Source organism: Hippopotamus amphibius, chromosome 1, assembly GCF_030028045.1.
Source record: "Hippopotamus amphibius kiboko isolate mHipAmp2 chromosome 1, mHipAmp2.hap2, whole genome shotgun sequence".
NCBI classification, from domain to species: Eukaryota; Metazoa; Chordata; class Mammalia; order Artiodactyla; family Hippopotamidae; genus Hippopotamus; species Hippopotamus amphibius.
In genome coordinates, this window is record NC_080186.1 from 44708179 (window position 1) to 44951971 (window position 243793).

General features: G+C 51.6%; 1 protein-coding gene across 3 annotated transcripts; it reads right to left on the bottom strand.

The window, feature by feature from the left end:
- Positions 1-21997: 21997 nt before the first annotated feature.
- On the bottom strand, positions 21998-243390 carry GLIS1 (GLIS family zinc finger 1). Of its 3 annotated transcripts, XM_057697979.1 has the most exons (11): positions 243135-243390; positions 110501-110678; positions 105717-106599; positions 102760-102783; positions 44762-44923; positions 39799-39909; positions 35409-35541; positions 30271-30427; positions 25310-25488; positions 24552-24719; positions 21998-22155 (listed from the first exon to the last, which is right to left on the bottom strand). In XM_057697979.1, the coding sequence occupies exons 1-11, from the start codon at positions 243388-243390 to the stop codon at positions 21998-22000; spliced, it is 2409 nt and encodes an 802-aa protein (XP_057553962.1). The 3 variants fall into 3 exon arrangements, with proteins under 3 accessions (XP_057553962.1, XP_057553972.1, XP_057553978.1); XM_057697989.1 differs by lacking the exon at positions 102760-102783; XM_057697995.1 differs by lacking the exons at positions 24552-24719; positions 102760-102783.
- Positions 243391-243793: the final 403 nt, after the last annotated feature.

Consider the following 243793-nt stretch of genomic DNA (forward strand, 5'->3'; position numbering starts at 1 on the left):
TTTTTTAAGTTATTTTAGGCTATAGTCTTTGGGGCTAACATTTTCCACCAGATATTATATAGCTCACACTCATCCACGTTGTTGTGGGCTGTTGCAGCCCATTCGTTTTACCTGCTGTGTGATATTCCCGTGTGGCATCCCAGGCTTCTTACATTGTCCCTCTTGCTGGCGCTCAGTGTGCAGGTTTGGCTGTGGGGGGCAGTACTGCTGTGGACCTCACTGCAGGCCCCTGTTGGCCTCCCTTCTAGCACTCTTCCCCTCAGCTACCTCGTGTCAGCCACTCTGGCCTCTTAGCACATACTCGGAGCTCATTGCTGCCCCAGGGCCTTTGCACCTGCTGTTTCTTCTTCTTGGAATGCTTTTGCTGGTCTGGCTCTTCTTCATCATTCTGTTTTCAGAGCAATGTCACTATCTCACATGTCTGCCCCAGCCTACCTGGGTCTGCAGCCCTCCTTTCCCAGGAACGATCCCTATGAGACCAAAGTCTTCCTGGGGAGTTCAGGGAGGGGCTGCTGTGGGTATGGCTGGAGCAGGGAGTTGGTAGGGCCCCGAAAGAGGCCTAGTGCAGCCAGGGCACTCCCCCAGGCCTCTGAGGAGGGGCAGTTTCCATACATGTTTGACTATAAGGCAAATGGGTAATCCCACAAATTTATCCCTCAGAAAGGAAAGGTTGCCTATGATTTGAGTGTTTATGTAATGTCACATTTTATGGGACATTCGTTAAATTATTTTGAAAAGTCAAGTTCTGGTTGGGAAATGCTTATCACACTAAAACAACCTCCTTTGTTTTGGACACTTCCGAAGGTTACCTGTAAAACTGGTGGAAAAGAGATAGGGAGAGTCTTATTCCTGACAGAGTCAGCATTCAGAGGGGTGGGACCTGACAATTGTGAGGTCTGCCGGAGGCCACACAAGCATGCTGTTTCCTTGGAAGTGTGGGGGTCTGCAGAGCCCCCCAAATGGGCCCATCCCACTTGGTCTTCAGAAGGAGAAACTGAGGTGAGGAGGTGAGTGACTTCCCAAGGTGCAGAGCCAGGCCTAGACAGCAGTGCCTCCGCTTCCTAGAGCTTCAGGCTTTTCCAGGGCATTGTCTGCAGAGGATAATGTGCCAAGTACAAGGGACACAAAACCTTTCTGCTAACCAGCTGTGTGACCTTGGGTAAGGCACCTCCCCTCTCTGAACCTTGGTTTCCTCCCCCGCTGAGTGGAAATGAGAGCAGTGCCCTCTCCTTTCCTAGGATGTCATGAGGCTCTGGCTGCTGCAAAGTGGGATAGAGGGGTATTCCTTGGAGTGTGGGAGCCATGGATGTGAAGGGGATGCTGGGCAGGGGTGGGGTCAGGGAGCTGCGGAGATGAAGCTGCGGCCTCTCTCTCCGGTGGTCCTAGGGCTGTAGGTGCTTGAGGGTGTCCACAGCTCTCAGAAGAGCAGAGACAGGAATAGCAGGGCCGGGTGGCTGAGCCGGCGGCACTCACAGCCCAGCAGGTCCAACGACTCTCATCATGGGAACATGTGTTTGCCACCACAGGCCTTGAATGTCTTACAAAACTCACAATTTGTTCAAAAGAATAGACAGCGTGAAAGGGGATGCGGAGCCTTGGTCCAGGGCTGGCAGGGGCTGGGGGGGCAAGGGCGGAGCTGCTCAGAGGCTGGTTTGCATTTCAACCAGATTTGGAGGCGTCGGTTCTCAGCTCTGGGTCTGGGAAGCTCTGCCTGGTGCAGACTGTGTGCTTGGCTCTGGCCTCGATAAAGGACACAGGGCCTCACTTTCTCCACCTGTGAAACAGGGATAACAATAGGATTATTCCACACAGTACAGGATTAATATATGCAAAGTGTCGAACAGTGCCCAGAGCTGTTACGCTTACAGGAGGCAGACACAGAAGCATTGCATGACACCCAGAGGGATCGGTGCTGTGACAGAGGAAGCCTGGGACCTCGGGAACCCAGAGAGGCCTCTGAAGAAGCAGAGAGGGCTTTGTGGAGGAGGAGACACCAAGTTTTCCAGATATAAATCGCGACATGGTGGGCAGATATGGGTGCTGGCAGAAAAGCAGCACGTGAAAAGGTTCTGAGGTAGGAAAAAGGTTTTCATATTTGAGAAACTAGAAGAATTCCCTGGGGCTGAGAGGACCAGGGGCCAGGTCACATGACTCATGCGCTGCCTTTCGAGGACATGCCAGACCAGCCTGGGGCATCAGAGAAGGCTTCCCGAAGGCAGTGACACTCCGGCTTGGTGCTGAAGAATAAGGAGGTATTAGCATTGTGAGGAAGGGAGGGATGGGCGTTGCAGGCAGAGGGAACAGCATATGCAAAGTCCTGGAGACCCAAGAGACCAGGCATAGTGGGTGGACCTGGGTCAGCTGGTTGAGCTGAATGGGTCAAGAGTGAACTAAAGAGTGTTGAATGGATTTAAGAACCAGAGGACTTTGGAGTGATCGTGAGGCAGAAAGGGTGAAACAGTAAGTGAGCGTAAACTGCTCTTTTGAAAACTGGGCCCTGAAGGGTCGGACAGAGATAGGAAGTAGTTGGTGAGGGAAGGGGTCTGTGTGCGTGTGTTAAGATGAGCTGAGATCTTCTTCAAGGACCGACGAGAAGAGAGCAGAGGAAAGAGGCTACAGATGGACGAGGCAAAGGATGAGGGTAGTTTGTGGGTTTGGGGGCCAGCTGTCACAAGAGGGCCATGTGGTGGTCACAGAGGGCCATCAGAACTCCTTACCTGGGGGGAGCACGAGGCGGGCCTGCGGCTGGGGGGCTGGGAGGGAGGAGGGAAGGGAGGTTTGCTGTGAGCTCCAGCAGAGTCTGTCACCAGCTCCTGGACAGGACGGGCCCATAGGGTCCTCAGTGTGAGCGCGGAGTGGGTGGAGGGGCACGGACCTGAGAGAGGCCGCCAGGGGCAAGGCTGGGGCAGCGCAGAGGCTAGACGTGAACTCCAGCTTGCCCTCAGCCTGCCCAGCGATGTCCTGGCCATGCTAGGAGTCTGCGGCAGGCGGAGCGGCCAGGAGTCAGGCCGTGGGGAGGGAGGACAGTGGGGACGGTGTGGGGGAGGGGTGCGGCTGACTCCAAGACCCTTAGCCTTGGGCTGGGGGTGAGAGCTGGGGAGGGCAGCTTCTCCTTCTCTGGAATCCCCCCGCTCCAGAGCCAGCCAGTGCGTGATGGTGCAGCCTTCCCAGCACCCCCATGTCCACTCCCTGGGCAGCGATCACACCTGCCTGGCATCTCTAGGCCCCCTTGCTCCCCTGTGAGATGAGTGGGGGGAGGTTAGTAGTCTCCAGGGTGCCTTCTGCTCTCATCTCCCCTGACAGTTTGGTGTGGCCGTGTTCAGGAGCTTGTCCGAGGTTGCACAGTGAATCCAAGGGGCATCCAGGTCTCCGGCCCCGTCTTCCGCCCTAGAGAGCCCTCTGCAGCCTCGGGACCCGCTGGGTCTCCTCCCGCCAGCAATTCAGGCAGCAGGATAGAAAAGTGCATCTGGGGAAAGCTGAAGGAATGGCCACGAGGGGGTGCCAGGACCCAAGCCAAACAGCCGCTCCAGCAGGGAAGGCTCCAGTCATCTCTACTTGATATATTTCGAAGGGGCTGTTAGCCACAATGAGAATTTGAAAGTGTGTCATAGGGTAGGGCTTCTCCCATCCTGCAGAGGAGACAGGAGGCCCAGCTCCGTTCCCAGCGCTGCCAGAGACCTTGGGTAAGACCCTGCCGGCGCGGTCTGGGCCTGTTTCAGTGGGTCAGTGGTGCCGCCTTCTTCGCTTGGGCGGGTGTGGGACGTGCAGGGAGGTGGGCCCCCCCGGAGCGGGCCCAGCAGAGCCTGCGTCTCCCCACCCCCCACCCCACAGTTACTTGTGCCTGGGCCCACCCACCCACTGCCCGGGGGGACCTCTGTTAGTGTTCTTGGCCGGGGGCTGCCTCCTGGCTCTGCAGGGCTTTGAAGTTCGCTGAGGATGTTTCCACACTGGCCCAACCCTCACACTCCTCTGGGAAGTCGGGGCCCTGACCCTGCTGGTGTGGAAACTGAGGCACAAGGAACTGAACGCTTTTGAGGCCCGCTGCCCAAAAATGCCCACAGCAGAGTCGGCTGGGCCAGAGCCTTGGGCTCTGTCTCTTCCCGGTGAGCAGCCGTGAGGCAGAGATCCCTGGGACCAGGGAGGCTTGGGGGCTGCAAATAAACTCACCAGCCCATGCTGAGCCGAGGGGCACGGGCTGCACAGCTCAGGGGGTCTGGGCAGGGGCTGGGCACCTGCATTTGCACCAGTGGCCCCAGGTGGCTCCGAACCAGGGGCCCTGCAGACAGCCCAGTGAGACACCACTCTGTAGGCGAGGGCCGTTTGTTCGAGACTCCAGGCTGGATGTGCCTCCGAGCCCGGCACTCACACGTTCATTCCTTTCCTCCTTCCTGCAGCATTAACCGTCTCCCGCTCCAGGCAATGTCCCCGGTGCCCAGGGCGCTCAGAGATCAAGCACACCCGGTCCAGCCCCTGAGAGACTCCCAGCCTAGAGGCGGATGCCGCCTACAGCAGACAGTGCTGCGCAGCGTGATCCGCACTGTGACCTGGGAAGCTCAAAGGAAGCTGCAGGCAGAGGGAACAGAACAGACAAAGGCCTGGAAGCAAGAGGCAGCACAGGAAAGAATGAGGTCTGGCAGGAGGGAAGGGTGTAATGGGAGGGGGGCCAGGGCTCTGACCTGGAGGGGCCTGAGGCCTCATAAGGCCTTTGAATTTTAGCATCCCACACACCCGGTCAGGTCTGTAGTTGTTCTTTTGCTCAAACGTCTCCCATCAGCCTGGGGGCCCCCATGGCTGATTAACTCTGTGAACCCAACCCTGGCAGGCACCCTGGCACCCTGAAACCCCGCAGCCTCTTGTTGAGCTGCTCCCATTTGGAATGCAGGTTGGGAGGGGGCTGGTGGGAGCTGAGGCTGCAAAAGTAGGCGGTGGGGGGTGGGGTGAAGGGGGGTGAGGGATAGGGAGGGGTAGGCGGGGAGCAGCTGATTTGTTTTAGAGCAAGAGGCTCTGGGCTGCTCTCTAAGCTGTAGCATCAAAGCCTGCTCGGAAACGTGTACAGAATAAGGTGGCGTATTATGGAAATTGTCTCCTCTGCTTTGTGGCCCGGGAATTCACGGTCATTGAGAAGAATTTCCCCTGGTCCCATATTTTCCCCTCTTTGAAAGTAAAGCTTTTGGATCAAATAAATACAAATTATGGTCATACGTTTCTCCTGAACTCAACTGGCTTCACCAGCTAGAACACAGATGAATTGAACTTTTTCGAATGGTCCTTCCAGCGTTGGAGGGTTGAGATTCAACGTGGTAACGTTCCAGGTTTCATCTCTCCTGTGACCACGGCTTATAGTCATTGGTACCCGAGAGCCCCCTGGCAGTGGGGGACTCAGCTTCTGTCCTCACCTGGCCTTGCTGGGGTCCTGGGTACGCCCCTTAGATTTAGTGAGCATCCGTATATCTTCACCTGCCAAGAGGATTAATTATACCTTCTGCTCCTTCATTTTAATTTTTCTTAATGTAATATAAACACATTGTTGTTGTTTTATATCAAGTAGTATACTATGGACTGAGAACAAAAATCAATAGTCCTCAAATTATCCCAGTCTCAAGGAGCCTCCATTTCAGCTCCACTTTCCAGGGGCAGCTACAGTCAAATCCTAAAGCTGTTTACTCTGTATTCACTTTCACACTTCAATACAATATGTTACCTGCTGTTTCTCACCTCTTCAGTTAGAGATATTTTCTGTTGGCTTCCTAGGAGGGCAGTGATGACCTGGTTTTCTTCCGATGTTCCCATCACTTCCCTCTTCCCCAGACTCTCAGTAGTTACAGCCCATAAATTTTCATTAAATAGATACTCTGGATTTTTGTTATCATGACTGTGTAAATATTTACTAATCCAAGTACTATACTCTGATTCGTTTCTTTTTTCTCATACTTCTGCTGTTTTCTGGAATTAATAATTGCCTTGTTTTCTCATATGTCTGGTTTTCTATGTTCCTGTTGCTCATTCCTCCCAAACCCTCTGATGGCCATGTACACCACCTCTCCATAGCACTGTGCACACTGCCAAATGCGTCAGAGGCCTCGGTCAGCCCTCTGCTACTTCTAGCCCTGCTGTGCAGCTGTCCACTTGGCTTTGACCTCTCCTGCACTGCTTTCCTTGTTTGCAAGATCCAATTCCTTCCTCATTGTTGCTTTATTCCCTTCGTGTAGTGAAGCTTGTCCTCTGGTAGCTTTTTGAAAAATAGTGCATTGAAAAAATTCTATTTTTCTGTAGTTCACGTCTGAAAATATCTTTTTTCCACACTCACCTTTGATTACTAGTTTAGCTGGGCACAGAATTCTAGGTTGAAAGTTGTTTCCGTCTAGAATTTTTAAGACTTGTCTCTACAGTTGTCTGTCTTCCTGTGTGGCTCTGAGAGGATGCTTTGATCCCGTATCTTTGCATGGGACTTCTTGCTCCTTTCAGCCTCCACCTCCTCCTCCTCTTTTTAGGATCCCTCCTTTATGCCTCATCTTCAGAAGTTTTCAAATGACATGTCTCTGTGAGGCTCTTTTGTTTATCCACTGTCCTGGGCTCTCAAGCTGGAGGCTCACATCCTTCTATTGTGAAAATTTTTCTTATAATGCTTCTTTCATAACTTCCCTTCCTTCATTTTCTCTTTTCTCTCTGGGACTCTTATTAGTCAGATATTACTCCCAGGATTGATCTTCAAGCCTTCTTATTTATCTTTTCCTAGTCTCTATTTCTATACCTTTTTGCCTACTCTCTGAAGGATGTCCTTAATGTTACCTTTCAAACGTTTTGTCCAGGGTTTCATTTCAGTTCTCTTGTTTGTTTGTTCTTTCAGTTTTGCTCTGCTGCCTGCATTGTCTATTTCCTCCAGGATTTATTTTGTCCCTGTTTGTTCCTGGTGATTCTTAAAAGCACTGGCAAAAAAAAGGGGGGGGGGGGGAGGGGGGAGCTGTGTACCTGATTTCAGGAACGGGGGGGGTGGGGGAGCACAACTTGTTGACTGTGGGCTCCATCGGGGTGATCGGGTGGCAAGTCAGCTTTTTGAGGAGAGGGTTCTGGAGACCAATTACTCCAGAGAGGACTCTCCATCCTCCTGTCCTGCGGTGGGGCCTAGCTGCTGGGATGTTTCTGGGTCAGGATCCCTCCTGGTTCTGTGTCTCTGGAAAATGAACCTTCATCTCCTGGTCTCCTGGGAGTGGGAGGTGAGTGGTAGGGAGAGGACTAGTTGCCTGGCTGTAGGGTTGGGAAAGGGGATACCAAGGAGTCTAACATCTCCCACACTGATTGTCCACTGCCTCCCTCCTTTTGAGTCCATCCCTAGTCCCCACCTTCTTCAATATCCGGTGCCTCTGAGTCCCGAGCATTTCTGCGGCTTCATGAGAGACCCTGTTCACATCCAGCAGTGCCCCCTCCACAGACGTGGAGCTGCTTCTGCCTGGCTGGCCCAGTCTCCACAGCCCCCACAGCCCCGTCTTCCATGGGCTCCACTCCTGTTCCCACGGTCTTTCTTATTTCTATCCTGTCACTTTCATGGAGGTTTTAGGAGGAGATGCGATCAATGCTATCAAGGCTCCCTCTCCTATTTCACTTAGACTTTCCCTGGGTCAGGCAATCTGGGGAAGGAAGCCAAAGAAACATCACCATCCTTATAATGACTCGTATTTACTCAGTGCTTGCTCCTTCCAAGAAGCTTTTTAATCTTGTTACAATGTACTATCTCATGGGATTCTTACTGCCACCCTCTGAGGGACTTACAGGTGTGCAACTGGGCTCAGAGATGTCGGTGACTTGCCCAAGGTCATCCAGCGAGACCATCCAAACTTGTCAGCCAGAGTCAGAGCCCTGGGTGGTCCTGGCGCACTGACCTCTCCAGCCGCCCTCCCTCCCCACCTCTGCCCGCCGCATGGGCCTGAAAGACCTCAGTGCTCGGCTCACCCCACAGTCTCTCTCCCACTTCCACACTTTTGCACAGGCTGTTTCCCTGGAGAAGGAACAAAAGACGTTGCGGGAAAACTTGCTTGTAAGAACAAAGACTACCCAGGCTCCCAGCGCAGCTGTAAAAGCCCCCAACTCACCTCCCATCAGCTCTTGTGTCCGTAAGAGCATGTTTCCCCATGGTGTTTCTTTGCGGTTTCTTCAGAGATCAACCCTTGCCTTTAATTCTTTTGGTTTGTATAAATAGTTTGCTGCAGCACATACCTGGGATGCACATGTCTCCCTGTCTTCTTTTTCTTTTTTGCTTGAGGAGGGTTGTTTTTTTATAATTAGTACCTAACTTGTTCCTTTTCCATCTCTGAGGTGAGACAGCTGACCAAGCAAGGGACAGGGTTGCATACTGATGAGAAATGCAGTGCCAGTGGGAAAAAGAATAGATTAGTCATTTGGTGCTGCCGCCAAGACAGTCACTTAATTAGACTGCATGGATTCTGTCATCAAGAGGTTTATAAGAAAAAATTCCACACACAGACTCTCTCTTTTTCAAAAGTAATGGCTTTATTGAGATATAATTTACATACCATACAATTCACCCATTCAATGGTTTTCAGCATATTCACAGAGCTGTGCAACCATCATTATAATCAGTTTTAGAACATTTCTATCACCCCCGCTAAGAAACCTTGTAACCATTAGCAGTTACTCCTCATTCCCCCTCAAGCTCTCATTCCTGGAGGAATGCACATCTATTTTCTGTCTCTATGAATTTGCCCATTCTAGACATTTCATATAAGTGGAATCACACAATATATGGGCTTTTGTACTAGCTTTTTTCACTTAGCAAAATGTTTTCAAGGTTTGCCCATGTTGCGGCAGTATTAACACCTGATTCCTTTTTATGGCTGAATAATATTCCATTGTATGTATATACCATGTATCGTTTATCCATTCATCAGTTGGTAGACATTTGATTGTTTCCATTTTTTTGGCTATTATGAATATGCTGCTATAAATGTTAATGTACAAGATTTTGTGTGGACATGTTTTAATTTCTCTTGGGTTTTTATTCTAAGAGTAGATTGGCTAGATCATATGGTAACACTATGTTTAACTATCCAAGGACTTGCCAAACTGTTTGCCACAGCAGCTGCCCTATTACATTCCCACCAGCACTGTATGAGGGTTCTCATTTGTTCATATCCTCACCAACACAGGTTATTACCTGACTTTTTAATGACGGCCATCCTAGTGGGTGTGAAATAGTATTCCATTGTGGTTTTGACTTGCATTTCTCTGGGGCCAATGATGTTGAACATCTTTTCATATGCTTTTTGGTCATTTGTAAATCTTTGGAGCAACGTTGATTCAGATCTTTTGCCCATTTTAAAATTAGGTTGTCTTTTTATTTTTGAGTTGTAGAAGTTCTTTATGTATTCTAGATACATGTCTCATCATAAATATGATTTGCAAATATCTTCTCCCATTCTGTGGATGGTCTTTTCCCTTTCTTGATGGTACCCTTTGAAGCACAGAAATTTTTCATTTTAGTGGAGTTCAGTTTATCTTTGTTGCTGTTGCTGCTTGTGCTTTTAATGTCATATTTAAGAAAATATTGCTAACTCAAGGTCATGAAGACTTACTCCTATTTTTTTTTTTTTTTGGTTTTATAGTTTTAACTCTTTCATTTTGATCTTTGATTCAAGTTAATTTTTGTATATGATATGAGTAGGGGTCTAACTTCATTCTTTTGCATGTTGTCCCAGCACCATTTGTTGAAGAGACTATTCTTTCCCCATTTAGTTGTTTTGGCATCCTTGTCAGAAATCAATTGACCACAAATGTGAAGCTCAATTTCTGAACCCTCAGTTCTATCCCATTGATCTATATGTCTATCATTATGCCAGTACCACACTGTCTCAATTACTATAGCTTTGTGATGGGTTTTGAAATTGGCAAGTGCGAGTCCTCCAGCTTTGTTCTTCTTTTTCCAAAGTGTTTTGACTGTTATGGGTTCCTTGAATTTCCATACAAATGTTAAGATCAGATTGTCAATTTCTGCAAAGAATCCAGTGGGATTCTGATAGGGATTATATTGAATCTGCAGGTCAACTTGGGGAGTATTGCCATCTTGACAATATTAACTCTTTTGATCAATGAACATAGGATGTCTTTCCATTTATTGAGGTCTTCTTTCATCCCTTTCTACAATATTTTATAATTTTCAGAGTATAAGTTTTGAACTTTATAAAATTTGTTACTAAGTGTTTTATTCTTTTTAGTGGTATTGCAGATAGAATTTTTCTTAATTTCATTTTGGATTGTATATCACAGATGCATGGATATTCAGTTAATTTTTGTGTATTGATCTTATATCCTGCAACGTTGCTGGATTCATTTATTAGCTCTAATAGTTTTAGTGGGTTTCTTAGGATTTTCTATATACAAGATCATGTCATCTGCAAATATAGTTTCACTTCTTTTCCAAATGGGATACCTTTTATTTAATTTCTTTGCCCAACTGCCCTGGCTGAAACTTCTAGTATTCTACAGATGTTGGTTAGGTTTAATGGTTTATAATATTGTTCAACTCTTCCATTTCCTGTTGATCTTCTGCTTAGTTGTTCTATCCAGATGGAAAGCAGGGACATTAAAGTCTCCAACTATTATTGTTGAATCATCTATTTCTCCCATCCATTCTCTCAGTTTTTGCTTCATGTATCTTCGGCTCTGCTGTTAGGAGCAATATATGTTTATAATTGTTATATTTTCTTGATGGGTTAACTTTTTACTATAAAATGTCCCTCTTTATCTCTAGTGACATTTAAAAAATTTTATAATCTACTTTGGAGAGACTTTTAAAAAAATCTTCATTAGAACAGCAACTCCTCGCATGGACTCCTACTGGGTTCAGGGAAGGGAAACAGGAGCCACGTCTCAGGCTTTGTCAGCTGGTCGCGCTCCCCTTTCCCTTCTCCTCCAAACAACAGTTCCAAGCCTCAGTTTCCCCACCTGTAAAATGAGAGGATTGTGATTTGTACTCCCTGAGGTTTTCTTTAACCATTTTGGGGTTCGCACATTCTATAACCAGTATTGACAATGAGTATCATTTATTAAGTGCTTACTGTGTGTCTAGCACTTTCCTATGTCTCATCCCGTTTACATAAGTACCAGTAAGGTAGAGATTTTTGTCCTTATTTTACAGATTAGGCAATGAAGGGTGAAAAGGGCTGGAGGAAATTTGGAAATTAGAAATAAGTATAAAGAAGCAATAAATATCACCACCAACTGCATCTCTCAAAGACAAACCAGTCAACCTTTGGAGGTACATCCTTCTAGACATGAATATATTTTTTTGAAAATGATTTTCACACCACATATTCTGCCTTATTTCACTATATAATGTTTCCTGAATGTTGAGGGAAGGGTTTTCTCACAGTCGGAGCTGAACAAAAATGAAAGAGGCTGCCTTGGTGGTAGCAAGCGCCTCATCGGGGAAGTGTGTGAGCACAGCCATGTGAGCACACGTGACAAGGGCTCTCATGGGGGTTATTTGAGCCTGACTCCCCGCTCCCCTCAACACACAGTCCTAGCCCTGTGAGGCCATCCAAGGCTAAGACCAGGCTGAGTAATCTCACTTCCCTGTGCCCAGCTCAGCGAAGACTTGGAGACAGTTTGAAGAATTGACCACGCGTGAGCCAAAGGACCCAGGAGGGAAATGAGAAGCAGCTGAGTCTAAAGTCTCTTTGGGCTGGATCTCTTGAGGAAAAGGAATTGTGACAGAAGTGTCCTGGCCTGGATTCTACACTCAGTGGCAAGTCCCTGCCCTTCCCTATCTGCAAAATGGGGGTTAAACTGATTTCCCTTCAATCCCTTCCGAGAAGGCCTGGATGAAACTCTGGGCCTTGTTGACAGACAGACCTGCAGGCCTTGGGATTCGAGAGTTGGGGCCATCTCCCAGAATGGGGCCTGACAGCCACATGGGGGTCTTCAGCCAAACTGTGGGCATCCCTGCTGTGTGACATACTGAGTGCTCATTGTGTGGGAGGAAGACTTGAATGACCTGGCCTTGAGGAACTCCCCATCACTGCGAGATGAGATGCCCTGAGAAAAAGGTCATGGAAAGACGGACCAGCTTGAAGGGGCTGTGCGTATCAGAGCCCTGACTGGGAGTTAACAAGCCTCTGCGTCCAGCCTCTGCCACTCTCCCACTTGCAGAGTGACCTGGGCAGGCCCCACTTCCCTTTTTCTCTCCTGGCTCTGAGCCCGTGACCCCGTGAGCTCATCCAGAGCCTTTCACGTTGTCATAGGGGCTGTTGAACGTTCACTCTGCTCCAGTGCTGGGAACTGAAACATGGACAAAACAACGAAGGCCAACTTGAAGGAAGTGGGACTCAGAGAGGGAGGCGTGATCTTAGGGTCCAGCAGCCCTTGTCTGATGCTCTGAGCTTGGATTGCCTCTCTCTAGGTTGTCTGAAGAGTGAATGAGTTAACATGTCAGGTGGTTGACACACAAAGGAGGCTCGAAAAACTCCTGGTGTCATGAGCAAGGCCTGAAAGTTGGGGAGACTAAGGCAGGCTCTTTCTTGGCCAATGGGAGGGAGCAGGCAGCCTGGATCGTAGATGTCCTGACCTTGGAGTGATGGCCCTGCCTTTGGACAGCCCAGGCCCATCAGCTGGCAAGGTTGCATTCTATCTTGGCTTCTGGCAATAGCAAGATTTTCCCTCCCTAATTATCAGCGTTCTCAGGGAGATGTTAAAAGCAGTGCCTGTTCCTGGGCATATGTCCAGTGGCCATCAAGAGGGCTCCATGGAGGAGAGTCTATTTCAAGAGCACATTAAATGCACAGCGAGAACCTGAGAGATTTGTAAGTGATGGGAAGGTAGGTCACGTTGGGGGTGCTTCTGGGTGTGGGGCCCTGGAACACCTTTACAGAAGCCTACCTTTTTGGATGGGTGTAAGAATACTTGGAGCATCTTCAAATTCTTTTTAGAACAAAGTGATGTATAATGAATTACTCAGTAGCTGAACTGAATGAATTGATAGATGGAGGCTGACTCCTCCTCACCCCCACTGTGGCTTTTCACAGTCACCAAATACTGCCATATCTGATTTCTTTTTTTTAAGATTTATTTTTTATTTATTTATTTATTTTTATTTTATTGCCTGCATTGGGTTTTCGTTGTTGCACATGGACTTTCTGTAGTTGTGGAGAGTGGGGGCTACTCTTCATTGCGGTGCGCAGGCTTCTTGCTGCGGTGGCTTCTCTTGTTGCGGAGCATGGGCTCTAGGCACGTGGGCTTCAGTAGTTACAGCATGTGGGCTCAATAGCTGTGGCTCGCAGACTCTAGAGCGCAGGCCCAGTAGTTGTGGCCCACGGGCTTAGTTGCTCTGCGGCATGTGGGATCTTCCCGGCCCAGGGTTCAAACCCGTGTCCCCTGCATTGGCAGGATGATTCTTAACCACTGCACCACCAGGGCAGCCCCACATCTGATTTCCTATGTCTTCTTCAGCACAACCATATGTGTAATCATGGTTTTCCATTTTTCAGTTGAGGACACTGAGGCTCAGAGAGCGCATGTGACTTGTCTAAGGCTTCACAGCCAGAATCTGAATGGAGGTCCCAGGTCCTGGGCAGAGAGGCTGGGGTGTTCTGGCCAGTGAGGCTTCTGCCCAAGACAATGTGGGGTGATGAGAGTGCTGCTCTGGAGTCCTGAAATCAGATTCACCACCAAGTTACCATGTGTCGCCAGCCAAGCCAGACCAATTCCTGGGCCTCAGTTTCCCCCTTGTATCATGACCCTTAGTTTCGAGTTATAAGGAGAATGTTCAGGGCATTTATCTCAATGGACAGACCTCAAACGGAAAAAAAAATAGTTATATTTCTTGAGATCCTACTATGTGACAATATCATCCCATTTAATCTGCCCACTAAGGGAGGGCCATGGTCCCATGGTTTACAGTTTACAGAATAGAAACCCAGACTCAGTGAGGAGACTTGCTCAGGGCCCCCGTCTGAGCAGATCTGAGGACACTAGGTCAATGCTCCAGGCCTCATCATCTTTTGGGAGCCACACACTTCCCAAGCCTCCGTTTCTCCATCAATAAAAGTAGAGTCGTGGTGCCAGTCGCATTCCGGGACTCTCTGGGGCATGGAGGCACCTTGTAAAGCCGGGCTCCATGGAGACGGCTGCACAACACGCAGCGCCTGCTGGGGAGGGACCGTGTCCAGGCCCCGGGGAGCCTGTGCTCCTGGCAGCCCGCCCTGTGCAGGACCTATGACTTCACCCTGGGGCTGCCCCCCACCTCCCCCTTTGCTTTCTAGCAGGAGACATCCACCCACGTCCTCTCTGGGGGCGCAGGCCCCACCCCTCCCCTGGGCCCTGTCTCAGGTTGCTCACCGTCTGGGGGTGGAGGCACGACTGACCGGGAGGAAAGCTCTGGTGAGGGCGAAGTGCCAAACTTCCGTGAAAGCGCCAGCTCGCCCAGGCACAAGCCTTCCCAGTTTGCCAAGCAGATCTCCTGTTCCATTAGAGCTCTTGATTCGCCAGGAGCCAGGAGGACGGGGAGTATCGTTCCCATTCTACAGATGAGGAAACGGAGGCCCCAGGTGTGAGACAAGTCAGTGGCAGAGGCAGGTGGTAAACTGGGGTTGACTCCCAACCTTGGGATTTCCTCTCAACTTGGCATGTGCCCCTCAGCCCAGGAGTTTGGGGACAGCAAAGTATTGGGGCTCAGAGGTTGACTAAGGGCTGACTCAGAAGGACGTGAGTCCAAAATCTGCCTTGGCCATGTGTGATCCTGGGCAATTGACTTCATCTCTCTTGCCTTCAGTTTTCTTACCTGTAAAATGGGGACGATAATAGGACCTTCCCTGCACGGCTGCATGGAGATTAAACAGGTGACACGTGTAAGGCACTGACAGTGCCTGGCCCCTGCTAGGTGACACCCACCAGTGTACCCTCAGGGCCAGCATCCCAGTCCACCCTGGGCACTGAAGCTGTTGGAAGCTCTCGGGTGGTCCCACCGTGCAGTCAGCGGAGGAGACTGCTCAGCCTCGGGACACCGTAAACTGAGTCTCTGGGCAGCGTGGGGACCCACAGGTCCTCTGGGCTCCTGTTCCTGCTGCTCCAAGACTCTGCTCTCCTCAGATGCTTCCAGAGGGAGGGGCTAGGTACACAGGCTGGTGAGGCTCTGGCCTAACTGGCAGGGACCTGCTGAGCTGTTTAAGGCACAGCCTTTCCTTCTCTGGGACTCAATTTTTCCTTTTGTCAATAATACCTATCCCTCACCTACCCACCTCAGGGCCAGTCTGACCTCTCGGGGCCTCAGTGGTTTCCCCATCTCGGAAGTGGGGGTGTTGGTGAGATGCTGCCCTATCTGTGGCCTGTCCACCCCCAAGGCTCCAAAGGCCGACAGAAGCTTGTGTGCTCAGCCTGTGACCCCTGGGTCAACATGGCTCTTTCCTTGCAGCCTCCAGACCAGGTGTAGTTTCCTGACGCCCGGCTGCCTTGCAGGGGAATGTGACGTGGCGGAGAGCAGAGGCCTCATCCTGGTGGCACCTTCCTGCTGTCCTGGGCATGAGGCCTGCCAGCCCTGAACCCCTGAGAAAATATTTAGGCAGTAACCCAAGCCTCGGCCACCTGCTTTCCCTGCAAATGTGCAATTAATCACCCGGACTTGCTCTGCCTTTGGTCCAGCCGCGGGGACAGTGATGCTGGGTATCTGGCCCTGCTGTGGCCTGTGTGGGTGTGAGACAGAGGCTGCCGCAGAGTCCCGATTGGGCCTGAAGGGTCTTTTGAGGTTGCGCAGTCCAGCCCTTGACCAAGTGACAGGACTGCTTCATGGCTTCCCGCACACTCTTGCTTGTACACCCCCAAGGATGGGGAGCTCACTTCATCCCACAGTAGTCCATTCTGCTTTCAAGGGCTTTGCCTTTTGGAAATCTGAGATGGGCCCTCAGCCCCACCCCCTGGCATCCCAGTCTGCTTGAAGGTCTCCAGCAAGTCAGCTCCCTCTCTCCAGGGCTTCCCCGCAGAGCTTTGGGTTTGGGGCCAAGGTCTCCTGAGCACTCCTCCAGCACGTGCAGCCACTGTCAGGTATGAGGTGAGCAGACCTCTCCCTGTCCTGGCCTGAGTTCTGCACACATGTATGTCACTGGAAGATTAACCCAAACAAAGAAGCCTTTATTAAATCCCGACTGTGGGCCAGGTCCTGCACTGGGCACTTGGGACACAGGGCCACCAACACCATCCCTGCCGTGACAAGACAGTCGTACGGTGAAGGTGGACTCAGGCCCCAGCCCCTCCCCCAACAGGGCCCTAGCCTGGATTTGCCTCCTGAACCCATCCAGGCTGCCAGGCCAGTGAGAAAATCCCAGCCTGTCCACAACAGGACCACGTCAGTTCCTTTCTGGAGAATTTCAAGCACACACAAAAGTACAGAGAAGTAAAACGAACTCCAGAGAATAGTGGAGTGGACCCTCCTCCAGCTTCAGTGCTTTCAACGCGAGGTGAAGCCTGTTTCCATCCCCTCTGGGCCTGCTCCCTCCCCAGATTACACTGAAACCAGCCACTCCAGTTCTTCCTTGGCCCTAAAATCACCCACCAGACCCAAGTGCAAGCCCTGGCCCTGTGGGAGCTCAGGCAGCCCCCACACTCCTGCAGACAGGACACATGTCCTCGGTGGAAGCACGGCAGAGGGGCTGTTTCCTTACCGGCCTCTCGGTGGCCCTTCTGCAGGGTCCCGCTACACCACAGCCGCCAGGGCCCCTGGGAATAAATCAAAGAAGAGCTTTGGCTCCACAGCCCCAAGGCTGATGAGGGCTGGCAATCCCTGCCCAGTTCACTTTCCGTTTGCATCTTCCCCCACAGACACAATCACTTAGAAACCTATAAATCCCTGGCAGAGCTGACGACCCGGGCGAGTATATAAATCGGCACTTGTAAAAGCGTAAGGGTCCCCTCTGGATGGCACAGAGGGGTGTGTGCCAGGACTCCCCAGGCTGCCCCCCAGGACCCACACTGGGATTCCAGCTCTGTCTGCCCTGACTCCCTTGGCAGCCTCAGGCAAGCCACCTCCCTGAGCCTCAGTTCTTTCCTCTGTAAAATGGGGCCATCGCACTTACCTTGTAGCACGTCACAGCAACGCCATGCAAGTTCTGCAGGAGCCGCAAAGCATGGGCTGCAGCAGCTTTTCTGGTGGGCCGGCAGAGTGCAGGCTGGGTCCAAGAGACCAGGGTTCTCCCTGCTGGTCACTGACCTGCTCTTTCACTCTGGACATATCACATCCCGTCTGGGCCCATCTCATTTTGAAAATGAAGGGTTGGTTAGGCAGTTGAACTAACAAGTATTTGTTGTGGCCATACTGTGCGCGAGGTTCTGTGCAGAACCTGTTTCCTTGCCCCCATCTCTCTGCTCCACTGATGTATGTAACAAGCAGATGCTGAGTGCCTCTGTGTGCCCAGCTCTGTCCTAGGAGCTGGGCTGCCAGCAGTGAGGAGGACAGGTCAGGACCTGCCCTCACAGGGCGAATGTTCTAGTGGGAGCTTCCCCCAACCATTCCTCCACGGGCACAGGTGGGAGGTGGCATTTCAGGTATAAACCTGGCGCATCAGTCCTGACTGTTCCCCTGCCTGGAGCCCCTTTCTGCACGCCCTTTAGGCTGGATTAGGGAGTGTGGATGGAGGCTGGAAGGGGTGGCAGAAATGGAGTCTCTCTGGGCCTTTCCCCATCTGTGCAGTGAGGCGGGTGGAGCGGGTGGCCTCAGCAGGCCCTCTCGGCCCTCATGGTCTGGATCACCGGGGACCACGAGGGCCATCAGGAACAGAGGATGGGGAGGCGGGGCAGCCTCTGGAGGGCAGATCCAGGTATGTGCCTAGCATCAAGGGGACCCTGGGCCTGGCTATGAAGACAAAAGGGGAGGTCCTAAAACCCATCCACCCCAGAGACCCCTGGCAGGTGGAATTCAGGTTGAGGAGGGGGTCAACGTCGTGGTCCCAGTGGCAGAAATAGGGCAGCTGTGGCAGTGGTGGCACAGCAGGGGCCAGCGGTGGCTCAGGGAGGCAGAGTTGAAACAGCCTCCGAAGCGCCCGGGACCCGCAGACAGCCAGAGGCACCGACCACAGGACGCGGGCCGAGGTGCCACTACCACCAGGGGGCGCTCCTTCCTGCCCCCCAACAAGTCCTGCTGCCTCTCACGCAACCAAACGGCTGCATCTTGCACTGCTCCGGGCCTCCTGCCTGCTGCGCTGGGATGGATGGACCCAGGAATCGGCAGAGGCCTGAATGTGGGTGTGAGGAATCCAGAAGCTCTGAAGTCACAAGAATAGAAGGCCTCACCATCACTTCCATTGTGGGGCCTCTTTGTGGATAGCATGGTCGGAGACACACCATGAAAAGCCTGAAACAACAATTGGCGGAGGGCTGATTTTCAACCACAGAAGAAAACAAATATTGAAGCACAGGGCTGGGAGATTCCACTTCTGACAGAGGATGATCTGAGTTGACACAACACCCCTCCACCATCCCCACTCCAAACACATACAAATGCTGCATAAACTATTACTGGGGGGAAAACCCAACTGGCCACTGCCCCCAAAACCTCTCCCGCCAACCTCCTCCAGGCCTTCCTCTGTCCCTTCGCCACCAAGGCTCAATGGGGCCTTGGGCAAGGCCCCCTTGGCCCCTACACCACAGAGAATCTGATGGGAGTGAGGAAGGAGGGACCACATACGGGAGGGCAGGAAGAGAGAGAAGAAAGCCTCCTTATTTGGGACAAGATCTTGCAGTTTAAGAAAGGGAAAGAGAAAATGGAGGAAAAAGGGAAACAAATGGAATGAACTGGGAGGGGTGGAGAAAGGGATGAAGGAGAGAATTGGAGGAGAAGGGAGGGAGAAAGGGTGCAGAGAAATGGTGAGACAGGGAGAGGGACGTGGGAGGGAGGAGAGCCAGAGAGAGTCGGAGGACAGATGGCCCCGATGGAGACAGAGACCAGGCCCAGGGGAGGCAGGCCAATCTCAGCTCGGCGTGGACAAAGGCTAGGGCTGCAGAGACATCTGGAGCGGCTGGGCTGGAAGGGCAGTGTGGGCACGGCCTCTGCAGCCCTGCGTGTCTGCACTCTGGGTCCTCCTCGGGGGCCCCCAGCCTGACTCAGCTCCACTGCCCTACAGACCCCACAGGGCCCCAAACCTTGGCTCCCCCAGGACGGGCTCCCCAGGTGAGAAGCACCACGCCTCCCACCTGACCCCAGTCCTCCCTCCGGAGTATGGGCATGAGGCACGCCTGCGCGTCAGGGGTGGTGATCTCCACGCCCCCTATGACGGCGTGACTCCTGCGGCAGAGTCCCTGGCACAGGGTCAGAGCTCAGGAGGGGCCGCGGTTCTCAGTGTTTTCTAAACGAGGGATGCAGACAGCACTGGCTGAGAAGGGGCTCAGGTCACGTCTCCTAGTGGGCCCCGCCCCGGGGCCCCTGCCTGCTGCTGTGCTCCCCTTAGACCTGGAGGGATGCTGCAGGCTCAGGGCAGCAGGGCCGAGGGTCCCCTGAGGATGTCAGCAGGGGCAGAGGCTCCGAGAGACCCCGGCAGGGGAGGAGAGCAATCACGTTTCCAGCTCATGGAAGCTATGACCTACTGAGCCCTGCTGCGTGCCGGCTCTGGGCACCCGCCTGGTCTCCAGCTCACTTGTCTGTCTTTTCTCTTTCTCTGTCTTTTGTTTCTTCTGCCTTTGTCTCTTTTTCTCCCTCTCTCTGTCTCTCTGAAATTAAATGGGATCCAACTGCCAGCTCCCTGTGTGTTCTTCTGCTCACGACTCAGCCCTTTTCATTATTAATAGAAATATGTCCTCATTGTACAGCTTAATTCTACTTATCTGGAGTGGATTAAGTGCTCACAATGACATGCAGTATTGATTCCCGAGCATCCCTGTTAAAGGCATTGTGCCACGACCTAATTAGTTCCATAAAACCAGTGGGGGATGGGACGAGGGGGTGCGGGGAGTTTGGGTGGGAGTCAGGAGCCCTGGGTCCCCATCCCATATGCCGATGTGCTGAGTGACATCAGGCCCATTCCTCCCTGCTGGGGGCTTGGACTGGCCTGTTCTGGGAGGCTGGGGCTAGGAGAGGCGATGGGAGCCAGCTCACTCCGAGTCTTCAAGGGGTCAGAGGTGTATTGGGTGAGAGCATGCGTTCTGGAGCCCAAGGCCTGGGTTTGGATCTCAGCTAACCATCTACTGGCTGTGCTGTGAGGACAAATGACAACTTCACCATCCCTCAGTCTCTGCATCTGTAAAATGGGAGGAACTGTCAGTCTGGCTCAGGCAGGAAACAGATGGTCCTCTCAATCTGGGACAGTTGAGGAGGGTTCAATGAAGGGACTACACACAAGGCTGTGAGTCGGGTGTCAGGCAAACAAGGGACAGTGCAGTGTCCTGACTTTCCTAAACGTGGGAGCAATTCCAGCACCAGCCCCTGCCTGAAGCAGGAGGCCAAAGGCCATGTGAGGAGCCCCTTGACCTTCAGTGGAAGACACAGCCCGCTGGGGACCCTCCCTTTCCCCCTCCCTGCCATGCTGGGCTCCTCACTGGCTGCGGCCAGCCCGCAGCCAGCACGAAGGGAGTCCCAGAGATAGGCTGGCCCTGGACACAGAGCAGGCAGAGGGTCCACCTGGGGTGAAAGGGCGTCAGTGAGTTGACCCAGGAAGCACATGCAGGCCGGGGCAGAGGGACACTCACAGGCCCCCATACACTACGGGGGTGAGGGCAGGCCAGGCACGTGTCACGGGTTCTGTCCCTACTTGGTTGCGTGGCCCCTCTGAATCCTAGTTCCCTCTCTTAAAGGAGCTGCTGGATCTTTCCATCTTGCCTTGCCTAACCCAGCCATGCAGTACGAAGAGGTGTTCCTTCGACCTGGGTTTGAACGTTGGCTGCTCCTCTCGCCTAAATGGGACTAGAAAGACCCTCCCTAGGGCTATTTCCCACAGTGGGATGGGGTGGGGTGAGAGGGGAGCCCGGCACGCAGCCGGTGCTCCGTAAACGTGACCTCCCTTGCTTCATCTCACGTCAGCAGCGACAAGGCAGGAATTTTCCTTGAGGATTCTTTTTTAAGCAGGTGACCTTCAGGATGACATGATGAGACACAGGACACCATTCAGGGCACCTGCACAGGCCTGGGCCGTCAGGGGAGGGCGGCAGCCTGTGGGAGCCTTGGTGCCCTCCAAACGGGCCTCCAGTCAGGGTGGGTGGGGCTCTATGTACAAAGGGTGTTCTCTGCACCCCCACCCGCCTGTAGGGCCCCGGCCTCTGCTTGCTGCCTACTGGAGGCTGTTTGGGCTCTGTCCCGGGAAGGCCTGCCCTGCCCTCTCCTGTTTACCCAACGCCAGTGCCAGAACTGAGGCACGTCTTTCCACCAGCTGAGGAGTCAGTGCAGAGAGCAAAGGTCTGGGTCACACTGGGATTCCAATTCCAGTCCCAGCCTTGGTCTGCTTGTCTGCCAACAGGGATGAGCCTGCCTTTCATTGATGTCCTGGGACCAGTGCTGGTGTCTGTAAGGCCCACAGCACGTGGTGGGGGCCACGTGACGTGGGTCCCCGTCCCTGCCGAGAACCGAGCTGAGCTCCACATCCTGGCTGTGTTACACACTCCTTCCCTCTTCTCCTGGTTGCAGCCTCTAGGCTGAATCACAAAGCAGAACCGGGCCCCCACGTCTCATTTCCAGTTTTTAATGTTTTTCTTGTAAAACCAAAAATATAAAACTTGCAGGGGAATGGAAAACAAGTTCTGTACATTTTATATACACGAGGTCTGTGATTTCAAAACCATTGGGGAAAGAAAAGGAAGACACAGTCAAGGGATGTCACGGGTCACGGATCCTGACGGGCACCTGTGAGCGCCCGGCTTGGGCTCAGAGGCTCACTCCCGGCCGGCGCTGGGCGGCACCCTGCGTTCTGGGCAGCAGCGGCCTGACTGTTCGGGCTGGGCGCCCCGAGGGTGGGAAGAGATGGTGGGTGGGCAAGGCAGTGTCTGCGGCGGAGGGCAAGCAGCGGTGGGCAGCGTTCCCTCAGGTGTCTGTGTAGATAGAGGGGATGTGACTCAGGCAGTGGTCAAAGGCCCCGTTGGGGAAGAAGCCGCAGTCCTCGGGGCCGCTGGACACGACGTCTTCAGGTGGCTGTGGCGGCAGTGCTGCGGGGCACGGAGCCTCGGCCAGGGCCTCGTAGCCTGTGGGTGTCGGGGGACAGGGTCCAGGCTGGAGAACGCACGGGCTACACCTCTTCCCAGCTGCCAGACCCTACCCGCGTGCCCAGGGTCCCTCCTCACGGTCTCCCTTCAGCAGGGCCTGCCCTGAGCCCTCTGCTTTTCCAGATAGGGGAGCTGGTGGGGAGGGAGGGGGCTTGGGAGGAGGCTCCCTAGGGAGGAGGCACCCCCAAGGGGCCCAGGGAAGCTGGCAGAGAGGCAAGCACTGGCAGTCCCAGTGCTGGGCTGTGGGGCCGAGTGTGCGGAGGGCGGCGAGGCCAGGGTAGGGACGTCACAGCTCTCGCCCTTAGAGGCTGCTCTTCCCCTGGCAGAAGGACTCCAGCCCTTCCAGGTCCCTCTGCCCCAGCAGACACAAGAAACCCAGAGAAGGAGGCCGGCACTCGTCGGGCATTTACCAAAGACTCATGTAGATCTGATCTCACTTAAGCTTCACAACAATCCTGTGAGGCGGGGTTCATCAACCCATTTTACAGCCGAGAAGACACGCTCAGCGAGGGCAAGACCTTTGCCCCAGGTCATAATAAGCAGGGGTGCTGGGATCTGAACCCAGGTCTACCTGGCTTGAAGACACCTAGCTCTTCCATTGGACACACTGTCTCTGAATTGGGGGTTTGAAACTTAGGAAGGGCCTGGAGAGGTCGTCTTATCCAGTCCTTGCCCTAAGGACCCTGTCCCTGAGCTGCTGTCATGAATTTGTATAACCTGAGACTGGTGGGTCTCAGTCTTCCTGTCTGTGCAATGGGATCAGACCAAACTATTCCTGAGGCCCCATGGCCCTACCTTGTCAGTCTGGATTCAATCCTGTGAGTCTATTCTAAGCTTGGCAGAGGAGGCATGGGCTAGGGCGCTGGATGCGGGGCTGCCACCCAGATGGCAAAGGAGAGGGGAGGCCAAAAGAACCCCCTACCCACACGTGGGGGCATGGAAGCTGCCTCTGGACCCCTCAGAGCTAGTTATTTCAGGTCTTGCTGCTAAACAGAGAACACCCCGCCTAGAGCTGGATGGGGCCAGGTGGAGGATGGGGTGGTGGGAGCCAGCAGTGCTGGGGACGGCGGCGGCGGGTGCCTAAGCATGAACCAATCCACGTGCGAGCAAACATGGAACACGCCCGCCCCCCACCCCACTGCCCCTTGCACACCGGTGATCAGGTTCACATCTGCCTCTTGTGCATGTCCACTCACGGAGGTATGTACACCACACTTGAACACACAGGCACACCCCTGCACACAAGCACGCTCACCTGACGTGGCCCAAACACACTAATTCACAACCATGTACATACACGTGTGTGCACACGGGGGGAGGGGTTCATGGGAGGAGGGCACACGGTTGCACAGACAAGGCATGAACATCAGCACAAGCACGATGTGAGCACACGTTTGCACACATGAGCACACATGCCACCGAACTCCTTACACACTCACGGGGGACTCACACTGCTGGGAACCCACTGTGCCGGCCTCACATGCACGTGCCCGCACAGACGTGCCCCGCAAACACGTGCAGAAGGAAGACGTGCACAGGCCCGGGAGCGTGTGTGTGGGAAGGAACACGCAGGCCCACACGCAGATGACCCACAGGTTTGTGTGCGCTTGGCTGTGGCCTCGGTGCTTGTACCCAGTCCTCATCCCTCCACCCCCAGCGGCACACACCAGAGCTGCCCACGGGGCCTCTGGGACAGGGTCTCAGGCTCGCCTCTGTCTGGGGCCTCACCATCCTGCCCAGGCCTTGTGGCTCCCAGCGAAATCTGGGCCCCGAGGTTGATCTGCAGTGGGCTTGGCTTGGGGAATTGCTGTACCACCCATCTGATACCCCCGCTCTGACCAGGCCTGGCCCTGTGGTCTGAGCCCTCCACTCGTGCCGTGTGCAACCCTTCCCTCTCACTGGGTTCTCCTCTCCAGCGGGGGCATTACTTGCGGAAAACCCAGGGCCCTGAAGGGGACACAGATGCAGCACAAGGAACAAGCACAACCTCTAGGCTCCGTCCCTTCCAAGCAGTGTGGCCTCTGTGGGCCTCGGTTTCCTCATCTGTTAAATGGGGATCAGTATTTGTCTTATTCCCTGCTGTATCCCCCGGATCTACAACTGTGCCTGGCATACAGTAGGTGCCTAATAAATACTTAAAGGGCAGCATCAACGAGACGGGAGCTCCTTGTCTGATTCTTCCCTGTGTGAGAGTGTGGAAGGAATGCTGACGCTGGGCTCAGGCGGGGCGCAAATCCCAGGACCTCCCTGAGCCTTTAGCTCCACCTCTGTAAAATGGGGATGACGCTACCTCTTAGGGCCACCCCAAGGCTGCGGGATAATGTGTGCAAAGCACGCAGCGCAGGAGTGGAACGGAGGCATGCACGGGGGCTTACCTGCGGCAGGTAAAGGTGCACTGAGGCCGTGGTAGCCATTGGGCCGCAGGGGGTTGAAACCGTGGGCCTCCCCGGCCAGTCCATCCCCACCGGCTGCTTGCTCAGCCGACCGGTAGCAGTCACCGTAGGGAAAGCAGTTCTGGATGGAGTGGACACTGCCCTGGTAGCCTGCAGAGGGAGGTGGCGGGGGCTGCATTCAGAGGGAAAATGCCCCGGGAGGAAGGGGGCCGACCCACCGTGCTGCTCAGCCCCCCACCCTGTCCTGCTGGCACGGCGGGTGTGAATGAGAGAAGAGAGCCCTGGGCGAGGAGGTGCCAGGGGTCCTGGGCCCCTTTCCCAGCTGTGCCCTGCCCTGGAGGGGGTCGGGCGAGGCAGCCTCAGGTGCCTGTGCTGAAGACCGCGCTTGGAGGGAAGGGACTGTTGGACCTCCACCCGCTCCCGCTCTGAGATACCCTATCCCTCACTGCTCCTCTGAGCAGCAGGCCATTCCTGCCCCCAGTCACTGCTGATGCTGTTCCCTTTGATGCCTGGTCGATAGAACAAACTCCTCCTCACCCCTCAGGACAAATTTCCTCCAGGAAGAACCCCATCAGGAATGTTGGGTCACCTGTCTCCCGGCTTCTCCCAGGGTGCCCCTCAGTCCCGCCATCATTCTAAGTACCTGCCTGCCACCCCCAGGCCAGTGTGTCCCGCCTCTTGGGCACTCCAAGTGAAGGCAGTGGGTATATATGGAGAGGGCCCCCCCAGCCAGAGCTTACCTTGCGGGCTGGGCAGAGGCTGGGGTGGAGGGTTCTGGAAGGGCGGGTAGGGCGGCTTGCTGGGGAGCGTGGGGAAGGGCTGGCCCCCTGGAGAATGGCTCTGGGAGGACGGTGGCAGCGGTGGTGGCCCGAGCCCCTTCAGTGGGCTGACCATGGGCGAGAGGAGGCCAGGTCCCAACCTGGAGAGAACAGAGACGGCCCTCAGCAGGATGGGCTCTGGGGGCTGTGGGGGCCAGCGGCATGCCTGCCACTTCTTGCTCCCCTCCAGCAACGGTGAGCTCACTCGCTGACTGGCTCTAACTTACAACAGTGCAGTTAGAAGGGGAAGTTTTTATTTTTGATTATGTCCAAACTGGAATTAAATTTTAAAATCCTGTAAGCTTGAGAGCCCAAAGGAACCAGTAGTGGAAAACTTCTATCTGGTATTTAGGACTCATAGGACCACTGGTTATAGCCACAACCTCTGGAGTCAACAAAACTGTGTTTAAAACCCCATCTGCTCTCACTGGCCATGTGACTTTGGGCAAAATGCTTAATGTCTCTGAGCCTTTGTTTCCTCCCAGGGTTGCTGTGTTCTCCACCTGGCAACTCCACGGCAGCTCTTACTACCCAGGGCTAAACACCAGCCACCTCTGCCGGATGCCCACCCCTAACTCTGGGTGAGACGCTCTGGCCACCAGCAGGATGAGCCTAGGAGTAGCCCCATGCAAAGCTGGGACCGTTCCCAGCAGGAGGACACTAACAGTCTCCACTCACCCACTGAACCTCTGCCTTGCCCCAGGCCCCGTGAGAGACGTTCACAGGTCAGAAAACCAAGGTTCAGAGAGGTTGCCCAAGTTAGTGCCAGCCACACGGGACTGACCTCTTGGGTTATGGGGAGGAGAAAAGTAAATAAAGCAATGTAGACAAAGCACCCGGTATGATGTCAGACACATTCTCAGCCACTCCGTGAACCACCAGTGTCATCATCAAGGTGAAGGGAAGGAAAGCTGGCCGTCAGGCCTGACGTCCAAACTGGCCGTTAGTCCCCTACACAGTGTATTTTTAGGGACGTTCTGTCTCCATCTCTGGCCCTCTCTCCTCCACTTGCACACCCTGTGATTGGGGACTCACCAGCTCCCTTCGTACAGAGTCTGCAGGGGTGCAGGCCTCAGCCTGTGCCCTCGGGAAGCTCACGTTCTGAAACAAGACTGCAGCAGCTGGGAGGTGTGCAGCCTCCCCAAGCCCGGCTGAGTCCCAGCGGGCCGTCTAACTAGGCCGCACGTCACTGTACACCAGGTTCCTTCCTTGTGCCACCTTCCTAAGCCTCTGAGGTCTGCGCACAGGAACCAAAATGACCCTGGGGTCAGGGGGACTTGGCTGCAGGCTCATAGCCCACGAAGCATTTACGTGCGCTGCAGAAAGAGGGAGAGCGTGAGCGCTCAGTCTTTATTTTCTTGTGCGCATTCATGGCTATGTTGGACCATTCCCATTAGAATACTCTATAAACTCAATGTCGCAGCTCCAGGTGACCTTTTCAAGCTAGGCATGTTACTCCCGTCCACCCTCCAAGACGTGAGGAGGTGTGAACAGACAGATCAGTGCCTCTCTCTGAGGCGAGCAGGACTGTCTCAAAACGGGGAAAGATTTGGGGAGAGGCTGGTGGGCTTCATGTCTATAGCTCTGCAGGGTCCCCGTGGGCTCTAACTTGGGCATCCTGCTGTCACTGCCCCTGTGATGACACTGCACTGTCATCATTCCCATGTCTGGAACCCCCACCACTGTGTGAGGGCACTGAAGACAGCAGAAGGGGGCTTCCACGCCGGGTCCCTGGTACCCTGCCCAGCGTCGAAGACACTGGAGGTCCACATCAGCCTCCTTAAGTTAATGAACTGGGCCTCAGCAAGGCTCCATAAATTAACTGTCCTTATCACCATCATTTATATTTTTAGGCCTATCTCACAGGGCCATCGAGTGGGTCTACAACTGTGCTCTATAAACTGTGGAGGGCTGTGCACAAGCCATGTGTCCTCATAACCAGTTCTCTTGGCTGAGGCTGGGCCTAGGCGTGGCCTGGAGGGTGGTTCCTCCTCCTTCCAGCCTGCTGCGTGGTACCCTCCTGTCGTATGCCCATCCCATCCTGGCACCCACACCCCAGCCCTTTCCCGACTTCCTGTTGGTCCCCTCCCCTGGAAGCTCCCGCGGGGAGGGCCAGGCCCGGCCCTCTCAGGCACTCCCTGCTCAGCACCGGGCCTGGCACACGGCAAACAGTTGATAAATACTAACAAATGGGTTTCTGAATCACTCAGCTACAAAATCCAGAGATTAACAGCACTGCAGACTTAAGGAGAACCAGATCTGAAGGGGGAAAAAACATGCATTTTCAAAGTTTGTTTTTCCTGTCTCAAACCTGCCATAAATTCACATTTGCCACCTTCACAGCCAGTGAAGTTAAACAGAACACGACTCTCTCCGCAGCAGACGTGAAGGCTGAGGTTACACTGCTCTACCTGAACTCTTTAAATGGAAAAAAGATCATCTGGCGCTCCTCTTCTGAGTCATGCAAATGATCCCTAAATCAAATATTTTTGCTTCCATTGGAACCTATAAAAATTAATATAAAATCTCACTGGCCTGGCCAGACTAGGGCTTCATACCTTGCACAGGGCCAGGGAGAAAAAAACCATCCTATTGGGCGCCTTTTCGGAGCCAGGGTAAATAAATTTGGTCATGAAGTCAGGCCCTCTTAGCATATTTTTGAGTGAATCAGATAATTCTGTCAAGCTATTTAACGTCCCAGCAAACCACTGGGGAGCTGCGAGTGGCCTTCCCTGTTGACTTTGGCAGGAAGGGGAGGCTGAAGGCCTTCCCCCCCTTCCTCGCCTCTTCTCAGGGGCTGAAAAAGAAACCCATTCAAGCTGGGCCTGGGCCTGGTGTCAGGCGTGAGGGCCCTTCTCTCGGGAAGCCCTGGGGGAGCCTGGGCGCCTGGCTGGTGGCGATGGCTTGCCCGTGGCTCTCGGGGGCATGGGTGGCCGGGCGGGCCGGGGGCCCCATCTCCATCTTGTCATCACTCTGCCTCTCGCTGAAGGGATCTGTGACGGGCACTTATGCAGGCAGCAGACAGGTGATGAACGAGGCAGGGCAGAGTGCACAGGCCCGAGTGGGGAAAGGCCTCTGTGGTTTATTTTTCTTTGGTTGGAGATGCTTGGGGGCTGGCTGTGGGTGAGCAGGTGGCCTGAGCCAGTGGGCGGGTGGGTGGTTGGGGGACAGGGGGTAATGTCCAAGGCACCTGTACCGGGTGACACACAGAATGTCAGGCATGGGTAGCTGACCCTCACTACCTTCCCAGAGGAGGGTATTTTAATGCCCATTTTACAGAAGAGGAAACTGAGGCTCGGGGAGAGATTGGTTTTCTGGGTTCCCCTTTGCACTCCATCAGGCTGCCTCATTGTGGCTCTTCCCCAGCTCACAGCCAGTCTTCCCTGCTCCATGAACACCCAGGGCACACCCTGTATGCCCAGCGGTTCATCTCTGACCAGCCCCCCTCTCCCTGCCCAGCCAGAGTGCCCCAAGTCCTGCTCATTCCACGGCACTCACGCCTTCCCGGAGTCCCTCCTCCCTCCCCCGCCGCCGGCTCAGGCTGCCAGCCACCCACCTTGGATGCTGCAGCCCAGCTCCACACTGCAGGCTGTGCCTGCTCATCCCCAGACCTGACCTGCTCAGTGCCCAACACCCTTCAGACAGAGTCCTGTCACAGGTCCTGTGATCTGGCCCTGGTGTCCCCTCTCCCGAGCCTGTCACCCCACACGAAGGTCCGGGCTTCCCAGAACACACCAAGCTCTCCCCACACCTGCCCACGCTCCGGCTGCTCCTCCCTCTCCACTCGGTCAACTCCTACCCAACCCTGCAGGCCCAGCTTAACACCACCTCCAAGGAGGCCCTCCCCCACCACACTGGGTTCTTCTCTGGGCTTCCACAGCCCCTTCTGCTTTCTTCCCTTGGGGCACTTGCCGTGTGTGGTCAAGTCCTGCGGGTCTGTCACAGGGAGCTTCGCCAGGTCTGGGGGCATCCGTGGCCCTAGCACCAGGCCCGGGGCCCTGCCCACATCAGGGGCTCAGTAACTGGACACTGAATGAACAGATGAGTGAGTAACAGGAGGAACCCTGGACAACAAATTTGGTAATGAACTCAGCCCCGTGGCCCCAGGCATAGGCAGGCCGAGAAGGAAGGGCAGGGGAGGAGGAAGGTGCTGGGACCAGGCCTCGGGGAACACGTTCCATCGAGTCCTGCTGGTGATAAGCAAAAGCAGTGGGGAGGGCAGGCGGTAGAGCTGGGAGGCCTCCCTCTGCCCATTTGCAAGGAAAACAGATTTCCGAATCATTAGGGGCCAGCGATTAGCACATTAGTCATTTCCAGCTAATTAAGTGGCCACAATGGGAACTACACTGAATGCAGGAAGAGGCCCCCTCCCCGCAGGGATCCTGCAGTAAGGGCTTCTGGACAGCCCCGGCAGGCCGGCCAACGATCTCAGCTGCAGCGGCTAGAAGTGGGGACAAGGCCCAGGTAGGCATCTCTGGAGTGAGCGGTGGACAGTCTGCTCACCAAATACACGACGCCAGCCAAAGAAAAGGCAGGGTGAGGCTCCTAAGGAGGCCTGGCTGTGGCAGCCCAGAATGCAGGGGTGGGTGGGGATGCGGCATCTTCCCAGGGCCGGCCCCACTGGGGAGGGGAGGGGGCACGAGGTGAGGCCCCAAGAAGCCTCATGCTAATATCGTCCACCTGGTAGGGTTAACGTGAGGCACGGATGAAACCGTGCACGGCAAGGGCTTGGTACAGAGCACAGTATACAGTAGGTGCTGCATAAATGCTGGTTATTTTCATTATCAGTAACGACCATTTAGTGTGCGGACGCCTGCCCTCACCCGCCACCCATGCAAGTGCCCACCTGCTGTCCCGGGGGAGGACTGGCTTGCTGTACATACCCATCCCTGGTGCTCTCAGCCGCGGGCAGAGGGGACAGATGGTGGTGGGAACTGGTGGTGGTGTCCAGTGGGTGATGCCTGGAAGGGCCATCGTGCATAGGGTGCAGGATGCTTGATGCGAGCCCATTATGGGGGGTGATGGAGCCAGGATACACGCCTGCAGGGAAGCAAACAAATATCACTGGGCTTCGGCCACTCCCTAGAGATAGCTGTGGATGCCCCAGAAGCTGTGTGCCTGCTTAGGGAAAGAGAAAGACAAGAAGGGAAACCAGTGAGGTTGTATTCACTGAAGGTTACGGTCCCAAGTCGGGGAGATGATGGCCCCACTTTGCTCTGTTCGTGCTGTAGCTGAAGGGCCGTGTGCAGGGCTGAGGTCTACACTAAGAGCAGAGGTGGACTGACAAGGGGCTGTCAGAGGCATGGGGTGGTCCGGCTGTGCATGTGTGCGTGTGTGTGTGTACTGGGGCATGGGGGGTTGAATGGAGCGGGTTGCCTCAGATCTCTGGGGCTGTTCTGGGAAAGAAGGGGCTTGTTCCGTGTAGCCCCAGTAGACAGAGACCCTGGAATGAAGAGAAGCTGGAGAGAAGCAGACTCTGGCTCTCGGCCTGGCCGTTCCTTCTAACAGGCAGAGTGGCTGGAGGGTCACAGGCTGCCCCTGGAGAAAATGAACTACCCATCCCCAGAGACGTGCAAGCAGAGCCAGGATGTCTGCTGTGAGGGGTTCCAGAGAGGATGACTGTGCTAGCTGGATGGCAGGCTGGCCTGGGAGACCTGGGAGAAGAGATGCCACAGATGGTTGTGTAGGCTGGACCCTGCACAAGGGTCCCAACTGAGGAGAAGTGTCAGCCATGCTCTAGTCTCAGATTCTAAACCTCTAGAAGACACCTGCAGGGTGGTACCACATTTTATCACCTTTTGCTCCCAAGGGTCTCACCCTTGTTAAACGACAGGTGGGCTAATGAATCAAACGGGGGATGTTAGTCAGTGAGATGTTGCACGAGGCCAGTGCTTCCCAAATGCCTTCACAAGGAACCCCAATTAGAGGGGAGAATGACCCCCTATTCTGGGACTGGAGCCTGAGAAGGTCACAGCAAGGGTTGCAAATTTCTGACCTTCCTTATTTCATCTGAAAAATAAAGGAGGCCAATTTTGCACGGCCTCTTTCATCTGGCCATGTTTATTTGAATATTAATAGACATTGACATCTTTTTCCCAGAAACCAACTCATCAAGTGGATGCCCTGGGAGGACTCTGTGGACCTGGGGGGCTGTGCTCAGAGCTGCACGGACGCCGTGTCCACTCTGAATGGTCAGCTGTTACATTCTGAATAGCACTCTGGTCCTCCCGGATCCAGACCCCATGTTCTCAGCACCTCATGAGGACCATCTGAGAACATACACACTTTTCATGGATGGGGTAAAGGAGGAACTTTCACCTTCTCAGGTGGCTGGGGTTCCAAGGCTAGCCCATCCTAGGCCTGCACCTCAGGGAACTACTGCCAGGAACTGAGCAGGGCCACGGCAGGGGCTGCGAGCTCAGTGCCTTAGGTGGCACGGCAGGGAGCAAAGCAAATGAACTGGCAGGGGTCTACAGCAGGGGGCTGTGGCACCACGCAGTTTGTAGACCAAACAGTCTGCAACCCCAGGCCAGGAGTTAGAACGGCAGATACCCGATGGAGGGTTACATTAGGGGAAATTCTGATCTTACAGTAAATGTGCATTATTAACAACAGTTAATTAAGAATATACTATACGTCAAGCTTTTTTTCCACACTATCAAGTTTAAGCACCTCAACAACTGTCGGTCTGGGAGATAACATGATCTCGTTTCAAGATGAAGAAACTAAGTCTTAAGAGCTTCGGTGATCTGTCAGAAGTCAGGCAGCGGGCAGCTAACCAGGCCTCCCAAGCGACACCAAGAGAAAGTCCATTGAGGGCGAGGCCCAGGAAATGGCCAGGGGCTCCAGCTCAGGCTGTGGCCTGGATGTCCGGCGAGGGGCCTCTGGGCCACGCTCCACTGTGGGCTGGCTGCGAGACCCAGGCTCTGAAGGGGCTGTGGGGGGCCCTCCTCTCAGCCCCAGTCTGTCCCACTCCCCGTCTTGGGGACGTCTGCTCCCGTGGGCAACACCACCCGTCCATCCATCTGCCACCTCCCTTAGCCACACGTCCCTCCCAGCTGGGTCAGGAAGGCACAGAAGGGGGTTTCCGCGGGTGGGGCCTGGCTCAACACCGCTCACGGCTCTCACCGCTCACCACTCTCTACAGCGCCTCCTCACCTGCCATCTTGAACAAATCTGGGGGTCTGACAGCTGGGAAGGCCTAGAATCCTGATACCTGTGTCCCCCCCGCCCCAGCCGTGCTGACCTCACGCTTCTCACGTCCTCACTGCCCATCACGTTACCCAGGTCGGCTGGAGGAGGGCTGCCAGGTAAGATCCTGTGAAGAGAGCTGGTCCTTCCTGATGAGAGAGACAAGCTCAAGGGAACTTCCTATAGTCAGACAAGGGAGATCTGAGGCCGCCCTCGCCAGCTCCTCCCTAACCTCACCTCTCTGTTCTGGACTCTTCTGTCCACACTCATGGAATCTGTCCCGTTTCCCCAGGCTTTGCCCCGCCCTGGTCCAGGTCTCTGCCTGTACAGCCCCCGAGGATGAACACATGGTGGGTGCCTGAGTGTGTGAACTAGGCATGTTGAACACGTGGACAGACAGTGGGCAGGAAGGAGGGAACCACCGTATCGTGAGGAGCAGCAGGAGTGGGGACGCCACGGGGCCTGCCTGTTCTCTCCCCAGAATGTACCACTTCAGGCTGTAAATCAGAGTCATCAATCATCAGCCGTGAGCGCTTAACCTCTGGCCCCAACATCTGTTCCCAACTGTGCCTCAGACATCTGCTGAGGGGTCTGCAGAAGAACCTGACGGCCGAATCCCAGGGGGACCCAGGACTCCCAGGTTTGCCTGGCTGGTCCTTTTCTCCCTGCCGTGCTGGAAGCAGCTCGAGTACAGGGACTGGCACAGAGCCTGGCACACAGTAGGTGCTCAGTATGGCGAGGCGTAGCACTGGCAGCAGGGAGGCAGCAGACGGTTTGGTTAAGGGCACAGCCTGCAGCCAGACGGCTTGGGTTCAAATTGGCCTCTGCCATTTACTGGTTGTGGAACCTCAGCAAAAAGTTACTGAGGCTCTCCAGGCCTCAGTTTCCTCATCTGGAAAAGAAAGAGCACGGCAGCATGTACTTTATGAGGCTGACGTGAGGATTACGTTAGTTAACACGTACATGTACAGTCCCTAGGATGCCTCCTGGCACATATTCAATGCATGTTGGCTGTTGCATTATTATGAGATGGGTGAGTAAATAGCTACCCTTCTCCTTCGCCACAAGCAGCAACCGTAATGAGAAAATTCTCAGTCAGATTGGGTTTATATAAGCCATCACACCCATAATCACATTTATTGTCACAACAGGCCTGGGAGGGAAACTGAGGCTCAAGGCAAGGGAGATACCACTCGCTCACTGTCACAGCAGGCCTGGGCAGGCTTACCATTACCCCAGTGCCCCTCCCGTCCGTGATGCTGCCTCAGTGACTTTGTTTCTCATCTGCAGCATGGGCTCACTGGTGACTGGATGAGATGATGTTTGTAAAGTGACTGGCCCAAGCAGGTGCTCAAGAGATGGCTGTTGCCAGTCCTGACTGCTCTCCCCAGGACAAGCCCTGGCCTAGTATCTGGGAAGACAGGCTTCCAAATTGGATCTGTTGCTGACTTTCCTGGATGACTTTGGGTCAGTCCTTTTCCTGCCCAGATCTAAGTCCTCCCAGGGTAAAAATGATGCAGCTGCAGGACCTCTGCCCCAGGGCAGCCACTGCTAATCAGTCCCAGCCCTCTCTCCTGCTGAGCCTCAGAATCCTTCTCAACACAGAGCTCCAGCCATAGGGAGCTGGCATTGAGTTGCAAACCTTCATCCCTACACTGGGTCATCCCTAGGCTCTCTTCTCTACTAGAATCCCTGCTACTTTAGCAACTCTGACCCTATGAGAAGCAGGAATGGCAGAAGGGCCCCCTAGCTGGAGGAAGGTGGGTGTGGTCCCTCCTCCGCTGACCCATCCTCCTGGGGTGTCCTCGCCCTTGTGGACGTGTTAGAGCACAGACCCCTGTGAAGGGCAACCTAGAGAAAGGGAAAACACCTTCCCTTCCTGAGGCTGTTTGGTAAGTGCTTTGACACAGTTTTAAACCTGCTGTCACTTTAATGCCGAGGGGCCAGAATTTTAAAAGAAACTAAATAATAAAAAAATGTTCCAAATGGTTGGAGTAATTCAAGAAATCCCGGAGGGTGGGGAAAGCTTTCTGCTCTGATACTGTGGTTTCTTCGGGGGTGGGGGAGGGGGTAGAGCACAAGGACTGTCAGCTGGAATCCACAGGCCACACTGCCCTTTCCTGGGCCGGATTCCCAAGCAGCCAGGAATGCCTGCTGGGGCCTGAGACCTGTCCCATGGCCCGCGGGTGCTGGGAGGAACCCACATACCGCCTTGGCTGGACCAGAGGCTCTGAGGGTCCGGAGGGAGGGGCTGCAGGGTCCCAGGGGTGTGGGGGCCCCATCTCATGAAGAGCTGAAAGTGATTATGGCCAAGTTGCCCATCCCCTCAGAGCCTCGGTCTTCTCCTCTGAAGCAAGGAGTCGTGGTGGGGAGTACATGGGACGTGAACTTGGGGCCGGGGCCTGAACCCTGAGACGCGTCCTGAAAGAAGTGCAGGAGCTGCCTTAGTGAAGGGGAGGGGAATGGAAGCCAGCAAGGTGTGCACAGTGGCTCAGAGGCATGAGGTGTTCAGGGAACAGTATCCAATGCGCCAAGGTTGGGGCAGGAGGCCTCCAGGAGTGCATAGGCCCTGCAAGGCCTGGGAGGCCCAGCTGGGAGGAGCCTGGGCTTCATCCCACAGGCAACGGGGAGCCACAGAGGAGCGTGAAGGAACATACGCTTGGTCAGACAAGCCGCAGAGGCAATGAAGGCCGGGGAGTGGGTTCCCTCCAGCAGGTCGTGCCCACGTGGCCCCTGCTGCCCGCAGAGCATGGCCGTCCTCCTGGAGGGCTGGGTGCAGGAAGGGGCCCTCCCGGGATGTGCGCGTGGCCCTGCCTCCCCACGTGCCTACCTGGGAGCAGCTCCTGGCCCAGGGCGCGGCCACCCTTCCCGTCGCTGGCAGCCAGCTGTGTGGACGCGTGGAGCTGCTGCAGGGCCAGACACTCGGTCAGGACATCAGCCTCGGCATCAGGGCCCATGTGCAGCTGGGGAGCGAGCAGAGGGAGAGAGGGTGTTCGCGCAAGACCACCTGCCCACCGGCAAGCCCCGCTTTAGGGGACAGGGCAGGAAGGACAGTGGCCCCAAGGGCACGTCCCCTCCCTCACTGAGCCTCAGTTTCCTCATCTGGCAAATGGCGCTAATTATGTACACGGCGAAGATTGAGTTAATTCAGGGCTGGGAAGCAGATGCTAAGATGAGATTGAACACGCGAGGATTTTAATAGGGAGAGTGCCTGTGTGAGACAAAACTGGGAGAGATGGGCAGGCTGAGAGAGCTGTGAGATGGAGGGAAGAAAGGAGGGAGAGGAAGCTTCCTAGACTGGGAGCCTAGGGACCAGGGAGTCCTCAGGGAGCCAAAGTCTGCTGAAAGTCAGGGGGATCCCGAGCCTCCCAGGAAGGGGTCTGGCCTCCCATCCCTGCAGGGCCTGCTGGGCTCAGTCACTGCTGGGAGCACCAAGAGGAGGGGTGGCTTCGGCAAAGATGCCGAGAGGGCATCAAAGTACAGCAGCTTGGCCTCCCAGGTAGCTGGAGGTCTGCGAGGCACATTCTCGGGGCCGCTGCCCAGGTGACTGATACCACGGGAGTCAGATACAGCGGGCACGCAGTAAGTGTCTTTCCCTCCTTCCTCCCCACCCCCGTCTCTCTTCCTTCCTGGCACAGATGCCACAGAAACAGTCCAGGGCTGGGGACAGAAGACCTGGGTCCAAATCCCGCTCCATTTCTTCTTACCCCCTGTGTGACACTGGACAAATAAGTTAACCTTTCTGGCTCTCCCCTCCCCTCCTCATAATAAGCAACAACAATCACCCCTCCGGCCAGGCTGCTGTGAGGAGCGATGAGAGGACGGGCACGCGTGCCTGTTGAAGGAGCTGCGTCCAGGGCTGGCTGACTCCACTGGCTGAGCCCCCCCATGGTCACATGACAGCGGGCTCGCTAGGTCGATACCTGGCCTTCAGGGTGTTGGCTAAGAGCAAGTTTGGGCTGGCAAGTCTTTGGCCAACCGCCCTCAGCTGTCCCTAAAGACAGACTTGAGCTTGACACCTCAAAACATCTTCATGTCTCCAGATGGGGCCAGACGGGCACAGGGAGGAGCTGGTTGCGGCCCTCAGGTGATGAGGTGGGCATGCACCGGGATGGGAAGGGCCCCTTCTCCCGGGGAAATCCCAAAGCTGACACTCAGCGTCCTGAAGATTGACTTGTCCAAACCCTCATTTTATCTGGGACAAAACCAACCCAGAGAAGGCAAGAGCCTTGTCGCATGTCACACAGCAGCTGGGAGTCAGCCCCGAGGGTTTTTCCACCCTCTCAGGCCAGCCGGGCCAGCGAGCAGGCTTGGGGAAGGCATGCCCAGCCTCCCCACGGGCTCTCGGCTCCCTGACCCAGCAGCTGTTTTCCATGTAAATTAAGTTTCTGGCAAAAGAGGGCCAAGGCATGTTCTTGCAGACCGCAATGTCGATTGGATTAGGAGCAGCAGGAGAGGAGAATTAAGGAAGAAAAGCATTTCTAATTCTCTCTGAAACGCAGCAGGGCTGCCAAAGAACTGTCATAATACAAGGGTCGCTTTACCCAGAAAGATACATCATCCCCGATGGCTTTTAATGCATGCTTATGGTTGGGAAGTTTGCAGATCTGCGGCCCCAGGTCCCTGGGGCTCAGCTCCAGCCAAGCACGGGGCCTGGGAAAACCAGGGCAGGATTCTGGTCCTCGGGCACCAGTCCGCTCGGGACAGGAGCCTCCCTGGCGTGGAGCCTGGGCCATTCCCTGTCCCTGTGCAGGCCCCTCAACCTGAGAGCAGTGGAGAGAGCTCGGGCCCTAGAAGCAGATGGGTCTAGCTCTGTCACTCCCGCACTGCACAACTCTGGGCAGATTTGTTACCTCTCTGAGCCTCAGTTTCCACATCTCTAAAACGGGGGGAAAATCGCCCACTTCCCAGTTACAGTGAGAGTTACAGGGAGTACTAGATGAGATACAGTCTGTGAAGTACCGTGCTCGTCCCTCCCTTCTCAGGGTGAACGTAGCTGTGGTGTGTTCACAGCAAGCTCATGGTGCATGCTGTGAACACGTCCCTTCTCTGCTCTACTGCTTCCAAGGGCTCCCGAGCCTGGCTGTCCCCACCCCATTGTCTTCGCCACTGAGGCCTGCCTGCTCCTAGCACCTCATCTCTGTACACCCCCGTTCCACGGACTACAACAGCCTACCTCTCCAGCCTCTAGGCCTTTCTCTGCTTTATTCACGCCTTATCCACAGTTCTGAGAACAGTGCTTGGAGAACAGGAGCTGCTCCATAAACCGTGCCGAACAAATTGATGGGCTCCTCCCCCTCTGTGCTCCTCTGTCATGCTGATGTCCCCAGACTGGCCCCTGGGGTTTCCCTTCCCCTCACACCCTACCCGGCACTCAGGCTCCCGCGGCCCTGGTGGTCCTCAGGAGTTGTGGGTTAAACCCAGCCGGGCAGGCTCTGCACCAGATTGCAGTCCTGTTCCTCCCGCCACACTGGGTCCCTCAGCGGCTCCCCCGCCCCCAAAGCAGAACCCACTGCTTTCTCCTGAAAACCTGCCTCTTTCTTAGATGCTCTGTCCTGGTGAAGGCGACCACCATCCATCCTTCCATCCTGCCCCGCAACGTCTGACACTGGTGCTCCTTCTGCCAGTCCCTCCGCCAAGCCAAGCAGTCGCCAAGCCCAGTCCCTCTTCCTCCCCTCCCGCCCTGCCCCAGGTCAGCCCCCACTGTCTCTCCTGCTCCCTAGCAGAGGCCTCCCTGCCTCAAATGTCCCTCCCCACCTGAACCCCTTCTCCACACGGCCCCCAGAGCCATCTTTCAAGGGGATTTGTCCCTTCTCTGCTTACAACTCCTTGATGGCAGCCCCTGTCGTCAGGACAGCCCGGACTCCTCTGCAGGGCTTCCCACACCGCCTCCCTTCTGTGTGCCTCGCTGCTCAGCCCCGAGACAGGCAGGGGGCCGGCTGGTCCTCGCACAGTGTTTCAAGCTTCAGTTGCTCTCTGGGGCACCGCTTTCACCAGCCCAACGCTTACTCCTTCAAGACTTAATGACCACATCCACCGACTTTTACTTTGGGCCAAGTACTGTTCAAAACCCTTACCACAGATTTACTCATTTAATCCTCATGACAGCCCTTTAAGGCAAGTTCTCTACTGCCCCATCTGACAGTTGAGGGTACGAAGAACAAAGATGCTCAGACGTGTGCCCAAGGCCACAGGGCTCGTAGCCGTGAGCCCTCGGGCTGGCCAGGGTGCACACCCCTGCCCCCCCACCCTCATCCCCATGTCACTTCTCCCACGACCCTCCTGTTCACGCCCTGACGGACTAAAACCCCTTCCCTGTGCCCTGTTCTCTGCACACATCTGTTGCAGTCTTTCTCATACGGTGCCTAATCTCTTTATGCCTGTCTCTCGCTGCCAGGGCCCCACTGCAGGCGGGGAACCATGGCATTTTATTTTTGCATCCTTGATGCCCACACAGGGCCTAACATCAAACGTTCATAAACGAACCACGGTCCGCGGGCAGGTGGATGAGAGAGGAGCTGTGGGTGGATAAATGTCTGCCGGCTGAGGGTGAGGAAGTACAGATCCTCCTCAACTTATAGCGGGGTTATGTCCCCAGAAACCCATCAAAAGTTGAAAATATCAAAAGTCAAAAACGCATTTAATACACCTAACCCACCGAACATCAGAGCTCAGCCTGGCCTACTTTAAATGTGCTCAGAACACTGACACCAACACAAAGCCTATTTTATCATAAAATGTTGACTAGCTCGTGTAACGTACTGAATATCGTACTGGAAGTGAAAAACAGAATGGCTGCCTGGGAACAGAAGGGCTGTTCCTGCATCGCTTGTTCCCCCTCGTGGTCATGCAGGTGACTGGGAGCCGCGGCCACGGCCCAGCATCCCGAGAGAGGATCTACTGCACGTCGCAGGCCTGGGAGATAATCAAAATTCAAAAGTATGGTTTTTACTGCATTTGTAAAACCTCCACTGTACCATCGTAAAGTTGAAAAATTGTAGTTGAACCATCATGAGTTAAACCATTTTAGTCAGGGACGGTCTGGACACCTGGGCTGGTGGGAGGCAGATGGAGGGTGAGGGGCCGCGGCACCCTCGGCTGTGGCAGGCTGAATGCATGCAAAGAGTGTGGCCTGTACCTGCCTTGATGCTGGACCGGCGGCCGGGAGGCCAGGTGGGGGGGGCGTCTGCAGAGATGGGCCGGGAACGGAGCCCTCTTACCTTCTTACGCACCTGCTGCTCTTTGGCTGAATGGGCCTTCACGTGCTTGCGGAGGGAGCTGGGGTCTGTGTAGCGCTTGGAGCAGCCAGGGATCTGGCAGGCGTATGGCTTCTGTAACATCAGAGGGCAGAGGCGGGGTGAGTGGGGGCCCCCTGCCAGGCCCAAGGTCCCGCCGCGTGGCCTGCAGTGGGGAGGATGCCTGGGAGAGGGGCAGGTGCAGGCTCACGCCCCGTCCCTCCCTCTGTGTCCTGGGCCAGGAGGGGTCTGACTCAGCCAGGCCTGCCCACAGGTGCGGGGAAGGTGCCTGGCCTGGTGGTGAAGGAGGGGGTTTGTGTCTCAATTCTACCCTCATGCTGGGACCTCAGGTAAGTCACCTCCCCTCTCTGAGTCTCACTTTTCTCCTCTGCAAAATGGGGCCAAGCGCGTTCTAAGGATTCTTCCAGCTCTGACACTGGCTCTGAGAAAACTATACCCTTTGGGGCTGACAGCTGCAGAGAAGCAGCAAGCAGACAATGTGTAGAGTGAGGTGGTTGCCTTAGAGAGGCGGGGGCATGAGGAGGAGGGGGGCAGGGGGCGGACGAGGGGACAGCGTGGGGCAAGGGGGGCACGAACACGGCCAGGCTGGGGAAGGGCAGGGCCCAGGCTGGCAGTAACTGACCAAGCCTTGCAGTGGGTCCAGAGTCACCAGACTGGTCCCCAGGCCACGAGGATCACAGGTCCTCGACCCAACACTCATGAGGGACCAGAAGGGAACTGGACCTCAGGCAGCCCTGGGGAGGCCGGGCATCGGTGCCCTTGTGTCCCTGCCCCTCAGAGCCCCATCCCTCTCCTAGAACAAATCCATGCCCACCGCCGCCCCTGGTTCCTGTCCAGACCCCACCCTGCTCTCTGAGCCTCCAAGCTCCCCTCACACTCGCAGCCAGAGGGCCTTTCTCACAGGCCTGGCCATGCTCTCACCTTCTAACTAGCCCTGGCTCCCTGGTGCCCTCGGATACAGCCCATCTCCAGGTGCTTCAGCTCTTTGTGACTTGAGCCCTGACTCCTCCTCCCGCCCCTGCACACCCACCACCCAGCCCTCGTCACCTCCTCTCCAACCTCTCCTCCAGTCTTCTTCCCACGCCCCCTCCTGGGCTTCCACTGGCAATGCTGTCCACCTGCGCTGCTGGGTCTGTTCAGTGGTGAGTTTGCCTCGGGGGAGGGTCCCTTCTGATTCATCTCAGGTCCCAGGGCCTGACCCAGGGCAGGGGCTCTGTGGCTGTAACTGAATTCTGGGCTCCCCACAGGGGCTTCCACAAGACCCTGCATGGGGACTCCAGCTGCTACTGGGGCTTGAAGTCCCTAAGACGCCCTTTTTGAACACATCCAGTGGTTCCGACTTCTCAGGGCCTTCTGGCCTCCAGCGACTGCAGGGGATGTTGCGGCGGGAGTGGGGGGTGTTTGCAGGTGATGCCTATGTCCCTGTCAGACATGCCCACTGGAACTGCCCCCCAAACCTCAAGGTGAGTCAGCCCTGCTGGACCTCATGGGGAGGGGGAAGCAGAAAGAGACGGCCGTACCTTGGTGCTGCCACGGAGAGTTGCCAGGTTAAAGAAACGGAGGAGAGCAAAAAGAGAGAGACAGAGCAGTGAGAGGCTTGCCTCGCTGAAAGGAAGGTATGGGCGGGAGGGTGGCAGGCAGGTCTCAGACCTGCCCCCACACAACCACACAGAGACACAGACACAGACCCACATGCTACAGGACCCCTCTCTCACGGGCCGATCCCGACCCCAACACATGCACACACACGTGCACACACATGTGCACACACATGCGCACACACGTGCACACACAAGGCACACACGCGCGTGCGCGCACACACACATGCACACGCGCGCATACATGCGCACACACACTTTCTCTCATGGGCCCTGCCCTTCCCAGGCCCTGTCCCTTGGGGACGCTGATACAAATCCACACGCTTTTGTTAAAAAGCAAACAAACAGAGCTCCGTGTGTGCAGGCGCCCTCGCCTGGAAAGAGGGCACAGAGCCCATCTCTGTGTTTGTTTTTCCAGGGCCTGACGTGTGCAGCACATTCCTGTGGCCCAGCTCCCCCCGTGAGCCCTCGGGAAACCCTGCGGCTGTCCCAGCAGCAGCCAAACCCCAGGCCTGGAGGCACCGTACCAGCTCCCAAGCCTCGTTTACAGCAGGGCACTCGAGGCCGAGCTGTGAGCACAGAGCACCCACAGAGCCCTCCTGCTCCGCGCTCAAGACGGCTCCTCACCTACGAGCCGTCCTGGCACGCAGGCACCGTGTTCAGCACTGGTCACCACGGTCTCCTTTCAGCCGCGCGCCCACCCCGGGAGAAGCGTCCCCACCTTGCAGGTGAAGAAATCGAGGCTGATGCTTTGCGCAAGGTCTCGCAGTGAATGGAGGGCCCACGACACTCTGCTAGGGTGCCCTCTCTCTTCTGCGGCCCTGAATGGTCCAGAGAAGTGGGCAAAGGAGACATTACCACCCCCACCTTCTCTATAAGGAAACGGAGGCCAGAGCAGGACTGCCCGTGGCAGTCAGGATTCGAACCCCACACGGAGCGCCTGGGACGTGGCAGGATTTGGTCAGCACTGTCGGTGAGTCATAGGTCCGGAAAGGAGGGCCTGAGTTTGCTGTGCAGACCCTGTATCTGGGATCTACACCTACTGCCTCAGTGGATCCCCACCCCTCTCCCGTGAGGTAGGTATTTGAGGAAACTGAGGCCCAGAGAGGCTGGGTGGCGTTCCTCGTACCTCTGGGACCAGATGGAGGGCCAAGGTTAGAACTCAGACTGGTTCTGTCCGGTCTGTTCCACTGCTTTCCTGCCCATGGAGAGAATCCCACGTTCTCTGGTGCCAGAGGGGAGCTGGGGACGTGACTGGGTCCCCTCTGGAAAACACGGCCCAGCCTGCATGGGGCTGACCCAAAGGGCCTGAGCCTCGGGTGCTGGGAAAGCAAATTAGCCACGGAGAGCCGCCTGTGGTGCCTCCAAGGGGCTGGGGCACGTGGGCGCTGGGCTTGGTGGCTGCGCCTCCCAGGCTTGACCAGGACCTTCTGAGGAGACGCGGGCCTGAGATAACCCTGCGGGCTCTTTCTGGGCCTGACCTGACCCAGCCCTCGGAGCTCTGTTCACATACCCAGTGGGGGCCAAAGGCCTGTTGCTTTGGGGCTGGGTCCAGGAAATGCAGTAAGGAGAGGGGAGGAAGGGGGTGAGTCAGGATAGGTGAACCCAAGATGCCTGGAGAGATGTCGCCCAGGGGGTGGGGGTACGGAGAGGCCTTGTGGCCCCTGGGAGACATAAGCGAGATGCTGGGGCACAAACCATGCCTCTCAGGGCCGGGGCTGGTGCCAAAGGCCCCAAGGGCTAGGCATGTGAGACAGTAACAAAGGTACAGGCATTTGTCAACTGCGTGACAGTGAGCCTGAGAGGGGAGGGGTGGGGACAGCAGTTGGCCTCAGGTTGGGGGCAGGGGTCTTCCTTCCTACCCTGTCCCTTCGGCTCTTCTCCCCTTTTCCAGCAAGCAGCACTGGGCTTGGGAGCAGGCAGACTGAGCTGCACCCCGGCTCCTCCACGTACCAGCTGTGTGACCGTCAGTGACTGCGTCTCTGAGTCTTGGTTTCTTTCCCTTGTGGGTTGTCACTCGGATTAAACTGGGGGAGGATGTGTGTGATATCAGTGGAGAGGGGAGATGTGGAGAACATTCCACCCAGGGCCGGGCTTGGCCCCAAAATGTCCCTGCTATTTTCTGCTACCCATTTTCCCCACCTTTTGGGGGTCTTGGTTTTTCCAGCTATAAAACCCCACAGGGCCTCCAGCTCTGACCTCTGCTGTTCTGTGGCCTCCAACTTTCCCTGGAAGTGTCAGTCGCCTTCCTGGGCCTCTGTTTCCTCATCTGGACGTCTGTGTACTAGACAGGCGGGGCTAGATGGCCGCTCACGTCTCCCAGTCCCCCACAGGCAGAGTTCCCCAAACGTGTGCACGAAGAGCAGAGACACAGGCCAGTGGCCCAGAAGTGGAGTCTGGCTACAGACTCGTCTCCTGCTGCATATGGGAGCTGGGGGCCTCCCAGGCTGGGTGCCTCCCCTCACAGGGGTCCTGTGAGACTGGGGTGAGGCCCAGCTCTGAGTCAGCTCTGCCACCACCTTCCAGCTGAGCAGGCAGTGAACCATCCAGAGCCCTGCTTCCCTCATCTGTCAGACGGGCTATTGACCCCGTGACTGGCAGGGTCAGTGTGAGATCGTGGGAGATGATGTTCTAGGAAGTGCTCTGTTAATCACTGAGGTCTGTATGCACAGGAGAGAATGCTTGGACCAATGCCCTGATGGAGCTGTGGGTCACCACACTGGCACAGATAAGGGAAAGGAGGTGGACACACAGGCATCTGGGACCCAAGTCACTATTTCAGGGGCCTGGAGTCTTAGGCCCTGCTCACTTCAACTCCTCACCCCCCATGCCCGGGAGATACAGAATGGCCCTGGAGAGCCTCTGGCCTGTCTCCACGGAGGCGGAGGGTGGGAAGGGCAGGGAGGACCTGCTCTCGGGGTGACTGACAGGCCTGGGAATAGGATGAAGGACGAGAGTCCACCCTCTCAGTGGGACCCACACTAGCCTGGACGGGCACCCCTGGACTAAAGCAGCGATTCTCAACTAGGGGAAAGTTTAAGTCTTCCTCCCCAGGATTTCTGACAATGTTGAAAGACATTTTTGGTTGTCACAACGGAGAAGTAAGAAATCACTCCTATCTAAGGGACAGAGGCCAGGGATACGGCTAAACATCCTATAATGACAGTACTTGCCTCTCCCCGCAAAGAATCGTCCTGCCCAAGACGTCAGCAGGGCTCAAGGATGAAGGCAGCGCGTCTGCATGGGGCCAGCTGCCGCCCTGCAGTAGGCAAGCGGGGGCGGCGTGTGCGGCCTCCACCCCCGCCCTCGGCCTCTGCCCTCGGGCCTACCGTGTCAAGGTGGGTGCGCTGGTGCTTGGCGCGGTCGCTGGAGTTGCTGAAGGCCTTCTGACAGCCCGGGTGCTGGCACAGGTACGGCTTCTCGCCCGTGTGGCTCCGCAGGTGGATCTTGAGGTTCTCCAGCCGTGAAAAGGCCTTGCTGCAGCCCTCAAACTGCAGGAGAGGCGGGTGAGGGGTGCTCTGCAGCCCCTGGGGGGCCCACCGCCCAGCCTGGAAATGGGCCCCAGCATCCTGTGCCCCCCCCCACCCCCTGGCCCTGCCTGAGGCTTCCAGGTGCCCCAGTTGAGCTCCCTGTGAAGTGCTCGGGACCCAGACTCTATCTGGGATGCCCTGGTGGGTCCAGAAAAAAATACACCCCTGACTTAGGGGCTGGAGAAAAAAGTGGTCTTTCCATCTCTGGATCTGGACAGGTCTGCCCTCTAATGGGTCTGGAAAGGACATGCTGCTCTAATGGCAGCACAGCCCTGAATGGACAGGACGCAGGTGCACGTCTAGTGCAGACAGCCCTGGATTTGCAACCCAAGGCCTGGATGTGAGTCAGGCTCTGTCCTAGCAGGGTTTGAGCAGTGCCCTTGATCTCCCTGTGCCTTATTTCCTTGCCTACAAACTTAAGACTGTGTAGCCATCACTCAGAGCTGATATGAAGGCCCCAAGGGGTAGGACATGGACTGTCAAAGGGCTTTGCCCACCTGAAACACAGCATCAATGCTGATTGTTGTCAGAACAATGACCACATTTATAAACTCAATGTCTCTGATGTATCATTTGCCGCTTATCTGTTCAACGTCCACCAAGTACGCACCAGGCCCCATGCCGGGCAGTGGGCATTCAGTAGGTACAGCACAGACATGTGATGCCCCTGGTCAGGATGGGGGTGGACAGGGAACAACACACACAGTGCTAATTCCGGCAGCCGCTGCCCAGTTTCCATCTCTCTCCCCAGAATCCTCTCACTTCAAACTCCTCCCTCCCTACTCTACACAGCTACCCCAGGAGGCTCTGATGTAGGAAAGGGACCCTGCTGCTCCTGCCTAAAGCCCCACGGGCCTGGCATTTAAACACTCAGCCCTCCACACGTTCCAGCCCCTCTTGACTGCCCACCAGAAGCTTGAACCAGCAGGGGTCCTCCAGGCAATTTCCAGCCTTTGTTCCCGAAAGGCACTGAGCAAGGATGTCCTATCTCCTCACAGTCCATCCAACCCCCTTCAGCCTTCAAAAGCTTTCAAACACTGCCTGGCAGAGCCTGCTCCGGTCCCAGTGTGACTGGCTGCCCCTTCCTGCTTCTCCCCACCGTCTGGCCGCCATTCCCACGGTGCTCGCCTTGGGCAGGAGCTACGCTGGCCCACACCTGCTCCGTCCTGTGGTGCTGGGAGTTTATTCACACGACAGCCGTGCAGTGTGCGGCCTCAACATCCCCGCCTCAGAGACAAAGGCTTCCAGGGGTGATCACGTGGTTGGGACAGGATGCAGGCCATGTCTGGGGCCCAAGCCCAGGTGGCTGCTCTGTGCCTGCTGCCTTCCCAGGGCAGGGCAGAGGGGGAGGTGACCCTTGAGGAAGAAAAGATCACAGGAGGCCGGGCTCCCTCTCCCGAGCCACTGGTTCCATCCCCCAGGCCAGGGCAGGCGTGAGGACAAGGACCCAGAGACAACGGCCCATCTGGGGCGGGCTCCCCCCTACGCCGCTCCCTTGAAGGCCCGGCCGCAACTGCAGGCCGTTCTCTGCTGCGGCTGGTCCAAGGCAAGCTGCCCGCAGCTGGGTTTTAGAAGCTGTTCCGCTTCCTATTTCCAGATGTTATGCCTTTTCTGTGCACCAAAACCAGAAGGAAATCCTGTTTGGGGAGTACATAGACCACAAGCCATACCCCACCCCCCTGGCTCTCCTGCAAGGCCTGTGCCAAGTTCACGCACAGTGAGGTACAGCAGTGGCCGAAGCGCAAGCCGCCTCTAGCCCCCAACTAGTCCCTTTGTTCCTCTGCGGCCCGAGCCGGGGGGATGGACATCTGAGGTGGAGAGGCAATAACTCCTCAAGTTCTGCGTGCTGTTCCTGACTTTGGGAGGGTCTGCCTGACTCCAGAGATCCATATATCATCTCTCCACCTGGTCTGTGCGCCTGTCTGGCCGGCCGTCTGTCTCAGCGCAGTTGCACCGGCCCTCACGCCTTTGTTCGGGCTGTGCCTCTCCTGGGACATCTTCCCTTCCAACTCGCTGACAATTTAATTCAGACATTTTTCAGGATGTGTGGCTTGGTGTTCACGGTCTTCCAACGCTGCCGGACACCCCTCCCATCTGCATACACCCCACGCGTTATGCTGCAGCCGCACAGGAGTGATCAGACCCTAAACGTGTTGGGAACTTGAATGCCCCCAGGCCTGCTGGAGCTGTTCCCTTGGAACAGAACGCCTTTCCTTCCTGCGCTCACTTAGCAGACATCTACTCATGGTGCGCACGCACTACCTCCTTGGAGGAGCCCTCCCCAACCTCCTGCTCCTCCTCGGTCACATCCTGAGCTTGTGCTGAGGTTTTCACTGCAGATCCCTTGCCCTCTCTCTGTGCCTCCAGGCTGAGGGTTTGGGAGCTCCTTGCCAGCAGGCCTAGCATCTCACTCATGGGGCAAAGGGTGTGTTAGAAATGTGATCCGATGGTGGTAAGGGCAGGGGTTCTGGGGCCTAGGGGTGCACACGCCTCCCTTGGGTTCATCAAGGTACCCCAACCCCACACCTTCACATGAGCACTGTGCCCATGCTGTGCCTGCGTATGTTGGCCCAGCTCGTCCTGCCCATCCCCACCCCACTGGAACTTCCCAGAGCTGAGTCCCAGGCTGGGGTATAAGAAGCAGCTGGCCAGGGCACCATGATGGGGGCTCCATCCCTCAAGGTAGAATCAAAGGTAGCAGCAGGTTGGGTAGCAACTGCCCCAACAGGACAGGTCTGAGACAAGGATGTTGCAGATATCCCTGGCAGAGCAACGCCCCCATCAGAGCTAGCATCCCAGATGTATATGGACTCTGCTTGCAGATGCCTGCCAAGGTCCCCGCAACCCTCCCCTTCAACAACCACAGAGATGCGCTAACAGAGGCAGAGAGAAGAGGCCGGGAATGCTGTGGCTTCAGCACCTGTGTGCTCACTCCGCTAGGCCTGGTACCATCCCTAGTGTGACTGTGCATCCTCTCCACAGCCCCCGGGGCAAACATTCCTCTCCCACTGTCAGGAGCTGAGGCTTGGGGCGGGGGGGAACCAGCACGACAGTTACAGACACGGACCCTGCTGTGTATTTTGACTGTTCCACTTGGGAGTGATCTGAGGTGAGCCCCTCCAATTCTTTGAGCCTGTTTCCTCATCTGTCAAACTGGGTGAGTTCTACCAACCTCGGAGGCTGGTTGTGAAGACTGCACAGTAAGTGCTTATCCCAGGTTCTTGCTCAATATTGTCACTGTAGCTGTCGTTCAGGATCACAGAGCAGGTAAGTAGTGGAGTGGCATTCTGCCTGGGGTGGCAACTCCTGGACCTGCTGTCCCTCTGCAGAGTTGACAGGGTGCGTGTGTGTGTGTGTGTGTGTGTGTGTGTGTGTGTGTGTGTGATGTTCCACTGGGCATGGTGGGCTCCTAAGTCCCCCCAGTGTCCTGTTTCTACTTCTCACTCCTTAACCCCTCACCTCACTCCCATCTCTCCCCTCTAGCCTGACATCCAGACTAGCCTTCTGGACACACCCTGAGCTCTCCAGCCCGTGGCTCAGGCCTATCAGGGTTGTCAGCCTGGGCCTGGGGCCTGGAGCAGGCTGGGGGCTGGGGAACAGTCTGGAGGGGCAGGTGCCCGAGCACCTCCTGTGATGGGGAGTTATCCCTGGCTCCACCTCCAAGGAACAGGTGCCCTGGACAGGTCTGCTCCCCCACCCAGCCCCCCATCTGTACCCTGGGGAGCCCTGACCTGGCAGGGCTCACACGGTGGTGGAAGGGCCTGCTCTGGAATCCTAGAGCCGGGGCATCCGAGCTTCTCATGAGCCCCTCTCTGCTGCCTTACAGCCGGCAGCTTCACCAGATAGCCCCCAAGGCCCCTCGGCTCTCATGCTCTATGAGTCTGTTTCTAACTTGTCAATCTGACCAGGTCACCCCTGCTCAGGACCCTCCAGGGCTTGCTGTGCCTTCTGACATCCAGTCAGCCCCCTCAGCCTGGCATTTGATGCCCTCCATGGTCTGGTGTGTCAGAGCTTGGGGTGAAGCGTTCAAACTTGGAAAGCAGATGGCTCTGTCATCCCGGCAAGTCAGTGCCCTCTCTGTGGCTCGATTTCTTTCTCTGTAAAATGAAGACGCGGGGACCCAGCTCACAGAGGTGTTGCGGCAGCGGGGCAATGTGCACACCTGCACGTCACACGGGACATGATGTTGTCACTGTTACCGTGGTGGTTGGGGTGGGGGGTGGCTGCTCCTGTCTTGCCCTCAGGGAGGACACCCGTGTGGGTCCGGTTTTCCTGACCCCAGAAGCAAAGAACAGCAGGCCCTGCTTGATGTGTTTGCCACTGATTGGTGTGGCCCGAAGACTCTTTTCACACCTAAGCCCTTTGGGTACCGCCAAAGAGAGGGAGGCTGCCTTGTGGGGTGGGAAGGGCTTGAAGGGGCCCCATGCACTGACTGCGTGGGGGCTGGGAGGGCAGCAGGGAGAGGAGCCCCACTACGGTTGTGTTGTGGGGGTACAAATGCTGCCAGAATGGAAACATGGGTCTTATTGGAACAGAAATGGAGTCAAAGGGCACATCCCAGGCTTTGGGTCTCAGTTTCCTTGAGGGGGGTGGAGGATGGGCCTTAAGGCAATGCTATGGGGACCCAAGGGTGTCATGATGCTTCCATAGGGTCTGTACCCCAGGGAATACACACTAGAGTGCGGCTTCCCTGATATTCCTCCCCCGATACCCCAGTCTCCTGAGGTTCTAGGGCAGATTTTGCCCTGGCCAGGTACCTACTCCCTGCTGTCAATGTCCAGGCATATAACCTGCAGGAAGCAGACCCCCTGGGACACTTGTGCTCCCATTGCAAGGGGGCCAGGAGGGGGAATTGCGCCCACTGTGCCAGAGGGCACCAAGCCTGGGCTCAGATGCAGTCAGAACTGCCATCTCTTCTAGAAGGAAGTGACCCATCCATCTTCAACACAAAGTAGCAACATCAGACAAACCCCAGCTCTGAAAGTCACTTGTGTGCCTCAAGTGTGGAGTCTTGGGATCAAAACATCCCCAAACTCGCCTGCTCCAGAATGAATCACCACTCCATGGCTTTGAACAAGAGGACTCTCAAAAACTCCCATTTCTACTTCTACCTCTCCTTCCCTTGCTCCCCTTCATTCTGGCTCAGCAGATTCTCAGCTGTTTCTAGAACATCCACCGCCCCTCCCAGTCTGCCTGTGCCCTCCACTCTGCTTGTCCACAGGAACCACCCTGTGCAACCACTGACATGGCCCAGCAAATAGTGCAGCACAGGGCTATTCACCTGGAGAGCTCTGGTGCCACTTCCGCTGGCTGGACTCCCCGGCCACTGACCTCCTACCTTCTACCTGGATGCTTGAGCCAGAAACCTGTTCCTTCCCCCCTGGCCCCCGCATCCAACCATCTGCCAAGCCAGGGAAATGCCACCTCTTAAACATCTTGCATGTCCACCCACTGCCCTGGTCCACACCCCAGCACTGCTCACCCAGATCACTCTACCAGCCATCCTGCCTCCCACCCTCCCCTCCCAATTCATTCCTACATGATACCCAGTATCTAGAATAAAGACTGAAGGCTGTATGTGAGTCTGAGCCCTCCCCCTTACACCCTGCAAGGCTCCCCAGTGTCTCAGCAAGTACAAATCCTCACCCCAGCATTCTGGATGGTATGACCTGGCTCCTGGTGATAGCTTGGTGATGTCTGCTCCCTCCACTCCTACACCACTGTGTTTCAGCATCAAAGTGGCCTGGGTGCAAGTCTACTCTTCCCAACTGGATGAGCGTGGGCAAGTACACTTCACGTGCCAGAACTCAGATCCCCCATCTGTAAATGGGGCACTACCTGGGCCCATGGTGGGTGGGTGCTCTCGGTGAACCACAGGGCACATGCAGCAATCTGTGGGCAGGGCCCCGATGCCAACTGTGCACACCCAGAGGGTTACCCGGGCACCTCTCATTCGGGATGAATTTGAAATGCACCAGGTCATACAAGCAAACACAACAGATTCATCTGGCCAGAAGCAAAGGTTCACATGCTGTGGGCAACAGAGAGGGTCCCTACTGTGGGTGAGGGGTACACAGAGAGGGGAGAAGGCACAGAAGCAGTATCTAACAGCCTACAAAAACGTAACAACGAGTGTTAGGTTTTTCTTATTTAATTAGAATGCACAAATATTAAAATATGTAGGAAGATGAAACTGGAGTGAATTCAGAACGATATAAGTGACCGGTGACACCCTCTCACTCACCTCTCAGGAGCCAGGAGCCATGTGTGTTTTGTGTGGTGTTTCATTTAATCCTGACAACACACTCTTCTGGTGAGGCTCCTTTCTAGCCCCAGGTGAGGAAAGGCATCTCCTCTGCAGATGAGGAAACTGAGGCTCAGAAAAGTGACATCACTGGCTGTAAGTGACGTCACACAGCCAGTAGGTGGCAGAGTTAGGATCAGATCGCAGGTCTGGCTGATGTACAAGTCTGTCTATGTGTGTCCCTGACTGCTCTGGCCACTGCCTCAGGGATCCCGACACAAAGCACTGAAAACAGGCTGGTACTCAGGAACTATGACCACGATTTCCAACTAGGCTCACATCCCGGGTTCCTTCCCCAGGCAAAATCTGGCCCAGCCCTGGATGCAGAGCTAATGCTGGGAAAAGGGGTCGCCCTCCTTCCTCCTCGTGCCTCCCAAGAGGAGATGCCACCACACAAAAAGGAAAGCAGAGGCAACGCAGAGGAGAAGAGTAAGCCGGACTGAGGCATAGAGCCTTGAAAGGCCCAGTTCCCACATGTGGGGCATGCTACAAAAGAAGCTTCAAGTAACAGGGGAAAATACCCCGGGAACCGTGAAGCCCTAGACCATCTGGAGTTTTATAGTAACAGGCAGGGGAAAATCGGAACCTAATTGAAAAAAGTCCAGCGCAATCCATTACCGCTGCATGCAGCTCACAGAACTAAGGGCAGGAGATGAAAGACCAAGAGAAGCCATCCCAGGAGCTGGGGAGGGGGCACCATCTTCCCTTCCAGGCCAAGCCCAAGGACCCTTCAAGCTCTGGCTGGGGGAGGGAGAGGGTGTTGGGTCCAATACCAGAATCTGCAGGGCTGGGCTCATCCTGCTCAGCAAGCTGCCCTCTCTGAGCCTTTCCGGCATCTGTGAAAGGGCTGAGCAAGTTCATTCAGGGCAGCCCTGGTACGGAAATAGCTGGCACGCCCGTTCTCTCCCTCTGGGCCCTGGGGAGGAGCAAGGGCCCTGTGTCACATGTGAGGAGTGGGACACTGTGCCACAAGCTGCAGGCTGCGAAGCTGTGCAGACAGAAGTTTGAGCCGGTGCCTCGCCACCGACTGCCATGAGCTCCGGCGAGTCATGTCCCATCTCTGCCCTCAATTTTCTCTTCTCTAAAATGGGGCCACTACGAACGGCTGCTGGCAGTAAATAAAAGGACATGCCCAGCACGGGAACTGGCACACAGCGGGCCCCTGTGGCTATGTGCCAAGGAGGAGGGAGGCCCTTCTCATGCTCTGGCTAAGGATCTGGACACAAAGGGCAAGGAGGAGGTTTGGGGGAACAGGGCACGTGGGTGGGGGCAGGGGAGGAAATGCCTCCAGTTTTGGCACTTGCCAGTGACTTGCTTCTAAACAAACACATTTCTGGTTTAAGGGTAAAATATATTGGGTTACAACAGTCTGGCAGGCCATTCGGGGATCAACTTCTCAGTTTTGAACAAACTTTTAACCTACTTTACAACAATGATCTGGATGGGAGAGCTGCACGGTGCCAGATCCTCCTCCAAGATGTCAAATAATTCTGTGTTTGGCCAGCGTGAAAGGCCAGCCAGCCGGGAGCTGAGGTCCACGCCTCATCCCGCACCCGGGGGGGGGGGGGGGGGGGGGGGGGCGGGGCGCTGCCCTGCAGTTACTGTCTTCTGAACCCCAGGGGTTTTCCACGAGGGTCTTGTGCTTCAAGGGTCCTCAGAGGTAGGTGGAGCTAAGCCGGGGAGGGACAGATGTGGAGAGTCCTGGGAGACGAGGCTGGAGGGCACTGGCCTGGACTGTGCCCCATGAAGTCCGTGAGGGTCTGGTCCAGCCTTGGGCACCCAGTGCAGACTGAGTGAATGAATGAATGAATGAATGGGCAGATGGGAGCAAGAGGGAGACCATGACCATAACAGCAGCTCTCACCTTTACTGTGTGCTGGACTGGGTCAAACTCTCCCTAAACACATCTCCTGAGTCCCATTAACCAGCACAACAAGTCCCCTTGTTGCAGAGGTAGAAACCGAGCCCCAGGGAGTTTATGTGAGAGAGACCCCAGGCTCACAAGGGATGGAGCCTGGGTTTGCCTCCGTGCCCCTCTGTGCCTGGGCCCACTCCTGTCCCAGGCAGCCAGGACCGAGGGGCACCATGAGATCCAAGGCGAGCATCTCTCAGCTCCCTAGGCCTTCATGACCATCGAGAGAAGCTGGAGGCACACAACAAGAGGCAGAGGGAGACCGGGCTAGGGGGCCACAGGCATCCTTCCCAGAGCTGGTCAGCCTGGGCCTGCCCTTGGGGGGAGCCTTAGCAAGGTGGGGGCTGCGGGTTCCCCATCCCTTCCTCACCAGCACTGTGCTAGAGGCTCTGGGCTGTGCCCTTTTCCATCAGAAAGTCTCTGTCTGGGCAAGAAACGGGTTCCTGTCCCCAGCCAGAGAGGGCCAAGAGGGCCTGGCCACCTTTCCAGGGTGTGCGGAGCCCCCCAGAGCAGGAGGTGCACAGGGAAGTTGTGTCTGCTCACCAAGCAGACAGTCGGGATCCAGGAGGCTCCCTGTGTTGAGCGGGGGCGCATGGCTTGAGGTGTGGAGAGAGGCTCGGCTAAGGGCCAGGGCCCAGCAGCAGGCAGACTGAACAGAATGGCGTCCGCGTGTGCGTGCGCGCACACACACACACACAGACACACACACACACACACACACACACACACACACACACACACACAGAGCAAGCCACCAGCCACAGACCCGGAAACGCAAACACATGCACTCTAACACCTCTCCTGCCAGCTAAGCCACACGTCAAAGACACAGAACCCCAGGACACCAACACGTAGCACACACTCACATGCAAACACACACACACACACACACACTCATACATATACCCAAGGACAGCCAAGCTTCAGATCCCACCAGAGGCACAAACATACAAGCTCTGTGGACTCTAGATACACTGACACACAGCCCCATGTACAGCCCAGGCAGAAACTGGCTCACGTGTTGGACACAGATGGCCTCATGGTGGTCTGTGTGTGCACAGGCAGAGACACCCAGAGACAACATCCAGCAAAGGCTTCCTCCAAGAGGCCAGAGGATAAAGACATGTCCTCACTCCAACATCTCGACACCCAACACAGCCAGACTCATGGACGGTCACGCTCCCACACGCCTCTCCACGGCTCCAGGCCGCCCGGGAGATGAGGCTGCAGGTGGGAAGGGCCGGCCGAGCCCACTGTACCTTCCGACTTTCTCACGGCACTGGACTGGCTTGGCTTTGGGAAGGAAACACGTGGCCGAGAGAACGCCGCATCTGTCCCCGCTGACCTCTACCCCAGCGCCCACTCCCCCTTCCCAAGCTCCAGCTGCAGGCCTTTGCCCATGCGATGTCCTCTGCCTGTCCAGTCCTCCCTGCCCTCCTACACGTGGCTCAAGCCTCAGCCTCTCCTCCTGCTGTGCCAGGCCTTCTCTAATCCCCCATTCTTGCCCTGCTCTGAGTGCCCGGACAGCACCCTGGTGCACTGAGGCCAGGACCGCCTGTCTCTCACTGCTCACCCGCTGTGAGGACACCACACACTCCCAGGGCCTTGCTGGGTGCTGCCCGGCCTCTAGGAGCTCACCCCCAGGAGGGGAGGCAGGCACAGCCGGGAGAGCCACACGGCAGCCCGTGTCACCTCCACAGCCGACTGAGAAGCAGAAGCACCTGGCCCATTTGCAGGGGAGACACCTTTCCAGGTCGGTCAACGTCTGATCCTAAGAGCTGGGGGTAAGGCAGGCGAGCACTGCTCCAGGAGGAGGAGGGGAGGGACCGGGATGAACGAAAGGGTTCTCTGCAGCCTCCACCCTCCCCCAGATAAGCCTGCGCCCACCGCCTGGGGCTCAGATCCAGCTCCTCCTCTTCCTGATCCCGTAAACCTCGGTGTGCTCCCTGCGAATGGGGTGACACTTCTAGCCTCAAGAGACTATTACGGACATCAGGGTGTGGCCTTGGTACTGGGCACAGGACAGGTGCTCAGAAGACGTTAGTCTTCTTTTCAGCCCCTCTCCTGAATTCCAAGAAGAAACAACAGGGCATGGGTCCATGATGTGAAAAACATCAGGTCTGAAGACCTGATTCCAGGCCTGGTTCTGTCCCAGGCTACTGTGTGAACTTACACCAGTCACCTGCCCTCCTCGGGCTTAGCTACCCAGGGCTGCCTGCCCAGGACAGGGGAGCGCACGGGGGCGGCTGCGTGCATTGAGCCCTGCACAAGCCGCAGCACCCTGGGGCCGCCTGGGGAGAAAGGAGACCCAGCACATTGCACCCATCACCCGAAAGACAACCTCACACCGGCTCGGCGGGAATCATGACAAACGTACACACGCAAAGTCCCTGTCTGAGGTCGTGGGTGAGTGGGGCTCCGTTCCCACCAGGGATGTCCCACGAGGCTCTAGGCTCCTTGGGAGGGGGAGGGGGCAGGGGCAGGGCTGGGCCAGACTGCTGGTGTGTGCAGCGCTGGGGGAGTCGGGGCCTGCGGAGGTCACGGTGGGGGTGGGAGGAGTCACAGAGGGCTGTGCTCAGGGGGAGCCCCACCAGAGAGGAGGTAGCGAACCTTTCCCAGGTGCTCAGGGAAAGAGTCGGCTGACTGCATGTTCACCAGGGCCGCGTGGAGGGTGCAAGATGGTTCCTACGTTACCTTTGGGGCATCCGATGGGTCTAAATTGGGTTGGACCTGACGCCGGGGGCCCAGTGGGATAAACAGGCCAGGCTGACTCGCCTCAGCACTGTCGCCACTCTCCCACCTACCACAGATCCACTGGGAGGCCCCAAGTGGGTTGGCCCTGTGATGGCAACTTAGGGCCACACACTATATGTGGGGCCAAGTGGCCCCACATCGCTCCCTCCTACCACGGGTTGAACCCCGTGCCTGGATTCACGAATAATGGCGGATGGAAGGAATGATGACAGCCCAGCTCTCACACTCAAGCTAATGAAGGAAGGTCAATTGCCATTAGGGACCAATTACACAAACAACAACAACAAAACAAATGAAATCCAACCTGTGGAAGGGACGAGACGCCGAGAAGAGACAGAGCAAACCTTTCCAGGCACCAAGTGCAGGACGCCTCTCTTCCTGGTCCCACTAGCATCACATCAACCCTGCCAGAGGCAGAGCCAGGGCTCATAGGCTCACTCTGGGGCTTCTCAGTGGTTGGGAGCCACTGTTCATGCCCTCCAACCCCAACTGGCCCACTGCGCAAGAGACATTCAGCTGTGAGCTGGGCACCTAGCTGGTTCAGCCAATGAAGACCCCCCTGGGCCAGGTGTCCTGGGAGCATCCCTTTCCCTGCTGGGCCTCCGTTCTCATCTGTCAAGTGGGTATGTAGAAAGAGCACTGTACCTCCCCCCAAGTGCCTCTGGGAGGCGAAAACTTAGCAGAAAGCAGAGCAGACAGGAGTGAGTTCCTGGCTTTTGGGTTTCAAAATCTCAGGCCTCAGGGTCCAATGGAAAGAACTCTGAAGACAGAGATGAGTCACTCGCAGTTAATATTTCAAACGATTTTCTGCCATAAACCTATCTGAGAGTGCGCAGCACAGGCCTGGCACACAGTGGGCTTGTGTGAATATCTGTCAATGAATGAGAAAAGCAAGCAATAAACATACGAGCCTTGAGGGAAGTGTGGGGCAGGGCGGGGAGCCCCCCAAATTCATGGCGTCCAGGAGAAGCCTAGTCAGGAGGAAGAGCAAAGCTTCCTGTGTTCCCACCCATGGAAAATGTCCGGCTGAGAAAGGGACGCTGGAGGGAAGCCAAGATGTGGGGAGACGGCAGGGCTCCCTCAAAGTGGGGAGGCTCAGAGCTCTGCCCTTTCACCCTGCGGCCAGGCTCCGGTGTGCTGACAGCACCCCCGGCTAGGTTTGCAGGGCCTGAAGCAGGGCTCCACCCAGGCAGGGCCAAGGTCCCCTGTGGGCAGGGCTCCGGATGTCTCAGGAGGTCCCATGCACAGATGTGGAGTCCAAGCTGTCCCCAAGGCAGCCTCTCAGATGGGTGGGAGACTGGTGGGTTTTGGCCAAAGACGGGGCATGATGCTGGACAGCTCAGAAGATGCCAGTGTGAGAAATGACTCTGAGGCCCCTTTGGTTCAGCGCAAGCCCCCCACACCCCCAGAACTGGAGCAGTGGTTTCTGAACTTCTGAAGATTTGCTACCCAGCCTATGGGGGCTTAGAAGAGGATGGGAGTTCAAGGAAAATTTTCAAGTTACAATTTTTTTCCTTTTACATTCAAGTCTGTGCACTTCAGGTTTGAACCGGACATAAATAAAATAGAGACCATTATCTGCCCCATCATGGGGACATGGAAAAGGCAGAAGGGAGGAAAACCGCCCCTGAAGTGTGCACCTCTGAGCTGGCCCTTGTGGCCCCCTTTTTGTGCATCACTGTCTGTGCTCTTCGGGGCACCTTGGACAGAAGGTGCTCCATCACCCTCTTTCCCAGAGAGTCTGTGCTCAGGATGCCCAGGGAGTAAGGGGAGCAGCAGGACTGCACCCGGGGCTGTCTGATGCCAAAGCCCTGTCCCTGTTCTCATGTCGCGTTCAACAGCAAGCAGATGGGTCTGCAGATTTAGGAAACATTAGGCCACAGGAAAGAAATGACTAGAAACAAAGAATTAAATGACCAGAAAATAACAATACTAGCAATAATAGCCTCGACACTGCTTTTCAGATCCCCTGAGTGTTTATTTCCTTTAAAACCCAAATTCTCCAGATGTTCAGTCCAACACAGGTTGGAAAGTGCTGGAAGGGTCTGGGGGAGGTATCCCACCCCTCACCTGTGCCTGGGGTGCCCCAGGGGACTGAAAGGGAAGTGTGCCTTCTGCTGCGCCAAGCAGGCTGTCCAACTCTCATGGGAACCTTCCATCCCTCGAGTAAGGGAGAAACACCCTGTGGTCACCACACAAAAGAACGACTGAGTAAACTGAAAAAAATTACAACCATATGATAAAGCAGGAAGGGGTCCTTAAGGAGGAACACGCTGCGAGGCACTTTGCTGAGAACCGAGGGGGTGGCGGGAAGGGAGTCCTGGGGAGCAGGGCCCCGCCCAGACGCCTGGCTGCGCAGCCCAACTCAGGGGGACACCTGGAACTCATTAGCATTATGTCAGGAATAATGCAAAATTAAAACATTTAGCTTTGGATTCTAAAATTAAGGAGGACAAAAAGAGAAGGATGCCATTGTGCTGAGCCACGCAGCTATGACTTGGGCACCAATAATTTACAGGGGAAAAAAATCACTGCCTTGCACTTGGGCCCAGCTGGGGCCCCCTGCCAGCGGGGCTGAGGACTGAGAGCTGAGTCTCCAGCTCCATCCTGGAGGAAGCAAGTTGGGAGCCTGGACGTGGCCCAGGTGAAGTCTTCCGACCACTCACTCCCCATGGCAGTGCCAACTGTATGCCAGTTCTGCTACTCTCCTCACTGCCTCCACCCTGGCCATTGCCCCCAAATCCATCGTTTGCCCTGCAGCCAGAGAGACGCCTAAATTGCAATCTGCCCCCGACGTTGCTCAAAACCCATCAATGGCTCCCTACTGCCTTCAGGATACAACCCTCAGCCCTCAGCCTGGCATCTCCAGCATCCCACCATCTGAATCTGTGCGCCTTCCAGCGGTGACTGGCTCCCCAAGCTCCCTTCTCCCTCTCCAGTCTCCACTCACACTGGCTACTTGGGCTCTTGGAACTTTATACCTTTGTGCTCTCTCATATGCTGTTCCCTCAGCCTGGAACTCCCTCAGACACAAGGGCTCAGCGCCAATGGTGGCTCCTTTGCAGGGCTCCGGGCTCTGGGGCAGGTCCTGGGCCAGACTCCTCTCTGGGTCCACCTCAGCTCAGGGGCAACAGCAAGGTGGCTGGGCCGGACAGCATGGGGACCTGAGACTCACACAACGTCAGGACTGGCCAGCCCTCAGAGGCCCCTGTGTTATAGGTGGGGACATCACGACAGCCCAGAGAGGGCATGGCTGCCCCTGCCCCCAGCTTTGGCTCCCCTGGATTCTTAGAGCATGCTCATTCTGGGGTAAAGAGTGCTCTGGAGTCAGCCAAGCTCAAGTTCAAATCCCGACTCCCCTCCCACTCTGTGACTGGCACAAATCACCTAAGCTCTCTGGGCTTCAGCATCTTTGTTGGCATTTTGAGGATGGAAATGATGGTACAGTGTTACCCACTCCCAGCTCTGTGGAGAGTCAGCACCAGCCTCTGCTCTATCACCACCCGTCACCACCAGTGACCCCCTGTGCAGAGAAACTGAGGTCCAAGGCTACAGAGGTCAGGGTCAACGATAGGATGGAGACAAAGGCTCCCGGATCTGGAAAGGCAGTCTGGGTAGAGCTCACAAAGCCTGACTTGTCCAGTGGCACAAGAGAGCAGACAAGTCATTCATTCATTTCCTCACTCTCATTCATTCACTCAGCTAAGTGCGCATGGCTAGGTGTCCAAAATACACTGCAGTGACAAAAGCAAGTTACCAAACAACACATCTAGTATGATTCCATTCTGGTAAAGAGTATAATTATCACATACACACAGAAAAGTCTGGAAAAATACTCCAAAATAGACAGGGGTTATTTCTGCATACTAAGAGGTAACTTTTCCTTATTCCTTTTTTTGGGAAATTTTCACAATCCTTTTTTCTTTATACTTTCCTCTCTACTTTCTACCTCTTGATACATTACACTTTTGCTTTATACTTTATACTACTCTGCTTTGTTGACATTTAAAAAAAGAAGTCACAGTGGCCAGTGTGATACTTTCATGGACAGATCTAGGTTGCAGAAGAACTAGACTTCTTAACTTCTTAACTCTGCACGTGACTTTGAGTGAGTTGTCCTGTATAACAGGACCTGGGGAAGTTCCCACCCTCAGTGTGGAGTCAGAAAGATCTGAGTCATGTCTGGACCCAACACTTGCTCCCATCCTCTGTGATGTGGGCTAAAGACTTCTCTTTGACCTCAGCTCCCACACAAACACATGGGAACAACATGATGCCCTCCAGAGGGGAGCTGAGGATCAAGGAAGACAAGGATGGTGACCAACTCTCGTGGATGGTGGCACAGCCCATGACGATGACAGCCGTGTGCCTGCATCAGGGAACCCAGGCCCACCCCATGCGATGCACTGAGGGATGCCTCCTCACACACACACAGTGACGTCACCAGGCTGTTGCACATGCGGTGACCAGCGATGCCTAAGGAATCTCAGGAGACACAGAAGCCAGCTTAAGTAAACAGTGGACACAGAGGCAGGTCTGAGCCATAAGACTGCACGGGGGAGAGCAAGGCTGCATTTCACTCCCCAGCAGCAGCCATGAGCTGCAGAGCGCCGGGGAGGAGCACCCCTCGCTGCGTCTGGGGACACGTCTCTGAGCCAGCTGGATGGTCTGCGGGCTTTAGAGCGGGCGGAGTTGGGTTCAAGTCCCAGCCCTGCTGCTGACTGGTCCCTGCCCTTAGGCATGCCACTTAGCCTGTCTGGTCCAGAATTATCTTCTGGAAAAGAGTTAACACGCCTTCCTTGTAGGCTTATTGTAAGATTCAAATGAGATAAGAGACTGCACGGGATCTATCATTTCTTACTCCTATATGTGAATCAATAATTATCTCAAAATACAAAGTTGAATTTTTAAAATCTATTAAATCATATAAAAAAAATAAATGCCCATCAAGTGATGAATAAACAAAAATAGTATATCAATACAATTGAATATTATTTGGCCATAAAAAGGAATAAAATACTAATACATTCTGCAACACGGAAAAACTTTGAAAACATGGCGAGTGAAAGAAGCCAGACACATATTGTATGATTCCATTTATGTGAAATGCCAGAACAGGCAAATCCATAGAGACAGGAAGTAGATTGGTGGTTGCCAGGGGCTGGGTGAAGGGCAGAATGGGAGTGACTGCTAATAGGTACAGCGTCTCTTTTTGGGGTGATGAAAATGTTCTGGAATTAAGATAGTAATAATGGTTTCACAACTTTGTGAATATAATCAAAACACTGATTTCTATACTTTAGAAGGATGAATCTTATGGTGAGTTATATTTCAATAATACTTTAAAATATTAAAAAGAGAGAGAGAGAGATAACAGGGCCTTCCACCTCTGGGCGTACACAGGCCCCTGCCGCAGCACTACTGCATGTCAGGCATGGGTGTCATGCTCCACGTAGTCTACACTGATGTGCCTCTGCTCTCATCATTTTCTATTCAGGGTGCCCTTCTCCTGCCACTTCGCCTGGCAAAATCCTGCTCTTCCTCCAAGTTTCAGCTCACATGCCACCTCTTCCGGGGAGGCTTCCTTGATTTCTCCACTGTTAGGGCAAGGCTCTCCTGGGAGTAGGAGTAAGAAATGATAGATCCCATGCAGTCTCTTATCTCATTTGGCCCTTACAGCCCTGTCCTTCCCTCATCACAGCCCCTAGGATTCAGGATTGTAACTGTCTGCCCCTGGGTCCCTTTCTCCCACCACTGCAGGTGTGAGTCAGACACGGGATGGTGCTAATCCCACCAGCTGGCCTCTCACCCAGCACCCAGCAGTGGACTGTAATCACAGCAAGGGCTTGGGGCATGTTTGCTGATTGAAACAATCTTCTCAATTGGGGTTAGCCACCCATGTCCCACCCCACCCTTGGGTAAGGAGAGAAAGGCTCTTTTTAAAATCACAGGTCTGACTGGAACAGGTGTTAGAATAAGTCTGCCTGTTTTATAGATGGGCAGACTGAGGCTGGGGAAGAAGAGACCGGCTCAGGGCCACCCAGCAAGTCAATGGTGACACCAAGATAGGGAGCCCAGATTCCAGACACCCAGCCCAGTGCTCCCTGACCTTTGGCCTCAGGGGCACTCTCCTCCTCACACCCAGAAAAAAGGCAGCAGCTCCAGGCTCAACATGGGCTAAAGGTGGTAACAGTGGGTCGTCATCTGAGGCCCTGCATCTCCTCCTGCATCCGCAGAGAACCAACTCCTCTCCACCTTTTACCATCTGCTCCTGCCTTTAACGGATGGAAGGTGTTGCTTATCTCTGTAAGGTCTCATTTCTCAGGTCCTGACCCAGGCACTCCCTCCCGACACACCCAGCCCCCAGAACTTCACCACCAGCGGAGCCCTCCAGTGGGCCCCGCAGGCCCGTTCACACTTGGATCATAAGGGCCCTGCTTTAGATCACATTTGCTAACTGCACGCAACACAACGGGGTTTTCGTTGTCTTTGGAATGACTGTGCATCTTGGAACACAAACTCGGTGAACCGGGCTCAGACTGGGCCTGGCAAATTCTCTTTGTCTGCCTCTCCCTTTGTGCGAGCCAAGCCGGACTGCCAGAGATTACCAGAGCAGGATGACGGTAATTTCTCATTAGAAATATGTTTCATAAAGTCCATTTCCATTTTCCTCAAGGAGCCAGCAACAGCCCACAGAGGTCCAACTCGAGAGTCTCTGTATGAAGGAGCAGCAGGGAGGAGTTTTGTTTTCTTATAAATCTGTGCTCATTGTGTTTTCCATGTTTCTTGCAACAAGCATATAAAACTTTTACAAATATTTATTTTTAAAAACTCAAGGACAGAATCCTTCTGCTTCTCCGACTCCTCCCTACTGGCCTGTCTCTCACTGCTTCTTTGCACGGAGGTGGTTTCCGCCCGACATAGGCTGGATCTCTCCCCTCCAGCTGCCAAGCTCTAACTGGACCATGGGGCTGCTCGCTTCACCTTCTCAACAACTCCACCTTTTAAAGATGACTCCTGCCCAAGGCCACCCCGGGAGTCCCTGGCTGACTGCGACCTGAATGCAAAAACGCACTTCCTCTTTCCCACTATACCACCTCCCTTCTCTGGGCCTCCGTTAACCATCTATAAAATAAAGGGGGACTTCCCTAGCGGCCCAGAGGTTAAGGCTCCGCACTTCCACCGCAGGGGGCACAGGTTCGGTCCCAGGTCAGGGAACTAAGATCCCACACGCTGCGTGGTACTGCCGAAAAATGAAACTGAAATGAAACGAAACGAAACGAAATGAAATGAAATGAAGGGGAAGGGACTAAAGATGGTCTCTCACACAGGTCCCTTCTGGCTCTGACATGCCGCATCTTGTGTGCACCCCTGGGCACCTGAAGGTAGGCTCAGGGGTTCGTTCTGAGGGCCTCTCTACTCATACCAACGTTGGACTTTGACCCTTCCAACAAAAGGCCCTGTCTGCACACATTTCTAATTGGAGAACTGAGGTCTGCCTGCAGCACTGAGCAGGTGTTTATCTGCCAGACCTGCAGCATGCTGCCTTTGGCACTGCCGTGTCCATCGTGGTGGGGGGAGGGTGTGTGCGTGGCGGGGGGGCTCTCATGGCAGTAAGGGGCAGGGGAGGAGGGCCACAGGTGCCTTCCGCTCATCCTGTGACAATGCTGCCATGCTAGTTATCCTAGTTCCGGCTCCTACCACTTGACCACACTGCCTCTCACTGCCACAGCTCTGGGCCTGGCTTCTGGGGACAGGCCTGTATGAGTTCAGAAGGTGCTGACCTGCTCTGGCAAGGTGAGGATCAGATGGCCTCCGCCCTATGAACGCAAACCAGGAGGAAAGCTGAGGGTGCACCGGGTCCTCTGGGCAATGTCATTCTGTGTGTCTGCTTCCCTGTGGTCTTCCATGAGCCTTTAGTAAAGTCCTTATTTTATTTTTTACAGCTCTGTTATGTAATTCACATGACCATAAAATCAATCCATTGGAAGTACACAATTCAGTGGTTCCGAAGTATATCCAAAGAATTGTGCAAGTATTCCCACAATCAATTTTAGAACAGTTCCATCACCTCTAAAAGGAACCCCATACCCATTAGCAGTCATTCCTCCCTCTCCGTAACCCCTGGCAAACACTAATCTACTTTCTATTTCTATAGGTTTGCCTATCTGGGAAATTTCTCGTAACTAGAATCACCCGATACGCGGCGTTTTGTGGCTGGCTTCTTTTGCTTAGCATCATGTTTACAAGGTTCATTCATGCTGCAGCAGGGATCAGTGCTTCCTTCTTTTTGTGGCTAAATAATAGCCCATTATATGGATGCACCACCTCTTATTAATCAGCTGATGGATATTTAGGTTGCTTCCACTTTTTTAGCTATCGTGAATAATGCTGCTGTGAACATTCATGTACAAAATTCTGTGAAGTCCTATGTTTTCATTTGTTTGGGGTGTATATCCAGGAGCAGAATTGCTAGATCACATGGTGGTTCTATGTTAAATTGTCTGAGGAACTGCCAGGCTGTTTTCCAAAGCAGCTGCACCGTTTTACCTTCCCATCAGTGTGTGAGGGTTCCAATTTGTCCATGTCCTTGTCAACGCCTGTCATTGCCTATCTTTTTCATTACAGCCATTCTATTCGGTGTGAAGTAGCATCTCATTACGGCTCAGCTTTGCATTTCCCTGACGGCTAATGATGTTGAGCATCTCCTCACATGGTGAACTGTGTATCTTCTTTGGAGAAGTGTCTATTCAAGTCCTTTGCACTTTTTAAATTTAGGTTACTTATCTTTTTCATTATTGAATTGGAAGAGTTCTTAATATATGCTGGGTACAAGCCCCTGATCAGAAAAGTGATTGCAAAAGTAATTTTTTAAAATTAATTAATTAGTTAATTTATTGTCTGCATTGGGTCTTTGTTGCTGGATGCAGGCTTTTTCTAGTCATGGTGAGCAGGGGCTACTCTTTGCTGCAGCGTGCAGGCTTCTCAGTGCCATGGCTTCTCTTGTTGCAGAGCACGGGCTCTAGGTGCACAGGCTTCAGTAGTTGTGGCACGCGGGCTCAGTAGTTGTGGCTTGTGGGCTTAGAGCACAGGCTTAGTAGTTGTGGCGCACGGGCTTAGTTGCTCCGCAGCGTGTGGGATCTTCCTGGACCAGGGCTCGAACCCGTGTCCCCTGCATTGACAGGTGGATTCTTAACCACTGCGCCACCAGGGAAGTCCCCAAAAGTAAAGTCATTTTTGAGCTAAAACAGCAACAGCTATCATTTACTGAGTGCTTACCATGTGCTGGGCCCTGTTTCAAGTGCTTTCCATGCAATAAGTGTTTTAATCCCACAATAACTCCACCAGGTAGGTATTATTACTGTTGTTGTTGTTATCCCCATATTACAGATGAGTAAACGGAATCACAGAGCAGCACCTTGCTCAAGTCACCCATCTAGCAAGGGACAGAGCAGAAGTTCTGGGGCACTAAGGGAAGGTCATGGCCCACCCTTGAGCCATGGCACCAACTGGGAAGCGACGCCACCTTGGACCGATATGGGGCAGAGCAGCCAGGGACCCACAAAAGGGGACTCAACTCTGGGACAGGAGCTAGGGCCATGAGACGGAGCCCCCCTCACAAGGTTTTCTGTCTCCTCTGTCTGCCTTGGGGAATCTGGGTTCAATTTTACTCAGGAAGGATTCAGTTTCCTTCAGCTGTACATGCTCACACTGGGTGGAGCTGCAGACTCTGGCTCTGGAACTGACCCACTGCAAATCACAGATGATGTTTTCAGCCATTAGCACCAGAGGGAGCCCAGACCCATTAACAAATTAGCAAGTGAGCTTCCCTGGCTCGTCTCTGCAGTAGCCTGGGCAGGAAGGAGGCAGTGCTGGGGGAACATAGGGTCCTGAGGGGGAAAAGTCTTGCCCCTTGGGCTGGAGGGTTAGATGTGACTGCGGACAGAATGAACACTGGCTCACACGGAGCCAGGTTCCACTGGCCTTTGACATCTGGGTTCTGGGTGCCCACCCAGTCTGATCAGACAAGCTTTATGCAAGAAGATGGTTAATGAAACATTCTTGCTATAAAATATGAATAGTGGAAGATTAAGACCAACCTAAATATCCAACAGTGGGAGAAAAGCTGAGCGGACTGCACCATAATCCTGGACTATAAGACAGCTATGAAAAACGACTGTGATGATGCTCCCGGCATCACGAGAAGTTTCTTAGCCCCAATGCTACATTCATCAGTGCTCATTATTGTTAATGATCTTCTCAACAACCCCACTGAGAACTTGAGGCCCAGAGAAGTGAAGCACCTCACCCAAGATGAGGCCTGGACTGATCCAGGGCTTGGACCCTTCTCACTCTAAAATCCCGGCAATGAATTTGAAATCACTTGTTGAGCACTTACTATGTGTCAGATACTGTGCTAAGCGCCATGTCACACATGGATGGGAACAGGACCAAAGAAAACATTCCACCGTGGCGATTTGAGTCGTCTGTTCTTTTTGGTTTTGCAAAATTTCTAGCATATGATTATGTCACACTCACACAAAGAAATTCAAAACGCCTGCCTCTTGGGGATGCAGTGAAGCCCTTGGAACACCACGAGGGAGTGCTGTGGGAACTGCGGTGGCCCACCTACACTCAGCATCCAGTCCCCAGGTCCCCAGGATGGAGGCCTCCCACAGTTGGTGGGAGATGCCCAATGGAGGAGGAGCAGCAGCCTCAGGCTACTTCCTCCCTCCCCTGGTCCAGTGCCCCCATCTGCCAAACGGGGTAACAACCTCTGCCCTACTGCCTCCCTAAGTGCTGGGAGGATTCCAGGTCAAACAGTCATTCTACAGCAGGCAGCTCAGAGCCCTGGGGGGCCCACATGAAGCCTCAGGAAGGGGCTGCCTTTCTCAGGGACCCCGTGAGTACCTGAGAGAGCACTGTTGGCATTACTGCCCCGACTAAGGCCTCTTCCATTTGTGAGCTCTGCAGTCATGCCTGCTCCATCTCTTCCATCCTCTGCCTGCAGGATCAAGTCTCCACTCTTGGGTCTGACATTCAGACTCCCCACCTCCTGGCCTAAGCCTCACTTCCTTCTGCCCTCCCTCCCCATACACGCCACTGTTTTCCTGGATGTGATGGCTGACCTGCCTCCTGGTCCCTCTGCTTGGAAAGTCCTTGAACACTGTGCTCTCTTCACCACTCCAGGCCTTTGCTCAATTTCATTCCTTCCAAGATTCTCCCAGGGGCCACCTCCAACACCTCATATGGTCCCTGACTTGAGGACAAAGTGGGGGCTACAGGTTCCTCGGTTCAAATCACAGCCTAGGCTGGGCAGGAGACTTATCCCTCGCAGCCAGTGTGAGCCCTACTCCCTCCCTACACACAAAACACACACACTCAATGCACATCCAACATCCTACCACACACCTAAATACACACACACGAACCCAAAGCCAACATACATGCCCATACCCAATACACATGCACATATGGCAAACAGATTTTTAAACACATTCCTTGAAACACATGTGTGCCTTGACCACATGCACACCCAACACAGTCAGCGCCTAATACAACCTGACACACACACACTGCACACACAACAGCCTCCCGAACATTCAACCACACTCTTAAGCTACTCCCCCCAACACAAGCACAGACCATGACCACCCAGCCCTACACTCAAACTCAGACTCTTACCCCACACAAATATATGGACACTCACCCAATCTAAGCACACACACTCACACGCACATCTCTTGGAGGAGTGTGTTTGAGAGCGTGCTCTGGGAGTATGTGTTGGATGCAGTATTGGGGTATCTGGGTATGCTGTCAGTGTTGATGTGTAGGAGTACACGGGGTGTGCAATGGGTATATGTCTACCTCTACCACATACTCCCCAAACACTTCCCCAATGCACACGTACTTAACTGCACAGACACCCCCATCCTATACCAAACCCCACATGCACCCAAGCCCAATCCCAGACATAAACTCTACGACACACGTTTCAATCACACTGCAAACAGCCCAAAGATACACCACACAGACCTGCTCACACACCCCCCACCACTGTCTCCTAAACTCCCGCTGCCGAACACACACCCAGGTGCAGGCAATCACAGGCACACGCGCGCACACACACTCACACTCACAGACCCCCGCCCACACCCCCAAAGACGGAACCCCCTGGACTCTCCCCTACCTGTTCCCCAGGCCTTACCACACACTCCAGCCCTAACTATGGGTGGAGGGCAGTTCCCATGAGAATGGAACCAGGCAGGTACCCCATGAGCCTGCACACCAGCCCCACGCATGGGCCGGCTCTGTGCGGAGGGACCCAGGTGGCAGGGGGGCGGGTGGCCCCACTGGGCCTGCCTCCTCAGGTCCCCTGGCCACAGTCCTGCCTGCTCCAGGGGTTTATTCTCCCCTCACTCATTGGTGATTAAAATACTTTTAAGCCGACCACAAAGACTGTTGTCTTCGTCTTTCTTTCTCTTTTTTTTAATTTTTATAAAAACCAAAACCAACAGATGCATTTGGGGACCCCCTGATTTTTCCCCAGGGTGATTTACATGACCACAACCAGCTCTTGGAGAAGAAAAGCAAACACTCCCGTGGCCTCATGCACATATTCCCCCTCTGCTCTCCATCCTCTCAGCCCGCTCCCCTCGTTCCCAGGGATGGCTCCCCAGGCCCCCTCCCTCCCGCCTGGAGGCAAAGGGGTGGAGGAGGGTCTGTCTGGACCGCGGGCCACAGACCCACGTGAGACTAGCTCTATGAGCGTTTTCCATGTTTATTTTTATCATCAACCCTAGAGGAGGGCGCTGGACAGGCAGAGACAAACTTCTTCAGTAATAGAACAGGAGACTCCTCTTTGCTTAATTGGTTCTTTTAAACAGTTAACAACCTGGGGGCCAGCGTAGGTGGTAGTGTTATCTCCATCTTACATATGAAGAAACTGAGCTTAGAAGTAATAAGTAACTTGTTCAAGTCCTCAACTGGTGTCAGGCCCCAACTAAGGCAACACAGAGCTGGTACTCGGGCTGACTCCACTGCCCGAGCAAGGGGACCACCAACCTTCTCTGCCTTTCTTAAGAAATGTCCCCCACTAGCTGGTGTGGCAGCTGCAGCCAACCCCACCCCTGGAAGCCTTGGTGAATACAGGCTGTCCTTCAGATCTGAGGTACACCAAGAAAGCACAGCCAAGGCTGGAGGGACTTGTGGGGTTACTTCAGCCACCTTCCCCAAGAACAGGAATCCATTCCATGGCCACCTGGCCAAGGATAATTCCCCTTGGTTTCCACACCTGCTGAGATGGTACTCCCCCGTCGGAGGCAGCCTTTTCCTATCCATCCACCACCTCTCCATCCAACCGTGACCCACCTCTCCACACACTCACCCATCTAAAGTTAAGTGCTTACAAGATGCTGGGTGCCATTCCAGCTGATGGTGACATAGTGGTGAACAAGATACACATGACCTCCACCCTTGTGCAGGTAACATGCTAGTGGGGTGACACAGATACCAGCCAAGTAAGTAAATAAGATAATGTCAGACCATGTGAGTGCTACGGGAAAAAGCACTTGGCCTTGTGATGGCGAAGAAGTACTGTGATGGGGAGTTAGTGTCCAGGGAAAGCCTCTCTGAAGAGGTGGCATCTGACTTGAGACCTCAAGAATGAGAAGGCGCCAAGCACACTAAGTTTTAGGCACAGAGAATCCCAGGTGGAATGAAAAGCAAGTGCAAAGGCCCTGAAGTAGGAAAAGAGGTAGAGCAAGGAGGCCAGCGTGGCTGGAACAGGGCGAGCAAGAGGGAGGATGGCCAGAGGGGTCTAGAGAGGTGGGTGGGCCTGCCTTATTGGTCAGAACGAGGGTTTGGCCCGTGTTCCAGCAGACAGGGCTTCCTGAGATGGAGAAGCGTCACCCTCCACAGCCTCCCTGAATGTCCCTTAAAGAGAAAAGACTATACTGGGTCTCCCCAAAGTCTGGCTCAAGGACCCTCTGTCAGTGCTGCCTCCCAGTGCAGAGAATGCCACTGGACACCCACAAAGCCGTAAGACTCTACCTTGCATTCCTGGACATAACATCTCACTGTCCATTACCTGCCCTTGTGGGACTTTCACATCTGCAGTCCCACTCGAACATCCTCAAAACAAGGAAGGGAGGGGCAATCATGACAACTTGTTTTTGACAGATGAGGAAACTGAGGCACAAAGAGGTGGGACTATCATCTGAAGTCACACCGTGAGTAGGATCTGAATCCAAGCCCTTTCTCTGGCAAATCCACCAACCCAGCCACAGCCCCGTGGGGTAACATTTGGATAACTGAGAAGGACAGTCTATAGGGACCAGGTACAGTGCCAGGCTATTTACATATGTTAGCTTATAGAACCAGAGAACCAAAGCTCAGAGACGGTAAGTGACCTGCCTAAGGTCACACAGCAGATCTGAGGAGGATCCAGGACGTGACTCAAGTCTGGCACCACAGGACTAATCAAACAGCTCACTAGTTCAGGCGAGTTTCCTCTTCTGCTACTGATTTGGACTCAGTTTTGAATCTGCTGGCAACAAGGACACGGGGGAAGGGTGTGGGTGGGGATGGGTCACATCAGGGAGGCAGTGACACAGGCCCCACCCACCCTGACCTGTTACCAGGCCCCGCTGGCCAGCTCTGAGAAGCTAAGGGACACCCCCCTGAGAGCCACTGCCTCAGGGGACACAGGAAGACTCCCCATCCCCAACACCCCCTCTGATCCTGCTGAAGCCACCAGTGAAGGTCACTCTGTCATCCTCCCAGGCTTCATCAGGGCCTGTCAGGCTGGAAGGACACATTCTCTGGGGTGCAGAGGCCTCACAAGGAGGGCAGGGGGCCTGGGGATCCGAGAGGAGCTGGCAGCTGTCTCTCCGGGCAGACTTGAGTGCCGGGCAGGGGTAGCTTCTCTAAGCTCAGAGACAGGAAAAAGGCCGGCATGTTCCAGAAAGCTCCACAGGGACTCTCAGGTCTAAAGACGGGCTGCCCATCCTCCTGCCGCAGGTGACAGGTCACTGCCTTCCCTACAAAGCAGCCTGTCGGGATAAGACGGCCTCCTGGGCCACTCTGATTCTGAAAACCCTCTGCCTCAGACCTCACCTGTGCTCTGGCCGTGGCACAGAGCAGGCCCGAAGGGGACCAGAGGCGGGCGTGCAGGTGAGTGTGTGCTTACAGGGGGGCACCGGGTTACCCCGCCCCTGTGGGCTTGGGGCTATGCGGTCCTGCTTTAGGAGAGCCCGAGCAAGGAGAGGCCCTCCACTCTGAAACAAGGCACCTTGGGAAGCTGCACTCTGTCAACACGGGAAGCGTTTACTCCCAGGCTTGGCAGGAGAGCACTGCACTGCAGATCACGTTCATCCGGCGTGACCCCCACCCCCGCCACCCCGGGCAGCAGCCGCGTGCGCCCAGCCCAGGAGCGGTGTGGGCCAGCGCCACAGACCCGCTCACCTCCCTAAACCCCAGGCTGGGACTGGAAACAAAGTGTATCTATGCAGCCACGCTTGTGCCTTATTTGCCGCCCACTCTGGACACTGTACATTATATCATCAAGTCCCCAGAATGGCCACAATAGTAGATGATATCATCATGGTCCCCATTTTACAGACGGAGAAACGGAAGCATACAGCATTACGGAACTTGCCCCTGTTCACTCAGATGGAACGTACACCCTACCTCTGCACCCACCGGTTCGCACCTGTGGATTCAACCAACTGTGGATTCAACCAACTGCGTATCCATGGTACCCATGGATACAGAAGGTTGACTGTACTAGGTCATTCCATATAAGGAAGCTGAGCATCCGTGGATTCTGCTATCTGTGCGGGTTGGGTGGGGAGTCCCTACTACAGGGACAAGCGTCGCAGCAACCAGGATTCGACTCGGGCAGTATGGCTGCACAGAGAAGTTCGAGAGTCCGAGTCATCGGCAGCTGGTGACCAACTAAACGCAGGGAAGTGAGGAAGCATCCAGAAAGCTTCTTGGGGCTGTGGAGGAATGGGGCAGGGGCAGCAGCAGGTATCCAGATACAGAGCAACCACACCCCGGGGCTGAGGCCAGCTGGGGAGGAACCAACCCTCGGAGCTCATCAGGTCTGCCTTGAAACGGATACAAGGCAGGGCACATGCGCACACGCTGCTGTCCAGCAGCTTCCACGAAATATCTTGTCACTCCAATAACATTTCTGAATACCTCTCCGAATTCACCTCCTGTAAAACCAGACAAAGTAAATATATGTCTTTTTTAAATGAAGCACGCTATAGTACCTAAATGGTTTTTATCCAGTCCTTTCCAGTCTCTTGCAAATTTCTGATTTCTAAATAATCCCTTACCCATTCCATATGCCCTTCGGAAGTCACTGTTAACAGAATAGCAGAAAACACATACATAATCTACCCTTTTGCATGCGCTTACGGGGGACTCCAGTTACTGCCAATCAAATGCCCTTAGGAGAGCCCCAGATCAAAGCAGGACGGAGCCACTGATTAGCTGGGGCACGGGGCTCTGGATGATGAGGGACGGGGCCAGGAGGGGCTGGCAGCACCAGGCCTGCGGTGGGCACTGCTAGGCAGCCTGCAAGGCTCACTATCAAACACACAAGGCGCGTAAGCAACGTGATGGGAGCCTGGGCTTGGGAAGTGCGACAGCACACGGGTGGGGAGGAGAGGCAGAGGGACACATTCAAAGGGTCCAATTTAGGGGGGCCGCTTGACGACCCCTGGAGGCAGGCCCACGGTCATGCTGAGCGCCATCCCCTGGGGTTCAGCCCCGCGCGCTGTCACGATCAAAGGGACCTTTCGAAAGCGGCCGTTGATGAGCGCTCCCCTCCGTGGATCGCCAAGATAATGTCCTAGTTCCTCTGCGTGCGTGGCTCTCTGGGACCCAGTCCCAGTCAACTTCTCCTCTGCTGCTCTCTGCCCCAGGCCCTCTACGCTGGCCCCAGCAGACTCCCAGGCATTCCCAGAACATGACACTGTCCCCACCTCTCTTCCTAACAAACTCCACCCTGCCTTGGGCCAACCCTTACGTCCACTCCCCTTGCTCCAGTGTCTGGCTTCCCTCCCAGACTCAGGACAAGGTTCAGAAGGGTGGCTCGTTCGTGTCTTGGTGCCCAGCACCCGCCCAGGGCCTGGCCCAGAGGAGCTCTCGGTAAAGGCTGAGTCAAGGACTGACGGAACACCTACTTCCCCTTGGGTGAGCCATTTACCTTGCCCGATTCAGGACCCTGTATGTGCAGGACACCCTTAGTGTGTACTTCTTTGCTTTTCTAACCTGGGCCACCTAGAACCTGTCACAGTGCCTTATGGCCTGAAGGTAAACAGAGCATAGTGTTGGACTTGTCTGTGTCATCCTGGAAACCGAAAAGCAGGAGAGATGCAAAGCCCAAACCGATTAAGGTTTGCTGTGGCAGAGAGAAGAATCAGACCCAGAGCTAGAGGGCCTGACAATTTTTCTAGGTCTGAAAACCTGGGGCTTCTTACAAACAGTAACGCACAATGCAGTGGGCTTTGCTGGCCTCTGCCATTTTGTATAAACACTGTCTTTTCAGACTTTGGCTTCTCTGAGGGCAGGGACCGAGTCTTTCTTGGCTGTGCCCCGCCCCGCCCCCAGAGCCTGACCTGGCACTGAGTGGACAGGCACTGAGGCCTGCTGACTGGAGAGAGGACCTCAAGATCCCAGAGCCCACGAGGTCACAACCCTACCTTGTCATGTGTTCAGTCCTAGAACTGGCGCAGGACTTCAGACTTCCCCGGTTAGAAGGGCTCTGTCCTACCCCTTGACGGCTTGTCGACCCCTCAGTCCTGGTAACTGTCCTCTGAACATCCCTCCGTCTGTTCGGCCCCCGCCCTGATGCCACTCCAGGTTGGGATGATGACCGGCAGGCGACGGGTGCCCGCTGCCAGGCCTGCTCCTCCTGCCCGCTCTTACCCCGCGGCTCCCCTTGTCCTCAGGGTCAAGCCCGATCACCTTAACATGGCATAAGGGCCTGGTCCTCAGCCCTGTGTCACTCTCTTCCCATGGCATGTCCAGCTCCAGCCCATCTCAGGCCCTGCAGCTGGCCACCCTGACGGGCACGTGAGAGAGCTCTGTCTCTCTCTCTCTCTCTCTCTCTCACACACACACACACACACACACACGTCCCTTTGTGCCTACCATTCCCTCTCCCAGAACAGCCATCTTCCTCCATCAGCTAATACCTCCTCATCCTTCAAGGTCCAACTCAAGTGGTTCCTCCTCTGGGACGCCCTCCCTGACTTCCCAGGCCAGGTTAGCAGCCCCTCTATATTCCCACAGCTGCACTCTCAGTCCTGGACATGCAGCAACATAAAGAATTTTTAACTGGACTTTGCTGTGGGCAGGGACCAACTCCTTAATGGACATACAGAAAATCCAACACGAAGCTGGAGACGCTCACAGCTCACCAGGGAAGACAAGGGAGAGCTAGCTCCACCCAGTGCCCAGGGCAGGGGCTGCGTCCCAGTATGGAGGGAGTAGAAGGACCTCAGAGGCCACCAGGCCCACTCCTGCCCATTGACTGAAGCCCCTCGCAGCACCCAGCCTACCCGTGATGAGCGCTCACTCCCTGCTTGCAGGGCAGGGTTTCTACCTGTGGACAGTTCTGATCCGGAGAACCTTGTCCACACGCTGACCTGACATCAGCTTCCCTCCGACACCTGTCAGACAGCCCGCCCCCTCCCCATGAGGGCAAAAGCTGCAGTGAGGAGGATGAGGTGGGGCACAGGGGAGACTGGAGACAGGGTCTGGCTGGCCTGAGGGCACATCAGCATACCTGGCTTTCCCACGTCTTCAGCAAGTGTTGCTGAGGTCCTTCTGTGAGTCTGGCACTCGGCTAGGTGCTGGGGCAGTAGTGCACGCAGCACGTGCTTTAAGAAGGCCTCGGCCACAGCCTGCTCAGCAGACTGCTCCGACGCGGCCCATGATGTGCTGCGTCTTTAGGCTCACTCCAGGGTGGACCACGCACCCTGCCCTCAGGACTCCAGGCCTTGCTGCCTGAAGGACCACAGGCAACAGACCACACTCTGCTGCCCGTCCCTGCTCCTGCTCCAGCCCCTGCCTGGCAGCCAGGCAGAGTACCAGAGAAGAGGCCTCATCTTGGATTTTTGTCCCTTTTAGGAACTCTAACATACACACCATCACTGAGCACCTACTATGTGCCAGGAACTGTGATGGGTTCTCTATAGCTGCTACCCAGTTTGTTTGATCCCCACAAAGCAGAATGTCTACTACTCTTGCCAAGTCCCATTCTGCCACACTAGTCAAGTTATAGATGAAGAAATTCAGGATCAGAGAGGCTAAACCACTTGTCCAAGGTCACACAGCAAGGAGCAGAGAGGCAGGATTGAAACCAGGTCATTCTTTCCAATAATCTCCTAGGGTCACTTTAATGGCAGCTAGGCCACTGGGGTGGGTGGGGGGGCCTTGCAGGTAAGCTGAGCAGCAGGGCAGTTAAGAATATACTGCATTTATAAACGGTGCATGAATTTACAAGCCTCCAGCTATAATTTCATCATAGTCCAGGGCCTGGAAAGTCTGCATAATCCTGAAAGGCGCTGGGTTTCGGCTAAAAGACGGCTGTGACTGCTAATTGGAGCCTCGGCCTATGCTGTAAATCAGACCAAAGTGTGGGCACCTAAACGCAATCTTTTTTCAAACAGGCACTGTATGTCTTTACATTATTGTTGGCCAACCAGGGCCTTAAATAGTTTCTGTGTGACCAACTTCATAAATCTGCCCTCGCTCCATGGCTGGCAAATGCTGCCGGAGAGGAGACCATGTTCCCAAGGTAAACAGTTGGCTGGCAGCTGCCCCCCGGCCAGCCAAGAACTAGAGCAACGGGCCTGGGGTTGGGGCCCAGCCAGCCCTCGGGAAGCCACAGAACATGCTGGGCTTGGCAGAGGCCTAAGGGAGCCAGTGGGCCCAGCAGTCCATGGAGTTGTTATCCTAAGGTGTGGAGTGAAAGGGGCTTTTAGGCCCATGGGTGCTGGAGTGTTCTGCTTGGGTGGAACATGCCGGCAAACACAGCCTATCCAGAGGCCAGCCAGGGAAACTGGAGGGAACTCACCCTTACCAGGAACCCACAGCAAGCAAATGTCTCCACAACCCTGGGAGGCTGGCTTCCCTGTCCCCATTTTAGAGATAGGGAGACTGAAGCTCACAGGGGTTACACCATTTGTACACAGAGCCAGCAAGTGGAGAAGCCAGTTTGGATCCAGGGCTGCCTAGTTCTAAAGCCTTTTTCCATGTCACACACGAGGAGAGGACCTGGAGCAGACGGGTAACAAGATCATATTTGCAAAACCAAAAATCTGTCCACCATGAATAACAAATACGAGTGTGGTTATGAGGGCAACGCAACAGAGCATGCAAATGTGGGATGATGCCAGAACACAATACTGGGGGAAGGAGTGAGCGTCCCAGAGATGAACGCACAGAGGCTTACAAAGGTGCTTAGACGGGCCTCATGCGCGATGCGCTAGAGAAAGTCCATTGTGAATTCCTGTCACCATCATCTGCTGACCACCGGAGGTGTGCCAAGCCCCTGCCAGGTCACAAAGCCAAGAAGAACCAGTACCTGCCTTCAAGGAGCTCTGCCACTCAAGGAAGTAAGTGGTGAACAGAAAACAGGGCACCAAGAATTCCACTGCACACCGAGATGAGAGCCAGATGAAACCTGGGGGCAGCAGAGAAATACAGCCCTATCGGGGTTGCACCTCCACGGTGACTCCCCATGTATGGAAACACTCCTGCACCCACAGCACGCCCCTCTGCTCCCAAGAGATGAGTAGGCTGGGGTTCTGCAGCCAGCACCCCAGACCATGAGCTGAGCTAGCTCAAGACCCCCCAGCAAGAACTCAGCCTTTCTCCTGGGTCCCAGACCAGCACTCCCCACTGCACCACACGGCTCTTCAACCAATAGGCGGGCACCCCACCCCACTCCCTGGGACCTGCTCTACCCACAGGTACTCTCATTTCCCTCTCCTCCAACAATGTAACAATAATGATAACAGCAACAGCCAGGCATGGGAACCTTGACCCCTCCAAACCAGCTTCCTCATGGAGGTGATGACAGAACCAGATCTGCTGGAGGATTAAGTAAAATAATGCATGTAAAGCACTCAGCACTGTAAAAGATCAACAAGATGTCAACAGTAGATTCTTAAAATAACACATTTATGGTGCTTTGCCACATGTGAGTTCCTATGATTCTTGTAACAGCTTGTGGGGTAGCTGTTATTACTGTTATTGTTGTTATGACTGGTGACCATTTTACAGACGAGGAAACTGAGGTTTTGTTTCTAGGCCTTTCTGCGGCAAAGTAACCAGATTATGCATAAAACATGGTTTTTGTTGAGTTGCTTGTATCCTAGAAGGTGAGGAAAATCTCAGAGGCTAGGGAGGACAAAAGGAGGAAATCACGAGTTTCAAACAGACTGGTGAGGGGTGGGGTGGCCCCAAAGCAGGTGTTGACATCAGGACTGTGGCAAAGTGTGGAGGCTAGACTTTCAGCTCCTACACAGGGCTTGGGGACCTGGCTGGGGTTTGGGGCAACCTGGTTCTGAGGGCTTCCGGCTTCTGTATTTCTTCGAGGGAGGAAAGCATGTTCATCTCAGGCCTCCTGGGTACCCAGAGAGAAAGATTATCCACACATCCTCACACTCAAAACGACCCGGCACACGATGGGACAAGCAGAGGATGAACCTGAAGAAACAAAGAACCACAAAAGTAGCCCCCACCCCCAACCCAAAGGATTTCAAATTTAAAACTATCAGATCTAGAATATAAACTAATATGGGTGAAATGTTTAAAGAAATAAAGGATGGAATCACAAAATATGAGCAAGTAATAAGAGACTATCAAAAATAACCAGTGAAATTTGAAAAAGATCAAACAGAATTTCTAGAAATTAAAAACGTACTTGCTAAAATACATTTTTAAAAACCAAAATGGATAAAACAGCAGGTTAGACACAGCTGAACTGCAAAAGCCGAAGAAATTTCACAGAATTCAGATCAGAGAGATAAACAGCTGGAAAATAAGAGATTTAGAAGTCAGAGTAACAAAGGCATAATATACCTTTAATCAAAGTTTCAAAAGCAAAGGAAAAAAAAAAGGAAAAGAAGTGATATTTGAAGAGATAATGGCTGAGAACTGTCAAGAGCTACAAGGAGGAAAAAAAATTAAAGAAATCCACACCTACTTACAGGGTGGTGAAAATTCAGAACACCAAAGTAAAAGATCTTAATATAGAAAATAACAGAGAGAAAGCACAGATAATTCACAAAAGAATGCCAATTATATCAACAGGCTTTTCTACAACAAAATGAAAGCCAGGGGCAATGAAATACTATTTTGAAAGTGCTGACAGAAAGTAACTGTCAGCCTAGATGGGTACTCCAAAAACTATCTTTCAAAATGGAGGTGAAAGAAAAGACATTTTCAGATAAACATACAAGACAGACAGACAAACTTATTCGAGGAACTTCTAAAGGATAAATTTCAGGAAGAAGGAAAATGATCCCGGAAGGAAGGTATAAAATGTGCAAGAATTGATGAAGCGCAAATACATTTGTAAATATGCAAGCACAGAGGCAGAGCTAAATTAACCCAACCTCTCTTCATAGATCAAAAAAGCAAAATAAAGCAAACAACAAAAGAAACTAAGCGAAAACAAACAAAAAAGAAGCACAGAAAAAGCAGAAGTGGAAAGCAAAATGTGAGACCCCAGAAACATGTCCAAATATGTTAGTAATCATGACTGAAAATGGACTAAACTTGACAGCACATCAAAATGAACCGAAGAAACCAAACGAATCACAGCTCCCACTATTTGCCGATTACAGTAAACACACCTAAAGCATAAGGATGTGACAAAGTTGAAAGTTAAAGGACAGAAAGATATACCATGCAAGTGCTATCCTAAAGAGAGCTGGTATAGATTATTAATATTAAAGTAGAATTTAAACCAAAAAATTATTAGGTATGGAGTTATCTAATGATGAAAGTTTTAAAGTTCTAGCAATCTAATGATGTTGTAAATACTGATAGAAATGCAAAGCCTGCCATCTTGGTGGGAGATTTCAATACTTTTCTCTCAATTATTAATAGGTCAAATGAAGAAAAAATTAGTAAAGTTATAGAAATTTTGAATAATACAGGACTTCTGATCTACTGAACACAAAGCATACACATTCTCTTCAGGCGCATGGAACATTTACAAAGAGCTGTCATAATTACAGTCATAATGAGTGATATCATATAAATAAATGTTCTCAAACTACCATAAAATTAAATAACAAGTTAATAACAAAAAGGGAAACATATTTCCCTATGTTTGGAAAACTAAAGATTTACTGGGTCAATCAAAGCGTCATAATGGATATTTAAAATATTTACTTAGAACTGAACAATAATGCCAATACTACACATAAAAAATTCTGAGATGCACTAAAAGTAGCACTAAAAAATTATGTTGCAAATGATCATACTAGAAAAAGAGAAAGTCTGAAAATTAATGTGCTAGGCAATCCATTTTAGAAATTATAAAAGGGACAGCAAAATAAACTAAAAAATGTAAAAAGAAGAAGATAATAAACATAAAAGCAGAAATGAAAAAAGTAGAAAACAGAGACACAATAGAGAGAACCATCAAAGCCAGAATTAGTTCCTGGAACAACTAATAACAGAGATAAACCTCTGGCAAAATGAAGTAAGAAAAAAAGAGAAAAGGCATACAAGAAGAGTACTACTAGGAATAAAAAGGGAGGCATAACTACAGACCCAGCAAAGATTTAAAAAATAAAAGGGAACACTATAACTAATTTTATGACAATAAATTTGAAAACATATACAAAATGGACAAATTCCTAGGGGTAGGGTAACTGACTTCAGAAGGAAAAAAAAGCCTTAATAGTTCTATGCCAATTAAGATAATTGAAACAGTGGTTTTAAATCCTCCCACACATACAACACCAGACTCAGTTTTATAGGCAGGTTTTATAGGCATATGTCACTCCAATCTTATACAAACTCGTCAAGGGATAGAAAAAAGAGGACGACTGCTCAACTCATTCTATGAGGCCAATAAAACCCTGATACCAAAATCAAATGAGAGAAATACGTGAAAGGAGAACTACAGGCAAATATCACTCATTAACAAAGATGTAAAAATACTGAATTAAGTGATATAAAGATAACACACCATAACCAAGTTGGGTGAATTCTAAGAATGTAGGAACAATTTAACATGAGAAAAATCTATAAATTTAACTCACCATATTTACAAATTGAAGTGAACTATATATATATAGTAATCTCAACAGATTTTAAAAGACCATTTGATTAAAATTCAATGCTCATGTATTCTAAAATTCTTAGCAAATTAGGAATAAAAAGGAATGCCTTAAACAAAACAAGGATATCCCCTACCACCACTCCTTTTCAATATCATACTGGAAGTCCTAGCTAGGAAACAAAAGGAACACAGGTTAGGAAGGAAAAAATAAAACTGTCTTTTTTGCAGATGACATGGTTGTCTATGTAGAAAATGCAAACGAATCTATTAACTACCTAAATTAATAAGTGATTATAGCAGTATACAAGGTTAGCATTCAAAAGTCAACCAGTTTCTTATATGTCAGCAATGAAAAAATGGAATTGAAATTAAAAATAGAATTCAGATTACTACACCCCCTCCAAAGAAAATACTTAGGTATAAATCTAACAAAATATGTAGAAGATCTATATGAAGGGGCTTCCCTGGTGGCGCAGTGGTTAAGAATCCACCTGCCAATGCAGGGGGACACGGGTTCAAGCCCTGGTCTGGGAAGATCCCACATGCTGCAGAGCAACTACAGCCTGTGCCCCACAACTACAGAGCCTGCATTCTAGAGCCCATGAGCCACAACTACTGAAGCCCACGTGCCTAGAGCCTGTGCTCCACAACAAGAGAAGCCAACGCAATAAGAAGCCTGCACACTGCAATGAAGAGTAGCCCCTACTCTCCGCAACTAGACAAAGCCTGTGTGCAGCAATGAAGGCACAATGCAGCCAATAAATTAAAAAAAAATAAAAAATAAAAAAAATAAATTTTTAAAAAACCAAATATCCCTTTTGTGGGAAATGAGATAATTGTCTAAAAAAAAAGATCTATATGAGGAAAACTATAAAACTGTGATGAAAGAAATCAAAGAAGAACTAAATTAATGCAGAGATTTTCCATTTTTATGGATAAGAAGGCTCAAAATTGTCAAGAAGCCAGTTCTTCCCAACTTAATTACCAGATTTGACATATTCCCAATCCAAATCCCATCAAGTTATTTTGTGGATATTGATAAACTGATTCGAAAGCTTATCAACATCCACAAAATAACATGAGAGGCAAAATACTTACATGAGAGAGGCAAAATACTCACAATAGCCAACACAATATTAAAGGAGAATAGCAAAGTTGGAGAACTGACACTACCTGACTTCAAGACTTGCTCTAAAGATACAGTAATCAAGATAGTGCGGTATTGGTGAAAGAACAGACAAATGGATCAGTGGAATAGAACAGACAGTCCAGAAACAGACCCCCATAAATACAATCACCTCATCTTTAACAGAGGGGAAAAGGTAATATACAATAGTAGAAAGACAGTCTTTTCAAGAAATGGTGTTGGAATAACTAGACACCCACATGCAAAAAAAAAAAAAAAATCTAGACACAGACCTTACACTCTTCACAAAAATTAACTCTAAATGGATCATAGATCTAAATTTAAAAAGTAAAACTACAGAACTCCTAGAATATAACACAGGAGAAAATCTTGGTGACCTTGGGTTTGGCAATGATTTTTAAGATCCAACACCAAAAGCATGATCTATGAAAGAAATAATTTGTTCCAATTGAAGTAAGTTGAACTTCATTAAAATTAAAAACTTCTGCTCTGCAAAAGACACTGTCAAGAGAATGAGAAGACAAGCCACAGACTGGGAGAAAATATTTGCAAAAGATATATCTGAGAAAGGAATATTATCCTTATTAAAAGATGGGCAAAATATCTGAACAGAAACATCACCAAAGAAGATATACAGATGGCAAATAAGCATATGAAAAGATGCTCCCCATCCTATGTTATAAGGGAACTGCAAATTAAAACAGTAATGGATACCACAACATATCTATTAGAATGGCTAAAATCCAAAACACTAACAACATCAAAGGTTGGAGAGGGTGTGGAGCAACAGGAACTCTCATTCATTGCTGATGGGAATGCAAATTGGTACAGTCACTTTGGAAGACAGTTTCACAGCTTCTTAAAAAACCAATAAACATATTCTTACTGTGTGATCTGGAAATTGTACTCCTGGTGCTTATTCAAATGAGCTGAAAACATATGTCCACACAAAAACTTGAACATGGGTGTTTTTGAATACCTTATTAATGATTCCCAAAACTTGGAAGCAACCAAGATGTCCTTCAGTAGATAAATGGATAGACTGTGGTATATCCAGACAATGGAATATTATTCAATTTCAAAAAGAAATGAGCCATCAAGCCATGAAAAGACATGGAAGAACTTAAATGCATATTACTGAACAGAAGATGCCAATCTGAGAAGGACACAAATTGTATGATTCCAACTGTACAACATTCTGGAAAAAGGAAAATTATGAAGATCAGTGGTTGCCTGGGGTTAGCGGGAAGAGAGGGATGAATAGACATAGCAGAGAATTTTTAGGGCAGTGAAATTATTCTGCGTGATACTACAATGGTGGATACATTAAGCATGTCATCAAGCATTTGTCAAACTCATAAATGTACAACATCAAGAGTAAACACTAATATAAGCTATGGACTTTGAGTGACAACGATGTGTCAGTGTAGGTTCACTGATTGTAACAAATGTACCACTCTAGTCCAGGATGTTGACAGTGGAGGAGGCTGGGGTGGGAGTAGGGGGGGAGCGGTGGGGGGGGCTACAGAAGATATATGGGAACACTCTGTACCTTCCACTTAATTTTTTTTTAAAGTAATGCCCTTTATCTGATAGAAGATATGTACAGAAATTCTATAGGAAGTATTATACTTAATGGTAAAATGTTAGAAGCATTTTAAATCAAGAGCAAGGTAAGAATGTCCACTATCATTGTTTCTTTTCAAAGAGATAAAAGAAAAAGTATAAAGAATGAAAAGGAAGAAATAAAATCATCATTATTCACATATATGAGAAAGTCTGTATAGAAATCCTCAAAGAATCTATTACACAAAAATTAATAGAGGGCTTCCCTGGTGGCACAGTGGTTAAAGAATTCACCTGCCAATGCAGGGGATACAGGTTCAATCCCTGGGCTGGGAAGATCCCACATGCTGTGCAGCAACTAAGCCCATGCGCCACAACTACTGAGCCTGTGCTCTAGAGCCCATGCTCCACAAGAAGTGAAGCCACTGCAATGAGAAACCTGTGCACCAAATGAAGAGTAGCCCCTGCTCATCGCAACTAGAGAAAGCCCATGTGCAGCAACGAAGACCCAAAGCAGCCAATAAATATATAAATTTATTTTAAAAAATTAATAGAAATAATAAGAGAATTTGTCAAGATAACTGGTTATAAGATAAATATACTGAATGTAACTGTATTTCTATTCACCAGGAACAAACAAAAAAGCTAATTTAAAAAGAGATAGGGACTTCGCTGGTGGTACAGTGATTGAGACTTCCCCTTCCAATGCAGGGGGTGCAGGTTTAATCCCTGGTAGGAGAGCTAAGATTCCACATGCCTCTCAGCCAAAAAACCAAAAACATAAAACAGAAGCAATATTGTAACAAATTCAATAAAGACTTTAAAAAAATGGTCCACATTAAAAAAAAAAAGACCTTAAAAAAAAGATATATGGGACTTCCCTCGTGGTCCAGTGGTTAAGACTCTGCACTCCCAATAGAGGGGGCCCGGGTTTGATCCCTGGTCACGGAACTAGATCCCACATGCTGCAACTAAAGATCTTGTATGCCACAACTAAGACCTGGCACAGCTAAATAAATAAATATTTTTTAAATAAAATAAAAATAAATAAAAAGAGAGATAATTCACACTAGCAACAAAAATCAAAAGAAACCTATGAATAAATACTTAAAAGAAATACATGCAATACATGTATGGAGAAACATATAAAGTCTTGCAGAAAATCAACAAAGACCATGTTTATAGACAGAAAGAATAAATATCATAAAGAGGTCTATTTCCCCCAATTGATCTGTAAGCAGAATTCCAATTACAAAACGTCAAAGAGTTTTTGAAATTTTAGAGTTGATTCTAAAATATACATGGAAGAGTAAAGTCCTAAGAATAGCCAAAGAATACCTAAAAAAGACTGGAGTGAGAGTAGGGGGATAGATTTTCCTACTAGATATTAGTGAAGACTTCTTACAAAACTATGGTAATTAAGAGTGTAATACTGGTACAGGGTTTAAAAAACTGACTAATGGAACAGAAGCACCTAGAGACAGACTCATAAGTATATAGAAACTTATATATGACAGGGTGGTATTGCAGATCTCTGGAGAAAGGATGGGCAATTCAAAGAATGGCTACCCAGATGGAAAAAACTTAAACTGAGTCCCTACCTCACACCATACCCTCTAACTCCAATGGATTAAAACCTTAAATGAAAGTAAGACTTTAAAAACTTAAAAATAGGGGCTTTCTAGGTGGCGCAGCGGTTAAGAATCCGCCTGCCAATACAGGGGACACGGGTTCGATCCCTGCTCCAGGAGGATCCCACATGCCATGGAGCAACTAAGCCCATGCGCCACAACGATTGAGACTGCACTTTAGAGCCCATGAGCCACAACTGTTGAGCCCACATGCTGCAACTGCTGAAGCCCACGCGCCTAGAGCCTGTGCCCCACAACGAGAGGCCACGGCAATGAGGAGCCCGCGCACCACAATGAAGAGTGGCCCCCACTCACCGCAACTAAAGAAAGCCCGCGCACAGCAAAAGGAAACCCAACACAGCCAATAAAAAAAATAAAAAATTAAAAAATTTAAAAAAAAAACAAAAACAAATCCTCTCATTATGATATAAGAGAGTTTACTTGTCACATCAAGGTAGAGAAGAATGTCTTTTAAGAAAGGAAAGATTTAAGCAATTAAGGAAAGAATGATAAATTAACTCATTAAAACTAAGATCTTCCATTCAAGAAAAACACCATCAAGAAAGAAAATACGAGTCACCAACTGGTAGAAAATATCAAGAATTTCTATCAATCAATAAGAAAAAGACAAGCCAATAAAAAAATGGGCAAAGGACATCAAAGGCATTTCACAGAAGAGGAAATGTGAATGGCCTACAAGCTATGACAAGGTACCAATCTCATTAGTAATCATCTATATGAAAATTAAGACCACCGCCAGATACCATTTCACACTGGCCAGACTGACAAAATTACGTAATGCTTTTGAGGTTCTGGAACAACAGAACTTCTACATGCCATGTGGATGGGAGTGTAAACTGGTGCAACCACTTTTGAAAACAATATAGCATCATCTTACATTCTCTGAGTCAGCAATTCCATTTCCAGGCTCACACTCTAGTGAAATTCTTCCACTCGTCCAAAAAGACACATGAAGAAGAATGTTCACAGCAGCATTGTGAGCTAGCACAAAACAGAAACAATCCAAATGTCCATCAACAAGAGAATGATTGAAGTTTACTCAAGCAATGTAATATTACACAGTAGTAAGAATGAATGAATCATAGATAGCTACGCACAGTAATATGGATACAAACATAACATTAAGTGAAAATATGGCAAAGACCACATACAGTATGATACTATTTTTGTAAAGTTTTAAACCAAGCAAAACTAAGCAATACATTGTTTATAGATATATATGTGTGATGAAACCACGTTAAGAAAAGCGGAGAATGCTAAACACAGTGGAGAACACGAAACAGAAAATAAACAGTGGTTCCAGGAATTCATGGGTGTTCATTTTGCTATGCTTTATTATCTACACATATTTGCATGTATTCTTTTGGATGTATTAAATATGATGTAATTTTTAAGCTCTTTATTGGAATATAATTGCTTTACACTCTTGTACCAGCTTTTGAGGTACACCAAAGTGAATCAGCTGTGTTTATAAATATATCCCCATATCCCCTCCCTCCCGCGACTCCCTCCCACACTCCCTGTCCTGGCCCTCTAAGGCATCACCCATCATCGAGTTGATCGCCCTTTGTTATGCAGCAACTTCCCACTAGCTATCTATTTTACAGTTGGTAGTGTATATATGTCTATGCTACTCTCTCACTTCGTCCTAGCTTCCCCTTCACCCCCACCCCCCAACCCCCATGTCCTCCAGTCCATTCTCTGCATCTGCATGATGTAATTTTTTAAAATGTAAACTTGAATAGGGGCTCTGGGGCTAAACTGTGCTAATCCAAATCCTGGTTGTCTCTACTTCCTAATGTGTGATCCTGGCAAATCGCTTCCCTTTCCAAAGCTTCCGTTTCTTTGTCTGTAAAATGGGGTTAGTGACACCTCTCTCCTGGGGTGTTGAGAGCCAATCCTAATTTGGCACACAGTATCTGGCATGCATTAAGCACTAAGTAAGGGCTTGCTATTTTTATTATTACTATTAATAGTGATACACATAGGCAGTGGCAGGGCAGGGACCCGTGCCACCCCCATCTCCCAGTCCAGCGCTTTTTCTATGCTGCCCCTTCTTCCTGGTGTCCCCAGACCCCTGTGGACTGCAGCAGGGTGACTCTTTCCCATCTTGTCAGAAGAGTAACTGATTCAGGCATCACCATGGCCAACAGCCCCATGCAATCAGTGGACGTTTACATTCCTGCTGGATTGAAATCCTCAGCCAGCACTGCGGTGGCCTCTGGGTTTTAGTGATTAATAACCTGGCCTAGCGCTAAGAGCTCTCAGAGGATGCTGGCAGGGAACAGGCAGGATGGCACAGGCACCTCCTGGATGCAGATAAACTCTGGGGACAGAAACGAGCCTCTTCTAGGACCTGGCAGGCACCATCGCCTAGAGCTGCGGCAAGGGAGGGGGGCCGGCAGTCCTCCTGACACGGAGATGCAGGTTCCACCCCCAGCTGTGCCTCTGCCTGCTGCAGGGACTCCAGGCAAGCTGCTTCATCACTTGGGCTTCAGTCTCTCATTTGTAAAATAGCACCTGGCCCGAATGTGTTAGCGAGCTTAGAGCAGTGCCCAGCAGTGTAAGGGCTCCATCACTTTAACTACTATTATGCCTTTTGGGACCCAGTCTCCAGGGTTATCATCATTATTCTGTGGGTCCTGGAACTCAACCTGAATTATGTCTGTCCCAGGGCCCAGAGCAAGGTCTGATAAAGAATAAGACGCTTCAGGGAATGTTTGCTGAGTGAAATTGCCAAGTAGTAGGCCAGCCTCTGGTCCCACACTTCCCTCCATTGGGGAAGGTCCTGCCTGCTAGAAAGTCCTTCCTGGTACTACGCTGAACCTGCTTCCTGGCAGCTTCCTCCCTCCAAGTTTTGGGAAGAGGGGAAGAACAGTGGGAGGAGAAGCTCCCCCACCTTCCATTTGCACCCACTCACCAGGGCCCGAATCTAGCCTGCCCTTCTCAGCGGTGCTTCCCCTGGCCACCCTGACCACGAGGAATGACACCCTCTTCAGGCTCGTAGAATCCACATTCACAGACATATGCTGCACAGACACACAGAGACAAGCAGACACCCCAGATACAAATCAACCCACTCAAAGGAACACACACAATACCCTGGCCCCTGGGGACACATTCAACAACAAAAACATGCCCACAGATGCTAACACACAGGCCTGTGAGGGTGCACGCATGCACACTCACACACACACACCCCAGCACATAGAGACATGGTGACAGGAACCCAGAGACAGGCAAACACACATAAACACAGGCCCTCAGAACTCCAGAAGCTAGGAAGCCAGGGTCAGAGCCCCTTAGGGGAGGAGGGCTCTGTGCTTTCCTAGAAATGGACTTGATTTACCCTGGACATGTCCCTGGGGGGTATGGCTGAGGCTCAGGCTGAGGCTGGAAACCACAGGTCTCCCACTGGTTGCTCAGCAAGCCTGGCATCTGAGGGGCTTTTTTAAAGACGGCATAAACAGACATTCAGGGCATAATCTCTGCTCCATTCCATGCCGTACAAATTGCAGGACAATGACAATTAGAGCAGCAATTGCCGCAGGCCGGTTAGCTTGTGCAAACAGAGACCCCGCTGCTCCCCACACCGCCCCCGCAGCCCACTGCAGGCGCTGCAGACAGCAGGACGCTGTGATCCGGGCAGGGCCTCACCCAGTGAGACTGTCTGCACTTCCGACCTCCACTTCTGTGGTCCTGGCGCTGAGTTGCTTTGAGGTCACTTTGTGTGAGGCCCTGGTAGAACACAGCTCTGAGCCTCAGTTTCCCCAATGTCACCGGGCCTGTGGTCAGCTTCCCCTGCAGCTCTTCCACCCAGCCTGCCTTTCTCCCAGGTCCCATTCACCTCTGTCCCCAGCACTTCACTCATTGCCGGGCATATTCCAAAGACTAATTAAGAGGGTGGAATGAATGAATGAACCCCCTCCCACCCTGGAAGACAGGCATTGTTACCCGCCCCTGTGGCAGACCCTCCCTCCTGGTCTCCCCTGGGAGATCACTTGTACACAAATCTTCCTCTCAGGGTCTGCTTCTGGGACACCTACCTAAATACCAATTTACAAATGAGGAAATGGAAGTTTCAGAAAGGTAAAGTAACTCTCCCAATGTCACACAGCACAGCTGCCCTTGGGGGGTTAGTTCTGGCGAGGCAGCCCCTCCACTCCTTCTCTGGTTGGGAGGCTGGTGAGGTCCTGATGCCCGCTGGTCCCTAACACGGGTAAAGGAAGCAGCCCTACTTTGCCCTTGTGTCCAAGCCTCATTCATGGTTCCAGCTGTAGCATTAACAAGGGGTGATGTGATCCCTGCCTGGCCGCGGGGTCTAGACGTGAATGTGTCTAAGAAGAGGAGGACTGAGTTCAGCCAGCGTCTGACCACAGGCCTGCTGGAGGGGGGACATCCAGCCGGCCCAAAGCCTGGGCTCCTTCAGAGGGACCCTCTCCACAAACGGTGCAATCAGTCCAGGGGCAGAGCGGTGGTCCCCTTGAGACCTGACATCTTGTCACGGGCCCTCACTGGACACCCTGGCCCAGCACAGAGGATCCGTGGGCCAAGTTGGAAAAAGCACAGTGCTCTCCAGCAGCCTCTATAAATCTGGAGGAAAGGGGGTACTGAGCCCTGGGAAACTGCAACCAAAGACACTAACTCCATTCTTGGAAACGCCTCTAGAATTAAGTCATTACCTGTTAATTAACTCGAGTGTGGGCAGAGATATTCGTTGATGGCATGACTGTGTGCACGTTGGCCCTCGAGAGGCACAGGAAGCACACACACATCTATGTTCACACGTACCTCACACCCCTCCTGCTCTAACCCACCTTCGGGACTCTGCAGCCCTGCGGACAGAGCCCGAGCTCCTGCATCTGACACACAAGGTCCTCTGTCACCAGCCCTGTTCACCTCTCCATTATTCTCTCCATCACTCAGCCATTGGCGGCTCTCACCTCCAGGCCTTTTCTTATTCTGTTCCCTCTCCTTGGGACACCCTTCCCATCCTTTGGCACCTGGAAAATTCTTATTACCTAGCTTCTCTCTGGAGGCCTCCCCACCCTGTATTAAATCCTCTCCTTTCAGTTCCATTTATTTTCTTCCAGGGGATTCATCATGGCTTTTTGTAACTCAGGTTCAAAGACTGGCCCCCCTCTAGATGGTGAGCTTCTCCAGGACAGGACGAGGCAGAGCACAGAGCAGGCGCCAAGGTGGTGATTTGAATGGACACACATAAGCACAGCTGCACACGCTCAGATGCTGTTCTGAGCTGGCCCTTGTGTCAGCCTGGGCCCCTGGAAAATGTGCAGGAGCCGCTGCACAAGAGGACTTCATAAGGGCCCTCTGCTATCCCAGCAGGAGGAGGCATCCCAGCCCACTGGCCTTCTCTCTCTTCTTGGAGACACAGGCAAGCACAGTCAGAAGGGTGATGGCTCTCTCCAGTCCCCACTCCCTACCCCCATCCCTGACCAGATCCTCCAGCCCCTTATGCTCTCAGGCCCACCTCTAGGCTGATGACACCCATCTCCTGTCTCAGGAGCCCCAGACTTACACATCTCTAGCCCCCTGGGGCCCTCTGGCTGGCACCTCCCTACTTAGCACATCTGAAACCAACTCACACCTTCCTCCCTCATGCTGCCAGTGTGTCCACACAATGAACCCAGGCCACAGAACAGAGCACCAACCTGGGCTCCTCCTCTAACCCCACATTTAACAGGCTTCCCATGCCTTTCTGTTGACTCTCTCTCCTGAATATCTCTCAGATCCAATTGTTTCTGTGGCTGCAGGTATGTCAGTTTGATTGGTTGACCAGTTCCCCCATATTAAAGAAACCTTCAGTGTGGGAGGTGAAAGTGTGAATAGGGAGGACCTCTATGCCTCCCACAAAAGAGGGGACAACCTTCATCAACCTGGGTTTGGGGGGGTGGGGACCCAAGACAGGCCTGGTCAGTGGGATGCCCTGCTAACAGCTTTGGCCTTGGAGCGAGAGACCACAGAGGCTGAGGACCCCAGCATGGTGTCTGGATAGTCTGTGGTCTGGAGAAGCAGGTCTGGGTTCCCTGCTTCTAGGCTCCTGGGGTCCTGGGATCCTGCCTGTCCTCAAAGTCTGCTCCTCTTTCCTTAGACAAATGGTCTGTGGTCACAGGAGCCTGCCAATAAATTCTAGGGGGTAGGGGAGGGAGGGGATGCAGGGCTCATTATGGCCAGAGCTGGTTTCTGATGTTTATAAGTAAGAAACTTGGTAGGTGGCTGCTTCTCTCCCTTTTGCCACCACCTGGATCCAGGCTTCACCGTCTCATCTCCTGGACCAGGCTGGTGCCCTTTCTCACCTCTTCTACGATGCTATTCTGATCCCCCTACCCCAGGCCCAGGCTGACAGATGCTCCTTCTACTAGGCCCCATCACCCCTGAGCACCTCCCGAAAGCATGTATCACAGTGTTGTCCTCTTAAGATCTGCAGAGTCCACTAGGCTATGAGCTCCTTGAGTAAGGGGCTGAGTCTGCCCTAAGTAATAGACTGACCCATGAAGTCTGTAGAGAGAGGCCACTTGCCACAAAAGTCAGGTCGCACTGAGTGATCAAGGTCAAGTCATTTAACTTCTCTGAGCCTCAGTTTCCTCATCTGCAAAGTGAGAATAATGACAGCTACCTCAGAGGGCTGCTGTACAGGCAGACTAAGAATACAGCATAGACTATAGGTCACAGGTAAGGTTCCTCCATTGCCAGTGTTTACTTGGCCCTGGCTTTTCTCAAAGAACATTAGCAAAGTTATTTGTGAAAACAAGGTCTATGGCTTTGTTCAGTGACTCCGTGTCATCATCATTTATACAGCATTTCTCCAGCAATCAGCTCATGTGACTCTCACCATGGCCTCATAAAGATCTGATATGCAGACAAAACTGGCCCCAACACACAAGCTGGCTGCTCTGCTTCCTTTCCCAGACGATAGGAATTCTATAATTCAACAACTTGCCTTCTTTGCCTTGGCTTCCAGGAAGCTCCAGTAAATATAGGGTTCAATCACAGTAACTTAGTGAGCTTAGGTTTTTCACCTATTTATGTCCTTTTCTCTATGTCAGTTTAACTGCATACAGATCTTTTGTCATAAATACCCATGAATTCTTAATGAAAAACAAGAACTCAATGATTAGGAATAAAATGGACTAGAACAGGAGGGGACAGAGTAGAACATCCCAGCTGGATTTTCTGGTGTTTCCTCCACTCATTCCTCTTCACAGAGGATGAAACTGAAGCCTAGGGAAGGGGAGGGGGAGGCAAGCCCTCGACTGCACCTCAGGCGCTTGCGGCCCCTGCAGGCCTTGCTTTCGGGCTGACTTGTCCACCAGGCACAACACACACAGTACACGGAGTCCACAACACTATTAGGAACCCACGAACATGTCTGCATTTAATTTATAATCAGAAGAAAAAAGCAACTTTTAGGTCAAAGAAAATGTTTTAATACATAAAATTAATATGCTGTCTTTAAACCAATGCGGTCATAAAATGTCATTTTTAGTATTTTTTGTGGAGGAAGAGGCTGAAGCCAAAAGTTCTGGGGTCAGCAAACGTCCTGATGAGGCCCTGCTCGCCTTACCCATCTTACCAATGAGTCCCAGAAGCTCCTGCTTCCCACCTGCCGGCTTCCCAGGGTCCCAGGCCTCCTCCACGCTTCCCTCTCTGACAGGACCCACAGGGAACGTTTTCACGAAGATTCCAGTGGGAAGTGGGGCCTTGCCAGGTGAATCTAATTTATACCTGGCAGTAACCACCTCAGACAGCTCCTGAAAGGCCGAAACCACCGCCTGTCTGCGAGAGGGGGATCCCTGGCTGCGTCTGCCAACCAGTTGTCAGAACCAACCTTCCTGGGTTCACAATGTGGAGACAATTAAAGGGCTGGCGCTTCGAAGGCACGAGCCACGAACTTCCTGACGGAGGTGTTGACTGCGGGTGGCAGACCCTCTGTTCTGCTCGCCTCGGGACCACACCTCGTCTTCCCCAGCTCAAGAGCTGGGCTCTGGGGGGCAGCGGTGGGAGCAGAGCTGGCTTGACAAACACCACCGTCACACCTGGGGCACGCAGCAACAGAACTCAGAGGAGACGGGTGGCAGGGGAATAGCCTGCCCTGGGCGTCACCACTGACACATTGAGTGACCCCAGGCATCACTGCTGACCCGCCATGTGACCCCGGGCATCACCACTGACCCACCGTGTGACCCTGGGCACCCTTCGCTGGTCACCCCACCTCACCGGGTCCCAGTGTGCTCACTGGGAAACTGGGGCACTGGTTGTCGTGAAGATGATATAGGATGACGGGCCGTAAACAACCTCCAGCAGATGAGGCAGGATTATCATTGCCACTAAACAGATAAGGAAACTGAGACCAGAAAAAGGAAATAGTTTGCCTAGCCAACATCATGGTGAATAAGGGATCAGAACTGGATTCCAGAAGCCTTGAAGGCAGGGTTCAGCTCTTCCTGAGGAGTGGTTATGCCTTCAAGCTTCCCTGGGTTCGAATCCCGACTCTATCTCTTACTGGCTGTGGAACCTCCCCACATTCTCTCTCCTGCCCCATGTACACCGTTATGGGCCGCAGAGGCCTCCATCCTAACCTGGTTCTCTTACCTGTTCTCGGGGATGGAGTCCCAGGCAGCCACCCCCGAACCCCTCCCTTCCTCTGACCCCTGTACACGTCCCCTAACCTGTGAGGTCACTGTCTCCTTGCAAAAGAAGCCAGGGAAGTGGGGGCATAAGGACGGCTTGGGCTTGTGGTGCTAATTCTTAATAAAGCAAACCCCACCCCCAACCAGTGTAGGTTAAGTGCAAGGATCCATGCAAAATCCAGATTACATGGGATTGTTTTTGAGGAGTCACAGTAACTAATTAAGATGTCTTGACAGACATTCTCTGGGCTGCGCTCAATGAAAACAGGGAGCAATCAGCTCATGATCGATTACAGAAAAAACACTGACACAGAGGATATCCTGGAGCAGAGGGTGGCCAGGATTGGAATTCCAGCACTTAACTTCTCTGGGCCTCAGTCTCCTCACCCATAAAATGGGACGGTAATGCCAACATCAAAAGATTCACTGAGAAAACAAAGGGCTGAACCTGCTATCTGGAGGAGAGCACGCTCCTAAAAAGTGCCACTTTCCCTCCTTCCTCACACTTTAAAGTAGCTACTTTGGGGTAGTTTAATCATTTCCTCTGCTGCATTCTTGGCTGTAACAGTCCTTTTGTTGTCAATTAATGCAAAATTGTACTCTTGCTCTATCTCTGGGCCCACGGTCATAAAAACAGAATCTGTGGAGACTGAATTAATGATAAACAGCTGCAGCAGCAGCAGCTAATTACAGAGCTTCTACTCTGTGGAGGGCTTGCTTGTAAATTTCTCTCCAAGCGTGGGAACCTGGACAAGAACTCCTCCTCTCCAGGCCTCAGTTTCCAAATCCACAAAGAGGACTGAGCCAGGCGGTTTCTAAGTTGATGGTTTCTAAGCTCTTGTCTGGGTCTGACATTCCATGTGCTGGAGGACTTGGGGTGCAGACTCTCCTTTACCCCGATGTTGCAGATTCAGGAGGGAGGGAAATCAAGGCGGGGATGGGGTGGGAGGAGTGAACTAACACTGCTGAGCACCAGCTGTGCACCGGGTGCTGTGCTGGGCTCTCTGGGCACATTACCCATCTAGCCTAACCCAGAAATGCCCCTCAGACAACAACCCACGCAGTCCTCACCACAGCCCTGTGAGTTTGTTGCAAAAACCCTCATTTTACAAGACCAGACTCCTGACTCCCAGCCTGGGCCCTTCCCAGCACACTCCATCGCTTCTGCGCCACTGAGTCAGGCTCTCCCCCTTTCCACTCAATCACATTCATTCAGCAAATAGTTGTCAATCATACTGTTCAAGGCTTTAGAAATACAACAGGGAACAAAACATAAAAGGATCTAGACTTCATGGAGCTTACGGTTGAGTGGAGGCAACAGATCACAGACAAACGCATAATGTTGGGTAGTATGAGGGACAGAGAATGGCTGAAGATATTAGACAGGTGGTCAGGGAAGGCCTCCTGGACGAGGTGACATGGACCTCCATGAAAGCCTCCATGGGCCCGAGTGAAGGGAGGTGGGGTTGGAGCAAGAGAATTCTGGGCGGAGGGAAGGGCCACTCAGAGCCTGAGGTGGGAATGAACTTGGCATGTGTGAGGAACAGCCAGGAGCCAGTGCGGCTGGAGTAGAGCAAGAGAGGAGTGTGGAAGGAATCGAGGTCAGAGAGCGCAGCAGGGGCCCACACCTGCCCCTTCCTTGTCCTCCACCTTTTTCCTCCTTCCCTAGGGCCCTGCCAGGGATGTGGAAAGATAAACCGTCTGAGTTCGAAGGATCTTAGAGATCCTGGAGTCCAAGCCTTCCATTTTATAGATGAGAAAATGGAGGCCCCATAGGGTCTGGTGACTCTCCCAGAGCCACAAGGCAGTTTGATGTAGAGCTGGGGAGGGAACCGAGCTCTGAACCATGGCTCATGCTGTCTCTACCCAGACTGGTGGAGTCAGGGTCAGGAAACCTAAAGGCTTGGGACTGATCAAAGTCACTGTCACACATGTGAAGAAACTGAGGCCCAAGGCCAGGTGGCCGCATATGCATGAGGAAGGTAAGGGGTGGGGGAGGGCAGAAGAGCCGCAGACTCATGTTGGTGTTCACCCGTGTGGGCCTTTGCACAAGCCAGGCTTCCTCTGGGCCTAACACCCACAGCAATCAATCATCGTGCTTTTCTAATGCCCGTAAGGAGCTGTGATGTCTGAAACCCACTGCTGGTTACAGTCTCCCTGGAGCCTGCTGGGCAGTGCTGCCTGAACCCAACCCTGCCAGGAGGGAAGGTGATTCTGAAACATGTGGACTGCACAAGTCACCGGCCATCTCCTCTGCTGACCCCCAGTGGGTCATCTCCCCACCCTGGGCCTCGAGTCCCCATCTGTCAGAATGCTGCAGGGCTTGGGAACAGCAGCAGACAAGATTCCCTGAAGGGTTCTTCCCCAGTGCAAACGCAACACAAGCAAACACAACACTTCTCCAGAAGAGGGAGGCAGTGATGGTACAGATGGAGGCAACGCAACTTGGCTCTCAATACAGGGCCTGGCACATAGCAGGTACTCAACAGACTGTGCGGCTCTATGAGGCTCTGCACAGTGGGAAGGGCACCATGCTGGGAGGCAAGGGAGCTGAGCTGTGGTTCTTTTGCTCTGTGATCTCAATGAGCCAACCCCCTCTATGGGTCTCAGTTTCCCCATCAGCAAACAGCAAAAGTGCAAACACGGGCATTCGGACTGGTGGCCTCCACAAGGCCACCTCCTCTTGTCCTGGATTCCTGGGGAGAAGGAATGGGAGCAGGCAGTGGGGTGGGGTCCTGGAGAAGTATTGGAGGCACGGCAGACTCCTGCCCCTGCCCTGTGCATTCCATGAGCACAGGAACTACCTGTCAAAACTGTACCACCGGGGCTGGTCCTGCCCTGGGAAGCTACAAGTGTTACTTTCAGATCAAAAACCCTACACTTTCTGGCTCAGTACAACAATGAGGTTGGTGGATGGACCATCGGCTGAACACGCACAGGGCACTTGCCTTCCTCCATGCCCAGCAGAGACCACCATCCCCAAGATACGCACAGCCTGCGATTACCACGCTCTCTGCTCTCTAAGGCTTACGCCCCCAACATGGCAGACTTGGGGGGTACAAGGAGGAGGCAAGAGCAGGCTGCCCTCCATCAGGCAGGCCACCTCCCAGCCGTCTGGAAATCGCCACTTGCAAGGCCGTGAGTCTCCGTGATGGACTCTCATTTTATCATTACCCACGTCAGAAGAATGCATCTCGAGGAGGCAGCACTGCACAAGTCAGGGCTGTAATCACTTACAGACCGCGGAGGCCCCAGTCCTGGCCGTGGAGGAAGATTTATTGTGGGGATGGACGGAAAACAAAGAACAGTTGTGCAAACTTTACGGAGCCACATTATGGGAAATGCCTTTCCCATTTCCCACTGGTAAACGTGCTGGATGCTGTTTCCAAAGGGGGATTGAACTCTGGTACCCAATCAGGTACAGACACTGTGCCCGGCACGGCTCGCTGGGCTGAGCTGGCCTGGCCCTTGGTGCCCAGGCCTTGGCTGGCAGCCACGCCCTGCTGTCTGCTCCAGTGGACCCGGGGAGAAAGACTCCTTCCTGGGCCTCTGTGTCCTCATTGGCCTACTGCTACTCCCCCTTGGATGCACCCGCCACACGACCAACATTCTAAATGTGAACGCTGATCGTGTCACTATCCTGCTCAGAACCCTTCCACCACTCTCTCCCTTGCCCTCAGGGTAGAGTCCAAGCTTTTCATACTGGACTTCAAGGCCCTTTAAGGTCCAATTCCAACTGCCATTTCTGCTCCCAGCCCCCATGCACAGAACGTGCTCCAAGCACAAGAGGCTACCTATGCTCCCCTCAAGGGTCAAGACTGTCACATCTTCTGCATGTGCTGTTCCCTTTCTTTGAAATGCCTTTCCTCATGGTCTGCACCTGGAAAGCTCCTCCCCTCCCCTCAAAGCCCAACTCTCATGATGTCCTGGGGGAAGCCTTCTCCCTCCTCTGTGTCTCTGCAGCATTTGGTTAATTCCCTCACCACCAAACCATTCCTCACTTGGTGCTGCACCTCCTGCTTCTAGCATCAAACCTGGCACAGTATGGGTGTCAATAAAGCTGTGCTGAAAAGCCGGCAGATGTGCGGGAGGAGACAACACAGCTGAGCCCAGGGCACTCTACCGAGCGCGGGAAACAGGTAAGCTGAGCGTCCTAGGTCCTGGAGGAGACTGAGGCCACATGGGGTGGTGTGGCCCATCACCCACTTTACAGATGAGGTCCTTCATGCAGCAGGCCAAGTGGGGCACGCGAAGGGGGCTCAGATAACCCATCCGCCATCCCACGGAGACAGAGCCCATTAATGCTCAATCACGAAGTTTACCATTTCCAGGATGTCCCTCTTAGAAAACATGTTCTGGACACTTTCTTCAAGTCACTGTTGATTTTATCTGACTTTCTCATTCCAGTAAGAGAATCATTTCAATTCCATTCACATTAAATTCAAAAGCTTTTTCTCCTTTTATTATTTTAAATTCAATTCAGAGGGCTGTGTTTTTTATCCTTAATTTTTTTCATATTCCATAAAGCAGTGTTGAGTTCACAAAACTTGGCCAGTGTTCCTGTACCCTCAAGTGTGGTGCTCCCAGGAATTCTCATCTCTACGAGAGCATGGCTTTGATGACTCAGAAAAAAAAAAAAGAGAGAAAGAAAAAGGAACAAGGGCTCCTGTTTTCAAGCATGGAGTATTTTTCCAGGCCTGAGGTAAGTGCTACACATACATGATCTCATTTAATTCTCACAACACTCTCGCTTTTACACAGACAGGAAACTGAGGCTCAGAGAGGCCATCTGACGTTTTTGAGGTCTCATGGCTGGTTAAGGGGCAGAGCTCGGATCTGAACCCCAACAGATATCCTATGTGTTTAGCTATGGGTCCACCCTGGCTCACCAATTCCTGGCTCAGAATTCAAACAAGATGGGGGGCGGAGAGCCAGGGATGGAGATGAGGTAGGGCTGGGGATGGGGAAGCGAATGGGAGTAGGAGGGGTGGGGCATAGAGGTAGAGAGGTGAGAGGTGGGGGATGGGGGGCTGTGGAGTAGAGAAGGAGGAGGCCAGAAGAGCTGCAGACAGAGGCCGAGAGGCCAGGCACTGCATCTGGGGAGCATGTGGCTAACGGGTTCTTATGCCGGATGGGAAACCCGCTTGGCAGAGATACGCCTGTAAGAGTGACTGCATACTCAGGGGCCTGGTTACAGGTAGGAGCGCTGGACTGAGAGTTGGGGACTCAACCTGATCCCCTCTGCAGAGCCCTCTTCAATTTGTGGAGCACAGATCTCTACCCCTCACACAAGCCCCATTTTACAGATGCATTAACGGAGGCTCAGGGTGAAGTGACTTGTCCAAGGTTGCACAGTCAGTAAGCAGCAGTGATGGGATGAGTCTCCAGCTCCTCCTGTCTCCTTCCTCTCCTCTTTCCCAGGCAAGTCTTTTCCATCTGTGGCCTCAGTTTCCCCCTCTGTGCAGTGATGAGAGGGGACCCTCAGGGCTCTGAGTTGGTTGCAAGGCTGGAGTTTCCAGAAAGCCTCTCCTTATGAAGGTCCCTGAGTTTGAATTTTAAAAACTGGGGGAGAGAGGAAAGCATCCAGTGTAAGCCAAGATCTGTGGAGCTGGAACCTTGGCTTCAAGAGGGGAAAGGGCATTAGTATCTGTTGGGCCCCCAAGGAACACAGAATGCTAGGCATTAATCCCATTTCACAGTTCAGGAAACTGAGGCTCAGCATAGACAAGTGACCCATCCAGGGTCACATCCATGGTACAGCTGGGGCTTACAACAGCCTTTTCTGTTCCTTTGGGGACATTTATGACTGCATGGCCACTACGCCTTTTAAAACCTCCCTCTTCTCTGTTCCTAATGCAAACTGCCCAGAGCAGTCAGACCATTTGCTGTGCACTCACTGTGTGCCGGGCACTGCACAAGCGTCTTGTGTATAGTACCTCATTAAAGCCTCACAACAATCCTATTCCCTCCACTTCACAAGTAAGAAAGCAGAGGCTTACAGAAGTCACTTGAACACAATCACAGGCGGATAGGTAGCAAAGCCAGGTTTCAAATTAAGGCTTTCTTGCAGGAAAACTTCAAGCACCAGATTATGGGTGGATGTGACCATCTTAAAGGTCCCTCCAATCCTATGACTTTATAAGAAACCACTCTGGAGGACAATGTCCAAGCAACCTCACACAGCCTCGGAGCAGAGAGGTCGCGCGGCCACCAGGGCAGAGCCTCTCTGCTAGGGAGAGACTCAGCTCCTCTGCCTGCAAGGTCAGGCCAGATGCCAAAGAGCATGTGGTCCCCAAGACACTCAGCCACACCAGAAGCACTGTTATAAATGAGGCAACACGTGCTGGGACAGCAGGATGCGTGGAGAAAGGGGGAGCTGAGGAGGGGAGCATTGGACTGGGTTGTGCAGGATGGTTAGGAGTTTGCTGGGCTGGGAAAGCCATTCCAGACAGAGGTACCTGCAAAAGTCAAGGCCCAGAGGAAGGACCTCAGTAAGGGTCGTTAACGAGGGCACATCTGGATGCCAACTTGATGGCTGCCCTTGCTCAAAAAGGTGTTGCTACCCAGACCCTCCTGCCCCCACCCCCCACCCCAACCCCAAATGAGGCGAGGCTCTGGTCCTTGTTTCCAAAGTGGGTGGGCTTGGTGACCTGACCTGGCGGGACCAGCTTGTCCTCTATGGGCTTATGTACAGCAGGCTCCTCCAGGGCAAACCATGTTCAATTTTGCAGGATTTTAATCTCACCAGCCTCCAGAAAGGGGGATTGTTTTCAGGTGACTTGTTTATTTCTAAAGAGACGAAATGTCTTATTCTTCATCCCATGAGTGTTCTCTCCTCTGATACAGAACAAAAGACTCATCATGTCAACAGGGCAGGGATCTGCAGGCTCTCAAGATGACGGGGTGCTGGCTTGGGAAACAGTTAAATGCAGATGTCTATGTGCTTCCCTGCTCCACCAGGGCTCCGCGGGGCCAGGCTGGCTTTGATTCTCTTCTGTGACCCCACGGCCCACCAGGGCCTGGCACACAGGAGGCACTCGGTGCCAGCTTGCTGACTGAGTTTCAGATCTGGATATCCTCTCCACTTTGTAAGCAGACTGATGATTCTCTGCCTGGGAGGCGGCTTAGGGTCATGGCTAGCACACATGAGAGTCAGGAGTCAGGCCGAGACCTGGGTTCAAATTTGACCCCACGGGGCACTTGGGGCCAGAACTTGGGCATGAACTGGACTATCCTTTCCCCATCTGTAAAATGGGGATAATTCCAGTCTCCAGGAATGTTCTGAGTGCTGAGATCACAAATGTGTGGAAGCCCTAAATATTGAAAAACACCTAATGAGTATTTCAATAATGTTCCTGTCCCCCCTGACTGACTCGGACAAGGTTAAGCTGCCAGGCTCAAATCCTCAGCTCCTGGCTCCCCTCCCTCCCTCCGTGGTCCAGCAATATGACTGCAAGATTCAACGGCATCCTCCCCACGGCGCCAACGTCTTGCATCACATCATCTTCATCTCTGGACCTCCAACTCCTGGCACATAGGGAGGCTGCCCCTCCAGTGAGGTAAGTGCTTCAGGGGAAGGATTCTTCCCTCATTTGCAGATCGCTTTCCCACAGTCTAACCTTCCCCAACTTTTGGTTACCAGCCCCTTCAGGAAACCCCCTGCCCACTGAAGCTGCCCCACCATCCTCTCAAGGCCTGTCTTCCCCATGCCCTCTCCCTACATGATGAGGGTGGATTGGTAAAGCCGCCTGCTCAGACATTTCAAACGCCCAGATAATTCCCTAGGATGAGCCTGAGATGCTGAGATGAGTCAGAAGTATCAGCTGGTCTGGGAATGTGCCCTCCCACCAGGCTGGTCTCAGGACATGGGGGTGGGGAAGAGCAGATTCCCCGGGACTCCACACACTGTGATGTGAGAAGCACAGAGGACTCTACTCTTCTGAATAGAGAAACTGGACAAAGGCAGGGGGTAGAAGGCAGTGCGGCCTGTGGAATGGTCCAGGCAATTGCACCAGGTGATATACTGCATCTTTAAATGTCAGTTTCTTCTTCTGTAAAATGGGCATGGTAATCCCTGGCTGGACATAGCTTGTCTCAGAGTATATTAGGTCTCTTCTCCCTTAGGACTTCCCCATGAGATGCAATCCCAGACCCCCAGTCAAGCCTCTCTCTGATGTACATCCCTGGTCCCAGGTTCAATGGCACCTCGGGCAGATTGGAGGGAGTAAAGGATGGGGACCAATGGTCAGTGAGGCTGCAGCTGCCAGAGGAACCCAGCTTGAGGCTCCAGCTGTGCATCAGGACTGGGAGGGCAGGGACTAGAGCCTCCTCCCTGTGCCTCTGCCCTGGCACCCCCTTCTAACTCCAGTCACCCTGAATAGCCACTGTCTGGAACCAAGCAGGGGCTCTGCATCGCTGGCAGACACCTGACCACAAGACCACCAGCATATGTGACAGCGCTGCCCACTGCACCAACAGCGGAGGCTGCAGCAATTAGCTGACCTCAAGTCCAGGCTCCACTCCTGACTGGCTCTTTTGAGCCTCAGGTTCCTCACTTGTAAAACAGCCATCAACAATCGTGTCCTAACTCCTAAGGCTACTGTATGAATCTCCTAGGATGATCAGTGTGAAGAGTGTGAATGGGGAAGAAGAGAAGTAACTAAGCACTTCCCTATGTCGTCTCTTTTAAGCCTAATAACAACAGTCCTAAAAGGTAGGTACTATTATCACTCCATTTTACAAATGAGTATGCTACAGTTCAGAAAGTTTAAGTCACCTGCCTGAGGTCACACAGCTGGTAAGTGGCAGGGCCCCAGGTCAGTGTGACTCCAGACTCGGACTTTCACCTGCCTTTCACACCTTCCATGCTGTGCTCACAACCCCTTCACAAAAGTCAGGGGTTGTTGTTATGATTATTTCATAAAACCCAAGGTTATGAGAGGTTTTCCTCTTTCACCTCTGCCTGTCTTTTTCTCGATGTGGAGAAAAGCAAATTCACAGTCTGCTAATTTCTGCAGTCTCAGACAATCAGAATTCCAACCGTCTGGGAGAGCCAACCTAAGAAAGCAAGAAATTAATCTTTTCAAAGTTAACGTCTTCGAGGCGTCGGGTCAGTATTTGGGTTGGACGTAACCTTGCTATCGTAACGCAGATGAAACCCCAAATTTAATAAGGCTAAGACAACTCCGACAACGTAAGAAACATAACAGGATATTGCAAAGAGATTAGGAAGCTTCCGCTGGACAGCGGGGAAGGGCCGTGGAGAGGGCAGGGTGGGGGTGGGCGGTGCACCCCGGGGGGGCCGGTGAGGCGAGTCCTGGGTCTCAGGCCGAGCCTGAGGATGAACAGCCTGGGCAGAGGGGAGCTGGGCTCCTCCAGGCACCTTCAGGCCCGCCTGGTGCGGGAGCAGAGGCTCCGCAGGCTAAATGTGAACCAGCTGCGAGGACGGGAGTGCTACAGTTGGACGGGGCGGGGAAGGCTTACCTCATGAAAGAACTGTGGAAACGGCTGCTGGAAAGATAATAAAAGGATTAACTGCTATTTTAGTGGGCCATTTACTCTTCAATCAAAGTGTCTCATCTATTTCCTGTTCTCCAGAGGCTCCCGGTCCAAAATTCCTTTGTCTATTACAGCACATGGTAGCAGAGGCCTGTCATGAGAAATTAATAATTTTACAGGGAAGGGAGATTTTATTTATCTGGGTGCGGGCTAGGGCCCGCCCCTTCCCCTGGGTTACCTACTGCGCCAGCCTCGCAGGAAGGGGGAGCTTTCCCACGGTGGGCAGGGCGGAGCTCAGAGGAGATCTCTGCTACCATCTCCAGAGGATGACACCAGGGAGTAATCAGTTTAACAGGAGAAGAAATACACAAACAAGAGCATCAAGGCTTAAAAAGATGTGAGTTCAACTTCCACTTCGATGGTTACTTGCTGTGTAAACTTCGGCAAGTTATTTTTATCGTTGAACTATTATTGCTATCATGATTATTAGCCTCTATTATTATTGTTGTTGTTACGGTTTGTCTCTAGCTGTGTGACCTGGGGAAAATTAGGCAATCTCGCTGAGCCTCAGTTTCCTCATCTGAAAAATGGGGCTTGATAGTATCTGCCCCATAGGGTTGTTGTGAGGACCACATGGAGTGTGAGGACCACGGGCACACAGTCAGCACTCAGGAGCTGCTTGCTGGTGTTTTTACCATAACCCTAAACCACCTAAGAGGCAAGATGAAGTAAGTAGTCTCACAGCAGCAGGTGGAAGGCCAGCTGGACCCTACTGAACTTTTGTTTCTTCTTCTGTAAAAACCCTTGCTTTTACAGGACACTCGTAAAGATTAAACGCAACCACAGGTAAGTACAGACATGGCTTGAACATCACTTCCTCCATGAAGCCCTTCTAGATTTCTCCATCCCAGACCCTGCCACTCTTCTCCACACCCAACTCCCACCCATCTCTGACTGTGAGTGCCCTAGGCAAAGATCTTGGCAGGTACAGGTCTGAGTCCCCAGATCAAGGTATATGCCAGTGTTGCGTGGCATCTGCTGAACCAAAAGACATTCTTGCAGGCTGGCCCCGGAGAAGAAACCCTACAGATCCTGAGACTGCTCTGAGTAATCTGAGCCTCTCTGACCCACTCACTGGGCATCCATTTCCCAACCTGGAAAATGGACAGGGAAGGCCTCAAGGTCCCTCACATCTAACACAGAAACTCCTGGATGCTGTCTGTTATTCTACACAGGAGCCCGAGTGCAAGAAGGCCACTGACCATGCCATGCCAGGATGCAAGCCAGACAGTCTCCACGAGGGCCTTGCAGACATCAGTGAGATCACCCCAGGAGAGAAGACGTGAAAGAGAACTATAGCTCAGCAGCTGTCAACTGCAGGATGTCAGAAAGAAACAAGGACTGTCTGCTGTCCAGAAGCCCTGCCCTGCGATGTCCGCTGGGCATCTCCTTCCAGGGAGGGGTGCACCCTCTCACAAGTCATGTGTCACAACACCCCAAATGAACGGGGGCATCGCCAGGAACCAGCCTGGCCACCAGCTGTCCTTCCAGCACAGTCTTGGCCCAAAGACATACAATATGGTCCACTTCTCAGCCTGCTCATTCCAGCCTCTCCCCACAACCCCAGCACACCAACCATGGGTCCCATCCTACTTCCATTCTTTGCAGAGGCTGTTCCCTGTCCCTCACGTGTCTACAAAGTGAATTCCTTCTCATTCTCAAGATGCAGCCTCCTTGAAGCTGAATAAGCTGGTCCAATGGGTACCCAGCTCACAGCTCCACAAGCAGGTGGGCCTCAGGGGCGAACAGCTGGTCCCAGGAGGATGAGTTTATGCTGCTGGTTGCCGACGCTTCTTGCCCCCTCCCTGGTCCTGCAAATGCTGCCCTGCGCACTGAGCAGGAATAGAAGTGCACCTCTCCCCCAGCTGCACCCCTTCTCAGACTGAGTTCTCCATGAGGCAGGGTCCAGTGACTGTGACAGCACATACGTGTTGGAAGAACTCAACTTTGGCTACAACACTGGTCCTGCCGACCAGACCCACTGCTTCCTTCCTCTGCCTTACCCAAGCCCCAACAGCTGGGAAGATGGAGCTGGGCCTTGGTGGCTCCATCAGTCCTTCCACTACCAGGCAGACGCCTGTCCTGGTGGGCTGGCTGGGCCTTGGGGGTAGGCACAGTGGCTTGGCTAAAGATATCAGGAACTAAGACTACATTCCTAACCTCTGATACGGATTTCCACCACAGTGAGAGCAGAACGTGGAAATGACCAGTCAGAAGGGCTAGAGGCCTGGGTCCCTACATTTAATGGGTGTGTGTGTGTGTGTGCGCACGCGCTCACATGCATCCCTAAAAACCTCCTCACCCTCAGCCAGAATACTGCAGGTGCTATCCAGGGCCGTATCTGCTAACCCTTGGCCTTACCCCAAAGCCTGCCCTGGGGACCCACAGCTCTCAGGCCTTATGCCTGCCTGTAAGGGCCCAGGGCTCTTTGGAAGAAATCAAGCCTGTGGCTGCTCCAGGAGGCCCCAGGAGCCTCCGTGGTGAAGAGCCAGCGCTGGGGAAGACACGTTCCTCGTGACTCACCTGGCCATCGGCAGGTGGGACACTGAGCATCTGTGTGTAGGAAAGAAGGCTGGCCAAGCCGCTTTGACCTCAGAGCACGTGTGTCACCACCTGAACCAGTGAGTGCGGCACCAGGCCATCGAGGGTGGAGGATGGGGTACCTGCCGAGTACGAGGGGCCCTCCGCCAAGGTTCCCAGTGACAGAGCACTGGCCACTGTGACCAGTGGCCACATCTACAGCATTGGTCCTTCCCTCTCCAAGCAAGCGGATCCCAGCCAGACCCCCAGGGGAGGAGCCCAGGCAAAGCTCTCCCAGGGCAGTGAGGCGGGTGCTGCCCCGCGGCAGGCAGCGGCACAGGCCAGCGGCCGTGGGAACTCACCATGCACTTGTTGGGCTTCTCGCCCGAGTGCACCCTCATGTGGATGAGGAGCTTGTAGCGGGCGTTGAAGGGCTTGTAGCGGCGCACGCAGCCCGCCCAGAAGCAGGTGAAGTCCTCGCCCTTGCGCTGGTCGATGTGGCTCTTCTCGATGTGCCGCACCAGCTCCTCCTGCTGCTCGTAGGCTGCACAGCAGTCCACCCAACGGCACACCTGCCGCCCAGCCACCCCCCTGCCCGCCAGGCCCAGCCCCAGGCCTCCAAGGCCCGGGCCAGGAGGCAGCTGAGACAGGGGGTAGGGGGGCGGCAGGCCCTGCCGGTGAGGCCCGAAGAGCTCGGAGAACTCGTCCGCGGGCTCCTGCTTCAGGAAGCCGGCCTTCCGGCACGCATCAAGCTGCAAACTGCCCTCGTGGCTCTCGGTGGACGCGGGGCTGGGCCGGGCCCGCTTGGGAGGGCCCCCCGGGTCTCCCGGCAGAGGGGGGCTCCGGAGTCCATTTACACAGGTGACCAGGGCTGTCTGGGAGGAGCGGATGATGGAGGTGATGTCGGCGGAGACGCAGGGTGAAGCGGAGGCTGAGGAGGTGGGGGGCAGACCCAAGAGGCAGCAGCGCTTCAGGCCACCCTCAGGGAGGTGGGCCTCAGGGGGGGGGCCCAGGCCAGAACTGGGTTCACTGCCCAGAAGGTAGCAGGAAGGTGCGGGGTTGGCGAGGCCTCGGCCCGGGAGGTCCAGGTCTGTGTGCAGGCCCGTGGCCGGTGGCACCCGGGAGTGTGCAGACGGGGGCACGCAAGCTTCCGTCATGGCTCGGTAGTTGGGCAGGGACTCCTGCTTGATGTGCTGTGTGGCCGGGAGGCCACCGTTCACATAGGTGGCCTGGGGCCTGGGCGACCTGGAAGACAGAGCAGAGGAGTTATGGGGGGCGGGGCACGCCACAGCGGGGAGGCCCAGGTAGGCGGCGGCGGGGAGCCTGAGGGTCGAGGGTCGGAGGAGCCCAGAGCAGGATGGGGAGGCTGAGGGCTGGCAGCAGAGAGACCAGGCCCTGCTGTCTGATCAGCAGGGAAGAGTGTGAAGGGAGAAGGGGAGGGAGAGGAAGAGGAGGGGGCTGGAGAGAGGTTCAAGAGAGGCAGGAGGTCTGAAAACACGAATGTGCCCAGGAGGATGACAGCAAGGAGTGCATCTCATCCTTTTATTAAGTCCAGACCACCGTCTCCAGCCTGAGTGCCATCCGTCCTGCCTCTGAGGCCTCCCTGGGTCTGCCCTCTCTGCCTCCCCGTGACCTTCTAGTGAATTCTGCGGGAAGAAGGCTGAGGATGGCTCTTTGAGGGACACCAGGTCCAGCTGGTTTTAAATTCTGCTTGTCCCTTAAATCTTTCTTAATTTCTAAAAATGTGGTGTTTTGCCCCAAGCAATCTGTTCTTTCCACTGTGAACTTCAGCGGGTGGGAGTCTGAACCATGGTCACAGTGAGCGGGCACCCTAGGAAAAACTGAGGAAACGTTTCTGGGGGGGAATATCCCAGAATTTCAAGCCCACGAGTGCACAAAATGCAACTCCGGGGAGAAGCCATGGGCAGACAGGCCAGGTGGGGCAGCAAAAGACCTGGGTGAACATCTCTTAACCCTCGGGTCTTAGGTTGAGACCTGAGGCCAGGATCAGTCACTCCTGGCTCTGCAAACCTTGGCAAGGTGCTCTGAGCCTCACCCTGTACCCCAACATCAAACAGTTCTCCCGAGGGTGACAGGCAGGGCCCAGCTGGCTGAGATGCTGTCACCATCACACATGTGGTCCATGCATTCCTAGAGGGAGCCTCTCCCAAACAAGGGACAAAGAAGTGCAGGAAGAGATATCGGGTCCTGCTGGTCATCACAGGACTCCGAGAAGGAGGGAGACCAGCAACGTGACATTGGGCTCAGGGTCAGAGAAGCCCCAGTAGCTGGCTGCGCAGAACAGGAGGCCTGCTTATGTGCCCCACGTCTGACTGGGACACCCCATCATCTCTTGTACCTCTCCCCATCTGAGCCTCCGTTTCCTCACCTGTGAAATGAGGACTAACCCTCCCTACTTCAGAGGTTGGCTGACAGGATCAAGGGAGGAAACAGATGCTGTGACAGCCCTCTGGCAAGAGGACAGCAGGGTGAATGGGGCCATCAGCACTGCTATTATTAACACCGCTGTCCTGGGGCTCTTTGCAGCCGGGGACTGTGGAGCCATCACCTGTCCCTCTGCTTCCCAAAGTGGCCCTGCAACCCCAGCCCCTCCCTCTCGAGTTCCCTGCAACTGTGGCATCCTCTGCTCCAGCCCTGAGGTGGAGAGGAGGGGACAGGACAGGGGAGAAGGAAAGTCAGAGGCCGGAGCCCTCAGAGAGCACCGAGTCCAATCCCATCGCTACCAAGAGGGCAAAGGGCTCACTGCAGTCACAAGCAGCAAACCAGAGACAGGGCCGGGACCAGAACCCAGGCTCCTGCCTCCCTCCCAAGTGTGTAGAGTTCTCATGTGTAGACCTAACCTGAAGTGCTCCCTGGATAGGAGGCTGGGGGAGGGTCTCCTGTTTGGTTCTCAACGACCCTTGAACAATTCTCTGCCCCACTCACCAGAGACCTTGCTTCCCTTCCAGGAATTCTGCTGTCCACAGCAGGGTCACCTGGTGGAATCAGGAGGAGAAAACACATACCCCCATATCTCCAGGGCTGGGGATGCTGGGCCCACCACTGCCAGCAAAAAGCCCCAAGTAACTTAAAGATCAGATTTGAAGTGGTGACTTTGTGGAGCTTAAAAAAAAACCAAAGTGCACAGCTGCTCCTTGGCTGGTTGTGATCCTGGGCCTGGCAGAGGTGGGCACGTGTGGGAAAGGGCAGCCAGTAAGCATCTGTTTGAAGCAACTGCTTTCCAAACAGCACCAGGTGAAAGCAACCAACACCAGAAGAGAACAGCTGTGGTGTTCTGTGACTAAGTTACCCAAATAATCAACAGCAAAGCCTTGAATGGCATCGGGCAGGGAGGGGGCAGCTCGGGCCTTAGTGTCTCCTGGCTCCAAATGCCAGCTAAGGCAGCCTCCCCCCTTGCCCTCGGCATCCCTGTGAGGCCAGGCAGTGGTTCTGGCCCTGCTCTGGCCCCCAGGCAACTCCCATCACGTCTCTAGAAACTCGGAGCGGGGGTCCCTAGAAAGAGCGAAGAACCCCAGGCGCGTCCCCAGGGACGGCCTCATGAATCCCAACAGTACAACGGTGCTCGGTATCTGCTGAAGGCACGGCCAGGTTCTTCAAGGGAGAGACCACCATCTATGTGACACTTATGAAGACTGAAGCAACTTGCCCAAGCCCTCAGAGGCAGGCAGTGATAGAGCAGGAATGTGAACCTGGATCTGTTTGCATCAGAGGGAGCAGCGTGAACGGAGAGACCCCAAACACAAGGCATTCTGGTGGGAGGGAGACGGCACAGGATCCAACTGGGTGTGGGATGGGGCTTTAGGAAAATGAGGGGTTTGGGGAGAGCCAGATCAGCAGCAGAGGCGGCAGCAACAGACAGATGCCGGCTCAGGGCTCTGCGTACAGCCTCTCCTGCGCCCTGTCACAATGACATTCAAAATGACCCATGATGCGTCTGAGCGTCTCTACCAAAAAAAAAAAAAAAGGAAAAGAGAAAAAAAATCCACTTCCTTAGCTTTCACTAGGTTAGCATAGCTTCTACCATGAGATACAAAGAATTTCATTGGAGAAACTGCATGCTGCCGGGGGAGCCTCAGTGAATAATCAAGTAGATAAATGCATTTGACTTTCGCCAAACAATGCACAGCTCAAAGCCTAAATGATGCTTGCTTACTCCTCATCACGTACTTAATTGTGTCCCCCGAACATTCATAGGTTGAAGTCCGAACTCCCAATGTGACTGGATTTGGAGGTAGCACCTTTAGGGAGGTAATTAAGGTTAAATGAGGTCATAGGGTGAGGCCCTGACCCAACAGGACTGGAGTCCTTGTAAGAAGAAGAAAAGGCACCAGGGGTGTGCACACAGAGAAAAGACCATGTGAGCACACAGCGAGCTAGAAGCTGGCCATCTGCAAGCCAAGAAGAGAGCCCTCAGGAGAAACCAAATCTGCGGACACCTTGATCTTGGACTTTCAGCCTCCGGACTGTAAGGAAATAAATGTCTGCTGTGTGAGCCACCCGGTATGAGGTGTTTTGTTATGGTGGCCCGAGCAGACTAATACACTCCTGTAAATCAGAAGTCTCACGGATATCAAGGAAAGCCACAGAGAATCTACATTCTCAAAGAAAAATGGTTCCACGTGGGAAGAATAAGCATCCTGCTAACTAGCAGCCTTCCCACCATGGAGCTCCCACTGGAAAGTAAACTCTACTGGGGAGATCTCCTGGGGCAGGAGATGCCTGGGTGGGGGAACGCCTCTCGGCTCCAGGAGCAGTCCAGGCTTTGTCGCTACAGTGTGCATGAACCCTGAGCTGGGTTTTCCCTCTGCAGCCTCTCCCCCATCCTCTGAATCTTCTTCTGAAATGACCGATTATAACAGTCAGCTCAGCTTTTGCAATGGGGAAACACACCTGAGTAAATCCACACCTGTCTCTCATGGTGCCCTGCAGTGCTGAGGTGCAGACCCTAGACCAGGCGGCCATCCATGTGCTACTGGGCTCCAGCTGGTCTCTGGTCCTCCCATGACTCAGTGTCCCTGTGTGTCCCACGAGCCAGGCAGACCAGGTGAGGTCTGGAGGCCCTAGGTCTGTGGCCCCCAGGGACCAACCACAGAAGGCAGCTGATACGTGGGGATGGAGCACATACCTGCTGGGGTGGGGGAAATGCAGCAGCCTCTCGCAGGCTGGGGGGTGGCCCCGGGGTGGTGGGCTTCCTGCGGGGAGAAACAGGCCCTGGCGACAGGTGGGGCCAGGGCCTTCAGCAAGGTCCAGGTCCAGCAGACTCTTCTCCGAGCCCAGAGTGCAGTGGCCGTAGCTCCCGTTCACTACTCAGAGAAAGACAGGAAAAGGAGACAGTGAGTGGGGATGGCCTGCAGAGGGTGCAGGCAGAGGGCAGTCACTGGGGTACCAGGTGGGACAGAGCACCCTTGAGCAACACTCACTGAACCCCTGCTGCATTCCAGGCACTGGGGACACCTATTAATTCCCATAATCACCAGCGGGATCAGTAATAAAACCCCCGGTTCTCAGACGCAGATGCTGAGCTCCAGTGGGTAACACAGCACAGAACACGTACGACGTACCAGATACTCTCCCGGGTGCGGGAAACACGGTGAGCTAGACACACATACTCCTGCCTCTTGGAGCTTACAACCTATGATCCTGGTGCTCCTTTGACAAGATGCACAGCCACGGCTGGGGCTGGCGGCCCCGCAGGCTGGGGAGCGTCGCAGACGTTTGTAGGTCAAGGAGGAGGTGCTCACTGAGCAGCATATGTTCTTGTTATCACCGACGCTCAATCCACGTTTTCCAAATTGCATTACCCCATAGAAGCACAGTATACAGTTATTCATACCACTGTATCCTCCATGGTTCTTTGACAGCTTAACTATCACATCCCCTGCCATGCCCCACTCCTGGGCTTTTAGGAAGACAAATTGAGGCAGATGTATCTCAGCCTTGAAATCTATATAAAGGCCTTGAAAGACCTTAAAAACTATGTAAAGTATAAAAACATGTTAGGCGTGGTTCTTGTAAGTCACTTGCCCTCTCTGGGCCTCAGTTTTCTCACCTATAGCGTGAGCAAGGTTAATCGGAAGACTATCTGCTTGGGCTTTCTGCCCAGTCACTCGGCAGGGTCATGCTAAAGAGGAAAGGGTATGGGCTCTGGGGCCTGAAGAGCCCAGTGTGAGCCCCTACTGTCCCCGGCCGAGCCAGTGATGCAGACAAGTCCCTCCCGGAAGCTGAGTCCCCCTGTACAAAATGGGGACAGCCACACCAGTTCTCCAGAGATGCTGTGAGGTGTTGAGAGCTGAGGTGCAGAGCCCCTAGGCCAGGGAGGGCGCCTACTAGGTGGTGCACCAGGAGTGGAAAGCACTCTTACTGTCAAGGAGCACTTTGAAAAGTATAAAGTGCCTGACAGACGCAATAAAACATTATTAACAGGTCCAGGGACTGTCAACACTGAGCAAGATAAACCACCAAAGAAAAGAGCTGACACCAGCACGTGATCAGCCCTAAAGTGTAAGGGTGAAGACAAGAGACGCGCCCTTTGCCGAGCCGTATGTGTGGGCCCTGACTCCACTGCCTCACGGGGGCCTCCTGCTGCCCTCGCAGGGAGAGATCAGTGTTATGCCCCTTGTACAGAGGAGAAAGCAGAGGCTTAGAAGGGTAAACTACTCATCCAAGATCATACAGCTAGTAGGAGTCTGGGCCGGATCTCCGCCTCAGGTCCATCAGACCCAAACCCACGTCTTCATCGCTACGTAACAACAAGCGGCCTCTTGCAGAGACAATGTCCAACCTCATCCTCAAGGATCCAGCTCCCCCAAGCCTAATTCTAGCCCCACCCCACCCTCAGGCAGCCCCTTCACAGAATGCCAGCCCCTCAGGGCTCACGTGCCCTGTGCCCAAAGCTCTGGACAGGCACCAGGCATTCACCTGCTCAGCACTTTACAGTTTGCAGATAAGAATACAAGGCTCTCAAGGTCCCAGGGCAGGTGATGAGTGTCCAGGTGAGCATCTGCTCAGAAACGGCCCCCCGCTCATCTTCCCAGGCCAAGCACCGGGCCAGCGCTCTGCTGTGAGGAGCGCTCACTCCCGCTGGCTCTTCCGCTGCTGCGCGGCCAGCCCCTCGCAAGCTTATTCTTTAATAACTTGGTTGCTTTTTAATTAAAAAGAAATTCCTGGTAACAAAATGTGAACAGCCCAAGTTAACGAGAGCGGGGCTGCTACACATTTAACTCCATCTCTGCTCGGCGGTCTCTGCCTTTTCCTAATTGTTTCTGCTTGCGATTTTAGGGTCCCATTGAGGCAAACCCTGGGACTGGGCCTCAGAAAACTGTGGATAATTTTATGACCATTAATAGCATTTGGCGCAAAGAGCGCCTCCTCATCACGCGGGGCCGTTCCGTCAGGGTCTTTCTTCCAGGGTCTCTGGGTCAGGGACGTGGTTCCAAGCTTCTTTCAAGGACCCACAGGCCCGTTGGGTTGCCTACCCCTCCTTCCCACAGGAGGACGTGTGGAGAGATGGAAGGGGGGGCCCCGGAAGAGCACTAGGGAGCCCTGCATGTATCAAGCCCTATTCATCAAGCCCTTCCTACTTGATCACCAGGAACAGTTGATTCTTTTAAGTGTCCATCCCTGTGAGCTGGGCTCTTTACAGCCACTTTCCAGATGAGACAAGTTGAGGTTTGGAGGGATTTAGGTGCCTTCCACCAGGCTCTGGGGTCTGTAAGAGGCGGGGCCACAATTCAAACCCAGATTTCTCAGACTTCAAAGCTCAAGTCCTGTCCTGCTGCCTCTCAGCCAACTGAGGAGCAACGGGGGCCCCACGTTGACTCCAATAAGATCACGCTGGGGAGCCTTCGGGGAAGTCAAAGTACAACCATTACAATGACTCCTAAACGTCAGTCTTTGCAACAACTCTGCCAGGTGGTAAGACCACTCCACCTCACATGAGCACAGGAAGGCTCAGAGAAGTGTGGTGCGTTACCCAAGGTCACACAGGGAGTAAGGGGCTCACTCGAGATGCAAACCCATCACCTCTGGGGGAAGAAACAGTCATTACTAGACAAACAACTGGGGACTACTGACTTCTCCGCTGGACACAGTAAGAAGTTTTCCTACAATAAGTAAACACACAGCTTTGGGAGGGAGGAAGGATCCCCTCAGGTCACAGTTTGGCACTGCTCAGGGATGCAAGCATTCAATCCCTTGTCCTATGTGACCCTCACAGCACCCTGATGAAAGCACTGGCTTCCCACCTCACAGAGGGACATGAGCACCAGAGCTGGCAAGTGGCTGCCCAAGGTCACATGGCAATTGCTGGCACAGCTGAGTCCAAATCCAGGTCTCCCCAAACCGGTGCCAGACCCTGATCCAGGCCACCTGCTTTCTCAAAGCCTGGAAATCAAACCAGAGGCCGCGTCCCAGAGATGCTGTCACCGCTGGAAAGATGTGGCTACTGACACTCTGCAACCCTGGACCCTCCCACTGCCTTCCTGCCTATTGGCATCTTGCCTCTGTCCACAAGGGCATCACAGAACCCACCCTGACTTACTCTCTGTCTCCAGGGAGCAAGGATGGAGTCTTTCTCTGGGAAGGCAGGGGAATGAGAGGGGCATGTCAGCCCCGCTGCCGTGAGGCAGGCTGGGGGTAGCCTGAAAAGAGGCTGGCACCCAGCAGCCATGTCTCCCTCTGTGCCACAAGGGGCCAAGAGCAGACCCTGGACCTGGCTCTTCCCATGTAAATGAAGCTTCTTTGGAGGCTTGGAGGGTGAGAAGGCCCTCTGTTTATTTGGCATGGTGCCTATCTCACAGTAAGCACCCGAAAACTAACACTGGTCATGATGATAATTACTTCTATTTATCCTTGAATTTAGGATGGGGCTGGGAGGCAGGGCCCTGTATGAGAACTATTCTATCCCCAGGAAGGTCAGGTCTGGATGACCCTGAGGCCAGGTTCAGAAAGATAAGCCCCCAAGGCTCAAGGGTCACCAAATGCAGGACTGGGCAGCCTGAATGAGGTCACAGCCAGCAAATCCAAAGCAAATGGCTCCACTTACACACCACAGAGCTTTGCAAACTACCGTAATGACTTGGCTATAAAATGGTACCACATATAAGGTGACTCCCCACAGGAATTTTAATTTACACTGAAAACTGCCAAGTCTGCATGAGAGGGACAATGATGCCTTCAGCATCTCGGGCCCAGATGCCGCCTCCTTGCTGTCCCAGGAGCAGCCAGTGGCCGGGTCTAGGAAGGCCTGCATGATGACTGCTCCTCATTCATGGACAAGCAAACTTTTAGTGCTCACCAGGTGCCAGGCTGGTGACAGGGTACTGCACTTTACAGTCCACAAAACATTTCATAGCCATCACCTATGAGCTTAACTACAACCCTCAGAAGCTGGCCGGGCAGGCTCAGAAAGGGCAAGCAACTTGCCCAAGCTCACACAGCAAATGTAGGGCTCAGACAGCAAACTTTTTCTGTAACAGGCAAGATAGTGCATATTTCAAGCTTTGCAGGCCATACATTCTCTGTCACAGCTACTCAGCTCTGCTGTTGTAGTACCGTGAAAGGCAGCCATAGACAACACGTAAGTAGAAGATTGGGCTGTGTTCCAATAAAACTTTATTGAGAAGAAGAGCTCACTAGCTCTTGCACTGTAACCTGCTGACCCCAATCTAGTGCAGCAGCTAGAGACGGACTTTGCAGTTAGAAAGACTTTCCTGCATCTGTAAAATGGGGAGTATTTTACAAGAGGAGCTGATGTCGACTATGACTGCAGGGCTGGCCCCTGCTGGCATCTGTTTAAAAGGAAGTGCTGTCAGCCTGGCTTGGAGGTCCCCACAGCCTGCGCTCACCCCTCACCTGGGCACTCCATCGCACTCCCTCAATGCTTTGCTGCTGTGCTGCATTTGCCCCCACCCTCCCGTCAAGTCAGGCTGCCTGATGCCTTCCAAACCCCTCTGGGCCCTCAGAGCTCAGGAGAAGTGCATCTCCTTCTGGAACATTCCTTGGTCCCTCCCACCCACCTCAAGCTCCCCCCTCTCTGCACACAGCAGTCCCTGCAAACAGCTGCCAGTTAGGGTGCACCTAACCCAGCATCTGCCAGATACCTGACATGTTTGATCTCTAAATCTCCATAACATCACCACAAGGTTGGGACTAAAATACTCTGTACTGCAACACGGATGCTTTTAAGTGCGGTTAAAGTCCCGCCTCCCCTAGAGTCTGTGGATTCCTTCAGGATAAGGGTTTTGCAGCTCCAGAGGTGCTGAATGTCAGTGCATCCTGACACATCATTTTCTCCAACTTACTTCACATACAGAAGAGGAAACAGGGGCCTGGATGGGGAGAGGCTGGTCCTAGTCACACAGCAAGCAGGTTCTCTCAACACCTGGCCCCACTGGGGGTATTCCCCTCATTCCTAGCACACGGTGAGACCCACAGTACGTGCTTGGAAACACTTGGGGTGGGGGGGCGGTGGCTGGAAGGAGTGTCCAAAGTTCACTTTCGTGCTTACTCTGGCAGACACTGTGACTTGGGGAAACAGAACAGGCTTTTGTCACACACACACCTAGGTTGAAGACCTAGTTCCACCATTAACTTTCTGGCTGCTTGACCCTAGATGAGCTACCTTACTCTTCTGAGCCTCAGTTCCTTCATCTGTAAAACAGACATAAGAATCTCAGCTCCAAGGGGTGGCTGTGAGGAGTAAATGAGATAATACATGTAGCATGTAGCAGTGTGGTGTCTGTTACACTTTAGTAATAGGTCCTCTATTGCTTTCTTGACAGGCAGGGGACACATGGTCACAGCCTCCCTGGGGTGATGTTTCTCCAGCAACAGTGGCCCACTTTCCCAGGCAGTGAACCCTGTGGCCACAACGGGCTGCATCAGACCAACAGGATCTTGAGTCTGAGCCTGGGCTCTGCAGGCCCCCTCTCTGAGCCTCAGCTTTCCCCTCTGAGTAGTGGGAGCGCCAGGCCTGAGCAAGAGGGGTACTAGGACCCTAAACAGCAGGGGACACCGGGCTCCATCCTCAGGCCCAGAGAGCTGAGCCCTGGCACTCTAAGCATGCTTAGCAGAGGCCAAGCCTATGCCGCATCCACGCTCTAGGGCCCCTTCTGCCTCTGTGCTGCCTTGTCTTCCCCTCTCTTCCCTCCTCATCAAACTGAAAGGCCTGGCAACCAGCAGGAAGTGAGGGCTTCTGAAAGAGCAGAAGCAGGAAGGCAGACATCCAAGCTTTTTCTCCAGTCTCCACAGCCCAGTGGGATGGGCTGCTCAGCACGGAGCCATCTTGGGGTGTCACAGGTCCCATCAGGGGGCCTGCAACCTTGGCAGGGCCTCCAAAGCTACAGAGCCTGATGCTCGAGGCCTCACACCGGGCTTATGGCCGCCCGGCGTCTCTCATCCCAGATCACAAAAAACTCCATAAATTCCCCTGTAAAGCTAAGCTAGATTTACAGGGACTCAGGCCAGTAAAACCTGAGCAGGCTCACCTCAGGACGGCGCCGCAGAGAAATCAAAGCGAGCCTGCAGCTCTGTCCCATCCAGGGCCAGGAAGTGAGCAGCCCAAGGCTGCCTGCACGGGGAGGTGCAGGTACGTATATAAGCACATATATGGGCCAAGTTTCCCCTTGGACTCTCTTATTGCTATCAAATTGGCACACATTTGCTGTAGAAAAAAATTAGAAAATGTACCTAGGCAACAATTAGAAAATAAACATCACGTAAATGGCTGGAAACCAGACAGCCAGAGCACACATGATGACACATAAACCTCTGTGGTATTTCCCTAAGCATCCATGTAATTATTTGACAAAAAGAAGAATGATATACTTATTTTCTTGTACTCTGCTCTTTTCATATAGTAATGTTATCACAAATATTAAAGTTTACGAAGTGCCCATTATGTGTCAGGCACAGCACTAGGCTCTTTCCATGCCAGAATTCCTAATGCCATTTTCCAGAGGAAGAGTAAGTGACTTGCCCAAGGTCATACATCTGTTGAATGGTGGAATCAAGATGCAAGCCCAGGGACTTCCTAGGTGGCATAGTGGTTAAGAACCTGCTTGCCAATGCAGGGGACATGGGTTCCATCCCTGCTCCAGGAAGATCCCACATGTCATGGAGCAACTAAGTCTGTGCACCACAACTATTGAGCCTGCACCCTAGGGCCTGTGAGCCACAACTATTGAGCCCATACTCCACAACTACTGAAGCCTACACACCTAGAGCCTATGCTCTGCAACAAAACAAGCCACCACAATGAGGAGCCTGCGCACCATGATGAAAAGTAGCCCCCCACTCGCCACAACTAGAGAAAGACCATGTGCAGCAACGAAGACCCAATGCAGCCAATAAATAAATAAGTAAATTTATATATTAAAAAAAAAAAGGTGCAAGCCCAGCATCTCGGACTCAGAAGGCAGTGCTGACTTAGATACTGCTCCACATCATTAATACAGAAGAAAAAGAAATAAAAGGAATCCAAATTGGAAAAGAAGAAGTAAAACTGTCACTGTTTGCAGATGACATGATACTATACATAGAAAATCCTAAAGATGTTACCAGAAAACTACTAGAGCTCATCAATGAATTTGGTAAAGTTGAAGGATACAAAAGTAATGCACAGAAATCTCTTGTATTCCTATACACTAACAATGAAAGATCAGAAAGAGAAATTAAGGAAATAATTCCATTTACCATCGTATCAAAAAAGAATAAAATACTTAGGAATAAACCTACCTAAGGAGGCAAAAGACTATACTCAGAAAACTATAAGACACTGATGAAAAATCAAAGATAAAACAAACAGATGGAGAGATATACCATGTTCTTGGATTGGAGGAATCAACATTATCAAAATGACTATACTATCCAAAGCAATATACAGATTCAATGCAATCCCTATCAAATTACCAATGGCATTTTTTCACAGAATTAGAACAAAAAATTTTACAATTTGTATGGAAACACAAAAGACCCTGAATAGCCAATGCAACCTTGAGAAAGAAAAATGGAGCTGGACGAATCAGGCTCCCTGACCTCAGACTATACTACAAAGCTACAGTAATCAGGATAGTATGGTACTGGCACAAAAACAGAAATATAGATCAATGGAACAGGATGGAAAGTCCAGAGATAAACCCACCCACCTATAGTCAACTAATCTATGATAAAGGAGGCAAAAGTATACAATGGAGAAAAGACAGCCTCTTCAATAAGTGCTGCTGAGAAAACTGGACAACTACATGTAAAAGAATGACATTGGAACACTTCCTAAAACCATACACAAAAATTAAGTCAAAATGGATTAAAGGTCTAAATGTAAGGTCAGATACTATTAAACTCTTAGAGGAAAACATAGGCAGAACACTCTGGCATAAATCAAAACAAGATCTTTTTTGATCCACCTCCTAGAGTAGTGAAAATAAAAACAAAAATAAACAAATTGAACTTAAAAGCTTTTGCACAACAAAAGAAACCATAAACAAAACAAAAAGACAACCCACAGAATGGGAAAAAATATTTGCAAGTGAAGCAACTGACAAGGGATTAATCTCCAAAATATACAAACAGCTCATGCAGCTCAGTAACAAAAAAACAAACAACTCAAATAAAAAAATGGGCATATCTAAATAGACATTTCTCCAAAGAAGACATACAGATGGCTAAAAAGCACATGAAAAGATATTCAACATCACTAATTATTACAGAAATGCAAATCAAAACTACAATGAGGTATCACCTCACACCAGTCAGAATGGCCATCATCAAAAAATCTACAAACAATAAATGCTGGAGAGGGTGTGGAGAAAAGGGAACCCTTTTATACTGTTGATGGGAATGTAAATTGGTACAGCCACTATGGAGAACAGCATGGATGTTCCTTTAAAAACTAAAAATAGAGCTACCATATCATCCAGCAATCCCATTCCTGGGCATATACTCAGAAAAAACCATAATTTGAAAAGATACATACACCCCAGTGTTCACTGCAGCACTATTTACAATAGCTTGGACATGAAAGCAACCTAAATATCCATCAACAGAGGAATGGATAAAGAAGACATGGTACATATATACAATGGAATATTACTTGGCCATAAAGAAGAAAGAAATGCCATTTGCAGTGACATGGATGGACCTAGAGATTAACATACTGAATGAAGTAAGTCAACAGAGAGGGACAAATATCTTATGATATTGCTTATATGTGGAATCTTTAAAAAATGGTACAGGGCTTCTTGGGTGGCACAGTGGTTGAGAATCCACCTGCCATTGCAGGGGACACGGGTTCGATCCCTGCTCCAGGCAGATCCCACATGCCGCAGAGCAACTAAGCCCGTGAGCCGCAACTATTGAGTTGTGCTGCAACTACTGAAGCCCATGAGCCTAGAGCCCATGCTCTGCAACAAGAGAAGCCACGGCAATGAGGAGTCTGAGAACCACAGTGAAGAGTAGCCCCCACTCACTGCAATTAAAGAAAGCCTGCGCACAGCAAAAAAGACCCAACACAGCCAATAAAATAAATAATTTATTTAAAAAATGGTACAAATGAACTTATTTACAAAACAGAAATGGAGTCACAGATGTAGAAAACAATTTTATGGATACCAGGAGGAAGTGGGGGGGGATAAATTGGGAGACTGGGATTGACATATACACACTACCATATATAAAACAGATTAATAAGGACCTACTGTATAGCACAGGGAACTCTGCTGAATACTCTGTAATGATCTATACAGGAAAAGAATCTAAAAGAGTGGATATATGTATATTTATAACTGATTCACTTTGCTGTACAGCAGAAAGTAAAACAACACTGTACATTAACTATAAATTAATTATATTCCAATAAAAACTTTTAAGAAATCTATTAAATCCATTTCTTTCTTAAATTTGTTGTATTTTTTAGTTTAAAATTTTCCATTTGATTAATTTTTATAGCTTTCAGATTATCTGTTGAAATTCTCCATTTGGTAATCTATTTTCTTGAACACATTAATCACAGTTATTTTAAATCCTATATCCAATAAATCCAACATGTGGACCACCTGTGAATCTGATTTTGTATGTTTTCCCCCTCATTGGTCCTGCCTCCTCATATCCCTGGTAATTTCTGACTGAATGGCCAACGTTGTTTATGAAATTTGTACCGGGTCCAGATGATATCTTCCTCCAGAGAGAATTTTCTCTTGCTTCTCAAAGGCAGTTAAAAAGGGGGAGATCATCTTTATCCCTTCTAGGATTTCATTGTTTTAAAGCTGGGTTTTAGGCTTTGTAAAGGTTGCTCTCTTTCTGGTTCATCCCTTCTCCTAGGATGCTGCCCTTCAGGGTCCCCAGCTGAAAGCTTGGGATGCCAGGACTCCTCCTATTTATGTTGATACTGAACTTCAATATAAGGTCCCAGAACTTGAGGCTGGTGAAAGCTTCTCTTAGTTCCTCAACCTCTTAACTGTCACACGGTTGATTTCTCAGCCACATAGCCTATGCCGCTTAAGAATTAACAAATATCTTGGAAGGCAACGCAGCAGTGAACATTCAGCACACTTTTTGGCACTTCCTATCTCCATGGAATTTTGGCGCTGCAAAAATCTGCCTATTTTGGTGGCTTTAAACTCCAATATTTGTATCTTCAGCATAGCAAGGCTGCAGAAAGCTCTATTCAGCTCTCCAACTCTTGGTCCTATACAACTTGCAATCTGACAAATGCCTGAAAGGAAGAAGTGGTGCAGTGTCAGATTCACATCGGTGTATTTCCCTTCTCTTTACGGTGTTGGTCCTTCAAGTCCTGGTTGTCTTGGTAGTTCTTGATGCCTTCAAACAGTTGGGTTTTACATTTTATTCAGAGGGAAGGTTAGTCTGATATAAGCTTATTTGCTATAAACATGCAAAAAGCCCCTTCCAACATATAATTTTAATGACTGCATGGTATTCCATTATATGGTTGTACATACTATATTCAACCCATCTGCCATAGTTAGGATTAATACTGTTAAAAAGGTTAAAACTAGAAACAATCATACAATGAATGTCCATATAGGCCTGTCTTCATGCCCACCCATATTTACAGCCTTAGAATAAATTCCTAGATGCGAGATTGCTGAGCCAAAGGACATGCAAAGTTTTAAAGAATTTTGCTACCTGCTGTTCAAACTGCTCTCCAAAAGGAATATATCAATTTATACCATCAACAGTGCAGGAAAGCACCTGTTTCCTTGCACTCTCACCACTCTGGGTATTCTCATTTTTTAGAATCTATTAATTTAACAGTTCAGGGTCATTCATAATAGAAAAGAATAGGAGATATCCTATACAACCAATTACATAGACTAAAGTTACTCAGCAGAAATTTTATGTAGTCATTAAACAGAGTAAAATTCCATCATAATGCAATTAAGTGTGGCCCAAAATCTTCAATTACTTTAAAATGCAGAACTTGGTTATTTTACAGTTAAGTTTAGAATGGTATTTTTGGTGGTTTTTCCAGTTAATATGTGGGGAAAATATGTTTCCATTTATTAGATATATCAGAAACAGCCCACTTATCACAAAGTGCACACTACACAAGGAGCTAAGAAAACCTCAAATGGTTATGAAGCAGTCACTTCCTAAACCCACCATCCCCTGCAACCTCCAGAGAAAAGAAGAACTCTCTTGTGAAGAGGCTGGACAGAGGACAGGAGCTACTGCCGACGGTCAATCATGACTTGTACGAAGGCATCTTATCACAAGGTATCTTATCATGGGTTTTATTAGATTTACTAAAGGTTTTAATTACAAGGGAAATATATATAAGAATTATAATAAATAAAAAGAAGATTCAAAATTCCACACACATGAAACTAACTTGAATAGTAAAAAAATGGAAAATCAATACATCAAATATTAATCACTCATTCATTCATTTAACATACGTCTATTGAATGCCCACTCTTTGCCAGGACCAGGCACCAGGCATGGGAATGCAGTGATTAAAAAGAAAGGAAAATCTCATTCTCATGGTGCTGACATTCTGATCACAGAGAAGACAATTTCAAAAGTAAACACATAAATGTATACTATCAAGTAGGGATATCAAGTAGGGATAAATGCAAATTAAAGGTTAGAAGCTAGAAAGTACAGAGAGATGGGGACAGTTGGGGCAGGTATCCCTGATGGGCGGACATCTGCACAGAAGCCTGGGTGAAGGGTAGGAGGGAGCCAGGTGGATACCTGGGGGAAGAGCTTTCACACAGAGGAAGCTACAGGTACAAAGGCCCCGAAAGTGTTCTCCAGGGTAGGAACACAAAAAGGCCAGCGAGCAAGGTGAGAGAGGCAGGTGATGAGGAAGCTGGTCCGGACCTGCAGGGTCTTAACAGTCCTGTTGAGGCTCCAGGTTTTTGTTTTTCACTATGCTTACTGTTGTTATTTTGTTTTGTTTTGTTTGTTTATTGTTTTGTTTTGGCCACACTGCGTGGCATGCGGGATTCTTAGTTCCCCAACCAGGGATTGAACCCGTGCCCCCTGCATGGAAGCGTGGATTCCTAACCACTGGACTGCCAGGGAACTCCCCAGGTTCCAAGTTTTATACTGATGTAGCAGGAAGCCACGGGAGGGTGAGAGCAGGAGCGACCAGACTTGACTTATGTTGTGGAAGGAGTTTTGTGTTGAAAAAAAGATTTTAGAAGAAAAACAGTAGCCGTGGGGAGAGTGGTGGCTACATTATCAGAGTGCTTTCTAAAATCTCCATTCCTTTTTGGATTGAGTGCATTGTTCTGATTTCTGATTGTAATGGTGATAACATGACTGCATTTGTCAAAACTCACAGAATTGTTCACACACACCCTTCTCAGTGATTTTTACTGTACATAAATTTTTAAAGATTTTTAAATCTCTGTATTACATATTTCAAAATAGCATATATTGTTTCAATAATTTAAAAAACTGTGTCAAAATCCATCCTTGAGAATAGACCAAAGACAGAGCTGGGATAACTCGGCACGGACCATCCTCTAGCACACAGAGCTGTGAACAGGCCCCGTCCCTCCCAGCCCACCACCAGCCACTCCAGGCAGGGGGAGTGTGGGTACTCCAGATGCTGGCCCAGAGGACCCCTGGGCACCTTTCCTCTTGAAGGCTCACAGACGAGGACAGCCCTAAGCAGACAGGCGCCTTCACATGAGACAAAATACCTGACGGGAGGGATGTGCAGCCTAGCAAGTCCTAAGGATCCAGGGCTTCCCCTCCCCAGACGGGTCCGCCCAAGCCTCTGTCCTCTCCTAGCTCCTACTGCAGTCTCACAGCCTCCCACCTCCCATTCCCCCTCTCAGATCCTTCCCTGGAAAGGCTGCACCCACACTAGGTGTAAATGACTGCTAGAGTCCCCAGGGAGACAGACAGACACCGCCCCCCCCCCCCCCCCCAGATTCCAGGTTGAATGAGGAGGGAGCAACACAAAGCAGGGGCCCCAGGGCTGCCAGAAGAAAGCACTGCACGTTTTCAGCATATTTATGTACTTCCCGGGGGTGGGGGAAGGGTGTTCTAGTAAATAAACTCTGATATCCCTTGGAATTCTCAGATTCTACATTTCATCATACTGAGCCATCATGGTTCCAAATTTTAAGATTGGAGATTTCCACGCATCTGGGCTTCTAAAATTCCATGATTCTCTCATTCTGAGATGATGTAATTTTATAACACTAAGCATTCAAATTACTATGGTTCTAAGATTCTATGATGTTACGAATCAGACATAAGGAGATTCTCTGATTCCAAAGTTGTAAAACCCCATGCTTCTCAGATCAGAAGGCCTGCCACTTCCTAGGGTGCCCTGAACCCAACATGAGTCCCTATCTGGCCTAGATCATCAGGGAGCAATAGTTATAATCACCAAAACCCCTTTGTCTTTGTCCAAACAGGAGAGTAATGGGATGACAAGAAATCCAGAGGAAATGGCTGTTGCAATCTATAAAAACTTCTTGAAGACAAACATATTCCATCTGTGTTCTTTCAGTAAATACAGGACCATAAATGTTTATGTTAGGCATATATTTATTATTTCATGTTTGGCCTTTTTTTTAATTCCCTCCCCTTAAATCAAGCTAATTAGTTAACTCCTATGCCCATGTCAGTTTTTCTCCCCCATAAACGATGAAATGTCCCCTAAACTGCTAAAAATATCTATAAAAGCAAGAAGACATATGGGCAATGAGGGGAAGGGCCCAGCTCCAAGCAGCTGCAGGCGGGTCAGGGCATGAGAGATGCCAGCACCTTCAAATCCCCTCCCTCCATCTCGGGTCGTTGGGAAAGGATCAGTTGTTCTGACTGAAAAGAATACCACCATCCTGCAGAAGATGCCCCAACCTTCAAAAAAGAGTACATCCAGAGATGCAGCATGGAGCAGGCAGTAAGAATGGTTCATCATAACTCAGAGAGGCTCAGAGTTTCTAAACTCTTGGAAAAGATCATTTGTTCCACCGTGTGGCCAGAACGGCTGGCAAAGCCTACTGAGGAAGTCATAGAAGTTGCTTTTGCTTATGAAAACTCCCCTCTCCCTGTCCCCAGAGCTGAAACCTCTCAGCTCCCAAGGCCCCTCCTCCAGGAAGCCCTCCCTGATCAGCCATATCCCACAGGGCTTTCTGTTCTCCTTCTCTGCCCTCCTTGAGGACCTACAGCCAGTACTCCAGTCTGTACCCTCACCCACCAGGGTATAAGATGCCCTCTCTCAGCCATCACTGCAACACAGGGTCTCCAGAGTGAAGGTTCCTCCCCAGGGGGCACACTGAAAATCACTGATGGGGATATCTGGTGTTACAATGACTGGGAGTCACTGTCATTTAGTGGGAGGAGCCAGGGATGACCAACTCACTGTCCAGGGTAGGTCAGCCCTACACTAACTTCTGAATATGTTGCCAAATATATTTGTAAACAAGCAGCTTGGTCATCTAAGTCTAGAACATAGCCCCATCTTATACATAAACACAAAGTACTTTTTTCATGGTTTTAACATACACTGAATTTTCCAGGAATGGAACTACCACGTAAATAGAGGAAAGATGGTACTGTGTTTTGTTTGGAACTTGACCAGTTGTTCACCATTTCAGAAAGTGATGTCACCCTAAGTCATTCTGCTTGCGACGTCTGTGTGTCTGTAGCCAGCAGGTTTGGTCAGGATGCCAGGCACAGGTGCAAGGGACTGGCAACTTCTCTGGGAGCTTCTATGGGGAAGCACACATGACTTAAGGGTTTCTTCCCTTTCATTTCTTCTTTATAGTACAGTTGAAATATTACATGGAAGTTTTAAGAACTAGGGTGCTAGGACTTCCCTGGTGATGCAGTGGTTGAGAATCCGCCTGCCAATGCAGCGGACATGGGTTTGATCCCCGGGCCGGGAAGATCTCGCATGCTGCAGAGCAACTAAGCCCGTGCACCACAGCTACTGAGCCTGTACTCTAGAGCCCGTGAGCCACAACTACCGAGCCCAAGTGCCACAGCTACTGAAGACTGCATGCCTAGAGCCTGTGCTCCACCACTGCAATGAGAAGCCCACACACCGCTCTCCACAACTAGAGAAAGCCCGCACACAGCAATGAAGACACAACGCAGCCAAAAACAAATTAAATAAATAAATTTATATAAAAAAAAGAACTAGGGTGCTGATGGAGTCCATTATCTACAAATTTCATTTCAAGAGTGTAAAGGAGGCAAGAGGGTCCTGTTAGAAAAAGGAACTGCTGAGAACCACTGACCAGGCTAACTCCTCGTTTTCCAGATAGGAAAAGGAAGGTGTCCTCCAAAGTCACATAGTGACGTAAGCATGGGGTGGGGGGGGGGGGAGGGTGTCAGGATTCTGCAGTCCTGAGACACTCCCAGGACCTGTTTCTGGATTCAATGACACACAGAGAGCCCTGAGCCCATAAGGACCCCCAGGAAGGCAAGCACACAGTTTCCATCTGGGCTCCCCAGGGAAGGTGAGTGGGCAGCCCAGGCCCCGTGCTGGGGGCAGGAGGTGGGGCTGTGCCAGGCTGACTCTGGAAGCCCCAGGAGGGGCAGGCAGACAGAGGGCCTCAGGTAGGTGAATCTCCCAGGCCTGGGATGAGAGACTGGGGCTTGAGACGGTGGGAGCAAGCTCACCTTCCCACTCCCTTCCTCCCCCACCCCATACCTCCCCCTTCTTCTGCTGTGTCCCCTGACCCAGCCCTCTCCTCTCTCTCAGCCCCATGCCCCACACTTAACAGCTCTCAGTCCACCTCTGTCCTCCCCATCCTCACCGTCTTTGCCTCAGTCCAAACCACCACCATCTTTCACCTGGACGTGACACGGCCACTCCACTACAGCCAGGGTGATCTCCCCAAAGCACAAAAATCTGCCCGGTCTTCCCCCTGCTCCTAACCCTCCATGGCTCCCACTACCCACGAGATATCCTCTAGATGCCTGAGCCAGGCAAACAAGATCCTGTACCTTCTATTCATTTCCATTGCCCAGCCCCTCTCCTGCAGGTGCCCACCACACTGCCAGCCTAGAGCTGCCCCCAGCTGCTCCCAGCTCCCAGACCTGCCCTGTAAGTACCGCCCTCGTCCTTGCCGTCCCCCTGCCCAGCATCCGTCACTCCTCCCTCTTCGCTACCCCAGCCCTGTGTGGCCTCCGTCACAGCTCCCTTTGCACCTGGTGTGTGGCCCATGTGTAAGTGCATCAGATGACAGTTTGAAGGGCAAATGCAAAGAAGAATACATTAGGCTGAGCAAGGCCTTGATGACACTCGCACCTCTGCTACCAGGAAAGAAAGACCTAGAAAGACAAGAGCAGCAGCCTTTTCTCTAAGACTGAGGCCCCTGGTGGGGGCAGGGAGGGGGGAAGGGGTGCCAGCCAGGCTGCAGACCCCACTCCAGCCATTAGAGCTTTACTGGCTGAAACACACTGACTTCCCTGGAGAAGTAGGGGATGCAAACATAAGAAACATTTCCAAAAACATGATTGAGGGAACATGAAGCAGCACCTAGCTGTGTTTTCATTCCAAACAGGAGCAGGCGTCCATGAGGGGCGGGGAGACGGCAGGTTCAGCCCTGGCCCAGCCTGGGCTGCACTCCGGACTGCCCGGCCCACGCAGGACCACACTGCCCCGACTTCTGAGGCTGCAAGGGAGGGCGTCTAGGAAGATGCAGCTGCTGGGGCAGCCTATTCAGGGACACACTGTTGACACACCATCACAGAGGAGAAAGGTCCATGAGGTGACATTTTACTCCATGAGGAGGGAAATGGGTTCTCATCCAAAATAAATGAATCAGTGCTCATGTGTTTGGTCCAGTAGCCCCCGAGTTCAGACCTGACGACCCTTCTCACACTTCAGAGGTCAAGAGTTCAGGGATGGACTTCCCTGGTGGTCCAGTGGTAAAGAATCCGCCTTCCAATGCAGGGGATGCAGGTTCGATCCCTGGTCAGGGAACTAAGATCCCACATGCTGTGGGCCAACTAAGGCTGCATGCCACAACTACAGAGCTTGAGCGCCTGACTAGAGAGCCTGCGTGCAGCAAACCGTAGAGTCCACGTGCTCCGGAACCTGCATGCCACAACCACAGAGCCTACGCGCCCTGGAGCCCGTGTGCCACAACTAGAGAAGAGAAGCTCGCATACCACAACTAGAGAGAAGCCGACGTGCCGCAATGAAAAGATCCCGCATGCCTCAACGAAGATCCCACATGCCGCAACTAAGACCCGATGCAGCCAAATAAGTAAATAAATAAATAATAAATTTTTTTTAAAAGTTCAGGGAAAAGCCCCCCTGGGCAGGGAAGCCGAGCCCAGTGTTCTGGGCTTCCCAGCAGACTCACAACATGTTTTGGGCAGCCCGCAGCCTCTGGGTCTCAGTTTCCTTTGCTGTAAAACAAGGGGAGTAGAGTGGAGGTGTCTCTAAACGTTCCTGTTCTCTTCTCACCCCAGAAAGCCATCGTGAATGCCCTGTCAAGAGGCCTCATGACCCAGAGGAGGGGCTGGTCTTGAACAGGACCCTGACTTCTCCCTCGTTCTGGCCTTAGCATTCGGGACTCCTCGCTCCCTGAGAGGCCTGCCACTTCCCACAGGAACCCACAGCTTTCTCTGGAATGGGCTGAAGTCAGCACCCTGAGCTCCTACTCTTGCCAGGCCTGAGCACCAGGACATAAAGGTGAGGCAGACACTGGTGCTTTCCTCGGGAGCCCCCTGTCTGGTGAGTGACGTGGACCCTTAAACAGAAAAAGACTCTGGGACAGGTCAGTACCAGGACTGAAATCTGCCCCTCTTCCCCTGCAAGGATAAGGGAGCATACCTGCCTTCCCTATCTTTCCTCCAGCATGGTCACCACTTCCATGAAGCCTTCCCTGATTCTGCCATCCTCTCCCCTCATAGTTGGCTGCTCCCAGGCACTCTGGAAATGGCTCCCCCGCAGCCCTTACCATGTGATATAAGTGCTGTGTCCATACCTTGGAGGGCAGAGCACTGTGCTAAATGTTTCATCCAAGCCTCTCACAGTCTTGCTAGATAGATCAATTGCCCCATTTTACAGATGAGGAAACTCAGGCCCAGGAAAGTGAAATGACTTCTCCTGAGTTACACTTAAAAAGAAACGGACTTGGGATTCAATCCCAGGGCTGGTGATTCCAGACTACAGTCCTCAGCCAGGGCTACACTGATCATCCCACACCCCGCCCACAGGCCCAGGGAGGCCATTCCTAGCGGGAAGGAAGAGCACACTCCCTGAGAGGCATCCCTCAGTCACTCTATTGTAAGATGTCACGGCTAAAATGGCCCTGAAAGATAATCTAATCTCAGCCTCCTGTTTTACAGGAAAGGGAGACTGGGGTCCACAGAGAGCAAGGGGCTTGTCCTAATTTACACAGCCAGTGGCCAAGTCAGGACCAGACCCAGAGTCTCCATCAGGCATTCACTCCACAGCACCTCACTGCTACCTCTTTTTTTGTTTGTTTTTTTAATAAATAAATTTATTTATTTATTTATTTATTTATTGGCTACACTGGGTCTCCTTTGCTGCACATGGGCTTTCTCTTGTTGCGGTGAGCAGGGGGCTACTCTTCATTGTGGTTCACGGGCTTCTCATTGCGGTGGCTTCTCTTGCTGCAGAGCACGGGCTCTAGGCACACAGGCTTCAGTAGTTGTAGCACAAGGGCTTCAGTAGTTGTGGCTCGGGCTCTAGAGCGCAGGCTCAGTAGTTGTGGCATGTGGGCTTAGTCGCTCCACAGCATGTGGGATCTTCCCGGGCCAGGGATCAAACCCGTGTCCCCTACATTGGCAGGTGGATTCTTAACCACTGCACCACCAGGGAAGCCCTCGCTGCTACCTCTTAAAGGCAGCTGGACAGGGCAACACTCTCCCTAGTCTTTTGGCAGAGATGGGACATTCACAGGGACAACTTGGCTTACAAGTGTATCTTAAAGCTTCTCCCCTAATCCCTGCCAGGCATGGGTTGAGAGATAAGGAAACTGAGTCTGGGAGGTGATGAGAGCCATGCCCGGATTCAAGCCAGTTCTGTCTGGGGTAAAGCCCGGGCCATCTCCAGGGTGCTGGGCCGCTGGCCTCCATGACCTCGCACTTCACGGGTACACAAAGAATCCAATCCGTCTTCACCGAGGCCTGTGGCTAGCGCTGACCTGCATTCCTGATGCCAGCTCAGCACCCAGCATCTTTTCTTCAGACCAACCCTGATGTCACAGTGTACCATACTGACAGATGCATTTGGTTAAAGGATGGGGTGAATAGAAAACGGGCCAGGGAGCCTCCTGGGCTCAGGGCATGATTTCCCCAAAGCCCTCCTGCTTTCTTCTCACCCATCTCACTGCCAGGTTTTGCCAAGTGAGCCATGGCTGCTCACTGCCAAGCACGGGGACCCTGTCAGCGGGCTGGCCGTGAATGAGTGCAGTGTTTGGGACCAGTCAACAAGATGGATGTTGTTTCGGTTCGGCTCCGCGCACCGTAAACATTCTGTGGCAGACGCAGCTCCAGGTGGCTCGCTGGCTCGCGCTCGGCAGCTGGGCCAGCCTGCAAAGGCCCATTAACGTGGACATAAACAAGGAGGACTGGGGGATGGAAGGCGGGAGGCCACTGGGGCCTATCCCACTTTCGGAGACAAGAACACAAAAGCAGAAATCCAGGAGGCAGGCCGGAGGTGGCGGCAGCCGGGCAGGCAGGAACGAGGCCCCACCTGGTTCCAATCCTCGCGCTGACGCCGATACTGGGTGACCTTTGTTTTGACAAAACTCACACCTAGTCCAGGCCTCAGCCTCCTCATCTGGAGAAACAGGAAAGGGCTCCACTGTCGGCTGCAAGGAGGCCCTCAGAAATACATGATGAAGGAGCTGACTGCACCAGCAGCTGCTTGAGGATAAGAACTACATCCAATCCATGCTGGCCCAGTGGTTAACAGCACGGGCTTTAGAGACAGACACATTACCTGGTCTGGAATCTGAACTTGCCATTCACCCACTGGTGTGACCTTGGCCAACTAACCCAACCTCTCTGAACCTCCCTTATCTGCAACATGCACGTGATCACACCTGTTGTACAGGCCTGTGTTGAGGGGCAAATGAGACAATGCCCACCAGCGCTTTACTCAGCCCAACGTGCAGTAATAAAAGGTCACTGTCATTCTGTTAGGGTCTGTGTGCACCAAATCTCACACAGCCTTGCCCGGAGCAGGCTCTCAAGATGAAGCAGGTGGCCAAGGCTGGGGAGTAGCCAGGTCTTCTGGATTCTCCCTTCCCAGTCCAAGATGACCTCTGGATCCCGGACCAAGCGCTGAGCCTGCCAGGCGCCCATGTGGGCCTCACAGCCTGGCCCCAGACATCAAGCCCCAGGCCCATGTGGGAGGCTGTCTAACTTGATGAACATCAATAAGTGCCAGTTGGCCAAAAATCAATGTGTCAAATGACCAATCCATCAAAAGCCAATTAGCCACAAATTACTTTGCCAAGTGGCTACACTCCCAAATTACCCCAACAGTTACCCAAAACTTATTTTAACCATGTATAAAGATGACAACCTTTTGTGCTGAAAGAGATGGTTTTAGTTTTAGTTAATAAGTTCTGATTTTGTGCTCAGAGCAGCATTTTAAAAAATATTAAGCTGGTCAAAATCAACTATCACGGGTTGGTTTAGTCCTTATTTAGTATTTACTATTCAGTGCATTTCATTGTCAGTTATCAAATGTCAATGTTTCATACAGGAAATCTTGAAGTTACACTGTGCAGTAGGTTGAATGGTAGCTCCTGAAGAGACACGCTCAGGTCAAACTTCTGGAACCTGGGAATGTGGAAAAAGGGTCTTTGCAGATGTAATGAAGTTAAGGATTTTGAGATGAGGAGATTATCCTGGTGGGCCCTAAATCCAGTGAGAAGGGTCCACATGAGAAGAAATACAGAGGAGAGACACAGAGAGAAAGAGACAACGTGGCCACAGGGACAGAGACTGGAGCGACGCAGCCACAAGTCACAGAATGCCAACAGCCACCGGAAGCTGGAACAGGCAAAGAATGCACATTCCCTGAAAGCCTCCAGGGCCAGCACCTTGATGCACCTCCTCCACAACTGTAAGTATAAACTTCTGTCGTTTCTTAAGCACTAAGTTTGTGATAATTTGTTATAGCAGCCTCAGGAAACTAACACACATTTCTTTCATCGTTATTCAATGCCATTTTCTGTTTTGCCTACTCTTACTTTTTTTTGGGGGGGGGGAGGGATTCTTTTGCTAATTTCTCAAGAAACTTATTAACTTTAGTTTGTTTCTAGAAATTACCACAATGGTGACAGGGCTGCTTATTTTACTTCTTAGTTTATGTATTACTTTACCTATCTTTTAGCACTTTTTATGGTTTACAACCAACTCCTTTTACTCTTTACAATTTCATATTTATGGTTAAAGTGTATCAAATTTGATACCGACTCTTTTTTTAAAAAACGAATGAATCAAAGCCAGCAATATATGAAAAGGATAATTCATCACAACCAAGTGAGATTTATAAATTATCCTCAGAATGTAAGGTCCCAGATGAATCAGCATAATTCACTAAATCAAAAGAATGAAGAAGAGCCTTATGATCGGCTCAACTGATGCAGAAAAAACAATTCAGAATAAAACTTCTCAGCACACTAGAAACAGGAAAGAATTTCCTCAATATAATAAAGTACATCAATGATAAAATATAGCTAACATCAAGCTTATTGGTGAAACACTGAATGCTTTCTCCTAAGATTGGGAACAAAATAAAGATGTCCATACTCACTACTTCTATTCAACATATTAGAGGTACCAGAGCTAGTACAATTAGGGAAGGAAAGAAGATGAGATGGCATGCAAATAGAAAAAGAAGAAGCATAACTCTTTATTCTCAGATGACATGACTGTTTACATGGAAATTCCTAAGAAATCTCCAAAAACAAAAACATAGGAAGAATAAATTAATTTCACAGTGTCACAGGATACACAGTCAACATGTAAAAACCATTATAATTCTACACACTAGAGGAATTAACGGGGAAATGGAATTTAAAAAGCCATTCCACATATAACATCAAAAAACATAAAATTCTTAGGAACAAAGTTAAAGAAAGTTGTGTGAGAACTTTACACTGAAAACTATTAACATTGCTGAGAAAAAGTAAATAAGATCTAAATAAATGAGGAGAGATCCTATGTTCGTGGATGGAAGATTTAATATTGTTAAAAGGTCAATTCTATCCGAGTCGATCTATACATTTAATGTCATCCCAGTCAAAGTTCTAGCTGGCTTTTGGTAAACTTGACTGGTTAATTCTAAAATATATATGAAAATATTAAGGACCTAGAATAGCCCAAACAGTATCAAAAATGAAGAACAAAGTTGGGGGACTCACACTCTCTGATTCAAGACTCTCTATAAAGCTACAGTCACCAAGACAGTGTGGTGCTGGCATAAGAACAGACATACACACATAGATCAGTGGGACAAACACGAAGTTCACAAATAAACCCACACTAATATGGTCAGCTGATTTTTTCCTAAGCTGCCAAGACAAACCAATGAGGGAAAGAACTCTATTCAACAAACATTGCTAGAATAACTGGATACCTGTATGGAAAAAACGAACCTTGACCCTTATCTCACACTGTACCCAAAAATTAATTCATAATGCATCATCAACCTAAATTTAAAGCTAAAACCATAAAATTTCTAGAGGAAAGTATACCTTAAAACAGGCAAAGTTTTCTTCGAACACAAAAAGCAGGAAACAAAAGAAAAAGCTGGTAAACTAGACTGGTTCAAAACTTAAAATCTTTGTTCTTTGAAAAACACCATTCAGAAAATGAAAAGGCACGGCGCAGAATGGGAGAAAATATTCCCTACGCATACTTTTAACAAAACTTGTACCCTGAATACATAAAGAATGTTCACAACTCAGTAACAAAAGGATAAACAACCCAACTGAAAAATGGACAAAGGACTTGAACAGGCTTCTCAAAAGAAGATCCACACATAGGAAGCTCCAAAGATGCTCTACATCTCTAGTCATCAGGGAAACTAAAGTAAAACCAGGGGACAAAGGCAACACTAGCTTGCTGGAATGTGGGTATCTGGATGCCCACTGAAGGGCTGATGCTTACTGCTATAATAAAGAGCGGCCTTCTTGCTGGCCAGTTCTGAAGAGAAAACAAAATGCAAGTCTAGCTTCCCGCAGCTCCGGGTCTAGATGACACTCCCGGCTTCATTGGTATGGACTTCTGAGCAGGAAAGTCAGAAAAACCTCCTAGAGGAGATGACTCTCAAGCTCAATACTAAAAGGTTATTTGCCAGGAAGACAGGGCAGAAGAGCATCAAAAGTGCAAAGACCAGGCATGCAAGAGCAGGAGGTATTGGGAGCTTTGAGTATTTCAGAGCTGGGAATAGGAAGCCCAGGAATTAAGATGAGCAGGGGCGGGAGCAGGTGGGACCCAATTAGCCACTTCAGTAACCTTGGACTTTATCCTCTATCATGATCGAGTCACAGATTCTATCACTTGTTCCAGATCAGGACCAAATCCTTAACATGCAAACTGTACTATCCATTTGTTCTTCATTTACTCAAGTATTCATTCAACAAACATTTGCTGGGCACCTGCTGTTGACATTCTCCTCTCCCCAGCCTAGAGAGCACCCTGCATTCCCAGCCCTGGCTCTTTCTCTGGGATACACAGCCACTATAGAGTGAGCTCCTACTATGTACCAGGAGCTGGGCCCGATACCATATAAGCAAAATCTTATTCAATCTTCATCTTCACTGAGAGGCTGATTCAAACCTCAGCCTATCCGATCCCCAAACCCCTATTCAGATCGATGCATCCATCTGTGCAGAAACAATACCAAGTACAGGCTGCAGGCCAGGCCCTGTGACCAGCACAGGGGCACAGGTGTTCACAATGCCACCCTTGGGTGCTCACACCTGTCTGCCCGTGACTTGCCTCTCCCATCAAAGGTGGAGTCACCTTTCCTCACAGAGATCCAGGCCGGCCCCCAGATACCCGGGCTGAGTGACTGTGGAGCTGTGGAGCTGTGGGGAGGGCACTTACTTGGTCTCACCAGCTCCCCTCTCTAGCCACTCATGACAATAGATGCTCTGTCCCTTTGCTTTCTATTGGAATCACCAGGCCCAGAGTAAGGGCTGCTCTCGGGAACGATAAAGAAGGCATGGTGCCAAGGTCCAGCCTCTTCCACTCCAAGCCCACACCTCCCTTTGGTGTGACCAAACCCTGGCCAAAACTGAAGTTCCCAGTACTGCAGCTAGTTGTTAATCCATCTAGAAGTAAGTCAAACAAACAGCAGACGCAACCCATAGTTTCCCCAGGAGACAGCTCCCCACACCCCTCTCTGGAGCTCCTGCCAAGTCCACCCTCCACAGCCTGGCAGCCACAGGCTCTACACACTGCCACCTCACCCCAGGGACCCCCACTTCTGCTCCAAACCCTCTCCAGTAGCCCCCATCCCCCAGGTCTGATGGTCCCCAGCCTGTGTCCCGAGGACTCCTGAGCTGGCTAGGCTAACTTCTCTGCCTGTCAGCCCCTCACTCCTCTGCTCCTGCCACACCCACTGTGTGGCAGGATGTTTGCATCCCCCAAAATTCACATGTTGAAACCTTACCCCCAGTGTAATGGTATTAGAAGTGGGGCCTTTGGGGTGTGATTAGGATTAGATGAGGTCACAAAGGTGGAGCCCTCATGAATGGGATTAGTGCCCTTATAAGAGTCAGGAGACAGCATGCTTCCCTCTACTCTCCCCTATATGAGAGCACAGTGAGAAGATGGCCACCCACGAACCAGGAATCGGGTCCTTGCCAGTCACTAAATCTGCCGGCACCTTGACCTCAGACTTCGCAGCCTCCAGAACTGAGAAATAAATGTTTGTTGTACTTCTGTTACAGCAGCCTGAGTGGCTAAGACACCTGCCCTGTCCCCAAACACATCTCAGGAGCTTTGCTTTTCTAGTCTCTCTGGCCTCTCTTGTCCCAGGTCTGTGCAGTTCCTTGTCCCCATTCACATCTCGGAGCAAAAGCTGCCTTATCCAGGAAGGTTCCCCTGATGCTCTGGGAGCCTCACCCTCATGCCATCCAGTTTAACCATCTTTATAGCACTTATCATTACTTAAAAGCATCTCGTTTCTTTGCTCGCATAATTATTTTCTGCTCTCCTGAACCTGGTAGGTTTTGATCACCACCTAGATCTGAGAGCCAGATCTCAGAATAATAGGAACTCAACAAATATGTGTTGCGTGTATGGCTCACAAGGCTCAGCTGAAGTGACACTGCCTCCATGCAAGCTTCCTGGACACCCGTGCTCAGATCCCTTAGAGGTGCAGACTTCACCATCCCCTCCCAAATCTCTCCCCCAGTGCACAAAGGCAGGGCTGTGGCTGATTCAGCTCTGTGTCCGGCACCTAGGACAGGGACCAGTGTGCCTCAGGGGCTAAATGAACACATTTTCACATGAATGCAATTCAGCTTCCCCACCTGTGATAAATGCAGAAGGGCTTTGTAAACTGTAGAGTGCAGTGGGCGCACGCACGCGCACACGCGCGAGCACGCGTGCGCGCGCACACACACATTCCAGGGCCTGACAGTCACAGGACCTTATCATACAGTCTGCTGAACTGAATTCTGGGCAGTTCTACCTGTGCCCTAATTCCGGGTCCCACAGCCACAGCCACGCATGGGGCTTGTACAGCCCCTACCACGGTTGGCGTGAGTCGGCATTACCTGATGGACCGGGAGGCAGAGGTTAAGAAAACCACAGAGCTGAGTGCTCCACAGCCCTGGAGGGGGAGGTGCCTGCCGAGAGCCGCCTGCACATGTGAGCAGCAGATGGTCAGCCCGGCTGATCGGGAGGGTTCCATTTCAGTGACAATTCATTTTCAGTAATTATCCCTCTCTCCTTTAAAGTCACCTAAGGCAGCCCTCGTGGGCATAGCGGACCTCTTCCCTGGGCGAAGTTTCAAGTTATTTGCACTTTTGGAGATGCGTAGAATTAAAAGCAGATGTGCCAAATTGAGCCTCCTGCTTGCTGCTCCATCTCTGATTTTTTTTCCTGCCGGCCCACTGTAAATGTTTTTAAAATGGGACCCCGGTACTAGACATGTCAAACAGCTGAATTCAAGGTAGAGGAGGCTGCCAGCAGGGAAGACGGATGAAATTTAAAATCCCTTTCGACAGATTAACTAGAGACACTTTGAAGCCATAAATCATGCAGACAGTCTAGAAGAAGCTAATAATGGATTTCGGTTTTATTCATATATTTATTATCGCGAAGAGATAGCAGAATGCCGGGCCAAGGCGCCCGGCTGGGAAACCCACCAGGACTTCCTATGGCTGATTATCAACTAGAGAAGAGGTGGGAAAGGAAGGGAGGAGGGACATAAGAGCTGACATTAACTACGTACCCGCTGTGTGCCAGGCAGTGGGCTTGGCGTGACTTGTTTTGTTTAAGCCAGCCATGTGAAGAAGACAATACTGTCCCCATTTTATGGATTAAGACTCCAAGATAACTTGTTCCAGGCCACACAGCCTGGCCTCCCTAACACCGAAGCTCTACTCCTTCCACTCCACAGAATGTAGGAAAACAGACAGCCCAACATGACAGCACAGAGGACCTGAGAGACAGACAGATAGACAGACAGCAAGAGTGTGAGCTTCTGCACTCTGAGGGGCCAGTGCCCCAGGATCAGTGCCCTTTTCCACTGCTGGTCCTTCAGGCTAGCTGTGCCCTCTCCCTGGGGTGCCTTCAGTGGCCAAGTCCTGAGCTCATGATCATGCCAGGACCCAGCCTGGGTCTTTGCCCTCGAGAGAGTGCCCTGAATTACGGCATTTTTATATTTGTCTTACTTATCCCTAGAAGGCTTGTCACAAATAAATATCACCTTACCCATCCCTGGATCCTCCCATGGCCACCCAGGAGATGCTCAATGCTGTCTTCGTCATTCCCTGATGCCCCAGCACCTTGAACACCAGCATCACATCTACCAAGGGCAGGGGGGTGGCCAGGGCAAGACGCTAATATTTATGAAGCACCTCAAAAATTTTTAGTGCCTGGTCTGTACCAGCACCAGGGATAGAACCATGAGCCAGACATAGTGTCCACAGGGAGCTTACACCAAAGTACCGGGCATTTTATGTACTAATTTAACTCTTATCGACCTGGAGGCGGGGAGGGGATAATTACCCCCACCTACCACACCAGGAACCTGAGGCTCAGAGGGTGAAGCAACTCAGCCATGATCAAGCGGGATGCGTACCATCCCTACCCCCTCCAAGCCCCACCCCACTCACCAACTCAGCAGGTCTAAGCACAGTCTCGTGCATGCTAAGCATCAGGCAGCCAGTGATGTGAAGTGCAGGCTGGGGAAAGGACGGATCTAATACAGGGACAAGTAACACCCTGAGAGGTGAGACGGGATGGCCATCAGGGAAGGCTCCCAGGGCAGGGGGCGGGGTCCCAGCTCCCCCTGTTTACAATTCTCAATGACTCTTCATCCACAGCAGTGAGCCCCAAACTCTGCGGTGCAGCAGAATCACCCAGGGGGCTTTTGAAAAATACATGTAGGCCCTGCCCTGGATATAGCAAATGAGAATCTCAGGGGACATGTCCGGGGACGCTGTCCTTAAAAGCACTCCAGAGGATCCTATGAGCTGACCCTGCTGCCAGCCTGGTGCCAGCCCTATTTAGTGTTTGGCCACCACCAAGCTTCAAAAGAAAGTCTCCCCCTTTGGCCTGGCACATTCAAGTCCCTTCCCAGCCTGGCTCCAAACCACCTCTCTCAGTCTGATCTTCCAAGACTACATACACGTGTGGACGTGTGCGAGCACACACACGCACACGCATGCACACACCGTATGGTCACACAGTCCAGGCCTGACAGCTCTTTACCATTCCCCTGAGAAGCCCTGAATGTACACCCCACCCCACCCCATGCTTTATGCTGCTCCCTGTCCTGAAATGCCTTTCTACCCACTTTCACCTGGGGAACTCATGCCTACTTCTCTTTCAAGGCCCAGCTCAGACGTTTCCTCCCTGGAGCCCTCCCAGATCTCCTCTGCACTTACAGCCCCGTGAAATAGCCCCCACGGGGCCCCCGCTGTCCCCATCACTGGATGGTTGGCTCCTCAGGGCCTCTCTCCAGGCCTCCCACCAGCCTGACTGGCCCAGCGTCCGGCTCAGAACGGTGTCCTAGAGATGAATGAGGCATGAGTTGGTCTTGGAGAACAGGCCGTGACCCAGAAATAAAGAGGGGAAGGGAAGGCATCCCAGGGCTCCTTGTTCCACTGTCCCAGGCCCGCTGCAGACACGCTGGCCTCCTCCCACTCAGGGAGCTTGCTCCTCCTTCTAGGCCTTCACACTAGCTGTCTCCTCTGCCCCCGCCCCCCACCCCCACGTCGAGGATGGCTGCTTCCTGTCATGCAGACCTGCCTGCCCGAGGCCTGCCACACACACCTCCCCCCACCCCCCCGCCAGGCCCCATCACGCACCAACCGCTCATCTGCTTCATCTTCCTTCTTAGCACATACCACTGCCTACATAGCAGTCCAGCTGCTCCCTGTCTGTCTGCCCCACTTGAATACAAGCTCCATGAGGGCAGGGACTCTCTCTGGACTCAATCAATATTTGCGAAATCCAGTGGTTTCTGGAAAGCCTAGAATGCCTTCACAATCATTCCTGCACACACGCACAGGCCTTGAGAAGACCATCCTAGACCATTCAGTATGGGAGCCTGACTGTCCACGTTCATTTGTGGTGAATTTCACAGGAAAAAATATCTTCAAAAATTGTTTTAAATTCTATAACCCTCTCTCTCAGACAGCTTAGATTTTTTTCTCTTTTAAAAAATTGTGTTAAAATACACAGAACATAAAATTTACCATCGTAGCCATTTTTAAGGGTGCAGTCCATGGTGTTAAATACATTCACAATGCTGCGCAGCCATCGCCACCCTCCATCGCCACCCTCCATCGCCACCCTCCATCGCCACCCTCCATCGCCCTAACTCTTCTCACCCTGTAAATCTGAAACTCTGTATCCACTGAACAAGAACTCTCCATTCTCCCCTCCCCCAGCCCCTGGCAACCACCATTCTGCTTTCTCTCTCTATGATTTTCGACTACTCTAAGTACCTCATATAAGTGGAATCATACATTATTTGTCTTTTTGTGACTGCCTTATTTCACTTAGTATAATGTCCTCAGGTTCACCTACCTTGTAGCATATTACAGAATCTCCTTCCTATTTAAGGCTGAATTATATTCCATTCTATGTGTCTACCACATTTTGGTAATCCACTCATTGGTGGACGGACACGGGTTGCTTCCTCAGACTGCTTAGGTTTTAAAATGTTCATGTTGGGGACTTCCCCGGCGGTCCAGTGGCCCAGACTCCGCCTTCCAATGCAGGGGGCGTGAGTTCGATGCCTAGTTGGAGAACTAAGATCCTACATGCTGCAGGGCACGGCCAAAATTTAAATAAATAAATTAATTAAATGTTCATTTTTTTTCCCACTATACTTACGTGTGTGGTTGTATCTGTGTATATATACATACAATACATATTTAACATCTTACTACAGATTAACACTTGTTTAGTATTTGTTACACTAAATATCAAATCATGAGCATTTTTCCCTTGTCACTAAGGATTCTTCAAAAGCTCCCTTTGAACAGCTGCATAGTATTCCATCATGGAATTCCCCGTAACTTTTTAAGTTATTCCCTGTTGTTAGACATTTAGGTTGTTTTCCATTTTTTGCTATTATAAATAATGCTATGATGAGTACCCTTGAACATAAATCACTGTCTGCATCTCTAAACACTTCCTCAGGACAACTTCCAAGAAGAGGAATTTCTGGGTCAAAGGGATTGAATATTTTCCAGGCTCACAGAACATAGTGTCGAATTTCCCTCCAGAAAGACTGTCCCCATTTCCACTCCCACCAGTGACGGGTGAGGGGACCAGCTTCACTGCACGTTGCATCAGCAAGCAATACGATTTCCTTTATCTTTGCTAGTTTGTGAGACTGAAATCAGATTTCATTTTTATTTGGATTTTATTACCAGTGGAGGCAAATATTTGAAAATACTCTTTGGCCATCTGTATTTCTTCTTCTGTCAAATGCCTGTTCCCATCCTTTCTGCATTTTTCTTATCATTTTAGGGGAGCTTTTCTTAGGTATTAAATATATCAGGCTTACATACTTTTCTCATTTTGCTTATTGCCTTTCACTATTGTTTATAAATTTTTATACATAAAAATGTTCTAAATTTTCAAGTAGTCTAATCCAACAGTCTTTAGTTGAGATCACTTCCATGGGCTTTAAGTAAAGCTAGTTCTTTTCCAACCAGACATAAGATAAATATTTCCCTATAATACCTTCTAAGTTTTTGTGTGGTTTCATTTTTCACACTTAACTCCTTAATCCATCTGGAATGTATTTTGCAGGATAATGTAGGTGAGGATTTAACTTTACTTTTTCCCCCAAATAGTTAACCAATTGTCCCCATCTGTTATTTTTTTTCAAGGCCCTTATGGCAGGGCTTCTCCCGTCTCCCTTAGTAGCACCACAGTGTAATAACAATAATCACAAATATCACATGTATCTCTTACACTTTACAAAGCATTATTCATTTATCATTCATTCATCACGTTTTTGTTGAGCGCCGGCTATGCACTGGGGACTATTCTAAGTGCTAGGAATCCAGCAGTGAATAAAACAGATAAAAACCTCTGTTCTCATGGAGCACACCTTCTAATCGGGGATGTAAAATAAGTAAGTTATACAGGATGTTCGTGATAATGGGAAGAATAAAACAGGAAGGGGGGTGAAAGTATCTGAGGGGAGGATGCGCTTCTACATAGGATGCTCTGGGAAGGTCTCACTGAGAAGTGTCACCTGGGGGTAAAGGACCTGAGCGGGAGACTGAGCCATATGGATGTCTGACTGTAGGGGGAGGACATCCAGAAAGGGAAACAGCCAGTGCCAAGGCCCTGAGGCAGCAGGAGACCCAACGTGTTCCAGGATCAGCAAGAAGACGGTGTGGCTGGGGTGGAGTAAGCCTGAGGGCATGAAGGAAGAGCTGAGGCCAGAGGAATAAGGGTGTGTGTGTGTGGGTGTGTGTGTGTGGGTGTGTGTGCGTGTGCGTGTGTGTGTGTGAGATGTAGGGCCTCCCAGGCCTTTGTACAGATCTTGCTTTACCTCCACATCTGGATGAGATGAGGAGCTCTGGTGAATTTTAAACAGAAGAGCAACATCACTGAAGTTTTCACAGTTTGTCAACCTCAGCACTGCTGACATTTGAGGCTGAATAATTCTTTGCTCTGGGAGGCTGTCTTGGGCATTGCAGGACGTTTAGCAGCATCCCCAGTAGCTCACACGTGTGCATGTACATGCACACACATACACACACACACCCCACCTGTGACAATTAAAAATGTCACTGCCAAATGTTCCTTGGGGGCGACTTCCCTGGTGGCACAGTGGTTAAGAATCTGCCTGCCAGTGCAGGGGACACGGGTTCGATCCCTGGTCCTGGAAGATCACACATGCGTGGAGCAACTAAGCCCGTGCACCACAACTACTGAACCTGTGCTCTAGAGCCCATATGCCACAACTCCTGAAGCCCGCGTGCCTAGAGCCCGTGCTCCTCAACAAGAGAAGCCGCTGCAATGAGAAGCCTGAGCACTGCAATGAAGAGTAGCCCCCACTCACCACAACTTGAGAAAGCCCGCGTGCAGCAACGAAGACCCAACACAGTGAAGGAAGGAAGGAAGGGAGGGAGGGAGGGAGGGAGGGAGGGAGAAAAAGAATTTTTTAAGAAAAATGTTCCTTGGGGGGCAAAATGCCTCCAATTGAGAACCGCTGCTTTAACAGGATCACTCTGGCTGCTGTGCTGATGGGGACAAAGGCAGAGACAGAGAACCCAACTGAGTGGCTCCTGCAATCAATCAGTGAGAGATGACAGTGGCTTCAGCCAGTGTGGTGAGGAGTGACCGGACCAGATATATGAGTGTAGAGGCACCAAGATTTACGGACAGATCAGCTATATGTAGTGAAAGAGAAGAGTCAAGGATGACACCAGCTGTTGATCCAGAAGATCTATTAGGACGGAGTTGCCATTTACTGAGATGACGACAGGAAAAGGACCAGGTTTGGGGAGACTCCCAGGAGCTGTTCTGGTCACGTATGTTTGAGACAATATTTTAGACATGCCAGTAGAGACCCTGAATAGCAACTAGATTGACGAGTCTGAAGTTTAGGGGCCAGATCAGAGCCCGAGACATAACTTTGGATCAACAGCAAATCGATGGTGTTCGAAACACGGTGATGCAGGATGAGACCACAAAGGGAGGCGCAAAAATAGAAAAGCAAGTGGTCCAAGGAGTACGCGGTCCAAAGACTAAGCTGCCAGTGCTAGAGATCAGGGAGCTGAGGACCAGTGGCCCGAGGAGAAGAAGGAAACCAGGCAACAGCCACGTCCTGAAGCTGTGAGAGGGCATTGTTTCAAGGAGTAGAGAGTAATCAACTGTGTCCAAGGCTGCGGACTGAGCGCTGTCCACTGGAAGACACTAGAAGCCTTGGCAAGAGCCAAGAGCTGTTTGGAGTTGAGGGTGGAGTGAGGGCCTGACTGGAGGAGAGAAATGTGAGACGCTGAGCAAAGGCAGCTCTCTCATTTTGCTCAGATGGGTTCCCAGCCCCCCCTCGGCCGTGCCTCTTACTGCCGTCACTGCCAGGGCAACCAGGTGCAGGCAGGCTTCCCAGCTTCAGGCAGGGGCAGCCTGACAGAGTCTCCTACAAAACATGAGCGTGCCAGGCAACCTCAGACAACCACCTTAAAGCGGGTGGGGGGTTAATGCTTCTACGGTGCCCTTGAGCAGTGGGCGTGGATGTCCATGAATAAATACTGCTCCCTAGACAGTGTTCTGAGAAGAATTTTAAAGACCCCTCGGAAGGTGAGGTAGCTCAGGAATGCATTCTTGCACTGGCTCTCCCCACCCCCACTCCCTGCCCTGTTTCATTCCCCCAGCCCTCATACCTGCTTCCTGGGACCACCTCCCAAGGAAACTACCTGCCCCAGAGCATGAAAATCTCTGCAGTCATGGGAAGTCGGGCTAAGACAATAGGAAGGAGAGAGAGGAAAAGGAGGCTGGAGGTGGACGTGGAGTCAAGAGAGGGTTTGGGTTTTGTGTTTTTTTTAAGGTGTTAGAAATAATAGCAGACTTGTATACTGATGGGAAAGACCCAGGAGGGAGGCAAAAATTGATGCAGGAAAGAGAGCGGAGAATCACTGGAGCAGTGCCGTCCTTGAATAAATAAGTGAGATGAAGGTCCACAGTTATATTTACAAAGCTTGGCCACAAAGCAAGTCTGAATACATTTCAAAGGACTGAACTGAATAGAAGATGTTCTCTGACCATAATGTAAAAGATAACTTGAAATCTCATATGTTTGCAAATTTAAAAAATGCCCCATAACTGTGTCAAAAATAGAATGTAAATTAGAAAATATTTTGAACTAATTAGCAATGAGAATTCTACATATCAAAACTGTGGGATGCTGCGAGAGCAGTACTTAAGAAAATTGTATGGTGTTTAATGTCTTAAACACATCTAGCAGAAAAGAAATCTTGAGATTTAATTAGCTAAATGTCCATTTCAAGATTTTCTTTAAAAAAGAGCAAAATAAAGCAGGAAGAGAGAAATAATAAAGATATAGGCAGAAATCAATAATATAGAAAATATACACACACACAATAGAGAGGATCAATAAATTAGCCTGGTGTTGGTTCCTTGAAAAAAAAAATAATAAGATTGACAACAATGGACAAGACAGATCACAAGAAAGGAGGAGGAACAAATAACTAATATCAGGAATGAGAAACAACATTTGATGCTACAGGCAATACAAAGATACTTAGACAATATTACAAATATCTTCATGCCAATAATTTTGAAATGTAGTCAAAATGGACAAATTCCTAGGAAAGTATAACTTACCAAACTTTAAAGAAGAAAAAGAAAACCTGAATAGTCCTACAGGCATTACAGTAATTAAGTGGTCTAAAATCTTTCCACAAAGAAAACTCCAGGCCCAGATACCTTTTCCAGTGATTTCTACTCAACATTCAAGAAAGAAATACTTCTAATCTTATACTCACTCTTCCAGAAACAAGAGGAGGGAATATTCCATAATTCATTGTAAAAGACTAGGAAAACCCTGATATCAAAGCTCAAAAAAGCCAGTATGAGGAAGGAAAATTACAAGCTTATTTCATTCATTAACATAGATGGGAAAATTCTAAATAAAATGTTAACAAATTAATTCCAGCAGTACATAAATGGGAAAACTACACGATGACCAGGCTGGATATATCCAAGGAATTCAAAGTTGGTTTATCATTGAATGTTATTCGTCACATTAATAGATTTAAAAACAAAATGAGCATCTCAATAATTTCAGAAAAAGCACTCAACACCCAAACATGATTTTAACAGAAAACTGTTAGTCAATCTGGAAGAGAAAGGAACTTCCTTACTATGATAAAGAGTATTTACAAAAAGCTAACAGTAAATTTCACAGTTAGTAATTAGACATTGAAAGATCTCCTGCTGACACTGGAAGCAGAAAGCGTACCCTCCATCCTTGATTTCCATCCTCCATCCTCCAGTCCTACTATATTACACAGTATCTGCTATATAAAATTTTTATATATTATATTCTGGAGGTCCTAGCCAGAGTGGAAAGGCAAGGAAAAGAAATAAAAAGATTTAGAATGTATGGATACAGCTGAAATCCATAGCCAGGTTTCTCTGGTTCTAGCCCACACAGAGTACTCCCACCTCTGATTCCAACCTGAGCTTCACCTATCTCCCCCCCACCCCACCCCCACCACGTCACCAGTCTTCAGTGGTCCCCCTACTCCCTCAGCAAATGCCTGCTGGGCCTTGTGTGAACCCACTGGTCACCGGACATTTTCTGCCTCCCCCTGCTCCGCCCTGTGGTGTGTTTCTGAAGTCCCTTCCTCACACACTGCACGCAGGGGGCCGGGACCATGCTCGCTGCGCTGTGAGCTGCACTGTTCCAACCTCAGCTCCTTCAGCTCCTCGTGAGCAGGACCAGGTCTGCTCCACCTGGGCTCCTAGCCCCTCACACACAGCAGGTCCCAGCCCCGCTTACTGAGCAGCAAGTGAGTAACTGGAAGGTGCCAGCAGCAGCAGGACTGACTCCCAGGCAGGGCTTGCTGCTTCACCACTGTCTATCAGCCGCGTCCTTCCTTCCTTCCTTCCTTCCTTCGCGCTGCCCTGCGTCGAGCAGCTACTCTGTACTGGTCCTCTGCTGGGGGCACTGGGGACACAAAGGGGCATACCAGCCCCTCCCTGGTGTGCTGACAATGGCCACAGTGGGCCAGCAGTGGGAGCAAGAAGGTGCCTGACCCAGCCTGCAAGATCAGGAGAGGCTTCCAGGAGGAGACGGCTGCTAAACTGAGCTGCAGAATGTGAGAAGTGTTAGTGCCTAAAGGAGGGTGGAGGTGGGAGAATGTTTGGGGCTGAAGAGCTACAAGTGGGTCCCTGGGGGTAGAGCCCTGTGAGAGTCAGCGGGGAGCAATAAGACGAGAGAGATCACTCCTATAAGGTGTGACATTGTGGGCCCTCCCCAGAAAATGCATGACTGCATTCGTAAGATTGTCCATATACACTGAAGCCCACCCTGGACCCCAAGCTTCTAAAAATCTGGGCTATATCCTGAGGATGACAAAATTGGACTGTTCCAGATTTAGGGGAAGAAAGATACAGCTGAGCTTCAACTGCTGTCCACTTTCACCCATGACCTTGGCCAAGATCCAAAATAATCCCCTCAGGGCCAAGGTTGACCTCCCGCTGGAACAGACACTCAATCCAATGTGTGAAGGTCTCGCCAGTCTTGGCCGTGGCACTGGGCAGACAGAGGCCTTGCAGCAACCCCCTCACTGCGAAGGAAATGTTACTATCCCTCTCGAGAACAGCACCATAGCTACCAAAACTGCTGGGCATGCAAGCAGGGGTACACAAATAAGCACCAGACAGGAGAGAAAAGAAAGTTCCTAAAACAGGACACATGTGAGCAGAGGACACGAGCATGAAAGAACCTGGTGCTTCAGGGGGCCTGGCTGGAGGATCCAACGCCAGGACACTGGCTGGACACGCGTGGGAGAAGCTGGCCCCTGTGGGCCAGACCCCAGAGCTCAGATGCTGTCCTGAGGGCGGGAGAGAGCCAGGATCCAGTTTAGGCTCAGAGGGTGCACTCTGGTTGGGTGTGAAGAAGGACCCACAACCATGGTGGTAACTGCCATGGGATGTCCAAGGTGGGGCCTGGCCCGCGAGAGGCGGCGTATATGACAGGGGGACCAGGGAGAGCATCTCTGGGGAAAGGGGGGTTTCCATGTCTCTTTTCATTTTGACAGATAATAACTACAGGCCCGCTTGGTGATGGACACCAAAGATGCAAAGGAGAGAGTGCCTGCCAGCTCCTTAACCATCACAGCAACTACACTGGGCACCCGCTGCGGGAAGGAAAGACTGAGTAAAACAGATATTGGCCTAAAAGCACAGGTTTCCTCCAGGTCAGCAAAGGCCCAGCTGGTCAGGAGTCCAGATCCCTCCCTCAGCAGACAGATGAGGCCAAGACCCACACAGGCTTAACCAGGGGCCACTGCAGGGTCACGGAGTCTAGAAGTGGCCACGGCAGTCCTGAACCTGGTCTGTCCTCCCTCTTTCCCCAGACCGGCTGCCTCCCAACCCCACTGGGCCACTGAAGTAGCACTGAGCCTGGGAGCAGGGAGTCCTGTGTCCACGTCCCAACTGCTACCACCATGTGGCACTGGCCAGCTCCCCTCACTGCCGCCTCGGGCCAGACAGTAGTCAGTAAGTTCCTTTCCACCCCTAAAATTTCGCACACCCAGAAGCCAGGGCAGAAGGAGCCAATGAACATAAAACCAGGAATGACCATGGAGGGACCGGTCAGGAAGGCCCCTGGAAGAGGCAGGGCCTGGCCAGGCAGCTAGAAAACAGAAGCAGCAAGACCAATGTGAAGGGGGCTGCTGGAGTCAGGGGCTGCCTTGACTCACCAGAAGACCTCGGGCAAGTCACACCCCACCCCCTTGGTGCCTGGACTTCCTCATCCACAAACTGGGGACAGGGGTGGAGGGCAGGGGAGTGAGCTGGACCAGCTGTGTCCAGGGTCTTTCAGCTTCGCACTGACAGCACAAGCCTGAACAACAAAGGATTAAAACCAGGATCTGCCACTGGAAACTGTGTGACTTTGAGCAAGTCCCTATTCTCTCTGAGCCCAGTTTCCTCATCTGTAAAATGGGGATAATACCACCACTCCCCCCACCATAGGGTTGTTCTAGAGATTGAACTATGCCAGGTGACATAGAGTAGCTACCTGACAATGACCAGACTCTCCAGCAAGACCCCAGGGGAACCCGCGGGAGGCTAAGGGAAGATGTGGTCTGTGGGCTCCGCCAGGCCCCTACTGCTCTCCCAGTTGCACTAGGTCTGCAGCCGTCTGGCCCCGCTTCTGGGGAAGCCTCTCCAGCCCACAGTCGGGCTTCCTTACCACATTCGGAGGCGTTTTCCTTGGTCCTGGTGGGCTTCTCTCCTTCCCTCTCCCCTGGCCCACAGGGTGGCAACTCTGAGAAGACCTGTCCATCTCCTCAGGGTTGGCAGGAGGCGCCCTATAAATCAATCAGTAAATTCCAAGCAGATGCACACACGTTGTTTTGCTTGGACCCTGGCTCTTTCCTACGGTTGCAGTGAAACCAGACGCTCTCAGGTGATTCACAATTTGACGGGACCGGGCCTGGATCCACCAGAGGGTGACGATAATATTTTCTTTCCTGTCTTACCTTGGAGACAGGGTGTGGTTTTTTTTCCACCCCTCTATCCTGGCCGACAGCAAACCCAGGGTTACTCAGTGCATATTTATAGACCCCCCGGCTTGGGGACGCTAGTAGCAAGGGCGGCCGGCACTGCTGTGGGGCTTCCCAGTGTGTAGACGCCCTCCCCCATAGGACTCCCTTTTCCTCAAGCTCCCCACCAGGCTCTGCCAGAAGAACCCAGCAGAGGGTGGCTGGGGCTAAAAGCTGGGGCTTTGCTCCTGATGGTCCTGGGTTCGAGTTCCAGGTCGGATACTTTGCCAAGCCTCAGTTTACAGTTTTGTTTTGTACACTTGACAAATCATAGAAAGGTGAAACTTACATTAAAATAATATACATGAATAGCTTACCCAGGACCAGAACATTTTAGATATTCAATAGTATCACTAATATTCTGAGTGCTCGGAGAAGGGATAGCTAGCCCTGTGACAAGGTCATACTGTAGACCCCATCATCCTGTGTCATACACCATGTTGCCGTGCGGAGGAGGTCAGCACCCTGCTGCTGCTGATTCTACAGCTTTCTCTGCAGCCCACTGGACTGGCTGACCCCTTCCCCTGTACAGGAGGCACCAGGGCAGCCAGTCAAGGAGAAGAAAAGGAAAGGAAGATACACCACAGTGACTGTGTCTTTGTGCCAGGCCCCATCCCATGAGGCAGGGATGTGACACCCGGAAGTCAGAGTTGAGGTGCCTTCCCAGCACCGCTCAGCCCATTCCCCGGGCGGCCAGGCTTCAGGCCAGGCAAACACCAACTGCCTTCATGAAGAATATCCAGTAAGAAGGGAAAATATCTGAGTCTGCATCCAGAACAAGTTAATGACTCAACGACTTTTTGTTGTAACCAAAGAGAAGAAATATAAAAAGGCCATGCATCTGGTTTAAAAACAAGCCAGTCCTCCCACACCTTCTCTGGCTAAAATCCTGACCTGCCCCTCCCCGGACCTCAGCTGTTCATCCAATGGCAGGCTTCTGAGGTCCGCAGCGCTCTGGCCATGTCTGTGGGGCCTGGATCTGAGCTTGCCGGTCAGCCGGGTGTGCGGAGTCTAACCACCCCAGGGTTTACTGAGCACTTGCCACGTGTGGGCATCATGCTGTCCCTCCCCTCTCCCCACAGCCCGGCAAGGTGGGGAGCACCAGCACTGCGCCCACTACCCAGGGGAGGAAACTAATCATGCAGAAAAGGTAAGTAACTGGCCCAAAGTCATCAAACAGGTAACGGCAGGATTTGAAACCCAGGCAGTCTGGCCCCTAAGCCACCCTGCTGCCCACACTCTTACCCTGTTCCGCTATACAACACACATGCGCACGCACACACACACACACACACACACACATACACACACCCCACGCCCATGCTGAGGTAGCTCCCGGAGTCTAGGCTCAGCTGAGATTCATAGCAGGACTGTGACCTTACTATCTCTGAGCCTCAGGTTCCTCATCTGTGAAATGGGGATAACACCTACCTCATAGGGTTGTCCTAGAGATTAAACTACACCAGATGACACACAGTTTCAGAGCTGAACCTGAACTCAGCCTCCCTGCCCTTAGGAGTTAATGGGACAGCTAAGCATGGTAAATTACAAGACACAGACAGCACAGGTCTCAGCCTGGCCCTCAAGGCCCTCTACAGCCTGGCCTCTGCCCACCTCTCACCATGACCTGCTCTCCGGGTACAGCTACCCCCAACCTCCCACAGAGCAGTCTCACTCTTCGTTGCCACTCTGCTCTCTGAACCCATGTGCCCAGAATGTCCTTCCCTCACCCTTCTCTTTGGCAAACTCCTAGCTCATCCTTCAGCACTCATTTCAGCAGCCACCTCCTCCAGGAAGCCTTTTCTGACTCCTACAAGTTAGGCGGGTGCCTCTTCTGGTTCTGGCTGCTCCTGGCCTATCTCCATCCCAGCCCTGCTGACCTTGGGTGGATACAGCTGTCACATACTCTCCTCTAGTAAGCTCTGGGCTCTTCCAGGGGTAACAGTATGTCTGTTCACCTGCAGGCCCAGCATGGCGGCTGGCCCAGAGCAGGTGTTCAGTGGATGTCTGTGCACGAATGAGTCGGTAACTCAACAGATGGATGAGGCGGGATGGGCGGCCAGAACACCTCCCTGAAGACCCGGATCTGTGCCTCTCCCACTGTGAGGTCCTCTCTGCTCCCTGATGGCATTCTGTCCATCTGCCTCCCTCCCACTTCTCCCTTAGGACACCCGTACTGACCCCCTCTCTGGACTGGGCCCAGAGAACATGGAGATGAACCAGAGGGGCTCAAGAGGGACCGCAATCCACAGGTAAAAGTGTCTCACGACGTTCCCGCAGCAACCACCAGCACTGGGAGGGTGCGGGCTGTGCCGTCCAATGGCCACCTGCTCAGCCACCACAATGTGGCCAAATCAGGCAGGCAGGCTGGGCTGCCAGAACTGACTCTGCAAAGAGATAAAAGCCTGGGAAACAAGAACATGCAAGGGAGGGTGGGGAAAAGGGGAGCGGAGGAAAAAAAAAAAAGGGTTCTTTTGGTATTTGTTTTCAAAGCCACAGACGAAAACCAGATTTGAAGTTTGGGGGAAAAAAGGGATTTGGGCCTTTCAAATTCCACTCTCCACTAATTGACTGCAGTTTCCTTTGAAAGAGCCCCCAGCTCTTCTGAACAATCAGCAGCCCAGCTGGGACTTGACAACCAGCGGCATCCAGGCCTCCTGGTTCCAGAGGGTCGCCATGGCTGTGTGGACAAACAGATGGACGGACACTGGGGCACTGGGACACTCATAATGAATACTCAGAGCCAGTCCCTGGGCAAAATGCTTTCCATGTAAAGAGGCCAGGCCAGGACTCAAACCCAGGTCTGTCTGACCCCAGTGCTGTCATTTTGCCATTTTGCTGCCTGCCTCTCCAGGTGCTTATGGCTTATCTGTGGCAATAGGGAGCTATAGCAGGTTCAAGCACAAAACTCCTGAGGGGTAGATTTTCTCAGAGGAGAAGGAAACTGCCCAATCCAACATCGTCAGGGCTCAGAGAATGAAAATCCTCACGGGGCCAGGTGCCCACTCCATCACACACACACACCCAGCACTCCCCTCCCCACTCAGCCAGAGAAACTGTCATGTTCTCTATTCTCCTCCTCCAACAAAGTCAGAAATGCCTTCCGACTCAAGCCCTGTCAACCCTCCTGCCTGTTTCCCTGCCTGACCTGGGAGCATCTGGCCAACCACTTCTCTTTGGAGCAGCTCAGAAACACTTTGCACTTGGAGAAATCTAAAACCAAGGGCCCAAGAATCCCAGCAACCCGGCCCGGGAAAATCCAGGAGCCTCACCTGATGGCATAATTCCCTCCCACATGAGGCTCTTCAATCTTGTGTCTCACATAGAGGTCCGGCGGGGAGGGGTGGGGGACCAGGAAGACTTGCCCAAAGACACAGGTCAGTCATGGAGTTGGCTAAACCCAGACCTGGCTGTGAACCCTGCTGCCTTTCCCCTGGTCCAGCCCATCCATCTGGACAAAGAGCCCTACTTTCCTTCCGGAGCCATCACCCCAAGGGGATCTGTGTGCAGCAAAACCAGAATGTCCCGGAAACGTCAGCCTTCCTCCCATGAGTGAAAAGGGCCAATATCCTTCAGCAAAAGCTGGCCTCCTGCTTTTGTACACACTGTTCCCTCTGCCAGGAAAACCCTTCCCCTCGGAGAACTCACTCTCTCATTAGGAGGTTTGCTCCGGTGTGCACCTCCCCCAGGACACTCTCCTTGACCCCTCTTCTGTGCTCCTGTGTGCCCTCTCTCTCATGCCCTGCTGGGCACAGGGTGGAACACCTCTGCCCACCTGTCGAAGCCCATGCAGGAGCTCCTCTAAGGCAGGAATGTCCCAGGGCCCACAGTAGGAGCTCCAGCCGTATGTAGGGAAGGAGGACGGCAGAGAAGGCCAGAGGAGCGCAAGCACCCTGGGAAGGTTCCTAGGTGTGAGTCCGGACTCCATCACTTGTCAACTGTGTGACTTTGGGAAAGTTACTTCCCCTCTCTGGGCCTTGGGCTCCTCACCTGGAAAAAAAAAAGGGAGTGACAAACTCTGCCCTGTGGGGTCGTCATAGAGATCAAATGAGACCGAGGGTACAGAGGCACTTCGTGAATTACGGAGCTTTAAATAGATAAGGACAATGTGGGGGGTGTGGGGTAGTAATGATGATGACACACGTCCACGTCCTCTCCAGCGTCTCGCGAGGGAACAGTCAGTCTGCTCATCTGTGCTGGAAAAAAGGCAGGGGAGTGAATGATCGTGGAGCACTTGTTCTGTGCAGGGAACTGCCACAGACAGCCCCTCGGCCAATCCCCCAGCCCCAGGGAGCATCTGATGCCAAGAGGTGCGATGCTTGGCCCAGGTCTCACGCTCAGGGCACTCCCACCCCAGGGCCTGTCCTTTCTGCCTCTCCCACTCCAGGCCGCGTCCAAAGCTCTCCTTGACCACGTGTCTAGCCCTCCATTAGATGCTGCCAGGCATGGGGCCTCACAGGCTGCTCCTGGGGCCACCTGGCCAGGGCCAGGACACCTCAGGGGCCCATCAGAGCCCCTCGGGCCAGGCCACACCCACCCTGATGAATCCCCAGGCAGCCTGCCACCCTGCTTCTGTTCCCCATTATGAGTGAGGACCAGTGCCCGTCAAACAAATCAGGCTTATGAAGCCTGATGAACAAAGATTCTGACGGTGGGATGCTGTAATTATAAACATCAGCAGCTCAGCAATCTGGGATCAGGGGAGCTGCCTTGCTCTGATGGGGGGAGAGCAGCAGAGCGGCTCAATTGATATTGCTCTGGACATCACAGGCAGGAGGAACCAGGGTCCTCTGCTCTGACTTCCCAGGACATTGCTGGGGAGTTTCAAGTTGCTTCACGGCACATGAGTCCTCCCCACCGACTGCTTCACGCCCACCCCCGCCTTTGCAATACCCTGCTGGAACGGCTCACTGCTGTCCACACCCGCCACGTCCTTTCACAGTTCTAGGTCTTTGCGAAGGTTATCTATGTGCTGATGAAGTCCTTTCCATCCTGTAACAACCAGTTCAAATGCCACCTCTTCCAGGAAGCCTTCTGAGCACCCCATGCGATAAAGCACTCCCTCCCCTTGCTGTAAGACTTGTCTCTCCAGCCTCACATGAGCTAAGCTCCATCTTTTCTCTTGTCTTTGCATATGCCATTCCCTCTGCCTTCCCCCTGCAGCTGTAACTCCAGCTCACCTGTCTTGTCTCAGATGAGATGTCATCTCCTCTGGAAGCCCCCCCCCCCGCCCCCCCGATCTGCGGCCAAGCTGCCCTGGATGCTGCCCCAGCCCACCAGCTCCCTGCACTCGCCTCCTGTGCTGTACTTGTCAGTTTGCACACTTGTGTCCCATCCTAACCTACAAGCTCTCTGTCCCCAGTGCCCAGCACAGGCCTGGAACCCAGCAAGAGCTCAGAGAATGTGTGCTGAAGACATGCATTCACTTGCTCTCAAACGCCAAGGGGCAGGACAATATGAGGCCCACAGACTGTGGTCTGAATCCCCTGAATCCTGTCTTCTCAGACTGACAAGCCCCAGCTCCTAATAACTGACAAATGAAACCACCGAGGGCTGCCATGACCCAAGCGCAGAGGGCTTCATATGGAAGGAATCAAGACGACTGAGGAATAAAGCATCAGTTGGAATAGACACTTTATTATCCAGGCTATAAACCTGATTTACACACAGGTTTCTTCTTTCCAGAAGCTCTGTAAAGTTTTACCTTTGCCCCAGCGAGCCTTCAGAACAATCCAGAGCAACAGGAAATCGCCCATTATGACTGGGGGAGGAGAAGGGGGCTCCCAGATGCTCCTGCCCTCCCGCTAACTCTGTAGGTCAGGTCACCTGAATCAGGTGCATTGGATGGGGCCTAGGGAGGGCTGGGGGCCCAGTGACCCGGGTTCTAGTACAGACTCCGCTATGCCCATAGGTGTGGCTTTGCAGGCTGGGTCTCAGTCTCCGCATCTGTACAATGGCCTTGGGGAAGGAGGAAGTTAGGCCAAATCTACAGCTAATGTTCAAGGGTGCAGCATAACAGCAGCCGTGAGTTTGAACCTCACTAGCTCTGTAATTTGGACAAGCTACGGAGGCTCTCTGCCTCCCTCTGCACATCTCTAACATGGGGGACCGGTGTCAGGACGGCACCAGGAACTGTGCCAAGGGCTGTGTAAGCACTACGGGGTTTCATGCTGGAGAAGGGTGCAGACCTGTGCTCTGCATACAGTGAGCTCCCCTCCTCCATTCTGCTCCCGTGGGTCTTCTCCCACCACCCTCAGCCAGCGGATGCTGATAAGTAGACACAGGGCCCTTCCAGATCCACTGTCCAAATGTATCCCTCCAGCAAGCTAGGAGGTACGTGATGTTATCCCCATGTTAGAGATGAGGGAAACGAGACCTGAGAGGAGCCCTAACTTGCCTGTAATTCAGTGAACAGGGTACCCGGCCCTGGACTCCCAATCCCAAGCCCCGTGTCCTTTCCCTGACATAGGACAGTCCATGCCAACAGGCTTTGAAAAAAAGAGGCAAAGTGGAGGAGGGGGCAAGGATCCATATTAAGGTCACCTCAAACATACTGGAAGATGTGCCTGAAAGACACCACTTAGGGTGGTGTCTCTTTCTGTCCCACCCCAAGCACTAGCTCCCACTGCAGTCGGGCTGCCTGTTCCCTGCAGAGCACTGGGCCCCCTCCCTCTCTCTACTGAGGCCTGTGCTCAGATGCCACTGCCCCAGACAGCCTGTCCCCACCCAGACAAAACAGCACCCCAACCCCCTTAGTCCGCAGGCTCTCACCCTGCCCTTTTTACAGATCACCATATATCATACTACCAGACACAACATCATGGTTTTCATTCAATGAATATTTAGTAAGTACCTATTATGTACAAGAAGCTGTTGTAGATGTTTGGGGAATGGCAGTGAACAAAACAAAACCCCTGCCCTCCTGGAGCTTATATACCAGAAGGGGAGATAAATAATACATAATAAACAGGATAAATATGTTAAACGTATAGGCTGTTAGAATGTGAAAAGTTATTCGAAAAATAACTAAGCTGAGTAATGAGACCAGACATGACAGGGTGGGGCAAGGGGGCACTTTTAAATAGGGTGTTGGGCTGAGCACCACAGAGAAGGGGAGGAGTTGGTCCAGCAGATATCTGGGGGAAGGGCATCCCCACCAAAGGAACAGACAGTGCAAGGGCCCTGAGGAGGGAGTGTGCTTGGCTGGAGTGGAGGAAGTAAGAAGGAGAGAAGTAAATGATGCTGTGGTCGGAGGGGTCCAGGATCATCCTGCAGGCCACCGTGAGGACTCAGGCTCCTGCTCTGAGTGAAATGGGGAGTCATTTCACAACAGCAAGGATCAGTGACAGCGGAGAGACAGATCTGACTCACAGAATAAAAGAATCACTCAGGCTGCTGTGTTGTGAGCTGACTGTCTCATCTGTTTGTTAGTTTATTGTTTGTCTCCTCCATAAAAGTATGAGATCGTGAGGGCAGCACTTGACCTGAGTCGGTCGCCACTATCTCCTCAGTGTCCAGAACAAGGCTTGGCACATCCAGGTGCTCAGTGAGTGTCTGTGAAATGACTGACCAAACAAGCACTCCAGCCACACCTGCCTCCCAGCTAATCCTCACACATGCCAAGCACACTCTGGCTGCAGGGCCTTTGCATTTACTGTGCACTCTTCCTGGGATGCTCTTCCCCAGATATGTTCATGGTATATTCCCACAATTCGGACCTTTACTCAAACACCACATGGACACTGAGGGCTTTCCTGGAGGGGTATGCCACATACCCCTCTCCAACACTTCTATCTCTCTTTCCTGCTCATTTTTTTCTCTGTTGCACTTGTTATCAAATGACACACTCTCTATTATCCTTTCTTACTATCTGTCTCTGCTCACTAGAAAACAAGCTCCTGGAAGACAGAGATTTTTGTCTGCGTTACTCACTGATTGATCCACAGGGTCTAGGACAGTTGCTAACACACAGCAGGAGCCCAGGAAGTGCTTGACGAATGAGTGAGGGATTCCTCCTGCCTGCTCCCTTGTCCAACCTCGGTGAGCAGGATGGCAGGCCAGGGCAACAGGAGACGGTGAGGACCCCTGTCCAACAGCAAGACCCCCTGTTAACCACAGATCTGGAGACAGAGGCCACAGCAGAAGGAAGGGCCGTGCCATCCCGTGGTAAGTGGTTTCATAAAGCTATCTCATGGTACCCACACAAACTGTCATCATCTCTGTTTTACTCAAGAGGAAAGACTAAAGCTCAGAGAACTTTCCCAAGATCACAGAATTTAGGAGATGGCAGAGCTGGAATCTGAACCCAAGACTATTTGATCCTTCCAGTTCTTATTCAATCCAAGTCTTATTGACCTGTCAGGCCATGCCTGACCCTGTGGTTGGTCCTGGGGAATGCAGCAGTGAACAACAGGGTGGGGGCAAGGTGAAGAGGGGTATTTCATGCAGGGAACAGCAGGTACAAAGGCCCAGAGCTGAGTGCTTCAGTCTGGATGGGCACCCGTAAGAGGAGGCTGAAACAGGAGACAGGGGTCAGATGACACAAGGCCTTCTTCGTGAGTAAGGAAGCTGGTACCACAAGGAAACTCAAGTCAAGACTGGAAAGCAACCCAAATACTGGAAACAACCCATATACCCACCAACTGGAGTGGATAACATCTATGGTATATTCATACCATGAAACACTACACAGCAATGAAAATAAATGAACTAGAGGCACCTGCAATGACCAGTAACATAATATTGGACTTAAAAAATGAGTCCCAGGGGCTTCCCTGGTGACACAGTGGTTAAGAATCTGCCTGCCAATGCAGGGGACATGGGTTTGAGCCCTGGTCTGGGAAGATCCCACATGCTGTGGAGCAACTAAGCCCATGTGCCACAACTACTGAAGCCCACGTGCCTAGAGCCCATGCTCTGCAACAAGAGAAGCCACCTCACTGAGAAGCCCACGCACAGCAACGAAGAGTAGCCCATGCTCTCTGCAACTAGAGAAAGCCCGTGCACAGCAAGGAAGACCCAAGGCAGCCAATAAATAAATAAATAAATAAATAAATTTTTTAAAAAGTCCCAGAATATAGAATAAAGTTCTTAGGTACACATACTTATGTGATAAAAATTATTTTTCTTGGATAAAACTATTTTAAGGAAATAGAATGACAAACATAAAATTTCATTAGGTAGGGATAAAAGAAACAAAATATGTAAGAATTAAAAAGAAAGAAATGGGACCTAATGAAACTTAAAAGCTTTTGCACAGCAAAAGAAACCATAAACAAGACAAGAAGGTAACCCTCAGAATGGGAGAAAATACTTGCCAACGAAGCAACGGACAAAGGATTAGTCTCCAAAATATACAAGCAGCTCATGCAGCTTAATACTAAAAAAGCAAATAACCCAACCCACAAATGCGCAGAAGACCTAAATAGACATTTCTCCAAAGAAGACATACAGATGGCCAACAAACACAGGAAAAGATGCTCTCAACGTCACTAATCATCAGAGAAATGCAAGTCAAAGTCACAATGAGGTATCACCTCACACCGGTCAGAATGGCCATCATCAAAAAATCTAGAAACAATAAATGTTGGAGAGGGTGTGGAGAAAAGGGAACTCTCCTGCACTGTTGGTGGGAATGTAAGTTGGTACAGCCACTATGGAAAACAGCTTGGAGGTTCCTCAAGAAACTAAAAATAGACCTACCATATGATCCAGTAATCCCACTACTGGGCATATACCCAGAGAAAACCATAATCCAAAAAGAAATATGTACTGTAATGTTTATTGCAGCATTATTTACAATAGCCAGGACATGGAAGCAACCTAAATGCCCATCAACAAATGAATGGATAAAGAAGATGTGGTATATATATACAATGGAATATTACTCAGCTATAAAAAGGAATGAGATGGAGCTATACGTAATGAGGTGGATAGACCTAGAGTCTGTCATACAGAGTGAAGTAAGCCAGAAAGAGAAAAACAAATATTGTATGCTAACTCACATATATGGAATCTAAAAACAAACAAACAAAAAACTGGTACTGATGAACCCAGTGACAAGACAAGAATAAGGATGCAGATGCAGAGAATGGACTGGAGGACATGAGGTTGGGGGGGCGGGGGGGGCGAAGGGGAAGCTGGGATGAAGTGAGAGGGTAGCATAGACATATATACACTACCAACTGTAAAAGAGATAGCCAGTGGGAAGTTGCTGTATAACAAAGGGAGATCAACTCGATGATGGGTGATGCTTTAGAGTGCCGGGACGGGGAGGGTGAGGGGAAGTCGCGGGAAGGAAGGAATATGGGGATATGTGTATAAATGCAGCTGATTGACTTTGGTGTACCTCAAAAACTGGTACAAGAGTGTAAAGCAATTATATTCCAATAAAAAGCTAAAAAAAAAAAAAAGGAAAGAAAACCATTATCATTCACAGATGACAAAAAGAATCTAGAAGCAAATGATCAATATTAATAAATGAACTTGTGAAGGGGAAGCTGAGACAAAGTGAGAAAGTAGCACAGACATATATATACTACCAACTGTAAAACAGATAGCCAGTGGGAAGTTGTTGTATAACAAAGGGAGTTCAACTCGAGGATGGAAGATGCCTTAGAGGACTGGGGTGGGGAGGGTGGGGGGGACTCGAGGTGGGGGGAGTCAAGGAAGGGAGGGAATACGGGGATATGTGTATAAAAACAGATGATTGAACTTGGTGCACCCCCCCAAAAAATAATAAATAAATAAAAATTTTTTAAAAATTAATTAATAAATAAAAATAAATGAACTTGACAAGGTCAGTACACATAGGGTGAATACTCAAAAATCACTGGTATGTCTATCTGCAATAAACAGAAAAGGAAATTTTTTTAGATAGCATTTACAATAACATCAAAAAAACATCAAACAGCTACAGATAAATCTAACATATGTGCAAGACCTCCACATAGAAAATTGCAAAACATTACTGAGAGAAATTAATACTCAAGAGGGATATATCATATTCATGCACCAAAAGATCCCACACACGAATTTGGAGAGTCTAAATTTATCTTACCAAATTTATCTAGAGACTCAATGCAATCTAAATCAAAATCCCAGCAGGGTCTTTTCGTGTGTAGAAATTACCAAACTAATTCTAAAATGTTTATTAAAATCCAAACAGCCAAGAATAGCCAGGGTAACCTTGAAGAAGAATGAAGTGACATCCACTATTAGATATTGAGCCTCACTATAAAACTACAGTAACTAAGACTGGCATTGGCAAAAAGAGAAACAAACAGACTGATGGAACAGAACAGAGAATGCAGAAATAAACCCACTCGCTGAACTAATTTACAGCAAGGGAGAGTGGAGAAAGGACGGGTATTTGATAAAAGCTGCTGGCTCCCTCAATGTCTATACTTAATAAAATGAACTTGACCCCTACCACACACCATACACAAAAATAAAATCCAGATGGATTATAGGTCTAAATATGAGGTGTAAAACAGCCAAGCTTCAAGAAGAAAATACAGGAGACTATTTTCACAATTTGATGTAGGCAAAGATTTCTTACCTAGGACTCAAGCACTAACCATAAAAATAACAATCAATAAAGCAGACTGTTTTAAAATTAAGGGCTTATATTCAACAAAAGGGACCATGAAGAGAGGAAAAGCACAGGCCAGAGTGGGAAAAGATATTTGTAGCCCCCCCAACACAGGGCTTAGATCTTGAATGAAGATCTACATATAAAAAGGCAAATTATCCCCCCTAAATTTTTTTTAAGGACTTGGATAGACACGTCACAAAAGAGAATATTCAATGGTCAAAAAACATGAAATAGTGCTTAATGTAATTTGTCATCAGGAAGCTGCAAATAAAAACCACAGTAAGATATCACCGCACACCCATTGGAATGGCTGCAATTTAAGACAGGCAACACCAAATGTTAGCAAGGATGATGAGCTATGGGAACTTTGTTTCGCTGCTGACGGGAGAGTTAAAATGGTGCAGTCACCATACGGCATTACACACTAACAGTGAACACCCCTGAACCCTATGAATTGCTCAGCAATTCCAATCCTAGGTGTATACCCAACAGAAGCACAAGTACACATGCATCGTAACACATACACCTGTATTCACAGGAATGTTGGTCACAAACTGGACACAACCAAAATGTTCACCAGCGGTGAAATAGATCAACCATAATTGAAGAAGATACACGCCCCCCAATGTTCACCGCAGCACTGTTCACAATAGCCAGGACATGGAAGCAACCTAACTGTCCATCAACAGAGAAGTGGGTAAAAAAGATGTGACACATAGATACAATGGAATATTACTCAGCCATAAAAAAGATGAAATAATGCTGCTGGCAGCAACATGAATGGATCTAGAGATTGTCCTACTGAGTGAAGTCAGACAGAGAAATCTAAAAAAAAGAGGTACAAATGAACTTATCTACAAAACAGAAGCAGAGTTACAGATATAGTGGACAAACTTATGGTTACCAGGAGGTAAGGAGTGGGGGGATAAATTGGGAGACTGAGACTGACATATACACACTACTATGTATAAAACAGATAACTAATAAGGACCTACTATATAGCACAGGGAATTCTACTCAATGCTCTATAATGGCCTATATGGGAAAAGAATTTTAAAAAAGAGTGAAAATATGTATACGTACAACTGATTCACTTTGTACACCTGAAACTAAAACCACATGGTAAATCAACTGTATTTCAATAAATTTTTCTTAAAAAAGAGAAGTTTAATAAACTATAGTACTATTCATCTATGAAAACGAATAAACCATAGCTATACAACAATGCGAACAGATTTCAGAAACACGTTTTTGGGTAAAAGAAGCTAAACATGAGAATGTACGATATGACCCTGGTTATATAAAGTTCAAAACCAAGCAAAACCAGGCCATGGTGCTGGAAAGCAGGCGTGTGGTCACCTGGGGGAGGAGGCAGGGAGAAGAAACTGGGAGGAGGGGTGAGCCAAGCTTTCTGGGGTGATATTCCATTTCTTGACCTAAGGAAGTACTGGTCTCACAGTTATGTCCACACTGTGATATTCATCAAACTGCACACATGATTTGTGCACTTTTCTATAGATAAGATTTATTTCAATGAAAACATAATTTAAATAGAATAACAGGAACAAAATTCAGTAAAGTGATTACCTCCAGTCTGGAGGGAGACCAGATAGGGGAGAGCACATAGGTAAATGTATTTTCTTGTTAGTGGTCAAATGAGGGGGGAGGGGAAAGGAAGGGGGGAGGGGAAAGGAAGGGGCAAGGGAGGAAGAGGAGAAGAGAGAGCTGAGCACATTAACGGACCAAAGAAGACAGTGACCCACACTAAATAATGGGGTTTGATCCAATTCCATGCATTTAGGATTAAAAGCATAAATACATAAAAAAGACCACATTCCAGGAGGAAATCACTGGAATCAGAAACCACCCCCTATCTCATGGGGTCATGAGACAAGTAAGTGATATCGTGCTCTGTTGAAGCCAGAATAAATATTATTTTTTTATTTGTATTTAGCATCTAGAACAAGGCAGAGCTCCAATAAATAATTTCTGAGTGAAGAGACAGATGTTCTCTAAGATAAATAAGTCCTGGGGATGTAATATACAGCATGGTGACTATGGTTAACAGTACTGCACTGTATGTTTGAAAGCTGCTAGGAGAGTAGACCTTAAAAATTCTCACCACAAGAAAAATAAATCTGTAACTATGTGAGCTGATGATGTTAACTAAGCTTACCGTGGTAATCATTTTGCAGTATATACATATATCAAGTCATCATGTTGTACACCTGAAATGTACACAGGGTTACATGTCAACAGTATCTCAATAAAACTGGAAAAACGAGAGACAGATGGACAAACCAATCAGTGAAGCAGAACATGACCCTCAACACTCGTCTCACCCCATCCATCCGCCAGCATCCTCTCCCCGCGCTTACATGTCGCCTCCGCTGGCATTGGCCTAATTAGCACAGCCTCTATTCAAACCCCCTCACCACCCTCTCTCCAGCATCCCACACTGGCCCAGGGAGCTCTGGATGTGGGACCAAATGAGTTAACAGTTTCCTTTCAGCCCTATGGCGTTTCTCGAATGCTAGTCCACTTTTTCACAGCCTGAAAGAGCCAGAGTCTTTTTTTAACAGTCCAGTTCTGGGCTGGATCTGTCACCACGACAGTAAAAAATAAAAATTAAAAAAAAAAAGTTTAAGTGCATCGTGTGCTTATAATAAATAGTTTGCACAAAATTATTCATTCCACATATGGGCAGAGCGATGCCTTTAATGTGCATATTGTTTGTGGAGAGCCTGTAACCCAGGCTGTTACTGGGCAGAATGTGGAAGTCGTTTTCTACTATTAAATAAGGGAAACAAGGTTCTCATTTTAAAATTAATTCAATGAAAACTATTAAGCAGTTGGCCGTGAATGCCTCAGTATTTTTTCCAAACTGATACTAATAAGGGCCCCCCCACCCCCCCGCCAGCCCTGCCTAAACAAAAACACAAAATTAACCACACAATTTCCAAGAACATTTTCCCAGTGTTGCTGTTGTTCTGATCCACGTAACCCGGAGGAGCGTGCAGACCCACCCAAAACCAAGACCCGAGTCCCCATGACACTGTCTTCCAGTGGTGTGGGCGGGGCAGCGGCCCCATGGGTGCTGTGGGCTGGTGACCAGGGTGCTGTTCTCCTTGTTCAACCACCTGTGAATGAGCGAGACACACGAGGTCCCGGGCTCCACCGGAGTCACGAGGAGTGGATGAGGCAAACACAAGTCCCCAAGGCCTCTCCAGGGATGTGCAGTCAGCGAGAGTTCACGGTGCCCCCGCTGTAGGGCAGCTGGTCACGGGGAAAGACTGCAGGACCGGAAGTCAGACAGACATGGATTCAATTTCAGCTATGCCACATCCTAGCTCCATGGTCTCAATGTCTTCATCTGTAAAATGGGGCTGTTCTATGAACTTGATGTGCCCTTGTCCATACAGAATCCAGCATACACTCACCATGCAGCAGGGGGTTATCTGATGTTGGGCCCTTTCTCGCCTTCTGAGCCAACTCTGTGCCAAGGATGCAGAGACAAGAATCGGTCGCCGCTCCCAGTGGAGAATCAGCTCATTGGAGCAGGAGGTGCGGTGTGCCGTGGGAGCTCGGGGGCAGAGGAGGCTGGGATCTCAGGCGCAGGGGTGAGTCCTGCATGTGCCATTCCTGAAGGGGTGTCCTCAGCTGCTGGCCACTCAGACCAGTGCTGACCAGGAATGGGGATGGCAGGACAGTTGAGGAGGTCAGGCAAGGAAAACACGGCCAAGGACCCTCCAAGAGCCTCAGACCATCTTGAGATGGATGGTTTATAAGTCCACGTCCCCCAGGCCCTGTGACCAACAGCCACCTGAGGGTGAAGAGTGTCTGACTCATCTCTGAGTCCTCGGTGCCCAGCCAGGCGGGAAACAGACAAAAACTCAGTGAAGGTTCTTGATAAACAAATGTACCCCCAACGACATCTTCCATATGTTTCCTGTGGTTCAGTGGAGGCACCGATCCATGTGTGACACAAGCCTCCCGGGCCACCCCTCTTAAAACAGGTTTTACAGAGGACCCCAGACTCTGAGGCCAGTCCTACGAGACACGAGGACCAGCCAAGGCCGCCAAAAAGGAGGAGGGAGCTGAGCCTCCATCTCCCCATCCGTAAGCGGGGATGATGAAGGAGCCATCCTGCCTGCCAGGGCTGCCGAGAGGACCACGTGACCTAACGGAGGGGAACGAGGAATGCTGGGCACACAGGAGGCTCCCGTCTCTCTCCAGCTGTCTCTGTCTCTCTCTCTCAACCGGTTTTGACTGTGCACCTACTGTGGGCAAGGCTCTGTGGCCTGCAGGATGTGCCCAGGCTGGAGGTTAGCCTAGAGGCCAGTGGGGGTCCTGCGCATCGCCAAGGCTGGAAAAGGTGGAGAGAAAGAAAAGGCGGCAGTGCACATGGTGCCTGGCTCGAATGGGAGCTTAGTAAATGTTGGATTGATAAACACACAGAGGGAGGGATGGACACACGGCTGGGGATGAAGGAATGAACGAAAGAGTGGGCAAGACTCAAACCTCTAATTTTTGGATCCTCCTGCTCTCATGGTGGCAGTTTGCTGTGCCCTGTCCTCAAAAACCCACACCCAGACCCACACTCTTCCGATGACTCCATGGAAAGGCCCGTAAACAGTGTGCATCACGGCCTGAAGACCCTGCCTACGTGTCTGCCTCCCACTCGGTCCCGATTTGTCTCTTTCTGGACGTCTCTCTGTTTCTTCACTCTCTGACTTTCTGTCTCATTCTGCTTTTCTCCGTAGGTGGGTATCTTTCTCCATCTTTCTTGGTGTCTACCTCTCTTTTTTGGCCCCTCTCTGTCTTTTCTTCTCTTGTCTCCTTCCCTCCACCCCATCACCCATCTGTCTTCCCAACTCCCCTGTGAAAGCCTAGCTTCCAGCTGGCACAGGTGCGTCTGCAGGTGTTTTACCCAGGGAGACACTGCTTGTGAGCAGTGAGAGAGGAGGAGGGTGAGGCAGACATCTCTGTTGAAACGGGGTATGACCTGAAGCCCGGCGGTGACCCAGGTCACAGGCAAGGTGAGACCAGCATCCCTGCCACGCCCCACCCTACCCGTGCATCACACCTCCTCCCCACCCTTGGCACACCCTTGGCCCAGCCCTCCTGGCTGCCGGCAGTGGATGAGGAGGAAGGGGGGCACCCAAAGGAGAGGGTGCCACCTGAACCAGATCCTAATGAACAGGTACCACGGGACCACTGCGCTTAGTTTTCACTAAGGGGCTCCCAGCCAAAGTCCCACCACCCTGGCCAGAAGCAGGGGGATCTTTCTGTGAAGAACAGCACCAAACCCACCTGGCTTGGGGCTGAGACCAAGACATGTAAGACCCCTCAGCACAACAGCAATACTGCTCACCTGGACACACAGGCCAGCACTTCATACTTTCCAAGGTCATGACATTCCACTCATCTGATCAACAGGTACTTACTCAGCACTCTTCTGTGCCAGGCACGGTGCTGGTCCTGAACCTAGATAGAGTCGGAACAAGATGGACAAAAGCCCCTGCCCACGTGGAACTGACATTCTAGTGGAGGAGACAGACAACTGGCAGCATACAGAATCAACCACTGGCAACCACGTGGAGATGCAGGGAAGGCGGCTAGGTGAACGCGTCTGGGCTCCAGGGGAAGGTCTGGGCTGGGCACATATACTCAGGAGGCATCCACAGATGGATACTCTGCAGAGCCACCGCCTGGATGAGGTCACTGAGAGAGGAAGAAAGGTCAGTGAGATGAGGAGGACGCAGGGAAGGGGGCCGGCAAGCAGCAGAGAGGTGGGGAGATCGGGGTGGGGGGGGGGGGGGGGGCGTGAGCACGGCAAATGCTGCTGCTGCGCAGAGGGACTGAGAGAGGATGGCTGCCTGGGAAGCACAAAGGCCACGGGGACCTCGACAGGAGCAGCAGCCGCACGGCTGCGGCCGTGAAAGCCCAGCAGGGGCCCGGGGAGAAGAGGAGAGAAACAGGACAAAAAGCACAGCTGCCTCTTTCGAGGAGCTGTGCTCTGAAAGAAAGAACTGAGGCGGTATCTGAAGAGGGACGTGGGTCCAGAGGTTTGTTTTGTTTGTAACATGGTAGACATAACAGCTTGCTTGGGGCGGGGGGGCGCAGGATGGGAATGACTCAGCAGAAAGGAAGAGCTGATGTGGCGGGAGCAAGGGGCCTGCTGGGGCTCTTCCTTGAGCAGGTGAAGGGCATCTAGTGCAGTCTGTCTGACGTCCACACATCCCACAGGCTGGCAGGCAGGGGCCCTGTCCTCATTCTTCAGTTGAGGACACTAAGGGAAAAATGACTAACCTGCACCTCCAGAACAGTCACCCAGGAGCGTCCTTCCTTCCTCACCTGCCCCCTGCTCAAAAATCAAAAACCTCCTCTGCCCACCAAAGCAGGGCAGGAATCTGCTCTGTAGGTGTTTCTCACCCACACAGAAGTATGACAGTCACTGCTCTAGGCCAGCAGGCATCAGACTTTTTTTAATCTCATATCCCTATCGGGAGAAAATGGATTCATTTTTAAATTACAGACATAAACTACTATTCTTATATATTTTGATAATATATATATTATCAAAAACACTCCACCACATGCTAGGTGTGCAGCCTTGGGCAAGTGGCCCAAGTAACCTTTCTGTGCCTCAATGTCCCCACCCATAAAATGGGAGATTATAAGAGACCCACCTCGTATGGTTGTCGTGAAGACCATATGAGTTAAAAACACAAGCAGTGCTCAGAACACTGCCTGACACATAAGATCATCAACATCATTACACCGGAAATGAGATATGTCATAACCATACATCACGTCCTAATATTTCTGCCCGACCCCACAGATGGTCTTGGTGCCCCACCTTAGTGATCACTGGGCCACACTGTGAGGCCCCCAAGGACAAGGACCATGTATCTAGTCATCCTTTTATCTCCAATGCCTCGCCTCGCAGAGGGCCTGGCACTCAGCAAGTGAGCAATGAGCTGTTGCTAGAATTAAGACCCACCATTGTTGGGGAAAGCGGGGGGGGTGGGGGGGGGGTTGGGGAGGCAATGAATTGGGAGATTGGGATTGCCATATATACATTACCAATAAGAAAAAAATATCAAATTGCACACTTTAAATATATACAGTTTATTGTATCTCAATAAAAGTTCTTAAAGAAAAAAAAAGACCCATCATTGTTGAGGCCCAACTGTGACCCGCACATCACCTAATCCCTGCACCAACCACTGAGGTGGGGATTGATATTCCATGTACAATGGGAGGGACTGAAGCTCCGGGGAATAAAGCGATTGGTCTAAGGTCTCAGAGCAAGTTACAGCAGAGCCGGGGCCCACCCTGGGGGGCTGGCTGCCTAGGCCCCTGGCCAGCAGGGGCCTCTCCCCATCACAGGAGTGCAGCCAGAACACACTGCCGGGATCTGACTGCTTGGAGGGCCAGGGTTGGCTCTTAGCTTGACTGCCCCCCCGCCCCCCAGCAAAAGAGGAAGGATTAGCTGGGCAAATGCACACACACCTCATAATTAGCAGACGCGCTGAGGAAAACAGAGCCAGGGTGTAGGCAGGAAAGGCGGGAGGGGGCAGAGATCCTAACCTGGCCGCCTCGCCCCACTCCACCCCGTCCCCTGGAGCTGAGCCTGGCCTGAGCCAGAGACGCATCGCTGCCATTACGGAACCTGCACCTTCCCTTCATCTCACACCTCCCTCCCGGCCGAGCTGCAGATCGGCCGGCAGGGCTGCATTAACGGATTTCTGAAATGTCACCAAGAACAAAGCTCCCCTTTCTGCCAGCCCCTAGTATTTACAAGCAAGCACAAATCTGTGAGAAAATTCAATTGAACGCAGATGGCAGGAAATTCCTCTAAAATGACAGTGGCCAAATTCAAACCACAAGACATGAAAATAACCCAACATACTAGACATGAAGAACATATCTTATAGACTTCTCCGCGTGCGATTTGCAATCTGTGATTGATTACCAGGAAGACAGACTGCAGATTTATTGGACTTCTGTAGAACACGGATTCCATTTGCAACAATTAAACCTTCCGCGGTTGAGAAAGGGGTCGGAGGGGGCTAGAGGGAGATGGTGAAGTTGAGGAATGCGGTGTGAGGCCGCTAAAGGCTGGTGTCAGCACCCGTCAAGCTGGGCGTCTGCCCGGCTCAGGTACTGACTGGCAGGGGAGGGTCCGGGTGTGCTGGCTGCCATCGGGTTGGGGGTCCAGCCTGTGGCAGCGGGTTGGGGGCAGAGGCAGGCTGTCAGGCTTCCGCAGGGGACAGGTATTTGCAGATCTGCTGACCTTCTGGGTATACGTGGCTAGACTAGAGGGATCCTTACAATGGGCGTGGTCCTGGAGGTGTGACGGGGAAAGAGGACAGCAGCATCAGTGAGCTGAGGGACCGTGACACTGCTTCTCCCCACACCTTGCACAAAGCAGACATCACTAATAAATTACACCATCTCCTTCCTGCTAGGTTCAGAATCCTGCTCGACACAGTTCTCCAGGCAGCACTAGCAAGTGACCGAAGCTGAGCTAAGAGTGGAAATGTGTTTGCCAGCCCTGGGCTCGAGCACTGGGGGGGCCTGGTGGTGTGTGCTGAGGCTGGAGCACCAGTGCTGTGTCGCGCGGGCTTTGAAGGAAACAGGTGTGCTTTAAACCCCTAATGATCACAATACATGCTAATAAGCTCCAGGCTCAAGTGTGTGGAACGGTTTAGGAGTTGAGATGTGTTCTAACAGGTCAGAGATTCAATCTGTGCTACAGTTAAGTTTCTTAACTAAGTGCCTGACATCCAGATCTGAAAGATTCCACCTCCCAGTCCTCGGAGGGGGCTCAAATCTCTCCAAGGGAGATAGAGAAGAAAGGTTGCATGTGCATTAAAGACGGCTGAAATTCTTTGATCGTCCTCCCACTAAGAGGTGGGGCTGTGTCCCCTCTCTGAATGTGGGCTGGCCTGGGACTGCCTTGACCATTGGTGCATGGTGGAAGTCAGCCTGTTCCCGAGTCCGCCTTTCTAAGGACTAGCAGCTGCCCTCTTGGTCTCCTGGAGCCCTGAGCCGCCACATAAGAAGTCTGACTACCCTGCTAGAGGCACCTCATGGAGACTGCATGCAGAGACAGGCGATCCCAGCTGAGCCCAGCCCCCTAGCCACCCTCATCCACCTGTCAGCATACGACCAATCTGTCCTGGACCCTCCAATCAGATCAGATGTCAACCGAATACCACCAAAGCGACCCCAGTCAATGTCACGTGGGAAGGATCACCCAGAAGAGCCTTGCCCCCAAATTCCTGACCCACAAAACTGTGAGACACAAGGAAATCTTCGGTGATTTAAGCCACTATGTTTTGGGGTGGCTCACTGTGTGAGCCCCTTGACCCCTTCCTCCCCAGCCTCACTGCTCCCCCTCTTTCATCCTCCTCACCTCAGCCTAGAGAACCACCCTGACCTGGCTTCCCAGCTTCCCATCTGGTCCCCTACTAGTCAGATCCCGCTGGCTCCAGTGACCTTGCTAAGCTGAGGCTCTGATCACGTCCACCCTCTCCACTGTGGGGTCCTGACCACCTCTCCAACACCCCGCCTACCACTCCCCTTCCCACCCTAGGCTCATCATTCCCCAGAGGGAGCACACCCTTGAAAGGCCCCCTTGCTGCTGCACGTGCTGTTCCCTCTGCCTAAAGCCCTACTTCCTGCTGCCTCTTGGCAACCTCTTATTCATCCCTCAGTGCCCAGCTCAAATCCAGAGCATTTGTTGGCTCCCTCCTCTGGGATTTTTTAGCCTTCACCTTCCTGTAGTGTCATTACACACTTGACTCTCATCATAAAAGCAGCCTGAGAAGAGAAAGAAGCTCTTGGGTTTTTCATCTGTCCAGTGTTAACACGGCACTTGGCATAGAGTCCATTGGAGTTTTATTGAATAAATGAATAAAATAAATGCATGATGCAGGAAGTTCAGTACACGTCCTGGCCCCAACCTGTCTAGAGTAAAGAAAAACATGACAATTTGAATTCCAACAAAGAATTCCAACAAGCAGCACAGCAGAGATGAGTTCAAGTCAGAGGAGGGAGAGGCCACTGGGGCCCACATAGCCAGAGAGGACTTCCGGGAAGAGAAGGTCCACACTGGTGTCAGAGGCTCCTCCTCCAGGAGCTGCTGCAGAGCCCTCTGGGCTGAGGCTGCACGCGCCTGTCCACATCACGGGTGCTGCATCCACAGCGCCCAGCCAGGGGGGTCGGGGACAAGCTGACCTCCACCAGGGCTTCAGAACTCGGTTGCTTGTCTCTCCTCCCTCTCAGGGACAGGGACCAGCAGGGGGACCCACTCCGAGCAAGCAGGAAGAGGCTAATTGTTGAAATGCATGAGGGGGAGGTTAGGCAGGCCCCGTGGGAGGAGGAGGGTCAGAGAGGACCGAAGAGTGGCCACAGGGCGCTGACCCGCGAGCCCGCAGCCTCCCCTCTGGGACCGGGGACAGTGGCAGGGTAGTGCATAAGTGCCTGGCACAGAGTAGGGCGCACTGATGCCCACTAACATGAGCCTGGGCTCCAGGGGTCGCTAGGGGATGAGCCCGGGCCCTGAAGGCCCCCTGGAGAAGGCTTCTGGATGAGGAAGGCCCAGGTAAGAGATGGAAACGTTTCCAAAGCAGCAGCCAAGGGCCAGGCCCCAGGCTTGGCTGTCACACTCAGGCAGAGAGGAGGGGGACCAGGCCAAGAGGCAGCAGAGAAACCCTGGAGCGCTTGGAGTTTGGTTCTACATGGAGAAGAGCTGTCCAGCACTGGGCTGGGCTGACTGCACAGGTAATGAGCTGCCCATCACAAGACGTTCAGCAACTGGGTAACCACTCAGGATAGAGAATGTCAGGCCTGGAGACTCTTTCAGTCTTGCTGATTATGCACATGGGGACACGGAGGCCCCGAGAAGCAAAAGACCTCGCTCGAGGTTACACAGTGAATTCATGAGAGAGCAAGACGGGCACCCTGGCCTCCTTACTCCCAGGCAAGTCAGCACTCCACACAGACCCTCCTCAGCTGACCCAGAGCCAATGATGCTTGGGGGGCTACGGGCAACCTCCACCCCCAGACACCCCCAGGCCCCTTCCCACTGATGCCGAATCCTGACCCCAAAGCTCTGCAGCACCGAGAGAATTGTGCCACCCTGGGAAAGCTGTTCAGCAACTTTGAGCCTCAGTTCGTTCGCTCACCTGTAAAATGGAAATAATAATAGGTCCCACCTCAGAGGGTTTGTGTGAGGATTAACGAGATAAAAGATAAAAAGCACTCAGAACAGGCCCAGTACATTGCAAAGGCTCAGTAAATGTCAGACAACAATAAATGTCTTTTTTTTAACCATTTGAGACACTGGAATGGAAAGAACCCAGCTCTGCTCCCTTCTGGCTGGGTGGCCTTAGGAAGGCGTCTTTCCCTCTCTGAGTCCTTTGCCTCATCTAAAGTGAGCAATTTGGTTTAAGTGATCACAAAGGTCCTGGCCAGCTCAAAAATTCTTCACATCTACTCCAGGTTTTCCAAGACGTCCTCCGAGTTGGGGAGCCATCTCATTAGCATAGGAGAAGCCTGGCCCCTTTTCCAGACACCTCAGGCTGGGGGAACATCCAGAAAGCATGAGGGCCTTCCTTCGCAGGCCAGGGAGCCACTGCCTCGTTCCCATCCTCCAGACCTCTGGCAAGGTCTTTCTTGGCTCACTTCACACGCACCCTGCCCCCAGGCCTTTCTCACTCCGCCATCTCCATTCTCAGCAAGGAAGGGGCTGGTTTCTAACGAATGCAGTAAAAAGAGCTAACACTTATTTAGCACCTACTATATGCCACTTTCAGCACGAGGCCCTTCACCCATGTGGTTTCACCTAATCATCACAGCCAATCCTGGATGGGGATAGTGTACACCATTTGAGCCTACAGAAGCCAGCTCAGAGAGGGGAAAGTGACTGGCTCCTGGTCACACTGACCCTGGCCACACTGGTAAGGTGGCAGGAAAGAGACTGGACCTCAAGCACACACTCCACCCTCAGGTACCGTCCTGGGACCCTAGGCTGAGAAAGGACCGCAGGAAGAGGGAGAGAGCTTAGACCAGAGTCCCTTGAACCTGACCGCTGGCCTGGAGTGGGGACAAGGGGAGAGCCTGGGCCGACCTGGAGTGAGGCAGGGAGAGGGGAAAGGGGACCCCAGGGGCTGCATGCAGATGTGGACCCCTGAGCTGAGCCCAGCCTAGACATTCCTCCCTCTCTTCTTCTCATCTGGCTGGTTGGGGGAGGTGGGGACTCTCTGTGATGCTCAGGTTTACAGGAATGTGTCCCCTCAGGGCTCAGTGGGGAGGATCAACTACAAAGAGAGTGGTGGGTCACTGCAAATCAAAGCGCAGTCCACCAGCGAGCCCGCTCTCCCAGCCGGGCAGAGTGGACCGCAGGCGGCAGCCACAGCGCGATTCCCTGGGGAGGCGGCCGGGCGGGGTGGAACGTGCACTGGTAGAGCCACGTCTGAATGCGGCTCAGTGACCCGTCCACTGCGAGGCTGTGCGCAATACCCACTCCACAGGTTGTAGGACTGAGCAAGGAGATAAATGCATATGTGTGCGTACATGTATCTACATTTCAGTGCTGCCTGGCTCGTAGGATGTAATTGGGAGAGGCACAAAGTGAGAAATACTAACACTTTTCGGGAGTCAGGGACAAGGCTAGGGTCCCTGATTGTTGAGAAGATAGGAAAGCAAATGGTTGATGACAGACAGATTGCCTGAGGACTGCAGGAGCCCAAAAAAGGCCCCTCGCCCAGCCAAGGAAGTCAGAGAAGACTTCCCAGAGGAGGCAGTATTTGAGCTGGGCAGGAGCATGGGGGTGGAGAGACTGAGGACAGCACACTGGGGCAGAGAGGCAAAGGAACGGTTGAAGAGGCAGCCCAAGGCCACCACGATGGCTCGACTGCTTGGTTATGGATTTGAGCTTTGTCCTGAAACAAAACTCCCCAAAAAACCTAATTTGCTTTTGTCCAAAACAATCCCTCAACACTGAACCACCCCCCCAACAAATGCCTGGTCTTCTAAGCTCCCCTAGACTATTCCACACAGGCCCACACAGGTGGAAGGCCCTTAAAGGGGAGGGGCTAGAGAGGACACGTCTGAGTTTCTGGGCTCCGGAGGGACCTTAAAGTCCTTCTGATTTAAGGAGGCCTAGAAAGGTGATGATGTGTCATGGTAAGTGGAGCCCAGACCCCCAGACGCCCAGCCCAACGCTCCTTCACACATCACTCCCCACGTGGTCTCTATTCTGCCCCCTTTCTGGGGCAGCCCCAGGATGTTGCCCTAATGAGGGGCAAGATAGGCAGGGACAGTGGGACAGACAGGGCTGGGGGCGCCTGGATAACATCTGGTCATTTGAAAGGTCATTAAGCCCAGGACTGCACATCAGGGGAGATAAACCTCTTGTCCTAATGTGTCAGCCAGGCTGTGCATCGCCAGACCAGCTAGGCCCAGTGGGAGGGATGGAGAACCATGGATTGGGAGACAGACCTCTGCTCAACTCAGGTAGTGAGCTTCCCGTCCCTGGAGGTATGTAACCAAGTGGCTGAGCTGCTGGCCACAGAAGGGAGGCCTGCCCTGTATGGAAGGCTAAACTGACAATGAAGGCCCCACAAATCCCCCATTTTACCACTTAAGTCCCAGCCTCATAAGGGACACCTCAAGCAAGTCACTGGAATTCTCCAGGCCTCAGATTTTCTTGTCAAACAGGATGTTCATTCTGGTTGATGGGCCTTGTGAGGAGCCACAGTGAGGGCCAAATGCGAGCACGGACGTGAGGGCCAAAGTACAAAGCACTATAAAAATGCACGGCATTATTATCATTTGAAACAGACTTTCAGAGGAGTGGGCCCCGCAGGACCCGAGAGAAATGCATCCTTGCCTTCTATTGGAACCATGTGTTCCCAATGAGGTAATGGAGGAGAAAGCGCTTTGTAAAATGTAAATCCCCACACAAATGGTAGTTATCATTGCCATTATCATGATGGTGATGGTGGCGGCAATGATGATCACTATTCTCCCATCTCCAGCCGCGAGGACCCCAAGCGGCCAAGAGTAATCAACCCGTAGGTCCTGACAGCAGACCTGTCACCCGTGGGGCCATCAGCCTCCTGGTCTGGAGGTGGCTGAGGAGCAGTTTTCGACAGGCCGGGCCAACCCCAGAAGGGCCTGCGCATCTCTGTGGGATGTCCCACAGGTACCCTGGATGCAGCCAAGCTCCCTCCCACCCCACCCCCAACCTGCTCCTCCCTTGCCACCTCCAGATACCCAAGGTGTCATCCTAGATGCCTCCCTCTGCCCCAGTCGCCCATCTGATCAGCCACCAATAATAATGACAGCTAATGTGAGCATCACATATGTGCAGAGACTCCTCTAAGCCCTTTTCAAGGCCGTCTCCCCTAACCCATAAAGAAAAGACTTTTTAACACCCTCATTTTATAGATGAGGAAACTGAGGCACAGAAAGGGTATGCAACCTGCCCAAGGTCACACAGCTGGTAAATACTGGAGCCAGGGTTTGAACTCTGGCACTATGCAGCCAACAAACTGCCTCTTCCATCTCCTAAATGTATTTCACATCTCCACTCTGCCCACTGCCACTACCCTGGTCCAGGCCACCAGCACCTCTCATCTCAGCCCGTATGACCACCTGTCCGCCACACCCAGGGTGAGTAACTCAAGGGCTTGGACCTGTCTGGCTCTCTTCTAGGCTTCTAAATTCTGGCACAGGGCTGGGCCCAAAGCAGGCGGGCATCAGCGAGCACCGAGTACACGGACCAAGCCAAACCCATTCGGTAGGCCTGGGGGGCTGCTGAGGCTGATGAGGGGGCCGCAGGCAGCAAAGGGATGGCTTGAGGGTGTCAGGCAGGGGCTGAGTGCTTTCCATGCCTCACCCCATTTCATTCACCTGAGGACCCCTCCAGGTACAACTGTGCCACTGGGCCAATCCAGGCTCCTTCTGCCCCCAAGCTGCAGAGTTCTCCTCTGGACTGCAGAGGTGAGCAACAGGCATGATTTCAGATGGGAGGTGAGGCTGACCTCTGAGCCCCCACCTCACGGCCCTTCCCTGTGCTGTGCCTCAGTTTCCTCGTCTGTCGGGCGGGGTGGGCCACGCCTTCCTACAGGGTGGTCAGGGCAGCCGGAGGCGTGCACATCAGCGGGTCACTGGCACAGCTCTGGCGTGGAGCTGGAGCAAGGCTCCACGGAGGTCTCTCTTGGGGGCGGGGGGGGATGGGGGGGCAGTGCCGGAGCCAGGGGTCAGGAGGACACAGTGTTCCGAGGCGGAGCTGTGGCTCCCTCTGGGCCAGCGGCCGGGGGCCCCAGGCCCTGGCCTTTACAAGGAGTCGTGATTTATGGGCTCAAGTCGTAGGGAAGCCTCCTCTGATGTGGCTCCAGACACCTATTAAAGGAGCCCAGGTGGCCCCTCCCAGGCCGCCCCCCCCCGCCCACTCACTTCCCTTTGGCCCTCTCCTAGCCTACTGACTGGGAAGGGGCAGGAAAGCCAGCTCAGACAAAGAGGGACAGCGGAATGGGCCCAGCACCCAGTCAAGCCCCAGCCACAGTCTGAAAGAACCTGACGTGGCCCACCCAGTAGCCACTCCGGGGAGAGCCCAGCTCACCAGAGATTCTGGTGTGCAGCCACTGGGGGGCTCTGAGCCAAAAAATGACATCACTGGGCTCCTGTCAGAACAGGACGCTGGCTGCAGGGGGGCCGGGGAGGAAGCAAGGAAGCCAGAGTGGGAGCAAGGATGATAACCCAGGTAAGAACGCCGGTGGTCTGGGCCGGGACGACAGCAGGGGAGCACGGGGTGCTGAGGGTCAGTCTGCCCGTGTGGTGAAGGAAAAACCAACGAGATTTGGGGATGAATTTGATGTAGGGTGTCGGAGAGAGAAGGCACTCCGAGGCTTTGGGCCTGAGCAACTAGCAGGAAAACGGGGAGGCTGGAGTGTTTCAGTTCAGCTCTGGATGTGCTAAGTTTGAGAGATCGATTAGACATCCAGTTGAAAAACGGGGCAGTCTGGAGTTGAGAGATGAGGTCCAAGCTGGAAGTATAAATGTGGGATTCACCCAATGATAGTTAAAGCCATGAGCGTGGAGAAGATCACCCAGGGAGCGAATGCAGACAGAGATGAGAAGCTTGGGGCACAGCAACATTCAGATGTCAGAGGAGGAACCGGCAGAGGTGAGCGAGGAGCTGCCAGGAGGGGAGAGGAGGGAGAGCCCAGAGGTGGCCTGGAAGCAGATGAAGAAAGTGTTTCAAGGAGCAGAGAGTGAGTAACTGGGTCGGATGCTGCAGGAAGCTCAACTAAGATGAACCACTCTCGGGTCCAGCAACGCAGGGGCACTGCTGACCCTGATTTGGGTGACCCCTGTGATGGGGGAGAGAGCCTCAGTGGAGAGGAGTCAAAGAGAACGGGAAGGGAGACAACTGGTATTAACTCATTTAATACAACAATCCCAGGAGGTCAGTATGACTTTTCTCATCGTTATAAATTTAAAACAACAAAAACAAAAGAGACTCAGGGAGGGCTAACCAGAGTGCCCAAGGTCACGCAGCCAGGCTTTGAAGCCAGACAAGGTGGCCTGAGGGCCTCTGGTCTCACCCACTCTGCTCTGCTATCCTTCACTCTGATGTACATACAGCCACCTGTTTATTGAACACTGCCATGTGCCAGGGCCAGCTCTTCACTACACCACCCAGACAGCATTGCACCTCCCACCATCCGCCGCAGGTCAGTTATGACTTCCCATCTCGCAAACGAGGAAACCTGGGCTCGGAGTTAGCAGGAGATGAGGCCGGTGTTTGAACCCAGGTCAGGGTGACTCCGATGCCTGTGCCCTTAAGTGATAGCTTCCAGGATGGCATCCCAGGTCCCACTGGATCGGACACTCTGTTCAGGCAGGGACAGGGCCAACCCCTGACGTGGGGCCTCCAAATCCCACTGGTTGACAGAGTCCAAGCCCCGCGGGCAGCTCCTGGGGTCCCTGCAGAGTCCGGCCTGCCTCCTCTCCAGCTTCACCTTCTGCCCCACGCCCCACCCCACTGCAGTAACTCCTGGGGATCCAAGCCCTGGTCCGGCAGACTTAAAGCCCAGCACAGAGAGGCACAGAGCCCAGGTAATCCCTGGATGGGGGCAATAATCGTGTACCCTCCCACCCCCGTGCCTCGAGAGCACTTCCCCGAATCCCTTCTCCGCTGCTGGTCCTGAGCGCGAGCCCTTGCCCGTCCTGGGGGAGCTCAAGGTGGGAGGCGTGGACACAGAGAAGTGCACTGAAGTGGCACGGGGGCTATGTATGACGCAGGACCCACAGGAACAGGGTGGGGTGAGAGCAGGGCTCCACGTTCTCCTCCCTGGGGGTCCCCTCTGTCTACCCAGCCACGAGCACAGGTTCTGGATCCCAGCAGGAGCTCAGGGACGGACAGATGGGAGAAATGGAGAAAGAAAAGACAGAGAGAGTGAGGGAAGATTGTTTCCTGCCAAGTAGGACTGGGTGATGACTGATTCCCCACTACACGCATACCCAGGCTGGGTTAGGCGCTACCTAGTTACTCATTTCACAGATATTTATTGGGCATCTACTCTGTGCCAGGCAGCACGCTGGGGCTGGAGGTACCGTGGAGACAAAGCCAGGCACAACCCAGCCCTCATGGACCCTACGAGCTGGCAGGATGTCCAGCTCCACAGCCCCCAGTGCTTCCCTCTGTCCCAGTTTCTCCCGCCACATGGTCACTGCCTGGTAAGCATCTGCCCCACGTGGACTGGGAGCTCCCCGAAAGCAGAGGTGGAGTCTATCTCCTCCCTGTGTGCCCACACCCAGCACCCAGCATCAGCCTGGCCCTGAGGGACCACCTGCCAATTGAAATGAACAAACAACTCATCCTCTGTCTGCTCTAGAGAGGACTTCCTGACCAGGGCAGGCTGCAGCCCAGTGCTGCTTTGTCAGACCAGCAGCAGACACTTGAAGCCATACAGCCTCTGTGACAACACATGGAGGTTACTGGCCTGGTTTTTATCTTCCCTTTTTTTTTTTTTTTTTTTGCCACACATCGCAGCATGCGGGATCTTAGTTCCCCAACTGGGGATTGAACTCACGCTCCCTGCAGTGGAAGCATGGAGTCTTAACCCCTGGACCCCCAGGGAAGTCCCTACCTGCTTTTATCTAAGTGACCCAAAACATAAAATCAAAGCAGCTCAGCAGTCACAGTCCAGGAGGGAATCTTATCTCTGGACTGGGTCTCTCTCTGGATTCAATACTCAACCAGCTCTAGCTCAGAAAGGCTCAGCTGACAAGAACTGAGTTCTCTCCCCGCCCAAACCCACATCTCCAGTGAGGGCAGATGGCTTTCCGAGTCACACAGCATGGGGCCCAACAGACAGACTAACTCGGGCAGCATGAGGTTTATCAAACAAGACAACAACCCTTTTGATTATAAATCCCTCCAAAGTGAGACTGCCCCCCCAGGCCACAATCCACCACCTCCCTATCTCAACCCAAAAGGACCAACACTGGGGAGTTCACATAATGTATCCCCACCAGGAACACTTTTGACAGTGATGACACAAGGATGAGAAGAGTAATTCTGGACAAACTCTAGAAATGCCTTGGGCTCAGATGCAAACAGGAGACTGAATCTCATTTGGAATTAGCTACTGCTATAATGCTATCAGTGAAGAATTTTTTTAAAAATCACTTACAGAAGAACAAGAAGGTGGAAATCTTTCTTCAAAGCAGAGGATGTTTTTAAAGGATAGAAGGGGACTTCCCTGGTAGTGCAGTGGTTGAGAATCCATCTGCCAATGCAGGGGACATAGGTTCGATCCCTAGTCTGGGAAGATCCCACACGCCATAGAGTAACTAAGTCCGTAAGCCACAACTACTGAGCCTGTGCTCTAGAGCCTGCAAGCCACAAATACCGAACCTGCATGTTGCAACTACTGAAGCCCATGTGCCTAGAGCCTGTGCTCCACAATAAGAGAAGCCACTGCAATGAGAAGCCCAAGCACCACAATGAAGAGTAGCCCCTACTGGCCTCAATTAGAGAAAGCCCACATGCAGCAACGAAGACCCAACACAGCTAATTAATTAATTAAAAATAAAGGATAGAAGGTTTTGAGGGATAGAGATGCTTGTATGCACTGAGTCGACAAGTTGAGACCTCAAGCTGCATTTGCTGGAAATGTTCAGGTGTAAAACTCTCCTCCCCGGGCCCAGCTAGGTTACCTGGGGAACCAGGCTCAGCTTCTGGCACCAAATTTTAAAAGCATCTTGGGTACCCTGCTTTCTGAGAAGGGTACCCAGAGATATGGCTCCTGGATAAGGGAAGGCTCACTGGCCTCCAGTGCCTGAGGCCTCACAGAGCAGAACCAGGATCAGTGGGGAAAGCTACAGGGGCCAGATTTTGCTCAATAAAAGAACTGTCTTGAAAGTAGAGAGCTCCCCATCACTAGGGGTATTTAAGGCAGACTGGAGACCTTCCACTGGGAATATTTTAGGGAGATAGGCAGATGAATTTCATGTATGCTGTGGGAAATGGAACTTATATTTATTGAGCATCTGTATAAATGGGAATACATTTTAAATACATATTATTTCATAGAATCTTCATAGATTTTCACAGGGAGGAAACTGAGGTTTTGGAAGGTGAAGTGGTTTGCTCAAGCTTTCAAACCCAGCCCGGGCAAAGCAGGAATTAGAACCCAGATCTGCCCAACTCCAAAGCTCCTTTCCCCTCACTCCAACCTTTAACTTCTTAAATATTCCCTTCATTACCAAGAATAGACTCTAGTCTTCTTTCAGACTTCCTCCTTCTGTAGGATGAGGAAATTCTCAACTTCTCTGTCTGTGAGCTGTGGTAAGGGGAACACACCGGGCTCCGGCCAAGCTGGCAGTAGCCCACCTGCAGGGTAGGAGAGCCAAGGCCAATGGGCTCAGGCCCTGCCTCCAGGCAGCCCTGAAGCCACCCTGCCCAGCCATTCCCACTAGTCCAGGTGTTAAGATCGAACAGATGCCCTGGACACGTCCTAAGCCTTCCCAGGGCTCCTAAGGGTGCCCAAGAGTGGACTTAGGAAGCACTGTGGGGCAGTGGGCAGAACACCGGCTGAGGAATGATGAGGAGGTCTGGCTTCCACCACCCTGAGCAAGCCACTCCATCCTCCCGAGCCCTGCTTTACTTTGTGTAAAATGGAACCATTCCATCCACCACTCAGGGCTGCATGCACCTCTGCCTGCAATGTCTTCTCACTAGCCTGTCTGTGAACTCCTACACATCCTTTAAGGCCCAGCCCCAAAGTCACCAACTCTGTGAAGCCTTCCCTGATCACTTCCTACCCCTCGGCCCAGAATTAGTTACTCTGTTCTTCTCTCGTTCTCAGAACATCCCTTATCCCTGGATTATTTATGTGACTGTGGGCCTTGCAGCAGGTGCTGTGTGTCTCCAGCTGCACAGACTGATAAGCTGGATTGACAACAAGGCCTCTCTGCTAACCCGGAACCAGCGTGGCATTTGCAGATCTCTGTGAAGACTCCCTGCAGCCTCTGAGAGCAGGTTTTCCTCCTGCTGCTTTCACTCTGCCTCCCCTCCCCACAACCTCTCTTTCCTTTCTATGCCCACCAGAACCTAGCTCAGGGCTGGGCACGTAATAGGACCACACATCCCCAAATTTATCTGTGCACGGCAGCAAGAGTGCCCTGGAGCAGCTGCGGCCCTACCCTTCCTCTCCTCTGGGACGGACCGCCTGGCCCTCGGCCACTCCTTACCCCACCCGCCGGGATGTGGCAGTGCAGGGCCCTCCCCCAGGCCCAGCCTGGCCAGACTGTCCCCAGGTCTTTGCCCAGCCAGGTCACTCCAGTTCGGGTGCATTATTCCCTGAGCTGGCAAGCACGCCGTGTTCCCCACAATCTCATGCCTATAAAGGCCAGAGAGGCGCCAGTGGTCATGGAAGCCTCGTTCCAGTCTGGGTCCCCATGAGGCTCCCTCCAGCTCCCTGAGCCCATGCTCAGTGTAGGATTGTAAGTGTTATGTCTTTAACCTCCTGTCCACACTATCCCCATAGAATTCTTTTTATTAGTGGAACATTGGAGTAGTTTAGAGAGATAGTGGTGATAAAATTACTCTGAAAGGGCCTGGATTAACACTGGGGCCAGTTGCCCAGGGAAAACCCAGCCCCAGATACAGAGGAAAAACAAAATAAATCCATGCCTCCAGTTAGACCGTGTTGAGAAAATGAGCCAAGAGTTTTATAGAGAGGCAGCATCGTGCGGGGGAGACCTGGCTTCAAGCCTTGCCTCAGTGCTTTATCAGCCATGTGGTCTTAGGCAAGTCACCTCCTCCAGGGAGCCTTCCCTGATCCACCCCCCCCCCCCGCCCCGACCAGCCCCTATTTACAACCACCCACTATTCCTTGAGCTTCCCATGCAACTCCTACTTCACTGAGATTTCCTCCCAGTCAGGGACACTCAGCTCAGGGCCTGGGGCAGAGGAGCACCAGTGAGCTTTGGATGGATGGGTAACTAAATAGATGGATAGAAAAAAAAAGAAGAAGCAAAGTTCAACTCTTTGGGCCTATTTTTCGCCTTTAGAACAAGAATTAAGCCTCCCTCCACTATACCGTCAGTGCCAAGCACAATGCTTCATGCAAGGGAGATGCTAATGGCTGAATGAAGGCAGGAATGAATGGAAAGCTGGGTTGCCTGGCTCCTCAGGATGGTGGTAAAGATCAGCTGAGCTGGGAGTGAAAACACTGCAGATACCTGTGTGAGGGTGGTTTGGACTGGAGCTACTCAAAGTGTGGGCCGCAGTCCAGCAGCATCAGCATCAGCTGGAAACTTGCTAGAAATGCAAATTCCCAGGCCTCACCCCAGACCCACTGAAACGGATTCTCTGGACACAGGGCCCAGATACAACACCCGTAAATGTGCCCAGGAGAGTCACAGGCAGACTGCTGTTACTAAATACTGACGGCCTGCGGGAGGCCCTGGGAGGGACGCAGGTGCCGCAAACACAGCCCAGCCTGCTCTCCAGAGTCATGGGCTCCAGAGCTCAGCCTCGGAATAAAGGCACGTAACACCAAGGTGGGTGTAAGGACGTGCTTGGCGGTGTGGATGGGGTCATATGAGTGCAACTTCACGGCTGACCTAGATGCCCCTGGAATTCAGCTGAAGCTGTCCCCATAAAGGATGCTAGGAACGTACAGGAATCTGCCAGTTCCATTTTGTACAGGAGGAAACTGAGGCCAGAGAGGGGCAAGACTGGTCTGAGGTCACCTAGCCTGGGATGCAGGCTTCTATTTGCAGCAGATTACAAGCATGAGCGCCCACTGTAGAACCCTTCGCTCACCTCTGCCCAAGAGCAATGGGGACAGTCTCCCTGCATACAGTAGGGGCCAACTCAGTATTCCCAACCCGCTCCTGGCCAGGAGCCTCACAGGGGTGACATTCCAAATGAGGAGCCACAGCATCTCAGCTGGTGCAGCTGGTTTTCTTGGGCCCCCTGCTTTGCTGGACTGAGGTTAAAGGTGGGGTCCAGATAACCCCAGCAACCTGGAATTCCTCCTCAAAGCAGTCTCTTTTCCCAACTCTGACTCTTAAACTCACATTCATTCATTTAGTCATTCGACAGTTATTCTCTGAGCACGTCCTGTGCCAGGCTCTGTGTAGATGGCTCTAATCTCAGTGAGGACAAGAAAATCATTCTTGTGGGATTATTACTGTGCTTTTAGAGATGAGGCTCAGAGAGGTTACATGACCCGCCTGTGGTCACACAGCTCAAGAGAGGCAGAGCAGGGTGGTCTGACACAAAAGCTCGTGCTCCACCTGTGCTCTTGCTGCTTCCCTGAATTAGAAGTTTGGGTTTGTGCCTGGCTTAGTCCCGTATTAGATTCCAGATTAGGTAAGTCACAGCCCTATCTGAGTGAGCCCAGATGCCCTAAAGCCAGCGGGGAAAATATTATCTATCTCCCAGGCCTGTCTGGAGAAATCTAACAAGAAGATGGAAACAAGGAGATGTGAAAACACGCAGAGTCCTTGCCTGGTCCCCACTCACCACTGACTGCAAGGCACAGACACCTGCTGGGGATATCTCCTCACCACCCAGCAGGCAAGGGATAGTCTTCCCCATTACAACAGAGGCTTCAAGACTTGCAGCTCTCAGAGAGGCACACCGCAGCAAAGCCCACACTTGAACTCCTGGGCCAGGGCCCCTTCCACTGGGGCTCTCACGGTCCTGCCGCCTCTTTCACCAAATCTCCTCCCACAACCAGCCCCGGCATAGGGCCCTCCCACCCGGGCCCTCCCACCCTACCCATTCCACCTCCTCTCCCTACCTGGCCCAAGGAGTCCAGCCTGGAGCCAGCAGTCACCAAGACCCTGGCCAAGAACCCCCAGGCAAAAGCAGAAGGGCAGAAAGAGGCACAGTTAAGAGGTAAAACTTCTTGAACAGAACCTTCTTTTATTGTGAGGAAGAAGAAACTGTAGACTTGGTTCACCGTTGAAGGAAAAAAAAGTCATCCTTGGGTTTGGTTTGGGATTCAGCACATTAGCACCGTTTGCTCTGGTTTGGGGTTTGAGGTTTTGGTCAAGTCTGTGGGAAGCAACAATTGGGGATACCTCATTCCACAGGCCCCAAAGGCATCAGCCTCAATGGCTCCATTTGAGGGACAGGGAATAAAAAAAAGGCCATTCAGGCAGGAATCTCGGTTCTCCTTAAAGTTCTAGGAGCAGGCAGTCCAGGCCTGGACTAAGAAGCATCCCTCCTTGCCCAGCTCCATCTCCTCCTCCAGCCAGGCTGAGTGCCAGACCAGCCCCCTGGCTGCTCGCAGGAGAGCCCAGCATCGCCCCTACCCCCCAACCCTGGCAGAGCCACCCAATTTGGAACCTCTGAGCCTGAGGGTTCCAACTACATCCCCCCCTTGGCCAGCCCTGGTCTCCCCAACGATCCTTCCACCTCCACCCTGCGCTGGGGGCCCCTGGGAGCAGGTCCCCACGCCAGGCACAGGCCTGGCCACATCAGGCTCTCCATCAGAAATCACCCACCTACTGGGCCTGTCACAGACACATTCCTTAAGGAAACTCAGGCTGAAACAAGCAAGGCGCCCAGACCTTCTCCAACCCTCGGGCTAAGGCTTCCAGTTTACAATGTTTGAGTCTTGAGGCCAGAAGCCCAGCCACCCCTACCTTCCACAGAGAGGGCCTGACCATGGCTGTAATCCCTTCCTCAGCCTCACTGAGGAGCTTGAAGTTATTAAAATTTCTCTCTCACTCCGGCCTCGCATCAGAAGTGGCAAGGGCTTTGGAGGAATATGCCTCCAAGTCCCACTTACCAGTCATGCAACCTTGAGCAGGCCCTCTGGCTTCTCTGAGCCTTATCTGGAAAATGTGAATATCAGTCATACCCATTTTGCAGGGTCTCAGTATCAATAATACCTAGTTTGCTCCTGGGGTGGTGAGTGCCCCCATCATTCCCGACTGTGCTCCCCACCGGACCAGGCCCTGGAGACTGTCTTCACCCCTTCCTGGGGATCCACACTGCATCCCAGCGCTACACCCCCGAGGGAGCCTGTCTGCTGCCAGGAAGCTTGCTGCGGAGTTGTCTTCAAAACACTCAACGATTGGGAATTCCCTGGTGGTCCAGTGGTTAAGACCTGGGCTTAGGGCTTTCACAGTCTGGAAACTAATTCTACAAGCCCTGTGGTGTGGCAAAAAAACAAAAACAAAGAACAAACCAAAACAAAACAAAAACCCCACAATGATTATGCCTAGCAGAGCAACTGGCACATAGTAGGTACCAAGAAACCCCAGGTCTCCTTCCTCCCCTCCCCACTCCCAGGGCGCCGTCCCTTGCTTCTCCCTGTAAGGACTGGGCACAGCGCTATCCGCCGCTTGTAATTACAAATGCACGTGGGCATATCATAAGCTTCACACCGGAGTGGATGGTTCCATCACCAGGGTGCAGCGTGTGGATTAGTTGTAATGGGAGTTCATGATCGCTGAAACGGCTTGTCACCAACGACCAAGACTGGTGGCACCGGAGTCTCCTTCTGCACAGGACATGTGGTCGGTCATCCCCGTCTCCCAGGTGAGAAAACAAGGGCACGAAGCAGCCAAGCGACGTGCCAAAGCCTCACAGCCAGCCGCGACGGAGCTGGGGCTGGAGCCCGGGTGCTGGCTCTGGGGTCCAATGTGGAGAAACACCCCGCAAATGACAGCCTGGCCTCACCAACACCTCAGCGTGTTCCCAAAAGTTCTGTTCCCCAGCCCGGCCATTCAACGCACGACAGTTGACTGGAGGAAAAACAGCCCAGTTTAGAAGGCAATAAAAATGTGTTTTTTCTTGCTAAACAAATTAGTTTACATCTGGTGATGTACAAATAAACAGAGAGGCCTCGGCCAGGCCCAGACCAGACGTCTCCCAGGGCCTGGGCCCCGCTCCGATTGGCTCTGGCCCGGGGCGCCACGCAGAGGACCCTCACTGCTCACTTGTTCTCACGCCATCCCTGGGGTCTGCTGTGCCCCTCACCTCCCGTCCCCCTTCTCTGCTGCCATCTCAACAATCGCGCCGTCCCTCTCCCCCTGCCCCAGGGGAGAAGCAAGTTCTTTGGTGGTTGCCCCCCACCTCCCTGCTGTGAGGTTCAGAGGGGCCTCCGTCTCCTCATGTGTAAAATGGGGATAGGGACACCTTCCTGCCAGAGGTGTTGTGGGAACAAAATCACGTGAAGTCCCTACTTTAGAGCCTGGCACTTAGGAAACGACTCCTGCATTCCGCAGCACCCTCAGGTCCTTGGGAAACATACTGGCTGCGGACCACCAGAAGCTCAGCCAAGTCTGTCCTCCCAAGTTCCTGGGGCAGCGAGTGCCCCCATCCTTCCAGACTGTGCTCCCCACCCGCCCAGGCCCTGCAGACAGTCTGCACCCCTTCCTGGGGATCCACACCACGTACCCACACTACACCCCTGCGGGAGCTGCCCTGTTGTCGGAAACCTTGCCGCAGTGTTGTCTTCGCACACAGAGAACACTCACCAGTTCTGGCAGCTCGGGCTGTTCCCCCACCACACAGAAGAAGAAACCGAGGCCCAGAAAGGTGAGATCACTTGCCTGGCATCACGCAGAAAGCCAGGTCTCTAGACTCCCAGCCCAAATATTTTCCAGCTCACACTAGAAAATGAGAAAGAGCTGGTACCTGCCACTCAAGTCATGATGGGGAGGTCACGGCAGGACGCGCTGATGGCACAGCAGCCCACAGCCTGTCCAAGGGTTAACATCCACCCCGAGTACCCAGTTCCCTCGGGACTTACGGAGCCACGCATCTGACTGGAACATCACGGAGGGTGCGCGTGGCGGCAGTCATCCCTGGTGCGATCAGCCGGGACACAGAGAGAACTGGCTGGGAGCAGAGGAAGAGTGAAACCTCTGCGCCTGGGGAAGTGAGCCCCTCGCTCTCTGAGCCTCAGTCTCCTGAACTGTAAAAGGAAAGCAATGGACAAGACGACCCCCAGGGCCCCACCCTAGCCACAAGCTCACTTATTTGGACCCAACTCTCTAGCCCATTTCTGCTATAAAGTGGAGTATGCCTGTGGTCCTGGCAACAGGGCCCAGCCGCTCCTTCCCTAGTGACCCCTCCTCAGCCTGGGAGGTCGTCCCCCCACCACCGTATCTTCCTCCCACAGGCCCAGGTCCAAAGCTGCCCTCTTGGCCACTGCAGTGCCTCAAGTTCTTAGAACATCGGGTGACCACGAGGGAGCAGCCTGACACCTCACTTTACCTCCTGTTACTACCTCCAGGCCACCCTGGGCCCCTACCGGGAAAGGGACAGGGTCCACAAGGAGGGGGGAGGGAGGCGGCCGCCAAGAATGCCCCCAGCAGCAGCTGGGTGACTGTGGGAGCTGGGCCCGCAATTAAAATAAACCCCCAAACAGCCTTAAAATAACTACAAGGCATTTCAAGAAGATTGTATTGTTGAATTTACTGTTTGTTTACTGAGACAATCCGAGTTGGGTTTCAGATGAAATTAGGAGGGAGACCAGATGTGAGGCTGAACGTCTGACCTGCAGCATCTGCTGTCCCGGCAGGAGCCCCGGCCCGTCTGGGGAGCAAGGGCCGCCCAGAACCCAGAGACCCAGACCCCTGCCCCAAACCACAGGCCGTCCCAGGGCCCGGAAAGCCAGCATTCCAGCTCCTCTTGTCAGCTCCCCCACTGACGCAGAGGGCTGCTTGCAGGCAAGGTGTCCCAGAAAGAAGTCTGGCCTTCAGAATCTCAGAGATGAAAGCTAAAACACTAGCTGTGCAGCCCTGGACAAGTCACTGTACTGCTCTGAGCCTACCTCCTCAGCTGGAAAGCACACGCCCACTTCCCGCATGTCAGAGGAGGTCTGGAAAGGCCCTGGCCCAGGGCTGGCCACAGGGGGCTCCAGGACAGCAACACAAGCCCACTTCCCTACTTCTCCCTCCAGCTTGTCAGTCTTTTCTTGCAAAGAGCAACCCTCAGGCTGCCCGCCTGAGGCAGCCTGGCCTGAGAAGGGCCACTGCCACATTCTATGAACTCCTCAAGGTCAGGTACAGGTCATATTCTCTTGGTCCCCAGTCCCAGCCCAGAGCTGGACACAGTGGTCCCCAGGCATCTGTTGAATGAAGAAGAGAGACAGCAGGCAGGGAGGGAGCCTCCATTCACTCCAGGAAGGGTCTGACTGTCCATCAAGTCTCAGATAAAGCTTGAAAACCTTTTGCTGTCAGTTACAGCATTTGCCCTTAATATCCTCATAAGGAAAGGCAAGGAGAGAGATTTCCATCACACAGATGTCATCATGGGAACACCGAGGCCCAAACAGATCAGGAAAACTTACTTCCCTGTCCACAAATCTCTGTTCTTTGGCAGGAAGTAGATGCTCTCTGTGTTGTGAGCATGGGGCCTGCTCACCCAATGTCACCAGTACCAGAGGGGGACACTGCAGAGAGAGGGCACCGCCACAGACCTCTGCTACTGACCAAGCTACATTACCCTTGGCAAGACCCTTAACCTCTCTGAGCCTCGGTTTCCTTCTCTTACAAAATAGAGACAATAAAACCCCCTCACCTCCTAAACATTAAATGAAATAACAGAAATAGACGTTCTGTGAACTGTAAACAGCATGGAAATGTGAGGGGTTACCACCCTGTTATGAGCGGAGAAGGTTTTATTTTATTTATTTATTTACTTATTTATCTATTTATTTATTTATTGCAGAGAAGGTTTTAAAACTCACATGATCAGAAAACAAATCAGTCCTCTCTGGGAAGGGTCAGATAGAGGCAAGTGTGTGTATGATGCTCTTGATACAGGCTGCGTGTACAAATAAACAGATGATATTCCAAAAGCAAAGCCGCTCAGGCCATCTGAATGTGTGCTAAGACCACTTCACCCTAATAACTAAGCAGTAGGAATCAAATATCAAATCCACTCCCACTGCTTTTTTTTTTTTTTTTTTTTTGGCCCTATCACGCAGCTTGTGGGATCTTAGTTCACTGACCAGGGACCTAACCTGGGGCCCTTGGCAGTGAAAGCTCAGAGTCCTAACCACTGGACCTCCAGGAAATCCACCACCCCACCCCACCCCACCCCACCCCCACTGCATTAAAACGAGCAGGGTGAGATGCCTGAGGACTTGGATTTGACTGTGGGCAAGAGCTTCACCCCTTCCATACCCAAGGTGAACTTCTCCAAAAGACGGCACACACATCGCCACCCTCTGACACTTCCACCCTGCAGCAGACGCTGGCCCAGTCATCTCAAGCCTGGACACAGCTGGGTAGACGATTCCTGGGCCTGGAGCCCAACTGCACTGATAGCATCTGCCGGTGTCCGAGGGAGATATGCACGCCCCTCTTTCCCAGCCTTGGGTCTACCCAAGCCTCAAGTCTCCTAAATTAAGTCAAAGAGGAAAACTAAAGCACTCTTCCCGCTGCCCAGGAGAGCAGGGCTCTCTTTCGAGTTCATGGTTGCGTGACGTATGCCCAGCTGTGAATGGACCAGGATGGGCACAGGGTACGCTCTACATCAGAACCAGGAATGCAGCTGCGGGGCAAAGACCACTGAGGCAGAGCTGCACGACCTCACTGCCTCTTGTCTGGGCTGTGGCAAAGGGCCCCTCACTGCTCCAGGGATGATGCCAAGTGGGGTGGAATATGCCGGTCAGAGCCAGGGGCGGGGGGTGGACCCAAAAAGAGACTTGGGAGAATTCTCGCAAAACCTTGAGGAAAATGAGAGAAATGGATGCCACCCACCTGGGCCAACGTCTCCCATCAAAGACGGCCAAGAAAGAGAACACTCACATTGTTTCTGACGACCAAGTGAGGGGCTGAACTTCCTGAAATCTCCAGAGCTCCGGAAGGCTGACTGCTTTTCAAGAACTACCAAGGAGGAGCAGGTAGAAGGGCCCAGGCCCACCAGTCACCACCATCCAACAAACACATGTGGAACACCCACTCTGCCCTGACACAGCCCTGCCCTCAGGGAGCTGACGATAATACCCCACCTTCTCCCAAACAGCTCAGAGGCCAAGAGAAGTGCCCCAGGTCACATGGCTGCTAGGTGGTGGAACTGGGACTCAAAACCCTGTTTTCCCATCTCCCATCAACTCCTTCCGTAGAACCACTAGCACCCAGTCAGCTGTTGGTTCCTTCTCTCGGGGATCTTCCCTGTCACCCCGCCCCCAACACACACACACACACACACACACTCTCTCTCTCTCTCTCTCTCTCCTGTGCTGAGTTTATTCTACACTAACTTAAACCACTTTGTCGGCTACTTTGCAAGTGTTCTTAATCTTTCAACTAATTCATCAGCTCTCGGAGAATAAAGGAAATTTGAAATTGCTAAGGCTGCCTGCAATAAACTCTTGGCATCTGGCCGGCGGGGGCCATTCCAGGCGGCTTCGGCACCAGCCCCGCACAGATGCTTCCTGTTGTAAAGGTGGGGAGCCTCTCTCCTCTGCAGCCTCTTCAACAAGCCTGACGGCGGGACCCACTCTGCAACCATTCATTCTCTCTGAGCAGCTAATAGTCACGGGCGGAGCTGACACCTGGCAGCAGGCCCTGGGCGAGGCTGTGGGATGCGAGATGAAGTGGGCACAGTCCCTGAGTCCCTGCACAAGGAGCTCAGAGTGTGCTCTGCGGGGGGATGGCCTGGGACTGTGCCCCTCTCATCCTGGAGATGTGGCTCAAATAAACTGCACAGAACAGGGGCTTCCTCTGTGGGTTACCTTTCCACATGTGTCCCCATGAGGAATCTCGGGGCACAAGTGGATGCCAAGGGCCCTGCCAGTGACCCCAAGTGCTGGTGCTGTGGGCTGGTAACTCTTCACCAGGGTGGATTTGGCATCTCTTATTAGAATATACCTACCTCCTGTGAACTGATTCTTCACAAGCAGTAACCACAGAGCCATGGAGAGCAGGCATGGAGGAAAAGAATTAGGAGAGGCCCTTTTACCAATGGTTAATCTATGACGGTCTTTTACCCCCCAAAAAGTGCTGGAGTAATGCACTAAATCGGCGGTCCTTAACCTTCTTGGCACCAGGGACCACTTGCGTGGAAGACAATTTTTCCACGTACCGGGGAGTAGGGGGGTTCAGGTGGTAATATGAACGACGGGGAGCGGCAGATGAAGCTTCGTTCACTTCCCCACCATCACTCACCTCCTGCTGTGCGGCCTGGTTCCCAACAGGCCACCAGTCCATGGCCTACGGGTGGGGGACACCTGCATTAAATCATATGACCAAAGACTAGGAAGGGGCCTCAAAGATCATCTCAGACAAACTAGCCATTTTACAGATGGGGAGACTACGTCCCAGAAAAGAGGAGGGTTACCCCAAACCTCACAGAGAAGCAGGGACAGGACCTGGACAAGAAGCCAGGTGTGGTATCCCCCAGAAAGACTGAAGCCGGCGTCATTAGTCCAGACGGCCGCTGCCTCACAGAAAGAGGTCCTGGGGGCTGGAGGAGAATGTTGGCCCATAACCCGTGAATTTCCCAGCAAAGTGCCACAATGAAGTGGAGTTGTCACAGGGAAGGTCCCCGGAAACGCTGACTACCTTGAGACCCAGCACCAGCTCCACTGGAGCCTCTTCCTCTCCTCCCAAAGGTCTCAAATATTCAAAAAGTATTTATTGCGAGCCTACTATGTATGGGACACTGTGGACATAATGATGGGCTAAACAGATGTCTCTGCCTTGAGCGTAGCACCTGGGGGGGAGGGGTGCTAAAGTAACCAAGAATCACACAAGCAAATGCAGAGTAAACTCTGTTAGTGGCACAAAGAGCGTGGACAGGGTGATGAGAACACAGGAGAGAAATCAGGGAAGGCTTCCCTGCAGAAGTGGCATTTGAACTAAGACATGAATCATGAGTAAATATTAAGTGAGCAAAGCCTGCAGCCCGGGAAGGGAGAGCATTCCGGGCCATGGGAACAGCCTGTGCAAAGGCCCCAGGAAAAAGGCAATGGTGCTTTGAGAGGGAAGGAAAGTGCGGCTGGAGCACAGAAGTGAGAGGGCAGCAAGGGAGGAATGAAGCCACAGGGGCCGATGGGCCAGATCGCACAGGACCCTGTGGGCCAAGGTGTAAAATGTGGATGCTGCTCTGAAAACAGCAGCAAACTAGTGAAGTCTTAAGCAGGTTGAGGGTATGTGATAGGATCAGATTTGTGTTATAAAATAAGAGGTCACCCTAACTACAGGGTGGGAAACAACCTAGAGGGGAGACAGGGAGCCCAGCTGGGAAGTCACTGAGTTGGCCAGGCTTGGACTGGGGTGGTGACAGTGGGGATGGAGACAAGTGGACACACTCAAGAGAGACCCAGGAGGTTACAGGACAGGGCTTGCAGAGAAACTGGGAGTAGGAAGCAGGAAGCTGCCCTCGAGAACAATTCCGAGGCATTGGTGGGAGGGAGCTCCCTCCACCAAGCCACGGATACCAGGCGAGGATCAGACGAGCTCTGTCCTGCATGGGGGGCCTGGGGTCCCACGTCCTCGCTCCCCTACCTGTACTGCTGGCAGACGCCACTAATACCTGCGAGCATCTACCAAGGGCAGGGCCTCTTCTGAGCACTTATACCTATAACTCCCTTACGACAGTCTCGAATCTGGTGGATGTGACCGTAACCCAGGCAGAAAATCTCCAGAGCCTGACCCCCTCACCAAAGGCCCCCTGCTCAGCAAGCCATGGTACACAGTGACCGAGAACAGAGACCATGGGTCAGAATCCTGGGTTCATGCTCCATCTCTGCTTCTCATTTCCTGCATGACCCTAGGTGAGTTACTCTACCTCTGTGGGCCCCATCTGTGAAATGGGGATGTGATGGTACCACCTATTGCAGAGAGCCCCCACCTGGATCAAAAGAGAGCATCATACAAGTCAGTCAGCACTGTGTCTGGCTCACAGTGCACAAAGGATGTAAGGCAGTCCTGGCCACAGCAAATCTGTGTTTCCAGTGCTGGCTGAAGGCCCAGCACAGGGCAGGTATGTGGAACAAAGAAACGCCCCAGGTGCCCAGTAAATGCTTGTCCAGTAATGATAGCTACGGTCCTGAAGTGGGTACACGGTATGGGGTGGGGCAGAGATACTCAAGCACACAAAGTGGTCACTTGCTGGGGCTGCTGCAGAAGGGATTCGGGAGCTGGGAGGGCCTAAATCAGAAGGAGAAGGACTTTGTACCATCCTTTCCAGGCCTGAGCTCCAGTGACTCTCCCTACCCACCAGCCTGCCAGAACAAGGACAATTTTATGGAGCTCAGTTTCTTAATCAACCTTATTCTGCCGGGGCTTAGAGCTGAATCCTTTCCCCAAATTGGACATTTATGGGGCTGGAGGAGGGACAGAAGAGCGGAATGGATGAAGTGTCCACATTCCAGCTGGGAGGTTAAGGGCTTTTGTGTTCCTTCTAAACCCCAAATGTTTCCAGCCAGGCCTGGGGGCATCCATGTCTCCCTCATGTGTGCCCCCCCACCAGACCTCTGTAGTCCAGCTCCTCCTCCCATCTCCGGAGGGAACCAGGCTGCCAGAACCTCAGAGCATGCCCAGGACTCACACAGTAGGCGTGGCGCACAGTAGGTGAATGTTTGCGAGTGTGTAAACCAAGCTCAGCCTGAACTCCTCCCTCTCACTCCGGGGCTGAAGCAGCCTGTCTGTAATCAGGACCAGCCGAGACTTTAGCCCAGCCTTCTTGAGACCATGCACAGGGACCAGTGCATGTGTGCCTCCACTTGCACTGCGAGGTGAAGCAGCTAGTAAAGGTCAGATCCACCAGGGCAGCTGGGTGTGCGGAGGGATCCCATTCTGACAGCAGAAGAAACTTAGGCTTCTCCTGAAGCTCAGTGTCTGTCACTGCCCCAAATCAAGAATCTTCAGCAGCTCCTAAATGTCCAGAGGGTCAAGTCCACACTCTTCAGCCTGGCACCCACGTTCCAATCCATCCCTTCCAGTGCATCTCCTTCACGCACTCCAGCCTGGCAGAGTCACCTGCCTCTCCTTGACTGGGCAGCAGGCGAGGGAGACCCTGGCGACACCTAACCCTGGTCTGCACCCCGCCCCCACCCCACGAAGTCCTGGGACTACTCCCACGGCAGGCAGGCTGAGCCTGACCCTGCTTTGCTCCTCCCCAGCTGTGCGGTTTCAGGGACTCGGCTCTGCCCACATCAGTGAACACAGCCTGACATCTGCTCTGTGCCTGGCCCCGAGCTGGACACACAGGACATGGAGAGGCACGCCGCCATCGAGGGATTCACAGTCAGGAGGGGACACATATGCACACAGATGATGACAACCCTGAGGGATGGGGGCTGTAGGGACCCAGAGGAGACACCTGACCTGGGCAGGAGGAGGCTGCCTGGAGGGGGTGCAGGAAGCGGTGTCCTGGAGGGAAACAGAAGACAGGAGAGAGTGAGGGAGGCATTCCACATAGCAGGAAGGGCACAAGCAAGCCCACAGAGGTGGCAGACAGCAAGTGAGCGCTCTGGCTGACCCTGACCTTGGCCAACACCCGCTCTCAGGAGCAGTGCCCTCCTACAGAGGTGGGAGACAGCAAGTGAGTGCTCTGGCTGACCGTGACCTTGGCCAACACCCCGCTCTCAGGAGCAGTGCCCTCGCACAGGCTTTGGAAGGAGACAGGCCACAGAGAGGGGACTAGACTTGCACACGCGCCCCCTGCCACCTTCACTCCCCTCGGAGCCCGCGGACATACCATTCCTTGTGGCCGCCCCGCCGCTGAGCACTGCGTCCCCAGAGCGCCGTGGTGTCTGCGCTGCCGGGTGCGATCTGTTATTATCCCCCGTCAGCGCTGCCGGCCTGTGTACATTCCTCGGTAATGAGTCTGACCCTCCCCAGCCATGTTTAATCAGAGCCTAATCGACCCTGGCTTTGATCTGCTTCATTTTCCGCAAAAACTCCGGTACCTGATTTTTACAATCTGATTAGCAGGGCTGGCTCTCCGGAGCCAAAATTACCCTGAGCTGCAGAGATCCCTGCTGAGTTCTTTGTGTTTTTCCCCTCTTCCAACAAGTTATTTCCTGAGACAACTGTCACTTCTCCACTTGCCCATGACTGTCTCCTTCACCCTCATCTTTCACATCCAGTCTCCACGTCTCAAATAGCGGGCCCTGACCCATCCCCTCCTCTCCGGCGGCTTTGGCCTTGGCCGTGATTTTCCAGGTTACCCCAGTCGGCACCTCCTGCCCCGCCTCGCCCCTCCAATCCACACCACAGCAAGATCAGAGCCACCGCTGTCCCCAACCATCTGGCCTCAGGAAGGGCTCCCCGCTGACCCCTCCAGCCTGCCCTGTGACCTCCCACCCCTCCGTGGACACGCCAAACACACCCTCCCCTCCCCCGGACCCTTGGTCTAGTCCACGCCTCCTCACCATCCACACAGTGGCTCCGCCTCACTCTCACACCAGGCTGCTGCTGGGCTCCTCCCAGCTCCAGGGCCCTGGGAGCTTCCCTCCACCTCCCAGTTGCATCACCTGTGGTCACCGTTTCCTCCATCTCTCCCACCAGACTGTGAGCCTCTTTGGACAGGGTCTCTCTCCTATTCTCCACCGTTTCCCTAGGAACTGGAGCAATGCTGGACGTGAAGCCCAGGACTCACAAAATGTGCGCTCGGTGAGTGAGTGGATCGCACCCTTGCAGCCCGTTACTGAGGCAGCACACTGGCAGTCAAAGCCTGGCCCCTTCTTACCTTTCAGTTCCACAAAGCACACTTCTCCCCTCCCTGGCTCAGCCCCATTCTACTTCCCACCAGCTCCTATGCCTCCCAGACAGAGGACACTGTTCTCACCTACAGTGCTTTTTCCTCCAAAGAAGAGCATGTGGGAATGGAGCAAAACTCCTCAGGAGCAGAGGAAAATAGTCCTGCTTGGTCTGTGCCAGACCCTGAGCTGGCTGCCGAAGGGGTCTGGACCAGGCAGGCCCTCTTTCTCTCCCTGGGAAGCTCAAAGCCTATTTGGGGGAACCAAATAGGACGGAGGAGCAGATAAACTGGAACACGGGAGACATACTGCTTGTACCTAGTCAGGGTAACTAACTGCATGAAAGAGATGGGAAGGATTCAAAGAGGGAACATCTGAGCTGGGTTTTGAGCAATAAATAGGAGCTCTCTGGCCAAGGAAAGAGTGACCATGCAAAGGCCCAGAAGTGCAAGAGCACATGGTATGTTCAGAGAATGGAAAAAGTTCAGGGTGGCCTGAATAGAGCAGGGGTGGAAGTTTACCGGAGCCAGATCATGAAGGGCCTGCGGGAGGTTGGACTATGTCCTGCAGAATCACTGTGTCTGCCCCGAACTGAATTTCCTGAGTGTTGAGCCTTTCCCTTGACTTGATACGTAAAAGATCCCAGAGCTGTGTATAGGAGACTCCTGAGAGCTATTCCAGTGCAAGGATCCTTCCTGTGAGGATAGAGGCTCAGAGAAGCCAAGTGACTTAGCCCAGGTCACACAGCCTGCAAGGGGCAGAGCCTGGGCTGGAATCCAGCATTTACAGAGTTAAGGGAAGAAGTTCACAGGATGGAGGCAAATGAGCAAGCGGAGGTGGAAGCCAAAGCCAGAGCCGGCAGGAGAGCTGGACTTGCCAGGAGGACTCTTCAACAGACGTGGGAGGGGAGCAGGTCCAGCTTGCATCACTTTTCACACCCTCCAAAGCCCACCTGCCTTGTCTCTCACTCTTGGGTGAGGGTTGACAGGCAGGAGGAAAGAAAGTGAGGATCTCCTGAGGCCTTCCCTTGGGGTTCTTTCAATAATTACTCATCCCCAGCCATTCCAAGGAGACTTGGAGGCAACATCTAGCATCTGGTGTAACCATCCAACCCTGCTTTTACCAAAATCCAAGGCCCCCGTGTCAGCCTTTGCATGGTTTAATCCCCACAGGACCACCCCGTGGGAGATACCACCATATCCCTGTTACCCGTAACCCGATGACAGGCCAAGGAACTTCCTCGTGGTGGCCCAGCTGGAGAATGTGTTTGCTTATTCTCTTCCTCAGTCCACAAGGTTTGCTCAACAAATGATGGATCCTCCCAGATAAGAAGTGACGGTGCTGGACCGAAACCCCCACCTCCCGCCACCAGCCCAGGGGTCTTTCCTACACCATCTGGTCACCTCCTCTGCATGATGAGGATGGGAAGGCAGGGATGCTGGCTAACGGGGGTTCCGGATAACCGGGGCTGGCCGTCCCGGGCCCAGATGGCAGCCAGCCCCACGTCAGCAGGTGATGTGATCACTGTCTCCACTGGCAGAGGCTCCGAGGTGCAGGCTCTGGGCCAGGGGCTTACCTCCCTGTACCTAACTCTCACCCTGACTCACGGAGAGTTAAAGTATCCCTCACGTTACAGGGGAGGAAACAGTCGCAGAGGTAAACTAGACCATCTGGGGCCACACAGTCCGATCTCACACCTGGAGGACCCTAGCCTCCACACCCTCCCTCATGCCATTAGGACACTGTCAAGGCTGAGGAACTGGGGGCAGCCCCACCAGAGGCCAGAGTGGCCCCACCGCCAGATAAGCGGCGTTTCCTGCACAGCCAGCTCGGCCCTGTGTGTGGCAGGAGACGCCTGCCCCACCCCTGGTTCACAGTGAGCCCCTCATCAGACTCTCATTAGGCTCTGTTTTCTCTGCAAACATCTCCACGGGCCCGCCGCCCCTCCTGTGCCCAGGAATGCGACCATGGGCTCACAGGGGATAAACCCGTCTGAGTCTGTATTTTGACTAGTCCCTACAACACGTGCTCTGAGCTCTCAGCAAGGGAAAGGTGGGGAAGAGGGAAGAGATGGGAGGGGAGAAGGCGCTCCTGCTGAAGCCAGAGAGCTTGGCACCACAGACGGCCGAGCAGCCCCTAGTCCTCCTCCCACCTTTGTGCCTGCCTCCCCCTACCCTCTGTCCTCCCTCCCATCACCACCCATAAAACCCTTCTCATTCTTTAACGCCATGAGCAAATGGCCCCTCCTCCATGAAGTCTTCCCAGGTTCACCCCCACTGGGAATGAGGCCCTCCTGCCCTGAGCTTTCTCCCTTCTCTGACACTTGCTTTCCCCGAGAGACCACAAGCTCTTCAAGAGCAGGCCCACAGCTCCCAAAAAGCATCACGCACCACAGTAAAGAAAACCCTGCTCATGAGCAAGTCAATAAATAAATGTTCTCACTCTGACAGTTTTCACATTGTTACTAAATGGTACAGTATTCACTCGGTGAGCACCCAGACGACTGTGGAAGGGCACCTGCTGGCAGAGCCCTCAAAGGCCCAGGAATCAGGCCCACGTGGCACTAGCCACACCCCCAGGTCAGGAGCCGACTCGATGCCAGGCACGATGGGGGTATAAAACACAGTCGTGGTCATGTTAGAAACGGTGGCACTGCCTTCGGCTCCATCAGCACCTGTGTGACACTGAGCACTTTCTCTCGGGTTATTTGATTGTCTCCATGGATGCCACCCTGTCAGATAAGGGAGGTTAAGAGACCAGCCCGAAGTTACAGTTTATCCATTTGTCTACAGGAGAGTGAATTAGACAAGCACGGGGAGGGGGGGAGCACTCAGGGGGCCACCGGCCCAGTTAGAGGGTAGGTGGTCTCAGGGAAGGCTCCACAGAGGTGACATGTAAGCTGGATTTTGAAAAGCAGGTAGGAAATAGGCAAAAACATAAAGAAGGGCAGCCCAGGCCAAGGGAACAGCACAGGCCAAGGGAACAGCACAGGCCAAGGGAACAGCACAGGCAAAGGTACAGCGATGTGAAGGAAGAGCACATGGTTCAGCAGGGCTGGAGTAAAGGCAGCAACATAGACGAGGCAGTATGCAGCGGGCACCGTGTGCCAGGCAGGTCCTCACCCCCAGGGGAGGGGGCAGAAGGAACAACCCACAGAGGCAGGCCAGGCTGGGAGGCGCAGACACCAGCAGGAGTGAGTGAGGGAAGACAGGGGGCTCCTGGCTCTCCAGGCAGAACACCGCTTCTGGAATGACGCTTTCTCGTGTCCTGCACTGGGCCTGGCTCCCTCTGGGCTCCCCGGCCCTGAGTCACTCTATGTGGTCATTATTTCATACCCAGCTGCCTGCCCCTCAGCTGTGAGCTCCCCGAGACAGGCCTGGATCTGATTGGTCTCTGAGTCCCCAGCATCCAGCAGTGGCCAGAAGGGACACAGAGCAGGAATCAAACGGAGGCAGGCCCAGCCATGGCCTGAGCCGTGTGCTGTGATAAAGACGGGCGAGCCACACCCGCTCCGCACCCGCTCCGCGCCACGGCAGAGCATCTCCAGGGCCACAGGCAGGGATGGGAAGGTCTGTCATTTCACACTCCTGACTCCAGTCCCCCCAACAGCACCATGACTGGGAAGGCATGATGTCCAAGGCCCTCCAAAGGTCTCTGATGCAGGACGCAGCTGGGACAGCTTCAGCAGCTCTCACGTGGGACACGGGGCAGTCTCCTCCCAGAACCAAATACCAAGTGCCCTCTGCCTGAACTGACCTGCCAAACCCCGGGACGGAGGGGGTCTCTAACACAGTAGGCACCTCTCAGGCTCAACCTCTCACCTTGAAAGGGACATGGGAAAACAAGGGAGAGACTGCAGCGCAGCTTCCAGTGTACAGCAGTGTTCAGTGTGCCAAGGCTGTCTCTCTTCCCTTTGTCACCCAGTGAGGTAACATGACAGGGATGATGAACCCCTTTTAACAGCAAAGGAAATGAGTCAGAAGGCGGCACGCTTGACCTGGGCCTTAACAGGCAGAGATGGGAAGAGAGGGCACTGTGGCAGAGGGACTGGAGCCAGCAGGAACACACACTGGTGACGGTGCTGGGCTGTCCAAGGGTGTGTCTAGAGCAAGAATAATCAAAGCCAGGTGCCACTCTAACCCCTCTGCACGGATTTAGACATTCAACCCTCATGACAACCCCTTGAGGTGGGAACAATTATTTCCCCCTTTTCACAGATGAAACACAAAGATTAAGTACTTTTCCCAAGGCAGCTGGCCAGGGAAGGGGCAAGAACAATGCAAACCCAGGCTCCAGAAGCCTCCTGAAAAGGACAGGAGCACGTGAAAGCACTCTATTCAGCGCCTGGCCCTTCATTCATATTTGATGGGCAAACAAGTGGATGAATGAATGGAGAATCTCGGCATCTCTCCCCACCTGTAACATTAGCTCCCCGCCCGGCAGCCCTCACCATTGGCTGGGACCACTTACCCCCTAGTACAGCGTGCACATCCCTGCCCAGCCTCTGGGACACATCCAGTTGCTGGCAACAGTTTTAAGGGACCCAGAGTGAGGAGTTCAGGGTGACGCTGGTCCTGCTCTGACCTCAGCCCATCTCTCTGGGAAAGACCACTATGTCCTCACCATCCACACCGTTGTCAGGCTGGCTCTGGTCCTGCCTTTGTCTCCGTAGCTGTGCACCCTTGCTCCTCGCCCCCGCCCCCAAATCTGAGTCCCTGGCCTGACCCCTCTCGAGTCCCTGTCCAACTGGTGGATCCTCACACATCCCCAATTTTACCATCTCTCACGACCAGCTTCTAATCAAAGCCCTCTGAAAGCTCACTCCCACCCATGCAGGCCAGGGTCCCTCTTCTCCACTCAGGCTAGGTCCGCCTCTTCCATCCCTCCACTGGGAGCCCCTGTGCCCAGACTCAGCCCCCCTGAACACCTGCTGCCTGTCACATCATCCCCTCGACCCACCATGGGGGCCAGAGGTGGACCTAAATCAGCGTTCCTCAGAGTCTGGTCTTTGCCTCTGTCCACAGAATCTTGCTGAAAATGCAGATTTCTGGGTCCACCCCGGACTCCCTGAATCAGAACCACGAGGAAAGGAGCCTGGGAAGACCCCGGGGCCCAGGGTCCCAAGTGTACACACATTCGGAGTTGCTAAGTGCCCTGCGCACCCACACTCCCATCTCCCGAACCTCCCTCCTTCCTCAGCTCCTCTTCCCTCATCCCTTCACCCCAATACCTCTGGCCTCCCCTCTGGCTTTTCCACTGGCCACTCCCTGCAGCCTGCTGAGCCAGGATCAATCCATACACTAGCCAAGCTCCAGGTATGCTTTAAAAAAAAAAAAAAAAAAGTCCATTTCTGCACAGCCCCACCTTACCGAAATTCCAGTGTCTCTAAATGGCCTCTATGTTTCTTTCATGGTCAATCCCAACCTCCCACCTCCCCCAACCCCAATCCAGAGTCACACCCAAGAGCATTACCAGGTTCCAAGTTCAAAGCAGCCCCACCCCAGATGTCTGCATCCCTGAAGACACAGAGATGACTTATATTCTAATTATTCTCAAGTCCCACACGTATAGGGGTGACGGGATGGGAAGATTTCCATACCACAACCTAACCTGAGGACACTGGCAACGCCAGGCCCAGTCTGCAGCCCACTCCCCAATTCTTCCCATCTCTCTTCAATACCTGAGCTCCTTTTTCTTTAATACAAACTTTCTTTTCCTTTTCCTCCAACCTTCCTTTCCCCCTCAACTACATAGGAAAGGATGTGAAAAGTCATTTTTTAAAATATCATAAAACAACAAGTCCTTTTTTTGAGCTAACCACACCTCGTAATGAGGCTTAAACCCACTGCCAGATTAATCATCCCAGAGCCCAGCTCTATGTCACAGCCTTGCTCAAAAGCCTTCCATGGCTCTCATTGCCTGAAGGATAAAAGTACTCAGCCCAACCATAAAACAGCAAGTGGTTTCCAATGTACTTGGGATGTGTGTGGAAAGAATGGAGTAATAATGTGAAGAATGCAACAGTAACAATAAAAATATAATCTAACAATTACTGAGCGCTTACTATGTGCTCCACACATATTAACACATATTGCTTCCATGACCTCACAGGGTTACAGTCCCCGGCAGAAGCACCCTGCCAGCTGGGGGCTATTATTGTCCCTGCTTTAGGGTTAGAGGCTGCGGTCAAGAGCAGGGCTGAGAGGGGAAGTTAGAGAAATCCAGGCCACCGTGGTTGCAGGCTCCTTTCTCCCCAGTGGGCTGGAAGCACACTCTGGCCTGGGAATCTTGGCAGGCCTGGTTCTCTGGACAGACGGACGGACACTGCCACCCTGAGAAAACCCACAGCTCCTCCTGGAACCCAGGGACTGCTTGCCTGCACTCTGGCCAGAGACGTCCAGTCTTTGCTGGCTGGACTGGCCCATTTGTCAGCCTGGCCCTGGGTTGGCTCCCGGGGGTCTGTCGTCCACATCTACCCCGCTTGTTTCTAAGAAAAGACAGGTGCACGGCACTTCACAGTGTACAGGCCGCTTCATGTGGACCTCACATCAACCCAGGGAGATGAGCAGGGTAGGGTACAAGGCCATTACCCAGAGAAGGAAGTAACTGTGCCACCCAGTGCGCTCCAGGCACTGCTTCATAATTTAATCCTCCCTCTGAGATTCCTGTCATCCCCTTTAGATAAGAAAATGGAGGCACAGAGAAGGGAAGTGACTTGCATGGCCTCAGGTCAAGTCAGTGGCATCACTGACCAGACAGGCCTTGAACCAGGTCTCCCTGGGGCAGTCAGTGCCTGAAGGCCACCACCACAGCCAACCTAACCTCGAAAGGCCAGAGGAGTCTGATCTGTCTCCCTGCTGCTGTTGACCATCCAAAACCTTCTGGATACCCAGATGCACGCGGCAGGCCTCTGGCCAACCACTTGGGATGGTTTTCACAAGCCCCCAGGGCTGAAGGCCAGAACCGCTAAGTCTGGTTCTGGTGTGCTCACCCAGACCCCCCCACCCATCCTGGTCCCCCAGCATCTCAGCCAAAGCCACCCCCGCCACCCCAGCCTCTCACCCCCGCCCACTGGCCCAAATTTCCATTCCCTCAGCAGCATGAGCTCAGTGGGGAGGAAGGCAATCTGATTACAAGCAGTCCCAGCCTCAGGGTCGCCAAGGGTGTGGGCGCCCTCCGCGGCATGATGCAGGCAGTGGGGGGAGACAGCGCAGCGAGCCTCGGACTTGGAGACCAGGCTCTACCACCGTCACAGTGGGCAGCTTTCTGAGCCTCCGCTTCCAAACCTTATCACCACTGCCTTACCAAACTCTCCAACGGCTGCGTGGATCAAAGGAACCATGGACGTGAACATGCTCTGGAAAACAGACAATACAGTTCAAACACGAGGGGACGATCATTACTAATCAAATTGTACAAGCTTTCCCCCGGTGTGCCAGGCCTAATGAAGGGGACTGGGGGCCCAGAGAGGAATAAACACAGTCCTAGCCCCCAAGATCTGCTGCCTGGTTGGGGAGACGGACCGTGAGCAAGCGATCACCACACAGGTGAGTCAGTGCTTTGCGAAAGGATGCTCAGGGGACTTCAGGCACCCCAAGAAGGAGCTCCAACCCAGCCTGGGGGTTAGGGTAGGTCTCCTCAGATCTTGAAATGAGTCTTAAAAGACCAGCAGGATTTAGCCAAATAAAGAAGGAGGGGAGGGCCCTCTAGGCAGAGAATAGTATGGGAAAAAGCGTGGAGACAGAGGCAGTGTGGTGTTTTCAGAGTAAGGAGAGCTGGGGTGCTGGGGAGGAGGTGACAGGAGAGATGACATAGCAAAGGATGAGGCTCACAGTAGGCGCCCGTCCCCACACGTCCCCATGGACTCAGGTCCAAGCACAGGACTCCATATTCCCTTTCCGCAAGCCAGCTCCCCCTGGCCTGGACCAGACCCCATCTGCCTTCTCTGCTCTGTGGACTGGGACCCAGTGTTCCAGGAGACCCCCACCGACATGATCTTCTGGGCTCCAAACTGGGACCAGCCCATTAATTAAGAAGACGCCGAAGGGAGGCCGGTGAGGCAGAAATGCCTCCCAGGGAGAAAGCCCAGGCTGGACAGATGCTGTGGGACAGCTCCGCCTCTTAGTGGCTATGTGACCTTGGGCAAGTTGCTCCAGGACTCAGCCCCTGGACTTGTGGTAAAGTGAGTTACCGTGCACAAGATTACATAAGGCTCCAGCACAGTCCTGCACACACCATAAGTGTTCAGGAGCGGGAGCTAAATTCTCACTGAGTAAATCAAGGCTGTCTCCAAAACTCCAGGCCATAGGGTCATCTGATAAGCATGAGATGCCGTGCGGGCAACAGCTCTAATGCAGAGGGCAGCCCAGCCGTGGGGCAGGGCAGGGGGGAGGGCAGCCCAGCCGTGGGGCAGGGCAGGGGGGAGGGCAGCCCAGCCGTGGGGCAGGGCAGGGGGGAGGGCAGCCACAGTGGAAGGCTGCTCAGGGCCACGCTGCAAAAAACACCGGTTCTCTCCCACCCTCTACGGGAAGGACCAAGGCCAGGCTGCAAGCGGTTCCTAGCAAGTGGGGAAGGTAAGTCAGTGAAAACGTGAAGATCCACAGTAGGCCCGGATCTGTTAAAAAGCTCATTGTGTGGTCTGCTGGTGTTGGTGGGGCCTGGGAAAGCCCTAGGCTTGCTGCCCTCCGCCAGACTGTGGCCAGATGCCCAGTTAGGTGAGCTCCCATCTGTAAAGGGTGGGTGAGAAGTCCACTGAGAAGATGTGTGTAAATGCGACAGCGGTGTAGGTGAAGCGTAAAAGGAGCCGGGTAAGGGAGGCATTGGAGGTTAGGGAGAGGCCTTCAGGGCTGGGTGAGCAGAAACCTTCCAGCCACAGTTGGCTGCCAGAGGGCTCTGACCCTCAAGAAGGCAGTCTCCCCCAGAGAGCTCATCCTCCTGGTCCCTCAAAACTCGGTCCAGCATGTGCACAGGAAACCTTCCCCCGTTCCCCAGGCAGGATGAGTTCCCACCTAGCCACTCCACACATCACCGTGGTTCATGCACCTGTCTTCATCCATTCAGCTGGGGGCTCCCTGGAGGCAGGGGCCTGTCTAAGGCTGGCTTCAGGGAGTGAACTGCCCAGCACAGCGGAGGGGTCAGGCTAAGCCAGAGACTCTCCCCTCTGCCCTGTGCATGGGGAGTGGGGTGGGAACTGGCCCTTGGAGCAGGGCTCCAGGAGGCAAGAGCTTGGAGCCTGGAATTAGAACAAAGGAGGGGAAACAGCCTGGAAAAGTGTGCAGTACTGGGACCCATGAACTGGCATTCATTGAGCATTTATTGAGCACCACTGAATACTAGAGTATTCTATTTACCTATAGTGTCTCTTTTAGCCCTAGCAACTACCCCTAGATATGGAAACTCCCCATTTGTAAAATGGGAGATTAAGCAACGCAGCCAAGTTCACCCATCTTAGGAGAGACCCAGACCTGACCCAGGCACCAGGATCCTTTCCTCAGCCCTCCTTGACCTCTGTTCCCCATATCGGGGGACAGAACGAGGGTCAAACCCGCCATCAGGGGGCTGCACTCCAAGTACAGGGATGCCTGAAATGCAAGAATCCCCAGGGCCACTTGGATCCCAGCAGTAACCCTCGCTTTACAAGGTGGGACCATTCTGAGGGTTTTCCTCCCCTCGGGGAGCCGGCAAGCTCCAAGTGGCTAATGCTGTGCTCGGCAGAGGGTTGAGTTTAATAAAACTAGAAGCAGCTAATGGCTAACAATAAAAAATAATATTTTTCCTTCAAGCAATTAAATTGTAATATAGAGCTCACTAATTCCTTCCTGTTCTTTCCCATGGGATCTCAGATCAAGCACAGGAGAAATAAATTATGTACCGCTATTCCCCGCTTGAAACCAAAGTTTTAAAGAAACTAAGGCAGAAAAACCACCTCCATCATTAAGGCAGAAATCTCTGAGGATTTCTATAATGGTTTCATTACAAGGTACCTTTCTGCAAAGGCAAGATTCACTACCCACCCCCATCTTAAAGACCGATATATTCACTCCTTGCCCTTTCTCCAAAGAACCACAGTATATACAAATTAAGGGTACCAGAGCAAAAAGCTCTCCATGGCTCCCTGTGTCTGCAGGGAAACAAAAAAACTCCCCTAACCCCCGCCCCACCTCTTGGCCCGGCACACAGGCCTTCCGACCTATTTCTCTCTGTTCCCTCCACAGACCCTTCTCTCCAGGCAAGCAGGACCCACTGCTGCTCCTCGCGCGCGCCCTCTGCTTTCCCACCTCCGTGCCTGTGCCAGTACCAGCGGTGCTGCCTGGAACTCGCTTCCCGCCAATGCCCGATTCCCGAGCTGGAGCAGGTCGTCCACTCGTGGAACTCCCGCAGCATTCTCTGTCTCATGAAGCCCTTCTCCTTTTGGCCTTGGGTGACAGCCTCCTGCGAGAGCCACCTTCGACTAGGAACAGAACACCTTCAACGTGGTTTCTCCACACAACGGACTCATCTTTGCACCTCCCTCGACTGTGCCCGGCACGGTGCCCAGGATTTTACGGGAGGCGCATCCAGTTCCACTGCGTGAACTACTAAATGGACTTGATAACCGCTGAGGCCTATTTCCCTCAAGACCAGGAAGGGAGGATGCAGGACAAGGACCGTCTGGATGCTAACCAGGTAGTGGGAGAGACATTACACGCATACAACCCTGAGAAAGACATAATGGCTCACTAAGCAGAGTAGGGGAAAGACAACACCAGAAATCCCTCAGTGGCTCCCCTGCCTATCGGGCAGAGTTTAGATATTCTTCATTTGGCATTCAAGGCCCTTTGTGAGCAGGTTACCAGCCTCGTCATCCCATTCTCCACTTCCACGTCCTAACCTAGTCCCCTTACACGTGAAATTGCTCCCCACCACTCTGCCTGAGAAACTCCTATTCAACCTTCAAAACAGAGCCCACTATCGCCTCCCTGATCCCTCCCTCCCCTGGGGGCGGGAGCACTGTCTGTTCTTGAGCCTCCCTTCATCCAAGCTGTGAACATTCCCAGACAGGCTCAGAGGATTGAATCCACTCCCAGCAGAGGGCCTGCCCCCACGAAGGGCTCAGTGAGCATCAGTGGAGCTGAACTAAACAGGAACTCGGAGGAAGAAGGAGAAATGGTTCTTTTGGAAGGACTGCCCCATCCTCCACGTCTTATTGCACAGTCCAGAGAAACTGTACTTAGCATTATTCTGTGCCACTGTTCTAAATGCTTTGCCTGGATCACTTCACTTCATCCTAACAACCTATGAAATAGGTGCTAGTATTGTTATTTTACAGATGAGGGAATGGAGGCACAGAGAGGTTAAGAAACTTGCCGAGGTCACAGAGCCCATCAGCGGTGGAACTGGGTTCAAAGCCAGTGATTCTAACCACTACAGCCAACGCCTCTCTGAAATACGAGGACCTGTGGGGTGGGGCTAGACCAGAGTCATTCTAGCAACCAAACCCCCTACCCCTCATGTCTGAAAACCTCCGTCTCCACATCCGTTTTCTGACGTCTGCCCTCCTCTGCCCCAGGGAGGCCTTCTGTACTGACCAGGCTGACATTCCGAGGACTCCCCACCCCACAGCCCCAGACCAGACAGCAAACAAACAGGACACGATTAAAGAACCAACCAGAAAATCCCATAAACTCTCCTGGGAACACACCCCTCCCACTGCCTGGTGTGGGACGTCTGAGCTGGGGAACGACCTTAGCCTACAGCTCTGAAGACAAATGCAACGGGCTAGGGGCCCTTGGGATGCGCTCCAGAGGACGACGCGGAAGGAGTTTCAGACAGTGCTTTTCCATCCGAAGACTCCCGAGTCCCTGATGTCACAGAGTGGGATCAGGAGCCAACTCGGCTGGTGCTTCCAGGTCTCCTCAGCTCCCAAAGGCAGCTTTCGGACTCAGCCTGTGAGGCTTCCCTGTTACCCAGGGTTCTCCCCTACTCAGGGGCTGACACTGCCAAGCGGCAAGGTCACCAGCTGTTTGCAGGTCATCCTCCACCCTGAGTCCTAAGCACACACCACTGCCTCTGGGCACTGGCCCCACTTCCCCTCCACCCGGCTCCCCATTTAGTGACGAGACACTGAGCCCAGAACACCAAGCCTAGGGACCTCTACTCAGCCACTGCCACCTGGGTACAAGTAGACAGATGCTGCTGCCCAAACAGTCACTTCCTGAAAGGACCACATCGAGAGCTTCTGAACCAGGGGTGCCCGCCAGACCCACTGCATCGCGGTGCTGCGCTCACGCCATCCCACATGCGTCTGCCAAGCTCCATTTCATACACACCCGGCCCCTTCCACAGGCACGCCATCTCACAGTGCACGAGCCCCCCGACCTAGATTATCTCATTTGACCCTTGCGGCAGCCCTGCGCAGGCAGCGTCTTGACCTCACTCTGCAGAAGAGGAAGTGACGCTTCAGAGAGTCAAGTGACTCGCCCAAGGCCCCACAGCAACTAACGACCATCGCAGTCACAAACAGAGCCACCTGTAGTAACAGCAGGTGTGCCCGCCACATGCCAAGCACTGCACTCCACGCTGTACACCCACTACTGTTTCCAATGTCTTGTAGTCTGCTCGGGCTGCCATAACAAGATACCATAGACCGCGGGGCTTAAACAACAGACATTTATTTCTCACAGTCTGGAGGCTGGAAGTCTGAGATCAGGGTGGCACCCGTCGGTTTCTAGTGACGGCTCTCTTCCTGGTTTGCAGACAGCCACCTTCTGGATGGGTCCTCACATGGCAGAGAAAGATGAGAGAGAGAGGCCTCTAGTGACTCTTCTTATACTAATCCCATCATGAAGACCCCATCCTCACGACCTCATCTAAAGTGATTTAGATGAGGCCCTATCTCTAAATGGCATCCCATTGGAGGGGTTAGGACTTCAACACATGAATTGGAGAGGAGACAATTCAGTCCAAAGCACGCCTACCACAACTTGCGTCTTCTAAAGAGGACACTGAAGCACAGAAAGGTTGAACCATCTGCAAAAGGTCACTCAGCTAGAAGGAGAAGAGCTGGGATTCTAATCTAGGCCTCCTTGAGCCACAGCTGGGACTCGGAGCTGGTGCTGCCTCTATCGGGTGATGCAGCTGTCTGCTCACCCAGGGGTTCGGCCCCACCACCGTTCTACACTGCCCCCAATATTATGGAACACCTACCGTGCACAAGACACCTGACCTGGAGGAACTAACGCATGATGGAGAATTCCGATGCTCCTGCTCTTGATACCTACCCCGTGCTGCTGCCTGACCGCATTTCCCCCTCACCAGAGTCCTACGCCAGAGAGTCTGACCGCCTCACTTTCAGGTAAGGAAACGGAGACTCAGAGGAAGGGGCACAAAAGGGCAAATGCAAGGCTCAGTGGCTCCAAAGCTTTCTTCCCAAGATATCACCTATGAAGTGTTTACTTCTTGGCCCAGCCAGCCTGCCAAGGCGGAATGGGATGGAGAACCAGGTGAGCACGGGCCTGGCTGCACCAGGTGTTACCTCCTGCAGCACAGAGCGAGATGCATCCCCAGAGCGAGTGGAGGGGTCAGGTCAGGGAGGTATTTTTTTTTTATTATTTGTTTTTTAAAAATTGAGATATCTTTTATTTTTAAAAAGTGTTATTATAACACTTTTAACTTGTACTATTGGTGGTTTTTGTATATTTGCAGAGCTGTACACCCATCACCTTAGTCTAATTCCAGAACATTTCCATCAGCCCAAAAAGAAACATCCCTGTTAGCAGTCACTCCCTATTTTCCCCTCCCTTCAGCCCCTGGCAACCACTCATCTACTCTCTGTCTCTATAGATGTGCCTGTTGTGGGCAGTTCCTATAAATGGAATCATATAACATGGGGCCTTCTGTGCTGGCTTCTTTCACGTATCAGAACGTTTTCAAGGTTCATCCATGTTGTAGCAAAATCAGTACTTCAATCCTTTTTATGCCTAAATAACATTCCTTTGTATGGACAGACGACATTTTGTTTGTCCATCCATCAGCCGATGGACATTTTAGGTTGTTTACACTTTTGGACTATGATGAATAATATTGCTATTAACATTCATGTACAAGTTTTGTGGAGATGCGTGTTTTCAATTCTGCTGGGTCCTATGGTCACTCTATGTTTAAACTTTGGAGGAACTGCAGACTGTTTTCCACAGCATCATTTTCCATTCCCACCACCAGGGTACAGGGATTCCAGTTTCTCTACATCCTCCCTGACGCTTGCTGGCATCTGTCTTTTTTATCGAGCTAGTGGGTTTGCCACGGCACCTCATGGTGGTTAAGGAGGGCTGTAAACTCCTGACTCAGGGACAGTCCTCTTCTCCCATAAAGAACAACTTTGGGGTTTAGAGGCTCCCAGAGTCTGCTCCACCTCCTTGCCTCCTGTTCCATACCCCCTCACCCACCAAAAGGCACACTTACCGAGAGTGCTCACGATGTGCCAGGTACTGTCCTAAGCCCTGCTGTTATCCCCATCTTACAGATACAGAAACTGAGGCACAGAAAGAAGTGACTGCACAAGCTGGTAAATGGTGAAATCGGGGTTCAAAGCTAGAAGTCTGGCTCCAGAGACCTGGCTGGCTCTTAACCACTAGGATCTTCTGCCTCCTGAGTCAAAAGAGACAATGCTGGGAACACACTTAGTTTGGAAACTAAAGGACTGCACCACCACTAGCAGTCACTGCTACCAGAAAGCCCAGCTTCCTCTGCAGTCATCCCAGGGCCCCAGCCCCTGATACAATGCCCAGCAAACAGCAGGCATTTAGTAAATGTTTATAGGAGGCAGGCAGGTTTCACACGTTTCTCCCTGCCTGCATTTGCTCCTGGAGCTTTGCTTCTACCTCAAATTCCTTTCCACTCCCTTCCATCAAAGGCTACAGGGTCTTGATGGGACGGGTGCTAGACCTCCATCCTGGCTCCAAGGTCAGCACTCCTCCGCTCGCCAGGCTGCCTCTCCAGGAGGATGCCAAGGCTCTCTCCTCACCTGTAAAATGGGGTAATAACAGCACCTACTTCACAGGGTTGCAGTGACGATTAAGTAAGTTAACACAGAGAAACAGCTTAGAAAAGGGCCCGGCTCGGGATGAATGTACAGTAACCGCTGGCTCCCACAAGGGGGGCTTCCCTTGCACCTGCCCCCTCGCCAAAGTGTGAGGAGCACAAATCTTCAGCTCCTCCCCCCTGGGGGGGGGGGTGCTCGGCTTTGGTAGAAACAGAGGAGAGATAGATGCGCGACCTGGCGGTGGGCCAGCTGTCTTCTCACCCCCGACCAAACCCAGTCAGACCCACAGCCCAGGACCAGGGTACGCCTGCGGGCAACCCCAGGTAGCAGCAGTACAAGGCGGGGGGGAGGGGTGCTGCTCTCCACTTGGCAGTCTGTCCTGAACAATTAATAAAGAACAATTGTGTCAACTAGGGACCGTCCGCCTTGGGACTTCAGCCACAGAAGATTCTGGCCCTGTTCTCTGCACGGCCATAAAACTCTAAGCAGAAGGTCGGCCTTTAGGGCTGGTCAGCGCCAGCCCTGACCAGTCTGCTAAAGCCCTCCCACAGGCTTGGGATCCTGGCCTCAGAAGCCCAGGCTGTCCACAGGGCTCATGGGGGAAGTGGCACTGGAGACAGAACGTCCCTTGTGGGGGTGCTCCTGCAGCCAGAGATGCATCATGGCACTGAAGCTCTAGTCTGCCAACAGACCTTCTCTGGCTTCAAAGTTGGCCAGACCCGGGCTCAAACTCCTGCTCTGCCACTCACCAGCGTGGGCAAATGACTTCACCTGTGTCAGCTTCAGCCATGTTCAATATGAAAAGTAATTCCACGTAAATTGGTGCAGCCACTATGGAAAACAGTATGGAGGTTCCTTAAAAAAACTAAAAGTAGATCCAGAAATCCCACTCCTGGGCATACATCCAGAGAAAACTATAATTTTGAAAGATAATTGCACCCCAATATTCATAGCAGCACTATTTACAACAGCCAAGACATGGAAGCAACCTAAATGTTCATCAACAGATGAATGGATAAAGAAGATGTGGTATATATATATATATATATATATATATATATATATATATATATAATGGAATATTACTCAGCCATTAAAAAGAATGAAATAATGCCATTTGCAGCAACATGGATGGACTTAGAGATTATCATACTAAGTGAAGCAGGTAAGAAAGAGAAAGACAAATACCATATGATATCACTTATATGTGGAATCTAAAATATGATGCAAATAAACTTATTTACAAAACAGAAACAGACTTGCAGATGTAGAAAACAAACTTATGGTTACCAAAGGGGAAAGGGGGTGAGGGGAGAGATAAATTAGAAGTTTGGGATTAGCAGATACAAACCACTATATATAAAATAAACAACAAGGTCCTACTGTATAACACAGGAAACTACATTTAATATCTTGTAATAAATCATAATGCAAAAGAAAAAAGAGTAGTCTCATCCCTCCTGGCAGGGTCCTCATGGGAGCTGACGTTACAGTGCATTTACCCTGTGCCCTGTCCTGTTCTAAGCTCTTTCTATGTATTAACTCACTTTACCTTCACCACCAGCCTGTAAAGTAGACACTTAGGATCCCCACTTTACAGGGGAAGAAACAAGACAGAGAGGTGGAGAGGAGACACATATGCTGGGTGCCTGACATAGGCCCTGGCATCCAGAGCTGCTCAAAGCATAAGTCCTCCCTCCTTGAGTGGAGGTGGGCAGGGCTTGGGGTCCCTGAGAATAACAGGACTGCCCTTGTTCCAAAGAGTCCACGGAGCAAACTGGTCCCCACGCATCCCTCAACACAAACCTCCCGACCCGAGGCAGCCAGAGCCGGGGAGGCGCTGCGGATTCTGCCTGCCCAGAGGGAAGGCTTTCAGTTCCCCATCTGGGTGCTGGATGGACCGATCACTGCCACAGACGCGCTGCGGCCTCCTGATTCTACAACCACGGCCAGGGAGACACAGGGCAGGGAAAGCACTCCAGATCCCTCCAAACCGCACATGTTTAAGCCTCTTAGATTTTCCGATTTTAATCAAGCCTAGCCTCGAGCAACGTTCTTCAATAAGGGGGGATTTGTTTAGCTTGTTCTGAGAATCAGCATTACCTACTAAAGAAACAAAACCCTTCTCCCACTTGTGCATTTTAGACCGTACGTGGCCTTTAAACATCCTCCTCTCCCCACTTGTCAGCAATGTCTGCTCACAGCCAAGGCTGCAGGACATGGGGTCTTCTCCCAGGATCAATGTGCCATAAGGGCACCTTGTGTAACCTCTCCCTTAACTGGGTCCCGTCTGCTCACTACTGTCATCGGCACTACTTTAACCCACTGTAACAAATGTGTGGCAGGAATAAAGCAGATATTATCAATCCTATTTTACTGATGGCGACATCAAGGCACAGAGAGGGAAAGTAACTTGCCCGAGGACACACAGAGTTAGCAGCAGGGTCATTCACCTGTTTGTACACAGAGCTTTTAATTCAGCGGGCTCCCCATCTTGCACTGCTCAGCCACACCACCCTAAGCCTGGGTGAGCACTGTAGTGGACTGTAGTGGAGAGGGGGGAGGGGAAAGGATGAGAGAAGGGGGCGGGGAGGGGGAGAGGAGTGCTCATTCAGGAAAGAGGGGACGGAAAGGAGCCTCCTGCTTAATGAGCCATTCCAACTCCAGGAGTCCGGGGTCTCTCCGACAGTGGGGCTTCACGGTGGGGATGGAGCATGCCTGACCTGCAGTGGGACGGACCTCAGGTCCTGGCTCTGTGGGACCTCGAAGCGCCCAAATCCCTTCCCTCACAGCACTGCCTCATAGTGAGAGAGATGGCAGCCACCCCAGGAGGAGTGCTGTGAAGTTAAAGGAGACGACGTTCTTTATAACCTTCCATGGGAAGCATGACCACTGCTATCTTATCTGCAGCGCCTGCAGTTTTCCAAGTGCTTTTATAAGCACTACCTACTGGGAGGCAGAAGAGTGATCCTCACGCCCATTTTACAGACCAGTTAAGGGAGGCCAGGGGAGGGGAAATGAGCAGGGGGAGCTTGCCCTCACCCCTGCTCCCTGCACACACCGAACGGCACTGTGCAATAACTGCAGGAGGCTTTGGCTCCTCAGGGCTTTTCCTAGGTCCCTGCTGCCTCCTGGGAAGCTCTGGCAGATTCTAACTTGGTGTCGGCCCCAGTCCAGAACCTTCACATCAACTATGGCATCTGACTCCCGTAACAACTATTTATCAGATGAGGACATCGAGGCCCAGAGGGAGAAAGTGACCTGCCCAAGATGCCCAGCTGGCAAGTGGCAAGGCCAGGGGGTGAATCCACTCCGGAAGATTCCAGAGCTAGCCTCCCCACCACTCCACAGATCCCTGCTTTACCCCTGCATCACGATGAAAACCAGATGTCCAGTCTCCAGGGAAATGGCCGATGACGGCCCGTAAAGGTCCTTGCACAGAGAGGAAGCCAGTGTTTCCAAAAGCAAGCTTCTCTATCATGGGAGGGGGGCTGGCATCTTTTCTCCCCTCCTCTGTGTCGGTCTCTGCTCCTACATAGCAGCTAAGCCAGTTAAATGTCCTAAAAAGAAATTTTAAATATGAAAAATATCCAATCCTGTTTTCATTAGTTCTCAGGTGACCTGCCACCAGGTGTCCAGAAAGGGAAAAAAAGGTGCGTCTTCTGGCTGTGCTCAGTCCCAGGAGTCAGCAGCACGCCCCCCCCCCCCCACACCCCATCCCTTCTGAGGCAGAAGTAGGGAGGGAGTGGAAGGGAGGGAAGCAGAGAGAGGGAGGGAGATGGGGGCAGGGAAGGCCTTCCATCTCAAGCTGTTTCCACTTTTTATATTTACCCAAATCCTTTCATTGACCTCCATGGAAAGACTCCCGATTAGCCTAATCCTGCCTACCGAGCTTTCCCATGAATGCTCCTGGGAAGTCTCAGGAAGGCCAAGGGAATACCCCAACGTCCCGGCAGAGGAGTCAGCACGCAGGCCCTTGCTGGCCATCTGCTGCCCAGCACAGCCCCATCAGAGCAGCCTGGGCAGCGTCAGGAAAGGCTTTGGAACCTGAGGGCCTGGGTTCTGGCTGCAATCTCCTACTGGCAGTGACCCTGACAAGTCAGCCTCTCTGCACCTCCGTGTGATAACACTGGCTCATGTATCACGGAGCACAGACAGTGATGGTATTATTGTCCCCACTTAACAGGTGACGCGACCAAGGCTTAGTGACAGTGAATGGCAGAGCCGGGACCTGAGAGTGGTCCCTGCGGGCTGCAGTCAACATTCTCAACCCCATGCCTTTCGGACTCCCCTTCAGGAAGGTAACACCCTCAGAGCTGCTGCGAGGTTCAGCTAGACTCTGCAGGAAAACGCTTCTGCGAGACAGCCTGGCACACAGGAGTGCTCCAAAAAGAGCACTCTTTCCCTTTCTTCTTCCGGAGGCGGTTGAGAGTAAGAGGAGCTCTTCGTGACCATTTTTTTCAGACCTCTTGCAGCCTAGATCTCCAGGTGGGAAACCGCGACTAACGGGTCCCACCCTAGCAAAGGGACTGCCTGCCACCTTCCGCATTTCCTGCAGCCAGCTGAGGGGCGACGCCACCATCCAGGCCCCATCAGGGACCGCCTCCTTCTCTCTGAACCTGGCCTTTCAAAGGGGCTTTCATTTATCGGGCTTTAATGTCTCACATGATTTAATCGGAAACACGTGCCTTGTAAATATCATCTGTCATGTTCCATTAGATTCACAGGGAAAAGTACAAGTCAATAAACAAAGGTTGCAGCATAAATCTACCTTGAACACATAATACCTCAAATAAGAAAATCAAAACATGTGTGGCCTCTGACCTGTGGAGTTTCACAAGCGGGAACTCTGGGTATAGTCAGGAACATTTCTAAACACTCATAGTTAATAGGGAGCCTGGAGCTGGTCCTGTGCGTGATGTCAGCGCACGCAGGACCCTTCAACAAAAGATCCTGCGTCGGCAGCACCTGTTAAATCACAAAGCATTCCTAGCTGGACCAAACACTGGCTATCTCCGCTGCAAAGGGACTCTGAGAGCCCAAGAAGCTTCTTTTTTATTAAAGGAAGGAGTGTCACTCCCCATTTTCCTCATATGAAAGATACAGCAGAGGCAGTAGGATAATAATCTTCCCTCTTCCCTTTCAATCCCCTTCCTCCCTGGCACTCTCCCAGGCTGTTAATTTAAAGAGCCCTGAAATGGAGACAGAGGATGAGGCTTGGGGAGTCAAAGAGCCTTGGGTTTGAGTTCCAGCCCTGTCACTGAGGACCAAGTGGTCACTGCCAGCGTCTTTTCTAACTCTCAGCTAACAGGAAAGCAGTTAATTACAATATGTTCTGTTCCAGTGTTCCTGGACATCGAAACCATTTATTGACTTTTTCCCTCAAAAAGAAATGAAAAAGCATTTGCTGTCTTCAAAGATGATGTCTACTGGACCCAGACAGAGCTCTTGTTCCCCTAACACATGCCCTACTCAGGGCTGGTGCTTCCAATACACACATCCATCCACCCAGCAGTGAAGCTTTCCCTGAAGATTTGAAAGGAAAGCAAAGGCTAAAGGCGGCTTGATAGAGTGGGAAGACTCAGTTTTCTCATCTGTAAAACGGGGGTAGCACCTCCTCCCTCACAGGATTGTTAAAAGGACTATTACTCGAAATGGTATATTCAAGAATGCCGCCATAAAACATGACATAACTATGTCTCCACTACTAATTAAATTCATAGGTCTCAGAGTCATGATCCAGAAGACTTTACAGCTCATCTCATCCCATCCCTTCATTTTGTGGTTCTAGTCTGGGGGCTCAGAGTGGGCGAGGCTCTGGCTTCACCCTGCAAGTTTAGTGAACTGAACACTGGATCCGGGCACTAGATGGCACTGAGGGATGAAGAGCTGCTTATCTGCATGTTTTGGCAGGTCCCCGGGTACCATGACGTCCTAGGCTGAACTCCAGCTTCCCTCCCCCGGGAGGTCCTCCTCAGCTGCCCCTTTGACCACCTGGAGTCCCTGCTGTACAGGTGCTCTCCAGTATGGAACGCAGCACACACACAAAGTTTTACCTTTGTCCAGACTTGCCTCACCGCCAACTAGACTAGAAACTCCCTGAGGGAGCTCACCCATATCCAGCACCCCAAGGCACTTACTGCAATTTATTTACCTCTTTACTGTCTGTCTCCCCCACTAGAATGTAAACTCCACAAGGTTGAGGACTGTCTGCCTTGTTCACCACAATATCCCGTGTCTAGAAAAGTATCAGGTACACAGTAGGCACTCAACAGCTGTTGAATATGTGGATGTGTTGACTAACTGAGAGTAGGATCCCTGTCTTGTGCTTCTATGTATTACAGAATGTCAGAACTGGAAGGGACTTTAAAAGCAAATCCCAGTAACTCAACTGACCCAGGGCATATATCAGGCTAGTATTCCAGAATCTAATATAGTGTCTCTTACATACACATTGGGATCTTGACAATATGTTTGTTGATAGTGCAAAGGTGAATGAGTTGATAGGTAGTTGGGTGGCTGAATGGGTAGCAGGATAGTTGGTGGTTTGTGACAGGTGGCTTCATGGTTGGTTATATAGATGGGTAGGTAAGTAGGTAGGTGAGTGGATAGATGGCAAGATGGATGGACACATAAATGGGTAAATGGACAAGTAGGTGGAAGGGAAAGGAAAGGTGGAAGGGAAAGACTCACTCAGATTTACTGTCTGATGTGATTCATCTTTAAAGGAAGGTCTAGGGGTTTATAGCCTTCTTTGATGTCAAAGACAGAAAGCCACACCCACCTTCAATGATTCATCACAGAGGCAAATCTGATTCATCTCATGTAATCTAGTGCAGAGCAAGAGCAGGGCACACAATGGGGCTTGGTGAATGCTGACTGATGGGTTACTAGCTAGATGGATACAAATACTGATGGGTATTCATACAAAGAGGCATGAAGATGGATGTGGGGCTGGATGGGCAAAAAACAGTGGGTATCTGAAAGCCTAACTGTTGGGGTGGACAGATGCAGAGGCACATGGAGTACCCACAAATGTACATAAGGATGGGAGGGGAGTCCTTGGACAGAAGAACAGGGAGGCGAAAAACAAGGCACAACAGACCTTTATCATGTCATCATTTTCCATGCTGCCCACACCCCTTCATTCAACCCTACAGGAGTGGGGAAACACTGACAGCCCACTAGCTGCAATCCCCTGCTGGGACGGCCCATACAGCTCAGAGGGGGCTCAATCTTCTTGAAGTTCCAAAGAGCCCTGGATGCTGCTCTCTGCTCACCCAAGGCCCCCAAATGGCATGCCTCTCCGCTCTGGACCCTACTCAGCTGGAAGGTGACTCCGCCCAAACTGTAATTGAAATAAACAGCCCCACTGCCTTTTACATGTCACATGGAGGACTTGTGTGTGGCCGCAGAGGCTGTGCACTCTGCCTGCAAGTGGAGCCCAGGGACACTGTGAGACACGACGGCCCTGGTCAGACATCCGTTCAAGTCCTCTCACGTGCTTTATCTCATCTTCATGATAAGCCTGCAAGAAAGGCGGTCTTAGACAAACAAAAAAACCAAGATTCAAAGAGGTGAGGGCACTTGCCCACGGTCATACAGTGAGAGGACCATTTCGCTAACTCCAAGTCCCGTGCTCTGTCGTTGATACCTTCCTTCGAGGCTCTGTCTCTCTTCTTACGGGCACAATGTCACCTATTTCACGGGAAGGATGAGAGATTCTAAACAAGCTCTCCTCTACAAGCAAGTGCCTTGAACAGTCACTCCCACCCTTCCACCTGCCAGGTCTGGGAAGAACTCCCTGAGCGGCTCCCGCAGGGTCCCTGTGCCCGGGAGGCTGCAAAGCTCCGACACAGTGCCTTCATGCTCGTGCAAACGTGGTGCCTCCCCACAGACCCCCAGCACATGTGGGAAGCCAGTGCCAGGAACCCTCCCACGCATGTGAATGTTCCTAAACAGAGTAATTAGAGTGGTGTTTAGGTAACTTTTACACAGGCCCCCTAATCAGAATCACATGTGGGACGGAGTCGGCCACGGTGGCCGAGCTGGAGGAGGCTGGTCAGTCTCCCCCGCTGCATGACCGCCACCCCTTCCACATTTCTCTGACTACACACTCACTCCCCACCTCCCTCCCCAGGACTGAAACTACCCACACACTTGCAGGACCAGGGCCAAGCCACCCACCAGCAGCTCTGCAGTCACAGCATGACACACCTAAAGCCAGACTCTCGATGGACCTTCGAAAGCCTCTACTAGAACCCAACAGGTGAGGAAACTAAGAAGGCACTTGCTCACCCAAGGCTACTCAGAGAGCTCAGGGATCACCACACTGGTGTGCTCTTCCCCAAAACAGGGTCTGACCAGGTCCTTCCCCTGCTCAAAAGCCTCTGTGACTTCCCATCACCTCTAGGATAAAGCTCACATTTCTCTACCTATCCTCCAGGTGGGTAGAGTAGCGGGCCCTGCAATTAGCCACACATCAGTTCAGAGCCCAGCTCTTGTCTCTTAAATCCCTTGTCATTAGACAAATGACTTTACCTCTCAGAGCCTTCGTTTCCTGTGTGTTAAATGTAGATCACAGTAGGGAAATGAACGATTTCATTTTCATTAATGGGAAGCGCTTAGTTCCACGCTTGCCCATAGCATGACCTTAATAAGCAGCAGTCATTCGTATTAGGAGCAAACATCCCCAAAAGAGTCAGAGACCTGTGGAGTCTGAGAGCCATGATTTTTCACCCTATCCCTCATCTTATTTGCTGTGTGATCTTAAACTAGTCACTTGGTGTCTCTGGGCTTCAGTGTCCCCATTCATCTCATGAGAAGACAGGACCCGATGATCCCTAAAGGGCTTCACTGAAATGGGGGCCTGTGGGTCTGTGGGTCTGGTGGGTACTGGGAAGTAGCAAGCAGGGCTCCAGCTCCATCCTCATCTTTAGTGGCTTATTTAAGGCCCAGCACAACCTGGGTCCATCTTCTGTTTCCAGCTTCGTTCCGGACACTTGCAGCCAATCTCCTGCAACACCAAATTCTTGCCCCTTGCACAACACACAGGCTCTCTCCCAGCAGACCTTTACACTGTCTTGGCTGGTGCAGTGCTTCTCCAGCTTTGGTGCACATGAATCATCTGGGAATCTTGTTAGAAAGCAGATTCTAGTTCAGCAGGTCTGAGGTGGGGCTGAGATTCTGCATTTCTAAGAAGCTTCTGGTGATGACCATGCTTTGTGTGGTGAGGGCCTAGAATGCCTCCTCCCTGCTCACCACCTACTGAAGGGCCTCCTTACCCTTCAAAGCCTGGCTCAAGCAACCCCTCTGCTGAGACACCTGTACCACAGCAGGATTCATAAGGCCCCGGCAGCAGTGATCACCGCCCAGCAATGCTTGCGACAAGCAGACTTCCTGTCCACGTCCCCAGCAAGGGCCCCTTGAGGGTGGGGCACGTCCCAGTGTCCAGCACAGGACCTGCAGGGAGGGAGGGGCAGGAGCATCGCCTAGCTGCATAAGGTCACGGGCAGCAGGGTCGTTCTCAGACCTGCCCACTGGGGCCGGCTTCTAGGCAGTTCAGGTGCAGAGAAGAGCCACCATGGGCCACCACGTGGATTCTTTTTAAACACAGCTGCCAAAGGGGCGCTTTTCAGAAATAGCAGGCAGCAGGAGCTTAAACGTGAATATGGACCCAGAAAGGCAGCACCAGAGAGAAGGAAGGAAAAAACACGAAAGTGAGGCAGAGAGAAGCCTGGATAGAAAGACCTAGAAGGACGCAGAGGGGAAAAAAAGGGAAAGGCCGACATAGAGACGGCCAAAGAAAGAAGAGGGGACCAAGTACGTGGAGAGACAGAGAGCACACACTTGGGAGCAGGAGACAACGAGAGAAGAGAAATGGGGGAGAAGAGAATTTTGAAAAGGTGGGGAGGGGACAGCCCCTACGATCACAGCTAATAGGTGTATGACAGCCTCCTCACAAAAGGATGCCCGGTCCCCTGAGGGCCTTGGCCTCTCGTGCCAGGACAGGCTTTGGGGTATGTGGCTGGACGGGGCAAGCCCTAAGTCCTCCCCATTTCCCTCTACCTTCCCCAATCCTCCCCCCACCCCATAAAGTTACTAAATCAAGAAAGGAAATGGAAACAGCAATTTGAATTTTTTTTTTTTTTTTTTTTTGTCTAAAAACAAAGTTCAAGACTAGTAGGAAACTGATCTGAGCCTAAGAAAACAGAGGCATCACAAGCTCCACAAATCCCAGCAAATCATTCATCTTCTTGGAGTCCCAGCTTCTTCAGGTGCAAAATCACCAGGAGCCTCACAAGAGTGCTGAAAGATTAAATGAGTTATATAAACACGAGAACAGTCCCTTAGTATAGCACACAGTAGGTGCTTCATAAACGGTCACTGCATTTGAACTGCAGAATGTTACACAAACACCCTCTTTTTAGATTTGCTTTTCTGAAAGTCCTTTCCTACCTTGTTTCTCCCTTGAGCCTCACAGGAGTCCAGGCAGAGATTATCGCCCCATTTCACAGAAGAGAAAACCGAGAGATATTACACGGCAGCCTCCGGTTCTCAAGAGAGTGTGGAAATTCAGGTCCCACAATGGCCCCCCATCTTTTCTACTCTACTAGCTGCAGGCAGCATCAAAACTAAGGCCCACACAGGATTAACAAGAAATGCATTTTTTTCCAACAAAAAGCAGCCACGCCTCTGTGGCAGCTGTGCCAGGCCCCATGCGGAGATGCGCCTGGAGGTGGATGGAGCGTGGCCCTACCTCCCTGGGAGACGGACACCACAGTGTGACCACTGCCGAGATGGACAGGAACAGTGGGAGGGCACTCCACCGCCTATTCCAGGCCCTGTGAGGTCCCTGCATCTCGTGGAGTTTTCATTCTTGAAAGTGAAGGATGACTATGAACAACAAAATATTGAGTAATTACAAGTGCTCAGATGAAAACTCAAGAGTAAAATAACAGGGACTTCCCTGGTGGTCCAGAGGTTAAGACTCTGTGCTCCCAGTGCAGGGGGCCCAGGTTCGATTCCTGCTCCGTGAACTAGATCCTGCATGCCACAACCAAGAGCCCACATGCTGCAACCAAGATCCCACATGCAGTAACTAAGACCCAGTGCAGCCAAATAAATAAAATAAATAATTTTTTTTTTAAAAAAGAGTCAAATAACACAAAGGAACTGGTGATCAGGGAAGGCCCCTCTGGGAGGTGACCCTTAAGCAGACACCTCGGTCCACCATGTGAAGATGAGCTAGAAAAGCAAGCCAGGCAGCAGGAACAGGCTGTGCAAAGATCCTCACAATAGGACAAGCTCACAGGACAGAAAGGTCAGTGTGGCCAGAGTGCAGTGAGGGAGGCCAAGAGGATGTAGAGGATGAGGACAGACATCACATCAGCCTTATGAACTTGCACAGGAGAACAGAAAACTGATGGAGGGCTTTAAACAGAGGAGTGTTGTGGTATGATTTGCATTTTAACTCATACTTGCGCTGGGCTGCAGAGAGGTGAGGGTGGCAGCAGGGAACCAATGAGGTGACTCCTGCAACCTCTAGGAGAGGCGCGCCAGGGAGCGGCACTGACCAGGTGGTGGAGACGCAGGGCTGAGCCTGGAGCCCGGCGACTCTAGAACTTGGGCACTGCAGGTGGAGAAACTGGCAAAGACAGTGAGAAGGGGCAGCCAGAGCACGGAGGCAGCCAGGGAGAACCAGGAGTGGTCACTGCACTGACGCTGCTGCGTGGGCAGTGAGATGGAGACGGACACATGGTTAGCTCTGGCCACAGAGTGGCCATGGGGACTTTGACAAGAGCAGTCTGTGGACAGGGGAGGACAGAGACCGGGAGGTGACAGCAGAAAGGCTGTAAACCGAGGTGACTCCTTCTGGGAGTTTCAGCCTCAGCCGAAGCAGAGAAATGGAGATGCAGCAGGAGGGAGAGTAAGCTCAAGGAAGCAATATTGGTTCTGCTTTTTTAGGGCTGGAAGGTTCTGGAGCAGTTTGTATGCTGATGGGAATGACCTCTAGAGAGGGCAAAATTCACACTGCAGGAGAAGGAAGTGCAGAAGCAAAGTCTTTGAGGAAAATGAGACAGAACAGGATGAGAAGAACAGGTAAGAACAGCTGGACAAAAGCAGGGGCCCCGCGCGCGCACAGTGAGGAGGAGCAGGCGGCTGGGCTGTGGAAAGGCCCGCCGGAACTGAGCACACAGATGCAGACTGGACCACCTAGCACGGCAGTCTCCAACCAGCACCCGCCAAGCAGGCTCAGGTGGTCCAGTCTGAACCAGGGTTGGGGCCTGACGTGAGAAGAGCTGCTTGGAAAGGAGTGAGTATAAGGATGGACTCTAAGCTGGGCAAGGAGGGCAGGGAGCACACAAGGGGCAATGGGCAAAAAGGCGATAAGGTTAGTAGAAGAGAGGTCTTCACAAGGTCAGGTCATTGTCACCAGCACGGGAGGAAAGCCCCAACCTGAAGGAATGAGACCAAACAACAAGAAATGGAAATCCACAGACAGAAAACAGGAACACAGGGGACAGGAGAAAAGATGGTTTAAAATCCTAAAATCTCCTTAGAGAGGGATAAGATATTGCATCCATAACCAGAGACAAACTGCATGAAAAGGAACTGCTAGAGACCAACAAAGTGCATCTGCAAACCAAAAATAACTAAAAATTTTAAATAAAATGGGAAAGTCAAGGAAATTCTGAGCAGATCAAAAAGACAAAGAGCTATATATTAACAAAAAGATAAGGAAATCAGAGGATCAATACAGAAAGCAAAACATGCAACTAATGGCATTTCCAGGAAAAGAAATAGACAAGTGGCATGGAAAAAAACTTCCAAGAACTGCTACATAAAAACATCTAGAATTGAAGGTTATGGATCTTCAGAAACAAAGGGCACACCAAGTACTCCGTCCAATTAATGGGGAAAAACCCACATCAAGTCACATCACTAGAAAACTTCAGAACATCAGGGATGAAAAGAATATCCCAAAAGCTAGAAAATAGATTGGAAGGGAAGGGGACCTATGTGGAGTTTCAGGAATCACCATGGCATTGACTTCTCAATAGCAATGAGGGAAGCTGGGAGTCAGTGGGACACTACCGTCAAAATTCTTAGGATCAGCTCTGAGGCCAAATACTAGCTGCCACTTACTAGCTGTGTGACCACGGGCCAAGTCACTTAACCTCACTGGATCTCAGTTTCCTCATCTATAAAATGAGCACAACAGTCAATGGACTGTTGTTAGTATGAATTAACTGATGCAAAGCACTTAGAACTATGCCTGGCACATGGTAATAAGCATTTAAAGGTTAGTTCTTCTTCTTATTAAAGTTCCCCAGCCAAACTATTAATCAGGAATGAGACACTTTTCAGACACACACCCTTACTTACCTTTCTTACAAAGTCATTGGAGGATGGGTTCCAGCAAATTATGGGGTTAAACTAAGAAAAAGGAAAATACAATGTAAAAGACTTTTGACTTTCTTTTGGGTGCTCAGCATCTGAACACCTTTCTTCTACTGGGAAAAGCACTCACCTTATAAGGCAAAAAAAACCCACTCCACCCCAACACACACACATACACACACACTAAAAATGCACACAGAGGCTGAAAAATGTCAGATCCCTCACGTGCTTTGTCCTTTGCTCAATGTAACACGACCACAACCACATTGTAAAGCAGAAGTCCCCAACCCTCTTCCCTGCTTTTCCTCCAAAGTATGTACCGTCATTTGGTAAACATTATATTTGATTGTTTATTTGATCATTGTATCTTCCCCCCTCTAAAATGTACGTGCAGAGATTTTTGCCTGTTTGCTTGTTTTCCCAGAATCTAGAAGGGTGCTTAGCAGGTGCTCAATAAAAATGTGTTAAGTGAAAAGATTATGTGTTTCCCCAGCCTCACTTGCAGATGAGGCATGGACACATGGCCCAGGCTCTGACAATTAGAAACACCTACCTAGGGGGATGGCTCAAATCCATCTGCACAAGGAGTCAGTGACCGCCAGTGACCAGGGATGGTGGCTCTGCTGCCTATGTCTGGCACCCACCGTTTTCACTGCACAGCCCTGTGGCAGGATTTGGGATTAGATTCTTGGCTATGTAGCTTCCAAAACTTAGTAAGAAATTCTGGGAGCTACCCAGCATCCTTTTAATAAAATCTCTTTTCCATTTAAATCAGCCAGAGAATGTGATACATGTGTGAGGCAGGAATTAGGGACTCCTACATAAGAGAGCATTAATGAGAATCCCAGGAGGTCAGTCATGCAATAGAAGTGCTCCCTGCTTCTTTGGGCATGTATGAGAAATGGAACTAAGATAACCTGATGCATGTGAGCATTTAGGAAGGTATGACTGGGGATTCCCCTGGTGGTGCAGTGGTTAAGAATCCGCCTGCCAACGCAGGGGACAAGGGCTCGAGCCCTGGTCCGGGAAGATCCCACATGCCGGGGAACAACTAAGCCCACGCTCCACAACTACTGAGCCTGCTCTCTAGAGCCCGTGACCCACAACTACTGAGCCCGAGTGTCACAACTACTGAAGTCCACACACCTAGAGCCTGTGCTCCACAACAAGAGAAGCCACCACACTGCAACAAAGAGTAGCCCCCACTCCCACAACTAAAGAAAGCCTGCACGCAGCAACAAAGACCCAATGCAGCCAATAAATAAATAAATTTATTTTTTTAAAAAAGGAAAGTATGGCTGATAGATGTTTGACAAAACTGATGGAACATTAGGGGAAAATGGTAATAGATACATAAATATAAAACTAAGCAAATGAAAAGTAGACGCCCTATTTAACCCCAGGAAAACAAAATGTTATACCCCAAAGGGAAAGTTCCCACAGTGCATGACCATTCAACATCCTGTTTCAAATGTAACCAACTATGCTGAAAAAGTGGACTCCAGGGGGTGCTACAGAAACAATCTGTCATTACCTCTCTGCCACTCCACTCCCTCTGGCCCTTATTTAAAACCCAATCTGCAGACGTGCTCTTCATCCCTACTCCCCACCCTTGCGAAGTCTCTAGACGTTCCCTTAACTCTTTGGATCATTCTTAGATCATAAAACATCTTCCAGGCACTTTTAGTCCTAAAAACAATCTTGGCTTAGTAATTAAGATGTCCCATCCAGATTAATAATCTCAACTCCGAGCTTCATTTACAGCCACGCTCCTCCCCTCCCCCAGCTCGGGCCTGCCTCCAGCTGGGGACCCTGGGCAGGGTGGAGGGGTGAAGTCTCCAGTGCCCTTACTCTGTCTACTGGAGTGGCAAGAAGGGGCTCACCTGCCGGCTATCAAGAGAGCTCTCTGGACTTGGCTGTTCAGTGCCCACTTCCATGGGTTCCCAGGAGAGCACCCCACTGTGCTCCGCAGGACACTTCCAGGCTGTCTCTCTCTCTCGCTCTCTCACCTCTGCCTGGCAACACGCCCTCTCAGGCAGGGTGGGTCAGTCTGAAAATGACCACCGGCAGGACCCCTGGAACACAACCTTCTGCCCATCACAACAGTGCAGCTGCCCCCTTCACCTGCTACCAGGCAAGGCTCCAGCCACAGCTTGCATCTTCAATACCTTTAGGCATGGAAAAACACATCATTCCTCTGAGTGCGCCTCTCAGAGGCCCTCTCACTTAAGTCCTGGATGAGGAGAAAGCAACCTGCTCCCCACCCGCCTGGTACCGGGGAGGAAGTGTCCCAACTTTCTCAACAACTGTCTCCCAGGAAATGCTCTCTCTCATCTCTTCCATCTCAACCCTTTGACACCCTCAAAGTGTGTGCCAGGTAAGGATCTCAAAACCAGAGTTAAGTTTAGGCACCTGAAGTCCCGCTCTAGAAGGTAGCAGCCAATGCCTGTTATCAATACCCATCATCTTGGGGCTCAGCCAAAACCAAGCGAGCAAAATCCCCACGCTGGTATCCTGCTACCCACAGTCCCACCTGTGCACAGACTGAAGTGCTGCAACCAGAGCAGGAGGGACGGGAGGGCCAGCGTAAATGGGATAAGAACTGCGTGGAAGGGATGGTTCAAGAGAACTAAATCCTCACCCATCGCATAAGAAGCCCGCAGACGGTGAGTACAGCTGTCTCAGAAACAGCAGCCTAAGTCTTACTTAGAGGCTGTGCAGCCTAGCAGTTAAGGCTTCACCACTCGCCAGCTGTGTAACCTTGGACAAGTCCCTCCCTCCTCTGCGTCTGTTTCTTCACCTGCAAATCAGGCATAATAAGAGTAATTCCTTCATGGGGTTGTTGGGAGAATCAAAGGAATTATGTTTGTAATGGGCTTCGAGCATGACTGGCCCATGGTAATAAACACCATGTTTAGCTATTATTGTTTTTATTTTTGTAACTGAGACAAATGGAAGAAAACACTAGAAAATGACAACTAAATGAATTGAAGGCAGGACCCCGTGTTGCACAAGTCCAGGGAGCACCATCCACGTAGATGGGGGTAAGTGGTGCCCCCTGGAGGTGGGCATCCCAGCTTCCCTGGCTGAAGGCAGCTGCCTTTCAGTAGTGTGACAGTGAAGGCAAGGGAATGACTCCCTGTAACGTCTTACAGTATTGGATGATTTTAAAACTATGTTTAGCATTATTTTGCTGAAAATAAAAATTTATTTTTAGAATGTCAGTAAAACAAGCTCCCCAAAACAGTAATAATAGCAAACAACAGGACTTGGACAATGACAAAAAGAAAAGCAAGGGAGGAAATGACAAAGGAAAATCTTGGAATTAAGACCATATAAAAATTTTGAATTTTTGTTTCAAAATCATCATAAAAAACTTGTTTAAGCAGCAGATTCATAAAATATTAGCAACAAATAGAAACAAAATATTAGCACTCCTAACTTACTGAGCACTTTAAAGCATGTAAAGTTTTAAATTATATAAGTAAAATATTCAGACCCCAACATAGACACCGACTTGCAAAAGAGGAGCTATGAACTGAGAGCTATGAACTGAGAGCTATGAACTGAGAGCTATGAACTGAGAGCTACTGAGCTATGAATACACAGTACCTATTCCACTACACTAACAACCGAACAAATGTAAAATGAAACAATAACCAGATGTCACTTCCACTTTCCAATTTGGAAATGACCTTAGAAACACTTGCGAAGGTGCACGAAAGTTAAGTTCTCTATGACACTGCCTGCAGTTATGAAAATCTATGCAACCTTCTAAAGAGCTATTTGGTAATATGTGTGTCAAATGTTACTAGCCTTTGGCCCAGTAATTTTCAATTCTGGTGATCTATCCTAAGAAAACAATCATAGATGCAAATGACGATGACTGCATAAAGGTAGTCACTGCAGCATTATCTATACTAAGGGAAAAGGTGAAAAAAATTCTAAGCATCACGCACATGCAAGTAATATATATGCACATTTGTATGGACAACAGCTATCTCTGAGAGGCTAAACAAAAAAAGGGGAAAGGGGTGGGGTGTTACTAGTTGCCACCAGCAAACAGAACTGGGGGTGGTGGGGGGGAGAAGAGGAAGGCTCTTCCTAAGAACCCCTTTTGAACCATTTTAATGTATCGCCTGTTTGAAATAATTTAACAACTGTAATAAAATGCAATACATTTTTGAACGTTTACAAAGAATTTTCACAGCATGGAAAAGATTTATTATGTTAGAATGTTAAGTTTAAAAATAAGTACACAAGGACTTCCCCGGTGGCGCAGTGGTTAAGAATCTGCCTGCCAATACAGGGGACAAGGGTTCGATCTCCCAGCTAGGAACATCCCACATGCCACGGAGCAACTAAGCCCGTGTGCCACAATTACTGAGCCTGTGCTCTAGAGCCTGCGAGCCACAACTATTGAGCCCACGCGCCACAACTACTGAAGACTGCGCACCTAGAGCCCGTGCTCCACAACAAGAGAAGCCACCTAATGAGAAGGCTGCACACCGCAACAAAGAGTAGCCCGGCTCTCTACAACTAGAGAAAGCCTGCGCGCAGCAATGAAGACCCAATACAGCCAATAAATAAATAAATAAAATTTATTTTTTAAAGAAAGTACAGAAGACTTTATATTCAGAATGATACCAATGATAATGAAAAATATTAACATAGCGATAAGCCCAGAAAAAGACTGAAAAAATATACTAAAATGTAAGTGGTGATCACTGCTGTGGTGAGATTATTTCCATCTTTAAATGTTTCTATAGTTTCCAAATTTTCTACAGTAAGTATATGCTACCGACAGAAGTGGGAAAAATAAAGATTATTAAATTATCTTTAAAGGGTCAGCCACTTCCCAAAGAAGGATTAGGAGTAAGATCAAGTAACTTGTTAAGGCAGGAACCCATTCCTATCTAAGTGCCCATGCAGGATGCCATCAGGAGGCCCTGTGCGTGATTCCAGCTTCAGAGATGTACTTGCATGAACCATCCGCCCTCGCTGGACTACTCTCTGGGGAACCAGCAGAAACACCCACTAGGGCCCAGCCATTCAAATGCTACCTTTCCAGGAAGGCTGCTCTGATCCCTCTCTTGTCAGTGCTAGCCTGTGAGTTCTCTGAGAGCGGGCAGACCCTAGCACTCACGTCTGCATCCCCAACAGGAGCCAGGCCTGGTAATCAGCATGCTGGCCCCACCTCCAAGCCGGTATATCCATCTGCCTGCCCTCTAGACCGGATGCTCCCCAAAGCAGAGGCTGAGCTTGGTTTATACCTACTTCTCCAGAACCTAACAGAGAGCCTGGTATATGACAGGGTTCCAGGAAATGTTTGCCAAACAAATGAATAAATTAAAGAATGATATTCTAGATAAGTACTGTCCAACCAAACTTCCTCTGGTGATGGAAATGTTCTATATTTTCTGCCCAACACTGTAGGCACTAGCCACATGGGTCTATCGAGCACTGAAATGTGGCTAGTAGACTCAGGAACTGAATTTTTAATATTATTTAATTGTAATTAATGTAAATTTAAATAGCCATAAGTTCTTCCATAAGAACACATATCACAGGATAATTATAAAGTCACACAAGATGATCCATTAAAAAAGAGAGAGAGTTGGGCTTCCTAGGTGGCGCAGTGGTTAAGAATCCGCTTGCCAATGCAGGGGACATGGGTTCGATCCCTGCTCCAGGAAGATCCCACATGCCGCGGAGCAACTAAGCCCGTGTGCCAATAAAAAAAAAAAAAAAGAGAGAGAGAGATGATCCAATGTCTTGCAGTACTCAAAAGATGATCATTACAGGATACTGAAAATGAGGAGGAGGGGGAAGAGAAGGAAGGTCCCCAACAGCCCCCCACCCCCCACCTACCTGGCCAATATCACACAATGGGAAAGTACTTGTTTCCATGACTCCCTAGCAAATAGCTCTGCTGCATTCTGAGTACACAGCAACCAGAGCCACTGAGAGAATGAAAGACTGGGATGACTGAGAAGGGAGGGATGTGAGCCTGAGACAGGAGAGACTCTGAAGATGTTGCAAAAGGAAAACTCTGGCCCTTTTCATTGCCAGAGATAAGGAGAGAGGGTATTCCCTCCAAGAGGAAAGCTTACACAAGCAGGAACAGGCAACAGGTGCAGGAAAAGGGCTGGCAAAGGCATCCCTGCCTCCAGGACTGGATAACCTGTGTGGCTCCACCACCAGTGTCCTGCAGAGGGCTGCTCTACACACCCGTGTTCCTGCCCATTCTCAGAGGCCCGGCAGTCAGCCATTCCCCACCCCACTCCCCCACCCCCAACATCACTGATTCTCACACTAGCCTTGCAAGGGGAGCTAGCTAGTAAATATTTCCATTTTATAAGCTGGCAAACCAAGGCTCTATGAGATCATCTGAGGTCACAGGTCTCAGACTGTCTAGAGCACAAGAGTCTGCGGAGGACAGAGAGCCAGGTGATGAGGTGGTGAAGCTGCACAGGTAAGGACCGGGGGCCAGGCTGGGAGGGAACCAGCACACACTCGACCACTGTCCACCCACCCCACCGCACGCCCCGACTTTGAGCTCCGTGCAGGCCACAGCTCTGTCTGTTAGCCCACCACGGTGTTCTAGGGCCCAATCCAATACCTGGGACACAGCAGCCATCAACACACTAATGATCCAACCAAGATGCAACCCAGATGCAGCCCTTCCGTTTTCAGGATACTGCCCCACACTTCATCCCATATGCTCCTGACAACTGGCTGGGCAGAGATCACTGTCTGAGGCTCAGACATAGAGAGCCAACTCTGGGTTGCCGTCCTGAAAATCTGCTAGAGGAACTCCCCTTGACTGCAGAGGGACAGATGAATTCTGCTGGGGTCCTGCACTCATTCTCTTCTCTGGTCCACACTCCTTCCACAAGTCAGAGATGCAGTCATTACAGACCCTGTTCCACAGAGCTCACAGACTTGTTGGGGATGAAGCATCTGTAACACCCAACTGTTCAACAGGAGAAAACTGACAAAGGGCAGTGGAAGATGAAGGAGGGAAATGGTAATTCTGGCTGAAGGAGGCAGTTTCTTGACTATGACAAATGGGGAAGATTGGACCCAAGGCAGCAGAGTTCAGAGGACCTGGGGGAAGACCCAGAGAGGTGTCAAGGTTTGAGAAAGGGCAGAGTCTTGGAGTCAGGCCTGCAGCTACCACCTACCAGCTCTAGAACCTTGGGCAGGTCATTTAGCCTCTCTGGGCCTCAATTTTTCTCATCTGTAAAATGGGGATGATGACACTCACCTCGCAAGAAATGAATGGCTTCAGGGGATATCTGCTCACAGCAGGGCCCAACAAATGGAAGCCTCCACAGTGCTGCAGAGACCCGAAAGCACGGGGATGTGGAAGCGGAACAGCAACAGCATCATGAGTTTGGGAGGTAATTCAGCTGGATATTACAGTCCGAAGGCAACTCCCAACCCAATAAACCAGGGACGGGGGGAGGGAGGTCTGTGCCTCCTGACCCACCCCAGAAACACCCGCTTCCTGGTGGTCACCAGAGCCACCACAGGCTGAATGAATGTCCTGCACTGACCCCAGGGCTAGGACCTGTCACAGAGTTGTGCTGAGGTAGCCCATGCCCACCTGGGCAAGGGACATAGACAGCTCCTAACCTTCCCCTAACCCTAAGTGAAGCCAAGATGCTTCAGATCTGTGTCCTTCAGCGCTGGGATTAGGACCTCAATCTCTGAAACCCCGAAGTCCTTATTCTTTTAATTTCTCAAAAAAAAGAAAGGAAGGAGGGGAGGGAGGGAGGGAAAGAAGAAGGGAGGGAGGGAGGGAGAGAGAGAGTGGGAGGAAGGAAGGAAGGAAGGAAGGAAAAAAAACACCAGAGTAAGGGGATGGGATACTGTGATGTAGAAGAGAAACAGCATCACACCAAATCAGGCTTGGGGACCTAGGCTCAGCTCTGCCACTCAGTAAAAGCAGTAACAACAGCTCATCTTTGTTACATACCTACCATGTGCCAGCCCATGAGCTAGGTGCTCTGCAGACTCCTCACCTTAAACCCCTCACCAACTCTATATGAGATATGCATTATCTCCACTCTACAAATAGGAAAACTGGGGCTCAGAGTCCAGTGAAGTTGCCTAAGGCCCAGCAAATGGTATAGTCGAGATCTGAACTCAGTTCTAACTCCAAAAGCCATGTGGCCACCTTTCCACAAGTAACATGACCTCTCTGAACCTTAGTCTTCCCATCTGTTCATAGAGTGATTGGCCAAATAATAATGATTTGGGCAGAGCTCTACAGTTTACAAAGCTCAAACCACAACAGTACCCAGAGAGGGGCCAGGAGGCCAACACAATCCCCCCAGGGTCTGTCTAAGCCTGTCCTGGAGTGAGGATCTGGGGTATATACCTCAATCTCCACCCTAGCAGGGCAGCTGAGAGCTGGCTCCTGGCTCTAATTTCCAAGGTTCTTCTTCATCTTAGAGAAATCTGGGTCAGATGTGTTGCAACCACCTATAACTGCTCTTTAAACCACAAGATGCAACACACTTTAAAGCACCTGGGACTCTGCCTAGAAGGGAGGGCAGGTATGTGGCAGAGAGCACCCACGATCTGGGCCAGTCAGTTGGGGACAGCCATCAGGCCCCTAGCTCCTCCACCTGGCCCATGGCCTGGCAGCCACCAAGAAAGGTCTGTGATCACTGAAGCTAATTCCTCCCAGAAAGAAGAGGAAAGGGAGGCCCAGACAGGTGAGAAGACTCGCCCAACATCACCTAGAAAAGTGGGGCAGACCTCGTTGTGAAGAGTCCCAAGACAGCGTGGGAGGAGAACAGGGCTGTGTCTGCACTTGAGAATTCCTTGTGCATCTACTGGAGTCTCACACGTGCTGAGAGCTTACCGTGAGGGCTTACTGTGTGTTTAACCTTGTAGGAAAAACAAAGACATAAAACTCAGCTTCTCATTTCTAGGCTACAAGCTCCTTGAGGGCAGAGACTGGGTTGGACTCCATTCCCAACCTTCCTCGACACTTGCTTTGAACCAGGCCCTGTGCTGGGAACATGGGGTGCAGGAATAATGAGACTCGGCCCCTGTCCCCAAGGACACATAAGTAAATGGAAGATCGCCGCAGGGTGTGACCTGTGCTATGGCAAAAGGAAGGATAAGGGTTGTGGGTGCCAGAGGTCTAGCATAACCAGGCCAAGGGAGAAAAAGAAGGCTTCCAGGAAGAGGTGGCACCTGAGCTGGGTCTTAAAGAATAAGTAGGTGTCAAACTGGTGAAAAGGAAAGGAAGGAAGGCCCTTCTAAGAGATTCTGTTTACCAAACACATACATAGTTGCAATAACAATAACAATAATAACCCCAACATTAATAGAGCATCTGACCATGTGCCAATCTCTGTATTTAAGCACTTATACATGTATTAACCCATTTCATCCTCATAACAGTCTTTTGAGACCGTTACTATTATTATCCCCATTTTACAGATAAGAATATTGAGGCCCAAAGAGCTTAATAACTTGCACAAGATCTCTAAGTTTGTACCTGGAACCAGAGTTCGAACCTAGTGGTTTGATTCCATACCTACAGCCCCAATCAGCACCCTATATACTTCTCAGATAGGTACTTTGCCAGACCTGGTACTGGTTGTAAGGCTACAGAGATGAATATTTGAATATGAATTATTTTATGTTCCAAAATGATTTAAAGAGGCACAAAAATGAACAAAAAGAAGCTCACAGGGACTTCCCTGGTGGCACAGTGGTTACAAATCTGCCTGTCAATGCAGGGGACACGGGTTCAATCCCTGGTCTGGAAAGATTCCACATGCCATGGAGCAACTAAGCCTGTGCGCCACAACTACTGAGCCCACATGCCTAGATCCCGTGCTCCGCAACAAGAGAAGCCACCACACTGAGAAGTCCATGCACCACAGTGAAGAGTAGCCTCTGCTCACCACAACTAGAAAAAGGGCCTGCGTGCAGCAACAAAGACCCAATGCAGCCAAAAAAAAAAAAAAAACAGACTCACAGTGTGAGTCACAGTGTGTAAGGACAGAAGGACAATTCCAGGTCTGAAGCTGCATAAGGAAAAGTCTGATGCTGCTGGAGGACAAGCAAAGCAGACATTAGGAAGAGATGGAACTGGATTGGCGGGAAGGCCTCGAACGCCAGACCAAGGGGCTCGGATTTTTTCCATCAGTCAACTGGTTGCCAATCTACAAGCCAAGCTGCAATTTCAGAGGAGAGCTTGAAAGCATGTACCAAAGACTGTCTGTAAAACAAATCAATGTCTCCCCAGATATGTGAGTGGTTGATAACATACAAATCTATTTAAAAGAGCCCTTAAAACTAGTAACCTCCAGGTATCTTCTCTATCAACAGGTACTAAAAATATAACAGCTATCATGGACTGGAGATAGATTTTTGTCCTTATATTTAGAAAACTTTGATACCCCTGCTGTCAGGGATGGGAAGTAACAAAAAGGTTTTAAGCAAGGAATTCTTTGGAATGAAGGTCTGGGATTTTTGCCCTCTACCTAACCCTATACCTCCACCTCTCCAGGCTGGAAATCAACCATCTGAAGCCCAAAGATGCTCCAAGCCCAGGAAAAAGCTCCAATGCAGAGATACTCTCACAAAGAGAGCTACATAAGTACAAATGACTGTTTGATCAATCATTTGGCCTCAGCGTGGGATTTGGTTAGAATTAAAGCCATCTGGTTGGGGGGTGGGGGGTAGATGGGGGAGGAGACAAGCAGGCGGGAAAATGACCCACCCCCTCCCCCCAAAAGCATTGTTAAAATATAACGCGGGAAAAACAGTAAAGTCTCTGCTGTTATTTCAGCCTAAGCCACTTAATCCTTCAGCACATAAAGCAACTTATTTTATGACCTTTTCCCTTTAAAAAGTAAATCAGAAGACGCTGCCTTGAATTCAGATATCTCTGAAACACACTGCTCATCCCTCCCAGTGAAATATCCTGTTTCATAAACCTTCTTCGAGATACTTGAAACTGCAGATCACTAAATGCCTAGCTTTAGGCATCTGACATTCCAGAGAATTAATATTTAAACTTATTATAGGAAAAAAGAATTGAGTTTGGTTGAAGCATGAAATATTTAATAGTGTCTCCAAATTAGAAACCCTATTTTGTTTCGCACTGGAAATGCCAACGTTATTACCTGGGCTTTGCACTCAAATAAGATAAAATGCATAGGCGGTCTTGAGATTAAACACACAATTACGGCGTTTTTCTCCAGAGAGAAGGGGAGCAAGACAGGTTTGGGGAGTGGAAGCGATTGAGTTTCATTTTTACGATACACTTAAAATTATATTATCATTCTCTGCCTCGAGGGGTGGACTTGAGAGGGCTGAAGCTATTTAACCACTGAAAATTGTGTCAAGATCAGTGACTCCACGGAGGCCTGTTCACGGGCTTGTGAAGCCGTGTACATCTTGGAATGGGCCCGCTGCTGGGCGAAACCCCGGAACTTTCTTTACTCGCTAGGACAAAAGTATTAAGTAGTTTGGGATAAAAATTAAGCTTCCATTGACACAGTGGATCCTGGCAGCCTCTGCCGGCACGTGTAATTTATTTACAGGGTTGGAAAGTCGGCAAAATACATCATCAACTCTTATACAAACTTCTATTAGGTATTAAATACCCAAGCCTCAGAGAAGTAATTCATATAGTCCAGCAACGTTCCAAAATAAACCCAATCTCCAGCCCTCTGGAGAGCTTAAAACAGCAAATGGGATCTGTATTTTTAAAGCCAGATTTATAATACTCTCTGGTTTCTTGCTAAAGCATTATTTGCCATCCAACCTGTTATTTAAAAACAAAAGCAACACCATCTAAAAGAATAATCTGCTTGCTAAAAAAGACACGCATAGGAAGAGGCTGGGCCATGATGCAACCAGGCCATCTCTGCCTGACACTTCTTCCTACTCCCCCTTTCCAACCCAGGGTCAACATCCAAAGGCAACGAAGCTTTGGGCAATAAAGCCTCCTGCAATTTCCACTTCGGAAGTGTGATCCCTGAGAATGTTCACACTCACATACATTCTCATGAACGCACACCCCCCCACACAAGGCCACAGACACAGCCCAGCAGTGGGACCTCTTTCTTCCATAGAGGGTCATTTGGCTCAGTCATCATTTGACACCAAAGACCCATTTCCCACAAAGGCTCAAGTTCACGCTGATCCCTGGCCTCTTCTCCCCCACAAGCCTTTCTTCATCCCACCAAGCGTTTAATAAGAAATAATTATTTAATAGGTCTCGAGCCATCATGCCCAGTGAAGCATGCATTCCACACGCCAAGTGTGGCGGGATCATGAGAAATTCTCTTCAAACAGATGTCTTCAGAACCAGTGCAAGGGAGCCTGCAGCCAGGGCTTGGGCAACGAAGCTTCCCAAACTGCATGACAGACTCAAATAGGGACTTGAACCTGCAGTAACCAGTGGGGTGTGTGTATGCTGCTGCTTCTAAGAAGGGGCTGCGTCTACGGGGCCCTCCAGTCTCAGACTCCTTGCCTGAGGACCCCATGTCGCAACCAGGAACCACTGTCCTCCCCCCACTTCTGCAGCAGAGCAGTGGGCAGAGCCCCCTCTTGAAATCACACCTCAGCTGTTAGCTGAGACTCAGAACTCCACTCTGGGGACTGGTGGTCTGGACCGGCCTGGAGCCTTCTTCTGCCTTCCCCCAGGCTTCGGGGCACACTCTACAGCCACAGCCACTCCTTGCCATTGCTTGGGTTTGAAAGACTGTCCTTGAGAGCTCTGTGCTTTAGTGGGAAAGCACAGGCTTTGCTGTCAGACAGAGCTGGGTTCAAATCTCAGCCTCTACTACCAACTAGCTGCACAGTCAGTCACTGTGAATTACACAGCAAGCTCATTATTTGGACATATCACTTAACCTCTCCAAGCCTCATTTCCCCATCCGTAAATTTAGAATAACGCCTCTTTTCTTCGTAGGATTGTTGGGCATTATTAAATGTAATCACAGCTATAAAGTGCCTGGCTTGGCACAGATAGGTGCTCAATAAAGGATCGTTGACCTCCCTCCCTCTTCCAGTTCCTTCTGTGGTCAGCTTCAGGAGTCAAGAGTTCCAAGGAGAGATCAAGTCTAAAACCTGACTTCTTTCCATACCATAGATCCTTCCCAACTGCCCCAGTCGAGTTCATGTGGAATTTTGGAGCAACAGAGAGGAGGGGACTATGGGTCATCCCATGGAACTGCTTCCCATTTTACAGATGGGGAAACCGAGACTCAAAGCCAAGCGCTTGGCCCACGAGCATTGAGGCTGTACAATGGCGCGTGTGTTTGCTCCAGACAGGCCCAACCATAACCACCAAAAAAATTCAGGCCATACAGGAAATGCATTATTCAGTGAGCGGACTGAAGGGCTCCTCTCAGTGCATCTGACTCAAACGCTGACTTTAAAAACACAGCTCGTAATGCTAACACAATCCGCCTCGATCCACCGGAAACCTTCTGAAGGAATAACCCTTTGGAGTTTAGGGGAAGACGGGGAAAAGAAGAAAACAGATGCTTCGAGTGACTTTAAACTAAAAGATCACTGGGTTAGGGTTGCATCTTCTCCACCCCACCCCACCCCAGGCCTCTTGTTTTCTTTCAGTTTCTTATAAATAAGGCTTTAGGAGACCAAAGCAGCCACAAAACTCCCCCCACCCCCACCCCCCACCCTTTTCTGCTTCCCTTAACTCAGTAACTCAGCTATCAGTCCTGGACTTTGCTTCTAATGCTGAAAGCATTTTTTTTCATTGTAAACTATTAATTTGGGCAGCGGCTGTTGATAAACAGGGAGCCCCGTTGTTAAACTGCTAGAATCATTAGCACAGCGAAGGCAAGCAGCACAAGTATTTCAGGAGTTTGCTCTTTTTTCCTGGCCCTGGTATCACAGCTGGGCTCTCTGCATGTTGCAGTTGAATTTTTGGAAGCCCAGGGCAGAGTTTGTTTCATTTCTTCTCCCCCTTGAACTGAATGTCTTTGTTTCTTTAAACACAAAAATAAACTACCCCCTACCAGAAGAAACAAATTGCAACTAAAACCTGTATCAGGAAAAAAAAATTAGCAAACCACGCCTTGTAATCTAACTTTGAAAATAATCATAGATATAAGGTGAGGTTGTTGAAACACTACCATATCAGCTTCAAAACAGGGAATTCTTTTCCAAGAAAATTGAGTGAAAGAAGGGAAATTACCCTCTCTATGCAAAAGTCACAGTTAACGACAGTCACTGGTCAATTTACAAATAAAGTTGGTATTTATTTGTTTGTTGGGTTTTTTTTTCCCTATTCCTATCCAAAAAAGGATTGAAAACACCATTCCAAACTTTAGTTTCTCCCCTTTTCTAGGATGCTGGCCAAACTCCACAAAATAAAACTGAAGAAAATGATGATAATTATGCAACATTCAGAACAAAGAGCATAAGAATATTTTTTTTAATGATTCATTGTGCACTTATGCCTATAATGGGATTTTAACGCACTGTAAAAATAAGTGTGCTGGCTCATTTAGCTTCCCACGCAAATGTAACGCAGGGATTGAAGAACTCAAAGATGGGGTGAGTTTTGGGTTTTTTTCAGAAGGAGAAGTGTGAAGCAAAACCACAGCATACAAAGAAACTTATGCTTTTAAATCACAGATGGAGCAACACAGCCTATCCGTACGATTTCACAGCCAGGACAATCCTGAGACCTCAGCCCAGCCGAGCACTACAGGTAAACAACTCAGAAACAGCTAAGCCTAAAGTAACTTACGATCTCATGTGCTGGTCACCTTTCCATTTTGCACGCCCAGTCTTAGCAGCTTCTAGAGAGCTTGGGAGGCGGGAAGGGAAGAGAAATTCTAGCCACACAAGACTCTTAGGGACTCTTTGGGACTTATATTTCCACTACATGTCTATAAAAGATTTGTCAGATACATAATTCTTATGACTGTAGACGCAACATGTTCCCATCTTATTTGTGTACCCACACACATACATGTTTCTCTTTGTCTCACTGAGCCTGACATTTGGCTAGCAGGTTTTTCTCCCCCTTATTTGAAACCTCAAGCACTGAAAAAATTTGGATCTGATTATTTCCGGATCACAGGACCAGCACTTTAAAATGGATGAAATGCAAGCAAATTGCCCACTAGAGCCGGAGGGGGTAAATGCTTTCAAAATAACTCATACCTTCCTATTATGGATGTGCTGGTCCCTCCAAAGGCCTCCCCCAGAACATCACCGTGGCTTCTGATTCAGATGAAAAAACTCTACCAGGTAATGCCAACCAAAACCATCATGTCTTACTCTCCACTACCAGCCCCGAAGGCCCCTACACACAGTCTACAACTGCTTTCCCTTTTTGTTTTCATTTTTTAAGAAAACACATATACACTAACTTTTTTTTTAAGTTACAAGATTGACTACTTTTCGGATTTTCCAGCCACGTTATGAGGGCCATTTACTAATGGCAGAGTCCACATCTGTCATGATCATCAGCCTCCTAGGACATGTCCAGTCTCAGCGCACAATGAAAAGGGCCCAGTGAGTCGCCGAGAATTAAATAGTGAGCTCATTATCCGGTTTGGTCTGGAGGCAGCAATTCTGGTCAAACGGAATCATCTGGTAAACTATGAAGCTTTCGAACGACGGCATAGATACCAGTTATCAACTTCCAAAGACTCCAGACAGAAGAAATACCAAAAGCAAAACTATTTTAAATTCTCTGGGAACGTTCCGGAGGCCGTCGGGAACACCAGCTCTCAGCCACCAACACACACACACATACACACAGAAGGTACAAGTTGTGGAACCAGAATCAAACTTTGGAACAGGTAGCCTTAGAAACTGCCACTTACTCTCTGTAGCCTTGAGCACATGCTTGAACCTTAATGTCTTCATCTATAAAATGGGAATCACAGTAATAAGAGCCAGTATCTGCCCAGCACTTTACAGACTGCAAAGCGCTTCTTCATCTGTCCCCTCGGAACAGCCCACAAGGTAGGCAGAGCTCAGCTGGCCTGAGGGCAGCTGAGGGAACGGGTGGGGGACACACGCTGAAAACTGTAAAGCACTGTGCACAGGGAACGAGCGTCATCGGGCCATCGCCACAAAGCTGACTGCCTCCATAAAGTCCAGATGTTTACCTTCTTTCCTTGTCAGGACTTCCAAAAGCAGAGTGTCGGGTGTTTAATAATAAGAAAGAAAAAAACGCAGCATCTGGTAATTTGGCCTTTTCAGCTGTTTGGAATCTGCATAAACGGGGATTCTGCCATAAACAGATCGTAATTCTTATTGTAAATGATGACAGTGTTAGTCCATGACGTCGCACCATCCCCAAGTGCCTCCTAACTCCAGATCTGGAAATGCAGAGGACCCCAACATTTACGGAGAAGCTGCTGGATTCAAGAGCTCACTCCCTTCCTCAGCTTAGGGTCTGTCCGAAACAGAAGGCACATCATCTGAAACCTGACTCCAAACCAAGCAATACTGTCTTCTCTCCGGTCACCGGGCAGCAGTGGCCACAAAAGACCTGAAGCTTGGCTCCTTTCAGCTTCCTCTGGCTCGGGCACCAGAGTTAAAGTTAACATCAACATTTAGAAAAATCAAACCTCTCTCCCTCCTCACCCTACCCTCTTTATCTCAAGTATCGCTGACCATGACATAGTGCCCTACATGAATTAACAAAAGTGACCCCTTCTTCCTTCTTAGTTTATAAAATATTCTTACAACAACTGTTTCATTTTCCCTTGGGAGGGACGCATCCTTACCTCTCGTGCAAATGAAAAACCAGAGGTTGAGAACGTTAAACACGTTACAAGAGTAATCTCCAAAATAACCAGGCACTGAGGCGGCCCTTTCACACTCCACCACTAATGCTCTTCTCAGGCTTTCCAAGTAAGTCTCACACGAGATTTACAAACGAGGAAACTAAGGCTCAGAGAGGGAAAGAACTTCCCCGGTCCCACGGACCCTAGGTGGCAGGGTCTTACCACTTTCACTACGGTCAATAAATATTTTTCAATTGGTATTCTTATCTGTTTCCAATAAGCCTGAGACTTGGAACTAGACACCAAATATTCAAAGGGTTGCGAGGTCTAGGGAATATTTGGGTGGGAATGGGGGCAGAAGGTTTCCTTTACGGCGTTTTTAAGAGGTCTGCCCAGCTCTGGTTTTGCCTCAGGCCACTGTGTGGCTTGACTAGGGGGAAGAATTTGCCTAGAGGGACAGAGGCCAGGTCGGAAACCTCTTCAAGCCCAGGTCCATAAGCAATGGGCTGGCCAGAAACCCCTCACCCAGTAGGCCTCAGTTTCCTCATCTTTTAAATGGGTGGGACAAATCCTACCCCACCAGCCTCGCTGGGGGCTAGGAAGAAAACAGAAGCCTCTTACAAAAAGCTTAACCAGTACAACCATCTTAAGGTACAAAGAAAGAGGTGCTTCCTCCCATTCTTTTATCCTCCTCTGCCCTTTCCAAATACAATCCTGATTTAAAGATCTCATAGTTTAGACAGCTGGGGGGGGGGGGATGAATAAAAATAATTGGGATTTGGGAGAATGGAAGTCAGAAGGTTGTACACAAAGCATCTAGATGAATGTCTCCAACTATGGCTTGGAGCATCTCTAACTACGGCTTGGAGCAAAGGCTATGTTTGGGAGAGCCATTTATTAGGTCTGCAGAGAACTTGATCTTCACTTGACAGCTATTTTTTTTTTAAACAAAATGTTGCAGTAGGGTATCTATTTAAGGGAGGATTGTGTTTGGAGGGGAGCAAAGGAGGGAGCTCAGGGCAGCAAATATTACTCATGTCTTGCTGCACAGCCCTCTCTTTCCCTAGTAAAAGAGAACCTCATATGTGTGTTCCAGCAATAATATGCTAAAGATGTTTTTTTCTATATCTACCCTTTAAAAAATGAGCTCTATCTCTTGGAGAAGAGACTGACATTTAAAACAAAGAGACAAATAGTGCTCTCCTACAAAGTCAGGTGTTTTCATTAAAAAGAAAAAAGTATATTTATTTCATTTTACTAGTCTTTGAATTGAGAAGCTGGGTATTTTTTTTTTTTTTCTATGCAAAAGGAGCCCTCATATCTAAAAAGCAAGCCACCCTACCTTTTCTAAGTTGCTGGGACTGATTGATGCTAAAGTAGTGATGCCTGCAGAGCCAGAAAACAAACTTTTTGTCTTCCTTAAGAATCAGGTGGAAACAGAACCAAGAGGTCCCAAACACTGAAATAATGAAACCCCAAAGCTTTGGTTTCTCCCAGGGGAAAAAGGTGGGGGAGGACACAGTGCCTCAACAATTTCCCCAATTTCTGGTTAATTATCTGTCAGCATGAAACTTATAAATAATGGCTCAATAATAATTAACTTTGATGAGAAGAACATGTTCATGAGAATCCAGCCTCATCGCTGACTTTGACCCGTTAATTATTCGGAAGCCTGCACCTTATACCCACTAGCCTCATCGGGTACAGGAAGGGTATTGCAAACTAACTTGAGCAAAGACTATGCTTCTGAAGTATCAAGTACAGAACAGCCATTGTTAGTCAGGACTTTACTCAGGGTAGGTTACAGATTCATAAAATTTTCCATCAGCAATCCAGAAATCATCTGGTATAATTAATTCCTTACTTGACAGATGGAGAAACTGAGGTCCCAACAGGGGAGGGGCTTTGCTGAAGGCTTCTGGTTTTTGTTATTGAGGGAGGCTGGAATACTTCGAGGTATGCCTTCAGCAGGCTCAGAGATGGACATACTCGAGTTGCTACTCATCCTAATTTATAATACGATTTTGACAAGTTCCACACAACTTTTATCAGAAATATACAGAAGCAAAATTATGTAATCTGAGCTTTCTGTACACACATCTCCCCCAAAACAGGCTTACTGAGTTTAAATTAGATGCTTCCTAAACAATCACCATTTTAGAATGACAAGCGAGTCCCGAACAACTCGAGAGAAACGGATGAACTCCGGAAAAAGTTCTACCAAGTTCTCGGGAGGATTCCTACGAAGGCCTGCGCTGGAAACCTCAGGCACGTCGGAGGCGCCAGACTTACCTTTCCCGGCGGCGGAGGCCTTTGACGGACCGTAGTCTCGGGGGCTCCTGGGCCCGAGGAGGTCGTGGGCGCGCGGTGGCGCGGGAGGCCGGGGCAGCAAGTCACGCGGAGTCCCGTCCCCGCAGCCCCCGCCGCTCACCGCGACCCTGAAGGCCATGTGCGGGCCGAGGCCAGCGGGCCCCCGGCCGGGACCCGGAACGCCGGGGGCCTCTTTCGGCCTCTTGTCTGAGTGCGCCTCGGCCACCTCGCAGTGCATGGCGCCGGGGCGGGGCGCACCGCTGGGGGTCGCGCCGGGCTCCTGCGGAGGGGAGAAAGCACAGGGGCGTTAGAATGAGTTGAGCTGTCCGCTTCCGGTCCGGGGGCCGAGGTTTGGGCAGGTCACCATCCCTCCGTTTATTCCTCCTTTTTGAAATGGGTTAGCACCGCCACACTCATCCTAACGTGACAAACCTACCTGATGCATGTGAAAGTCCCTTCCAGGGCGCAGGAGTGGCTGGCAAGTCCTTCCCCGGCCACCCAATCTGCCCCACCAAGCCCTCTTTGGCCGAATGGGGAAACTGAGGCCTGGAGAAGTGAGAGCGCCTGTGCGCGTCACCCAGTGATACACGGAGCGGGCGGCAACCAGAGATTCCTGGAGTAGGGCTCTGGCGGAGCCGCGG

What these genes read in the sequence shown, in the direction of transcription:
- GLIS1 (XM_057697979.1), bottom strand. Translation starts at nt 243,390, where the DNA reads ATGCACTGCGAGGTGGCCGAGGCGCACTCAGACAAGAGGCCGAAAGAG. An exon ending in GGCCTCCGCCGCCGGGAAAG is followed by an intron (nt 110,679 to 243,134) that starts GTAAGTCTGGCG and finishes TTCTCTGAGTAG; the next exon opens with TGAACGGGAGCTACGGCCAC. An exon ending in TTCCACAGTTCTTTCATGAG is followed by an intron (nt 44,924 to 102,759) that starts GTAAGCCTTCCC and finishes CCTCTCCTGCAG; the next exon opens with TTTGAGGGCTGCAGCAAGGC.